Here is a 288,358-nt window from a genome sequence, read left to right as displayed (position 1 = left end):
ACAGATTTTTGGACAGAGAAGCATGTAAGATCTTGACAGCAAATCCGCCTGGCCAGGCAGAAGGAAGCTGTTCAGAGCTCTGAAGGGCAATGCATTAACAGACCTCCATGTGACAGTTTTAGAAATTAGGGAGGAAAAGAGGGAGTGAATCAATTCAAGTGACTCGAACCATTCTAGCTACTGGTGCAGATTACTGTAACAGTATTATCCATAATTAATTGGACGAATTTTCTTGTAACATACAGTAAATGGGAAGATGAACATAAACAAGCATTCTGAGCTTCACTGTGTTAACACATTTCACTCAGCCCAAATTTCGAGATTTCAAGCTGAAGCAAAGGGACTCATCTCTGAGCATGGCATTGCATGCAGCAGTAAACGGCATCCCTTAGCAAATGCTCTCCAGCACATGTGACTAACAGAAGGTGACAAAATACTGCCACACATATTGACTAACTTCTGGAAAGATAAGGTCGTTCAAGCCATGTTTGCAAACTTGGTGTGCAAAGCCTGGTCCACGGAGCCATGCAGTACAGCTGCTGTAGGACCCAGCAGCTCCAGGCAGGACCTGTCCGGGATGCCCCAAGACTTGCCAGGATGTTACTAGTTCCCGTTAGGAGGCAAAACCTGCCAGTTCACTCTCTAGAAAATCCTAGATTAGATGGGTTGGTGTCTTCATTAGGGAGGAGAAAAGCGCTTTATGACTTCCAGATCCTCACGAGAGCTGGAGCCCTAACTGGTAAAAAGTCTGTATCAGTCCTTTCCCTCAGACAGGATCTTCAATCAAAAAGCCGTGGTTGTGAAATGCAGAAATCTATAGCAAGGAGCATCTTTTAGGAACAAATCCATCCGAATTAGTCCAGCAGCAGCAACACAGGCATCCAGGAAGATCAGAATAATAGAGCTGGCACTTACAGCTATGCAAGACTGAATCTTTCCAAACGGCTGTTGTTGGAGACTGAAGAGAGAGAAGATTGAGGACCTTAACAGATAGAAGAACTTAACAGAAGAGTAATGTGTAACTGGAATACAGTATTATATCACAGCTGAAAACAATTTTCTTTGCAGAAGTAGTCAACATATGGGTCTCAGTTGCAAATGAAAGCTTTTGCTTAACTGCAAAAGAAAACAACTGCCAAAGAAGTTAGGCTAGGCAAAGAAACAAATTCCTCCTACATGAAAATCTCCGATTCTACGAAATAATATAAAATAAATAAGAAAACCAAAACAAAATGCAAAATAAACCCCCACATATAATTAATCAGTAATTATGAGCAGAAAAGCAGTGCTAATGCCAGTGAGATGGCACTTCAGCTCAGAACATTCCTTTGCAGAAAACTTTCAAAAGTCAAGGCAGTATTTTTAAAACATCCAGAAGTGCCTCATTACCATTTTACGCCTGTAGATGAGATTGTGTTTTGGTGAGTACAGAGTAATATTCTAGGAACAGCAATAGGAATGATGTATTCACAAAAACATCCAGTTCCTAATTCCAAGAATGGACTTGAAATTTAACTATATATAGTCAAATGGGTGTGACTTCCCCTTATGCACAGCTGAGTCAAGAGTATCTCCAAAGCACAGTGAGAGTGATACCTAGTGCACATCACTCCTTCCTTGCAGCAGAATATGCAATATTGGCCACTGCAGCCAAACTCACAGCAACAAAGAACTCTGTTAAGTTCTCAGGATGTCATCATAGGCAAGGTGACACCAGAATGAAAGGGTGACAGTAAGATATGGAGGCTGCTTCAAAAAGGAACAGAAATGTTTTTAATTCTCTCCAGCCTCAATTATATACCATTTCTGAATATGTTTTTAAGTGCAACTGTAAAGACAACACTGGTGTCCACCAAAAGATAAGATCCTCCTACCAAAGGAGATACAATTAATAAAACAAGTCTGAAAAGGAGACGCTACATTGCTGCAAGAGATGGGTTTAAGGTGGGAAAGTTGACCAAAGTAGAGCAGTTGACCACAGCATGTCAGGATCAAGGCTAGTGAAAAATACTCAGACCTGCAAAGATATCAGACTTACTTAATAATTAAAAAAAAAAAAAAAAAAACCAACAAAAAAAAAGATGGTGCAATTGTAAAAGCATCAAACATGAGGGTCCCTTGGATCAGTCACATGGTTTTATAATTACATTAGGCTGCTCCTTCTGCTGGAGTTCTAGAGCATGCCACCACCCATGATAAAATACTATCCCAATTGCACTGCTTGGGGTATGATTGTACAGGCTCAGTCAACCTGCTAAGTGAATTCTAAAAACTGTTTCTCTCTTGCACTGAATAGTTGCTTAGCACAGGCGTAACAGTAAAATCAAGAGCAATATATGCAACAACAGTTCTTTCATCAGTTTCTCATCACTGTTGCTTGACCAACCATATCAAGTAATTAATATAGAAAACACATCCCACAACTCCAATAAACACTTTCTAAACACCTGCCTAGGAAGAAAAGATTTGCCCCAGGGGAAATTCACTTGATTTAACTTGCAGGTGTAGAACAATCCAATAAAGCCCCTTTCATTAAACAACATCAACTACATTTGAAAGGATAGCATCAATTTTGGGAAGGATAATAAATGCTAAGCCAATAATCTAGTAACAGGTCTCAGTGCACCTGCCTGTGTCTTTGCTGTTCAGCTTCAGATAGGTATTTGGTAAGAGGGAGAAAAATCTGGGCTTTTTTCCCCCCTCAAGCAATATACAGAGGGCCAGTTTCTGCCCATCACTGAAGAGGGTCTCCAGATCACACAGTAAGGCCAAAATTCCATTTGTATGTTTAGTGATGCCATTTTGAAGGACATTAACCCAGACTCTGCCATTTGGTCAGTGTCTACTTTAGAGCTGTGCCTGCAATCCTCTTCCCCAACTTGCCTAATGCTAGTGAAAGCTGGGTGAGCTGTTGCCCCTCAGCTATCAACAGCTCCAGGCTTTGGAAGGGTCTGGAGGATGGGGGAGGGAAGTTATTGTACATGGTGAGCAAATGAGAAGCCAACAAGCTTCAGTGTGCCACTTAATGCTGACAAAGAAGTAGCCTTTATTGTGCTAGTTAGGGAGGACATCACCTGAAGAGGGGTGTGTCTGTGATGTATGGATATGTATGCATGTATTTTTAAGGGGTTAAAATGGCATGTTAATCCTTGTTACTCCCAAATTATTTGTGACCATTGGTACATTATTAAAGTTTTCATGTCATAAAAAGACTAGTACTCTTTAGGCTGGAAGAGACACTCTTCTGTAAAACAATGAATAAATCAGATCAACAGGCAGCAGCTAAGCATGTAAGAAAATTCATTCAAACCAGAGGTTTAAGAAAATAATCCAAAGTAATTTTCTACAGAACAAAAAAAACTTGTGAAGCTCATTGATACAGGATGTTAGAGAGGGCAATATATGAATCAAAATAAGCTCATGGAAAATAGGCCCAGCGTATACATTAAGACAGAAGCAACCTTTGTCTCAGCAAGTAATTGAACAGCAAAATTCAAGATTATTCTACTTCCATTTTCTGAGCAAAATGATACGAAAACACAACAGCACATACTGGGTTAAAAAGTGCGGAACAGAGCAATTACAAGTTAATTTATCCTGATTTCTCATTTGTTTTTTAGTTAAGGTATTTCAACTTGCTCCATTTGCAATGTCATGTTAGGACAGAGCATTCAGCTTCCAATGATGAAAAACTCATTTTAAAAATCAGTCCGAGCCCACCCAACACAAGACAAGGCAAAATAAAAATCATGTATTGTTTCTGGTGCTGAAAGACAGTATTTTGTTGGAACAAAACATGCAGCATCATGTCAACACCTTTATTCTTTTTTTTTAAATCCATCACCTACAATCTTTTTTACTTAACAGACTATTGTAATATATCAACCTCTGCAAATATTAAACTAGTACTGCCATCACTATTTTTGTTGTTGTTTTTATGCAAAGAAGAAGTCACGTTTATTTTGTAGTAGCAATAGTTTCTTTTTTATTTTTAATATACTTTAGGAAACAATATACAAAGCTGAGCTTTGCCACCATTTTCAAACGGTGGGTTGCTCCAATTACACAAATTCAGCGTTTTGTGATGGTTAAGAACAGCAGTCAGCACCAGACTTAAACAGTTAGCTACAACACAAACATCCTTCAAAATGAAATGTCATAATATCAAGACAGGTAAACCAGGAGTTAACATATGACAACTGTTGGGGAGGTGTCTTAAATCATTCTTGTTGAATTTTATATTTCATTAAATATTTTATACACATTTTCCTGTTTACAAGTTTTAAACAAAACCTCCCTTGAGGAATTATTTAAGTACAAAAATGTTCAACAAGAACAGTTCTAATAAAGAGTCCCCAAACAGACCAAATTTTAATGTGTTGACCAAAGGAAATGAAAACCAGTGTTTCTTTGTTTTAACATGTTTATTACAACAGATACAATTCACATCTGACTAGCTTTTTTTTTTTTCCTCTTTCCCCTCCCACAACCATGTTAACATGTTCATTGGGCTATTTCCTTATATTTGAGCAAGTAATGTACTTTCAGCACACATGCCCAGCAGTACTATAAGTCCATTCTTACAGGGTGCAAATGGAAATACGTTTCAATAATTTATACAAACAAGTGGGTTATGCTCAATCACTGCAATTTTAAGCTACTGTACACAGGAATGAAAAGATTATAGAAAAAGTGCCATAGCAACAGTGCCTTAAGAAAAGAGAAAATTAGAAGCATTAAAAAACTGATAAAATCAGATTTAGGATTTCACGGGGAAATGGAACACAGAAAATGAAAAACATTTCTCTGTAAAACAGAAATGGAGAAGCACTGCTCTCGATTCGGTGCAAGTGTGGAAACAGTTGTTTCATGATATTTTGTACATTACCCAAATTGTTGCAGCCTTAGACACAGATCGCCTGGCGCTTGCATTGAATTTTAGGAAATGCAAGATTTCTGAATGATAAATTAACTAAAAAAAAAAAAAGAAAAAAAAAAAAAAAAAGAAAGCTAATTTTGCAGACAGGTTTACATGTAAAAGGCTAGGTATTTAGCCACCTCAGCATTGATTAGTTTTGGATGTCTAAGCTCTGATACACATGGCTTCCCATGGCTTCACTCTACAAAACATATTTACAACGTGAAGAATACATCTACAAGAAATCTACATTTCCAGGGTTTTACAAATCATTCTTGTATCTTTCCCCTGAATTTGACTCCCTCCTGTCCCCTTCCCCATGTCAACTTTTTTTTCTGCCCAGCTCAACGGTCCAAAGTCTACTCAAATGCAGCTCAAAAGTGTTAAGACTGGGCATCAGTTTAATAGTTCCTGTACTCAAAACCATGTGCAATTGTTTACAACTTTTCACACCATGAAGGAATTCTGATTCTTTAGCTTTTCAAGTTCTTTAATTTGTTGCCTCAAAAATAGTATCCTGCAAAAGAAAATAAATAAATTAGTATAAACATTTCCATTATACAGAGATATTAAGTATCTACACAAGTACTTCTACAATTTCAGTAAAAGATACCAAGCTTCTTAGCTCTATTAATAAAACTTAGATTTAATTCCAATCTCTTCAATCACCTACAAACACCATATGCAGATACAGAAAGACCTGCTGTGTTTGATACCTTAGTTCAGAAAATTAAGTTGCTGTATTTCATTATGACTGATACACAGTTACGTTTAAGCCTGCTCTTCACTTGAACTTAACTCCCATTAAAAGCAGGACGCTGGAAGACTATGTTGAGTAACTGAATATTCTGAAGAACGGTATTATGCCTGGATCATGCAGTTTTCCAGACTCTACAACAACCCAAAGCGCTCATAAATTTTTTTAAACAAGCAAGTTTTCTTCTAGGCACAACGCTTTTTTACTAGAATTTGGCTCTGGGGCTAGGGGTAGTCTCTAGTTATGGTAAGCTCCAATCTCAAAATATTTGCTCATTAAAAGACATCTAAGGAAAAAAAAGTTGTAATTACACCTGACTTAGAAATAAATTATATTGCTAGAAAATGCCTTACACATTTTCCCTCCTTCTACTGAACTGACATAAACAATTAGTGTGATTAACAAACATTTGGTTTACATAACTGTTTCCCAGAATTTTTAATTAATATTTTGAAACAACTTTTCATGATGCTGAAGTGTAATGCAAGCATGTAAATTAATTAAGAAAATATTCAAGGAACACTAAAGTTTCATATAAATATTCTATAAAGTCCAAAGCAACTTTAATTGATGCAGAAAAAGCATTCAGGTCAGCAGGCTTTTGTAGAACACTTTTCAAATATGTGCCCAGTTCAGTAAAAATGAATTTTCTACTGAAAAGCAGGTAAACCCAATTAAGATGGATACACTGAGAAAACCATTCAACTTAAAAGGCATGGGCATGTCAAATATATCAGCCAATGAAAAGTGCCTTTTCACATGCTGTCAGTTATGGTTAAAACAATATACTCTCTTTGCTTAAAGTTCCCTCTTAGAACCAATCTAAATAGTTCTCTTCTGTGTGAAAGAATAGAAATAGTATCATAATTCAAATGTATTGGGTTTGATAATCTAACCCTTTGTGAAAGTCCCCCTCCCCCCCCACTTGTTACTTATGCCATGTATTCCACGTCTTTGGGATTGCAGCAAAAATAAAAGATATATGTTATCACAAAGTCATAATCATCATTATCCATTGATAGCTTAAGGATACACAGTGTAAAAGAAACAAGGTGCTATTTAGTGAGCTGAACAATGACATTTTATATGTTATTTCAGATCCAATGTGCACCCATAGGAAAAATGAAACCTTAGGAAATGAAACCTGTAAGAAACCAAGCAGTTCATTAAGTACACTACAGAAACTGTAAGTTATGTAATGAAGTTACAAAATAAAATTTCAGAGAAAATGGATAATTCTTTATTAGGAAAGATTTACATATTTATTATAGCCTACTTTTGACTAAAGGATTATTTTACTAACTGCCAAAAAGCAAAAGCTTCTAGGATAAAGCTAGCTATTTAAACAGCATGTAACAACATTAAATCAGCTTAAAATAGTAGATCAGAATCACTCTAATCAAACTTAATAGAAGGGGTAGCATCATTCAAAAGGGAAACTGAATATGAAAGTAGATTCTGGATCATGACTACTGGTGAAAAGTTTCAGCATGTATTGTAAGACTAAACTTTTCAATCTTGCACAAGAGTCTTCAACAACGTGGTTATGTATCACTGAAGTGATACACAAGACACTTGCTATTACTGACTGAAGAAGCAGAAGTCTACTTTGCTATAATTAGTATTTCACTAAAAAACCCCAGGATCTTCTCAGATGCCTCCTACTGAAAAATTAATGTTTGTTATTTAAAAGACACCTGTTCAAACTTGCTCTGGCTTTAGACCTAACAAATGTCTCATGCAAACTGCAGTGTTCAAGACTGGTAGGTACATATCTGCATGGTTAATATGTGATCTATGCATCATGTACGGACAGATATTTTAGAAGTATGGTGAACTAGTGCAAGTTAACCTGTTTTTCCTAATGCACTAATGTATTTGGAAAGATAATTCATTTCTATCGAAGTGAAAATACACACAGAAGATGCATATCTGGTTCTATTCACTGATGACTAAGAGGTATCTGTGTGGGAAACAGGTAGAATGTACACAGGGAAGACAGCTTGTAAACCTGGCAAGTATTAGCATACTTAGAAAGTCATCAATAAATACAGCTCATGCAAAACAATGCCAGAATGGGAATTCTAATACCACCTTGAAAATTACCATTTTGAAAATAAACACAGAGTACACACTTACCTTTGCTCACGCAAAGTTGCTTGAATTTCACATACTCGAACTAAAGACCTTAAATTCTTTAATTCAGTACAAATTTCTGACATATGGACACTTCCCATGTTATGGGCTTCCTCACGTAATCTTGATGCCTGCAATGGTTACACATAAAGGTTAGGATTTTGAATCATGAATTGAAAACAACTGGCTGTAGCCAGAGGATTGCTGGATGAGTGTATCTTGAAACAGCAAAGCACTCCAACTGACCTATCCCTGATTTGTGCATTTCTTAAAGTCTAGTCACAGAACTGGATATATGACCCCAGAGAACTCCTCAACAACTCCAAGGAGACTAATATAATTACTCCAAGGTTCTGTATATCACACTGCTATAAGGAAAGAGGACTTCTTGCAAATGGCACACTGAAAAAAGAATTGTTTCAAGTAGATCCTTCCCTGCAGTATTACTGTTTAGCAGTTATTCTCTGCTGTACTCGATCTGGCTGGGATGAAGTTTATTTTCTTCACAGGAGCCCATATGGTGCTATGTTACAGATTTGTGACCAAAGCAGTGTTGATAACACATCAATGCTTTAGCTATTTTTGCGCAGTGCTTACACAGCATCAAGGTTTTCTCCCTTCCTCCCTCTGACCCCCCCAGCAAACAGGCTGTGAGTGGACAAAAGGTAAGGAGGAAGCACTGCTGGAGCAGCTGATCCAACTGGACCACAGGGATATTCCATACCATACAAAGTCATGCTCAGCAATAAAACTCGGGAGCAGTTTTCCAGGGGTTGCCATTGCTCAGGGACTGGCTGGGCATCAGTTGGCTGGTGGTGAGCGACTGGGTTTGTACCACTTACGCCCCCCCACCCCCACCTTTTACCCAGCAAGCAGCTGCGTGGTGCTTAGCTGCCTACTAGGGTTAATCCACAACACCTGCTTAGGTATTTGTATACTTGACTTTTCCTTCCCAAAAATAATGGGATTTAGCACAGGTCTTCACTAACTTCTGGCATTTCTCTAGTTCAAAGCAGCACTTTGTGTTCTAATTCCCTACATTAAATGTTTTCTTTTCTGGAATGTGTTGACATCCAGGAGTACCCTGGTCTCCAGGAGACCATTTCGCATGTCCTCCCCTTACACAACTCCAAAGCCTTAAGGCTGATAGCAAACTGTAAATAATTACTTTCAAAGTACTACTTTTTAAGACGACCAGTCACCCATCTTAACGTAATCTCATTTAAAAGGCTTTGAGAGTCACTTTTGCATACAAGATTCTTGTTTAAAGGTATTAACAATCTTGCTACAGATCAGGATATAACATTTATTGCTTTCTCATATTATCAAAGTCGGATACTTTATCAAAAGAAAAAAACAAACCAAAACAACACAACAAAAAAACCTGAAATAATTTCTTTCTAAAAGGTCCACACTGACTATTATCAGGGTTTTCTTTTCAGGTGTTTGTAAAAAGGTAAATTAATAATTTTTTCTACTTGGATATTATTCAGTACTCAAAGTACTTCTACAATTACTGAGTTAAGACCACCTACAATTCCATTTCTCACTTTAAAGATAAGATAGTTATGCTGATTATTTTCTAATTAATTACATTACTGGATTATCTTCCAATTTTCCATATTAACTGCTTTTTGTGAGTTCAGTGAGTTAATTGCTAGTGGTTCAAGAATTGTTTTAGCTATTAATTACTGCATAGCACATTTCTTCAAGTCTGACACTTTAGCACATACATGTCCTGGTTCACCTAATTTATTTACTTATTTATTTTTCAGTTCACTCTGGCATGTGCATCTATGCCCTAATTTCAATTTAAGCTATGCATCTGGTTAGAAATCTGAAGAAACCAAGGCACTGCATATTTTAGCCTTTCTACTTTCATCTAGTTTACCGTCTTCACTGTGTATCGCACCTATACTTCATTCACTTTTTCTTTTATAGAAAGTATCTGACTTAAGTCTCTCAAGTGTTACTATTCAAAACTAGTCTATAAACACCACTGTCACGTGAAATCACCTGAAATAGCAGACAGGACAATACAGCATGTAACACTCGGCACAAAGGTAAAAGTATCTAACTGAGTACACGACCACCTAGCATTAGCTTTTTTTTTTTTTTTTTTTTTTTTTTTTTTAATATCTTTAATACTGATAGTGGGGAAAGACAAAAAACCAAACAAACCCACACACAACACACTTATGAAGTGTATAAATCTATATGTTCTGCATTAAGATATATGTCAATTCAGTACTCTGAAAATAACACAATCAAAACTAGGAGCCAAGGCCACAGAGAGAAGCGGCTGTGCTGCACCATTTCCTTAAACACACATTCCACAGCAAAGGCTCAGTTGTTTGACTCAATACAGGCTGGTAATGTTTTTTAATTTAATTTAAAAAAATAATGAAAAGAAACAAAACAAGAAGCCTATTTGGACTCTGGGGTATCAGTCTAGACTGCTAAGACTAATAGTTTTCTAAGAGTCACCTTGCAAGTTACTACCCAAAAGCCTCCAGTGTAGGCTTCTGCATGCAACAACTCAAAAAAACCAAAGTAAACTTGGATAGGTAAAATTAATATCCCATACAGACTGTCAGACAGGGCTGCCTGTGAAAGGACTTGAACTAGACTCAATAACCAATACAGTTCCTTTGAGTAATACATTCCGAGCAGTTGACATGTATCCAATTTCCCTGTATCACCAGAATAGGATAGATTTCATGCAGTTACTTATAAAATAAGGATGGCAATTCTACTGCATTTCCTATTATGTAAAAATAGCCTAAATTCAGTCTGAGCCATCTACATTGTCTTAAAAACTGGGTATAACAAAGCAAGCAGAGTTCCTTCTTCACTGTCTAGAGCTAACAACTCAGTGACTCAAACTGTGGAGTAGTCTCAAATAGTTTAACTCTATCACCTAATTAATAACATTTTTCCACATAACAAAAATATCATTATTATAAAAATTTCTTGAAGCTTATGTTCTCTGTAAATTTCAACAGAACTTTGGCAGTAAGAAAACAGTTATGAGGATGGCTATTTGTCTGAAAGAATTTCAAAAGCACTGGTACTTTAAGTGAGACTGAAAATACTCAACTGCTAAATAGCAAATCACAGGCACAATCTGCAGGTCTGGCCTAATCTCTCTTCCCTCTCCTCTTTTCTGGCTAAAGTCAAGCATCAGTGTTTTTTCTTTTTTTTTAATACTTTTAATTCCTAGAAAAAGCAACCTGCGTAAGAAAAACACAATTTGCACTCTCACAGAGAACAAAGCACAAGTTACTCACCTGCTTTTCTGCATGGTCTGCAGGCCAGCCTTGAACATGCTTTATAAGATTTTCATTGAAGTGTGCTGCTAGCGTAGGTGTTAATGAACAAGTGGGTCGTACAGATGTATTTTGTGGTGCAGGTGTTGAATTTGATGCACTAGTGCTAGAGGTATGATTTGGACCTGGTGATGGGCTTCTTTGACTACTAGAAGAGAGAATTAAAAAACAGTGAACATTTAAAAACATATGTAAACCTATAGAGAAATAAACACTTAAAATTCATTGCCTCCAGCCACAAAAATACAGAAAGCATTTAAACCACAAGTAAATACTTCTGGTAGACCAAACCTGTGCCACTTCTCCACAAACCTCCTACTTGTATGGCAACTGTTTGAGTGCTGCAATGAAACGGGAGTTTTTTGTTTGGTTGGGTTTTTTTGTTTGCTTTGGGGTTTTGGTTTCTATTTTGTTTTTATTTGACAGCTGTTCAAGTGATGTAAGCTATGCCTACATTTTAGTGTTGGATACACAATATATACATGTATGTTCTTCCTTCAAATTGTTGCAAACCTAAGATTTTCAATAATGATGTATCAGATGGAGTTAAACAGGTTTATTCCACAGAATATTGGCAAGTGTCACAAAAATAATTAAGAACAAAGCATGATGTCCTGGATATAAAAATACAGCCATATGGGCTTTGAGGAGTATAACCATATACTAATGTCAAAACAAACACCTAGGTGACTTTGTGATACTGTACATCCTCACTTAAAGGCCTCAAGACAACAGAAGTATCACAGGAGCAGCCTGTTGTTGCTACCAACTTGACTACTTTCCTGCTGCTGTTTTTCTGGCTGGTGTGTTAACCTGTTGCTGGAGAATAGATGCATGGAGACGGTTCAGCTGATAAGTGTACTGCAAGACAAATCAAAAACTCTGTGCCTTTGACAAAGCCTTTTAAGTGTCTTCTTTCAGATCTCCACATACAAGCAAATACAACATTTACATTATGTGAACACTATACCAATACATAGATTTTCCAATTCTAGTTTGCAACTATTATTCTTGGTCAAAAACTTTTCTGATTTTTATGAAGAAACTCATTTTGATCCTGGCATAGCAGCCTTTTGCAATCCACAGTGCTCAAAATTATGTTATTTACAAGGCATTCTAGCCATTGCTTTAAGCAATGTTGGGGGTTTTCAAACTGAATTTCTTTAATAAATACCCCCTTACTCCACTTTACAAGACATTTTTCTTCTCCACCCCATGATGCTCCTCATGTATAGGAGGGGCCTTCTTAAGAATCCCATCTCTCTATAAAAGCCTATTCCTGCTGCAGTGACTAAAAATGGTGGGTACCACTTACGTAAGGCTTTGGTAAACCGCTATGACTGACTAATCCACAAAGACTTCTGTACTCTGAATTTGCAAATACTCATCTTCCACCTTATATCTGGATGGTAAGTTCTTGAAGTAGAGTTTTTGTTTCACTTGTATTACTTCTCTCAATACAGGAATGATATACAAGCCCAACAAGCTAGAGAAGTTCCCCCAAAATATGTAAAAATCACTGATACTTAAATTTACTTTCTATGTGTCCAGAAGCCCAGGTATCAGAGCATGAACACCACACTCATATTGTATGGATCCAACCACATCTGACATAACTGTCAGAGCTGCAGCTATGCAGTTCTGCTGTGTAGGAGTTCATCAGTGCTCTTCAATTTCCATATTACCAGCAATAGGCAACTCCACTGCGACTTTCACCAGCACCAAAATTGCTATTTGGTGTATCATCATTATCAAATGAAGGATCAGAATGTGAGGGTTTGTCTCCTCTTTGCAAGCACTGCTGTCCAGGTAATCATCTACGAAACCAGAACTTGCACTGGGAGGTCTGTATAACCCATGGTGGGGAAGCTTAGAAGCTGATGTTTCAGCATATGTCCTTTTCTACACCTCCACCCCTTGCAAAAACAAGGTCTCTACACTTCCCTTTCCAGCATTCATTCAATCACTCCCATTCCCAACCCCTCACAGAGCAGCTCTGTTCTTCTATTTTGTTAAGTGGTGGGAGCAATGCTAGTTATCCATGCAAACTTGGACAAGGGCAGGTCAGAATGAAAACAGTCTGCTCTGTCCTCTTCACCCTTGTGAGGGAAGACAAAGGAAGCAGTAATCCTGAGCCAGGACAGAAAAACATCCCTTGCACCATAACAGTGATGGTACCTCACAGTTACAATGTTCTTTGGCACTACATATACTGAGAAATGGTAGTACTAATAGTAGGCCATAATTTCAGCCTATTTCTTAAAACTTTTTTTCTACCTGACTGCAGGTGATATAAAGTAATATGAAGAAAAAACAAATTTGAGGAATCTCAATTCATCACCTAGCCTACCCCCTTGACAAGTGAAAACATCTTAGCACAATGCAGCTACCTTTACAGACCAATGCCCAGCCACTTATCCTAATCACTCACACTTGCAAAGAATTACAGCAGGTTTCCAAACAAACAGCCACCAAATTAGGTACAGCATACTGCTCTGCAGCAGCAAAGACTTCAACCTCATTCCTTCCAGTACCCCCAAACTTGTTTAAAAACTGAAAATATATATATATTAAAAAAATATTACACAAAGATTTTGGCAGGCAGCTTTGTTAGAGTTGTATACATAAATTTCCCTTGATTTCAGGCAGCAGAAGTTGCAAAAGGCAATATATGATGTAACTGGGGGAAAAAACCCAAAACAAACGTATTCTTTGGGTTTTGTTCTCTGTGTTCTCTTCAGTAACTGGCTCTATTTCAAAACCACTTACAAGTGCAAACACTTAACTGTAGAAATGTTCAGTTGATTAGGAAAAAATTACATTTAGTTTTTGAAGCTGGAGTTGAAACTAGCCAAGAATGTGAAGGGCAACAAGAACTGCATACCAGGGGCAAATTAAAGGTTAAGAAACAGATGGGTTGCCCCTCTACAAGGCAAGGGGACCTAGAGACAAAGGACATGAAAAAGGCCAGGATAGTCAGCAACATTTTTTTGCCTGTTGCCTGGGTTTTTACGGGTATGATCTGCCTTCAGGCCTCCCATGTGGCCAAGCACATCAGGAGAGTCAGTGTGAGTAAAGTATTACCTAAAACAGAGGAAAAAGTTAAGGAGCAGGTAAGTCAACTGGACATCTGTCCATGCAACCAGATGGTATACACCCAAAGGTAATCAGGGAGCTGGCCAGTGTAACTCAGATGCCACATCATCTTGAAGCAGCATGGTGAGCAGGCAAATTTCCTGATGATGGGGGGTAAAAAGCAAACATTAAAGCCATTCCCAGAAGTACACAGATGACAGCCCGGGGAACTACAGGCCAGTTGATCTTCGCCTCTGGGAGTCATGGAACAAGTCTTCTTGAAGGGGCTTCCAGCTACATGAGAGACTAAAAGGCAAAAAAATAGCCAGCACAGATTTACCAAGGGCAAATTACGCCTGACCAACCTCACTGACTTTATGATGAGATGACTGGCTCAGGGGATAAGGTGAAAGCAGCAATGTTGATTACTTTGACTTCAGCAAGGACTGTGCCATCATCTCTCACAGTATTCTTACAGCCAAACTGTTCACTTATCCAGTCCATATTTCATGTGTAAGGTGGGTGGGAAACTGAATGAACTGTTGGGCTCAAAGGCTGCAGTCAGCAGTACAAAGACCAATCAAAAGCCAGTGACTTGTGCAGTGCTAACCTGATTAACACTGGGATCAATACTGTTTAATGTTTTTATTAAAAACCTAGACAGTGGCACCCAGTGCACCTTCAGCGAGTTTGCAGATGATTTCCTCCCTTGGGGGAAGCAGTCAATATGCTGGAGAGGGTAGGTTGTTATTCAGAGGGATCTGAATGGGCAGACAGGAACCAAGTTCAAAAAAAGGCAAATGGCAAAGTCCTGCACCCAGGGTGGAATAAACCCTCTGCAATAATACTGGAACAACCCCATGGAACAGCACAGGCTGAGTGGGTAGAAAGCAGCTTTGCAGAAAAGGACCCAAGGATCCTCCTGGACAAGTTAAATGTGAGTCAGCAACGTATCCCTGTGGCAAAGGCGGCCAAGCACATGCTGGGCTTTATTAGCAAGAGTATGGTTGAAGAAAGCAATTCCTCCCCTCTCTTCAGAGACTGAGATCCACAGTACCTGGAGCACTGTGTAGTGGTGAGCCCAAAACTGGACAAGAATAAAACTGTCATAATGCAGCAGAGGACCACACTGATGACTTAGGGGGCTGAAGCACATGCCCTATCTGGAGAAGCTAAAAGTTTATTCAGTCTAGGAAAGAGAAGGCTGAGGGAAGGGGATTGAAGAATCTTCCTACTGTTTTTAACTACCTATGGGGAGAGCAGACAGCCAGGTTCTTTTCAGAGATGCACAACGACAGGACAAGAGGCAGACACACAAGTTGCAACAAGGGCAATTCTAAACAGACATAAGGAAAAAACCATAAGGATAGTCAAACATGAGAATAAGATGCTTAGAGATATTTAAAAAACACCTAAACAATGCCCTTAGCAATTCAAACTTGCTGTTCCTACTTTGAATTGGGGCTTGGACTAGATCACAACTGGAAGTCCCTTCCAACCTAAATTATTCTCTGTTTCTATGTATTCATACAGCATCAGCATACTAACAGAAAGGCTACATTTATTAAGTAAATGGAATTCAGGCATCACCTTCAATGCTTATTTACTCCTTAGTTCTAACAGGATGAAAGTTCCCTTATGACTTGCCTCCTCTCCATTTCTCAGCCTGGCTTCTCTGACTCCTACTTCATTACTAAAAATCACTCTAACACATCAGAAATGTTTCAGGAAAGTGAATAAAATCTGTGGCTTTCCAAAATTAAAGCTGTATCTTAATTATGTATAAAACATACTCTCACAAAATATCCTAGCACTACTATGTTAACAGCAGGGGGAGCTACAAATGCAGCAATGATAGACAGTTCCAAACTACTGCTGTATTTTTAAATGCTTCAATAAAGCCAAATACCTACATTAGCTGCTGGATAAGTTAAAGACTGACTATGCCACAGGTAATTGAATGCTTCCAGAGAGACAAAAAACATCTGTACAAAAGTATGAGAACATGATGGTTCTGAAATACACTACTGCAAACCACTACATCTTACAAGCTACAAAATATGGGAGAAAACATCACCTGCTTCAGTAGTTCTGCATTTTCTAAGGTAAAGGAAAAATACTCCCAGTCCTTTCTGGAAGCAAAGAGAAATGAGCAACCTGATAAAACTATTAATTACAGAAGCACTCATTTATCTCCTTTTTTAAAGCAGCTGTAATTCATGGTGTGTCTTTGGAATTCTCCTCATAAAAAGATATGCCTACTGTACGCCTCCATTGCACTGATTTCCTGACTTAATGACTGAAAGGATCACAACCTCAAAGGTACCAAAGCTATTTACATATTTCTTAGACAGTGCTTCCTTCCAAACAAGTTGAAAATAATTTTAGCTCCATTCACTTAAAACTTTTAGTAATAATAAAAAGCAAAGGAAATGTAGTCGTGATTAACTTCTGCACAATGAATCTGGTTTTAAGCTATAGAAAAATGCAACCTTAATTCAGAGCCTCTTTTGGGACCACCTGTCCACAGTTCAGGTTGCTAAGTTTTTGTTCATTCCTATAAAAAAAGTAAAGGGAGTTAGCCCCAAAAGAAGTCCCCAGTTTGACTGACTGCTTTCACCTACAACTGAAGAATCTGTTCTGTATCAATCAGAAATACTGCCCGGACACAGGAAATCTTTTGCAGATGAATAAATCTACATCTGAGCTAGTCCATTTTCATTCAACTCCACTGCACAGAACAGAAGAAACTATCAGTTGTACAGGTTTTTCCAAATCACTTGTTTCTTAATCTTCCATTTTTTGCAAATGAGACCCTTCCAAAGAAACAGAAACACATGAACTTGTGTTGCACAATATACCACAGCCACAAACATGTAACCGTTTCAGAGATATACAGGATACTAAACAATACTAACACTGTCACCATATCTTTGATACTAGCCTGCACATTCTCCTCTACTTGTGCAGTCTCCTGCGCCACTGTCTCCCCAAATACAGTTCAGCGCTACCTGCACGACCCCTTTGCTTCAGCAGCACAGCTTCCCTCCTCTGGCAAAATGATGATGCCAAGTGGTGCAATGGTTTGCAGAGCGCCAGGAGATCCCTAAAGGGAACCTGATGTGGGTAAGACTTAGGCTAGAGTAGGAAGTCCTACAACCCAAAGGGAGGGTGGGATAAGGGTTAGCAGATCAAATGCCCATCAGTATCACTTCACACAGACTCCAGGCCATGGTGAAGGTTTCAAAGAATAAGACTATGTTCCTCAGCAGGATTTCTTATGGGGAAAGGGTGATCAGCAAAGGACAAAAAGGTCTGTGACTGAGACCTGTTCCCCAAAACCTCACTGCTCCTTCTAAAAAGGCCTAGTCTCCTTATTAAAAAGGTTTAGCTGGTTTCAAAGTATCATTTTATTTTTGGTACTGTAATTCAGAAAGATTTAAACAGCACCATCCATAATTACTACACACTGGAGCTGGTACACTACGTCTTTATTCTACCAATAGAGGAAAAAGAGTTGTAGGTTAGATAGCTGCCAAAGGTTAGAATCAAGTGTCTATAAGGTAGCCAACATTAAAGACTCAAAACTTTCTGACTTGCCTCTGTTTGTACCTTCAAACTGATCAATATCAGAGTCTCCAGTAAAGCCAGTCTCTGGGACAGGACTGATAAAAAAACAAACAAAAAACCCACCCCCCCAAAAAAACCCAAACACAAGCCCACCTCCTCTCCCCATAAAACAGCAAAAACCAACACAGATCTGAAAATCTAACAAGTTAATGCACTGACAACAGGTTCAAAGGTCCCCTTTATTGTTAGTTCCAGAAGGTCAGATAAAAGGACCTCACTATTTTATGATCTGGAAAGCACCATCAGATAGCTTCAGGTATAATGACAAGGAAAGAGTGGTGGCAGTTGTTTTTTGTTTGTTTGTTTGTGTTTGTTTTTTTTTTTTTTTTGGTGTGTGTGTGTGTGGTTTTTTAAAATGTCATACCACACACCTTATTCAACCACTCTAAAAATCTAGCTTTTAAGAGACACAACACCTTGTAGATTTACAGGAATCCATTGTAATGATGCAGTTTTCAAAAGTCAACCTGCAATCTCATCCTGCCACACTTCTAGACCATGACTCCATCACAGAAAGATCTTATGACAGATCTTTGGCTACAGCCCCTGGAACCAATATGACAAAGTGTACAGCAGCCTACACAATGAAAAGACCATCTTCTCAAAAGAAAAATTTTAGACAACATACAGACTCTAAGCCACCTTGTAAATCAATGTCTAAATGTTCATATCATGCAACAACTGAATAGGCTGCAATGTCGTCCAAAATTCTGGCCAAGGAAAAGCATTTGTGAAACTTACTTAATTTTTAGATGTTTTCCATTAAAGCAGCAAAGTTACCTGATAGACATTAATTCTTACTAATTTAAAAAATCAAATTACATCAAGACACCACAAACATCTAAAAGTAAGCAAATCACACAGAGTTAAAGAATTTAATCCCATAACTGCAGAGAAAGAAGTAAGAACTCCAAAATCAGAAATCACAATACAAGAATCACTTGTAAAATTGACTCCAGAGTGACAGGGCAGAAATACGCATTCTATTTTGCTTCTGTGAATGGAACTCTAGTGATGGTCTTAAAATGAAGAATCTACCACAGCATCCCTATAGTAAAGATATTTAGCGGCACCCTCTCAGTAGCACCAGTGTTAAATCATGTGTTTGATAAATAGGCTAAGGAAGAATCCACAAATTGCAACATACACAACACACATTGGATCCTGAGCAAAAAACAGGGAACAGTACAGAGAAGTATTTCAATATACCTTGAGCGCTGAAGACTTCGTGGAGAGGCAGGTTCATGACCTGCCTGCTTGTCAGCTATTACCGGCTGCTGAGGTGCTGCCTGGGAAGCTGGTCCTTGTTTAACACCTGGAGTTGCAACCTGGAAGTTCAAAACTTTGTTAGATTTCCTCCACAGTAAATATCAAGTGTAAGAACCAGAGTAAAACACAAATTACAAGACCAGCAGGGTTTTTTGATACAAGGTCTTTTGTTGACAGACTTTTTCTACTCTTCACAAGTTGTTTTTAAAAAAAAAGATCACCTCTAGTTCCACAGGTGTGACAGATATCCTTTTTTACTAAAATAGAAAGAGCACTTAACAGACATAACCGCCAAATTTAGATCTGTATGAGTTGTCAAAATCTTGCCAGTTAATTAGGCAAAACAGTCCATTCCCATTTAATTTTTGACCATATTTTCCATGTGAGCACCAAGCTCATTTGCAACCTCTGAAGAACTGTTTATTATCCAAATAAAAATTTTCACTTAAAAAGTTAGAATTTCCATACTTGAAAATACATTACACAGTGCCAAAATCAAAATTAGGTCATATACATATTATGACATCTCTATCAGAAATGGAAATAAATATGCTTTGGATTTTTTTTCAGTCTGCCACTCCCCCTTTTTAACTGTTCTGTCAGTTCTAAACTAATGAATGACTGAAAAAAAAGTCACCGGTAGCTTTTTGCTTTTCCTTTTTAAGTACACATTCACATTTAAGATATTAAGACACCAGCAGTGAGATGCGGTCTTTTTTCTGTGAACTCCTGAACTACAACAGGATTTAAAGTTTGGGAATATACTAGTGTCTAAGTTACAGTAAATGAAGTTCAAGATACTCTTTTTTTTTTTTCTCTCCATACTCTGCATACTTTTGTCTCTTTTAAAGTACCTACAAGAGCGGAAGCAGCTCCAAAATTTATCTCCCACTTCAGAAAAATCAAGTTAACAATTTTAAGAAAGAGGGAGGGAAAAAAAATGGGTTCTAGGGATCCATAAAGACAAAAAACACAGGCAGCCTGTCTGGCATTTGCTGACATCAAGCTGGTGTAGGTTACTAACTACTGGTCATCTGAACCTTCAGAAATTCTGTTTCAAAAACAGAGTCCGGTGAAACAAACCATAGACGGCAAGTCAGAGAGTATCTGCTAAAGTAAACTCAAGATATAACTTTATTTATTTAAATATACAGGAAATCTTAATGTAATCTCAAACCTACTTATAAGTCTAAAAGGAAAATCCATCTTTCTAACATTATCATCAAAAGCCACAAAAAGTCTGTATGGCATATGAAAAGGTCATGGTTCTGGAAAGACAAAGCAAGATCATTGTAAGATCACTCCATGTGTTGAAATTAACAGAATTATACAGTTGAGAGGGGCAAAACAGTAGCAGTTCATAAACTGATTTATGAAAAAAGACTACCCAAGTATCTTTTTGAAATGTATGACATGAAGAACTTTGCTGTTAATGCCTGAATTTTGCTCACCCTGTGAACAGACATAACTATCAAACAGAAGGAACAATTTCAAAAGGGAAGTCCATCAGAGAGAATACAATCATCTTGCAGATCCAAACTGGAAAACTAACCAGCTCCTTGGCTGGTAAAAATAAAATGGATTGTAAAGAAAAACTGAGATTTGTGAGAGGAATGAGTCACAAACTCTTTAACTATTCCCTCTTTTCCAAGTGTTTCAAAGACTGTAAGTATACCACAAACAGAAAAAACAGTAAGGGTTAAATAATAAAAAAATAAATTCCATAAACAGCATTCTCACTGAGCTCAAGAGACCTGTGTTAAATATATGCTTTACACAGTTATTTTGCAAAAAGTCAGAACAGTTTCTAACCATACAACACAGGCACAGCTAAATAGCAAAATGTGATGCCCAATATCCTGAAGTCTGCGACACCTGAGTTGCCATGTGCATGCAGCACACCTCCAGGCAGACACACCAGCTTCAGTTTAAAAGCAGTACAGACATGTTCATGCAGTCCTAAGTAACAGGCCCTACAGTGTTCCTAGAGCCGCCACAAGTATCTGTGCATCCGGCACTGGGCTCTGCTTGCACAGTACCAGTTCAGCTTTGTCCACGCCTGCTGCATGGAAGCACCCCAAGCCAACGAGCTTGTGCTCTGAAATCAAGTGTGCCCTGGCACAGCACCACATCTTAGTTATGCATAATTTACCACAAATTCTTAGAACTGCATAAGCTAACCTGACTGACATATCCAAAGGAGTACTAAAACAGACATGCTCACACAGGAGCTATCACCACTTAAATTCTCATCTCAGTCCTATCTTACCATATTGAATTATGTGAATACAAGAACTATCAAGAAAGTTCTTTCCCTACTGAACTGGAAAAGTATCTGCTGCTGAACCAGAATTTGTTACTTCTGGGACTAACACACAAACAATTCATGTTAATATTTCAACAGCTCTGTTGTTAGCACAAGATTTGATGAACACAAAAACCAAGAAAAGATCCTGCTGTCGAGCATTACTACTAATTCTGCTTAGCTGATGTGTGAAGCTACTTGAGGTTCTTAGAAAACAGAAAGTAGTAAGTTATAACTTCCTCACAGAGGGATGAGAGTAAAACCTTGCCAATGTACATAGCAATGCACAACAGTACATCAGGATTAATAGGACGCTGAAGAAAAGACATTATAGCTTAGAATGAGTAACTCAGAAATGTACTACGCTTAATGCTTTGATTGCAACCACATTATATGTGCTTCAAAAATAAACAAGATGTGCAATCTCACTTCACTGTGGTGCAATATTAAGGAAAGAAATTTCAAAATGTGTCACAATATGCTAATCAAAATATAGATGTCACCGCTTTCAGAAGATCCTCAATATGTGTATCAATAAAACACACAATACCCTACTTCGAAAATACCAGAGGTGAAATCCTGCATGCTAAGTCACTAACTATAGGCAGTCACAGAGCCCTGCATGTAAGTGGGGATTCTCAGACAAAGCACAAAATAAACAACACTTTCGTTCTTTTTTGAGGAGTGGTAACCTTGCTGTAGTTACAACTTACACTAAACTCAGATCAACTCTTCTCAAACCTGCATTAAGCCTTTAAGATTTTTGCTTTTGCTGAACACCCGAGGGAAGGCTTGTGTGTACAAAAACATATTCAATTATACAGTTGGTCTAGCAAGACAGATTGGCCCTACGTAGAACACTTGGCTTGCCTTCACTTTCTCTTAAGGCATAGTTTACTACCACATCACCCACTTCATAGGTATAATGCTGGCCTTTATACTGGGTGAAAGGCAGTGGTTTCAAGTTTGTCTCCACAGTTCTACGAAAACATCTGTAGGATTATAAATACTAAAAAAGCTAAGTTTATAAAACAAGGATAAATGTCAGGCATGTGGGGGGGTGGAATCCTGCTGAGATGTCCTTCCTTCAAATTTTCTTTCAGAAAACACCATAGATAAACAAGATCCCAAAGGCTAAAGCTTTGGTCATGTTTATAATGTAGCTTATAATCAGAAATTTATTTATAAAGTAGAACCAGATCTCTGGGTTGTAGAGACCAGAACAGATCAACTTCCAATTACTGACAGTAAACAACTTCAGAAGATTCTTTTTTATATCCCAGGATTTGAAAATGCCAGACACCGCCCTTCTTTGTTTCAAGCCTGCTATTTCATAATTTCATTACTTGTCACCTAGCTATGGCATGTGACCACATAGATTCAGGATGCACTTCAAGGGTAAGAAACAAAGACAACAAGCAGGATTAGTACACACACAAGGTATAATTCATTGTACCACTGTCAATCACAACAAACTGGGAGAATCACTTTGTTTTCTCTGTACCCATGAAAAAATTCAAATGTAAGAAAATGAGGCATTTATACTAGAATGAGGAATGAAATATGTCCTCCTGAAGATAAAAGTATGCCATAAAGGCCTTCAAGACATAGGAGGTTCTGAGTAGAAAACTGAAAGAAAGATGCCTTGGCTAAGTGGAAGGGGCTGGGGGTGTGGGGTGTGTGTGGAAATCAAACAAGACTGGTTTCACCCCAAAGCCTGGAGTCACACTTCTTACACTGATACATTCACTGAGCAACATGTTGATAGACTGGGTTAAAATCTGGGTGTCTCCATCTCGAAAGATATGCATAATAAAGAGACTGGACAAGCTCCCATTGTATGAAAACAACAAACCTCAAGGAGAGGTCCAAATTCTCCTCAATGGACTTTCATTTTTCACAGCCAGAGTAACACTGTGAACTGATAATTTTTTTTTTTAATTGCCTAGGAGGCACGAGAGTGTTATGCCCTGCAGCTGTACCTATCACTATAAAACTATCTTGAATGTAAAAGGCTATTGCCACCAGAGGGTGTAATTCAATAGCTCTGCCTTCAGGCCCCTTTAGTAACAAAATCTTCCTTCATAATAGGTCCTTTGACCCAGTATCTCTTCCCAACCTTGCTTTGTAATATGAATCACAAGCCTTTAAACAAGGAAAAAGAAAAACCCTTAAGGGGAAGTTCACCTTGAGTGCCTCTAATTGCATCTACTTTCCACACCTGTACACAGCAAAACAGAATCTCTGATGTGCTGGACAGAGAAAATAAATAATCTCAGCTTCAACTGTATTTATTCTTCAGTATCACCACTTGCAGAATACACAATACTGAGCTCTTATTCTGCAAAAGACATTTTCCCTCTGAAGAGTGACCCACTAGAGGGATCACATAAAAAAAAAATAAAGACAACTCTATTTTCTAGTTCATCCTTAGGAAGAACCTTAGGAGCTTTTTTGTTAGATTCAATTAAAGTTTTTTAGTCACTGATCCAATTAAGGAATTCTGAATGAAGGGGGATAAAGGGGCAGGAAGTGAAAGAGGCACAATGTTATTGACCCTGTAAACACCTATAACATTTCTAAACCAGATTTGAGACATCAAGTCAACTTCCCCAAGAATTTCTCCCCCATTCTAAAAATCTCTTACTGGCTAAAGCCTACAGAACTGTATCAGCTGTTGACTTTAGAGTAAGCTTTTGTTTCCATTTAAATACGTTAAATACTGATCTCTTGGTAATATCTCCATATAGCATCTGAAGCAAGGACAAGATTTTCTTCAAGAATGTAGAAGTGTACTAGAATTCCATGTTAAGAGTTGTACTGCAAAGAAATACAGTTGCTTCCAGCTGTTTCTGTTTCTATTGGGAAAGGTAACAAACATATTTTATCATCATATATTACTGAATATATACCAGCAATACTTAATATTCCCTATAATGGTTTCTTAATTCAATCTGGCATAAATCGAAAGGCGCTTACCTTCTGCTGTGATGATACCGGTGGCGTAGTCATCAAAGGTTTAATTGGAACGGTGTTAGTCTGAGGCGTGCTTATTCTTGGAGATACATATGATCTTGGCGATGAGGCATCAGATGTTAAAGACATTGGAGACTGATTAGATGGCTGAGCTGTAAAGAAAAAAAAATAAAGACTGCTTTTAATGAAATCATATCCTATCTTAAAAGTGAATTAGGTTTTCTTTTGGTGCTTTAGAGTATGGTGTATTAGATAATACACAAAACATTCACCCTGAGATGGCTGGGGCTGTGAACAATTGGAACAATCAAATGTTCAACAACAATCCTAACTGAAGACTTGTGCTTTCCCCAAACCCTCCAATTCTACAACTTGAGGGAAAAGGGAAAGAGAATAAGCTATTATGCAATTCTTTTTACACATGAAGAGACTAAATTAGTTTCATTTGATTCCTATTTTAGAGCGTTCAACTCAATTTAATCAAAAGAATGCATGCATAGTTTATCTAGGAACTTATTCACCCATTTTAGGCATCTACCAACAAGTCCCCCACCCATGTTTTAATTACTGATTAAAAATTAGCATTAGCGTAATGCTGCTTATCTACTCAATAACATGACTGCATTTATTGTTCCGGTTTAAAGTTTCTATCTTTATTAAGTTACAAACCAGAATGTATTGAAGATACCTGAAGGAGTATCTTGCCTGGAAGCTGAAAAATACGATTTACAGAAGACCACAGAAAAACCCCACCAGATAGAATAAACTTTCTTTTAAGAATTTAAGGCATTCCCCAAGAGTCACAGTTGCACAGTATTACAAGGAGGGTGTTCAACCAAAGAGTTGTGTTTTATATTGAACATTAAATAATATCTAATTAAGGATCTGAATAAATTGAGGTCTTGCATATGTTTTACATTACTTATATAGAGTTAGTTAACATACAAAGAAAATCCCAAAAGGCAAGACAGAGAAGTACATTTATTTAGTCACATGTCAGCTTCCTGCTCCCCAAGTAACAATTTCTTATCCTATCTTTGGGAAAAGAAGTCATTTGACATCCTCCACACCAGATGGCCAAAGATACCACAAAACACAGCTTCTACAAGTTTCAATTGTATCAGCCTTTATAAAATGCAATGTAACAATTTTACGTAAGTGAAAAGACAACTCTGAATACCTTGCGTAGACAGTTGTGCAGCTTGAGAAATTAGGGAAGTGATATTGAAAGCAGATGGTCCAGCAGTAAGAATTTTATGGAGTATAGACTGCAGAGAGGCTTGTGTCACAGCTGCTGTTAGAACTAAAAACAAACATTCTGTTTTACTGACAATTGTAGATCATCACTCTAAACTGTTCAAACTGCTAAATACATTTAAACCGCTTTTTCTTTCTCATTTTGTTCCTGTATCCACAATAGCCCAAAGAGCCATCCAAACTATTTTTCAATGACTTGAATTCAATTTATGAATGCTTGGCATGTCTAACCAAGTCCTTTATTTAGTAGTTTTATCTTTGGAGACATACATTAAAAATCTTTTAGAAAGTAACTAACTCTTCAGCTTCACCTTATGGATCAATAATAATTATTGTAAACATAAAGAGAACATTTGTTCCATTTGTTAGTGTAGTGAGAAGAATCTGTGAGTTTTGTTAAACTACAATAATTAAAAAAAAAAAAGGGGGGGGGGGGGGGGGGGCGGGGAGGCCAAAACAGCAGTATCACTAACTCACTAAAAGAGATGGGGGGCAGAAGGGAAGACTTCCTGTTCAAGAAAAAAGAAAAGATCTTACAAGTTAAAAATCCAGGCATTCAATGATTCTTCTTTACAAACCCAAACCAACACAAAAACAAAAAACACATAAACAAAACAACCACAAAACTTATTTGTCCTGGGATTAGCTGTCCCCTCCCCTCCTCTTCCAGTAAAAAAATTCATCATTTTCAACCAACTGTTTAAAACTGCACTACAGAGGAAGAACATCTTACAGTATGAGCCGATGAGACCCAGCTTCTGAACTCATCTTTTCAAAAAGGTCTATGGGCTCTGTGGAGTAGTTTCTGAACGTACACTACTCACGCACAAGTCTGAAAAAACTGACTCACCAGCACTAACACAGAATATTTCTTCCTCATGTGTACAGTAAGGGCAGTCCTGCTGAGCAAAGTGAAGTCACTCTGCCCACACAGACCTGAAGCCGGGCTCTCATGCCATCAGAACAATATTAAACACTCTGTTCCAAGACAGTCACAGCTGCTGCTCAGATATGGCAAGAGAAAATGACTAGGAACTTAAATTGGCAGTTTCTAATATAATACAATTGGAGTCTTTACTGAACCTTTCATTTTTTAACACAAACAACCATGCTACTCCTACTTTTTTAGCCTAACCTAGTGCACTGTGGTTTTAAAAGCTTCTCTCTGCACAGGAAAAACAATAGCCTACTCACCTATTAGTATTGAATGATGGCATAATATTTGCTGATTAAAAAAGGAAGTCAATTGACAGCTTTTCCTTATAAATAACTGTAATGTACATACTTTGACTTTCATGGTTTGCACTTTTAAAAAGTTAATTAACTCTGGGCACTATATGCAAATGTTTGGATTTCTATTTAAATCAGTTATCAGTGCACAAGAAGTACAAAGCAGCAAACAAAATTTCCACACCACTTTTTTCATCTGTAACCTGCCATGTGCAGATAGCATGTTAAAATTACATTCAAAACGCATCAACTCTACCTGTTCTTGCAGCAAAAAACACTGTATTAGAAGAAAGTTTAGAACTAACTAAACTAGGCCAATGTGACAAAAACCTAAGGGATAGACCAATTACATGCACAAAATTTAACTCGCTAGCAAAATTACTGATACGCTATCTTTATTCAATGAAGCTAACATGTTCTGCTAAAGCAAAAAGTTGATAGGCAACAAGATTTAAGAACCCCTAGAAGTTTCAGTACTTGCAAACATGTATTATTAGAATAGCAGCACAAACTACAGAAAACAAAGAACATCGCATGAAATAAAAGAACAAAAAGCTCTAACTAAATTTTGTGCAACAGAAGAATGCTGATACAGCAATTAAGTCTCCAGTCTCAACTGCTCATATGCATCAGCATTTATTAGCTTAACAACCTTAATGTTACTTGGCTAATTTATAAATGTTTAACAGGAAAAAAAAAAAACAACAAAAAACAAAACAAACCACCAAACAAAAAAAATCCCACTTTATACAGGGAATCATTTATTCACTTTTTATTTAAAGTAAGGCTTGCATTTACTATAGCTTAGTATCCAATAATATACTAATGTGCATACATAAGAGACTACAGCAACTAAAGAATCCTTACCTTCATTGATTTTGGATATATCTACGCTAGAATTATTAAGCTGCAAGGTGGCTTGCAGAGCAGGCAGCAGCTGTCGAAGGAGATTTGGGTCCTGAAGTAACGGTGGAATTGGTGATTGTGGGACAGGTGAGACAGGAACTGTAGGAGCAGATGAAGCAGGCGCAGAAGTTGGATTCAGTCCAGAAGCAGAGGATGTAGAAGGAGTTGTGCAAGAATGGGATACAGACTTGTCCACAGATGAAGACTCTAAACAGAAGACATACAGTAATTTTCATTTTCTCCAATATAACCTGACTTCTCATTAGTACAATATTCACATTAACCGCAGCAGATCAAATGCTTAACTATTGTTACAAGAAAAAAACATGAATATAACAAAATTTGAAGGTATCTAGAGTAATTTACTCTATTGAGCCTAATATTTATTAGGAACACGCACACACAAAAATTTTTGCATTTCAAGATACTGGACTGAAAGCTGTCAGTATTACATATGGGCATTTTTTCCACTGATTTTTAGGACAAATGTGGTCCAAAAACTTCTTAGCGATTTTTTTCTTTTACTGTGCATATACTCATATTCTATGTTTTTACTCATGATTCCAATCTTTCTCTGGAAAACATCTTGTGAACAAAAACCTTATAGTCCATAGACTTTACAGACAGGCTAATCGGTCAAATTTGAGGGGAGGGTATAAGCCATGCTTCATTTATTCATAGACCAGACTACAAGAAGCTACAAAATGAAAACCAAGTCTACCATATACAATGCAGCTACTTTGCTCAGGATTCACAGACAGGATAATGAGCTGTACTAGAAATGTAAAACAAGAGCTGTTAACATCCCCACAGCAGAGTGGAAAAATGTCTAAAAATGTATCTGTCCATAATTAATTTCAAATTTGCCAGCTTCTCCTGAAGCATCAAGACCTATATCCTTTATTTTATTAATCTCATATCAGCAAATATCAACACTTATTATCCACAGAAATGCTTGGTACTTAAATTCAATTATACTGTATAGCAATTAGTTCTAATTAATGTGAGTTAATTAATTTTAAATCTGACTTCCAGTTAACATGGAGGTTTCTCCTCCATTCCAGTACTGTGAGAAATTCCTACACTGAAAGCATTTCCACTTACTATAGGTGTACTATCAGTCACCTGAAATATCTTTCCTTTAAGAAACCGGACCTCTGTATTTTACTTTTTAGCTTCCCCTTCTCTCATCCCCATTAAATCTATCAGAGATCCCTGCTCCCAAATTCAGTCAAGACTAATGCCTCTACAGCACCAAACAGCCTGAATGAAGAGTGGAAAGATGGATATGGACCCAAGATCTCACCCAGGATGCTTACCCATAATACTGAAGACTTGGATTTTAAACCCACCTCAACTGGTTGAGAGTATGTCAACCTGGATACTCTACATTTCAAGCAAAAAATTCAAATGAAAGCTAAAATAACTGGCTGGGAAACTCTTTTACTCTAAAGGTGTGTTTGTTTTCTTTGGAGGGATGGTCAAGGTAAGATGAGGCTGACTTTTAGTAAAGAAGAAAAATTAAACATCTTGTTTTGCTTTGCCATCTAAGAATAAAACATCACAAAATTTCTAAAAGCTTTTGGTTTCTGACAGACTTAATTGCAACTTCTGCGGCTAATTTGGAACAGAATCTTAAAAAAAAAAAAAAAATTAATGGAGTAACAATACGTAAATCAAATGAGATCAGAAATATCAGTGAAAAGAAAGGGGACTTCTGCTTCCATGCAGTTACAGTAGAAATAGTTCGTAACAGGTCACAAATACTCAAAAAAAAAAAAAAAAAACAAAAACAAAAAACCCCAAAACTTTTCCAGTCAAGCAGCTGAGAAATCTAAACCAGAACAATAATGCTGAAGAATCTAAATTTGACAGTTTGCAAGGATGCAACAGCCAGGGCACACAGACATATTTTGATGTTTCAGGCAAACTTCTAAGAGGCGGCCTGATCTAATTACAAGCTCCTTAGGACAAGGCGTTGGCTTTCAATATATCCGTAAAGGAACCTGGTCATTTGGCCAGAAGCTTTCACAAGAACAACTTACAAAGTGACAAAAAGAGTTACAAAGATTGAATACATAAAAAGGAGATACAAGGCTTTTAAAGGGTATTCAGTAACATGAGACTAGGACAGCTGATTAGGTATTAGCCCCCTTAAAACAGCAAGTCATTAGTAAACATCTTTGTTATAGAAGTATTGCATACAAAAATCTTATGTTATGGTGTTCAAAGTAAACATAAGACAACCGTAAGTCAAGACATACAAAGCAAACAAGAATCTTAACCTATTAAACAAAAACATATAAAGTTTAAACTTGAACTTGGATCTGTCATAGTCCTCATAAGGACAAGATACACTGGCAGACAAAAGCAAGGCAATTAGGCACAATGGGGCATGTCAGTACTTGTATGTGCAAATCTCTTACCCTACAGTTTTGAGGACCTTATAAAAAAACCCAACACCAAACCCCAAACAAAAAACAAAACCAAAACATCCTAATTTAAAAACTAACAAAAACAGAAAAAAAAAACTAAGCACTTACCAGTACTAATTTCAAAACATATCTAACATAGGTCGGCTTGTTTTCACAGTTGAATTACTTTAAGCAAAAGAAGCAACTCACTACTATATTATTAATTCACATAAACAATACCTGAGCTTCTAATCACAGCACCATGCCAAACAGCTGGAAGTATTTTTCACCCATTCTGCAGTTTTGAACACAGAATAAACTGACTCAAGCTAACGATGCAGTGAAGGCAAACCTGAACACCAATTGTGGGTATTTACTCACTTCTCGAATAAAAGGACTCAAAATGTGTCATACAAAACTACCGAATTCCAAAAAGTCTGTAAAAGTACTTTAGTTTGGGTGAGCTTCTCTGCTATAAAAATGCAAACTGAATTACATCAAAACAACACAGTTCATTCTTTCAGATAATATGGAGACACTATTCTGTAGCTGTATTATTTCAGGCAATTTAAGTACATGTTAAAATACACCTGTGAAAGATACTTTCTGTACAATCACCCAGATTATACACCTAGAGAAAGTGATGTGAAAAAAGGATGGTGTGTCTGATGCTAACATTCTGATCTTTTGAGACGGTTAACATTACTAAACCAACAGTTCAAATGTTACGAAAGAATACATCTCTATGATCATCACTATCTACATGTACATCATATTTTAATTCTGTGTTATTGAACATCACAGATGAAGCAGAGTATAATGAATGCTCAGAACATCAGTGCACTTCACAAATTAAGTAATGTAAGTTATTCATGGTGAAATAAAGGGTATCAACCTGTTTCTGCCAAAGAAAGTTGTAAAAAAATATTTGTGGAAATACAAGTATTCTTTCTTTGTATTAAGTAGCCTGAATGGCTATTTTCTTCTCTACAAAGGGAAACTGCTTTGTGATGAAAATAAACGTGCTAAAAACCACAGACTACAGATTAGTTCTGTATAATCACACCTTTCATTATCCTAGTTTAAACCAACCTATCTTATTCCATGGCTTCCAGACCGGACACTTGATTTCACAGAAATAAATCAAAAAAATACTGTCAATAAAATAAAACTTCTAAATATTTACACATCTAATTATAATATGTTTATATCATATATAATATAATTACAAAGTTTTAAAGCTGGTTTAATTTATGATACTATACGGAACTTGCAAGTTTCATCTTTAAAGTTAACACAACTAGTCAAAACTTCTCAATATGAAAAGTTTGTTTCACAAAAATCCTCAGGTATCACTCATTGGGGTGTGTGCATTTCCCCTGCTTTTTCCACAAACAGAAGCAGAAGCTTCTCACTCCCTCTTTTTCCTCCCTAATTCCCCTCTTCTGATCTGCTTTCAGAGACTGTTTCATTGTGTATTTTGCCACACAGTTGTTTACTTTTCTACATTTAAACACCATTTCCTAGTTTCTAAAATATTTACTAGAATTTAAAAAAAATGCTTAGAATTATACAGTCCTGTAATTCTTAAATGAGTTTGAAGCCTCAACTATCATGACACACAGTCAAAATGAACACAGCATACCGAGAAAAGCTAGGTATCTTTACAAAACTAAGTCCTTTAGTTTTAAAACTCTGACACACCAGTCTATACACCTGTGCCAACAAAAGTTCACGTTCATTAACAAACTAACTACAGTATCATTGAAAAAAAAGGCTTTTGATTACAAGGCAGTCATTCATAAACCTAATTTAAACCATTAATACATCAACCAGATTAATTTTGAACTCTCAACCAAAATATTACAAATAGAAAATGCCAATTTGGTCTGTGTCTTATAATGACTCTTCAACTTCACATAGAATTTCAGCTATTATCATGAAAGTTCCAAGGGAAAATTTTTAAATAGATAAATAATTTAAAACCAAAAGCAGACCACAGCTCACTGAGACCTTCTGAGAATTGCTGAAAACTTTGTGAAGTAGAGTGTTAAGTTTTAGCTCTTTCTCTGAATAACAATATTATTTCTTAAAGATTTTTTTGTGATTTTAAAAACATAACTTTATACAAATTTTTTACATTATAAGCTAAGCATATTAAAGTTTCAACTTCTGGAGTGTTTATGAAAACTTAAAAAAACCCCATTCACTTTGTCATGACAATATGAAAATACAGTATGCTTTCTGACAGTCATGTGAATAAGCTAATTAGATGCAGACTATATATAGCACTACAATATAGAACTACATTATAGAACTAAACAAGTTTCTGGACCACCAACTTTAATCATATGGGGAAAAAAAATGAGCAAGAAATGAAGCCATCAGAAAAAAAAAGGAGGAAAAAATAATCAGATGGCAAACAAACAACTAGATGTGGAGATTAACTTAATGTGAAGAGCTATTAAGTGGTTTTACATTAAAATGGAGCAGGAGAAAACCTTTTTATAATGAAAATATATTTTGAAGACCACAATGATTAGGGAAGAGCTTCTATTCATAACCTACTCTGCTAGCCTGTGACCTGATCACATCTTTTGGACAAAAAGGAGAGAAGTCAGTTATCAGGCACTATTCGCTATGACAAGAACCTATATGACAAAGGTAAGTCTTTGTTGCAGCTTTCACTAAGAGGTACCTGAATTGAAGGAAACTGGAGGCTGTTGCCCCAGAAACATCATGTCAAGTCAGAATGGAAACATGACACTGCGTATTTCCAAGCAGTGTGGCTCTTTTAATAACAAGGCCAAGTAATCCTTTCAGAAAAAATACTAGAGATCATTTTCAGCAGTTGTGCCACAATGTTCCTCAATTACAACCTGGATGCAAGAAGGTGGCAAACACTGCTTCTCAGAGTTTGAAGTAGTATATTAAAATGATGCTGAATCTTGCTGTTACCGTCTTTGCCCCTCATGACAAGAACCATTGCTCCTAAGCAAAAAGCTGATCCACTAGTGAATCTCATTCTGAAAGCCAATTCTCAGCCTAGTATGTTACAGTTAAAGTCATTCAGACTAGGTTTAATGCAGCGGGATGAAAAACAGTCTTTTGACTGTTCAGCTACTCCATTTCAATTAAGTGCTCTTGACACCAACACTCCCACATCTCTGTTGTACCTCAGTAATCCTGTTCTACCTGCTGGAGTCCTTTAAGTACCTGTTCCTAGTACTTGCTCACTCCCTTCTCACCCACTGTGTGCCAAGTTACTCAGGCATGTTAGTGGGGCAAAAGCTAGTGAGGAAAAAAGAAACAAAAAGAGGAAATGCATTTTTTGTCCAGTAACTTCCTCCACAGTCCTCCTTCTGACAACTAACATACTAGTACTCCCTAAATGGGTAGCTTTAAAATACTGCTATATAGAGATTGTTCTTACTCTGCTATATATATGGACAGCCAATTTCTTTCAGCAAAGATATTTTTAATGACATGGAAATTACTCACCACTGTTGACTGGATAATTCCCAAATTATCAATGTGATCCTCTGAGTGTTCCTATAGGTTTTACTACTAATGTCATTTTTTAATGCCATTTAAAACAAAACCAATGCATTCAAAGTCCTTCAGATTCAACACTGCAGTATTACCCAATCACTATTGTGAGCTTGAGCTGTATCTTTGCTGTGCTAGAAACAGTCATGCACGTGTGCTCTCAGAGTGTGCTCTCTCTGGGAGGAAAACTACATTACAAATTTTTCAGAAATTCAATGCCTTATCGCCCCATAAACCTCACCATTGCTGTACTGATTAAACAACTACCACCTAGAACAGCTAACAGAACAGCCTGATTTACTGCTGATAATTAAGAATTGTAACACATTCATCTGTCCTGGAGTACATTAAGTGTATACTCCACCAAGTAAGTTCTCTGAGCAGCAAGTCACATTTACCTTTTTTACATAGCTCTGTTCTGATCTACTAAGGAACTTAAGCCACACCAAAATGTAAAAATATTTAAAAGCAATGAATTTCTAAACACATTTGGCCAAATTAAAACTATGGCAACAGCAGTAACTGGGCTCTCAAACTTGCTCAAATTATCTAAAAATACAAAAAATTCCGTATTTTTCTCATTTGGATTACTCCAGACTTAAAACTGATTTTTTTGTATTTTACCTCTGCTACCAAAATAAATTAACAGCAAACAAGTATTGAAAGAAACCTCTAACAGCCTTACTACTGTAATTTTTTCTAACCACTGTATGAATTGAGCAATATACTTAAAATGGCAAAACTCAGCCAAAGAAGATGCAACAATACCAGCAGCAATGTTAGTAACCGACTACTAAAGACTAGCAAGTGTTATGACTAAGAAAACCATAGGGTGAGAAAAGGATGAGGAAGAAGCTCAGCTTAACCTGTCAGCATCAGGGTCACATCCCACCCAGCACTGCACTGGCCTGCTTGCTGAGTTTTGTCAGAAAAATTTTAGAGTATTGCTGTACAAGAAACAAAAGTGCTGCCTGATGGGACTCAGAGGAAAGGTGTGAGAAGTATCCTACAGACAGACACACTGTTAAGATATGGACAATACAACATTTCATTCAGTAACTGAATTAGAAATAGGAAAATGTGATGTGCCCTACAGATAAAGCAGCCAAGAAGTAGGAAAAGCAACCCCACACTTTACCTGCATAAAGCACTCACAGTGAGCACAAACAGAAGCAGCAGATTCTGACTGGAACATTCAAACCAAAGGGTAGAGGTCAAATAGTTCCCCAGGAACTCTCCACTACTGCCAGCCATTGAGGGCAGAGGACTACTGCTAACAGCTGAGCTATAGTTCAGCCAGGGATTTTATTCAATCTCCTTGTGGGACTACAACATACCCCTGCAGTAAAAGAGATTGAGCTGAAAAAGGTGTTGTTGTTGGTTTTTGTGGTTGTTTCTTGTTTTGTTTTTCACAACTATTACTGCATTAAAAAATACACACTAAGTACAGAACTATTAAAACAGTGGTACATACATGCTGGCATAAGGCTCCCAGCAACACATTGACAAAAAGCAAGAATTCATTTAGGCAAGGACTACTGCACATACTATTCAGTCATTTGGACCAAGCTATTTTTATAAGCAAAAAATACAGCTTTACCTCTTTTTAGAGAGGGATTGCAGAGCTAGTGAACAGAAAAAGATCACAGGCTGTTTGCTTCACTAGTTTAAAAAGTAAACCCCTCAAACTACTTTCCACTTTTACAAAGATGCTTTTAGAAGATTGCTTGAATTAAGTGTCTCAAGACATTTTTCTCTTTCATTTTGTATAACATCTACAAATACTTTTTAACACTGAATACCTATAGTACTACAGGTTCACAGTCACCTCTGGGAAAATGAATGACAGAAGCAAACTATCAAAAAATATCCCAATGTACAGCACTGCTTCCTCCCTTTTACACTGAAATACATAAAATGCTACAGAAAATTATATAGATCAAATTTCTTATTAATAAAAAAAGCCAACAAAAAACCCCAAAACAAATAAAAGTCCAACATTCACAAAAAAAAGACAAAGGCAAGACTACTGAATGTACTCTTTGAATGATCTCTTATAATATAAACTGCACTGAATTTTTCTTGTTTTGTAAGAAGAGAAGTATTCAAGCAACACGTGAAAACTCACATTTTCTGGAACAAGTATTTCAAGTTTAACATTCATCTATTCAAATTCTTCAATTACTAACTTCCTGTAATTCACCCTAAGACTCAGAAAGTATTATGTTTGCTCACCATGAAGTGCCATAAAACACTGACATCAATGAGGAAAGAGTATTACAGAGAATATATCCGTTTAACCCATATAAACTTAAATAAACCTACAATGAAATACAGAAATGAAGTGATAATTTAATCTGGAACCATCCATGGTAATACAGATTCTAAAGTAAGATTTATTGTGTCAAGACAGCCCTGTGAGATCATTTTCACTATTCATACCCAACTGTATGTTCTCAAATGAATGTCATATGCAAAAAATACTAGGAACTCCCTGACATTTGTAGCAGTTTTCACAATGGGAAATCCATTCAACTGCAGTAAGATTCAGTTGCTCGATTTAAGTGAAAGCAACTAATAAAGGTGTGCAATAAAGTAGGGAAAGATTATATCCAGTTTGAATTCTGTTCACACACCAAACAGAAATCAAGTACATTCCAGAACTAAGTAATAATAAGGGTTTTCTTTAAGCATACTTTAAAGTAGTAATGAAAATAGAGATGACACGCTGAATGCAAGAACACCTGACATGGATGTTTTACACTGTTTACAAGTACATCAATCTGCAATCAAAACACAGAGGCTGAACTGAAGCAGGTAACTATGGTATTCAGTACAAGAGCCATGCATAAACTAGTACACGTTACTTCTTGCTTTACTGTGTTAAGTAGAAAAAGGCTTGCTGAAAATCTTCTGTTCCTCTGTAGTTTACAGTCAACATTCATGTCCTAGGTCATGTAAAAATTGCACAAAATCAAGAAAAACATACAAAATTTCTTTATATGCACAGTTTTCTTACAGTGCAGAATTTGCCAATGCATGGTATTGTTTGGATATTCTGGACAGTCAAGTGCACTTATCTCTGTGTAAAAGCTGGAATTCTTTAACAAAGAAAACTGGAAGGCATGAAAGCAAATGCAGAGTACAAGGCCAATGTCAGACCTGAGTCTTTTTTTGTCTTCCTTTTAGCACTGCACTGTTCTTCTGTAACTAGACAGACTTGCACATATCAACAGGGCAACAAGGTATCTTTCAGAAAAAGAATTCAGTGTCATACTAACCAAGTAACATTTAAAATTAAGAACAGACATTTATCAAAAATTGCTTTTTCCCCTCCCAAAGCCCCCAAAATAGAACCTTCTTATATGACGTTACTCTCTAAGAAGGGTCTAGAGCACAAGTCTTACGAGAAGCAGTTAAAGGAACTGGGGTTGTTTAACCTGAAGAAAAGGAGACTCAGGGGAGACCTTATCACTCTCTACAACTACCTGAAAGGAGGTTGTAGCAACGTGGGTGTCGACCTCTCTCCCAAGTAGCAAGCGACAATACAAGAGGAAATGGCCTCAAGCTGTACCAGGGGAGGTTTAGATTGAATATTAGGAAAAAATTCTTCACCAGAAGTGTTGCCAAGCATTGTAACAGGCTGCCCAGGGAAGTGGTTGAGTCACCGTCCCTGGAGGTATTTAAAAGATGTGTAGACATGGTGCTTAGGGACACAGTTTAGTGGTGGACTTGGCAGTGTTAGGTTAACGGTTGGAATCCATCTTAAAGGTCCTTTCCAACCTAAATGATTCTATGAAAGTACCACACTATCACTAATAACAAACATCTCCATTCTCACAATCTTTAAGCACTACTTCACCAATAATGAAGTAAATCCAATTAAAATACAGACATCTGAAAGGTCACAAACAACTCACAGTGAAGTCCTGATCTTCACTTGATGACTCTAAACATTTCTGGTACATATTATACAGAAATACAAACTTTCAGCAGCTTTAGAACTGAAGATCCAGTATATCACAAAACACAGATCAAAACAGAAGAATAGCTGTTACAGACATGTAGAAAAACTGTGTTGCTTTCTGTAAAAATTGCACTTGTGTTTATCGAAAAGTTTGACACTGGCACTCCAAACAGTAACAGCAGTTCAAAGAATATAATGGTCCAAAATGACTTTCAAATGGTGTAGGTACATCTGTGTTAAGAATTCAAATAATGGCAAAGATCCAAAACAACATGAGGGCAGACAAAAATTAAAATATGTCCTACTGAAATACGCCTTTCAAATTATCATTTGAAATTATAATTTTCAGAATAAGCCAGTAAACAGCAAATATTGCAGCATCAATTTGAAGTTGTGCAAGATACAGCAGAAGTGGTTTAAGGGGAAATTAACACATCAAAACAGTAATTGAATTCTAAGCACACAAAATCAACAGGAAAAATATCTGTAAATCCTAGAACTAACATATTTTGTACAAGCAGCGCAACTGCAATGCATCATCTTAAATACTGGAAGGAATTTCATTAGACATACCTTTTCTCTCTGTTTTCTGTGCAGGGATGGAAGATGTGGATGTAGGCAGTTTTGATAAAGTAGATGCTCCATTAGCATCAAAGGATTTCTTTGGCTGGTGATCAGATTGTAGAGAAAATGGACTAGGAGGAACAGTGCTTGGGGTAGCAGTTGGATGAACCACTGGTTTGATGGGATGCTGTACTGGAGTAGAACTACTGTGAGTCTCTGCTCTTGGCAGTCTGTAGTCTCTGTCATTGTGCCTGCTTGTTTGAGATAAAATATTCTGTGGGAGCATACTACTGGCGTCACTGGAATGCTTGTCTTCCACTTTTTTCAGGATTCCCCAAGTAACGTTGCAATAAGAAAAAAAGATTAAATTAGAAACTTGTCTAAGATTGCAGTGACTTTGATTAATACAGCTGCACACCAACTAGAGTTGATTGAACTTATAATTAAAAAAAAGCCTCAAGTAAATCAGCATCAAAAAAGGCAAAATTTAATTTTACTCACTGACAAAATGCATTTTCTCTGACCTTTGCTTGATTTAGAGTTCCAGTTAAGCACTGTGTTTTGATGAAAGGCTGCTTTATAACAAGTGTTACAGTCAAGTTAACTTTTGAAGTCTCCTAAAAAAAAATCTAAATCAAAATCTATTATTTTCATCTTATATTTAGCGTAAAGGGATAATTCGTGTCATTTTTCTTTTGTTCATTGAAAATCTTGAGCATTGAGTATAATTTAATAGTTTCAAATTCTAGCCTTCAAAGAATTTCACTTCAAGTCACTTCAGTACTACTACAAAGAATTTACATTCAATTGAATTAATTAAAGAAAACTATATATTAAATGAGTGACTAATCTGCATTTGTCATAGACTTTAAAATATGCTACAGAGGGAACATACCAAGCAAATACAGAGTAATCCTTTTTCTTGATTCCTAAACTTTCACCTGTCACAAAACACTTACTGCAATATGCATTTCTGCTATCTTTTTGTACTATACAGTATGGTTTAGCATATGCAGTATGCTTCAACATACACAGAAAAACAGTCCTTTATGTACATCTTTGCCTTATCAAGTCCCATACAAAGGAAGGGACAGGATGGATGACAAACAAACAAACAAAAAAATTAGTAATTTGGCTTCTACTTATAAACCCCTCTGAGAACTATGCCACAAATTCACCCAAACTACATCAGCATACAGAAGGAATCTCACAGTACAACCGCTTCCCAGAAAAAAATGACAAAGATTAAAGCCAGGTATCAGGAAAAAAAATTCCAAGTAACAGAAATTCATAGTCCAGGAAGGACTCTGCTAAGAGTATTGGCATGGTAAAAATATGCTTTCAATAATATACGCAAGTCTCTGAAACCCCCGATAAAATAATTCATTAAATTAGCTTACTCTTTTCTGATGTGAAAGCAAGGTTTCAGAATAGACTTTTATATCTTTGTTTTTAAACTTAGACTATGACACTGACAGGTCTCAATGATCACAACAGTCCAATATGCCTTAAACTGTGCAAGTTTTTTTCAATAACTACCTATAAAGATAATTAAATTAGGCAGTAAAAGCTGCAAAAAGGAGTACCACCATGAAAAGCATTAAGCAAGCCTTGTGCTAGCAAAGGCTCAAAGTTATTTTAAGAAACAACATTTGGGAGAGCTGTCTGTGCTATCCACTTTGGCCTTTTTATATAAAAAGGTGAGAAAAAACAGCTAAGCAAAGAGTTTTGTTTTTTTTTTTTTTGTAAAGTTTGGAAAATAAAACAGCAATGCAAACAAGGCAAGAATGTATTACTGTAAAAAAACACATACTTCCACTGGCAAACCCACTGGCAGCTGTCGCCTGCATCACCTCTCTTCTGTAATCCCTATCTTTTGGAAAACTGTTAACTGACATTTTGCTTGCTTCTTTTTGTCTCTGTTCTCTGAAGAAAAGAAAACACAAGTTAAGTAAGAACTTACATCATCTAATAATATACCACTTTCTACAGGTGAAGTTACATGAGATGAATTGAACTATCCTAAGAGCTTCCTGATTTCCTGCTACAGATGGAGTAGGCAAACTCTAGCCACTGTTTCCTTATACCAGTGCTTGTCAAAGTCCCCAACATACCAGTTCACTCATTAACACTGGGAAAAAAAACAAAAACAAACACCCCAAAAACAAAAAAACCCAAACCAAACCAAAACAAAAAAAATCCAAACCAACCATACTTCCTGCTCTGGATCATCAAGGGATAAAATACGTGTCAGAGGTCATGCTAAGGATAGGAACACAGGAGACTTGGACCACAATCTTTTATAGCAGTAATCTATTAGATAAGATCACCTGCTCTTAAATGAGTTTAAGAATATTTGTTCTTTATACAATGAAAAGCACACACACATATATATACCTTTCCAGCCATTCTTTTGGTTTTTCCCATTGTGAAACTTCTGTTCGGCAGTTGTAGTAGTATTTTTTGCCTGAAGAGCTGATGTGTTCAGACCAATCATCCGCAGAATCATAAGCCTTTAAAATACAAACAGTGTTGGACAAAAGTTTACTTGAGAGTTTTAAGACACAAATTTAAAAGTTTCCACCATTTTTAAAACTACATGGTGTCCTTATATGCACCCATAGCACTGCTTTCCATTTGCACGATCTCTAAATGCCTGTTTCATTTTGATAGTTTAAAGATGTGGTCACTATGTTCCTGTTGCATTCTGCAATAGTTGTTTTATTCCCATCAACCCTGAAGCAAAATCTAATGGTATGTATAGTGGGATACAGTATTATCAATATTGATAACATTAGCTTTCTGCACCTTAATACTGCCTCAAAAATTACTATCTTTTCATATTTTTTCTGTACGTCGCAAATCTATCTATTCTGTTTTCAGTGCAATTTTTAACAAACACCATCCTAACTACTAAAACTTGAATAAAGTTTCTAAAATTCACAATGTGTAATGCATCTTAAATAAGAAAATCATACTGTCTTCTCTAGATTTACCAACAAAGTTAATGGAAAATACTTCTCCCTGTATCTACTTCATTTAAATAATCTAGTGTTTTAAAATTCAAGATAGGTACCTCAAAACTCTAATGATTAACAATTACAATAGTTTTGCAACCACTACATCTTGAGTTTACAGAGTGTTTATAAAATAAAGACTGATGCTGGAAAACTCAATGAAGCAGGTGCCATCTGTTTTAGATAAAATGATGAAAATACAGTGCATATGAATGGGATGACATAGGGATGAATCCCAATCACAAATACTCACTGCATCAGAAGTTTTGCTTGGATTATTGCTGGGATTAGAAGAATGTGAGTTTGAACTATGAAGAGCACTGTGGTTATGTGAATTTTCTTGTGGAGAGTAACTGGTCCCTGAAGAAAAAACAGACAGACTGTTTACCATGTAAGTTTTCAAAGAAAACAACTACCTACTTTCTAAGGAGGTGGAAGGAGATAGAGGGAAGGGGAGAAGACAAGTCATCTGTGGCCTGGGTCATATACCATAGTTCAGGTGTAGAAGTATTTCAGGAGACTATATGCATATTTCTTTTTCACACAGCATAAAGTTTGCTTTACCTTTCTAGTTACAGTAATGCAGTATGTTCCTTCACTAGTCTTACTCTCCAACTTCATTCCACTACAAACAAACAAGTAGCCTTTATATTTTTTGATGATTAGAGGAGTCCTAACATGTCAATTCAGAAATTAAGAGACATTTTCTTCTCAACATTCAGAAAGTTTAAATGGGCTTAATCAACACCCCACACATTAGATACACAAAATCAGGTTTTAAATTCACTGGAGTAATGCTGTTTTCTTAACCCTTTTGAAACTACTTGTAACTGGCTCCAGGTAATTATTTCTGTTTATGCATATAGATTAAATTAATTTTTCTGCACCTCAGTCTCTGCAATATAGTTATAGAAATCTAGAATACCAAAAGCAGCATTTCCTAAACCACCACCTGCTTCTGGCTTCCCTAACAACTACTTCTCAAGGTAACCTGGTCGTCTTGCTCCACATGAAAACACTTGAACACAAAAGAAGAGCTGGGAAATGAGAAGGCAGATAGTTCTCAACATCTTTTACATCTGCATTTGTGCCTAAGATGAAGGCACCAGTTATACCTGTACAGTTCTAATTACAATAAAACAAGGCCATCCATTAAACCCTTTGCAATATTTTAAATTTCCTGCTCTTAAGGCCTCCCATTCCTCGAAAATTTCTAAGCAAGTAAACACTCTTCCATTCTTCCTTATATGATTTCCTAAGTTTTAAATGTTCACATAAATCACACCAAACTAAGAAAAATAATTTTCTTATGCATTCCAGGGAAAACCCCAGATATTCCAAATACAACACTCTCCCTGCCTTTATCTTTCCTTTGTTGAGAAGTTTCTACATATCCAGGGATACTACATTAGGTACCACGAGCTGCACATACTATATAGTGATCTAAACATGAAGTCAAAGTGCTTTGCAAATGGCAAAGACTTTATCCTATGGACAACTACAATAAAGAACAGTCCACTGATAGCGGACTGATAGGTGGGAGTGAATGGAGCTATGAAAACAAATATTTTTAAGTCTTCTGAGAGCCACATACACAGAAGATGACTAAATGATACATCATGGTGCAGAATGGGAGAGATTATAGTACAAATTCTATCTTCTGAGCCTTCTGACTATACAAGCATTCACAAAATTACTATTTCAAACTTCTTCCTCCCTGCCTCTACCCCTGCAGGTTAGAAAAACAGTCCATCAAAAAAGCAAAGAGCTACCCCATCACTAATCTGTTTAGCACCCTTCAAAGGTTAAAGTCTGATTGCACACGCATGAGTTACTGCAGCCTGAGCCATCACTAGCTCTGAATATTTTCCTACACTTTTTTGGCTAAAATCGTATGTCATTCTTTAAAAATCTGGAGGTAAATTAAAAAAAAAAAAAAAAAAAGAGAAAAAGTCTTATCCTCAAATACAGCCTTCCAAAAGCAAGACGATTAGCCCTAAACCAAAAGTATCTTCCATGCTCAGAGCCAGGGGAATGACTTATGGAGGTAACTTAAGCTTGTCAAAGCAATATTCATGTCACATGCTTGTGATGCACATAAACAACAACAAAAAATTGAGTTTCTAGTGAATGATGTGATTTACATGTTTTATATACATTTATAAAATACTTAATTACTCTAAATGTATGCAAGTAGTATATTATAATTACAAGACTACTCCTCAGTCACATCAACAATCTAAAATATTTTTTTAAAGACACTGAGTATGAAGTGATAGCTGTTTAATATTTTCATATTAATAATTCTGTTAATAGTGTGTGTAATAGTCTGTTTTTATTTACTATACTCTTCCCAAACTCTACTGAGATAAAAATAATTAAAATTTCTTCATGTGTTTCTGTAGGCCACTTAACGCAGACATATTAGTTCATTTCTACTGTAAGGTAAAATCATCTCCCTTTTTAAAGGAAAAAAACCACGATGAACATTTACCAGATGGCTTGTTTGAACAGTTTGATATTAGTCACTTCAAAACTTCAGAAAACACCAATGTAGTTAATTTATAGCAACCCCTTACCGCGGATGCAGTAACACCATACTTTGATCAGCATATTCAAGACGTAGTTGGTGATTTTTAAATACTGTAGTGGTCTAAATACACTGCCACGGTGAATCCAATCTAACACACATTCTCCAAACATGAGTAAGAGCCAACGACATACGTATTAAAGCAATAAAATCCTTTAATGCCAATTCTATCCAACCCATAAACAAACCCCTCAAGCTCACTGAGCAGACTTTCAGCCCCCACATGGTCTAACAGCTCAGTGGCATCCCCCCACCATTTCACACTGTTCCCTGCTGCCCTGGTTGCCAGCCCCAGTACTGAGTCACAAACCAGCTCGGAGAGAGTATCAGAACGCTGCAGCAGTCACACCCACCTACAGCTGGCCCCGATAGCAGAAGCGCCTACTGTGCAGCAGTTGCTTTGTAAGGGGCACCCTGGCCTCCCCGCACCAAGCTGCAGTCTCCTATAGCAGAACTCCCAGGCTTGGGAACCCACGGGCTTGCCATCAGTCAGGGATCCTGCCCTACCTGAGCTGGCCTGAGCAGCATAAAAACTGACCATGGCTGCTCCAGCAATACCAGTTGCCTCGGGTTGCTGTGACAAGCTACATGGGCTTTTACAGGGGCCAGCCATAACAACACAGATGATAGTGTCTAGGACAATTACACAGTGTAATTACTGGTGCAGGTTCACCCCTATACCTCCATTTTATTTTATGCATAATACCATTTTGCATTTGGATCAGTACCTAAACTTCAAGGGAATGAATATACAAAAGGGCTGCCAAACTGATGTTTGCTGTTGGGAAGTTTCCAAGACCAAAGCAGATGATGCTCTGGAAAACAGGAGTTTTAGGCACTTCATAAAAGGTAAGGGCTTAAAGATCATATGTAAACACCAAAAGCATATCACCAAATTAACTACATACTAAAACCTTGCTGCCTTAGTATATAACGGTACATACCTGCTTAGCAGTCACCTAGGAATTCTGACATCCCAACCAAGCAAGCATTGCCAGCTTAGACTGTCAGGGAAAGTTGCTCAAAATCTTTAAAAGCCCACCAAGTTAAAATGGTATGCAGAGAGCAATGCACAAGTGGAGGTCTACCTCTAAAAATAAGGGGGTTTCCCATTACTTGTGTGCTAGCTTTCACCACTAGCAAAGCCTAACCCCAAGCCATTTTAAGGTGGCTGTGACCTGCAATCAGCTCCTGTGTCTCCCAGCTGCATGACTGGCAAAGGAGATCATGAGAACAGGATCGCTAAGATTAGACCGTATTCCAGAAACAGGCTTGATAAGGTAGACAGCACACTACTGTCCCTTGAGACATTCCCTTACAGCATCTTTCACCCCTCCCTCTTCCAGTTAGATGAATCTTCCTTACTAGTCCCACCTTCTTCAAGAAAGACGGACAAAAAGACTTGTTTTAAAAATGCTTATTAGCATACCTTAAGATTCAGCAATTGTAAATATGCATCTTTGCTGCACCATAGGGAAACTCATACTGTGTTACAGATCCTCCAATTCAGTTACAGAACTCCCCATGGGAATGTTTACTGCACCATCACAGTGACTTTCCTCAGCTTAATCATTATTTTGCAAGCAGTTAAATCTGAAAGAGCTATTCCTAACTGGAAGATGGCCAAGAAGGGCATCAGCACTACAGTTATACACAATTGTATAGTGGTGCAACTGTGTAAGCAACTCTATCTCTAGTGATGAACAGGTCACAGGACAAGTCATAGTCAAGGTTAAATTATTATAGTTATCTGCAAGTCTTTCAAATGAAAAATCACATTTTCCTCACTAATGGATGAAAATCAGCAGAAAGCACGAAAAGCATGGTGCTGGGAACCAATTCAAAAACCAGGCTGTGACTTAATGCCTGCTACAGACTTGAGATTCTGCCACGCCAAGCAAGACTCACTTTAATGATTTTGTAAGTAGTTTCCAAACTGCTGAATCCAAGACAGTCTGAACTGCGACACAAGTTCAACACTATGCTGGACTTGGAAAACAGATATTACATAGGGTGAAATAAGAATATTGCATTTTGCAACACAGTCAAATTTCTCTGGTAATTAGCACATTTAATTAATGTCTCCATTAATTAATCACTTCAACTTCACCACTTCAACTCTGTGAAATTAAGGAAAGCTGAAAGTCTGAGTTAGCTAAGGATCAAGCCGCTCTAATAAAGCAACAGATTTCTCTCCCTTCTCCCTTGCCATCTTTCAAGAACAAGTTGAAACTCTTTCCTTTCCAAAACCTATACACCTATACTAGACTAGCAACTGCAGCATCCATTTGTAACCAGCTAAAACAAATTTTCATGCTATTTGATTACAAGAGTCAAATATATCACCATGCATTCCACACCACCCTCTGTCAGCCAAGTGTCTTGGCCTAACTAAATCTCTTTTTCGCTCATAGTATTGTACAGTATCATAAACAAAGTCTCCAACTGAAATGCACAAATCAGAAGAGTGAGACACAGAGTTATCTTCAAAAGATAAACTACAATCCAGATCAGCAAGCATTTAAAAAAAAAAAAGTATCTATTTTTTATCCTCTTCAAACAAACATATACTGAGTAATTAGACAGTAAACAAGTTCACACACCTCTACACTCACACCTGATATGTTAGCCACGAACAAACAGTAAAATTACAGTAGTTGCAATAGTATAGTGGTGCACTGTGCAACAGTTAACTTTATACAGTCCAACACCGATAGAGCATTTATGTTTCCTTTTCAGTCAGACAAATACCTTGTTAACATCCTAACTCTCCTTCTGTCCGTAATAAAAAGCGTCAGTGCAGATAATACAAAGGAAAGTTTACAAATGCTCACCAGCTGGGCAGGAAACACCAAAAATGCCCCCCAGCAATAATGAGTGCTGTAACTGGAACTCAAAGGCAATCCACCCCATCACTCCCTCCAGAGGGAACTGGGATTCGGGAAGGGCTCTAGGAGAGTTGTCTTCTCTGTGCCCAGAAACCAGCCATATGGAAAGAAACACTGGGCGGCAGGAGAGCTAGGAAGTTCATTGCACCTGTTTCAACTCCATACATACTGTTCTATGACTCCATGTTCCACTTCTTTGCTAACATGCAATCACATTCATTAAACTAGAGACAATATTAGAACCCAAACTTCCTCAATTGAACAAATACTGCCTAACTGAAAGAAACTAATTATTGGTTAACAGAGAAAACTTAACAGCAAGATAGTTTATGGTGGTGGCATTTTACAGGGATAACTAATTAAGACTTGTTTAAACAGTGAAAATGATAGAAACTTAGCTAGGATAAGCCTAAATTGTCTAAAGTTTATTTTAACTGACATCTTTGTTACTTCAGTGCAAATCTTTGTGCAGAACACTTCCTAAAGCTCTGCATATGGGAGGAAAAGACATAACACAATAGGAACACAATACCCAATGTCTCAGCAGTAACTGAACAGCCTATCATGGCCATTTTTATCTGCCACATGTAAAAGTAATAAGACAAAACACAATTTTTCTTCACTGCATTTTTATGTGGCCTGCTGTATTGAAATAAAATATGGCTGCCTTCCACAGGCAACTAAAAGCATAAAAACTTGTAATTTTTCTATCAGAGCAATGGCCTCAGAGAATACACCAACTGAGCAGTAACGTTTTCCAGAAATTCGTAACATACTAAGTTGAATGCACAGTGCTCTGCCAAAAGAAAGAAAATCTAGCCTGATCACTGTACTGCTCAACTGTCCAATTACATACTTATTATGCCCCCACTAAATAAACGTTTTATACCAGTCAACAAGTAGCTCTATTGAGCCAAAAAGCTTACAAAGACTCATTTCCTTCCCTGCCCTCCTCTCCTACCATATCACCTATCCAGGACAGCAAAGTCTGTGCTGCTTTGTAATGTTTGATTCACAGGGTAATTGTCCTAATGTACAGAAGTTTTCATCATCTTCTCCAAGTTACTATTCATGTAAAATTTAAAGGAAATTAGTCCAAAATTTTAGTATAAACAGACCAAGAGTCATAAATAAAGTGGGACAAATGACCAATAAGGGATGAAAATGATACTGTAAACATACAGTTTTCTTCATAATTGAATTTTTCTTCTAAAACAGTAGCAAGAACACCTCAAGAAGGAAAAGCCAGAATTCGTACAATAATGAAGATCAAGGACTCATTTTGTTTTACTAATGAAATACTCGAAGAATGCCAAGACATTACTGATTACTAAAATTAAAAAGATTAGCTTCAAATTTCATCTTACATATTCCGTAACAGTAGTTTGCTATTTTGCTGTCTTCTACTTTCATTTTTAAGTAGATCAGCTCAATTTATTAGAGAAACTGAAGTTTAATTTCAAGGCAAACACTACAAACTGCTCTAGAAAGAAAACCAGTTATCGCCCATCAAAAAAGAAAGCAAAGGGCACTACTAAAACGGCTCAAATTAAATTCAAACTTCCAAGTTCTCACATAATAATTCAGTGATTTACTACTCCAGCAGCTAACAGGCACACTGTTTTCCTAGGGTTGAACTTCAGTGTACATGGATGTAACAACTTGGGTTGTACTCACTGGTAGGACAGATATAAACTTATTTTTGCCCAACCATCCCCTTCTAGCTTGCTCTTCCTTGTTACAGCTACAGCAAATAGTTAAATATTTTTTGGGGTGGTTTTCTTCCACCCCTCAGCCTACCTCCTAGTGGCAGAGAGAAATCACTTTTTAACTTATACATAACTTAAAAAATTATCAGGTTTACTGAACAAGGTCCACCAAATCCACTAAGTTTCTGAAGGATCAAATGTCCCAAGTCATATCCTTCAAAAAAGACTAAGGGATGAAACATACACTTCCACTGCACTCTATACAAATCCCTGTCTATTTTCTTCATCAAAGAAAAATAGGATATTAGCAATTTTCTTGATATTTCAACCATTGAAACAAAAATAAGCAAAGATCGGACAAATAATTTTACTGTCACCTGTAAAAATGTTTATTCTTTACTTCTGAAGAACAGTAAGCAATATCATTTGAAAGAATTTCCTTGTTTCTCCTAAATTAAAGTAAGTTCCAACCAGCTTCTAAACCTTTCTGATAAGACCCAAAGGTTACTAAATAAGATATGTTTAAACAAATTGAAATCTACAAGTAGAATTTATGGGAAATAAAAACTATAGGTGGACAACAAAATGAGATTTACATTTGCTATTTCCTCCCTTTGGGTTCAGGTCACCTCATTAAGAAAAAAAATGCTAGCAGTACTGCTTAACATCTCTAAGGTACCTATTTTATTTGAGATCAATCAACTTGAAAAAGCAGCTTAAGCAATTTTACCCACGGAAAATATGAAAAAGTACCATGAGTTTCAGCAGTACTGAGTCATATTCCTAACTCTCTAGCTCATGACCCCAGAAGATCTCAATGTGTTAAATAAAAAAAAATCCCTGCAACAGCATCACTGATGACAGTCAATTTTAGAATCTTTTTAATCTTGCAACACTTATTAATTTTATCACATTTGTATTAAGTGGGTCATTCCTCTAAAAAGAAACTAGAGCTAGTTGAGAATAAAGCCAAAGTATGTTTTCATTCCTGACTGTAGCCCAGAAAACATTTACAACTTAGAGTGCACAAGAGTGGTTCTTCTGTCCTCAAATAAGAGCTTCATACAGAATGGGGCTTTTTAATAATTATGACACGCAAAACAAGAAATGTTAAACTGAGTCAGAATCCTTACCACAAACAGCATATGGGCAATAGACTGAATTTCCCAGCTCTCCCAGCAATACACCACAAAACCCAAATGAACAACACTCCCACGAACATGTAATACAGTAGCAAAAGATTCAAGTTCGGTAATGGAAATGTAACAGCACTGCAGTGATGCGCTACCCTACCTCAGGCAACAATACTGCCACAGTCCTGATCAACTCAGAGTGAGAAGACTGCCACCAGTTCATGCCTCAGATTGGTCTAGTACCTCCTCAAAAGATAACAACTCCACTACATAAATACAGCAAGAAAGGTGTGAACAGGATTTCAGGTTATGTCAAATAAAGTATATTAAGGTTTTTAAACTGGCTAATAAGTAGAAATTAACCTTATAGGTAAGCACCTGATAAGCAGTTACCACAAAGACAGAGAAACTGTTTGCTTTAATAGAAAGGTGTGCAGGTAAGTATCCTCAGTGCATGTAAATAAAAATTTCCCTTCTGTCTGATCCCCTGAATCTCTATTTCTGCAACCACTGATACACATTAAATGTCAGTAGATAATTCCAACTATACAAAGTTTTTCTCTCAAAACCCCCAAAAAAAAGAAAACCAGAGAACTTAAGACATTCTAACTAGGCTTAGCTGTTACTAAAACTGGATAAACAAATCCCTTAAAATTGGAGGTGGGGTGGTGTTACAATTATTACTTTTCATTCATGGAGCTTCCTTCCCAAAGCACATAAAACGAATACATTGGAAGAAACATTGATGTTTAACAACATACACCTCCGTGATGTAAGACAGAAATTGTGTCAGTGCAGCCACTTTCTAAAAATGAGGTTTTCCAATGTTTTAAGATTACAAACAGCACAGTAATACTATGAAAGACTGATACACCATAAACTGGTCATCACTGACAGAAGTCTGAATAAAGTCAGGGGTCATAAAAACAATTTCTGCTTACAGAGGGGAAAAAAAAAAAAAAAGCAGCAGTGGCCAGAATACAGCTCAGACTACTCCATTTTCTATGTATCAACAGCACCAAATTATTACTCCCACTCAGAAGCTCCAAACAACTAAACAAGGTATGACAACTTAATCCCCTGTAAAAAAATCCTCTGAGCAAAAATAGGATTAAATAAGTACAAGGCCATATTGTTTAACAACTCTCAGTTTTAATGTTCTGGGGATAGTTTCCTAGGGACAAAGAACTTTGAGCAGAAGATTCTGGGAGCACAGTATTACTTACAAATTAACTTGCAGGCAAGTTTCCATTAGTCAGTTTAAAATAAGGTTGATGAAGTTGCAGCTTTTTCTGAACATAGGTAGTGCTATGCAGTGATAAATGCAACAGAAGCAGAAACTCTTATGTATAGTGGTGTAGAAAGATTAAAAAAGGAGTCTCTATTACAAACCACTACTGCAATCTTGCAAAAAGGTTAGTCACAGATCTATCACACTCACATCCTTAATAAAAAGGCTGCGACAGAAGCAATCCATAACCACATAAAAAAAGTGCAAGAACCGATGAAGACACTGTATATCTCCCTGCTTAAAGGTTTCTTAAAAATACTAACACCAAGTCACATTATCTCAAATTCATCTCAAGATACATCAAATTTGACTATCCTCCCCAAAGGCATGCAGAATTCTGTCTCATTCTGTTTTTTTTTTTCTATTTTTATTTTGTAGGCTAACAGAAGAAAACTTCATTTGTCCTTCAGTTACTCAATAACCATATCTGACAAGAAGCAAACTCCACTTCAGTGTAAGATCATTGCTTAAATGCTATTAATATTTGACAGTTGAAGAGAACTTTGCTTCCCTTCCAAGACTACAGCGATGTCCATGAACTTTTTAGTAATTTATTACAAATAAGCAAACTAACTTGAAAATATTTAGTATTAGAAGCAGTAATTGCTTAGTAATCTTTTACATAATACTTTATGAAACAATTAGGCTTAGACAAACTACTCTTTCAGTTCAGCACATTTTATGCTACATATGTATTTATTACAGTATAGATATGCAACAAGTATAAGGATTTTAATTTTATGCTTATTTAATCTTCAACTGTGAATTGTTTTTGTAATGGACATGGTAATAACATTCTGAAAAAACCCAAATCAAATCAATTTCTGATGCATATAAATTCTTAATGAAAAAAAAGGAATGCTGGCTCAGGGCTTGGGGCAGGAAGGGAGGCAGCAAGCAAAGACTGACCTAAGAATTAATATATATAGTGTTGTGGTTCTCACATGGTGGAAGATTCACTGCCTTAGTTTCAGGCTGGATGTTTGGCTTGATTTAATAAAAGTATTATGCAATAGGTTTTTCAAATATCTAAAACACAGGAGGCAACAAGAGAATTCTTCCCTCTTTCCATCACATGATTCTTAAATACATACTTAAAATTCAACTGGCCTTTTCTGGAATTTCCTTACTAGAGGAAAACATGCCTCTCCACAAAAACTGAAGTTATGTTTACAAACTGAAAATCTATTTTACAATTGCCTGGTTGCCTAAGTGTCTCATTATATTTCTCTAATTAAGTAAACACTCTCAAAAGGACTATACAGAGACTGCAATCATTAGGACAGGCAGAGTTTTGCCAGTAAGAGATGAACTTTACACTACTTGAATTTGAAGAGGATCATATTATTTCTCATATTAAGTAGAAATAGTGTTCTTTAAAAACAAATGAGTGGTTTTGAAAATTAAGTCTGTGTTAACCTGTCAGCGGCAGGTGTCTGAATGAGCAAACTACTCAAACTACTTAACTAGAAGAGATCTGAACTCCTGCTGATGTTATTCAAGAGGGACAGCAGACACAAACACACCACCATCTGAAATAACTTAATTATGTGAAATAAACACAGCAGCAAAAAATAAGTAAACCACATTACCTAATTTGTACAGAAGAGTTTATGCACAAATGTGCATTATTTATAATTATATACCTTAATAACAAGTATTCTTTGGGGTTTTTCCACATTTGGGAGTGAATAGGTATGTTCTAAACATAACAAATGAGATGAGCAGGGCAGATCGTAATTTCTTTTCCCCTTTTTTGCTACTCATAGATATGAATGATTTAACTCTGTTGCTCTAACAAACTCAGTAACAAACCTACCTAGGAAAGCACGGAGGAAGACTGTTGCTTTGGAGGACATAAACCAGCATGGTATTTAAGATATCCATGAAAAAAGGGAGAGGAACTAATCTGTGTAACTGGGATGGAGCTATAAATATTGCTTCTTAAAAAGCCCAACATGTCTAAATATAGCAGATTTCTATGATAATATAGTGAAATTTGTAATATTGATACTGAAATTCTTATAGCAACAGATGTAACAAGTTTGAAAAAGGGGCAGGAGGCATTTTTTTTTTTGCAAAGTTTAACCATGCTGAGGTCTTTTCCATCATAAAGAGCCAATACTGGCAATTTAACACAATAACTTAGTTTGAATCTGGTGAAGTCTAACAGTAACATGCCCATTACAATCTATATTTTTTGAATTATGTTTTCTTTTAACAAAAAGGCTGATATCTTCAGATTCCTGGAATAAGCAGATCAAAGAGCACTACTGTCAAAATCAAAATCACTGTAATTTTCTCAAACCTTTAAGTACAGTTAGAGAATAAATTTGAAGCTCTCACTTCACTAAAACAGGCCAGAAATTATTCAAGTTTTTAGAAAAAAACGTAGATTTTAACAAACATATTTAAGTATTAGCTGATTGTATTTTGTTGCTGCAGAAATTAATGTGTACATTCACAGTTCATTTTTTCACAAGATTTTTTCTGGTAGGCAGCTTCTCAGACAAAACAACTGTATAGAGAGAGTAATGACAGTGCCAGTTTTGAAGTACACTCTTCAAGGGATGATAGCAAGTAGTAGTAAATTCAAGATGCATTTGGGTATTTGGAATTAAAAAGACACATAGAAAGATGACAGTTAAATAAATTTTCTTCCTCTTAATTTAACAAAGTGATTCAACACCATTCCCCTTTCACAACCCACTAGGCGGGAACTTCTGCTAGCTGAGCTCTATACACATGTGAAAGGAGATGTGCCCCCAAGCTCCAGTCTTCTGCACGTTAACATATTTGGGGTTTTAATCACCTGCCCATGAGGAGGCACAGATGAGCCATTTTCATTTACACTTTGAGTAGCTATGTCAACTCCCTAAAAGTAAGAAAATCGTGAGAATAAAATTCACGTCATCAAATGAACTGGACCCACAAAAATCACCCAACAAAAACACACACAAATAAACCCCACCAAAAGAACCACCCACACTGATTTTATAGTAGGGATTTCCTTGAGCCACAAAATCATATGCTTTCAACCACTGCCTCCTAAAACCAGAAGTTATGAACTGATCACACACACAGAGCTAACATTTTCTAACCAAATATATAAACACAAAATGACACAATGTTTTCATAACATTTCATAACATACAGCTTTTTATGCATTTTTAAAAACAAGTATCACAAATATTAAAAAAAAACAGGAAAATGTAATTTTACAAATTTATTTGAAATTCCTTTATATTTTCTCCCTAGTAAGAAGCTGTACTAGCTCAACCATGATCAGGCTTTATTATTAGTATTCAAAATGTTAGTAAATTTATCGCAAAAAGGATCTGTGACTTATTTCCATTCAATATTGGCTTATTTAAGATTTAAATAAAACTGGCTTAATCTCTGTATAAGCAGAAGTAACCTAGTTTATCCTGCTTCTCATCTCATCCTGTAGCCGTCTTGGTCTCTAAGCCCAGATCTGTTTCTCACATTCAAAGCAAAGGACAGGAATCCGAAAAATAGATAGGAAGGAACCAGATGACATTGTCAAACCCCGATCCAAGGTCCAGTTAGCCCCTCTGCTTCCTTTATGGTCCAACTGAATTACAAGAAAAAAATCCTGATAGGTCAGCAGACTTCGTGTGGAGGCAAGAAAATTACTACAGTTTCATTTGGTTAACTCACTGTGTAACTTGACTTTAGTGTCTTATGTATTTTAAAGCCATACCAGCAAAAGCTATTGACTATTTAAAGGAAAGCCTTGTTTAATAAATGTTACAAGTTCTTTCTGCCTATAACATGGTTCTTCAAGTTCTGCAAGACACAATAATAATTTCTCTTCAGTGAAAACTTCTGTATCAGAATTCAGAAGAAAACAGATTCTAAATCTGTTTTAATGCTCAGTACACTTAAACCGAAACCTTAACTGTAGTAAATAAGACATGGAAATGGCAACAACAGGATGGGATAAACCTAAACCAGCTTTTAAATGTAACCCCATATTGTTGGGGGAGGGAAAAAGACGAAGACAATTTTAGCTTCATTATTCTTTAAGTCCACTTCACGTTATACTGCATAAACATCATCTACACACAACAAGTTTAAGGAATATAGCATTTCTATACCCCAAAGAGAAATCTTTATATACAGAAGCTTATCAATTACTATCCATTTCATATTAACAAATTTAACTTTGAAACCAAATGTATGCTGGGAGGCAGTGAGGGAAGAAGGGAAAGGCCCTATAAATCACTCTAAAAAAGCATGTGAGACAAGAATGCCATCCTTTCTGTAACAAGTTATTCTGGCAAAGAAAACAAGAAATTTAACAAGGAATTTACATCCTGACATGCAAATTCTGCAAATCCAAAACAGCAAAGAAATTTTAAGATACTGAAGATACTGTCCAACAATATGAAGCTATGTAGTTATGGCCAACAAACTAAAATCCAATCTGGTAAACACATACATCAGTGAAAAACATAAAAAGCCTACATCAAAGTAGGATTGTGCAATCATCTTTGAAGAAATACTCTCTACATAATATGTCTCGTATGAACTGTACTGAACTGCAAATAAATTCTGAACAATTTAGATAGCAAGAAATTTCAGAGATCATATCACCTACATTGTATTCAATCCTAAACAGAGTTCTTAGGATAGCTGCTCCTAAAAAAAAGTATGCACTGATAAAGCACACAAAACTTAAAACTGTACCAGTTTGCAGGCACCTGCGGATACTGAATTCTGCTGCCAATTGATCCATCATAGTTCCATGTGATCCCACAACAGCACTCAAAACAACATAATCTCAATGACCAAAAATCCTACAGTGCAATAGGAAACACATTCACAGGTTCATAATCCTCACATGTCATGAGCCAAGATCAAACACTTGGGGGGGGGGAAGTTATCACAGGAATGCTACTTACAAAGTTAATTAACAATTTTTAATCCCTTTCAATTTAAAGTCCACTAATCTACAACATGTAAACTAGAAATAATTCACATTAGCCTTATCTCTCAGTGGACCTCTGATCAACTAGTTCAACTTTCTACATGAAACAAACCCTAGAAAATTGTCTTCTAAGTAATCCAGTTTCAAAACTTCTAACCCTGCAAAAATCATGTAAGTAATTCACTCCTATTGTTATTAACAACATTAAAAGTGGTGCCAAATTTCTGTTTTCTGAATATTTAGGTTAAGCTAACTGGATCTTGCACCTTTGTTTGCGACAATCAAGAACTCGTAAGTATGCCATTCCTTTTCCCTGTAATTATTAATCAAATAAACCCTTAATGTTTTCTTTGTAACTATACCAAGAGTTCTTCTAGTCTCTCCTTCTAATGCAAAAGTTGCAATTGCGGTAATTTTCTTGCCTCTTCTCTGAAGATCTGCACTTTTTCATTCTTTCTGAACTGTGAGAATCAAAACAGACTGCATTTCAATAGCTGTCACATTAGCACTAAGAGGTAATCTGTCTAGTCCTACTTGATATTCCTCTGATCATATATCCTTTCTGCCTAACACTACACGCAATATTTATGCTCTTAATTGTGTATGAGTTTCATGGCTGTCTTAAGAGTCATCCCTCTGAACAGTATCCACTTTCTGTAAAGTCTTTACTCCTTCCTGTAATTTTTTATACAGTGGACTATTTTTACACGTTCCTGTAGATGAATTAACATTTTCACTTTTCAGTACCTTAGCTAGCTCTGTACTAGTGATTAGTTTTTATTATTTGCCGTTTAGTCTCAAATTACTGGTAGCATATAATGATCCTGCAATTTCTTCCTTGTAGATAAAAAAATGTTATTGCTTAGGTCTAAGAGCAAATCTATGCCCATTTTGGAAAAAAACAAAACAAAACAAAAAAAAAACACCAAATAATCAGCTGATTTGAAAATCACAAGTTTTATATTTTTGGGATCTAGCAGTTACAGTTTTTGATCTACAAACATACAATGGAAACAATGTTTTCTTAGTTAAAGATCTAAAAATATTTTACTCAGTTGCTAAGAATTACCTATTTCATGTCTACCCAAGACAACAGGTCAGAGAAGTTAGTTGACATGTCAGAGAATTACTGAAGAAAGTTTAGACAGAAAAAAAGACCTCCTGGAGATTCCTACTGCCCCTCAAACACTGGGAATTTAGCTTTGGAAAGTAATTGTTCATATTTGTGACCGCCTTGCCCTTGTCACAAAGCACTTCAATACAGCATTACATCTCTTTGAGTGATGACAAAAGCATGATATTAGCATTTTTATCATATCTCTGCTGTAGAAAGAAAATATTATGTTTTAAAATTGGGGCAGAAAAAATTATCACCTTAAACTTTGACACACAGTTCCTTTGCAACTCTTCTCATTACAGTAGTCACAGTAAGGAACACAATGACTATCCCAAAGTACCATGGGGCCTAATCAACAAAGGTCTTCAGGCCTCTTGTTTTCCATTCATTTCAAACACAATATAACATAGCTGCATTCATGGAAACGTAAGTCAAGGCCACAAAAGCTTACCAGACATCTCTTAACCCATCTGATAAAAAGAGTGCATAGGGAGGTCTAGCCAGTCGTCTGCCCGAAAATTTATCTCCCTTTCCAGTAACCTGGAGGATAAACTTTTCAACTGGATATTATTCTTAAATACTACTCCAGAAGTCTACTTCTAGTCAGTAGGCAAGTACAATTTCTGCCTTACAACATGCATCTCACTTCACGAGCTTAAAAGTAGACAGAAAAATTAAACACTACCCAATAGGAAAAGAGGGGATGCAAAAGTGTATGCAGGAGAATTCCAGGCTATTTCACTGTTTGGGTTTTTTGGGTGTTTTTTTGTTTTGTTTTGGTTTGGTTTTTTTTGCTGTTTAAGGTCTGAGAAAAAACTTTCTGCAGCAGGAAAACAGGTGAATATCAGATTCAAGAGATGTCTCTGAATAGTTTAGAAAGTTTTTAAAATGCACAGAATCAGCAATTTTAGATTCGTGCACTTCAGAAATTGATGCAATTTTGTTCCCAATATATTCATTACCATAGACTTTCCACTTTTTACATATGAATGAGTTTCAAAATATTGTTTCACAAAGCAACGCTTCCAACAAAAATTTCAATAAATTAAAGTTTTAGCCTACAATATAATTCTAAGATTATTCCCTGTGCATATAACTGCAGGCAGAAAGCTCTGGTTTCAGAGAAGGGATAAAATATTCAGTAAAAATTTGGTAAGCCACAATTGCTCTGGTTAGTATTTTTTAGTAGCAGTACTGAAGGCATACATGTTACAGATACTGAAGGGATACAGGTTCACGTCGAAATCTATACATGAATTCCATATATGTTTAGACTAGTGCTTGCAAATGGAAAACCACACTACTTTAGTAAAAAAGCAAACCTGAACAGAATAATGTGTAAAACAAGAAAAAGAAGCCCAGAACTAAACAGCATTCTTTTCCTACTAGCAAAATATTATTGGGATAAAGGAGCAGCTATTGAACATACATGCTTTTTCTAGGGTAGTTTTATTGATAAAAGCTAGGAAGTCTGCTAAAGGTCTTCAAGAAAGGAAACAGCCTTCTAGTACTGAAGTTACAGCAGGGAACACCTGCAGTCAAGTACAACAAAGTCTGGTGACCTCTTCATAACTCAGGAGAAAACATTAAGAGGGTAACAATCTTACTCAATATAAAGACATGCTTCCCTCTTTTGAAGCACTGCATTTATTTTCACACTACAACAAACTACTGACAAAGCAAAAGCCTAAAAGCATTAGTACTGAAAACTGCCTTTTGTTGCCAGGAAAATTTTTTTGCCTTACTTAAGAACTATAAGGAACAATTTCTCTGTACATTGAGAAGTTTTCCCCTGGAAGTGCCTATGAAATTGTATAAAAACCTGACTTCATAAACAAATGTAGTTAACACTGCAAGTTGGGTGCCATTAAATCACTATTTTCCACAGTGAAGTTATTATAGTATCACCTCCTCACTCAGTGAAAACAGAGACAGACCATTCTCTTCCAAGTTCTCCACAGTTTTAATGATACTTGGCTTACTTGATACTTTACACAGAATAGGTAAAAACAGCAGGGAAAACAAATGTAAACCGTCAATAAACAAGACTTTTCTTCTTAGAAAGCAGTCGTGCCCCAAACAGTGGTTAAAGAACTAACTTCAATTGGGAACCATTAGAGAATAGAGTAATCCCAGTAAAACAAGACACGTAATTTACAAATTGCTATCTATACTATGGCCTAGCAGCAGAAACTAATAGTTTTAATTGCTTCTTTTCACCTCCAGAAAAGCAACTCAAAAGTGCAAGTTTAAGTCTGTACATTCCCCTTCTGCAAAGTCAGAGACTAGAAGCACACGTCAAAAAAGTATGATACTAAGTAAAAATCATTCCCTTATGATTAGCTTACATACCAAAAATAAGCAAACTTAACAAATCTTGTATATAGCCAGTATTTTCCCTTTTCCATCACATAAAATAAGCTTACATACAGAAGTTTACCAGGTCTAGCTATTAGACTGACTGACTTGAACATGTTACGCTTACAATCCACAAACTAAATTTGAATTCTTAAAACACTTAAAGATATGTATTTCCTTAAAAAGATCAACCATAAAGGAAAACCTTCAGAGGACCTATTTAAAAATCTGTATTTTATATACTAGCAAACAGAAGTAAGAATAGTAAGTGAAATTGGAAGTTCCCAATGTTGAAGTCCTAATAGCAGTGGATTTTGAGAAGTGGCTGCAGCAATAGGTTACAAACGAACAGCACTGCTTATTGCCATTTGCTGCAGCTTCCACTTCAGATAGTCTCCCATGAATACAGCTTTATTCTTACAACCTACACTAGATACTTGAACTTCATGAAAAGAAACAGAGGGCTCCACCCACCTAAATGCATAAAGACTCATCATTTAATACTATCATATTAATATCACAATTCTTTCCTAATATCAATAAGATCAAATTCGAGTTTATATCTTCCATCCTGTACTTTTTTAAAGCAAGCTCTGCAGCTACTTTTCAAAAACAATTTTGAACATTAACATTCTAAACCTCAAAATTTAAAGAGTACATACACGTTAGATCCTTTACTGTAATTCTATGATCATATACTTTCCTATTTCGAGATCCTCACAGCAGAGTAACAACAGCAAAAAAGAAAATGGTTATACAACTGATCCAGCAACAACTCACTTCAGAAACATTGCCAAATATACTGACTAAATGTAAAACTACCATCTAAACTCCTAAACTTTTAAAGCAAACTTAAAATGAACACAGACACCACTCCTGTGAAGGTATTAATACTAGTAAGACTTGAAAGAAAGCTTTTATCAGAATTAGAAAACCACAGAAATCTACTCCTCCATCTTTTTTTTAATCCAGAGAAAAACTTCTAAGAGGTGAATGGTCCTAGAAGCATTTGTATTTATCTTAAAAAACAAACAAACTGCCAAACCCTATGAACCCTACCTCCTTTAGAACCATCCAAACAGCCAACATTTAAGGAGCAGATGAGTGAAACACCTCTTTTACACGTGGTTGTTGGGGGGGAATGGGGGGGGGGGGGGGGGGGGGAGGGGGCATGGGGGTGTTGTGTCCAAGGCATATTTCATGAAGAGCCTACTCTCATTCATGATTGTAGACTTCTCTCATTCCAGCTCTGATCATACAGTAAGGAAACAGTTTTCATAGTAATGAATAATTACTTTAACATTAACAGCAGTTAATACTAACTAAATAGAATCTATTCCAACTTCTTCCTCAACCCTTTGCTATTCTTCCTTACTCCCAGACCTCCCTCTTTCCACTTAACCTGCATTTTCCTCTTTCCAATGCAAGTTGCCCAGGCAGCTTCCACTCTCTTGTACCTGCCCTAACAACCTGTTTACTTCTGACTGCTGGTCAATGATCATGCTAATTTAATTAGCAGTTCGTCTCTTGTCTTCCTCTACTGCAAGGATTGCTAAGACAGGAAAGAAAACCTAGTTCTCTGTTTCCGGCTGTTCGCTGTCCCTTTGCTATGAGGACTCCAAACTCCTCCAGGAACCACTGGAAACTAAGCACACCAACACTTTGTGACAGAAGCTCCCACCATTACTCTGATCAAACCATGAACTCTTCATTTTAAATATTCCATTCAGTCTCTAACAGCTGTACGATTTTGAATCGTAGAACAGTATTACGGTCAAGAGCAGTGGTCACTGGCAGTATTCTTAATTGCCAATTAAAAAAAAACTGCAAAAGAAGCATATTCGCAAAAGTTCACCTGTATTTTGGAATTTAAATATAACAAATTATAGTGTCATTAAAATAGCCTACATAGAACACAATCCAGCAAGAGATTGCATGCTGTGTACATTAATGCTCTGCATTTGTTCTTTTAAACAATTTTGTAAGATCATGGCATGAAGCAAACATACATTTTCAAAGTCTCTTAAACTTAAGTGCAGCAAAACATTCAGTATTTTCTTCACAATAAAACAACTGAGTACATGTGGCTTAACTGAACTTTTTTTTTTTTTCCACAAAGTTCTACTCTGTATCTTAGGCAGTTATTCTGCTCTATACTCTGAAGTGGAAAGAAACACTCTTTTCCCTTTTTTACCAAGGGTTGCATCTTGCTATTTCCACTCCTGAATAATATACCTCCCTTACAGCATTCCCAAAGCTACCCTACATATCAGACATTTTTGTTTTCTTTCCTGTACACCAATATCACCCCACACATGCATTTAAAAAGACCCGTAAGAATCATCTATGCTCTCAGTCTGTCCATCCTCAATCACGAGAACCTCCAATCTTTGTATTTCCCTTTTTTCTTTAGTGGAAACACTTTTCCACATCTACAAGGCCCTTCGTAGTTCTATGCCCTGTAAACAATGCTAGCTTTAAGTCTCTATTTGTTACTGTTAAAGAACTTCACACTTGAGTTGGTCTCATAAACCCCCTAATCTCTTCAAACTCCACACTTGCCTATAGCAGCTGACCTATAAATAAGAGATGCACTGAGGGGGGTAGCTGTTCATTACGTTTTAAACACTTGCATACATAGACAATGTCCCCATGCACAAGAACCCAAAAGCAAGAACGAAGTTACTGCAGGTTTTTTTATATGCTGGACGTACAAGTACTCTGTGGAAACCAGGAATGTAACTAAAACTTGCAAGTACTCCGTTGTGTTTAGTAAACTTGGTTACTTCAGTATACCTGGAAGTCACTCTCCAGAGAAATGATTGTCTCTGTGTAGTCTCTTTTCACAGAAACCATGAAGTAAGCAACTTTGAAAAATGCTTTGTTTGCACTGTATCAGTATGGAGGGCTTACCCGTAACACACATTTTAAAACCTTAATTGAAAGCAACAGAATTTCTTACACGGATTACAGTTCTACAAACACAAAAGATTCTGCCATGAATATTACAAAAATAAGCTGTAACAACAAATACCTTTATACAGGTACCAAAGGTATTAACTGGGGGAGGTTCTACCATTTTTGACTTATTAACTTTCAATCAATTTAATTATAGCTCCTACATTTTACAAAGCTACACTTACATTTTCGAACAACATTCAGCCAGTTGTCTTTACAACAAAAAAGTGAACCGGTTATGACTAAATCAGGCCCAAGTATCAGCGTGCTACAGCACTAATTCTTCCCATTTCACTTCAGAGCAAAAATCGCTAAGAGTGACTTTTTAAACACCGACTTGAAAGGGAGAGATCAGGTTAATTCAGCTTTATGTTCAGTAGTAATACTCCAGATTTTTTTTCTGTTTTGTTTTCTAAACCATGAGAGAAAAAGAGTTTGTTTGGGACTTTAATACAGTTTGGGGAAATAAATACCAGAGATTTTTTCAATTAGGTTTGTTTTGTTAAGTTCAGCTAGATCACAGAAAGGCAGTAACACCTTTGCAGTTGTTCCAAATTAATCACCACTGATTTTAAAGTAAGGAAATGCACAGCAATTACAAAAAAAAAAAAAAAAAAAAAAGGAAAACCCAGACTTTTTTTTCCCCTAAAAAGAATGCAAAAAGAAAACAACCCAGAAAACTACAGTAGCATGAAAGCCAATTAATACTCTTCAGTCATATTAGGACTTCAATTAAAAATTTTAGCTATTTTTTTAAAAGGTGTTTTTTCTTCTTTTTTTCACTGTATGTCTGTAATTGCAAATCTAAGAGAATACTCTATCAATAACAGTAATTCAGTGTAACTCAGAGAACATGGTAAATTATTAGATTATGTCTTTTGCATATTAGAAATATGCAAATTTCCATAATACTACTGCATCTCACCTATATTCTAGTACCTACCTTTAATTAATACTGACAGAAACATACAGTAAGACAAAGTTGATATCCTCCTGCTCCCATCTACTCATCTTTGGTTTGCTACATACAATACGCAGGATTTAACACAACTTTAGTTGCTTTGAATATATTTTATAAAGCTGAAACTGGGTCCAAACTAACCTAACACCACCAAAAAAAAAAAAAAAAAAATCACTTCTCATTTCCATTGAATAGTATAAATGTTCAACTTTTAAAATTAGTAATGTCCCTCGGACTGTTGAAGACTACTTCCTTCTCCCAGTCTATTAACGTATGATGTGCAAAGGACCACTTTCAGAACAGAATAAATGAAATTTTCCACTGTGTTAACAGCCTGGGGAAGGAGAAGGTACAGCGGGACAGTGTTCCTTTCACTTACAAAACTACAAATAATTCATCTTCCTTCATCCTTACTGTATAAATCCATGCTTCAGGTCATTTCCCAACTATTAAATCCAGCTGGATTCAGTGAGAACTTCAGAATGTCTTTCCTATCTTAAAAACAACTCCAACACACAAATAAGCAAATACACTCCCCATATAGAGCCTCATCCTCCAGATCTTTTCATATATGTGTAACTCCACTAAATGTAGCTCCACTGAAGCAGAAAGAATTACTGATTGCAGCAAAACTAAGCAGAATTGCAAGAGTATATAGGATGAGTATCTTTGGACAGGTTAACAGGAAATGAGAGGACACCTTTGTGTCCTCAGAAGTAGCACAGAATAGCAGCGTACCGGCCTTCCACATGCATTTAATTCTGAGACTACTATACTTTCAAGTATCATTAGATATAAGGAAAATCAGTGGTCTACAGAGCCTCTGTATTAATCCAAAGAAGGAAAAACAAATAGGAATTGTAAGAACAACTTAGGTTCTATAATATTCAGTAAAAATGCAGGAAGCTGACTAGACTGTGAACATTCTTCTCTAAGCTCCTACCAAGAAAGGCCTTAGTAAGTGTTACTTTTGATTATAATTTTCTGATTGTTAGAGTTCTACACAGCAGCTAAATATGAAGCTTTTTTTTCTCATTTCTTATGGGGTTTAGTCTATGAAGCATATAACTACACAGTATAGCACACAATACACAAAGTTAGTTAAAAAAGGTCTCTTAAGCAGCTAATATTTACTGTTAATGAAAAATCCAGAATACCATTTGATGTTATCAAATGTTGCAGTATGTCTAAAGCAACTGAGACATACCAGTTAAAAAAAAAAGTTTATTTAATCTTTGTGTTATAAGAAAAAGCGCCATACCTATAAGAATAAGAAAAGTAATAGGTGTTACAATGCCTAAACAATTGCTTCCAATGAAACTACCACTTTGGTTCCACTGCAGTCTTCCAAGCACAGTACAAGGCACATTCTTTGTAACACTCTCGTTACCTGAGTGATAATGGCTAAATTTTAATGTTTATGAGAAACTAGTAACTGCTTAAATAAAAGTTAATTAAAGATAACTCACCACCATCCCTCTCTCTAACTCTGTGAGTATGCACACTTTTTGCTTTACTGTGCCCTGTGTTGTCACCATATTTGTTTTCAGGGCTATCAGAGCGCCGCAACATTTTATTTGGTGGTGAAGGATCTGTGGTGTCTCGCATTTTCTCATGACGGTGATCACCACCACCAGGGTGACTCTTGGATGAGTACTTAAGAGCCTGTAACAGATCAGAAGAGAACCGGCACTACATTAGATATGAAGTTACAGAACTGATGTTAAAATGTTATTTCTAAATTATAGATCTCTTTCCAAACCATTTTTTAAAGGTAATTAATTTTCATTTCCTATTAAAAAAAAAAACAGCTTTAGTTTAATTTTAATTACTTACAGCAACAAGTTTTGTAATTAGAACTCAAACCATTTTCTCCCCCCATTACATCCAACATAACACTTGCTGTTAAGAAAAATCCTAATTTCTCTATCTTTACACTGATGGACTATATACTTTCAGCAGTAAATGGGCCATAGCACTTCTGCACTTTTGGGAGAAACACAAGTCTCCACTTGGTATTAAGAATATAAACAGAAAGTTACACTGAGTCAGTGTAAACTTTGAGTATGGCCTCCCTTACTGTAGTCAGGGCCCTTCAGTTTCACCACTACCTTGAACTCCTCCAACATTTTTTCAGTACTAACAACCCTGTAGCAGATGTATTAAAAATTTAAAAAAAAAAGGAAAAAAAAAAACCTACAACAACTAGAATTCTGGGGCCCAAAACATGTAATATGACAATTCGTTTTGACGCTTTTACCAAAAATCACATTCTGCCTCACTTTGACCTGCTTGATTTTGCAGTGTGAGCTTCTGAGCAGCAAGTGTTTACATTTACACGAACTGTCACCAACAGCTGCCTTGGACTGTCAGATTACACTTCAGAGTAATACAAATACACTGAAATGTAATAAAATAGTTCAGTTCTGTGCCCTAAGGAGAGCAATACCACAATATACGGCATTCTCCAGATTCACACCCTGAGAACTGTTTTTTTTAGTAGACACAGCAGAGAAATACAGTATCTACCTAACAGAAATTGAGCTTATCGCCAGCAGCCTAAGGATTTGATGGTTTCTGAACATGCCTAGCAGCTGGCAACTACAGAAATTAAGCCTTACTGGCAACCCCAGTTATTCAGGGTCTAAAACCATGCCCTGCTCATGTTACAGTCCACAGCAGCAGTTTTGGGGAGAAGAAAGGACTTGGGGAGGGGGGTGGGGGAAGAACAAGATGCCTTTTGTTTTTAAAAAGAAAACACTCACCTCCCCCTGGATCTCCACTCCAGTGCAAGTGACCCCGGCTCTCTCTCCCACCCCCCGCAGGGTACCCTCCCCGACTCCTAGGCCCAAGCCCTACACGGGCTGCGCTAGGCCTCTCCTCCCCGCCCCGGCCCCGCGGGCCTCCGAGAAGCGCCGGAGCCCTGTTCCCACCGCGAGCGTCCCTCTCCGCACCCCCCTCCACTCCCCCCGGGCCCGAAACGGCGCCGAGGGCCGGAACCGCGGCGGCTGTTGCACCGCGGCCTGCGGCGGCGGCCGAAGCCTCCGCTGGAGTAGCTCCCCCCCCCTTCTCCCCTGCTCCTCCTCCCGGGCCTAGCGGCCGGCGCCTGAGGTACCTGGTAGGGCTGCGAGTCCCCCCTGCGGTCGTGACAGCTAAAGAGAAAGCGAGAGAAAGAGAGAGATGTTAGCGAACAACCGTTACCGGCCGCCGGGGAAGGGGGCCCAAACATGGCGGAGGGGAGGGGGAGACCCCGCGGGGCCAGGGGCCAGAGGAGGAGGAGGAGGAAGGGATTTACCCATCACTGAGTCTCTGCTGTTTCCTCGCATACATTACCATCAATGCCCGGCCTGTGTGTGTGAGTGTGAGGGGACCAGGAGGGGACGGCCGCGGCCGGGCCACAGGCGCCGAGGGGGGAGGAGGGGGAGGCAGCGCTCCGCCTCGCCGCCGACCGGGGGCAGGGAGGGGGGAAGGGAGGGAGGGGGCGGCTCGGGCAGCTCGGCTGGGAGCGGCGCTCACGGGCCCATCTCCTCCGCGCACAGCGAGGGGGGAGACGCCAGCAACTCGGCCCCGCGCGCTGAGACACTCCGGGAGCACGGACTCCACCGCCGCCGCCGCCGCCTCCCCCCGCTGCGCCCGCCGCCGCCGCCGCTCCTCCAACTACATCCGGGAAACTCGGGCGACGCCGCGCTCGGTTAACGTCGGCTCTTTTCGGCTCTTTCCGACACGCTCCGTCCCCTCTGTCCCCTTTGCTCTCGGGCGACTCTGCCTTCGGGAAACATCGGCTGCCTTCGCCGAGCCCAACGCCCTTCAATCTCTCCCTTCGGCAAACATCGGCTCGTTCCGTAACTCTCCACCCCCCACCGGCCGGCCCGGCTCGTCATATTCTCCCGAACGCTACCTGTCTTCGGAAAACATCGGTTATTTCCGTAGAGATGTTTCCACGCTCCCGTCGGGGCGGCGCCGCGTTCGTAAACGCTCGGGTATTTCCGTGACCCCTCACCCGGCGGCTCAGAGGTACTGCCGGCCGGATCAGCCGTTGGCTCGGGGGAGCCCGCGCCGCCCGGGGGGGCCGCTTCGCTTCGCTTCCCCGCCGGGCCGCGGCGGGGCCGCCGGCTTTCTCGGTGGGAGCCAACAGGGCGGGAACGCCAGGCAGGTGGGGGCAATAGGGGGAATTGCGAGAGAAGCGGCGGGGCGGGGGGAGCAGCGCCCGGCCGCCAGATAGGAAAGGGAAGGTCTCGTTTTACCTACCCCCTCCTCCCCTTCCGCCCAGGGACTTGATGTATAGGCAGAAGCCATTTTGTGCACGGCTCGTCTTCTGCGAGGAAGTGCTCTGCGGTGAAGAGGTTATTAAAATGTCCCTGGGGAGGCGGCGGCACGGGTCAGGCCCTGCTGCCGCGCTGGTTTCTCCCGACCCGCGGTGGCGGGGCCCCGCTCCCGGCCCCTGAAGGAATGCGGCCCGGCTGCCGCAGCCCCGGCCGCCGGGGGAGCGAGGCGCTGGCGGCGGAGCGGCCTGGGCGCGGTGAAGCTGCCGCCGTGGCGGCGGGGGGCGGCGGGTGAGGGGCGCCACCGGCGAGCGAGCGGCTCGTCCCTGGCTCGGCACACACGTAAAATGGCCACCCCGGCGCCCGTCAGTAGCCAGCAGCGCCAGATCGGTTGGCTGCGGGTGGCCCCGGCCTCTCGGAGCGAAGCGGATGCCTGGCGCTCGGTGTGCGAGGAAGAGGCCGAGTGGGTGCCGGTGGCGACGGCTGAGCCTTATTCTGGGAAAGGGTCGCTGGGTTATTTCTGACCAAATCCTCGGAAGTCTGAGATACAAGGCATCACCTATTCAGAATGGTATTAAGATACTATATAACAGAAGTGTTTTGATATTGGAATTGAGCATTGCCATGAGGATCTCCTAGGAGAGACCAGTTTGCAGTAAAGATACAGTATAGATGCCAGATTTTGTCCTACCCCCTTCCTGAAAATGGGAGAGATGTGGCACAACTCAGAACTATCGTGTTAACCTTAAACAGAGCGGCTTTCCCCGTGGCTCTCTCTCTGTGCTGGCATAGTGTTATTCCTGGTTAGTCCCTTACAGAGTTTTTCTTGTTTTTTAGTGTGGGTTTTGTTTTGTTTTGTTTTTTTTTTTAGAGTGCAGAAGGCTGTTGCTGAGAGGGGACTTCAGGGAGCAGTGGCAGAGCTGAGGGAGGGGAGCAGAGGATGACTCAGCAGGGAGCTGTTCTTCAGGGTTACAATAATGAACTAGTGAAATGCATTGAAGATTTGTGTATGCAAAAAGAAGAGTTGAACAAACAAATCCAACAAGCAGAAGAGGAAAAAAGTAAACTCCAGCATGAAATCCAAACCCTGAGTGAACAACTGAATTGTGTATGTGAAAACCTGGCCCAAAAGGTAGCTTCACGGAATGAGCTTGATAAAATTCTTGCTGAAACTGAAGCTGCTTACATGAAGATTTTGGATAGTTCTAGAACTTTACTTAATGTCCTGAAGAAGGAAGTGGGAAGCATAAAGCATACGCAAGAACTGAAAACCAATGTAACGTAAAACGGTCAAATGTTTGGACTCCACAGTGCTAAAATTCTACTAGGTGAGAAACGTGGTTAGCCACAGAACCTTGCAACAACAGTATAAGCAGAAAGGAATTTTCTTTCAGCCTTTCTGTATGTTTTATTATTATTTTTAAATGCACTAGAAAATAGATTAAATAAAGCTGGTGTTTTGCTATTAAAAAAAAAATCTAATTACTTAAATACTACAAAGCTGTATGGCAAATAGGTAGTTGAGGCAGATGTGAGACTTGTCAGTTTTGACATGGTGATACTTCAAGGCTATTCTGAAGACGGAGGAAAAAAAAACATGTTTTATTGGTTGGCTTCAGATGGCTACCAGTGAATTCCTGTTTGATTGAAAACTAGTGGATGCAAACAGATAGTACTTCACTTTACAAGTGCTTAGGCTTTACTGTTAGGGACCAAATAGAAATGGTATTTAGCTTCCTTTGAGTGTGGTGTTCTGTGTGATATGTGCACAAAGACAGCCCCTGTTTGGAATAATGGAGGGATAAGGTGAGAAAACATGACTAATTCAGGGCATGGAGGCTTAAGCTGTAAGACTGTATGGTTCATGTGTCTTCTGAAGCAATACTCTAAAGCCTTGTTTAGAAAGGAGGCACACTATAGTGAAATACAGTTTTGGTGCAAGTTCATGCCTCCCGTGTGCAGGGCACAGTGCTGCAGGCAGCTACACCATGTAGGCTCAGACTAGCTAATCCACTTGCAGATAAGGAAAAGATGACTGTGTTTCAAGTGTCTAGAAGTCCTGACAAAACAATTGATGTACAATCAAAAGAACTCAGTTAAATACAAGGCCAAAGAACGTAATCTTAGCTAAAAGCCAATAGTAGAACATACGGAAACCTTATTTTTAGAATCCTTTAGTTCAATACTGATAAATAATTGTAATAAGATTGAAAAGAATAGTGAACAACCTGGAATGGTGAGATATAAATACAAATGGAAGATGAAAGTAGAAAATTAGATTACAAGTAGTTTGCAGCTGTCAGGCATTCTTGCAAATGAGGTTAAAATAGAACCTAGTTTAGAGATCAGAGAGGAGGTAAAAACATGGCAGAAATCTCAATCCTGTTTATTTCGAGTAGTTACTAAACCTCAGTGTGTACATGTGCATTCATTTTGTCTTGCTCATTCACATGTTATAGCAGTAACTTTATTTTGAAGCCTGACCTTGTAGTCAAATCTTCATTCTATACCAATTAACTAGGTTGAAAGAAGTGCAATTGTAATCTCCTTACTTGATAACTGTGTCTCAGGTGCAAGTATAAGGGGTAGGTAGAGGTGAATAGTTTCAGTAATAGCTCATCAATAATGTGAAGCAAATTTTATGTTGTTCTGGTTGCCATACAAGATCCGGGATTAGTGTGACTGAGATAATAAACAGTTTATTTGTATAGCATTTCCATTGGCTTCCCTCAAGTAATGCTGAGGTGGTAAAATTAGATAATCTTGGGAGTACTGCTGTTGTAGTACTGCAGTATTCAGGACTGCCTTGTATACATTGAAGTGAAACACAAAAATGTTGTTAGATGTAGTAGCAAGAAGTGATTTACTTGACTGTATGTTTTTTGGCATTTTCTCTTCCCTTAGACTGGTAGTAGTAACTAAGTTACATCAAAATAGGAAGACTCAGGAAAAGGTATTAAATAAAGAGCAAGGACTTCTTTTAGAGTTACATACATAAACTGCTGCTTCTTACTATCTGGAAGGGAATTTGAAATTGTCTATGTGAAAAAAAGTTTGTGTCACAGAAAGTTTGTTTATAGAGAACAGTACCATTAATTTCTTATATTATCAGTCTCACAATAATTACAGGTTTGTTTGCCTTAGAATAATCAGGTATTATAAATAATGACTCTGTTTACTCTACTTTGTCAAAACTAAAGTTTTAAGAGAAGCCTTGTAAGTTTACTTCACAACCATTATTGCATCTAGGTGTAGCTAGTAGTGTCAAAACTAAAATACTGGAGGATGTTTGAATTTTTTGTTTACAGAACTAAGAGAAAAATGTGACTCTTGGTTAGTATTTATACATGCTGGGCCCTCCCAACTTTGAAATAAAAAGTTGAAATGTTGTTAGAATTCCATTCAGTGATCTGTAAAATTTCTGTTTAAATTTAGATTCACAATTGGAGAGCAATAGTATCGTATCTCTAGGGCTTGCCTACTTGCAGAATAACTCCCAGTTGTGAAGTCAGTGCACCTGCAGAGTTGTTACTCAAAAGTAGCTCTTATCACTATGTTCTGTGTTGACCCAAATGAGTTTACTGTGTCCTTTTATTGAAGTGATAAACCTTTTTCACTCTCTTTCGAGTAGTGTGAATCTTTACATAAGTTGCTTTTCTTTAACAGTCTCCGTTTAGAATAGAGGACCTGCAAACTAAACTAATACACAGTATTGCTAGAACAGAAATGATAATTTGCAGGTTACAGCAACTCTCTAGGGTTTACCTGCAACTGAAAGTGCGCCTGAAATAAGGGAGATTATAAATTTAAAGCATCATACTTATTCCTGACTTAATTTTTTATATTGATTTTATATGATTCTTTGGGTTAGATCTGGTAATTTACTTGAGTGCTTACAATCTAGGAGCCTTAACGACAAAAGTTCAGGTTATCAAATTGTAGTGCCTAATCTAAAGTGCTATGTTTGGTGTCTTGTAGCTTATTTGGTATGTAAGGAGACAGTTTTTGAAACTCCTATCTATGCTTGATTCAAAGCTTCAGTGAAATGCATCTAGAGCACTGGTCTAGTTTCCTGAATTTATGTAGTGGCACCTGCACCTGGTTTCCAAATAACAGTACGTAACTGGAGGAGAGATGATTCCCAGCTTTTATAGCAATAAAACTCTATTGATCCGACAAGTTTTTGAAAACATTTGGGTGTTGACTCCTGCCAAATAAATTAAGTTTATTATGTGTGATAGAGTTTGGCTGTTACCAAAGAAACTGCTTGTGGGTGGTATGTTGAAGTAATTTTCTGTGTGGAGGGGATTATACAAACCACTGAGTGAAGTCCCATGTATAAGTAGTCACTCATGATCCATAACTCTCCGCAGAGATGCTTACCCTTCAGTTCCAGTACCTCTCCACATGCAGTTTCTATTGATCACCTTACAGGAATGGAGGTGAGTGGACTGGGGTGGGCCCTAATTTTTGGGGTGGAGAATAAAGAGAAAGTACGAATGTGGAGTCCTGGTTTGGGAAGCCTGGAGCATGAGGGGACATGATAGAAAAAGAGGTGGACTTCCTCTTAATTTCTGTCTGCTGTAAGTGTGCTTGTACTGAGCTACTGCCTATGGTTCCTGCTACCCAGTAAATCATATTTTAGAAATCTGAGGTTCACCAGAAGTCTGGACTTTTCCCCCCTTCTTTAAGTCCATTGACAAGTAAACTACAAAGGCAGCCTACCTTTTGCTTCTTTTTTCTGCCTTCTTTCTGGCCACACAGGCTGTCGTACTCAGCTGCACAGTGGCCAGTTCCAGCAGGAGGCTGTGGAATCTGAGCCTTCGGTGTGCTGGGTAAGTGTACTGCCAGGCTCACGTGGGATGTGTTGTCATTTCCGAACCTCGGAGCTCTCTCCTATGAACAGTAATCAGTGAACTACTTGGGTTTTATAAATAACCCTAAGTCCTGTCAATGTATTAGATGCATTCTGTGTGTATGTCAGGTTGACTTTGGAGAACTGCGGCAGAGGGATGACAGTTTTTTGGCTCTTAACTCAGTGAGTGCAAGAGATGGTTTCCTTGGACTAGGAGGTCTTCAGACTAGGAAGACTAGGCATCTTCAAACACCTGAAGAATTGTCCATTCAAACAACAAAGCAAGCTGTAATCTAAACCCAGCTGACCAAGTCTTAGATTGCAATTTCAGAATTAAGTATCTTGGTTCCATCTAGCTCTTGTGGTATAAGTGTGTCTCGCTCCAAATGGATTAAGTGTATTAGGCTAAATTGGAACAAGGTAGTCTTAATTCTGGAACCAGAGCATTCAAAAGATTATTAGCAAAAGGTTCAAATGTCTACAGTTAATTGATCATGTAGATGAGTCCTGTGCAGAAGAACAATATCTATTACTTCTTAGATGGTATTGCTTGTTAGGAGAAATTTGAATTAGAAGATGTAGCTTGTGGCAGTTGCTGAAATTATCCTTCACTTTTGGGCTCTTGGGTTTTTATGTAAGACGTAGATAAGTTAATTTTTTTTCATAAGACTTTTTTTCCCCTCCTTTTCAGTAGTGAGTGAAGAAGTATCAATAGATGGCTTTAATACTGATTTGTTTGTGTAGTTGTTTGTTGGCTTTTTTAATGGATGGACAAGTTTTCCTAAAATCAGAGGGCTCGTTTAGCTTTGTTTTTAATGTATGTGTGTGTTTTTAAATATAGATATAAGTATCTTTTTTTTCCACTACTAGGGGAAGGACAGATAAGCCTTTGGTTTAGTTTGTGCACTAATTGCTTTGATGGTGTCTGTTGTGTTATGGGGGGCAGGGAAGAAGGAGAGAAGTCAGGCACTGTGTTGCTTGGGTGACTGTTCTGAGCCTTTTTTACACTGGGAATGGCTTTTTTTATTCTTTGCCCCTTACTGCTTTATAAATCTGTCTTTAATTTTAGTTGCTCCAGAGTAGTCCTTGATTGTTGTCTTCCTCAATTGGTTTTCAGATGAAATTTCATTCAATATCTAGCAGTAAAAAATAGATGTGTGCAGGTGACACAGCTTACTAGCATGTTAGCTGTTAATAGAATGTGACGGAGAGGTTCAGGCTTGTAGAAAAGGGACCTATATATCGTTTGGTCATTCATAGCTTTAGCTAATGGGATTTCTGTGAAAAGTTGTTCAGTGTTGTAGTTTGACTTTACAAAAATATGGTGTTAGAAGAAATGGGGCTAATAAAACACTTTCATTTTGTAGTGGTTTCAAAAGTAGTTCCACACGATTTTGTGAGGTGGAACAACCTGCGGGATTTTTTTTTGTCTACTTGTGCAAGAATAAACTATTGATATGCTGCAGTAACCACTACAGTAAATTAGTAAACTATAGTACAACTTGGATATCTTATTTAGTAGCAGCATTGAAAATAATGGTGTCAAATCTTTGCATTTTGATTGTTACATCATTCAAAGCTGGTAATATTTGCAAGTATGCTTAATTTGAACATTATAAATGGGAAAATGTTACTCTTGGAATAGGGTTCATCTCTACTGGAAAAAATGGGCACCTGTAGACAGAGAGCTCGTTGACAAAAGTCTTATCAGTCTCCCTCTGGAGGTGGGATTGATCGTGAATCCACTGGCTGTGATGGGAGCTTCAGTTTGGCTCACACCTCACTTCAAGGCATATGAAGTCATGTGGGATGACATATCCTCTCTGCTTACCACCACTCGTGTTTATAGAATGTATGTATCCTGAAGGATTTATAATGGTGTTGAGTTTTCTTGTTTATTATCTTTTCAGAGGCAGACACAGCTTCCTGCAGTGGCCAGCCTAAGTCAAGAAGATGGAAGTGTTAGGTAGAGACTATAAAACAAAGTAAGAGCCTGAACAATTGTTAACACTTAAATTTAAACATTTTTCAAAGTATGATATCAAATAGACTGGTCACGAAGCATTTTAAAGTTAAATCTTCGTAGGTTTTATGTTTTTGAGCTTCACATGCATAGGTTCTTATGCTCCAGTGAGAGCTCTTGTAATGAGCTTGAGGTTTTCCACTGATATATGGTATATGGGAACACTTTTAAAAAAATATTTCCGTAGTAGTCCATGATAGATCCGTAACTTCTTTTTAAACCAATTTATATAGTTGATTTAGTTGAATATAGTAAAAAAAATGTAGCAAATTTATTCCCTAAATGTTTTCAGATAATCCTAGTTGTATTCGGAATTAGATCAAATTATTATTTTTAGTATGCTCATTTTGTTGTTATATGGTTATTAACAAGTTGAAACAACTTAGAGACCCATTCTGAGTGGGCGTGTATCTCAGTTCCACATACCAAATCCCTTTCATGTTCTGCAAGCTTCGGGTTTTTTTAAAGCTTCTCTTTCCTGATACATTAAGAACACTTTGAGTTGAAAGTCAGCATGACAGTTAAGACTCCCATGATGCAATTTAAAAAATGTAGTTGGTATTCAGGGATGAATCATATTGTCAGGTGTTTAAAACCAGAAAAAACTACTGGTAATTCTTCATATGCTTATGCAGTTGTTCAGTAACAGAAATCCTGCTGGAGATTTGTGCTGCTTACTGTCCAATAGTAAATGAGATTACTTGCTGCAATTGATGAATCCAGGGTACTTATCTTTAAATGCTGGTCCTTCCTCAGGAATTGTTGCTAGCATAAAGGGAATGGAGATTTTATCCCTGAGGGTATGGGGCAAAAGGGGGGTTGCCTTTTCAGTAGAGACAACACATCTGTGGAAATAGAGGAGCATCTTTATTAACTTGGCTCATGGTAAAATGTTGTGAGACAATTCCAACCATGTGGTTATAATGGTCATACTTTACTGATGCAAGCTGCACTGAAGCAAGCTGACAAGAAAAAAAAACAAACAACAACAACAAAAAAAAACCACTGTCCATGCAGTCAATCACAAGGAATGTGATACCTGATTGCAGTCATGGTATCTTTAAATGCAGGAGCTCAGGCACAGCTGGAAGCAGGGTAGCTGCTGCAGTACTGGGCTCAGCAAGGGTTAATTTGCTCAGCCAAAAGTCAGTTGACCATGTGGACATGTGAATTCCTGTGTACTCAGGAGTCACTGGATTCACTAGAAAAATGTAACCTGTTTTATTCTTGAAACTCAGGGAATTGTAACTGTCATTAAGTGACATGAAACATTAGATATGACTTTGAGAAAGATATTTATTTAAAATCCTGTTCCCTTTAGGGGCTTTTCTCTGAAGCTTAAAGTGTTCTTGCTTTAGATTCAAGTTGTTCAAAAACCTGTGGCCAAAGGGAAAAATACAGATGCCCAATTTCCCCTGAAGCCCACACGCCTGTAAGTGGTTTGTATTCACTGTGTAGTACACAAAGTTCCTGGTCAAATGCTGTCTAATCCTTCAATCAAATTGCAAGTTTTGTGGCTCCCCTTAGTAGTTTAAATGATTTGCAGTGAGTGTTGCTTCTTCAATTTGGAATGTACTTCGGGTTTTTGTTTATTTTTCTTTAATGAAGTATTCCACTGAGGCCTCCCATGGCATTCTGCCACACACGTTCATATTGTTCGTGTGAGTATATGGGTTTTCTCAGGGAATGTCAGAAAAAAACTACATGTACATCAGCAATTCAACTGAAACAAGATTTGATTTTATGTCATGCTGATTTTATTTTAAAAAGTGCTTTAAAATGCCAAGTATATACATACCTGTATTTATATAGGATATATAAACAAGTGTTTCCAATCAATAGATAACCAAGTACCTTACAGAGAATGTCAATATCTTTATTCCCCTTGATAGACAGTGACACTTGGTAGTAATTTGCCCCAAGTCAGGGACAGATCTGGGAATGGGAATCTGGGAATTTGCTTTTTCAGCCTCAACTGAATGCTCTGACTTGGGCTGCTTCTCAGGGTTTCATGTCCTGTTTGGCTTTTGACATAAACCAACTGGATTCTGCATTCTTAACCTGTGTGTTGGGAGAAGGGATAGATATAACTGACTGGATACGTACTTTTTTTGCTATTACTACTTCACATCACATACAGTGAAGATGTTTAAAGGTATTACTCATTTCTCCATGGATAGCCCCTCATGACAAAAGTATCCCAGCTCCAGAGCATCTACTCTCGCTTTCCAGACCTGCTCTCTCCCAGCCCCTACTCACAGGTGTTTGGGAGCTGACTGTAGGACAGAGGAACAGAAAGAACTTTTAATGATAGTTGCTAATTAATTACCTTTCACAAGCCTAACCTTCTTCAGCTTCAGATAGCTTGTCTTTACAGGCCATGCTGTTTGGTCTCATTTTCATTAGGCTTCTTAACTACCTTATGCTAGTCTATGTAACACCACCAGGTATCTGTACCAACTCGCTTGAAGGGTTTTCTAGACATCGAGACTCCTTGGTGTTTAAATACAATGGAGGATCTGAATTCTAGTCCATCTATAACGGCATATAGACCACATAACAGCATTCTGACCACATATGACAATAACAGTCTGTGTGGCAACTATATTCCACCACAGCTCATTTTGGGTTACTAGAATTGAAGTGGCATGGCGAATCAGGAACTGTAGAGGTATGGATGAACAGAGCTTTTCTAGAGGGAAAAGAAGCTGGCTTTATGAGTCCAGATTAAAAACTACATTAATCAAGGACAGATGACACCTGACAGCAGTATTCTTTTATTTTATGTATCACAATAAATATATATATATACACACACACATTCTTTAAAAACATACAAATATACTGAGCATTTTAATAAGTATATAATGTTCTTGATAGAAACCCGTCTAATATTTCAGTACTGTCTGCCATTAGAAAGAACAATTTAAATAGGGTGGTCATTAACAACTTCCATTAGGTTGTGTACCCTCTGCTTTCAATAGCCACCCCGGTCTTGCTACTATATAAACCCTCATTTGTAGCCCAATCCTCCTCTTCCTGCTGCAACAGCTTTTATTGCCCCTGTTTCCTAGCCCCTTGCTTACTGTGTTTTTAGTTATCCCAAGCTTCTGACCAGAAACACACTGCTCTTCTGCCATGTGATGTGTCAGAGATACTTTCAGTCTCTTCATATTGTCCAGATCTGTTCTGGCACACTTGGAAAAATTGTTTGCAAAGATAAACAGATTTCATTCAGTTTGCTAGTGACACAGAAGTAATGGTAGGACAGGGTAAGAATATTACATGGTGGAGAAAAAACAATCACCTGATCCAAGAGGAGTTTCATCCTATGAAAAACCCATCCTGAGAAGACTTTCAGGTTGAAGAGATGGATGGATGGAATGTGACATTCTTGATACACTGTGGAGATGAAAGAACAGAAGTTTATTATGTTTGTCAATTAAAATATCATTGTCCCAGTAAATGCAGACTGTTTATAGTCTTCTGCAAATACAGAAGGTCTATATGGGATGCTGTAATTTAGGATGTTGTAATTTAATTAGTATTAAGGCTATGCACAGAGTGACTCAAGTTTGTTCCAGAAATGATTGCAGTGTGTTTGAGAAAAGACTATAACTTGATATTAAAAAGAGGGAAAAGAAATACAGTGTTGGACCTTGCAGATCAATGGTCTTACTGAGGAAGCCTTCGTAGGTCAGCTATGTAGTTCCTCAAAGCTCTGAACATGACTTATATTGCAAAATAGTAAACACATGCTAAGATAGAGTGGAGTACACTCAAAATCAGGTGACTTGTAAAAAGTTATGTCAAGACATCATATGTCTTCAGCAGTTTTCTTTGTAATTAATTGTTACAAATTAATATATTCCCCAGTAAGGTGCACTAGAAATAAACGTTCCAGATGCCTTCATCTGCAGAGAAGAAGGAAAGGCAATTAAATGTCTGCATACTGTGAAATCTCTGGGTACCAATAGTGTTTGCACAGACTTTCATAACATTTTAAGGAACAATTGGTTTTCCTGCTGTCTGGGCTGACTGAATGCAAGCAGTTTTTGAAAGAGGACAGTAGCTCAGTTATTTTCACACTGGCTAAAATCCTGCTGATTTGCATAAAAGTTTCTATTTTTATTTACTGATAGCAAAGTTTTGGTGACAAACTGGCTCCTCCAGACCAGACAAATTCTATTTTATTTTATTAGCATGCATCATTTCATCTCTGACAAAGAAAGGGCAGACTTCTGATGATGTAGTGAAAGAACCTGGGGCAGAGGAGTGTCTGGCCTCTATCAAAGAGTAGGAAAAACACAAAAGGTCAAAACTGCTGGCCTTGGTCTGAATTGAGCAGGGTTGCTTGCTTGCAAAAGTATCAAGTGAGAGGGCTTTTTTTTCCTTTTTTTTTTTTTTCCTTTTTTTTTTATTCACTCCCTCCTACATCATTACTGGGCTGAGTAGAAAAATAATTTTATTTCTCTTTAAAGGTATGAATAATAATAAATGTGTTAATTTGCTCCAAGAAAAGCCAGTTCCACATAGGAGCTCAAGCTGCCCCATGGGAGCTCTATTTTTTTCCTTCAGAGAAAAATTGTCGTCATGCAAACTCTAAAATCCAGCAGCCATTGAAGGTGAAGGAGAAACAACAAAATGCTGTGTTTGCTTGTCACTGCGGACCAATTATTCTTCCAGTAGCTGCGCTCCTATGTGTAGTTTCTTAGTTGCACATACTGCCTGTCCCAAAACATGGAGTTTTGTTCTCAGACCTGTTTAGTTTAAAATACATTCTTTTATTTTAGATGACCTTAATAAAGCAGTGCATACTGGTGCATATATAGGTATGAAATTTGTCTATAACTGTTAGTTAGAAGTCCTTTTCATTGGCTAAGTATACCATGTATTATTACACTGATATAGCTAGAATGAAGCTTGGTTCTCAGACATTAAGATGACCCTTTTAATTTTGATTCTGCCAATAGGTATTTTATAGTTTCAGGAGTTGGTGAAGTCAGCAGCCACCAAACACAGTAAAGTGTAACTTGACTTCTGTGGACTAAAGTTAAAATTTCCTGTATTGCCTTGCATGAAGATTTTTGTTTTAAGTAACTTCTGCATTTGGTTGGTTGATGGGAAACCACAGCCAAATGTTTTAAAGAGGTATCAAAACCAATTTGTTTTGGTTAACAGTACATTTCCTGGATAATCTCATCCAGGAGAGATTTTAAGTGCAGTACATGTTCAGAGCCAGGACCCTCAGAGCACAGCCCAGCCTCCATTTCCAAGCCTGTCATTCCCATCGCACATGAACGAGCCAGACTGTTTTGCAAGGTCCATGGGACAAGGGACCATCTTCTAGGTGCTGGTAGAGAACAGATGATTAAATAAATTAAGGCAGTGCATGCCATACAAAAACATCCCAGGCAGGCTCACACCAAGGCATTCAGAAGGACTTAGGAGTCTCTTCTATGTTTCTACTCTGCATGAAGTGTAAATATATGTGTGTATGCGTATACTGCTCAAGCTACTTGATGCTACATCAGCTATATTGAGATTCTGTTACGTTGGAAAGTTATGACTTAATGAGATTATTTTAACAAGAAATTAACATGAGCAAAGCCCCTAAAACCAACCAAAGTAGTTGTGCGTGTTGCTGGATTTCAAAGTGTTGACTTTCCACATCTGTAACTTCTGATTCTAGTGCCGAGTCCTGTATGGTAGCAAAGAAGGTAACACATTTTAAAGTTCTGGAATGAGTTTTGAGGTAATACTAAGAATTTAGTAAGTGTCCATGAGGATGTTATACCACAAGGCTTACTGAAAGTTAGTGTGTCTTGTGCTCTGCTTGCTAATGCTCTGGACTTTTAGGATTCAGGATTCTTGGTACGTTTCTCAAAGGCCTGGCTCCTGAAATCAAGGCGTTTTCTTTGTTCTTCCCTCTCCCTGATGAGTTTAAAGTTCTATTTCTGTTCCTTGTAAAAAATGTTGAAAACACAAAAGCATGAAAGGCCCAGAAATGCAAATACAAATAATTCTAGATCTTTTTTATGACAGTCTCACACTTTGTGCTTGGCCTGATATAAATCTTTGTGAATGCTAGAAGCTGGTCATGGTCAAAGTCTTACTGAAAAATTCCCCCCATGTTATACTTCAATCAAATAAAATGCAATTGTGATAGCTTTAAGAAAGGTGCTCTTGTAATCCATGGCTGTAGGTGCTGTAGCATACAACTTGCTTTCTTTGCATGTATTTTCAAATGCCTCTCTTACTGTCTTTACCAACTTCACACAGCTTTTTGCAGTCACTGTGTGTTACTCAGACATGTCAGGGAGGTTCCTTCCAGTCCAGCACCAATGTGATCTGCAGGTATCCTGGACCAAAGTGTAATTTAGAGACTGAGCCCTGGAGCTCCGGGACCAGCGGAAGCTGCAAGCCCCCTGGGCTGGGATGGCAGGAGAAGGGAAGGCTGCCAGCTCCTGGGAGAGGGTGTATCCAGCAGCAGTACGTAGCCTCTCTTCTGCCAGAAGAAATATCAGCCTGGCATGATGCTTCCCAAAAGCAGGAACATTAGAAGAATAAGTAATTTCAGGGCTGGAAGAGGGTCTAGGGGATGTCCTAACATCACAATATATTTAACTCATGGAAATTAATATAGGAAAAGTAAATGGGAAGATGACTGAAGAGGAGGGTTTTCTAACATTTAGGGAGCTTCGTTTGGAGTTGGAAAGGCCAAAAATGTGATCACATCTAGCTGGAGACTGAAGAAGGGATTTAGAAATGGAATAATTTATCAAACTGGAGCTAAAGATAGAAGTAAGTATGCCGTATAAAGGGCAGGATGAAGACATTTTAGTAAGACTGACAAAAGAGAGAGGACAAGCTGCTGAGAACATGCAGAAGAATTTTCCTGACAGGAGAGCATCACAAAACCTGCCAGAATTGTCTAATTTTTCAAATGTTTTATTAAAACCCACATAAATTTAGTATCTATCTAACATGAAAAATAATTTATCACAATAGAAATAATTAAATCCTCAGCAAAATGAAGATGAATTTTGATGCCATTCCACAATTATTCTTGACAAACACTTTTAATTTGACCTAAACACTAGTAAGGAGGCTTTGTGGGTATCATAATATACGATCTAGACCTGAATTATTTGTTTTAGTCATCACAGAGGATACAATAAGAGGGAACATGACAAAAATATAGAAAACAATGAGTAGGGCTGCACATAACTTTAGCTCTTATATTTTTATAATAAATTTCTTGGTAGTTTGTGGTTTGTTTAAAGTTTCAGCTCCTGGATTTGTGTAGTAAATAAGATTTCATTACAGAAAATGAAGTTTCTAATTTTCACGATTGCAAAAAGACTTGCAGATTCTTATCTTCTAATACAGAGCAAGAAAAGGAACCAAAATACATCTTCTAAGAGACAAATTTGTCGAGCTTTAACTCAAACTAAAATCTACCTTCTTACTATAAACAAATCCGACAACATAAAGCTGAGACTTGATCCTGCTATTAGAACTCAGGTTGGTTTTTATGGTGCATTAGTTATTCAGACAGACATTGCAAAGCCTTGTATCCCATCCTTTTCTTTCCTTAGCAACATTCTCTTAGAGCCTTGAAAACATCATGCCTCTGCCCTCTGTTTTACTTGCTTTTTTCCTTCAGCAGATGCTGACGAGCCCAGCATCTGATTTCAGTTCTGATCTGGAATAACTCCAGGGGCGTGCATGAAGCCATCCCACTTTTTAGTTCCAAGCGGGGTGGTGGCGGGGAGGAGAGTCAAGACTATTGTTCTCCCTCCCTGTGTCCCTCCTGCAGCAGCAGCCAGCATTGTTCATTTTTATTTACTTCTCTCTCCGTGTAAACCAGCAGGGCTTGCAGCAGAGGGACAAAGTTATCCTCATTAGAACGATTAGGCTGATTTATGAGAGAACAACACAGGGAAGGAGAGCTCTCCTTCAGTGTTCACCACTTGAGGCTGGGCGCCCACCCAGCTGCTGGCAGGGCAGCGCTGGGCCTTCCCCCTGCCGCACACTCACCCCAGCTACCCAGGCAGGCTGGAGGGCCCCCAACTCTTCAACCTTTGCATCTCACTGAAAATGTACAGATACATGCAATAAACGATGTTTTCTTTCACACAGTACTCTTCACAAGTTGTATGTTCCACGTTAATATTGAAAGTCAAAATAATGAAAGGGGGAAATCCCATGTTGGACCCTTTCTTAGCTTTGGCTAAGTGGAAATTTTGGCTTATAAAACACTCCTTGAGCAGGTTTGCTGTGTCACCGGAACAGTGAGAGCTGGTACATCTTTATTCCTCTCCTCACTGTGGAAGTTTTGCATTAGTTTTGGGAAAGGCTTATGTATGAGGGGGTTAGGAAATTTCCTTCTTCCAGGGAAAATGTTATGAGTATCCTTTGCTCATCACAGTTCCTTGGTATCTTCATGGCAAAATATAGTGTGAGCCTGGAAAGTTCTACCACACTCTGGAAGACACATTTGAAATGCATGTAGACATATTTATAAACACTTTTAAGCTTTTAAAAATGTATTAGACAAGCAAACAAACAAAAACTATTACTGGCAATTCTGCCTGTTACGTTTCTGCCAGGCATCAAAATCAAACACCAAACTTGCAAAAGTTGCCAGCTGTCTGCACTTCCAGTGTAATGTTTGTGGTCACCTTTACAAAAGAAACCATACCCACCACTTGTCTTTGCTAACAGGATGGCATTTTTAGTGCTGGAAAGGCAATTAAATAATTTTGTAAATTGCCCCCCAAGTCTATAAAAATATTTTTTGTTTGGGAGCAGATTGATGGTGCCAGAGTTTGAAGAGCAGTTACTCATATTCAGTAGTCCTCCACATAGCAAACTCCATGAAAGGCTCAACAAACCCAAGGAGCATACAGTATAACCAAGACAGAGAAGTGAAAGCAATAAAAGAATGAAGTATATATCACAAACTGACATGTAAAGTCTTATTTTAATTGCCTGTAACAAAATGTCTCATAGCACCCATAGGAAAAAGCAAATCAGCATCCAATATTTTCTGCCACCTTCACAATGTCTCAAATGCTCTCAACATATTCTCAGCAGGAATTTGCCTCTGTGTTTTGCACACACAGAACAGCAGTGCAAGACCCAGTTTCACCCATCTCATTCCCTCATGCAAAGCCTCAGCGTATTTTTGCCTTAGCAGATTGGCAGTTCTGACTAGCACAGAGCTGATCTACCCTCCTTTTACAAAGTTGCATTCCAGAAACAGCAAAAACTCTCCCCTTCATTTTGTAAGGCAGGAGAGAGGTGGAGAGGGCCACCCCTGAAACCCAGCCACTGGGCTTTGCAGCCAGAAGAACTTTCGCACTTATTGATACCTAATTAGTCTGTGTTCACAGGGAAATATCCAAAAACCTATCCAAACCTTTATTGTTTAGGACTTTATCCACAACTTTATTGTTCAGAAGTCAGTGTTTCAATACATAAATACACAACCTGCTTTTTTCTGCCTCCAGACACAGTGATTTCACTGATGGGCCTGGGGCATTCCCACAGGAAGAGCTCAGTATTCGTGCTGCTGTGTGTAGGGACAATCCGTGGGGAAGAGACACAGCTATAAAATGGAGAAATGGTTAAAACACTATGCAGTGTGCCTCTCCTAAACAATCATACTGTACTTGCTTTCCCTCTTCTCAAAATTGCTGCCTTGGGGAGGTAAAGAATTACCATTGCCATAAACCATAATCAAGATCAGATGTGCAAAGGGAAAGGCCTTACTCAGATATCAAAGGGGTCTTAAACTGCCAAAACAGACCAAGAGAGAGAAATCCCGAGGGAATCAGAGATGTAATTTATGACTGACCTTCATTTTAACTGGGAAATGCATGTTCTTGAATGGCGATGCTCCTGTGAATGCATGTTTTGTTTTGTTTCAGCTCATTGGGAATCTTTGCTGCAGCGGTATTGATCTAAGCTCCCAAACAATGAGCCAGGGATGAGGAATCACATATGCATTCCAGAAACATTTTTCTGCACTGAACTTGTCGCAGCAGTGACAGTGCCTGGCTTTGTCATCCCCTCTGCCACGGCACTGCCTTCTGGGGCTCACTTCTTTGTGTTTGCATCATCACTTGCCTAAACGACTCCACATTTTCTGCATTCTCATAACTCAGTTGTCTAGATTTGGGAGAAAAACGAGGTAACAGCTCTTCAAGGGGATTTGTGCTGCCACAGGAGCAGTTGATGTTTGGATGAGCTCTCAGTCTTTTAAAGGCCAAGCATTACAAGAAAAAAAAAAAAAAAACCATACTAAATCTTTGCAGTCAAATATAAAACCACAGCATCATGGTGCCTCAGCCTCCCATGTGCTGCCTCCCTTTTTTACGTTTCACAGGATAACATTTGACTGGGGATCCTCTACGCTTCAAAAAAGTTTACATTAAAATCTAGTTCCAAACTTATCTTTGTAATGGATCCAGACTGCACACTGAACTCTGGGGCAATTCAGATCCACATTTCCATCTGTATTTCATAGCTCAATTCCAGACGTAGTTTAAAACAAAGATGTTTTAACAAATGCTTACCTGCTGTCAGCTGAAGTCAAGTACTGTGTTCCCCCGGCTTCCCATCAGGTATGTTACATTAAAGCAAACACTCATTTTCTTAATCTCAGAATTATGTGCTGAATTCTTTTTACATTCCACTTAAACATTTTCATGAAAAAGCTTGTTTTCTAAATTCTACCTTACATTTAAAATGAACTGCAAAGAATGGCAGCACTTAGCAGGTACAACAGAAAGAACACATTGTCGGCAAAGCCTGTGGAGTTTTGTCCATTCTGAAGAAACTTCTCACCAAGACCGTAACTATTTGCAAAATGCACTTCTTGTCTGATAATCAGTAAAAGATAATCTGTCGTAGAAGTCACAACTCCTTCACAGTTTCCCCTCTCAACTTCCTTGAACAGCTGTCAATATGTGTATAAAACTAACATTTAAAGAACCCAGATAGGTTTAATGTCTGATACAAAACGAACTGATCTTTTAAACCAAGCTCTTTCAGGTAGAAAACCCTTTGGAGTTAGTTGGATGGGAGTATTCAGGTTATTTTTCACCATTGCAACACGTTGTTTTGCAACACAAAATATGTCCATTTACAGTAAATAGAGAGATGTCTGCAACAAATTAACTTCAGAGTTTTGGAAACACAGATGGTATTTCTTGCACTTTCCCAAAGGGCTACATTTGTTCAGGAAAGCAGAGATTTAACTATTCTGTTATTTTTAGGAGTTTGTTCATCCCCATCATTTCTAGTTCACTAAGAAGGGATAAAATCAGATTTACAGTTTATCTGCTATCAAGCAAGGAGATTAAACAGTTTATTTTGTCACTTGCAGTATGTTTCTGCTGCCTCCAGCATTTAATTTTACAAACCAGTACATTTGTAAAGGAAGTGATGATGATGTAGTCCAAAAGGGAAGCCCCAGCATTCAATACATTTTGAATAAGGAAAAAAAAAAAAAAAGAAATATATATATATATATATATATATATACCGGTGCTGTGACGTTCCAACTAGTGCCGTGACTCCGGTTTGTCCCTGGAGTCCTGGTGCTCCAGGGTCCCTCCCACGGGGAGCCCGGGCTGGGCAGCATGGGGGCTCCCTGCCCCCCCGGGGCTCCCGCGGCCGGGGCGAGGAGCTGCTGCCCGGGTTGCTCCGGTTCCCACCTGCGAACCATCAGGCCCACAACTACAGGATTTTCACAGGCTGCAGGTTGTTTCCATCACCCTCCCTCCCTCCTTTTTTTTTGAGGTTTACCATTTCAAACACCTGAAATGGACCTCACCCTCCAAAAGTGCTAAAGAGAGCACGGAAAATAGAATGGGACCCATCTTTTTTTTAAAACATTTGACTAAGTATATGGAACACTTCATAGCAACCTTTGAGCTTATATTTGTGAGTGTCTCAAACATTTTTAGAATTTTCACCCCTCATTATGCTGCAAGACATTTAATTCAGGAAACTCGAGTGACGGCAGGATTGCTGCATCCTTTAAACAGAAAGGGTAATTGAAGCATACAGCTTACAGCAGGGCCCACATTCATCCTGCCTAATTATAGGCTTCTAAGTGTGAGGGCTAACTTAGAAGCCAGCTTGTCTTTGCTTCCCTCTAGAGTCCATGGACAGATCTGGCACCTCCGAACAGTGATTCAGCACACACAGCTATCAAAAAAAATCCATGCAGTTAACCCCCACACACAGGAAAAAAAAAAAATATTCAGACTTTGGGGGCAATAAAATACCACTTATTTTTGTATATCCATAATTGTGATGCTTAATTCATTTAAACTGAACACTGTAAAGTAAAACTCGCTACTCTTTCATTTATCGTGCTAAAACACCCACAAGGTGGCTTACAGATGTAACTTGCCAGTGACCACCTGTTAAGAATTGAGAGAAATATCCTTGTGGCAGAACGGTCATTGATGGACTGGCAAAACCTGCAAATGAACCTAGGGAGGAATTCAGGAATTCGGAAACACCTCAAGCTACAACTTCTTGCTGGAAATAGACCAAGTTCTGCTGTCCTGAATGACACATTTCATTTAACTGTGTTTCTAAGAAGCGAATGGTGAGTTTGAGGCAAATAGGAGGGCAGCGTGGCAGTCTGTGCAAGCTGCTCCTGCCTGGCAGAGCAGCTGCGCTTCCCTCTGCCGCCCTGCAGATTCCTTTGCTGCCTGGGATTCCTCAGGCCTTCCTGATTTGACACTTTCCTTGCTGTTTCTGGGATCATAGTTCATAGATCAATCTGTTTCATTTTAGATGTTCATCTTTTACAACCCAGCTCTTGTAGTACTTCATATGCCTTTAGGATCACTGATGGCTGTAATCCTAAAGGTGTTCAGCAGATGAATAAAATTGGTCCCTACTTCATGGGAACTTTTAAAAGGCCTGATGGATGCCTACCTGCATGTGCAGGCACCTAAAATCCCTTCACAATCTGGTCCTTACTTCAGCCACTGCTGCTTCATTCCTCCATCTGATTGATGACAGTGAAGAAGCAGGATTCAAATCAGTTTTTAAATCTGCAGGCAGCCTGACAGGAGTATCAAATGATGGTCTTTTTCCACAGGTCCAGCATTTTTTTGCATTTGAGATTTTTCTACCTATTTTTTGGTCTTTTCTGGATCTGTCCGTAAATAAATTTGTTATTTGTCCCACTGAACAAATAAAAAGAACAATTTGGCTAACTTAGCGTCATCCTCAGCAACATGTTCTCTGGCTTCCTCAAGGAGCTGCATGACACCCCTCGAATCCTTATCAGCACCAAGTCAGCAGGGGTGCAATGCAGTAATCTGGGTGGGTAGGAGAGAGAACAAACTATCAGCAGAGCTGACTGAACAAACCAGCAGCATCTCCCACTTCCTCCCCTGATGTGGGAAGCCACGCATCAGCGGCTGTGAGAATAGCTGCAAGAACACAGCCTACAGCTTCCAGTCAGCAAGAACAGGGGCAGGACATCAGGAGGTAAACACAATTCTTACCAGGTTCAGAAATATTTTATTAATAGAACCGACACTGCAGGTTTGGCTACAAGCACCAGTGGAGGATCACACCATAAGAGAGGAAATCATGGGCAAATGGCCACTGCCCAGAACCAGTCACCCGGGACTCTCATGCAAGTCCAACATGCCAGACTTGCTGCATCTGCCCTCGGCACAGCCTCTGGCTACCGAGATGGTGAGTTCAGGCACTTCCATGGGGTTTCTCTCAAGGCCTACTGAGGGTTTGCACATTAGCCTTTGTGCAGGTTCAGGCTTTCTTCCTACAGGCAGCACAGCTCTAGGGGAAAGGGGGGCTTGGAGACACCCTGGTGCCAGCCTTGATTCCTCAGTGCCATGGCTTGTTTGGAACAATTGCTGCTCGTGCAAAACTAAACACTGCTGCCCTTGGCAGAGATGTAAATCAAGACATCATTCACTTGCTAGAGAGCTGTTCCTTCATATTTCAAGTTTTACACAGTAGCAGATACCGACACAAATTTTCTTCCCAAGGTAACTGCCAAGCAGAGCTACATCCTCATCCTGCTGTCACAGACCTGTCTCGTTGTATCCCATGTGTGTGAAGCCCCCCTTTTATAAACTTCTGCAGCTAAGCCACAAACTTCCACCTCTGCTGTGTCTCTCTTGCAAAACTGGATGGGTCTTCTGATGTGTTGATCAGCAGCGTGTGGTGTATCAGGTAACAGAGCAAACTGCTCAGCAGGAAGGGGCTGTGTTTGCTGCGAGGCCCACACTCTGACCCCCAGGTAGCTCACATACCTCCCAGCTGTAGCACATAACTTCCCTGCCATGGGACCAAACGCATCTCATGTCACAAGACTGGATTTCTTGTGGTGTCAGATCTCACTGTGTCCCACCGCAGAATAAATCTGAAGGACTGTTGGCATAGATGTGAACCTTGAGGTGGGCAGTTTCTTGTCTGGTATTTACCTTCTGGTCAAGGTAAGCGTGTTGTATGCCACCAGAATCAGTCACTGGAAACAGAAAGCAGCACTTGGGCAAAATGGCAATGGGAATTCAAAGAGGAAGTGGTCAGTATTTGCTCGTAACCTTTGCAAAGCTTATTTTCTCTTTGTTCCCTAAGTCAGGAAAAACTATTACAGTAGCTAGGAAAGGGAAATATTTCTTTCTGTTTCTAAGCATGTGAAGCAGACTTGTCGCTGGCAAAAGATGGCCAGCACATTTTGTTCAATGGTGTGTACAGCCTGCAACTGTACATTGTACCAGGAGCAAAACGTGTTGCAGTACAGGAACCTGTGTAAGGGCCATGTGTTAGCTAAGGCCCATTTTGTTCCTGCTTTGTGTAAGCCCTTGTTTTCTTAAAAAAAAAAAAAAAAAAAAAAAAAGGCAAGTTCCACTGGTGTTTCATTTCCTTTTTTACAAATGAGAAGTTTGGTGTTTTGAGGATGTGGCCAACTTCTGATGAAGAATGTTTTGATGATGAGTGCAACCATTAGGGAAATGACAAAAGTGGATAGAAAGAGGGGGGATGTGTCTTCCAACAGCAGGTATGGTGTCATGCCCTGCACCTCACCAGGGAAGTGCCAGGGCAAGAGGCCGAACACGTACTAGAAACTGGTTTCAGTGATCTGCCAGGACTGTCCATCTTTCCTGGCTGATTACAAAGGCTCTTAAAGCTCATTGTGTAGCCATGCTGGAACAACTTTGATGGAGCTCCAGCCTGTTCATGGCAAATGAGCTCATGACAAATGTCAGATCATGACAAGTGTGAGGCTTTAATTTACTTTGTAACTTTGAAGCTAGTGGAAAAGACCTTCAAGGGATATTGTCAATTACCAGATTTCTGTTAAAAGCATTTTACTTCTACAGCAGCATCTTTGAAGAAGCCATTGAAAGGAAGAATTTGGTTTTTTCTCTTTTCCTGGTCACTTCTGTGCAATGAAAATGTTCTTTCCACTTGCATGGTTTCCACCTTAACTTTTTTTTTTCTTTTCTGTTCTTGTAGGATGATTCTGTAACCCTAAGTATCAAACATATCTAGGGGAACCTGAGGACACAGGGAATGCCAAATCAATTCCATATTTCACACTGAAGTCCTCCTTCAGCTCTTACTTGCCAGTGTTTTACATATATAAACCTGCCAGTCTCCACACTGTAATAATCTCCTCATATACCCTCGTGAATACTTTTGACTACTGACCATAAGACAAAACTTTCCTTGCATGAACCTTGGTATACTTTGCCACAGATCTAGAAAGGATGAGAAACTTCACAAATTTTCATTTGAAAATTCCTGCCTGCCTGTATAGATCAAGAACACAAGGGCATAAGAGTGCAACCTCCAGCATTCAGAGGACCCAGAGAAGCTTTTGATGCCAGGAATCCCATGCAGAGGTAGAGCTACTGCCTTCAGAATTACTTTCCATTCCCATAAGGTACCTTCAGGGACAAAAAGCCCCTCTGGGTCCTTCTTGCTAGAGACTGTTTGAAGGGGAATGAATGTTTATATCTGTTTCAGAGAAGTTTCTAAGTCTGGTGGTGGGAAATCTGGAAAGAGCTACTACCTGCACCACTATCATCAGGTGGTCACACCAGACTGGGCATCCAGCCCTGAGATTTGGCATGCAGTAGAGGACAACAGAGGAAAGTTGCAGAGAAAGGCCTTGTTACGGTTGAGGCCACAGCTACTCAGTTTTGTTTGTGGTGGCAGAGAGGACTCTCAGGCTCAGTCTGGAAGGCAGGACAACCTCAGTGGGAGAGGTCCAAGAAAAAGCTCTACGTGCTTGAAGCAAGCCCTGGGAGAATTTGTGATGCCTCAGCCAAAGAGAGCAATAACTAAAAACCCTGTTTATATGCCTGAGTTTATGGGCACCTGAGCATCATTTGTATCCAAACTTGTTGTTACCATATCATTTGTTAACACACTTGTCCAGAAATGCAGACACCTTGTGAACTGAGCAGCTCCATGTCTTCTTCCCATCTAAGATAGCAGCAACCATGTCCACTTTCATTTCAAAACGCACCAGGGCGTACCTTCTCCTGTCTGCGTAACAGCCTAAAGGTTAGGGTTCTTGCTCTGGAAATAAGAGACCACTTTAATTCCCTTCTCAGCTGAAAAAAAAATAAATCAGTAGTTCCAATGAATATAAGTTAGTAGGCTACAAAATTATGTGGGAAGGGAACAAAGTCCATCTCTCTTTCTGAAACTAGGTCAGTGCAAGTCCAAGAGTGACATGGCTACAAGGAGAGGAAACGTAATGGAGACAGAGTCTGTAGTCTGCAAGTTAGGCAGTTAGCTGGGAGTGTAATCTCATAGCAAAAGAGGCATGGGAACTAGTCACATAAAAATATATAAGGTCTTTGGTGATCAGAGTTCACAACCCCCTGATCTAAGAGTTCATTTTTCACTGACTATGTCCCCTCCTGTTCCTTGTGGGCTCTGCTAGCTGCAGTGCTGCAGGATGTCAAGTCCTCACAGCACGTTGTAACTCAGTTTCAAGAACTGTTAATCAAAATTTTCAGGATACTAAAAGCCAAGACTGAGGCCGGATGTAAAATGAGCAAATAGGTCACATTGGTCTTCATTTACAACTCTCAAATCTTAAAAATAAAATGCCTGAGAACTTATCTCCAAAAAGACTGCAATTAAGGGTGAAAAATCAAAACAGCTTGTTATGGGGAAAATACATATAACTTCCTTCATGGATCACTGTTGCATCTCCAGAATTTGGATGGTGTATTTCTTGTAAAAAACATACTTACTTTCTCAGTGAGAAATTCTCTCCCAACCTGTACCTTCGTGGCAGGAGCATTCTTGAGCCACTCCATTAGTTCTCAGTCATGTGCTACTGATGAGTATGGAAAAGAGAAAAAGAGGGCACAACAGGCTTTCATCTTTTTTAGTCCCTGCCTGACTTCATAAAACTACGAGCCCTGTCAGACTTTATCCATCCCAGGAGCCTCAGGGTACTTCTGAAAGACTTTACAATCCTCTCTTTGAACTCCTGCAATCTATGCTTTATTTTCTTTTAAAAATGGCAAGTGGGAAATGGGTTGTCCTTCTGTTCTGATTTCCTTCTGCCTGTTGTTTCTGAGGGAGGCGGCCCATTTTCAGAGAGGTGCAAAGTGCTAGCTCCAGAATTCCCACTGCCTGTAATGGAGAGGAAGGGCTGAGATCCAGGCAACACTTTGAACACACAGGATGCTCTCCGTGAGGCTATATAATGCAACATTCACTACTCGTACTGCTCAGAACAGCAAGTCTGCTTTTCAAACACAGACTTCTGAAGTATGAGGTATACAGGTAATGTAGTAATAACATTGCTTGCCTATTACTTGCTCTGAATTTCTCAATTGCAGTTAGCATGTGTCTTGAAAAGTTCATTCTAGATGATACTGGCGTCTCGGATAAGGGACATGTTGCTCTGGCGCTATGAGTCAGAGGCTCATTTATTCTTTATCTGTGGCACTGGGAGCACAATGAAAGCTATATCTATGACAGCTCCCTTATTGAAGTGCCAGGGTTACTGTACTGCCTGTAAAGTCATACGAAAGAAACTCTTCAGCTTTCTTTTTCTTTTTTCTTTTTTTTAAGTACAGACATGTTTGAACCAAGACATTCCTGCTTCTCATAGCTGCCAGTTCCTGAGCACAAGATTTAGTGTTTTTCTTGTACTTGCTATAAAATGCCTAATCAGAGCCTTCCCTGCTCTGTTATAGCTGTTTCATTATTTATTATAGTAAAAGTATGAATTACTGAACTTCAGCCTTGGCAGATAAGTGAAGTGGGAATGAACTTTCAGCTCTTTGGTTTCAGAAGGTGAGTAAATCTCTGGTGGAGTTTGCACACATGGTTGGAATAGTTTCCCTCATTTACACTGGCACAGCTCCACTGACTGCGGCTGCACTGCCCCGATTCACACTTCCAGCAGCAGGGAGTTAGAAACTCAGGAGCCTGCAACAGCTGTACCTTTTTCGTATTGCTTGTCCAGTTTACCTTTCCAAACAGAAAATTTAAAATCATATGTAAAGGAAAAAAGGAGTTTTCTCTGGGTTATTATGAGGTACTTGACCAGAGAGAGGAAGGAGCTGTAAGTGATGCACCGAGGCTGACCCTGGAAGAAGGAGAGGTTAAATAACAGTATAAATATCCATTGGCTCTTGAACCAAGACGCACACAGCATTTATCATATATAATTCTTTTACATAATTCCCTGGCAATAAGGAGCTCCTTTTTAACCTGGTTTCCCTAGGAAACGCAGTGTGCATGGTCACACCGTCTGCCTGTCACATCTCCTCCCCAGCCTTCCTCCTGCCACCCGACATTTGTCCACTTACTGCATGTGACACAGCAAGTCGAACAGCGAAACCTGGCAGTTGCCCACGGGAGCGACGAACGCCCGGCCTGCCCCAGCGGGCAGAGCAGAGACCCGCCGGAGAGGGGCTCCAGCCGCTGCAGCCAGTGCTGGGCAGGAGCGTTGGAGCTCCGCTCTGCCAGAGGGGACCCCCGGGCACCGGGGGATGCCGCAGGAAGGAGCGATGGCACCGGGATGCAGGAAGGAACTGGGAGGGTAAGCGGGACGTGGGAGAGAGATCCGTAGGAAACCGGCCTCCATGGACGTCACTGCACACAGCAGCCGAGCCTGACACAACACAGGCGCTAAACTAAAGTCCTTTAAAGAAGCAGATGTGTGCTTTCCAGAGTATCTGCTGGCGAAATAAATTAAACCAGTTAAATTAAGCTTCCATGTCAGCATCCAGCAGTACAGCTCAGCCTGGTTTACCAGCCTGCTCAACAGCACTAGGCAATGTAAAACCAGCATTTTGTAATTCAGGATGTTTGATTTTACTGTCGTTTGGCATACTGTACGCTAATCTCTGCTTTTAAAAAACAGGGAACATGAAGGTGTCTACTCGCCTTTGGAGAAGGAAATAAATATTAACTTATCTGCACAATGTGTGAGCGGATCTAGCCCTGTTGCAGGAAACTCATTAATCTCACATGGAAAATAAATAAGACAGGAGAGAAAAGGATGGGTGGGATTTTAACTTCCTCTATTTCCGCAAATAGTTATTTTATATGAACAAGTGCATGCCAAAGGTTTTTAAGAGGAAAATTACTGCAAAAGGACAAATAAGTTTCCTGAATCTTTTAAAAGCTTTTCAGTGGAGGGATAATTTAGAGTGGTGTTGGGAAAACTCACCTGTTAAATGCTGCCTGATAATTCCCACTTCTAGACCATATTTTCCATTGCTGATGCCATTGTCAGACTTGAGCCACCAGGACTCACATTTTCCATAGCAGGTGTCTGCCTAAGGCCGGATACGTGCGATGTGTGTGTGCACGTATTAAGAATTGCCTCAGACTGAGCGTGTATAAAAATTTCAGCCAAAATGGTTTTGCTCTTCAACAAGTATAAGAAAAAATGTGCTGTTTCCATCACAATAAATAGAATGGCAACCTCTTCTTTAGACAGTCCCAAAGGCCCCATACTTTGGAGGAAAAGCATGAGATTTGGCAGGAGGAGTGCTTTAGCTGCTCTGGAAATCAGCCTCAGCCTGGTTGAATTACAGACCTGAGCAAGATCAGTTTGGTCTCGGACAGAGCTTCACAGCTTGGTGTTTCAAAAATCCTACCTTCAGTGATTCTGTGCTAGTACGGGGCTGACCAAGGTGTTTTTCTTCAGCTAGTTTCTCTTCTGCTCCTTTGGACCCTGCTGCTGGTCTGGAGTAACCCAGAAGAAATGGTCACCCAAGGAAGGGACAGGCTGGAGAGGGAGGTGAGAGGAAATGAGAGAGCTATCTGGACAGAGAACATGGGACAAAAGAGAAAGGTTGAGACGAGAAGTCAAGGATGGTGATATAGCAGAGCTGGTGCAAGACAGAGATGGAGCAAAAGAGACCCAGGCTGGGAGAAAGGGGTCAGAGGGTCTGTGGCCACTATACCCACCACCAATGACCACCACATGTGCCACGAGATAAGATAGTGGGAGTTTTGTTTGCTGATGGGGAAAATGTACGTGGTCACTGACAGTGCATTCAGAGCTACTTAATTTTGAGAGTGGCAAAGTATAGTTCAAGCTCATTTTCAGCCATAGAAAGGTTGGACTTTCAAGGTATAGCCCTGAAATATAAAAAATGAGAATTGGGAAATTAGTGATTGGCCCTTATCTTCCATAAAAATATGACTGTGTACCTGAAAACAGCCACTACTGGTGTTCTTGCTCTTTCTTCACAAGTGGGAGATACTGTTGCTCAATGCCTTGAAAATTCAAATACTCACTGAGATGCCTTTATATGGCTTTAAATGTTGGCCTGTCCTAAAGACAGACATCTGTACCAAGGTAGCCAGCACTTCCACAATCATCCATGTATTAGTCAATGCCTTTCCAGCATTCTAGATCTGCTCTCACATCATTTGAAAAATTAGAAACTGCAGAGAAAGACAGTGTGCAATGAGTGACTATCAGTTCTCTCTCTGAGCTCAACGGTTTATTCTCTGATCACTAAAGCAGCTTAAAACTGAGTCATTTGTATGGCATCCACCAAGCCTACCCTGCCAGGATGCAGCTCTTTCTTCAGATTAATCCATAATCTTTGGCAGTCTGAAACTGTTAATAGTAGAAACTTCTAACAGAAAAATATTGCTATAAATAGTTTTCTTTCAGGTTTTACGACATCCAGACCATTATGTCTCAAGGACCTCAAAAGCCACTCATCACAATCCAGAGTTTTATTTCTATAAAGATGTAAAGCTTATAAAAGCAAGCAGTTTTAGAATATTTATGAGAAATGGGGAACTTCTAATTAAAGGTAAGAATTACATTAGTGAGAATGCCAATTTATGGTCATAGAATGCGTGTGCTACTGATTCAGACAAACGTGTTCCCGATAAGAATATGGGCTGGAAAAGCAAATGAGAGCAAGTGTGAAAGAGACACAGACATCCTTGGGTGAGTGCAGGAACATCTGCAATCAAATTAAAACAGCAAATAGCATATGACTACATGACAGATTTTTTACAGCATATTCAGAAGAGGAGGCATGCAGTAGTTGAATTGCTGGTTTGGATGGCAAATACATGAAATTCAAATCTGATTCCATAAACTTCTGGTGGGTAAATTGGAAGGCAGGAATGAAATTTTAGGGGTGCAGCTTAGGGAACATTGGGACAGCACAAGACTGAAAGGAAAGGAGAGCATGCATGTCATATTTAATGGTCCATCTCTGCTTTCATCTTAGACATAAATGGTCATAGTACAACACTTGCTACAACAAGGATCTGTACTGTGATTTCCCCATTTTCCATCCATGCAAAATTCTGATGGAAGCTTTTTATGATAGTTTGGGGGCTGACAGACATTGCTTCCCTGAATAGATTCCCTGACATCTAATAATAGCTGAGCTCTTGTAGCTTTTTTGGTGTGGGGTCGCCAATTTTTATTTCTTTCCTCTATCAGCCACCTGCTTTGACAAAATTGAACTTACCTCTGAGTAAATGCAGATTTATCTTTGAGACCTCTGTCAACTCTGACTGAAACTTGCTAACAAATCGAAGAACTATTGGGAAGATACAGACATCTTAGCCTTGATTCTTTAGAAACTAAGCAAAAAGGAAAGAAACTAGAAAGAAAGGGACAAGGAAAGAAACTACAAAATCTTGTAATATTTTGTATGTATTGAGAAACTGAATTGGGTTAACCCAAGCACATCAAAGGCTAAAAGTCATTAGGATACCTTCCGAAGTCTCTGCAAAATCCTCCTCCTCCATTCAGCTATTTCAAAAGCTTCAACACAGTGGAGGTTCTGCAGCCATGGAGTGCAGCCATTACACATATTTGCATGCTCTTCAATAGTTTTCTGCATAATGATGGGAATGGAACTGCAAGAAGTAGTTTTGAAGCCCAAAGTAATGTAACCAGTGAATCCTGAGTGCAATGGATCCTCTGTCTGAAAATCCTGTGCCTCAGCAATTTGTAGCTGTTTCTGACACCAATGGATTGTTACTAGCTTCCACTTTGATGAATGCTACCTACCCAAAATACCACACCAACAGTCAGTCTAAAGTTGCATGCTTGGATTTTGCAAAACTGTTTGCAAAAAGGAACCTTCTCCTTAATACCTGAACATACAACAAGACCATGTAATATTATCTAGATGTAGTTCAAATTAAGTGATATGCTTTTGTTGTACCAACTATTTTGGGGTAGGGGAAGGGATAAAAAAAAGTTACTTACCTAGCCAGTTGGATATGACTACATTGGAATTAAGTTTTCTGTCTTTAATTTAGAATTTAAAAAATGAACTGAAATGAACTGTAAGTTTTTGATCTCTTATCTTGAGGATCTCTGTGAACAATACATGATAGAAGTACAGTCCTGAGACCCACAACAGAGGAACTGGAACTTTTACTCAGGGGTGCATAACTCTTTGATTCAGGCATAAATGTTTCCTTACTTATTAAAAGTTGGCCAGGGGAAATCAAGAGTTCTGGAGAAGAAATTATACATATTTCTGATCATGTTGATATATGTCTGAAGAAGAAACTACTATTCCCAAAACAAAAGCAGGTAATTAAAAGTTATGCTTCGTGACTCCAGAATTTGAAAAAAAAAATCATATGGCATCTAATTAATGTCTATATGATCACTTTCATGTCTTTTCTCAGGAGTAAGATATTTATAGCCACATACAAAAACAAGAAAAGGGCCTAAGGGAACACAAACAAAGCCCCACCACTCAGCACCTTAACTGCAGCATCTGCAAGCCAGCAATCATGGAATACTTGATGAAGTGCTTAAGGCTAGGAAGGCTGATAATGAGATTTCTTTTAAGTTCACAGTGCTGCACATTAAAGAGACACTGCCAACCTGATTCTGAAAGGAAAAACATTACACAGCACACACAAGCTGTTTTTGTTTTTATGGAAGAGTCTTTTTCATCAGCCTTTGCTGGTGTCTAAGAAGACAAACAGGTTTAGTAAGCAGCATACTTGGTCTGCAAGTTTTCCCTCAATGTTTTTGCATTTTATTTGTTGTCATGGTTTGAGCCTGGTCAGCAACCAAGCACTGCAGCTGGTCACCCTCCCTTCCCTTCCCCACCTGGGCATGGGGGAGGGAATTAGAGGGGTGAAGGGAGACTCGCAGGCTGAGATAGGAACAGTTTAATAATGGCAATAAAATGAGAACAATGATGATGATAGAAAAAAAAAGAAATATATAAACAGGCAATGCACAACGTAATTGCTCACCACCCGCTGACCAATCCCCAGCCCGTTCCCGGCCAGCGACCCCGAAATACCAAGATCCCGCAATCGCAATCCCGGAAGCGAGAGAGCCCCTTCCCGACCACCCCTCCTCTATACAGTGAGCATGGCGTTCCATGATATGGAATATTTCACTGGCCAGTTTGGGTCTGGTGCTCTGTCCGTGCTCCCTCCCTGCTCCCTGTGCCCTTGCGCACGGGCAGGACGTGAGGAGTCGGAGAGTCCTTGAAGTCTCAGTAGCAGCTGAAAACATCAGTGTGCTATCAGCATTCTTCTCATACTAAACCCAAAGCTAAATCCAAAACACAGCACTCATCTAGTCCCAGAAAAGGAATATTAACTCTATTTCAGCCCAAACCAGGACATTTGTCTACTTTGTAACACTTCAGTTCTGATACTCTTTCTGGCAAGTGCCCCAAAGAGGAGAGTGGTTCTGAGCTCCCCAAGACAGTACCTTAAGCAGAATATACAAAAAGCCACCTGCACACAGTGACACTGACTGCATGTGAAGTGCTGTCACAGGTACACCATAAACAACCTGGAACCAGGTAGTCCCACCTCTCTCTGGTCTGCTCAGTGATAGAAACCACCACATTATGTGCTGCTAGATTGGGTCTGGCATTTCCAGAATTACATGTGAATTATCCAATCGAAGAAAAGTCCAGTCAACTTACTTTAAGTCTACATTTCAATCCTTTTTTATAAAACCAAATAGTATTTTACTGGTGCAGAAGCCTTATATAAAGGGACTACAACCTTTCTTCTAAAACAGCATACATGTAGTTTTACACTTATCTCAACATAGCTGCTTCCAGGAGCTTCTTTGCAAAAATGTCCTTAACCCTTTCTGTTGGGCTTTCCTATTCTAAATGGAAGTGAAGCGGTAATGCTGGCATGTCTCAGCTGCCTGCATGGACTCGTCCAAATTAACATTCCTGTTTTTCCTATCTCTTGTAATTTTTAATCAACACCCCCTGGGGATGAGAAAGAATGTGACCTGACAAACAGGTAGAGCACATAAACGTATCTGTATTCAGAAAAAAAATACATTAAAATAATATTAATGTTGCACAGTTATTCATTAAAACTTGACAAAGTTAATTTTGTAATTTTAACTTTTAGCATAGTTTTTTTTTACAACATTTCATATTTGTTTTTCAGTCCTGCTGTGGGTATGAATCAGTTTCTGAACCAAAAAGCTTCTGTTGTCTGCCAGACCCTTGTTCCCATTGTTGCTGAAACTGGAAAATGAACAGTGAATGACACAGACGACTGCATGAAGAAACAGGGTTACTTTACAATTAAGATAGCAGAACACTGTCCCTGGAGGACTGAAGTCTGCTCTGGTTCTGCTAGAGAGTTCCAGCAGAGGAGTTCTTATTGTGTTAGTCTTTAATTTCATAACCCTCGTTTTGGGTGCTGACTTGATAACCTAGGATTTGATGTGCAAACACACTCGGATAGCTGCAGCTGAGGATGCAGAAAGCATGCTTTGAACAGATGAAGTGATATATAGCACTAGGTACTACCAGGAAAAAGAGATCTTAAGAATCACAAACTGAAATTAAAGGATACATTTAATCTAGTTTAATATGCAGGTTTGACAATGTGATGCTATAATTGCTACAGAAACTGGAAAAGAAATGTTAGTGCTGTCTGTCCATCTCCACACGCACCTGATGCTGCAGGGCTGGATGCCCAGGATATGGCAAAAAGCTACTGAAGATAAAGGTGACACTTCAACAGCACCGCCCCACGCTGTCCTGAGCTGCAGCCACCTGGGCCTAGAGCCGACTCTCCTGGCAGGACAGGCACCATCCCTGGTATGCCATGGTAAAGTGTGACATTTTCTCAGATTTCCAGCCAGAATGAAACATCAACACCATCAAAATTGCTAAGTATGTTGAAAAGGACTGTCAAGAGAATGAGAAAAGTGTAGCTGACTTCAGCTGATAGTAACCCCTGCTACCATCTGACATACTAGTCCACTGACAAAGCCTTCAGTCATCCTTCCCCAAGGAGTATCAATGGCAACTGAGGTGTTACTCTGTGGTAAACATTTCCATAAGACTGTGGGCCACAAAACCACCCCCTGGAGCTCCAGACGAGTGATTCCGACAACACTCTGTACCAGCACCAGCCTTACTGAACACATTTGTTCATGGTCTACAAAACACCGTAAGATTTAAATTCTGATGGTACCCAGTTGATCTTAAATGACAGTAAACTGGGTCACAACAAAGGCTGACGTGTCACTGCAGACAGAAATGAAGACCAGCATCAGGTATGCCAAAGGCTGTGTGGCTTAACAACCTTCTGCACACAGAAAACCTGGAGATAGCTGCAGTTTTTGTTAAACATAATCCAGAGTAAGAGGATCAGCCTAGCTTGAGCTCTTACAGTCATGGCCATACACACTGGTCAGAGGAGGAAGATCTGGAACTATTTCCAAAATAAGCATAAGAGTCTACCCAAGAAAGCAGTGCTAAGTATAATAATCATTATCTGCTACTCATTTGATGAGTACAGTGGCCCCCACTTTCACCTGTGGCAGATTTCACCCTTTTTATCTTGCTATGATTATTGTTATTGGTTGATTAAAATCAATAAAAGCAATATGGTTACCTGAGATAGCCAAAACCTCTCCACCTAATATCTGGCATCAGAATGCAGCCAACAGCCTGAACACCAAGTTGTGGCAAATGGAGAGCAAGTAAAAATCACACTAAAAGATCTAGAGGATCCACCCTGGAAAAGACGCACATGTAGCAGGTGACTTCATTGACTCACCAGGCCAGCAACAATGCCACTTCTAAGAACTCCTGGTGTCAGCAAACCTTTTCACTGTGGGCTCCCACGTCCCTGCTAAAGCCGGTCGCGTGGGCACGGCATGGTCCCCTGTGCAGTCTGACAGTGCTGGGAGGAGCAGCAGCAGCCAGTCCAGCGTACGAGTGCTGCGAGGGTGGATCCTGGGTTCAGGCCGGGCAGTCATTCACATCCTGGGGTCCCTCTTGTCTTCTCAGACTGTACACTTACAGGCCTTTATCAATAAGATAATTTGGCTACTTTATGTTTTGTTGCAACTGTTGCCTTATTTGTTTTGTTCACCAACGTTCATTAAAAACAACCCCTTGCATTCAAACTCCCAGCTGAGCCAACACTCCACGTCGCCTTGCCCAGGCAATCCAAACTCCCTCCTGACTCTTTTGCCTGGCTCTCTCCCATCTGGGACTGTTCATTCCATCCACTTGCCAGCACTACCTGCCTCCGCTGGTTTCTAGTGCCTATCTCTTTCCTCAGTACGCCTTCCCTCTCCATCCCAACTTCTCTGTTTCCTTTTATTGTGCCTCAGTTTCTTTGGCAATTTGTTTCCTCCATCCTACATTCACCTCTACCACCCTTTTAGCCTACAACCCTAATAACCTTGTTTTGGATGTCTTCAGTCTGCCACTTGTCGTTTCCTTTGGTGCCTTCAGAACAGTATTCCTGTCCTGCCAATCCTGAATGTCTGCCTTCTCTGCAAGTCCCAGTTTTCATCCCACATGCTCCTACTTCCAGTACAGCCTGCTGCTTCTCCACGGCAAGGCCTTAGATCTGGCTCTTGCTCTGTCTGCCGCTGAATCAGATAGATTCTTCCTTCGCTTTGCCTAGATGCCAGCAGAGAGGTCACTGAAAGTGCAGGAAAGTGTCCCTGCTCTCCATTCGCTGCTTGGCTCTGGCTCAGTGTGTAGCAGCTGGAAACAACCATTATTGGGAAATTCTGTCTCCATCGTGTAATCCTGGGCTGCAGCATCTGTAGTGGCTTTGTACAGAGAGTGCATGCCCAGGCTAGGAGCTGAAAGGGGCTGGAGAGCCTTATTTGAACTGTGGGAATGATGCACAAACAAGAGGACTGTGACTGTGAGAGGCAGAAGCTTGCTCTGGGACAGTCTTAACCCTTAAGCAGTAGCAAGTGTCTCCATAAATAAGAGAGATTTAAAATACCATAAAATTTGGCCAAGTTAGAGTAGATTTTCTTTAGTGCCGTGAAAAGCATTTAACAAAGGCCTGCCTTGCTCAATTTCAAAGCAAATTTTCTCCATAAAAAGTTTGATTGATTTCTTCTTATTGAAAACCAGTATACCCTTCCTACATTTAATTTCAGAAATGACTAAACACTTCAGCTGGTATTTTCTCCAGGCAAGAAATGATGCAGACAATCAGTATAGGCTTTTCCAGTCTGAATCAGTGTAGCTTGGCACAAAGAGTCAAAAGCTGGGTCTTGCATCAGAAATGTCAAACCCTGTGTAACAGACTGTATGAGCTCTTTAAAAACTCGGCATAGCTGCTCACCCTACCTTGTGCATGTGTTGGGAATCAGCTGAAGGGCTGATTCCCAGCAAACAGATTTAAATAGGTTTCCAGCTTGGGGAAAGAAATGTATGTTTGTCTCTTAGGGGAGCTGTTCCTTCTTCCCACTCCTCCCTTATATGTGCACATACATGCACAAAAAAAAAGAGCAAAGTGGGGATAAAGATACTCTCCAGGCGGAAAATACCATTCCTCTATACAGATAGAAAAACACTTTTGGCAGACCTGAACAGTACTAGAGTTTCAGTGAGTTTAAAATAAAAGACTGATAATGAGATTTTGCAGTAGATTGTCTGGCTTGTGCTGGCAGACAGCAAGCACAGCCAGCCTGCTTACAATTCACTCTAGATGAGCTAACTGAAAATAGAAACGGAAGAACCACAGTGTGTTATCTAGTCTAAAAAGGTAAAAATGTTGACTTGGAAAGACCACCACTCATAAAAAAAATGACAAAACTGAGCTGCAGCCACTTGCCTTTTGCCCCAGTCATGTTAAAAAGGCAGTATCTTCCAGTTGCCGAAAGAGTAGAGCTCCTAATTCAGCCCTCTCCAGAGCTGGCATCAGAGGAGTGTGAAGAAGGAGGAGTATGGCATTCACCAGCTCTGGTCAGACTTACGGTCCTTATTTCTATTGATCCTGAGTGGCATTTGGTGCTGCTGGGTATAAGTCGCCTTTCACAGGTAGGAGCTTGTGCTTGAGCCCAGAGGAGGAGTTCTGGGAAGTCTGAGAAACAACTGCTTCACCTGGGGAAGGAAGGTTTGCCAGTGGATTTATGCAGAAGGCACCCGTGAGCCACTTCTTTTCTGGATGTGAGATCTGCTGCTGCCAGAGCTCAAAGCACCTCTGCAAGTACTGAGGAACAGGTAAATCCGAGACTATCACACTACTGCCTGCAAGGCATTTGCCTGTGCTTAAGTCATCCAAATCCAATGAATGAGCACAGGAGCTTGTGCTGAGTCATCAGGAAGCTCTAAAGCTTGTGCTGTTGTGATCTTTTGGTACAGACTAAGTGCAACACCGCTGGGTGCAATCCTGATTTTAAGGGTAGGCTTGACCACACCTCGCTGAGTGTAAGAGGAAGGTGTAGATCTTGCTAATTTTTTGGAAGAAAATTTATATTAATTTCTGGTGTCTTCCCTGATACCTGGAGGAGTACATGGTGCTCAGTTTTTGTCAGGCAACCCTAGTAAGCATTAGTTTAACAATTTGATGGAGAATTAGTATGCTTAATAATAACTGATAACAGCTGGACTGATAATGAGCATCTCATCAGTAATAAGTGCTCAGTTTTCAGCCTAGAAAGATCCTCTCTATTACTCACTAAACACAGAAGTGCTGGTGGTGCATCTCAGGTATTACAGCTGCTGTAACACTGTTTAATTAGGGAGACATTCACAGGGCTGGTATCTTCTGCAGGCTACGGATTACCATCTCCCTGGTTCCGATATTCCCCAATTTGCAGCCACGTGCATAACATTTGTGAATTGGGAGGGCCAGGTTAGCTCCAAAGCAGACCTTCTCCCTCTGCAACAGACTGTTTGCCAGAGGCACTCAGCATCAGTTACTCCATTTTCCTGTTAGCATAATATCACTAATTTATTGAAGAAGTTTTAAACTGAGAATATGCCACAAGTGCATTCCAGTTTGTGAAAAAATACATCTGGCTCCCTCTTATTAGATGATGTGCTTTTGAGAGATTATAGTTGTAGATTTCCTGTTAATCTTGGTGTCATGTCTGTACCTGAGCAGTTGCCTCTTTTCTAATGCATTCTCTAAAGGTTACAGCTGGTACTGTCAACTGTACATGGTCATAACTTAAGACCATACCAAAGGGCTATCTGTTTTCCATTTTATAGCCACGCACTGCCCAAAGGGAAAGGAGCAGCACACTGTGCCCATTGCCTTAGCTCTGGTTTGCACAGCTGTGCTCCAGTCTGCTTCCCGACTGCAAGAGAGGATCAGACAGGGTTTAGAAGAGAAAATGTAGGGAAATGAGATCAGGCAGCCAGATAGCAAATTCAAATGAAATGATAGCTGCTAATCCAACCAAATTCTATTCTTCTCTATCCTTCTGTCTGCCACTCAAAAGCACATGTGTGACTGGTGGATCACACTCCCTTGCTTCTGACTTTGATCTGAGTATCAGAGTTCCCCTCAGTCTGTGAGTGGAAGACTAAAATGCACGTGCAGGATCACACTCACAAAACAGCATATTCTTGGCTTGCAGCCACATCCAAATTCATGAATAATAGTAGTTTTCTGTAATTGCCAGGAAAAATGAAGAAAGTAGTGACATTTTAACTATCTCATGATGAAAACATTTCACCCTCCTAGGAGTTCAGCAAAATACAGTGCAAGCTTAATTAGGGATGATACATCCTGAATTTCACATTCATTATGTTTTTTCTTTCACAACTCTTCTACAAATCCTGAAGTTGTTTTATAAGAAACTTCAACATCAACATTTAACTCGTAAGTACTCTTTTGTTTAGAAGTATTGCAACCACCCATTTTTTTGTTCTTAGTTTCAACCCTATCTGTTTTTCTCCTATCCAAACACTGTATTAAAATACAACATAAATACTAAGAAGTATGAAGGATATGTCTGCTTTTGGTTCAGTGCAGTCTGGTGGTGGTAGGTGGCTTAGTTAAGCAAATCCAGATCATTAAACAAGATTAAGTAAGACATCAGTAGGTGTGCCAGGGATCGGGAGGTGGCAGCAAGACTCTGAGATGTTTGATTTCTGCATGTCAATAATGGAAGTGTTTTAACTGCAAGCCAGAATTAACAAATCATTAATGTGTGAGATTCTAGTAAGAAAAACAAGGGATGGTCAGACACCGATTATACAACGAGGAACTGTATTAAAAACTATTGAAACTAATTATATGGAGTGGAGAACTGCCACCATAAAAACATGAAATAGCATTCAAAATTAATATAATTATCTTTTCAGAACAGGAAGACTCCAAGTCAGAGGAGGCTCCAACAGAACTTCTCAAGCTGGATGGAGTGGCATCAAGGGATGTATTGCAAAGTTCAGCAGACTGGACTGTAGCCTGATGACTGGACAATTTTATGTATCAGTAGCATGAATCTGGATGAAAGAGCATAAAAACTACAGAACAGCTTATCTGGTATGGTTTGGAAGCAAAATCATGAGGAAGACATCCAGGAAAGAATTCAAAGTAAAACAGAATTTGAAATATCAGTCTAATAGGTAAATTGTTGTAAGGCAAATTGTTGTATTTCTGCTCAATCAACTTTATTTAGTTTCTACTTTGTAAGTGAGAGGTTGGTGTTATGAATGGCAGAAGGGATATCAGTGTGATCTGCACTAAGGGAAACTGTAAGATGGAGCAAGAAGAATGAGAGATATCTGGTGAAGGGACAAAACTGAGCTTGGTTATTTATCAAAACTGTGTGTCTTCAAAATAGCTTATACACAGCAAAAACAGACACGGCAAGCCCACTGAGCATGTAGAAGAATAATAAGGTCAGACTTGAAGATGTCTCTCTGCATCATGTATGTACCTTTATGACAGCTGGATTCTGAGATGAAATTCTCATATACCAGAAAATCGTAAAGGTGGTCTCACAGAAAAGTACTGAGAACTCTATAGACAGCAAAAGTTTACATGTTGGAGGGAAGAAGTCTGATGCATTTTGAGATTTTTATAAATATAATGAAAGAAGAAAGTTAAAATTACCTTAAGTGCAGATAGAAAAATCCAGAAATCGCTAAGGGGGACTCACAGACAGATTACTTATGAACATCAAATATCATAAACCCTGTTTCCTCAGGGAAACAACCTAAACCCATGAAGAATAATGTTTAACATATTTTAATATTTATTCATATTAATGTATTCAAACTCCATGTGTCCTACACAAACATGACAGATTTCTACCATATCAGTCAGAAATCTGGAGTCTCTAGAGCACTCCTTTGCTTTAACAAACTAGAATTTTACTACAGGTTGCATCTGTAACAGGAGAACCATGCAAACAATGTGTACACATGAACGTACGTTTTCTTTCAATAAAATCATTTGCATAATTCATTTACTGTACCTAGGTATACTTGAGTTTTGCTGAACAACCCATTTCAGAAGGTTTTGCAATTATAATAGGAAAAAGTGAGAAAACAAAATAAATATGCTTTTAATAAATGAATCTATTTTTACATATTTTCCAGTATGCTCAGTTTGCAATGACTGAAACAGATTTTTTGCTGGTTCCAGTTCCATTCAGCCAATCCTTCCTGCTAGCCACAAGCCTGTCTGCTGGAATACTATGAAGATGAAACAGTGACACAGAAAACCCAGCAAGCATTTACAATGCATTAGAAAAAAAAAGATGTCTACAACTATTTATTTCACTTGCAGCAACAATGCTGAAATTTGAGACAGGAAATTTATTAATATTGATTATACTTTTATCAGACTAAAATCAAGGAAATAAAAAACTTGACTGGAGACAGCTGTCATAAATATTTTGGGAGCTATTCAAACATATGTGTTTGAGAAAAACCCACCCTGTTCTCTAGGAAATTTTCTAAATAAGCAAGTCTGGTATACTCTTCTGTAAATGTAATGTAATAGAAGCTGTGTGCCAAAATCTGGAGAGCACGGATTGAATGCTCTGAACAGAGAGGGAGACACCTGAGATGGCTCTGTTAAATTATGCAAGAATCTCAGCTATGCACAGTGAAAGTGTCAGTCAGGAGGTGAAGAACACCAAAGCAGCCTCTACACACACACAGCTAAACATATTTAAAGCAGGAGTTCTCAAATCATCCCACATTTTGAAAACAAACTGGATCAGTTTCACTTCTCATTAATGATCATATAACATCTTTGTGCCAGATGCAGCAATTGCCTGCATGGAAAAATAATTTTAGGCAAGTAATATGTTTTAGCTGCTTTGTAACAACAACTTAGCAACTCAAGAGAGAGGTGCCAACACCTTGTGATCGGCTAGATGTTCAGAGGCAACCAGAAGAATCTGTGGTCCTACAGTGATCTGCAGATGTGGTACCACCTGAGATGTCTTTCTACTGCTGCATTCCCGAGAGAGATGCAGGATGCTACTTCTGCAGATTTCCAACCATGTCAGCAAAACAGAATAAAATCCTCCAGCTGTATCAGTCATGTCTAAAGCGTTGGGGGGACTCGTCTGTCACAACAGCTTCTTAAGTGTCTTATTTCTTCCTGTCCTTTTCCACCAGAGAAGCCCCTGAGAGGAAATTAAAGGGAGAAGGGCATCTCATCTGCCTAAATTTAACTCCCTCGTTATCTTTTGCTAGTCTGGATCTTTGACGCTCAGACTTGGACTGATTTAATGGTGTTGGGATGCTTAGTTCTTAACTACAGTAAGCCTGGAGAATGTCCTCCGGAGTCAGTTGTCTCCCTTGTGTTTGGAAAAAGCACGGACCTGTGGAAAGCTCTTAATTCTCAGTTCCATCTCGTTTGCTATCACATGGGAGTGTTCAGCTTACAGGAGTTGCTTTGTTTTGGGTTTGCAGAGAATACACCCTTTTTCAAAACCGATGGAGGTCTCACCTCACTCTTGCCAAACCCTACAATAGGAAAAGAAGGGTAATACTTGGATGGGTACAATGGCAATTCATCTCTCTGGCCAGAAGACTTGTTTTGGAGTTTTGTTGCTTAGTGTCTGTCAGCATTTTCATCCTGGGGTATTTAAGTTTCTCCTACAATATCCTGGCCTCAACTAAAAGTTTGCATATAAAGTATCAGAACTCAGAACTGTTTGGGTTTTTTTTAAATTAAGTTTCCAAATAAGGTTAAGTCTTAAGATATGAAAAAGTACTTGGGTGGTACTTAGCATAAAAAGAAGAAAATTATTAGCTTGGCATTTGTTTAATCTTGTGAAACACTTATTTAAAAGGAAAGCGAGGTGAATATTTAAAATATGATCTCAAAAAACACAAAAAAACATGTATTCATCCAGAAACTGGGCTACATCTTGAGGTGTCTAGCACCTCTAGGCATTGTAATTACTCTTTGAGAATAATTTATTTCAAAACTAACCACATATGTTCAACCGGTTTCCTTTCAGGAATGCTTCAGCTGCTGATGGATCACAAAAGGAAGGATCATGTCCCAAGTCTTTGAAGATATGGATAAGAAGGAAGTAATTGTTAATGATTTGCTGATCTAAACAAAAACCAATGAACAGCATAATGAAATCTTGTCATCCTGTAGTGTGCCAAAAAAGCATAATTTTAAATTGAACAGGAACAAATGTCAGAGAAGGTTGAATAAAATTAGTTCCATTATACACTACACAACTATATGTGTTTGGTAATAAAAGACCTGCCCCAAGAAATGAGAGGAAATTGTATGAAAATAATAGTCTTCTGGAACTGTTTACGTGCCTCCATGAACTTCTGCCACGATTAAACATTCCACTGAAAATGTTACTTGAAGACAATGCTGCAAAGTCCCACTAAGTACAGGAGAATTAAAGCTCTCCAAAGCCACCTGTAAGGACATATTTTGAGACTCGCCAAGAACTAGTATCAGTACAGCCTGGTGTAGGCTACGGTTGCACCTCTACAAGGTGGCTGCACTAAATGCTGGTCATCGGATAACTGCTGCTGTAAACGCATGTACTTGTAACACCGGTGAATTCCTTCACGTTGAAAAGGCTAGAAGAACCCTTGGTGTATGAAAAAATAAACCCATCAAGGATCGATTCACTGAATGAACAAAATCCCCTTTCACGCAGAGATGGGGCTGCAGCCTGTGCTCCTGCTGAAGCCACCACTGCCCTGCCCACCTCCCAGCCCCTACCTGGCCGCCTCAGGCTTCGCGCCCCCCGCCCTGCCTCCCCCGAGCACACCACCTGCAAACTTCCGAAAACGATCTGCCGCGCGTGGCTTCGCCGGTCTCTCAGGCCGAAAAGCAAAGACCGACCCCCGCTACCTGCGGAGGCTCCCGCTGCCCCCCGGGCTGCCCCCCGGCCACACGCAGCACCAGGAGGTCCCACGCCTGGGAGGGCCGCGGCTACAGGTGAGTTCCCTGCTGCGAGACCCCCGCCACGCTGCGTGGCCAGCTACAGCAGCAGCTCTCCTCCCCCTCAGCCTCCGTGGCGGGATCCCCGCGGGCTCCCCCGGGCCCCGTTTCGGCCACGATGCCGAACGCCCCCGGCCCCGAACGGGCAGCGCCGAGCCCCCCGCCACCCGGCGTCACGCGACCCCGGGGGGGCGGGCCGCCGCCTCGCCCCGCGGCCAATCGGCGCCCCACTTTGCGCGCTCCTCCCTCCTCCAGCCAATAGAGCGCGAGCCTTTCCTTGGCGTGGGCCCGGGCACGGCTGGGGGGGGGGGGGGGTCGGGGTAGGGCCTGGCGAGCGGCCGTTGGGCTCGGCGGAGCCCCGCCCCGGTGGGAGGGGCCCGGCGCGCCCGGCCCGGCCCAGCGCGGCGGCGGCGGCGATGGGGAGCCGGGGCGTGCGGCTCCGGGGGTAGAAGGAGGCTGGGGCGCGTCTGCCGCCACCCGGGAGGCCCGGCTGCAGGTAGGAGCTGCGGCGCCTTCTCGGGATGAGGGGGGGGGCAGTGCCGCGCGCGGGGGTCTGCGTCCTTCCCCTTTCCCCCCCCCGCCGCCGCGGGGTCGGGGCGGGGGGGCGTTCGGCCCCGGGGGGGAAGGTCTGTGGCCCTGGCGCGGGGCGCCGGTTCCGAGGTGGCTCCCGCCCCCTCCCCGGCCATCCGCCGCCCGAGTGAGCCCCACGGCGGCGGGGGAGCCCCGCGGGACCGTGCCCCGCTGCCCGCGCGGGGGGTCCCCTCGGGCTGAGGCGGCTCTCGCGGCCGCGGTGGTGCCGGGAGGGGAGGTCTCCATCCCCGCCCGCGGGAGCCAGGCCCGGGGAGCAGACCTCCCCGCCGGCACCGCGCTGAAACCCACCCGGTGGGCGAGAAGGGGGGGTGGGGTGGGGTGGGGAGGCGAATTTAGTCACGGCTGGTGCTTCGGCTGTGCCTCGCTTTGCAAACCTGCCGGGCTGGCGGGAGGAGTTGAGAGCTCGTTGGGAGCAAGTAATGGATGTGACTAAACCATTAAATGACATCAGACTACGCAGCCGGACTCAGGAGACCTCTAAACTTTAATTTATATGTTATCGGTACCGTGAGGTGCTTTTATGAATTGGCTGAGAATAACTTAATTCACCTGCGGAACCAGCTCCTCACTGATACTGCTAATGCCTACGTTTAATCAGTGTTGAGTAATAAATAGCGTTATTAATTTGGTGTGTTGTGTGTGAAGAATGTAAATGATGATATTTGATGTAAGAGCTCGGACAAGCAGGAGATGCCTTTGCGTAATACTTTTGTGCTTTCACCTCTGAATTCCTACCTTTATTGTATTTAATCTGTATTTATAAAAACCAGCATTTCTGCATTTCCAGAGCTTTTTCTTTGATTTGATTTCTTAACAGCTCACCAAATCTTTGCCTTTCCTTCCATCTAAATAAGCTGTGGAGTATCTTCAAGGGCAACAGCTTTCAGCGTTTTTTGGAGATCTTCCTTTTGAAGAAGACTGTGTAGTCTGGACAGTGGTGACCAGCATCTTTAGACCTCATGGCAATCTTTAGTACTTGAATTCAGCATTTGTCTTTTACAGTTAGATTTTTTTTTTTTTTAGATGAGGTTCAAACTTCTTATCTTCTTATTTTAAGTTTACTTAGATCAAGAGCCCCATTTTAATGAGGAGTGGTGTTGTTTTTGTTAAACCTGTATCTTATAGATGTTCACTTGAAAATATAGAAATTAGAATTTTGGTATGAAGTGTTATCATTATCTTTCAGATCACTTATGGAGGGATGTTTACATCTTGGCCATATTTACTGAAAACGCTTACTTAACTTGCAACTAGGTTATTCACTTAGTGAAAGTTGTTTGCTCTAGTTGATGTGGATGATCAGATTTCTAATCTCACTTAGAATTAACATTAGGAATTTTCTAGATATCACTGTTTGGATTGAGTAAGTATTTTGTATTCAGAATGGGTGATTGCATGTAGCTTCTAAAAGCTGTCTTAAAGCAACACTTAATTTAGGTTTGGGGTTTTAATCTTGTAGAGCTAGGGAATGAATGAATGAGACTCATCAGTTTCATCAGAATGAAAAGGAGTAAAGCACTAACCTAAATGGTGAAAAGTGGATTTAAATTATTTCAGACTCAATAGCTTTGGACTTTAGTGTGAATGTGTTTATATTTACTTGTGTACACTTAAAAGGAGACAGGGGAAGTTTCAGAGCTGCAGATTGCTGTCAGCTCTCAAAGTACATCAAGGAGGGGTGGCTGTGTGTTTACTCTGTTCTTGTTCTCTCCTTTAGGCATCCACTAGCAGTGCCTGTTAGAGACAGGATACCGTGTTAGATGGACCTTGAACCTTAGTATGACATTTTTGTGTTTGTAATACAACGTTTTCTGTGCAGTAGTGTGCAATTTGGAATGTAAATTTTAAATTAGGCAGGAATCAGAGGCGTAGGTTTTTAAGAGTACAGTATAAACGTCAATACCAGGTGCAGAGAAAGCAGGCTAATGACTGTATTAATTTGGATGCTTTTTTTGCATTTTTGTCAACATTTATAGGACATCCTAACTCCTGATAGGAAATCATTACAAGCATGTTTTCTAAGTGGCAACTTCCAGCCTTTTCCTGAGTGCCTTGTGGGAGTACTGTGCTTCTCACGAAAGCCTTGCTGGAATCTGCTGCAACTCCTGTCTGTTCTTAGGATATTGCAACGTTGTCTTTCACTGAAACTCCAGCCTTAGTTAGGCTTTCCTGCACTCGATCTCCCTTTTTTATGTGTCAAGCACCTGGGTATCCATGAGCATCTCTAGCATATGGAAGAGAGCAGAGAGGTTTAATAAAAAGTTGTTCAGTGGCATCTTCCCTCTAAACTGGTTCCTTTGCGTTAAGGTTTACTGTAGAACTTGCTATGTTAATAAATAAAAGCAGGAGAGAAGTCCGGTCTTGCTGCTAGAAAAGTGTCTGTTAGTTGGAAAGTTACTGCAGTGAATTAAGCAAGTTTCACCATCTAGAACTACGTGAATTATGTGTGGGAGTCATGAAAGCTTCCCACATAGTTGTGCTAATGCAGTCTAATTCCAGACTGTGCTGTATATACTCTTCGTGACCCCATCTCCTAAAAAGATTTCATTGTGGTTGCTGCTGTTTGTTGTTCATTAAGGAAAAGACACAGTATATTAACTCGTCCCTTCCTAATTTTAGTCTTAGAAATACAATAATATAATAGAATTCATTTATACCTGCTTTCAGTGGATCCTGGTTGTTTACATCACAAGTGATATGGTACTTATCTAATACAGTGCCTTGCCCTGTGTTACAGAAGTAGACAGGAGCAAGTACTGCTTAATACAGTGCAGCATCCTTAATGTCCCTTGACAGTTCGGATCACTAGTTCTGCCCCATGTCATGTTGCCTGTATGGCAGGTCTGAGAACAGCTCTGACTCCATGTTTGCATATTTTACAGAACCATTTTGAGCATGACTATGAAGTATTCAGCAAAGTTCTTTGACAAGTGAGTTTCCAAAGACAATGATAAATGATAGAGGTACATTGACATGCTCCTTATTTCAGCTAGCAGTCTTGCACTTAGGGGAAAACCAGCAGAAAACAAAAATAGCACATGTCTGAAGATGTACAAAACTTTGGTGTTCTTGAATATCTATGTTCATTATGCTTAGCTACCGAAGAACACGACTTGAATTTTCCCTCCACTTTGGAAGGCTATAAAAGTCAATGTGTTCTTAAGCTATAGCATTAAGCAGATTAGTTTTCAGGACTCCAAGTCTTACCCTGAAAATGGTTTATCCATCTACATTATGAATCATGGTAGAATGAATCTTATCTCTCAGTTATTAGCTCTGGAGAAGAGATGAGCTGCTAATGTAAAAGGGTTTCAGTATGTTTAAGCTTTTGGGATTGTGTCTTTTTACTGTGGCCAACATGCTCTTTTTTGTCACTTTTACATTCAGCTGTGAAGGCTAATGTCATCCCATATTGCTGCTCTTATGTTACTTATATGAAATAACAGATCAGGTTAAAATCTAGACTAGACAGTACCACCTTAAAGTATGTAATACTTTAATAGAAGAAAAAAAAATCAATCTTGGCAGTTGTTTGATATTTTTAAAGAACAAAAATTTAAACTTTCTTAGTTCTTGAACCATGTGCAATAGTCAATGATGTAATAAGCCTGCAACCAAAAGCTCCCGAAATGGACTCGTTTACATCCTCAGTGACACCAGTATTTAAAGGTAATTGCTGAACCAATTCACAAACTACAACTACAAACTATATAGTATAAATATGAAATTGAAGATGTGAATGTTGTAGCTTGGATGGTGACATATGAACACCTAAAGAATAGGCCCATCTTAATATTCTCTATCCTGTTTTGACTGTTAGATGGTTGCCATACATGTAACAAGGTTGCTGTGGTTCTGTTCCCCACATGTGTTCTGTGGTCTGCTGCTCCATTTCTGCTCGGGTAGTTTATTGCCAAGAGAGACATCAGGTGTTTTCAGTTTGTACAAGAAGGAGGCAGTGCATAATGCCAGGTGGAGTGTTGAAAAAGACACTTGCTGAATGTCAGTGTGCACAGCTAGTAATGGTTTTGAGGTTATTGCTGACTTTCCCAATCAGACTGATTAGCTATCATGAAGGAAAGAAATTAACATCTTTAGTACAAGCATGAAGTCACGAATGTTTAAAGGGCTTTCAGTATGGTCCCATTAAGTGGAATGGGAGAAAGTTTACACCTGAAATTTTGTACCAGAACTTGCATATTGTTCACATATAGAATGTGATTATATGTCTGTGAAATGTTAAGGATGTTTATATGTTAGATAAAGCTTACCTATACCCATTTGAAAGTAATTATTTTGCTTAATTACCTCTTTAAGACCAGCCTGTCTGGGACAGGCATGGAGGCAGAACAAATTTGCAATTTGGCATCCTTTCTTCCCTGGCTTAAATTAGTCTCTTCTGACTTTTCTTGTTTCTGCACGGCTTCAGAGAGAAACAGTTGTTGGGAAGTTAACTACTTTAAATTTATGCTCCCAACACTTAGAATAAAACCACATAGTATTTCCAACACTGACTAGAACCAATGTCATATTACTATTAGCCCTTCCCTTTTCCTCCAGGCTCCGTAGATTCTCATCTCCAGTCTGGAAAATGCATATATTAAATCCTCGTTGAAGACTGTCATCCAGCTAGGATTACTTTATGATTACTCTTTTGCCCACAATTTTTTGATGCTGGACTAGGCTATCACTTGTTTTCTGCAGTTCTGAACAATATGTGGATTAGTGCGAAAGACCAAGAATAATTTTATATCGTGCTTACTATTAATAAAGCTGTGAAACACTGTTTTACCAATATGTGGTCTAAGTATTCTTAGTTGTGTGTTGCTTTATTGTCTTGTAAAGACAGTCTCTGTTTTTTGAGTCAAGAATGAGTGAATTTTATGTTATTGCATTATATGTGATGGTATCAGTTTTGAAAAAATAGGGAAGTGTATTGCTAATACAGCAAACAGTTGATGACAGACTACAAAACACATTGCACTATAAATTGTATAACAACTTCAAGCATAGAGTAAGACTGCTTCAGAGCTACTAATTATGTCTCAGAACTTGGAAATGTACAAATCCATTTATATAAAGAGTGCAGAAAACCTTTACTGCGTTCATAAGGAATTGTTTGGTGGACTGAGCCTGGCTTTAGCAAATGAAGCTCCTCCAAAAGGAACAGTGTAGTTTCAGATATGAAATACAGAGCTGGTGTTTCACAGACAATATGCCATGAATGCTATCTAAAGAAACAGACTTGACATTGCTAATTATAAATAAAAGAGAGTAGAATATAATTATTTCACACATTACATGTGGCCAAATCAGAAGCTTCAACTGACAGATGGAGAGGGTTTTTTTCTGTGTTTTCAGAAAACACCTTGCAAGTTCAGCTGATATAAAGCCTTGCTTTTTTTTTTTTTTTTACCACAATCCAAAAGAGTTGCAAAAAGAGAACTGATCTAAAGAAACCGTCTTGAATTTCTTCTCAGAGGTTTGACAGAGTAATGAAGGTTTTCAATGGTTTAACAGATACTGTGATAGACGTTTTCAATGGATAGCTGTTCATGAGCAGTTAATTATCTCATTGTAATCTGGGTCATTTGGGAAACTGTGAACACAGGTAACTTTTGTGTTAGGATTGCGTTGTAAGTGAAATGTTCAAGTGGAAGGGGGAATGCTGAAGCTGCATCATCTTGAGAGTAGCAGTGCTAGAGAAGTGACCAAAATCAACTTCTGAAAGAGCAGCTTGCTCCCTTATTAAGGTGAATAGAGGCTAAAGTCTAATGAGGGTATGAAATCTCAACTCTGCAGGTCATACCTAAAAATCCTTGCTCCTCCCCTAACACTCTCCCTCCTTCCAGCCCAAGGCACAGTTACTGCTGCTCCCTTCAGGACAAACAGCAGCCCTTTGTTAGCTGCCTTGGCTGGGGCATACCCTATCCTGGCTTGCTGCTCTCTTGCCATCTGTAGATCCTAGAGACCCTGAAAGGAGTGTTTTGCTGCCTAATCTCCAAGGTTAACTGATTCGGTAATTCTGTGTTACCTCCCGTACATATATAGCTGACTTCAGTCCCACCAATTTAAGTTCTAGCATTTTATTTCCCGTGGGGAAAGAAACATAAAGTCTGTACCACAGAGCTGTTGTAGGTTTCCTATTTGAAGATTGGTTACCTCTACAAAGAACCAAATCTGTTCTTTTAATAACATCAAAGTTAGACGTGCTAGAAATTTTGTCTTGATATTAAGATGACACTTCAAGTACTATAGCCCAGCAAGTCTCAAACTGCCCCGATCAAGCTGCAGTGTGTGGCACTGCTTAGGAAGCTTGTCGTGTGTTTGAAATACGATACAGAGAGTGACTTGGACCACCTTCCAGCTGCCATGACCAGTCTGAGCAAAGATATCAAAATGGCAAACAAACCTCAGGGGATAAAACTGTGAATGGCATGCTTTGAGGTAAGTGCTGAGTGGTGCCTCTGGTCCCTCATCTGACTGCTGTGAGAGTCATGTGCCGGGTCAGGAGACCTGGAACAGGTCGGAGGAGACACCCTGGGTGCTCCTCAGGGAAGACTATCCAGCTTCAGGAAATCTTGATGGTTAGCATGCAGAGCAAAAATAACATGCAGCAGCTGAGTACTGAGGCAAGAGAGAAGTCAGTCATCCAGCAAACACATTTTTGGAAGGAATGTAGAAAAGACAGATGTTGTCCTTTGTTTAGAACCATGGCTACAGCTGGCAGATGTGGACAGTTGAATGCTATCGGAGTTGCCCTCTGTTTCTGCTGGAGGATAACTACTCCTAGTGGATGGTGGTCTGCCCAGACCAATGGAGAAATTCTGACTGGAAACAGCAGTTTTCAGCACTGCAACAGTGGAGGAAAATGTCTTTCTGGGCAATTAGATCTGGAAAGTTCTGCTGTGAGTGCCACGAGGGTCAGAATTTGCAGGGCAGTTACTAGAGGAAACGGGAGTCAAAGGAACAACTTGACAATTGGTAAAAAGTTGAAAACTTTATCGTGCCAGCTGTAAACAGCTTTTGTTTCCTAGTAGCTGCAAAAACTGTTTTCTAACACTATGTACTGTATTCAATATTAATTATTTTAACTCCTGATTTCATGATACATAGGCATTTATTACTTAATGAAGATAATTAGGATTCCTTCTCATTAGGGCTTTTTACAGAACTTGTTCACAGTAATAAATTAAGACTGTTAAATATCTTCACTTCAAAAGGAAAAAAGGCTGGGATAGTTACAGAAGGATATTAGAAACCAATACAGAAATTGGGCTACAAGAAAGAATTTGTAGCTGATGTGGCTGTTGAGGAAGAGTTCAAGTATTTTATGTACAGAAGGATATTAGAGCAGAGTTGTAAAACATCCTTTTTTTTCCTAGATATCTGATTTTAAAAGTAATGTGCAGACATTAATATGACAAATATTCGAATTTCGTGAAGAAACAGTCCCCTATATTCTACACAGCACAGGAGTCATAGGTGATATCTGTTAGGAAAGGTTTGCAAACTCAGTAGCCTTTTCTCATAGTAGAACCTGGTTGATCTGCTAATTATTTAATAAGCCATGGAATACCAAGGAAACTTCAGAAACCTTGCAAAATGCTACTTCTCATATTTGGAGAAGAGGTAGTGTGGGGTGACCCAAATCATTACTGGTCAGTTATCATCACCTTAACTGACTGAAAAAGGTACAGAAAAACATAATAAGACAACAGCTGTAATACAAAGACAGGTAGTCTTAGCCCAGTAACTCTTTACCAGTTGTTCACTTCTGACTCTGTAAACCAAAGATGATATTAGATTTTTTTTTTTATTGTTCAGAATTAAAACATCCTGTAGGAAGATAGGTTTTAGTTAAGTACTCTTTTTACTGCTCTATGAATAGAGGCAGACAGCAGCTGTAACACAATGTTTAATTCTGTAACTTTGTTGTGTAGGTGGACAAGTGTAATCGATGATGACAGTTGAGTAAATGCTACTTCATTAATGTGGAATTTACATTTTACTCCTCAGACTTTCAGCTTTATCACACTAATGAGTTTCAGCTAGTGGTTTTGGCTTCCTATGTGTGATGGCAATTAAATTTGAAAGAAAACAGGAGGCATTCTGGTTGTTTTATCCAAGGACAGAACTCACCATTTTACATCCTGCTAACTTACATCAGGGAATTAAATGTCCCAACTTATTAAATCACTTATTCTGTCTTCTCTAATGCTTTCATCTAGCTTGGATATAGTATTAATATTTAAAATGTATGTATGAGATCAATAGACACATGCATTACTTATTGAAACACTGCAGTTTATTAAGATAAGCCTGCTGTTGTCACGGGTAAAAGTCTTCGGCATGACATATAGTGCCAGCAGGTGTGTTGTACATTTTCACAACCTGGTCAAATGAGAGGGTGGTAGTACTTCATGAAGAAACACCTTCTTGATTGCATGAATGGAGTAGCTCCATTTTTTGCAAATTGAAACGTGGCATGCACATTAATATGGTGTAACACTAACAGATTATAGGAACAGGAAAGTATTAATTTACGTAATTGGGCCTTCGTTGCCTGTTCAGTGTGTTTGTATTAACAGTTTCCAGTATGTCAGAGCAGCTACATGTATTAGTTGAGATTTCTTATATTTGCCCACTTTGTGAAGATCTAAATAATAAATTATCTCCAGTTGTCGAAAAGCAAATCTAATCTTGTATTGTGGTACTTAGGGCTAAATGTTCAGTTGCTAGTTTGCAGCTCATCGGGCCCCTCAGCTTTGGTATAGGAATGAGAGTGTGTCCTTCTTCCAGTGCCTGCACAGGACGTGGTCGGAGCTGCTTCAGTCTGCCTCCAGGATTCCAGCATGCTTCTGTTGGTCTTGGCTCCCGGTTTGCAAGGACAGTGTCCTCACTACAGAGGCCAGATGTCTTCATCCCTTTCCTTGCAGTGCTTCTCATTCACTGGCTGGTCAAATTCAAACGGTGATTTACCTTCTATTTCTGTGTGCATTTGATAGGACAGTAAGCAAAGAGCTAAACCTTCTTTTTGTGTCCTCCAGTTATTGCTGGCCTTAAGACCCATGTGCTAGCCATCACACTTGAATAAAAAGCATACAGTTACCCTCTACCTCTTTCAAACAAGTCTTAGTTTTGATTCTGCCTTGACAAATATTAATGTCTTGCTGCTGTTGCTGCCTTATATCTTCTATTGGATAATTTAAGCTGTCTTCTTCCTCTGTATCTCTTTTGCTGCATTTAGATAGTTCTTCGAACTCTTTTTACAGACCTTACATGTAAATAATGTATTGTTCTGAATTAGTAAGTAATGATATGACATTTTCTTCTCCAAAACTCATTCTTGACTAGTATGCTGAGATGTTATCTCTCCATTAGAATGCTTGACCAGAGAGATGGGGTTTGATATGGGCAGATGTGACAGGCACACATGGCCTGCTTCCCCAACAGAGAAGTAAGAATATGCCATAGCCTGACGGAAAGCCTCATGTCTGGCTACCTCATGCCAGATGTTGTGATGTTTTTTACTATGTTATGTTTTCTTTGCTGGATGTAGACTGTAATTTGAAAGTTAATACAAAATCCAGTGTTCACAGTGTTGTAGAACCACTTACAGATTTAGAAACTAGAAGTTACAAACACATGGGAAGCTACAAATTTCCTCTTATTTGATTCTTTTTTTTTTTTTTTCTGGAGGTTGGATAGGTTTGTGCATAAACTTTCTTGTAAGCATATTTACTATACATAAAAATTATTCTGTAGTGTATGTACTCAAGTACAACACAGCCCTCACTGCAAGGAGACTGAATGTGTTTGTGTGTGTGTGTGTGCGCGCGTCTACAGCTGTTACTATGAGAAATATCTGACCCTGAGTTTTAGATAATTGTTGCAGCAAACCTCTCTCACTAATGAGACTTCTCCACCTCCCTTGACAGTGAAACTGTTCTTAGGCTAGGGGAGAAAAACAGAACAAACAATGAGGTGAAGAAAGGAGAATGTTGGGTGCTTGCCATTCTTTCAGCAGAATCATCATGTTTCAGGAAAAATTCTTCCTGAACTTCTGTTGGAAGGGAATAGAGTAGTAGTACTGAACCCCCAGAAAAAGTAAAGATAAAGGAAAAGCTCATCTAATCTACTGGATCATACAGAAATCTTGTAACTAAAAGAAGGATGGTAAAAATTTTAAATAAAAGCCTCTTTTCTAAGGAGTCAAGGGTTGAGCTATTCTCATGTCCAGGGAAGAAACTGGTTTCAGCCCTAGCATATGAATTAATGTCATGGAACCACTGTCTGGGTCAGTGGTTCAGTAAGTTGTGTTGTAATGGGGCATAGTATTTGTTCTGCTTTTCCTTTTATTTGTTAGACAATACTGAAGAGAGAACAGTGTGGTCAGGCTGGCTTGGACTTCTTGTAGTAGTTGCTGACTTGATGCTGAGACCTTGTCTCCATGTAGCTCAACCAGGCTGTGTTCTGGCAGTAAAGATGAGGCTGGTGTCTCATTGGAGGGTCGCTGATTTGACATTCTGTCATGGGCTTATGACTTGGCACATGATTGTACCGGTTGCCAGAATGTCCTATGTAGTTCTACGAACTTAAATATAAATTAATTAAATATAAATGAAGAAAGAAAAAAAACCAAAACCAAAACAAAACAACAACCAAACAAACAAAAAACAACCAAAAAAACCCAAAACAAAACAAAAAACCAAAAAAACCACAAAAAACCCCAAACATGCTAACAAAAACTGGAGGTCTGTGTGAATTTATCAGTCTGAGACTTGGCATAAACAACTACAGTTGAGATCCAGAATTTATATTCAGGAATCACCCCATTCATCTTTCCAAGAAAATATTTTTAAAGGTACTGTTTCAAAATAATATAATAAAAACCCGCTGTGCTACTTGGGACACTGGATTCCTTTGCTGTCATTGCAGTGGCATAGCAAAATCATCCAGGCTGTCTGGAAACCAGCCAGGGGTGAACGTAGGAGAGTAATCAGAATATCTGACAGAAAATTCTGTAAATTGTCTGTGGGTGCAGCCTGGAAGAAGCAGAGGACAGAAACTGAGTGCATTTTGTGTTGGTGTAATTCTTAACATCTGCATGTCTTCTGGATGCTGTAAGTTAGTTTTGTATAGACAGCTTTTCCTTTTTTATGCTTTGCAGTGCTTGCAGTGTTTCTGAAGAGTTCAATTTGCATTTTTTAATGCTTATTTTAAGGTAAAGACCTTTTGTGATAGAAAATATTCTGACTTCATTCCAGTTTAAGATAAGTTTGTGCAAAAGTGACTTACACTTCAAGCAATTTATGTGTTTACCATTTTGTAATATTTAGAGGAATGAAAATCAGTTCAAGTAGATTTCATCCTACAATTTAGCTACTTTTGTGTCAAATTTTTAAATGTCAGAATGCATGTATATTGTATTGTTGTAGTTTTGTAATTTGATATCTAATCCTATAGAAAAATAATGAAAACAGTCTGTGAACAGTTAAGTGAAATTTATTTTATTAGTATCTAATATATCCCTTTCTGTATGTGATGGGGAGAAATGCAGCCAAAACTGAGATGAGTAATCCCACTTCCTGGTATTAGAGATCAGAGGTGGATTACGGGGAGGCTGTTACATAGGCCAAGGAGCAGAAATCCATTTGTTACTTCCAGACAAAAAATGATCAAAGGCTGGAGGTGGAGCTGCAACAAGGATTTGAAAGTGGTCATTTGAGCTTTGCATCTGTTGCTAAGGACCAGCTTGCTGAGATTAGTAGGGTAGGTCAAATAAAATATGTCCTCTTATGCTCAGCAGGACTAACGGGAAGTCCTTGGTAGTATCTCCTTTCAGCATACTTTTTTTAAACTTGTTTGAATTATGCAGTCATATGTCTGCAGGCTCTCATAGTGAATAAAAGTGTATGCTATTTTGATGACAAGTTTTAAAAAGCATTGGTATTCTAGTGTAAATCGATGAACTAAAATGGTAGGAAAATGTTGTGGTGTGATATAAGCTAACTGAAAATGGATCGTAATGTTCTCTTGCAGCTGCCATGCTCTGTGCTTTGCTGAGAGAATAAAGATTAAAAAATACAGTTTGAGATAAATTTACATAACCTTTACTGCTCAGATACAAGTTTAATTCTTGTTCTGCAAAATTTTTCTATGTGTTTAACCACAATGGTTTTGCAAGGGATAGGAGAGGGGAAATCAACTGAAAAAACGCAATGCCTTTGAATTCTAAATTTAAAGTGAAATTGTGTGCTAATTAAGGAAAAATTATATACTGTAGGCCTGCTGACAAGAATACAAGAGCTGATATACCTTCTTCAGAAGTGACCAAGAGGGGATGTATAGAATAACAAATAGCTGTAAAGCAGCCTTTGTTTTGGTGTAGCAGTCTAGCTATTGACAAAGGTTGATATCAAAACTTTTGTCTCTGACAGGCTGTCTGGGCCATTTGTTTGATAGCAGCCAAAGAATCTGTTCTCAAAATGTATTTTAAGTACTTATTTGAATAATTTCGTTTTGGCTATTACAACTTAACCAGGTATTGTATAGAAAAAATCTCCTGTGCTTTGCTTTCGTGCTGCCAGGTAATTTCATTAAGTGTCCTGAGCTTCTGCATTATGTGAAGTAGTGAATGGTCATGTTTGGTTTGCTGTTGATGTATAACTCCTGATGAGTGCTCATATTCTTCCCTTCTACAGTTCACTCAGTTGTTGCATTTTAGTATGAGTGTTTAGAAGGGAACAGTAGGATACATAACGTGATCTGGGACTTGGCAAATAAGCAGGTGGAGTCTATCAGCCAAAAATATTTTGCAGTTTGTCTTCAATTTCAGGTACATTGCAATAATAAAATGAAGATATAAAAATCCCCTCTAGCCAGGCCTGTACCTGCTAGTGTAGAACAGTCTCCTAGTCTGAAAGACTTGTAGGGGCAGGAATTAGTCTTTATTAGACTAACTCGCATACTTCATTACATGTATCTTCAGATGTCAAGCAAGTTGAAAGGCTGGTGTGCCTGAAAGGCTGTCTGCTCTTTCAAACTATAAAGCTTAGTCTGACAGAATGTGTTTATTTCTGTGGACTAATCATGTCTAACCAATTGTCTTAGACCATCACGGTTCCTGCAGTTTTTCTGGTTAATGACATGTGGGCAAAAGTGCAATTTTAACCTTTCAATAGCAAAGCACTTGACAGCCAGTTTTGAATCATCCTGCCTGATCTGAAGGTAGTTGTGACTGTAGCAAATAAGGATCCCGTTAAGCATGTTACATGTAATATTGTTTTGGGTAAGATGATCTGCTGCGTGTGTGCAGAATGCTGGGTGTGCAGATGATCGGACTGCCTAGTTGCATAGACACCAAATAAACTAAGCTCTTTCAGATTTGAGAGCGAGTACTGCATGAGAGGTGTGGCAGCCCTTGTTTGCAGGGAGAATGAATTTTTAGCATGGAGTTATGAGAAGTAAGGTTACAGGCTTAAGATATTTTATAAAAAGATACTGTGTCAAGTTTATTCTTGGCAAAGTTTGTCCTGCTGTGGTATTAATATATTTTTTGCCTTCTGTGGTACAATTATTCTTGGGTATTGCCTGACAGATTGTTATATCTTAGAATTGTATCAGAATGATGTTATTTGCCTGACAGTTATTGTTCTCTTGGGAACTCAGGACAGGAAAGGACCTCCCTATTCATCAAGTTTATTTTCATGCTCTTACAGGCTTTATGTCATACAGTCATAGGCATATGGAGTGCTGTCTTAAAACTAGCTGGGACTTTTCCCCTCACTACTTTAATTAGAAGCCTGTTCCAATGCTAAATTGCCCTAAACATGAGGAAGCTGCTTGTAATGTTCAACATAAATTTGTTCATCATCAGTTGGCAAAAAACAGTTCCTCTGCTAAGATTGTTCTTTTATCTTACATAGTTTTTTTTCTTACTATTTTATAATTATCTCAGTGTGTTTATACACAGCCGTTGCTTTTCTGCTCAGCTTTACTTTTGCTAGGCTAAGGCCAAATACTTGTAATCTCCTTTCAGTTCTGCTGTTAAAATCTAGAGCAAAATGAAGGTATGGGTACTAGGAGATTTTTCAGCTTTCACATAGCAGGTTTTTCCAGTTCCCTGGGAAGGGTGTGTCTTATTCTTTATACTATTGCTGATAAAAGAAGTGAATAGTAGCTTCCTTGTTATTGCAGTGCATGAACAGAATCACAAAGATAGAAAATTTTGTATTTTAAACATTGTCATCAAGTGGCAAGATTGTTTAAACAGTAGGGACTCGCGGTGTATGCCCTAATTTAGGAATGCAGACAATCCTATGAAAGTGGTGTTGAAAGGCAGGCAGATGTTTGATTGCTTCAAGTGTGTGGGTTCCACTTTGTGTGTTTTGTTTTTTTCCTTAGGCTGTTCAATGTTCAGATCAGTATTCTGTGGCAGATTTGTCTGTGCATGGACAAATTCTTTGTGTGTTTTTAATGAGTTACTGCAAAAATCTGTGATCAAAGATAAGTCAGACCTATTACAAAGTAATAAAAAACTGGAATTATGTTTAAATATTTTTCTGACTAATGTTTATAGATACTTGCTACCTCTAAGGCTCTTGATAAATCAAAGTACTCTTCAAAGATTCATATTCTTACAATATTAATGAAAGATGTAAAAGGCAGACAAATTTTGCAAAATTAACTACAAAATTAAAAAAAAAAAAAAGTTTGAAAAACCTTCAGTAGGAAGACCTGACCTACTTTTTTCCCATTTAAAATCCTAAAGGCTGTTGTGCTGAAAGAAGTAAAACAAACACTTAATGCTATTTAAAATGCAGTGGAAGGTTTTATATCCCAGGTTTAAAAAAGAACTTAAGCCTTCTAATGGTCAACACCGCAGCTCATAAAGATTAGGCTCCAGGTTAAGAAAGTATGGAGGCAGGCACCGAAGGACCATGTGCTGAGGAGATGCTGATTTTCTGGCTAGAGTTTGAAACCCATAATATGAAGTGCTGGTGCAGTGAAACTGGTCAGTAGGAAACCAGGCTGTACCATAGACATTCATCTAACCCTTACATTAATCAGAAGATAAATTCCGTACCACTTTGTGCAGTTTTCTCATGGGAAGATGCTTTTGATAGTTACTTTACATGTAGTAGACTAGCAGTCATTTAGCTTACTTGGACAAGTAGGAGGCCTTGATTCTAGGTCCTCAACCTGAGGGAGCTCAAGCCCACATTTTTCTCTTCTTACAAGAGTGCCATAACCCAGTTGTTTGTGCTTAGGTAAGTGACCTAACCACCAGAGAGCAGATTCAGACATCTTGCCTACTGTATTGCATCCATCAACTCACATTTCTGGCTGCATTATGGTCAACCATCTGGAAGGATGGGGCAGTCTTGTGCAAAGTACCCCACAGGCTGATGAGTTGGGTATTACCTTTCCTTTCCAGGAAAGGAAATTCTACTACTGGCAAGTAGTAGAATGTACATCTAAATAATCTGGTTTTATTGTAATTAATATTCTTAGCAATTGTTTGAGTACTGTTTTTTATTTAATGTTTGACCAGGAAGTATTTTAGCAACCTGAGATAGTGTAATAAGGAAACGGAATAATAATGGCTGTCATTGATCTTATTGCATCTGGGGATGAAGTTTGAGTTGTTTCAGTTAAGGGCTATTTTCTTTAAAAAAACAATACTTGTATTTTTTTTCTGAGACAGATATTGTGGTTTTGTTTTTTTTTTTTTTTTTTGAATCTTGATACAGGAAAAAGAAAAGGGCATGTATAGCTGTTTTGATTTAAAATAAATAAAAGATATTTTCTGTATGTGCAGGCCATACTGGGAGAACCATCTATTAATCTACTTAAAAAGTTAAATTTTTTTTTCTTTTGTGTTCCTAAGTGGTGACATAGAACACTTCTGCAAAAAAATTCCTTCTCTCTTCAGATAAAAAAGCCAAGATTACAGAAAATGGGAGATTCCAGAAGTGGATAACCTAGTTGGTAAATTTACTGGCTGTTAAACTTGCAAAGCATTCAAAAATAAACTTGGTCTGTGTTTCCATGTTGTCCTGTGTGGCAACTCTCAAAAATTGTACTTACACCTGGGCAAAATTGTAAAACAATTAAATTTAGCCAACTTTGGCTTTTAATGAGTGAGTTACCTTGAAAGTGGAAAAAAAAAAAAAAAGTGAAAAACATTACTCCATGAAACAATGCAAATAATCATATTAACTGTTGCTTTTTAGCTACAACCTGCTAAATTGTCTGGGTTTCTCGGTGTTACACAATGGTTGCCTTCACGTGTGAACGACTTCTTTAAATATACAATTCCTGGGTGCTATGAAGTAGCAATAATGAAAAATGTGTTGAACACTGTTATCATTGCACCCTTCTGGGGTTGGCTCTGAAGAGGAAGGAAAATATGTGTGCACGAAGGGCCATTGTGGGATTGTTTTTTTGTGCCCTGTATTGTCTGGAATATGAAGTAAGTGCAGACCATACATCTGATCTGCAAGACAGCTTACCTTAAAGTGGTTTAGTTTTCATAGCTGGCACAATTCACTGCAAGGAGCACATGTGCAGTGTCTTGGATACCTCAACACATTAGCTTCTGCCAAATTTCACTCATGTTTCCAAATGTAATATTATGCTTATGTCCTATCCTGTCTTTGGCAGTGAATTCAAACAGCACCTGTTAATGTTAAGAATAAATGAAGTTACTGTAATGTTGAGGATAAAGAGCTTTTGGTGAAAGAAAATTGGATATGAGATTTAGATTTTCTGCCTAATTAAATATTTCAAGTGGAGGTGTTTTACTTCAGTTTTATTTAGAAGTCAGCAATATTATAATGTTAGCACATGCCTCTACTAAGTTCTTACTTCATGAGCTGGTATTTACTGATACTCAGTTCAAATGCTTTTAAGTAATAACCTGAAACACACTGGAACATCACTTTTTTTTGCTGTGAGATAAGTATTTTTTTCCACAAACTTGTAATTGATCTGCATATTGGCTGATTCTCATTTGCATTTAAATCGGCTTTAACAGAGTTATGTAGCTTATTGGTATTCCTCCTCAGTTTGACAGCTGAAGAATAGCAGCCCTAAGTACAAACATTAGTCTTACGTTATGTAGCCAGCAATCATTTGTTCTGGTACTCTGCAGTAGAAGGGTAAAAGAAAGATTCTTGCTGCTTCAACCAGTGAACATGAGTGAGTTTGCCGAGCTCAGTACTGCTTTTGGACAGCATTGAAACTACTGAAAGCAGTGAACATCTGTTCTGTGAACATTACTGCTATGGGCAATGTAGGGATGCAGAACTGTTTTTCTAACGTTGTAGCTGTCTTTTCAGAATATTGTCTCAAAACACTGTGTTTTCTTTAAGATTGAAGAATATCTGGGGATAAAAAAGTCCCTGTTCTGGACTCTATAGCTGCATTTCTCTGAAGAGTGGTAGATGAATGACTATGATGATCTAAGCACTGTTCTATTTCTGATGGGAAGAAAGTGTGGAGTGAAGGATATGATATAGTACTCTTATTAGGATGTAGGCAAGGAGATGACTGGGGAAAGGAATCCTCTCTATTGCTGCTCATGTATGGTAAATGTACAGTATGCAGGAGTAGCTCGTCAAGGACCAGGAAATCCAAAAGGATCTTAAAGAAGTTGGGTGATGTCTACCTTGCACTGAGAAATGTGATTAACGTGACAGATTCTCCAGTGGATTAACTGTGGAGGATGTTATCTGGGGAGAACTGATGTAATGGGGGAGAGCCAGTTGTGTTCCTTAACTTGACAGTTCAATACCTTCCTCTCTTAATAACCATAATGAAAAACACTTGAAACTATCAGAAAAGGAGTAGAACTAGTGATTTTAATTGAAGAACATTGTTTTAGAAGTTCTTGTGAATGTGCATTGTTTTCATTGGAATCAGCAGAGTAGAAGAAACCTGTCTCCCAAATTGTATGTGATGATAGAAGTATCCTTCTTGTCTTCAATGAAGACTAGTCTTATTACAGTTTGATTTACTTGTGCCTGGTTGTGTCTTGTTCAAATGCGTTTTGGTTTGGCAACTAAGCACCACGTAGCTGCTCGCTCACTCCCTGCCCCCAGCGGGATGGAGTATAGTTGGAAAAAAATAAAACTCATGGGTTGGGATAAAGACAGTTTAATAGGATGGATAGGAAAGAAAATATTAATAATGATGATAAGCATAATAAAGAATTAGAATATACAAAACAAGTGATGCACAGTGTAATTGCTTACCACTCACTGACTGATGCACAGTCAATTCCTGAGCAGCGGCCTCTGGCCAGCTTTCCCCCCAGTTTTTAAACTAAGCATGATGCCATATGGTATGGAAAATCCCTTTGGCTGGTGGGGTCAGCTGTCCTGGTTGTGTCCTCTCCCTGTTTCTTGTGCCCACCCCCCCCCCCCCCCTTCCACCTACTCCTAGCAGGTCATGAGAAGCTAAAAAGTCCTTGACTTGGTATAAACACTACTTAGCAACAACTAAAAACATCAGTGTGTTATCAACATTATTCTCATACTAAATCCAAAACACAGCACTATACCAGCTACTAGGAAGAAAATTAACTCTATCTGAGCCAAAACCAGGAGAAATTGTCAGTCTTGAGAAGCTACAGAGACATCCTCCCCAATAAATCATTACTTGAAAGTAACACAGCAGCAGGATTTTTTTGAAAACTGAAATGGATCATTCTAGACAGATACTATTTTAAGAGGAAGCCCCTCCATTAAAATAATCTTCCTATTTTTTTCAGTTGCTTACTGACTGGAGACAATAGCAGATAAAAGTATTGTATTAGTGGATATGTTTGGGTACAGAAAAAATAAGAAAGTAATGAATTCTAGTTTGATCTGAGGGAAGTTAGAAAACTTTTTTTTTTATTAACCATGTTGTAGAGTTCAAGGAAAAGTTAAAAAAGAGTATTAATAGTAATTATTAATGATTATTATTATTATAACTTTATGCACAAAAATAAGTTTAATTTAGAAAGGCTGAATTATTTGTGCCTTGTTTTCCTAGATCAACACCAGTGCTTTCACCTTTTTTTGTGTTTTGGATGCAGATTATGAAATAATTTGTTCAAGACTTGTTTTTCTACATTGCCATCTTGCTTAAGATTAATTCTTCTGACATACAGTCAATTACAAAACCAGAAAGTAAATTTTTAATTTCTTGAAATGCCTGACTATATATTGTCAGTTTTTTAAAAAAATTGTGTTATTGTTAAATTGCACTGGAAAGTGTTTCATTAGTATTATTACTTCCTTACTATTAGTTTTCAAGTGAATTATTGGAAACTCTGAACTTCTAATTTTAAAAGGCACATTACTTTGTCTTGGATAATACAATTCATGCCATAATTTCATCACCATTTCTAAAATTCCTCTTATGTCCTTTCTTGATTTTCTGTGAATGATGCCATTATTCTGTCTCTCACTTGAACTCATAAACAGGAAAATATTTTCCAAATTCAGCATTTTGTCAAGGCTATATTTAAGCCTTAGTAATTTCAAATCCTGTAATAACAGCTATAAGATAGTCTTCCTTATGGATTTAAACACTGAAAATATTTTGGATTGCATAATCTTTTTTGTCAATTACTGCAGCATTTGTTGTCTTGTAATACATAGCAACTAGTCATGAGTCTCTCTGCAACACAATTCTGATGCAAAGATTTTATGAGGCTGTTGCTTGTACCATGTAATTCTTTTTCCTTTCTTCTGCAGGAATCTTCTTTGTTATTGACTTATATACAGGGTACCAGACCTCCCTTTAAAGTCCTTTCATTGTCTAATCTATCCTGCCTGCCATTAACTTCACCAGCAATATGTTGATGTGTAGGGGTCCACCTCCAATCAGCCCTTAATGACTGCCTTTAAATCTTCATATAAATGTCTTGAAGCTTTCTCTCATGCTTCCCAGAGGGTTATATTCCAGAGATGTAGGTAAAACGAATGCATTTCTTCTGATAGTCCTTCTCAATGCTGGTGGTTGTTTTTTTTTTGTTTTTTTTTTTTTTTCCCGCTTTCTACATGTAAAAAAATGCTTGTTGAAGGCAATGCAATTAATCTTAAACCAGAATGCAATCTGTACTCCAGTGTAATGGTGGTCTTGTGTTATGTAGTGGAATGCTGAGGGAAGATCTCTGCATCTTTCATCAGTTTTGTATGTCATGTAGCTGGCTGGTTTGGATTGCAAGTAACATTGCACTGTAATTTTTAGGATATGTACCTTAATTTTTTAGTTCCAGTTAAAACTCTTCCATCTTTTCAAAGGTACAGAGCAGGTAGTTGGTTAGCCTGGAATTAGGTCTTAATCACAAGTAAAATTCTGAAGGATCTGTATTGAAACTGTTGAACAAATGCACAATGTTTTTACAGTGTGTCCGACCCAAATCTTTCATAGTCAAGGAATCTGAAGTCACAGGCTGCAGTTAGTTACTGATGTGAAAGGATTAAAAATCTGAATGTTTTCTTAGATAGAACACCATTACTTTAGCAATACAACTCCTGAATCTAATTTAAATTGTTCTTTTCAACTACTCAGCTTGGTCAGGTATGGAGAAAACACATGAAAGTATGATCATACTAGAAACTATGATAATACAAGGTCCAAGAAACAAAACAAGACCCAAACCCAGGAATTTTCTAATTTGTTTTCTAACAGTCATATAAACAATTAGATGCTGCTTAATTTTTTTCAGTATGCATAAAGTTCTACAAATTATATAGGAGTTGGTCAAAAATTTAACCACAGATAAGTGTGTAAGACAGATGAGAAGATGCATTTAGAGAAAGGCAGAAGTAGTCACGTTTCTGTGCCTCTAAATATATTTGGAAAGGCGAGACGTTCCAGTTCAAAACAAAATAAAAATGGATACAAGTGCATGTGCAGACTTCTTTTGCGTCATGATGTCTGTATATTAATAGAATTCAGAGAAAAGAAGGCAAACTTAATTTGCTAATTCCAGTGAATAGCTGTATTCAGCTTCTTACTGAGTAATCGCAGAAGGCATTTTTCATTTTAATGAGCATTCTGAGTCCTTTCTCTCGTTCTTCTGTTTCCCATTAGATCTTTGCTGTCTTAAATGTGTTTCTTACCACTTTCATCAATACTGTATTTATTTCTAAGTCAATTAAGAAGTGATTGGAGTGTCTAACTTGTAATGACTAGCTTAAGGAGGTGTTGAATTTGAAGGACTTTATTATGTGATGGAGAGTTGTGGTTTAATGTGTGAACTTGTTAACATCTTCTTTCCTAAAAGGGAAAAATGTGCTCTGGCAGAAACATCATATAGAAAGTATCAAATGGTAGCTTTAGGGTTTTAAGTTAGTTAGATATTATGTGTGTCAAAACTAAATTTGTTTCAAAATAACGATTTCCTTGTTATGCCATGAATAAAAAGTACTCTGTAAAGATAACTTTTTGTGATAAATGATCTTGGTTATTTCATTCTGAAGTGTTCACAAGCTGCAGGTGGGGATCTTGCATTTTCTTTGCCATATTCAACAGATGTGCCAGGGAAAACAGACTTACGCATCTATGCTTAAATATAATATAAAAATATTATTTTATGTGTTTATTTCATAGCTGATGACTGTGACAATCTGTATGATGTTATTTGCATTACAGTGTTTCTGATTGTGATTACTTTCATATGGAGTTTGGAGTTACTGCACTTGGCACTGTTATGCCATCTCTCGTTCCCCTTTAAATTATGTTGTTTCACTTTTATCTGGGGTAAGCACAGAAAAATGTTGTGTATATGTGTACGCATTAGGCCTTACAAACACTGTTTTCTTTTAACATGTATTACTATGAAAGCATATGTTTGAATTGTACTATGAAGAAAAGGCCTATTTTTGAGGTTTGGGTGACAAGAAAGATCTTGGTTTAAAAATTTAGAGACAGGATAACTCTGCAATAGGGTGGTGAGGCTGTGGGTTTGTTCTTTTTCCCGAATTAAGAAAGACAAAAGATCTTGTAATCAGAAGTAGAGCATGCATCCCTGTTCCATCACCCAGTGCAAGTCATAGGTGGTGGGTGTTGAATTTTGTGACCCAGTTATTGCGTATGGGCAGGGGTTGAGCCCTGACTCCTACATACTTGCTGAAATGTTGGGAAGTTCCTGAGCTTCTGTACAAACAGAAAGGAAAAGGAAAAATCCCCAGCTTGTGTCTAAAATCCTGCACAAAGTTATTTCCCCAAAAAATTTTGTGAATGCTTGAACACTGGCTTCTTTTCTGGGACATATGTAATTCTAAATCTCTTGGGATACTTAGCAAGTGTAATGAAAAGAGAGGTAATGGAGAAGATCAGAAATATGAAATGACTTCCTTATTAAAATAGAAAAAAAGTAAATAAGCTAGTTTTTGTTTGGAAAAGAGGTGCTCGAAGGAAGACGTGAAAGATAATTATAAATAGTGGGAGAACATGAATAAATAATTTTCTATTAACTATTTTTGAGAATTTGGGGTAGCGAACACAATGTAAAAAAGTGCTTTACACTTGATAAGTTATAGAACTTATTCCCCCAAGATATTGTAAAGAATCAAAACAAACAAAAAAAATGAATAACAAGGAGTTTTACAAATCTATTGTTATTACTGGTGATAGTCCAGAGACAGTCTGACTCAAACAGATGCTGTGCTACTGATCGCTGGGGCAGGAAATAACATTTACTTGTGTAAATGTATATTAGATGTGTATTAGATACTCTGTGCTGGCTCTCCTGAAGATAGGATTCTGTACTACATGGACCTTTACTCTGGCTAAGTATTGAAGGGTTTGGGGTTTTTCTTAGTTATCTCCTGTGTGAAGTTGGCTGAAGAGCAGGAAGGTGGTGTCAGGACTTTGCTAGCAGTGGAAGAATGTGAGTTAGTGGGCTTGGGTCATCAAAGAGTTTCAGATTACTAATGACTGGCTTTCATTGGGAGGATACAAATCTAACTTTTAGGCCGTGTGCATGTTCTTCACAGGTGGATCAGAAAGCAGCAGAACAGAGTAGTGGTGGCATTGCAGATACATTCTGGATTGATAGAAGCCTAAAAGAAGTGACAGAATATAAGTTCTAAATATCTATGATTTTATACTAAACTAGAAGTCAGGTACTTTCTCAGGTGTTTTATTTCTCTTAACCTCCTTTTCCATAAAGTATCATATCAAAGTATTATAAAAATGATTGAGATCAAGCATTTACACAGCTGACATGGAATGGATGAGTCTGTTATCCCTAGGTTCCAACTTGTTGTGGTGGGACCGAAGAGGTGGCTGTAGAGCGTGCAAGCTGGCGACAAGGTTTTTCTCGGCCTTCCTACTGTAAATACCGTGTGCTGGGAATCAGGACAGGCAAGTTCTTGGGAAAGACTAGTAATTGTTGTTTCATAAGCTGTGGTTCTGATTTGATGGTGGCTAATGAGCGCTGCCTAAACAGACAGCATGGGTGTCTTACACTCACTAAAAGAATATTTTAACTACTGTTATAAGATATTTTCATTCTTACAGGACAATTATACCACCGCTGATTTGTGACAAATTAACTTGTCCTGTATGACAGCAGGGTGTCTCTACACAGCTACATACAACTGTATAGATGAAAATGTTTAGGAAGTGTGGAGAAGTCTGGATTTATAGGCTTCTCTGACCCATGTTTATACAAGTAGTTTGATCCCATCTTTAGGTTGCAAACTGATTTCTCTACTTATGAAACTAGAAGTAGTGCCTCTTTTTTCCCACTGTTAAGTTTGACAACATTTCCAGAAGGTAGATAATTTCACTCTCAGAGAGGCTGACAAATTTTTTATCAAAATGTTTTCACATGCATCTTTAAAGCCAGGAGTGAACAAATATCTTTCCTTCCTTTTTAGAGAATTCAGGTTTCTGCTGTCTGGTATTAAAATATGGAAATTTAAAGCTGAATGGAATCTCAGAGCAGGTCATGATTTTGTTTCTCCATTACACTCTGATAATTAAAAAAGTGAAGTATTTCTTATTTAGATCATGTGAACTTGCTGAACACAATAAGCCTTTTTGGTCCTTAGAAGGTGCATGGTGTAGGGTATTCCAAAAGCACTTAGAACCATGGTACTTTTTAGTTTTACTTCTTTGAAGTTTCTGTTGTGAATTCCCATCATGTGATGGGAATGGGGAGGGCAGTAGGATACCTCCGGGAGGCTCTGCTTCTCTGTGTTCATTACACAGTTCCATCTGGTAAATTAAAGAGCTTTTGAAATAATAGCATAGAACTCTTAAATACATGCAGTTTCTTAACCTTTTCCTACATGGTGTTTCCTTCGATGTGTAAATCCAATGTTGCTCCCTCAGGTCATCATTAACTTGTTTGTGTATTTGGATTAACTAACTTGGCAGCCTCCCAGTGCCTTCCTGCAAACTAATAAAGACAGCAAGTTTCACCTCTTTTTTTTTTTTTTTTTTGGTCCTGTCATAATTTTACATGTGACTTTCTTTTTGCTGATTGTCTGTGACTTGTTTTTTCTGATCTGGTCTTTTAAAGAAGACATGCAGTTTCTTGAAAGCGGGGAAAACATTATGTGCTGACAAATAAGACAGCATCTTTATGGCACATAAACAAACGTGGATATAGATCTTCCTCTCCCTCTGGTGTTAGGCTGATTTGTGTATTCTCTCCTGGAAATACAGGAAAAAATCTGCATTATCTCCTTGAGTTTGGAAAGATGCTCCTTTCTAGTGCAAGAACTGTGGAGATGGAGACTTACACTAAATAAGTTTTGCAATATCTGTGTATTTAGCAGCAAGCCAAGAGAATTTTGGTTTTACGTTTCAGATTCCACTGTATTTCACTCCTGCTGAGCTAGTTTTGTGTCTGTGGCCTGCCAACTATCAATGGGCTCAGAAAGCCTTTAAGGATACACAGCACAGCCAGTAATGCCAGTTTTCCAGCGTTCCAAGTGTAGTGCTCTCTTGTTGCTGGTCTCCACAGATGGTGGCAAATGACTACTGCCAGTTACCATAAGCTCTGGTGGCAAAGATCTAAGCAATATTTCAGAAAGCTCTAGTTCATTCAGCTAATGAACCATATAGGTGTTGATGGTTTGTCATGATAATGTATGTAGTTTTTGTATGAACACTGTTGGAGACTGTTTCTTCACAACCAAATTTGAAAGAATACCACTAAAGTTCTTGCTGAATGTGCTAAAATTGAGCAGTTTTAAGATTTGTACTTAGGGCTTAATTTAGTTCTTTTTGTATAAATGTTTTGGTGGTCCTACATGACACAATATGCTCTTTGAACAGCTGCCTCAATCTCAGTTATTGTTGAAGTTGTAAGGCTTTATAGATAGGTATTGCAAAAGGTTGTGGGAAAGGGAAGGTCAGGTATCGTTAAGGCAGCAGATAATTGGAACAGAGAATTGCATCGTGTTCCTGCCATTGCAGCCCAGTTGTTCTAGTGAGTTTAATCACACTTTAATTAGTGTTTCTAGGTCATTTAACAGTTTTCAAGAGATACTGCTACATAAACATACTTGAGTTGGAGTTCCCAGTGCGTCTTTGGAAGCTGGCTCGCAAAAGTCCTTTGTTCAGTAGAGGTTTAAATTACTCTTAACTGTGCTGTTGTGCATATAGGGCATTTTAATGAAGACCTTAAATATTAGAGCATTTCAAAAAGAATGGTACAGATCAATCAGTACTCCTGAACTAAACCCACCTGAGCCTTCCCTTTGAATCTGGGATTAAATAGTGATGACATCTTGCATGAATATTTTCAAAGTTTATGAAAACTGTAATATAACAGTATAGTGCTTTGTACAAGTGTTTCATAATTGTACAAATCGTTTTGTAATAACCAGAGTTGACAATAATTGATGTAAGAATCTGGAAATTTGTTTTCAAGTAAATTCTAATTTTATTTGTCCTGGAATATTTTGGCTTTTTCTGAAGACATTAATTCCTGTTACTTAATGCTGTTTTTTTGCTAACAGGACTATACAATTTACTTTATATATAGTTTTATTTAAGCAGTTGGATAGCTTAACAATAATTCTTATTTTTTTAAACTTTATTGATAAAAATAATGGGAAACTGTTAAATTTTTAATATAGTATTTTTTTTTGCTCTTATTTCCATGCAAATAGCCAGTAAGCCATTGTTGAATTGAAAGGATAAAGAAAATTATAAATAATTTAATATATCAATTCAAATTTAAGTATGCATTCCTATGGGCACACTTATCTAGTATACATGCAAATAGTTTTATAAATATGAAATACTGATATCCGCGATAATTTAGAGGAATATATCCAATTTACTGTATTTTGAGAAAGTAGAACAAGCAGATCTTCCTGTCATGCTTCCTTTTCCATTTGTATACAGGAAAATAAAAGCAAGAATTCCTATCTTGAAGTTCCTACCTGATCACCTGGATTTTAGGCTAGTTATTGAATTGAACTGGTTGAGTAATTTAAAATCAAGGAAATACTCTGTGCATATGTAGAAAGGCTTCTGGTAATCCAGTGTTATACTCCAGAAAACTCTGTCCATTGGAGCCTGTTTTAATTTATTCTGTTGTTAGACTTTGAAATTTGACAATTATATTGTATGAATTTTATAGATTCTTACTTTTTTGTCAGTTTGGGCCATGACTAACTAGGTACTTGTAATACAGGTATGTTTTAAAACACATTTGCCCTTTTTTTTTTTTTTAAAGTAAGAATTAACTTTTATGCTTCAGTATCTTGTGATATATTGAGCAAGCATTGTTGAAATGCAGGAGGAGGAAAAGGTCATCCTGTCTTCAGAACAGTGTTTGGAGGGTTTGTAGCAAATAAGGCAAAAATGTCAGACATTAAGGACAAAGTGAATACTCAGTGACCATGATTTGTCCTGTAAAATGAGAAGTAAAGTGAGATGGAGTATATTTTGGGGAATGGGAAGGGAAGGAGAATGATTACTTATGACTGTAAAATATGGGGTAACTCCAGTGCTAACAGAGAACATCGGTTGTTTCAAGATGTACTTGCAAGATTTTTACAGGAAGAGCAACCTTCCATTCCCAAGCTAGATTTTACAGTGAGACTCCTGGATATTGCATGAGTCTTTAGAAAAGCTTTGAAGTAGACTTTATAACAAATTAATTGGTCATACTTGTTTGCACTGTGTTTTCAGGGCTTCCTTTAGCTCTCATTGAGGGCCAGGACCATTCCCCCCGCCCCGCCATTAGCTTCATACTCTTCCCTCTTGCACCACATGAAGACTTCATGTTTCAGATTGCCTTAAACCCGCAGGCAGTAAGGCAAAAACAATTAAACAGGCATAGCTGCTTATCACAGACAGATCTTGCTTATCTTGATTCAGTGAAGAGGATGCAGAACCTCACTGGCCTTCCTAGTCCTGCTAAGCCACTCTCACAAAGTGGCTGGGTATGTTTAGCCAGGTGTCTGCTTTCTGCTGTTCTGAGGTACAGGAGATGATGGTTGGGCTGGTTGCTACTGGCATTTGGCTTCAGGAATCAAGCTGACTAGTTGTCAAACTCCTTGGGTCTCAAAAAGCAAAGGGAGGAGAGAGATGGCTAGCTGAAACTCAACCCGTCTCCTTCTCCACCCAGTGTTGAACAGCATGTTTTGGTGCCTTTAATGGGTATGAAGAACTTAATGAATGCTTAGTTGGTGTGTTTTATTCAGAGCTAAATTTACAACTAGAGGCTTTGTTATTTACACAGTCTTCTCTTGTTTTTTTTCTTTTTTTTTTTTTCTTTTCATTCCTTCCTTTTTAAGTTCCCCCTCATGCAGCAGTGGTATATTTTTCAAATACTAGTGCATTTTCACATTGGTAACTATTGCACAAGCACCCATGACATTATTAATAACTTGACATACTGGAGATTTTACGGCTTTTGTACTAAAAGTGATAATGTTATCACAGGGTGTTTAAGGAGATAGATATTCTGCAAACCCTGTTGTCAGCATTGCCTATGACTTGTGGGGAGATTAGAGGCTGGGCCATGCCCAGTCTTGTTCTATATTTGAGCATATCAGTACAAAAGAGGTTTTTTGAAAATTGCCTATCACCACTGTGTTTTTTGCACTGCTTTCTAAGCTGTAACTCCTAGTTCTGATTTTTTTCAGTAAGTTTGTAGTTAATGAGAGCCTGAAGGGGTTGTGCACATGGCCAGGAGGGAGAAGATTAACAACTCTTGTGCATACTCTTTTGTGTCAGGATGTATGATATATATTCACCAGAGAAGCACACTGTGCTGATCTTCAAAATGCACTATTTGATTATTTACATGTACTTACATGTACATTTTATGTGTGATTAACCTTTGTTTTTTAGTTTTGTTATTATCATTTATCTGTTCATTTTTGTGCACATTCTCTGCTTGAAATAGTGGGATATGTAACTTAAAAAAAAAGTTATTACTTTACTAAGATGAGATTATATCTACAGGCTGACAATTCATGAGTTTTTCGTATACCTATTTGTCTTCACACTAGAAAACAGTGTGAAAAGTTTTCTTTCTTCCTCTCTTTGCCACCTTACTTTCCCAGCTAGGGTCAGGGCAGAAGCAATGGCATTGTAGCAGAGACTTTGACCGGACAAGCTGACCTTGGAGAAGCACAGCCTTGGGCTTCAAGAATGTCTTGTGTAACAGCATATTTAAAACTGAGTTATTTCAAAAGAAAATAATTTAACTTATGCTTGACATTCAAATGAAGAGAAATTTCCTTTTGAAAAATTAATTTGAATCTCTGAAGTTCTGGTTAAAATGTTAGCTATTAAAAATCCTACATAGAACTTTTATCTGACCAGTGCTGATCAAACTCGCTCGTCCATTTGTCTAACAACAAAGGCCACTGGACGTGTGTTGTTGTATTCTCTGTGTTCAGTTGATTTTTCCATTGGGCTGTTGGATGCAAGAATTTAGAGAGCACTGAAAAACTCTTCCAGTGTGCTTATGTGCTTTTGTTCTTCCATTTCCTTGCCACTCCCTTGCCAATGATGGCTATGTTACTTTCAGTTGAAAGGTGGTACTTTGTTTTGTTTCAAACTGGTGAGTTACATAATGATGAAATATCTTCTGATATCCACTTAGTAACTTCTAGGGAATTAACTTCTATGTCCTAATGTTTGTTTAAACTAGTTTGTTATGAATAACAATGACAATATTTGTGAAAATTAAGTTACATGTCAACCCCCTCTTACTATGCTTTAATAGCTAAAGTATGCCATACCCAAAATGAACTGTGACGGTGATATTTTGGCAAAATGATATACCATGAAAAATGGTGTTATACTTTAATACTTTCCACAAATCTGAAACCTATTGATGAGTGAGGAAGAGTAGTTATGAAACTGAATTAAATTTAGACTACATAACTATATTGCAATACTGTAAAATCTGACAGTGATGTGAAATTTGGCAGCAAGTATTACTGTTGCTTTTGCTCTGCTTTTTATCTTTATGGCTTTTCCTCCTCTCCTCCTTCACCACTCTAGTTGAAGGTCATAGCAGATGCAATGGGAAAATTCTGAGCATCATTCCTCTCTATCATGAGGGCAAATTTACAGATTTTTTAGAACAGACTATTGCAGTTAGACTTTGTCATTGATGAGTAGATTCTGCTGTATATCAATTCTGTTTTAAAGCACAGAGCATTAGTTCAAGAATATTAAGATTGTCAAATTAGAAGTTGCATAGACCAGATGGCTAATTGGTTGCTGGAATATGATGATGCTAAGTTTTATATTTCTGATTAAGCTCAGTGTTGTGTGGGAAATGCTAATACAGTCATCAGTAAGGAGCGGAAGAAATTTGCTTCATTTGCTTTGGGAAGAAACCCAGAATGTTGTCGCTTTTGCCATGGGGAAAATGAAAATATAGCACTGGCCTTGGAACCTGGAAGGATGAGAATCTTGATCAAAATAGCAGAAGGGAATGTGAAGTGGGAAACTGGAGTGCTTACCTGGAACTCAAACCACAGGAAGATGGAAATATGTGATTTCCTCCATTCACCACAAATTGCGTCTTACATCTTGGACATCTTTCTTCTTCAAACTGGCATATGCTTTCTAGTGAGTTTTCAAGGGTTAATTTCTTTCAATGGGAACAAATTTCTTGGACATTCTTTACTAGACTATTATAGATAAATGTAAGAACTGGCTCAGTCTTGGATGTTTTCACTGAAAGAGAAACACAAGGTATCTCCAGGATTAAGGTGTGTTAGTTCAATTGCAAATCGTGTATGTGTACTTCGAAGAGAAGTGACGTAGAAATTCACTGTAGTGAGATCTTTTAAATATCCAATCCGTTTTATTCCATGAATTTTCCCTCAAGCTAGAAAATGTAATTGGTATCACGGTGGTGAATCTGGGCATGTGTTCTGATGAAGCATGCTGTGAAAACTTTAGTTTTGTCCCCTTGGACTTTTTTGTGGTCTACTCTTAATTTGGGTAAATACTGCTTTTATTGTAAGGAACCAGGCCACAAAATCTGTGAAATACTTGTCATTAATCTTCATTAGAAAAGCAGAAAAATAAGTTCTTTATTAATAATTATTCTGGATTGAGATGTTTTAAAAAACACCACCTTCCTAAGAAGATTTATTGATGAAATACAACTGCAGCAATGAATTGCAAATGTTTGTTTTAATTGGCACTTCTCCAGTTTTCTAACTCTCTTAAAACTATTAAAATTCAGTTCCTCATTTCTTGTAATTCTAGACAATATATGAGTTCAACTTACTCAACTTAAAGAAAGATAGGAAGAACACCCCTTCACTGTTAGGAAATTAAGTGGGTTTTCACGCCTGTTGTGTCACTGTTTATAGATCATGTTATTTCACTTATTAAAGTTTGATGACAGTTATTTCAGCTTTATGTTTACATAATGTGAAAATGATCGCTTTTACAAGGAGGGGAAATAAAGCCAATTTTAACCAATTATTAAAAATCTGTATCAGTCATATCTAATTAGAGCATTATATATCTTAAAATTCCATATTAGATTCTTCCTGTATATTTCCTCTTTAAGTAACCATATGCAGATCTGTGTGTGGCATGAGATGCAGAGCTGCTTTCATATTACCGAAGACAAGAGAAAATCCATGTTGACTTATTTGAAAAGTGCAGGAGCTCCCTCTTCTGGCGTAGAGCACTTTAAATTGAAAGTTTATGGGAACGTTCTCAATTCATCCCATTAAAAAATTACTTATTTTGAATACTTACTGGCAGAAATGTTTTCCTGGTATCATGGCAGTCATGGTAAAATTTAGTTTGGCCCTTAGATGCCCATCTGGATTCTGTTCCGAGTGCAGTTATCTGTGTTTCTAATGCCTCGCTCTGTACCATCATTGACAGCAGATGTCCTCTCTGTCAGGGTGATATTGCTGGTATGGTCATGGCAGCAATGGTTAATGTAGGTGTAAGTTGCAATTCCAATATGATCTCTTAAATTAAGTCCCACGTGAGTTTTTCACAACTGTTATAGTAATGTGAGTCCTTGATGGTCACTTCATACAAACCCATATTTTTGGGTCTTGTAAAAGACCCAAAAGAATTGAGGTCTTTGAAGAACAATGAAAGGGCTTTATAGTTGATGTATATATTGTGACCCCTTTCCTTGCCTCCCCTCCATCTCAGGAATGATAGGAAAGAGGAGGCTTCCTTGCTGTTTGTGTTTGTTCAATTGTTCTTTCATAGTCTCTTCAATGTTGCAAATCCTCAGAGAAATGTAATAGCTCTGTAGATATTTTAAATTTGGTAGGGCAGCACCTGAGTCTTTCACGTGACACCATTCCCAAGGGTAGGAACCTGACTGGAAAAAGTGGCACAGATCTCTTACCTTAGCTGTTCTTAACAAAGCAAACAAACAAAAAATCCACTCAGCTTCTTAATTCTGAGAATGCAGGATGATAAGTATTCAACTGACCTCTATCAGTGTTGTAGCTTTAAATTACCTGTCAGAACAGGAGCCAAGAGTACCAGATGATCCCTAGCCACTATTCAGTTCCTTATCTTACTATCTCAAGGATGCTAATGCAAGGAACACAGATCAATATAAACTTGTAGACCAGTTACTTTACAGTGACAATAATTTTTGTACAAAATATGTGGTTCCTAATGGAGCTGCACCTAGCTGAATTCAGTTACCTACCATGCCTCTAGTTTTTGGACTTCCTAGGTATTTTAGCTTTTAAATTCAGAGGGAAGATTGCACTGCCTCTGGTTATGGTCTCTCATAGGAGTATATGATGTGTACAGGAACAGTTTTAACATTCCCGTTTTAACTTCTCCAGTGCTATTAGGAAATTTTCAATGGCATCATCTCAAAGAAACATTTTTACTGTAGAATAATTTTTCCATTGCTTCATCAGAATTTCTGTATTCACAATATTTTACTTTTAAAAACATCAGATTTTTAAAAATGTTTCTACACTTTTATTTAACTGCATTTTCTGGAGCAGGTAAGCTTCCCGATTTGTATAGTATCACCCTTGTCATTACCTAATAAACTGCAAAATATAGAAGTTGGAGAGGCCACTATGAATAACAAAAGATGTCAAAGGTTCACTAGCAAACTGCTTAGTTCTGATTTATACATTTTCAGACAAAATAAGAAAAAATACTTTGGTGTTTGTAGCAAATGCCAAAATAGAATCAATGCAGTATTGTTCACCTAGTTAAAATTGCAAAATCCAGGAAATGCAAACATTAAGTTTCCAACAGCAACATTAGCTTGGACTCTTTGCATATCCTGTGTTTTCCTGGTATACATTAAGACATGAAGTAAGGTATTAAGCTGTGAGTTGAACAAGAAAAACAGAAGAAATTCTTCATGTAGGTAACACTGCCAAGTTAAGTTCTGTTACCATTGGTGTTTATTGACCTTTTATCATTTAAAGTTAGTTTCTTCATGAAGATTGAATATGATTTTTTTTGGCTAAATGAAGTGAAATCTGAGAGCTTGTCTTCACTGCAGTGTGAATTTGACATACGGTTTACCCCTTGCCTTGAATCTGACTCTTCTTCATCCATCACTACCTCAGATTTGAATTAAGTGGCTTTTAAACTTGAAAATATGACTTGAATTTCTGAAGCTGGCACTCTGACTGCGGTGGGAATGTAACTTAAGCTATGTAGGTTAGGCAAGACAGAACTTAGAATTAATTCTAATTGATCTATTTTCTGCTAATTAAATTTGTACATAACTAAAATGTACAGAGTGACTGTACTCATAGAGTAAATCAAGATTAAAGTTTTGCAGTAAAGATGAATTCTAACCATATCTCTTGAATTATAATGTATAACTTCAGAAACTATATATATGATTGGTTCCAGAACTTTAAGGATGGTACAGAGCTGCAGGCAGAAAAAAATTCCCAACTGATCTGTTCCTATGTGTGACTGCTTGACTGCTTGCATGTGTTGTAACCGTAAGGTTTCTTGCCTGTGTGAACTAGGCTAATCTGTGTTCTAGAAGAAAGGGAGGAGCCTTAAGGGAGGTATTTGGAGAGTATTAAAGCAAGAACTTGCTGGTCAAGAATAGATTTGGAAAGTGAATCTAGGTTTGGAAAGCAAGGGTGTGCAAAGTAGAGAGGGTCATTAGGGCTCTGGCAGTGGTGGGACAGGAGTAGAAGTAGTAACAGAAGAAAGTGAAAACTGTAAGGGAAGTAAAAGCAAAGTGTCAGGAGGGGAGGATCTTTGTAAAGAGGATTAAAAGCAAGTTTTGTTAGTGGAGGATCATGAATTCATGACAAGAATAGTGTGTACATAGTGCCACCCAGGGAAACAGTAAGATGGATATAGATGTGAAGCAAGAAACTCCAAGGTGGAAGTGGGAGCGCAAGGTCTGAGAGGGGGAGCTTCACCCCTAGAAGGAGAGAAATGGAGTAAAAGAAGATAATGAAAATAAATGTGGAAGGAAGCATGTCCTGGATGACAAATCAGAGTGGGCTTGATGCAATGGTTCTCCCAGAGCTTGCAAAGGAGGAAGAGGGGAGGGTGTGAAGCAGAAGAGCTTTGACGTGGCAGGGAGTTATATGGAGTCAGAGAGTTCAAGGGTGAAGAATGGCCACAGGGAGCTTCCAGGGAGGAACAGAGACTGCAAGGATTGACTGGTGTGCTTGATGTACCAGAAGTGCAAAGGCTCTGGAACGTGTCGTTGCCTGGCTATTTAGCCTCACCTTTGTTTTCTTCTACAAACTTAGCATCCTGGAGAAATTTGGCTTGCAAAGCTTGTAAAATTCTGGAAATCAAACTTGCATATTTCCTCTGACTAGCTCTCAGTCCATGTGTGGTACTTTGTTTTTACTGTGCACATGTACACATTAGGAATTTTTTTTGTTACTTACGCTCAAGATGCAACTAATAAATTACCACTTAATAAATCAAAACTATTTCTGAAATTGAGCTAAAGGCATGTACTTTTCAGATTGCTCATATTAAATTTTTAAAGTTCACCTTAAAGAAAGGAATCTGAAACTGATTAAAATGAAAATTATCATAGTGAGGGATTTTTTGCTAAAAAGGTATGTTAAGAAAGTTGGGTTTGTTTTGCTTTTGCTCTCAGAAAAAAAAAATATATATTGTTTAATCATTCAGTCATTCATTTCTTTCCTTTACCCATCTTGTCCATCAAAAAAAAAAACCCACGTTTTGACAGAAATGGATTATAGAAAAATATGCTAACAGAAGAGAAGTGTTCAGAAGATTAGTTAATCTGAAAGAGAAGGGGTGGTTAAAACTTCTGTAATAAAATATGGGAGCATTGTAAAATATCTATACCTTATTTGGTTCTAGAAGTGCACAAAATTTTGAGTTTGAAAAATAACCTTCTAGCATTGTAGGAGACATTTCTGACTTTGAAATAATAGTATTTGAATATTTATGTATTTCCAAGGATTTTTGGATATGGATGTTTAACAGACCTCACAATTGGTACATGCATGTTTTGTTGAGCCACAGGAAGTAAATGATGCTGTTGACACAAATACGTGGCTAAACTATTTAAATAAATCAAGTATTTACTATTTTTTTTTTAAGCATGGTCTTAATACTGGTTTTATTTCTATCAGAGATTTTTCTATCAGCTTTTTCAGATGTGGGATCAAACTGTATTATAATACTATTAAGATATTAACTATTTCTAGAATAAAATATTTCTAAAATAAACTTCTCTCTAAAATTGAAGTTGCAGAGTCCTTTGGTGCAAAGCATGTGTAATTGTCTGTTAGGGAGTATTGAGGTTATTGGCTGACTTACTGCAGCATGTTTTGCTGAACCTTCTAATTTATGGAAAATGTTAAAGTTGTCAAATATTTTCAGTATTTCGGGTGGCCGGCAAGGTTTATCATTTACTGTAGTTACTTACATTTTTCAAACAGTCAGGTCAAGAAACCATGCCAGAACAAAACTGCTTGTGCAAGTAATTAATGGAGAGGCTGTGGTACCTGCTGACAAGTATCTTCTAAGAAAAGGAATGGTTTGCAGCTAGGGGAAAAGCGTTAAAAGTGTGCGCAAACCAGTAACTCAAACCAAAAGAGCAACCTGTGATGTGAGACCTAGTTTAGGTCACATTTTAATGAATAGCTTGATTAAACTAGTTTATTAAACTAATATTATTCTGTCAGTTGGTATGTTTTATTTGCAGAAAATGCAATCTGTCTAAGGGTATCTGACATTGACTACAGTGATACTGTTTTAAATTAAACTGGTAGCTTTAGTGTATGTATTTAAAGGAATGTGCTCAAATCCAACACTGACACTTAAAATCTGACTCCGGACAGAGGTCACGTACGGATTTTTGTGTTAAGGACAGGGAGGGTGCAGGTTGCAAACAGTCTTGCCAGTGTTGCAATATTGCTGCTTACTTAATGTATTTCACTTGTAGCATGGCTATATTTTAAGGCAGCAAGGATCTGTCTAAAACTCCTAATGTACAATATATTATAATTAATATATAAATAATTTAGCTACAGTATATTTTATATTTTAATCTGTTTTATTTCTATCTTCATTCTATAGTAGATTGGCTCAGTGAAATTATGTACTTCACAGTTGTATTTATAGAGGCTTCAGATAAAGGTGGTATCTAGATAAACCAAGTTTTGTGTTATGGCTCCCATGTGAGTGAAGGAATATCATGGAGGAAAGCAGTCTGGAATAAGAAAATAGGGATATCAATTTCAGTGTTGCTGTTCAAGTGTCTAGGTAAGTGAGATTTTTTCCAATTGGCACAGGATTAAGCTCCTCAGGAGGAAGAATCTACTTGCTGCTGAAGTTGTGAAGGAAGCAAACTTCATGTGCTCTTCTTTCCCCTCTCCTGCTTGTCTTCTGACTCTATCGAACAACTCCAGTCTAACATGACAGAATAGAAGAGATCTCAGTATATGAGTTTCTGGCATGCTTTTGGAAATGGATGGTCAGGTAGTGACTGGAAGTGTGTGTCTTTTATTAATAATCCGTTGGGGGCTCATCCTTGAAGAGGAAGAAAATGAAATTATAAAGGCTCAAACACATGACATAGACACCACTGTCAGGAAGGCTCCTGAAAATCAGCTGTGCTTCCTTCTGGTGTGATCAAACTGCTCATTATAGTGAGACCTGAGCACTCTTGGAAATAACCATTACAGATTAATGGGGATTAATTTCTAACGTCTTAATGTTTTTCAGCATTTTATCATTTAGATCATCTTTTTTTCCATCTATAAAAATTTTCTAGTAAGAAACTAGAGAGATCTCTTTTCTGATGCATTGGGGTTTCACAGTTAAATTTGAGCCATGGAACTACAAGGCTCACTACAAGATATAATGAGTTGATACATATTTTTTCTAAACAGAGCATTTGTTAAAGATGTTCCCACAAATGTATAAATTAGAAGTCAAGCAGTTATATGTTCTCAGTGGGTGCCTAAGTGTCTAAATTCTCATCTATTATTTTCAAGGCCTTCTAAAAAAGTGAGGTTATTTCTAACATCCCTGTGGTGTAAGCTAAACAAAACAGAGAACACTGATAAAACATTATACAGAAAAATATTATACAGACGGCTTGAATTCTTCTGATGGCTGAACACTGGCATGATGGGAAGACCAGGAGATAGTGAAGGCAGCTGTTGTCCTCTTCAATTTGGGACAACACAGATAACATCTATGTTGGTGCATTAGTTAATGACATTTGGTAGTTGCCATAAATACTGCCTTTTTTTTTTAAAAAAAAAAAAGGATTCTGTATCCAGAATTTTTGCCACTCTTCATTTCCATTATACCTACAGATGAGCAAGTCAGAGGTGGCATCTTGTTTCTGCAGTGCCTTTGAAGTCCCATCATGTTTGTGCACTGTATCCTTTATACAGTAATTCCAGTTCAGGATTTCTTGAAGGTTCCTGATGACAATGTGCATGTACTGCCTGTAAAGGCAGCTGACTAGCCTTGGAAGCCCGTCAGGAGCCGCAAGCAGATTCCAGTAGCCTGTCAGAGACCCTGTGATTGAGGAGGTGGAAACTTCCTCAGAAGAGTTTTAAGGATTCAGTAGATCTCATTGCATTACAACTTCCAAGAGAGTAGACCACCATTTTCAATTCAGATTTTTGTCTACCAAAACAGATTTACTTCTCCCAGTCTAGAAAACCTCCTTTGGCAATTTCCTGTGCTGACTAGGTTTTGGAGACTTGTACACATGTCCCTAGTCATTCAATTACTTGAGGCCCCATGATGAATACAGGACTGAACGGCTGTCAAATTTCCTGTCTCCACATGAAATCTCTATCTGGTAGTTCAAATACCATTTGCAGGCATGCTGATTTAGTTCTGGAAATCAAAGTTATAGTCTTTGTAACTGTGGCATCCTTTAGAAAAACAGGTTGAATGTTTCTTGTATCAAACAACCTGGTTTTATGTTCTCCCCCCTCCCTGGTTTGTAACATCACTAGGTTCATACTTTTTACGTTTTTACCTGTTTTAAATCAGGCAAAAGTCTTCAGCCTGCTTTTAAAATGTGAATAAAATCAATTTATATTCATTCAAGTGCCAAAAATATTAAGTAACTTGTAAAATAAGCTTTCAGAAATAAATATTATGCAGTTTATTGAGGTTTGTACAGGGAGTCAAAGGTAGAACTAAGAATTCATGTGTGCTGTCTCCAAATAGGTGATGCTTGCCATAAAGAAAAATTTGAATCAGTTTTCCTACCTCATCTTTTGTAGAAAAATGAACCTGACTGAAATAAAATGTATGCTTGAGTAATGGAGTCGCTTCCATTCATAAGCAATAGAGGATGCTAGAAAGAAGCTACTAATGTGAAGATGAGGTGGAAGGCTGTTCATCTTGGCACTCATCAACTGCCTCCTACTCTCTTGTTTTATCTGACTGCCTCTGTCCATCAGTGCTAGTCCTCCCGTATTGATAACAAGGGTGATTGGGAACAAGGTTTATCCCCTCAAGTCTTGGTAAGGGGCCTCTCTTATTTGTAGGCTATACAGAAAAGCAGTTCCCTTGGACAGCTGTTATTCTAGGATTTTGCAGTTTTGGAGGTTGTTCCCAGGAGGCTTCTGCCCTGCTCCTGGCTATTTATAACAGGGGGATTTGGCACCCTGGTAAATTATGTCACCTTAATGAACTTGGCAGGAAAGCTAACTAGAACTGCATCTGGCTTGGTGAATGAGCTTGTTGAGTGTGCAGGAGGTGCTCACAGGTAGGGAAACATCTCTGTGCCTTCTACAGACACCTAGTTTTGGTCTGGTTTTTAATATATGTCGTTCAACTGAAAAGCCCTAGAAATAGAAACCTCTTTCATTATGCAAATTAAGACAGGCAGACATAATTAAAACTCTGCAACTCGTTATTTTATTTTAATGAATAATTCATTTCAGGCACGTAAATAATGAAAAGCAGCGGTAATTAGAGCAGGTCCGCCGCTGTGGAGGCGCTGCCCGGCCGCGCCTGCGCGCCGTGCGCATCATGGCGGCGGGGGCCGGGCGCTGCGGGGCCCAGGCGGGCGCGGCGCCCCCCGCCGCCGCTAGGGGGCAGTCGCGGCGCGGGAGCCGCGCGGGGCGCGGGGCGGGGCTGGCCGCGCGCCGCCGCTGTTTCCACATGGCGGGTGCCAGCAAAACCCGATCCGGTGTGAGATATAGAAGCAAGGTACAACTGGAATAATGAAATTTCAAAAATAAGCCCTTTTTAAAGGCTGGTTGTAACAGTCCTGCTGGGTATTGTAAATGCCTCAGGTGCACTTGATACTGCTGTTACGTTCCTGGCGTTGGCTTCTAATTTTTATGGAAAGATGGATTGAACTTCAATTTAAGAATATTCGGTAATCCCTCTCAGGACATACTGTAACAGCTGGTATTTCTGTGTTGCAGCAAATCGATTCCATACAGCAGTCAGCAATGCCTATGGCAGGGCTCCGGCAAAAACTTCCAAAGCATTTTCAATAAAGCGAGCCAAAGAAAATAACATCATCACTGCAAAAATGTAGCTTAATTTGCAAGTTAAAAAAAAATATAAAATCCCCGTTCCATTCCAGCAAAATATTAAGCATTTTACTGGTAAGGATTTCATCAGGTCATTTATTTTTCATTAATATATATTTAGGATCTGGGGGGAATAACTTTATGCCATATATAAGTTTCTTAAATAATAAGGAGCTTGAATTTTTTTTTTTTTTGTATTGAATGATTTACTGTGAAATAAAGAAAAATAAAGGAGCCGATTGAGTTTAAATACAGGACATGTATGTAGATCAACAAGACTTTCCACATTTTGCAGTGAACTTTTTTAAGGAACCTTAAAATTCTGCTTAATAATAATGTACCTATAATGAGAATGCCTTGCATGTTTGCGTGGTTTTGTTTTTGTTTTTGTTTTTTTTTTTTTCCCCACCTAAATAGATGAAAGTACTTTAAGCCACATATAAATCAAAGATGTGCCAATAACAGTAAATCATTTTGTTTTAACACATTTCTTACACGTGTGAAAACTGAAAATGCCTCCATCCTTCATATGGCTGTAGGGGTGTGCTCACACGAGATTGTGAGAGAGCTTAGAACATGACTTATCCTTTATGGTGCTTCTATGTGTTAAAAAGAAAACAAGCAGAATTAACGCAAGTGAATATGTTCCTCCTTAATTGGTACAGCGTGTTCTAGGCTATGATTTTTTTTCTTTTTTTTTTTTTTCTTTTAAACTGTACCCTGACTAGCTTTGCATATAGATGTTTTACAACTTTGTCATCATAAGATGAACTTTCATTCTGAAATATTTATCTTATCTCTGTTTTAAATTTTAAGTTAATGGACTTGGTGCTGATTTGATGAATTTTGAAAGCTGATGCTTTTTTCAGTCAAAACTTACTTTTTTTCTTCATCACAAACTTTTATAACTTAAAAAAACCCCAAAACCCTAAAAACATTTTAATAGATAGCTTTATAGTTTTATTTGGTCCTTTTTTGTCATAGAAGAAGTTATTCAGAACTGTTATTTCTGATGTGTTTGCTGTCTTAAAAAAAAAAAAAAAACAAACAAAAAAAAAAAAAAAAAAAAAAAACAAACCAAAAAACCACCAAAGTAGATTCACTGGAGTTTGAAAGCTGATATGAAAAAATCTTTCTTCGGGTAATTGCTTAGGGGATAAAAAAAAAAAAATCTTAAAGTTGCCTGACTAAACGGTAGGTTTATGTCTAAGGATAAGTTAACAGCTCACTAATATCTGATTGATTTAAAACTTACTAAACAAAGTCTTGTGTATGGCTGTTAATACGTTACGATAGTTTTAGCAATGTGAGGATGTTTCTGTTTTGGTGAAAAACAAAATTTTGAACAGCATACAGTGTTTACAGCACCTGTATATTACTCTTCCACAGGACCGTTGCCAAATACAAATGTGTCCAGAATATGCACTTTCAGAGCCAAGATTACTTAAAAAGTAATTCTGATTAATATGAATGTGTTCGAAAAAAAAGAAAAACAACCAAAACCAAAAACAAACAAAAAAAAAAACCAAAAAAACCCAACAAAAACCAAATCAGCAACAGCAGCAGCAAAATGCTCTTCGTTTATTTTATTATGCTAAAGCAGACTATACTGCTTTCTTTCTTCAAGGATCCTTTTGGTTTACTGAAATCTGCAGAAAACCCTTGTTTTCTGTTAGCTTCTGCTTCCCTCTTTCCTTTCCTTCTTGCAACCACATCAGCGCCTGCTCTTCTAGTAGTAAACATTTCCAGTCTTAACTCTGAATTTCTTTTTACAAGTTTGTTTTCCAGCTTCATATTTTAACACACTTGAATTTAAATACGTTCCCTTATATTTGAAATTGGTTTTGCTTTTGTTACATTTGCTCTGAATTTTCCCCAAGAACTGGTTAAAAGAAAGACTCAAAATTTAGTATCATTAGGCCTGTGCAATTATTAAAAAATGTCTTAAAAAAATACTGACTTCGTAGTAATGAATTACAGAAAAATTCCTTACATGGTCTGCATGATAATGGCTCCAACTCCACAAATCAAACTGTTGTTTACCTTAGAGAAGAGTCTGCCCCAGTCCTGCCTTTACAATTTAAGTTAAAATTTAGATTATATTTCCAGATTAAAAATAAAAATTGCATGCCAGATCTTAAATGAACTGAAAACAATTCAAAGGAGGTTAAGTAGAAACACTGAATAAATTACCATGCTAGTAAGCAAATTTTTTTCTGAAATAAGTAATAGCAAAATTTGAGTGACTGAAATTATTCACTGTTTTAAGAAAAGAACCTTAGACTTTATTTCCAAAATACCTGACACGCTAGAGTTAGAGAGTATAATTTACATGAGAGAAATGTGTTAAATTATTTTTACAGCAGAATGGGATTATAGGCTAAACTGGAGAAAACAAAAGTGGTTTCACCTGGGTGAAAAAAAAAAAGTAGCAGTCATAAATAAATGCAAAGCACTTTGTTTGAGAGTCTTAGATCAAAAGCTAATTTTTGTGATAGTGATTGGATTTGGTTAGCTGCAGTAATGTACAGTTTAACAATGTTCTTAATTGTAAAATTTTGTTTCTGTTCTTTCTAGGAGAAACTGGGAGATAGAATAAATCTTCGTAGACAACTTGGCTGCAAGCAGTTAAACTGAAATTAACTGCTGCCTTCTGGCTGCAGAGCGCTAGTCTGACAGTCCTGCGTGATACTCTGCAGACTAAATCATGCCAGCGTTATCAGCTGGATCTGGAAGTGACACAGGTACGCAAGCCAAGGAGGACTGCATGTTTCCTCCAGATCTTAGTTGTTAAGTCTGTGGTCTCTATTTCAAGAAATCAAATAAGTTAATTATGTTCTCAACAGATGCTTAATATAAGACTTTAAACATAACTTTTTGTCTCTGAAGTTAATTTAGATATATGAAACACCACAGGTAAAATAAATTAATTCTTAAAAGTCCTGCCACCACCTTCTTCATTTCCATTCCCAACCCACAGCAAAGAACAACTCCAAGCAGACATTATATGTGCATCTGAAGAATTTGGATTCACCTCAGAGCATGGTTCCTACAATGTTAACTTGAAAAAGGAAGAGGAAAAAAAAAAAAAGATTATATCATACATGCCTTAATACTTGCAGCAGTCTAGACTATCCCCTCTGTGAGTTACAGTTATCAGTGGAGTTATTTTTTGAACACAGACTATTTAGTTTTGACACTTCTTTAACAAATTAGGAGAATAAAAATACTGCTTCAACTTCTCTTCCTTCCCTTGCCTTCCACATCAGAGTCCAGTTCCTATCACTGACTGCAGACAGTGGGAATGCAGATAATATAGCTTTCCATAGTTTTCACCTTCTTCGTCACAATATTAGGCCATATGCAAAGTTTAGATCTCATCTTGCTGTTATGCGTAAATTCTCTCTGACAATATAATTTTCCACTGTTCTAGGGACAACTAAAGTTTAGTATTTTTGCTGGAGGGTATTTGATAAATAGGTGATTTGGCTGAGGTTACAATACAAAGTTCCCTGCTTTCCATCCCCATGCTTCTTATTCTAGATCACACAGTTTTATGCACAGGAAGTAACAGCAGGATTTTGAAAATGAAGAGGAAGATTGCAAGTGAAGAATCCAGAAAATATTTATATAAGGAACTGTAGTTGATTCTTATTTTAAACAGACTGTACAGTGCAGTGATTTCCCACCCCCCCAAGTCCATGTAAAATTTTTCTTAGATGTAAAGATTAATTTTTAGAATTGGGTGTGTGTGTTTGTTCATTTGTTTGTTTATTACCATGGAGAGGGAGGATTGTGTTTGGTTTTATTAGCCTTTTTGTTTCCCTATTCCTGTGTTTAAGAGATTTGACTATCATCTCACCGAACACTACCTGTACATACCTTTGTTTTCTTCCTGTTCCCTCATGGAAATGAGTGCAGTTGAAGATGTTTGGTATGCTAAAGCTGAATTTTGGAAGATACGTCAGGATCTACTCTGGGCTGATTTTCCACTCTGGATCCTTGCATTCTTTGTCACGCAACCTTTTGTGTCCTTCCAAAACACGCCTTTTTTTTTTTTTTTTTTTTTTTTTCTGTTTTTTCTCAATTATTACTTGGCCAAATACTTTCTGACATTTCAGAAGTCTCAAGAACATGTTGTGGTGAACAGCAGGGGGATGTGTGACGACTTGTGCCTGATGCTGACTGTTTTGCTTGTTTTATGGTTTAAAGAATGTTAATATGTTCAAAAGTAATAGAAATGGACATACTGTCTGAATAAAGAAAGAAAAGGGCTCCAAAAAGTGGAGAGAAAAAAAATGGTAATTTAAAAATTGTGTGTGTTAATGTCTCTAAAAACATGCTTTACCATGCTATTTAATGCACGTGATGTTCCAAATACACCTTTACTAATTATGGTGTGTGATAAAGTTCAACTATCCCCATTCTCTCAGGAAATCTACAGTAAAATATGATACACCGCATTAATGGGTGCTAAATAACATTGCTTGTTAAATCCAATTTTTTAACTAGTGCAAGCTGTAAATTGTTTCTTTAAATAAAAACTTGCATGTGGATGGAAAAAATAATTACTTACTTTCCTTCACTTTACAGTTTTTCTTGATGGGAATGATAGGTATTGAAGTAATTTTTTTGAATGATTACACCAAACTGTTTTCTATGCTGCTTATAATACAGGTAGTTTCTAATCAGAGTCCTGTCTTTCTGCTATTAGTCTCACTCTTAGATTAAAAGAAGAAAAACAAAAAGATTTTCTTACCTGTTGTTCCTTGGTGGGTAGACCAGTTTTCCTCTCACCCTCCCCGCATAAACATGCCTGCCTGCATGTTGTGACATGTAATGAGCTGAAACTGCTCTAGTCCATGAGGGGCCTATTGGGGATGCTGTGCAAGTTACTTAATGGGGACCTAATAAAAATGCACCTTTAGGGTAGAGGTGCAACTTCATGTAGTCTGTCTGCTAAGACTGTTTATTAATGCGTTCAAGCAAAACCCCAACATAGCTTATTTTTGTGTCTGCTGTGTTTTGGTGAAGTAAAAGTAAACCTGGATTTACAAATGAGTGAAAGAATTCATTGAGGACTAGTAAACAGAAATGCATCATCTGTGAATATCGGGAAGTTGCAAAGTCATGGACTACTGGAAAGTCAGGCACTAGTATGGAATCACTGACTTTTTTTTTTTTTTTAAATATAAACTTGGCATCAAATCACTGTCAAAAGCAGGATAGGGTTCATGATGGGACATGTTTTATCAGACTAAATTTTGATCTACTTGTGTTAATTTTACATTGTTTTTAAATTGTCAGCAGACTTTACTAGGGATGTCAACATGTCCTTCCAGCTGCTTTCTTCATATGCTTATACATGCTTTTGTTATGCCACATTTTAACCTGTATATTCTTCTGAACACAGACCATGCCTCTTAAACCAGTTTTGAAAGGCATTTACCAGACTTTAAATTATGATAAATCAAAAGCATGGCTATAATACTTGCAATTTTTTGTTTAAAACATTTGTTTTAATTAATTTAGATTCAAGTGACTTTGAAATTAATGTTGTACCTTACCAGTCTGATCTGTCTTCTTAAGCCTTTTTCCTTTGTCATAAAAGTTATGTGTGCACATGCTTCTTTTTCTTCCACTCTCCATTAGCCATATAGGAACCCTATTTTTATATTATAAGAATAATTGAAATAACTACTTATTATTTGTAACATGTGCATGATTCTGCTCCTCCCTTAAGGTTTATAGTCTTGTCAATGTCACGTCAAAGTTATCTTAAAGCTACTATCTTGAACAAAGGCTTTAAATACTTTGTGTTGCAAAAGTCTGCATGAACTCTGTGCAAGCCCATCAAATAGAGTTTTGAGACTGAGCAAGACAACTTGCACTTTTGCAAGTAAAGCAAGTCTGTGAGATCTGGCATTCACTTATCTGATATATTTAGGAAGATTTAAGTTTGCAGTCCTGGCTTCACAGTAGTTGATGGCAGTTTCGTTGCTGACTTTAGTGGAGCCAAGATGACATCATTATGCTTTAAATGTTGTTTTACTGTGAAAAACATCGTAAAATTGTTACAGATTTTTTTCCTCTCAACCCGGTATCAAGCTTGCTCAGATGACGAATTTAAAAATGCTTTTCTGTTTGTCCTTAAAAACTAGCACACGAATGTGTAAAGCAGACTTTGTGTTTTTGATTCACGTATTGTCAGCGGGAAAATCACATTTATAGGCCAAGTTTGGCCACCAAGTAAAACTCTGTAAGATTTGTTTAAATATAATGAAAGTCAGAAGCAGTTCTTGAATTTGAATATTGTAAATTGTAGAAAGAAAAAATGAGCAGGGCTTATGTTAGTTTCTTCTTGAGCACATATAGGAGCTCATGCTGCATGAGGTGGTAGAGTTTTTTCAGTATTCCAGGCTTGTAAAACTGAATACATGTTAGTTTAAATTTAAAAAAAAACAACCATGACAGTTACTTAACCAGATTGTAAGTTCGCATGGCCTTTGAAATATTCATGGGTTTAGTGTTTTCTTCTCTGCTTTGTAATAATACAAAATAAAGATACTAAATTTGTTCTAAGTGTTGGGTATTTCTTCCAAACTGCATTTTTGGTAGTATATTCTGTGATTCTTTATGAATTATTTTGACCTCTGAATCTGCATGCTGTTGATATTAATGTACTGAATACTGTTAGAAATACTTTGATAGAATATGATGTTGATGTGATAGCTTCCTAGTCCATAGGTATTTCCTTCCAGTGAAGTGAGACCACTGCAAGCAATGTGAAGTTCTAAGATGATTTTCAATCATATTGAACACCAGGAGATGCTATCTTTGCTTGTACTGCTTTCATATAGTTGTCTTCCCTTTATTTACTACTGCTGCATTTTAATCAGCTTGCCAGTTCTAACATAGTCATTTCTAAGAATGCTTAATAATGACAAGGATAAAAAGGTGGAGAGAAATAAAGAAACAGTAATAACAAAGAAAAAGATGAGTAGCTGGCTGTGCTGATAGGGGGACATCAGAAACATCTGTAGGGGAAGAAGGACAAACTAAGCTGAAATGGCTAAAGATTTTAGCCTTTTAAACCAGATTTCAGAATGAGGAGGGAGAATAGAAATCAGAGATTTCTATTTTTACAGCCTGTTTAAAAAATGTAATAAGATAAAATGGTGGCCAAAGATCTGGGTTCATGGTTATGAGATGAAGAGAAGGGGAAATTTAGGCGAGTGATGAAGGAAAGATTTCTGGGAGCAGCTCTCCTGTCAGAGACTGCCAGAATGAAAGCTTGCAGGGCGATTGAATCCTGCTCCAAACTGCCTCTGCTTCCTTGCTGACGTGCCGCAGTGGAAACAGAGTGGAGGGAAAGCCTTTGCTCGCCTGCTTCACTCAGTTGCTTATGACTTAGCCATAGGTGTGCTGCCACAAGTGTATTATGTAAATGCCTTTGCAGCATGATTTTAAGGCTACTTAAATTTCTCCCCATGTTGAAATGCACAGATATGGCTAGATTTTCATGAAAACCGATATGCTAGCCAAGGCAAAATTTATACTGAATTAATAAATAGAGCCAATATTTTACCGTGCATTCTTGAATTCTCCTCATCTCTGACTGCCAGAGGCATTAAATGGCTTGTAGGCTAACATTAATATGAAAGATTTGGGAAAGTATGAGACGTATGGCTAGCTTTAATTGCTATCAGATTTAATTTTAAAAAATATAACTTGCTGGTGTTGGAAGGGCATTTATTTTGGTATCAACATATTTATGGTGACTGTTGTAAAAGTTGTTCAAAGTAGAATGAAATTTCTCTAAACTGTTCTGTTTTGGGTTAATATTTTATATTATGTGAGACTGATTCAGCAGTGTGGAATCAGAAAATGTGTGCAATTATATTTACTGATGGTAAACTCTTTAAAACTGTTACAATTCTTGGACACAAATTTAAATTCAAATGGTCTGGAAGCTGCAACAATTTTTACTCTTTTTTTATTTTTATTTTTTTGGTGAGCAATGTAGTTTTGTGGTAAATTTGAAAATATGACAGCCTGTATTGTTTCTAACCAGAGGTTTAAATTTATAGCAATGTTTGTTGGACTAAAGCTGTAATTACATAAGTGGTTGACAGTTCCTAGTGATGCCAGATGTCCTTTTCCTGAGCGCCAGCTGCCATGTTGTACCACTGAAGTGTAGCAATGCCAGCATCCAGGTTAGGTAGCAGAATGTACATATTGTGTGCATTTACTGTCAGACGAAAGGTTCTGTGACTTCTCAGCCCACTATCACATCAAGTATTGGCTGACTTAATAAACCTAAAGTCATTAATCTGAAGGAAATTTAGTACTGCTAAGAGGTAGTGAGAAGTCTTCCCTTCTGTTAGTTGCCTGTTGCAGAACGCAGGGGCTCAAATCTAATTTTTTCTTAAAATAACACATTGTTTTATTAAAAACAAAACAAAAACCCACCACCTCAACGCAGTTTATTAATCTTAGTGCTAAACTATGAAATAGTTTAATTTTCTAAACTTACTTTCGAGATAAGATGATGATGTACTTGACTCTAAACTTCTGTATATTCCTATATGACTATATAGACTTTCATATCAAGCGTATGTGTCTGTATGCATTTATGACTGACTGATGTAATGGCATAACCTGTTTGGAGTGTTAAACTTTAAATTCAGTCATACAGTGAATCACAACACTGAAATAATATACTGGCATGTTTTTGGGCATCAGTACTTCTGGGATTGTAGGACTTTCTCTTCTACTTTCAGAAAAATATGAAAGGTTGAGATACATGGTGATCAAATGGTGTTTCCAGTAGTTTTAGTCACAACCGAGTTGAAAGTAATCTTGGCTTCTGTTGTTTAGAAGTCTTTATTCAGTCTCTTAATGAGATACTGTGTTCTCCTTTTGCAGATGTAAAGTGCCACTTTTAGTATTCCTTGCCACCCCGCCCCAGTGCCGAGTCTCTTAACCTTGAAAATTGTAACTGAAGAGTTAAACATGGCAAGCGTGCCCAGTGACATCCTAGTGCTGGAATTAGTTTTTTCCTGACTGCCTGCCAGGTACTTGCTATTGCCACCTCTAGTGTTGATGAAGATGTAGATAGAAATACTAAAGATACACCAAGCTGATGTCTATACAGGGGACTAGTTAATTAGTCAAGGTTATTCAAGGTGTCATAGCATGCAGGCTTCGCTGGAGGAGCCAAGAGTTTTCAAAAAAAAGATTAATGTCAGAACTTTGCATGAGCTTTCCACAAGCTGCTTATTAATTTGTGCTTGATAGGTCACTTTACATCAGCTTTATGTATGTGTTATTCTTGTAGATAGTAGGAGAGCTTTTGAATACACATGAAAGCACATTTTAGGAACTTTCGAAGTGTCCTTGTTGACACAGCATCTAGTAACTACATTGTGAGAGGTTTCGATTTTGAAGCAGCTTTGATGAGCCGTACAGGCAAGAACTCTGTAGCAAGTCTTGCCCTGTATGAACGTAAATAGGGACCAACTATTTAACTCGCATCAGAACATAATGGTATGTGGTATGCTAAATCTGAAATACACATGTTGAGACAAATCCTAAAAGACCAATAACTGTTTCAAACAACTGCGGATTCTTTAGCTCCGGGAGCCAAGTTCCAAAACTAAAGACTTTTCCATTTTGAGGGAAATAATATTTGTAAAAGTGGTGGGCTTAAATGATTGCTTGCTTTCAACATTTTCTGTCATAACATTGTTTTAAGGTGGGTTAACAAATTACTGCAGCTTGGAGGAATAAAAATTAGGTACAACTTTTAAGTTAAAAGACTGTATTGCCCTTAATGAGTATGCAATCTAGTTCTTTGAGGACACATATGGCAAAATTCTCGTTTTCATTAGGAAAAAAATAGAACATCGACATTTCTGTTGCTGTGTCATCCACAAGGATTTCAGCATTTTTTTTTTTTTGTCCCTTAACAAATAAAACATTTTTTTCAAAGGTGCTGATCACTTGCATGTCATGATTATCTAGTTACTCAGTAATCTGTACCTTTGAAACTTAATTTAATCTTTTTTATTTTAAACACTAAACTGCAAAGTTAAAAAGGAACATGCTGGAATGAGTTAATCGCTCTGGTTCTGCAAAGACAAACTGTTAGTCTTTAACTTTTTGCAGTGTCAGGAAGCCCATATATTCGGTGGAATTACTTAAGAGAACATAAAAAAGAACTATTTGTAGCACATAAAATTGGGCGCACAGTGGTCTGTTTACAACTGGAGTCTGATAGGATGGTGCAGTATGTCTATCCTAATGTATGTGTGTACTGCATGTGTTTTTATTTAAACTTGTGCATAAATACTGATCACAAACTTCAGAATTAAATAATTTTCAATATTTGGTGTTAGTGACCGATTTTACTATGCAGCAGCAAGGATGTGAGAATGAGTGTTTCTACTGCAATGCTGTTTGCTTTTGTGTAAGGTAAGTGTTGTCTGAGCCTTTATAGAACTGTAAAGTACAGTTCAAATGTGAAAAAATGTCAGCTTGTTATAAATGGCAGCAAATGGTGCTGATTATTTTACCTTTGACAAAGTGGAAAATTTAAAGGTTGGTGTGTCCCATTTTATTAATACAATAAAATTTTACAGTGTTGTTCTGGGCTTAGATGTATGTTCTTTAGTGTTTATTATCCCTCAGTTACAGTAAAAATTTTTGATTTGAAGTCTGGCATCATTGTTCAGAATGCTAATTCAGGAAATTAATTAACATATGAAGGCAAATGCACATCCATTTGTCTCCATTTCTTTCCTTTTGCTAACCAAAACAAAGTTGGTGTTTTCTTGTAATATGCAAGAGTGATGGAACACAGAGACCATATTTTTTATCATTTAGCACACTAGTTTATAGCTTCCACAGACTTGTCCTAATAATGAAGCTATGAAGGATATGACAAGAATGGTGATATTAAATTTCTCTAGACTAACAGTAAATTTTTCCATTCTGATGTCAAGAATGTAGAGCATCTGGAATCTGCAGTGTGAGTGGTTCAGTACGGGAACACTTTCATCAATTGCTTAGCCATTTATTCTCCTCCTAGGAACAAGCAGTCTTCTATAGAATATAACACTGCGAAGGAAGCAATTTGCTAGAACTGGAAAAATTCTTTATGCCCTGTTGTTTCAGATTTAAAAGCTTTCCATTGCCGCTTAGTCTTACATCTTATTGCATGTGAAAATCTAGCGTACACATTTTAAAATTAGAATTGCCATTATTATACACTCTGTTCTTAAGGTTAAATAAAACTAAATTGTATTAAGCAAGCTTCGGAAAAGCTGAAAATACTCTGAAGAACAGCTTTTCCGAAGCTTGCTTAATACAATTTAGTTTTATTCAACCTTAAGAAGAAACTGTTTAATTGTGTAAAAAGAACAAATTGAAATTAACCTATTACATTTTTAAGTAGGGACAGTGCTGAGTTTTCAAAAACAGCTGGATTTTTCCCTTGAAATTATTTCCATAGTCTAAACTGGCAGAACACTACAAGCCTTACTCTGCAGCCATTTTATCTTACTTGCTCTTGCAACAAGTCCAAAACCTTCAGAGTCATTTTTCTATTCATGACAAGCTGTTACAAATTTTGCTTTTAGATCATGTATGTTTAGATTATCTACATGTGTTTAGTTTAGATGGACTATTTCTGTAGGAAAGGTTATCTAGTCATTGGTTTTTAGTTTCCTGCATCACTTTTCTTGGCTGAACTAAATTTCATGGAAGTGTATTGCATAGCCAGTATTATCTTTTAAATTTATTTATTCTTGAATCGGGTAATTGGATTTAGTAGACTAATATAAGCACCTTCAAAGAACCCCCTCCGCCTTCCACTCTTACAAGAGTTTTATAGTATTCCGATGTGCAGTGCTTGTCTTCTTTTATTAATATTTCCATGCAATAGGCTTTCACTTAGTGCACATAAGTGTTAGATACTGTACCTAATGTATATAACATAAATAGCATACTAGTATCTAAAACTAGGACCTCCCTTGTTTCTCTGGAATTGACTTCTATTACTGCCCCTGGATTATTGTGACCTTGGTTAATCTAGAAAGGGCCCTTTTTCCTCTTCTGTCTCAGTGATATGAGAATGTTTGGGGATGATTTCATTGTGATCCATTTGGGTCTTTCATTTGGCTTTTGTTTTGTTTCCCCCTCCACACCACACCCCACCACCCCCAAAGCTGTAGGACTGACTGGACTTACCTCCCCTCCTTTAATTGTAAAATAGTCTTACATATCCATGTTTAAGCTCATTGTTAATTGTTTTTATGTATGCTCAGGTCTTCTGGGACCTTTGAATATATGATCTGCTTTTAAAAACTGAAGTAAATGAGTTTTTCTTGTGTAAGTGATGTTTACTTTACTGAATTCTGACACCTGAAGTATTTTGATATTAGAAGATCCCAGTGGACACATGATTCCTTTTAAATATAAAAGCTGGTTAAATTTAGGCAAACCGGATTAAAAAGAAAAAAAAAAAATAGAAGAACCTGTGTAGAATAGCAACAGTGTATAAAAAAAGCAAATTTTTTTTTCTAAGACTCTCTACAGTGTTGCCAACATCAGGCATTAAAAAAAACTAGGGTGTTTGTTTTTTTTTTTGGTTTTCCATGATTTTTTTTTTTTTTAAACACAACTTCTAGATACTTTTGAAAAAGCTTTTTGTGTGTGTGTTTATTTAAATTGAGGGCATCTTTCAAAAAATGTGTGCAAAATACTTTTTTTAGTAGGAGGTCCATGCATGTCATATGACTTAAGCTGGGACTTTAAGAGAAATAACAAATTGAGACCAAGAGCACAGCCAAGGCCTGGCAGTGACGTGCTTACAACAGTAACATTGAGCTCTTAGGTGCTGAGATACATATCATTTTGTGGTTTATGTGATGAACATGCATTTTTAATTTACAAAACAGTTCATCTCAATACAGGGGGTATAGCTATAACCTTCTTGAAAGTTTGTTTTTTTTTTTTTTATTTTAGAAGTGATCAGAAGTGTTCAGTATAACATCACTTCAGTCTTTATAATTGCTACTGAAAAGATTAAAAAAAAATACTTGGTTTCAACAGCCTGGCAGTACTAAATCCAGTGAGAAATTTGCATTTATTTCAGTGGCCTTTGGCTCTGGCTTGCAAAACCACCGGAGATGCTAGTTAGAAGTTTTGCAGGAGACTTGAGGTTGGACTGAAGCAGTCTCTGTTGTTGGGTTCAGATTACTTCTATTGCTGCATGGCAGCATCTCTGTACAGGGACATTTTACAGGGCTGCTGAGATTTGAGCTACTGCCTTTCAGGTGTTGGAAAGATGGATGTCACCAGTTATCAGAACTGGTAATTTAAATTAGGCTCACGTGTAGTTGCCAATGTAGTGGTTTCAGTTTCATTACCAGTTGACAGTAACTTGACAAATAATTTTGTCCCTGTCCATATCACAAAAGAACTTTTTTTTAAATCCAATTTGCTGAAAGTCATATGCCAGCCACAATTTTCACTGTTTCTTCACACTGCAATGAATAACACCACCACACTTTATATAACTGAGACACAAATAATATGCAATATTTTAGTTGGAGATCCACTTACTGGTTTTCTTAATATATAAAAATTTGAATGCTCATCTGAAAATTTTTGATTGTGTGGTACTGGGCACCGCAGAAGGAGCAAGAAAAAACGAGACTGTAAAAATAAACCTGTACAGGTGCTTATACCTTCTGCTGCCATTACCTTCTGTTTGGAAGGAGGCTATAGCTGCATCAGATGACCTGGAATTACATAAATTTAACTTTAGACATATTCTAGATCTTTGTCTTCTCTCTCCCCAGCTAAATACCTCAAGTGCTCCTTTTGCCTGATTTTAATTTCACTCCTTGATTGAGTTAGGTTTTTTTTTTTTTTTATTTCTGGCTTTGTAGTGCTCAGTTTGAAGAGGAGGCTGAAGGAGCGGGAGAATGGTGCTCTCCAGCATGCTGCACGGTGCAGTCCTTGCATTGTGCTGCTGTGAAGGGTGGGATTCTGATTTTCTTCTGGTTGAAAGCTTTCAAAGACTGGACCATAGAGCCAAAGCAGGGCATAACTAGAAACATAGCCATGATACTGGGTAGATCATTCAGCACCTGTCTAATTTTCTCTGCTTTCCCAGGAGAGTTGTACAGATTGGGTGCGTTGCTATGAAAGCTAGAGTAGTGCACTAGGGTCATGGACACCCATTTCCCTAAGGGGCAGTTCAGGGCGATATGAATAAGTGAAGCCCAAAGACACATTTGCCCTGGATTTGGAAACCTTAATGTGTATAAGCACCTGCAGAGTGAGTAAGTCCTGGAGTGCCAGCAGGCAGGACTTTTCTTTGGGAGTTCTGTGCATAAAATCTAAGTCCCATTATAGGCAGATTTAGTCTCACCCTGTGTCACTACTCTAATAGTTAATCCATCAGGAAACATGAACTTTCATTTTATTTTCACTGGGGATTTATTTATCAAAGCTTTGAGGAGCAAGTTACAAGGATAGAATAGTTTTACAGTTGATTATATGTGAACTATAAGCAGATCTGATGGATCAAGGAAAAGAAAGCTTACTCTGTTATACATCTCTTATTTGAAGGGAGTGGCTGAAGCTAATATTTTCTTTCTTCGGAATGGCACATGTGAATTGTTCCTAAGCAGTTATGCCACAGTGTAAGCTTACATCTATTCAATTTTCTACAAACTTTCAGGTTATTGTGAAGTAAATGTAGTAACAAAACTGGCTATATGCAGAAATATAAGTGTTAGGTTTAAGGAAATTTTTAAATTTTCTAAATGAAAATGTTTTGAAGCATAAATTGCACAATAAAAATAATCATTTTTGTTAAGTGATAAAGTTCTAATAGTCCAGAAAGTCGGAGCCAAGAGTCCCATTCAAACCTCTGTCCTGTGCGTGTCAGCTCAATCACTGACTGCATCTCACTAGGTAAGGCTCAGTGTTCGTTTTCTGTCCATGCAAAATTGTAGTGGTTTGAGTTGTATCCTCTTTTGCAATATTTCTGAAGCACGAATGAGCAGATTTAAATAAAAGCAAGATTGTAAGAGAAATGAATGTCAACCACCAAAAAAGCTTGGACCACAAAAAGAATGTATCTGGAAAGAACTTTTTTTTTTCCAGAATATTTTACTGAGAGGCAGTAAAAAGACAAATGTTAAATAATCAGATCCTGAAGGTGCTGTATGTAATTTTGAAAGGATTACATAGTGCCTGGAAAAGTTGTGAAATTGTTTACTAGTAAATATTCTAAATCATAAGTTTTAGGGAGATAATAGGCATAACAACAATAGGTAACCTATAATTTACAACAATGTTCTTAACCAGTAGAATATCTTGTAAATCTGTCCTTGTGATGAACAGCAGCACTCAGACTAAAAATAATAACAGGGCCGTGTATCTTGGATCCCAGGAGACTATTGGTGTTTTTGTAGACAGCAGACAGGAGAAAAAGGCATTTTGTCCTTTTTACCCCAAGTAATCCCACTGGAAAATTAAACATGTGCTATGAATTGATATCAACTCCTGCCAGGTTACCTCCCTAAAGAGGGCTGCTGCAAACACTGTTGCTACATTTCTTGGACAGCAGTTTGATGGCCTGTGTGCATGATGGATATTTTATGCTGTATGCTACTGTGGAACAGTGTGCTACTGTCTACCCCTCTGAGACTGCTGGTGAGGTGTGCCACAAATAACTGGGAACAGCAATTGCTTTAACCCTATGGAGAATCCCAAATACCTGCAAATTAAAAATGTTACTGAATTATTTCTCTGTGTGTGTCTGGGAAAACTGTGCTGGTTTTGTTTTTTAAGGTTTAATCCTGCAAAACAGAGCAGTTCCTTTTGTCTTGCTGTGGATTCCTACTGAACACGGGATAAAAAAAATATTAAGCAATATATTAGCAAGAAATATTTAGAGAAACCACGAACCTTTTTTTAATGGACCACCCTATCCAGTTTCTGTTCTTTTAAGGAAGTTTTTCCTATTCATGACTCATTTCACTCTTTGGCTAACATCAAGGGAAATGGAATAACGATTAAGCAAAGGAATGCATGTTTTTTTCTGGTTTTATCCTTTTTTCAAAACCTTTATGAATTTTCTGCATAACCTTGTGTAAATATATATGGATGTAGAAGCTTGACAACTGTGACAAGGTAAAAAGTACACTGCTAATACTTGCTTCTTAGCAAATTTTTTTTTAAAATGTTCCTTTTCGTTCTACAAGGTAATGTTATGCTGGATACTCCAGACTCCCTATTCAGTTAAAATGACATGCTCCAGGCAGCCAATTACACAGAACTGTTAAGTGAAATTAATGAGATCACCCCTAGATTATACTTTGTGTTTTATTTTCATTTTATAGGTCTGTACGAGCTGTTGGCTGCATTGCCAGCCCAGCTGCAGCCACATGTGGACAGCCAGGAAGACCTGACCTTCCTCTGGGATATGTTTGGTGAAAAAAGCCTTCATTCACTGGTGAAGGTAAACCACATTTAAATCAGATTCTCTTTGAGAAGAGCATATGGAAAAATGTTTTGAGCGCCATCTAGTAAACCAGTGAGCAAACTGTTGCTTCATGAAAACAAAACATCCTTGTTTTAACTCTGTTTCTGTCAGGGGTGGAAGTTGTTAAATAAGATTCTACCAAAAATACATAGATGATTTCATTTAAGAGTGATGTTTTGGCAGTGTAATGCTAATGCAGCAAACATATGTTGTTTGCCCTTGTTTAGAAAAAAAGAGTACGAAATAGTAGCAGGAAATCTGAGACTTCTTTATGGTCAACATTCAAGACCTGGAGTTTAGCTTAAATAAATAAATGCTCACAGCAAAAATTAGAAGGAATATATTTTCTGAGGTCAAGTATGGCAACAGTTCAGTAGCCACATTAATTTAAAATAATTTCCTTTAACAAAGTCAACTGAAATTCTAGTAAGCTGTTTCTTTTATTGGCTTGCCTCCATTTAAAATTGTGTTTTGCACATAAATACATTGGACTAAAGTGCAACCAAAAATAAGTTTGGAAGAATACTTGAGTAAAGTGTCCTGCTATGAAAATGATCAGCAAGAAATCAAAGCATGCCATGGGAGTATGCAGAGCCACCCCAATACGGTTAAAATTGCTTATAGCAGAAAAATGGGACCAATCAGCTGGCTAGAAATGTTCCACTCCTACAAAATGGTAAGTATGTCTTCAGTCTTTAGTACAGAGCTAATTCAAGCTGGAAGGAAATTCTGAGGTCTCAAATGAGTCAGTAGGTGGTAGTAACTCGTGCCGTGAATATATCCAGACTCACACATAATTGAGCAGAATTTGTTATACTTCTCAGTCACTGATTTAAAGGAAGCTTAAAATTGGGATTATTTTGATGTAGGTTTGCAAGACTCACCTGTTTCCATTTCTTTCAACTATCTTACTCTGAAAAAAGATGTAATGATGTTGATACTTGACCAAAATTATTTTCAAAATAGCTGAGAATTGACATATAAAAGTAAACACAAGTACTATCTGGTAGTTGACACACAAGAGCAACAAGGGAACAGTGCTTGGATATACTTGCTTGCCTAAATACTTTCATCAAAGTTTCTGAAGTGTGGTGATTCCCAGATTCCTTACTGCTTTGCTGCAGCCGTCTGCTCAGGTGGCTCAGAAGATCACTGCAAAGGGAACACCATCTTTCTAATATAGACTGACAGTGACACACATCTAAGCAAAATGTTAGGTCAGTTGCTAAATTAATTTTCTTTCTGGATTGGGAATTAAAGAAGACCGGCTAGAAAATGAGTGTGAATTGACATTTCAACATTTTCCCTATTTTTCTATTGAGGCAAAACCTAAATCTTTTCAAACTCCTTCACATGCTCCCTTTTGTCCCTTCTCCCAAAAGTAGACAAAGATAGCACAACAGCAACTGACTTACCTTCAGTATAGACTCAGTTTGAAAAAGTTGGCTCTCCTATGGATCTCCTATTTTAGTGCCCTAGTTACTGTGTTGTTTGTTATTGCAGGGTGGATTGGTCTTTGAGTTTAACAAAAAAGAATTCATGAGAGCTTGCTTGAAGCAGATAGAAAGTTTTGGGGATCAGTGAACGGTCATTTTATTTCAGTTATAACAAGAAGGCATTGAAGGCATCTTTATTATTTATCTTGAACATTTTAGGTCCAAGTATTAAATGTACATGTAACTCTGACCCTGTGAACGGTTCTTTTAATGTCCTATTAACTCTCATGCTAAGTTAAAATAGACATAATTCTTGAAACTGAATCTTTAGTGTTCAGTAGTTGCACTTCTTTACTATGCCATATTAATTTCATTCACAAGACAAAGTTTTTTAATTAAAAGAATTGAGACTATTAAGAGCCATCTGGTCTGACCCAGTGCATATTACAGGGTATCAAACCTCACCTTTTGATTTCTGTGGAGTTCAGGTATAGGAAGTAGGGCATGAAGAGCTTTTAAAAGGTTTTCTAGTTCATATCCTTGCCCCAAGATGGGCTTAACTGTGTCTGAGGCTCATGGTATTTGTTTTATCTCTAACACATTTTTAAGTAGGATTATTCAGTATCCTATCAAGTTTCAGAGAAGGCAGTTGATAGCCTTTTTGGAAGAGAGCTGTAAGAGTAGAACCACCCCATCTGCCATAGTTTTTCCCTGTTACAAGGCTTCAGAAGTGCCAAATCTTTCTTTCTGGGTTCTGGTGTCTTATTTGAAAGACTGGTTTTCCTAGCAATAACTTCTTAAAGTCAACTGTACTTGCAAAGACAAATGTTTTTAATTCCTCAGGCAGAGAATGATGATAGATATTTCAAAAAAAAAAAAAAAAAAGCACCAGTTTAAAGCCAAGGATGTTGTGATCCTGGTATGTGTCGGTTTTGGAAGGAAGTGAGCATTGGGTATTCTGCTAATTAGGCACTTACATTTATCTATTGAAGACAGACACACTGGTTAATAACATTTTCTACGTTGTTCTTCTTACCTTACTGTTTAATAATTTCAAATATTAGAAGAGACCTTTTTTCATAAGTTACAAAATGCTCCAAATTGCTTGAAAGGTTTAAGTATAAAATGAACTTTAAACTTTTTCTACAGATAGAATCTAAGATTTATGGTTATTTATTTATCATAGTGTTTTCTATATGGTTGTATACTGTGGCATATGGTTTGCTATTTTGGCTCTCTTAATATTGAAAAGAAAGAAAATGGAAAAAAAAGCCCCAGACCTTGTCTTGGAGTTCTCTTCATTCAGTATTGTTGGACAGAAATCTCTTTGTGAACTTGGATCAGCCTGAGCTGTTCTAAGAAGTTAGAAATGGAAAAGTTGTATTAGATCATCCAGTCCATTCCCCTGCAAATACTGGATTGTTCCCTGCAGTACATTCCTATTGTAGTAAGTAAAACCAGCAAAAACTGATGCAACTGTTCATGCTGTCCCTTTTCTCAATAAAGGAATCTGTTGATTAGATTTTAGTTTGCAAAGTATAGAGAAGAGGGAACCCACAACCATTGTTGACAGTTTGGAAGAGAAAACTGGCTCTGGATAGTGAATGTTTAAAATTTGTCTCTGCTTCCCTCAATTTGTTACTTCCTTGTCTTATTACACGACTCTCTTAAGTTCTACCAAAAATCTTCAGCCATCTCATTACTTTTTATATAGCAGAGATCCCAGTAATTCTGTAGAGATTTATAGGAAAGAAACGTGAAGAGATGATCCTTTAGGGTAATTACAAGCACTAACGTAGCTGAAACCTGAAATAGTACACATGTGCTCTGCTTGGATTTTTTTTTTTTTTTTTAGAGGAACAGAAGGGATAAATAAAGATCTGTTCTAACTACTCTTTTTAGTTTATTTTTAGACGACCTGAAAGAGTTTCCGTGTGCGTTTGCTTGCTGTTAGTGCACCAGACACATGCTTTACTGTTTGTTGAGCTCCAGGATGAAGCTTCTACTTGCACTGTTGCCTTAAACTTTTCTGGTTGTGGATGTAATGCTCAAGAATTGAGTAAGCTTATCTGCTGGGCTGCTACTGAAGTATTTCGTAATCAACTGCAGTTTACTAATTGGTTTTGGCCAACTCGGAGCATGCACGGTTCTTCAGCCAGTACGGTACTTTGCGTTATGAAAAAGAAGCCACAGCAAGTGGTGTTGCTGTTCCTCTTGATAGGGAAGAGTTTGTACATCCAAAAAGCAGTACGTGGCACTGGAAAATAAAATAACTACTGCAAAAGTAAGGACTATATGGTGAATCTAGTCTGATTTTACAACAACTGCATATTATTTTGGTAGCTGACCCTCCAAAACGTTAATTTGTGCTAATTTTCTATTAGTTTCACCTGGATATGACTTGACTTGATGTTCTGAGAAATTATTTTACATGTGCTAGTGTTTGTCCGTGTTGATGCCTAATAACTTTTCCAAAAATAAAGTAGTTGAGTGTAGCCTGGTGTAATTTTTTTGGCATGTAAATTGAATCATATGATTACATAGCCAACATTTTACAATCATTGTGGTATGGAAGTACTGGAAAGTTTTGGTGTAAAGACTCAGATTTTTCAATATGTAAATGTAGATGCTTTCAGCCTACTGTGGTTCCTTTGCTGGTAGTGAGTAAAATAAAGATAGCATTTAGAAAAAACGAACTGACTAGGGCAAAGCAAAAGGGATTGATTTGACACATGTTTAGTGATAAAATTGACAATCCACAGATGATGTGCTTAATCTTCGGTCTGGACTGGTATAAGCCTAGTTCATAGGCAAGTTTATATATACTCACAGCTTTTACCCAGAACTTAAACACAAACTGCATGAAAAAGGCTGTTAGTCTGTAAGATGAATGTCTTTGCATCTACAGTATAGAATTGCAGAATCTCAGTAAGGTTTAATGGCTTGTTTTATGTTAGAAGATAGACTAGCTCATAACTGTCCCACCTTTCACCTGGAAGAGCTATGCAGACTCTCTAGGCACTCATGGAGGGGTCGTATGGTGCAGCTTCCCCTACCCTGTGATGTGTCAGGCATTCTGCAGCCAACATCCAGCTGCGTACCACACAGATAATGTGTGCTCATCTCCCGTGTTGTGCATCCAAATGGGGAATGTTCCTGCCTGGCACGAGCTCAGGCATCCACACATGTGGATCTTCTTCCTGAAAGAACATAGAGGAAACGGGCTTCAGATTATGTGACTTGTTCTGACGAGTGGTGTGCGACAGCTGATTGTTCTGAACTTTTTATGGGGACGACCCATAGATGGAAGAAATTATATCTGTGTATCTGTCAAAGGACTGGAAGGATGATTGTGGCTTGGGAGGATGTATTACACAGGGTAAGACTTTAGCCTGACACAAATGATGCAGAATGAAGGTTGGAGATTGTACTGAGATGGAGTTGGCTTTCTTCATGGCAGCCAGATGATATTCATGTTGACTGCTTCTGCACTTCAAGCTTGAAGTTGATACTGAAATACTTTTTGCTGAACGTACAGAAGTTATTTACTTTCTCATAACTTTGTTCTTTATTTATACCTTCTCTAGAACTAATATTTATGCAATCTTCATTATTTACTGTTGGAAGGGTCTGTCTTCTTCAGATCACAATAACTTTTTTTTCTGTTAACCTTTATCTTGGATAGAAGATGGGGAGATCAGGGTGTGTTTGTGAGGGGATATTGATGGCTAGTATGTTTGCACTGTTAAGAGACTGTTACAGTTTCTGATTCATGGCAGAAAAAAAATCCACCTCAGAAGGAGCGCAGAGGAGCTGTGTTAGCCAAGAGCAGAAAGCCTGGAAAATGCACTGGAAGAGAAAGTGGAACTGGGAACTGGTAGACTTTAGGTGGCACCTAACCTCAGATCTAACAGAATAGGTGGATTGTGGTTTGTGGGGAAAGCATTGGAGAGTTGCGGAGATGTAAGTGGAATTACTGAAACTGATAGTTCATTCACTAAAATGTTGCTTTGGTACTTGAAGTCCTTAAGGTTCTTTATTGCTGAGTTCTCAACTGTATTTATTTTTAAAAATCTGTGCCTCCCTGGAAAGGGAATAGGCTGCAGTTCTGTAAATTCATGTGGAGGTATGCAGTGCTGTTTGCTCTGGAGATGGGAAAAAAAGAAGGAAAAGGCAGTGTGAGTAAGCATTTACCACCTGGCCATCTGGAGGAGGTGTGAGCGTGGTGGTTGGCAGCCAGAACAATTCATGGCCAGTGAAAAGTAATTGTTCTTCATGCTCTAGAAGAGAATCAAACAAGGTTTCTTCTTACATTATAGTTTACATCTTTCAGTCAGAGAAAGAATGCAAAGCCCACTGATGGCAAGAGTAAAGCAATCACTCTTGTAATCCAGACTTTCCAAACAAGTCACAGGTGTAGTCCGTTATGCCAGTTTGAAAACTTTTACTCTTTCTGGCAGGGAGAGAAGGAATTATTATAGTTGAATTCATTACTATTGATGTACTAGATTATAGGTGGCAGTTATTTATCATTCTTTTAATCCAGATCATCATAGATCAAGGAAATCTTAATTTATGTAAGAATGTCCTTGTTCAGTGAATGTCTCTTGTTGGAAGAGGCATGGTCCAGTCTTGCCTCAGGTCCTGTTGGCAAAAAACACATGATACAAAGTTTTCAGTCCTACAACTATCTAGCAATAAGGTATATATGGACAGTATTAGGATGCTGAATCTGCAAAGAAATACAAAAACTGCATGGAGGAAATTTAAGGCTGCCTTTTTTCTTTCCTTCATTGTCTGGAGAGGAAGCTTGATCTCCAGTTAATTTTGAAGCTTCCTGCTTGGGTTGTATGTACATAATATATATGGAGGAGTGGTAAAATTTCAGTACTCTTTGCAACCAAAGTATTTGTGGGTAATGGTCTAATTCATATACTGAAATATAAACGTGCCACATGCTTTCTGCTTACACAAAGATGAAAATTATTGGAAAAATAATACTCTGTAAGAAAGCCTCTAGATGACTGACAATAGTTAGCATTTGTATTTGGAGCTATTACAACTGAAGCAATGAGTCGTTTTGCTTCCATCAAAATTATTGCATTAAAAAAAAGTGTAATGCAAGGTGTTATGAAATGCTACATAAATTTGAAGTGTTATTTTTGAAGCCAAAGTGATTTTTTTTGAGACTTGCTCAATAGCCAGCAACTGAAATCTGCAAGTAAAGAGATCGCTCTTAGCTGGAGGCAGTCAGCTGCCTTTAAACTTAATTTCCATGGGAACAGTGATCAAATTAATCAGAATAAGGTAGTTGAAGTTTTATAGAAAATAGTATAGGATCTTTACTTTATTCAGGCTGATATTGTTTCAATGGAAACATTAGGGAAAAGGTAGCTAGCAGGCAGGCATTAAGCAAGTGATTGTTTCTCTTGTTGAGATTGGGGACGGTTCTGGTTGATGTGTGTGTTGAACCCTTTGACTTGTTTGTGCTCTTTCTGTATAAAAATGCAGTACATCAGGTAATAATGAGGCAAAAATAAGAAAAATAAAAATGGATTCCTGTTTGGAATCACAGCTAGACCCCGCAACTTTCCACAGACGATAATGTGTAACAGGTTTACTTTTTCTTTGAGTAAAGATAAAGTTGTTTTGCTCCATGTGTTCACACATACATATCTGTGCTTATTTGTGCCTTTAATAAAGTGAAAAAATGCACCTTCAATTTATTGAGAAAGTGGTCAGGCATAGCTTTAGATACTGTAACCTTGATTGTAAGAACATGCATGTCAAGTTAGTGACAAATGGGTGGGTTAATGCATTTGTGGTGAAATAAGGATCCTCTGTGATGGTTCAACTAGAAGTACTTGTTTTAATTCTAGCTAGTTGTCCTGGGTTGAGTGAGTGGTGCAGTTTTTTGGTGGCAGGGGAGGGGGCTATCGGGGCGGCCCCCTGTGAGAAGCTTCTCGAAGCTCCCCCAGCTCCACGTCAGCTCCACTTCTGTTTGGGAAATTGAGCCAATCGGCTGCGCCTCTGCGATAACGTATTTAAGAAGGGACGTGGTGACGGGCAGGCGGACTTGTGAGGAGGAGTTGCTGCAGCTGCGTGAACACCAAGGTCAGTGGAGGAACGGAGGAAGAAAGGAGGGGGGAGGTGTGCCGGAGCAGAGACCCCCCTGTATCCTGTGGTGAGACGGCAGGGCGCCCCCCCCTGCCACCCATGAAGATCTACGGTGGAGCAGACAGTGATTTACAGCCTGTTGTTCCTGCTCGGCTGACCAAGGTTCTGTGCCCGAAGAAGGCCGGGGTCTCATGGGAAAAGGTATCCCCGCTGCTGTAATTCAGCGCTGGGAGGATTGCAGCATGCGGGGGAGTCCCACGCCGGAGCAGCTCGGGAAGGGCTGCAGCCGTGGGAGAGAATCCAGTCGGAGGAAGTTAGTGACCCATGACGGAGCAGTGTGGGGAACGCTGCGGCCCATGGGAGGAATTCAAGTCGGAGAAAGTTTGTGGAGGACTGTCTCCTGTGAGAGGGGGACCACGATGGAGCAGGAGGAACAAGTTTTGGACACTCCCCTCACCGAAGATGAAGGAAGTGGCAGCACTGACTGCACCCCCCATTCCCTGCCCCTGCGCCACTGGGGGAGGAGGTAGAGATATCGGGAGCAGAGCTGAGCCCAGGAGGAAGGGAGGGGTGGGGGGAAGGTGTTCTCAAGATGTGGCAATGCTTCTCACTGTCCTACTCTGTTATGTGTTGTTAGTGTCTGTAATAAATGTATGTTCTTTTTTTCTTCCCCTAACGAGTCTGCCTTTTGCTCATGATCATAAAAGGGGGATTTTCCCCCATCCCAGTCCTGTCTTGAACCCCAAGCCTGGCTCTCTGTCCCTTCTCATTGCCGGAGGGGAAGGGATAGAGAGGTGCTGCATTGTGGTTGGCTGTCAATCAGGCCTAAACCACGACACTAGTAGATAGTAACTAGGAAGCAGATTGCTAGTGGACATAAATAATCATTTTGTCCTGTAGTCTGTTGAATGGGTTCTCCCATGGCAAATACTTTTTTGTATTTTTTTATATGTTTTTATTTTGTACTTTTTGATAGAAGTTTAACTGGGTATCTAGTGCCAACTTCTTTGTCAGAAGTTTGGACACTTGGTATCTCCAGAATCTTGCAGATTCTACATCAGAGTTGCTAATGTCTTTATTAATAGGTACTTGCAACTTTTCATCTAGATTTTCATACGGAAGTCCGGTTCCTGTCATCATCTCCTTTCAGCTCACTTTGTTAAAAATAATAATAAGAAAACAATTCAAAGATCAGTTTCCAAAGTATCAATTAAATTATTTTATTGGCACTGTAGTCTCATAAAAGCTGTAGAAGTTGGGTTGACAATCGGAAGTCTCTACAGGTATGGTGTACCAACAAACTTTTGAAATGAAAAATAAAGCAGATAAGCTTATTAAATCAGAGGTGCAAAGTGTTGGTCTATGACTATTACTTGAAACTTGTGAATAAATCAGTGCTTTGGAATGTGAAAAAACTTTGGTTTAGGTTAAAATCCAGACAGAGGCATTTTTTTGGATCAGTGGTAATTGATTTAAAGTTTCTGCTGGGAAACCTCCAAAGAGTAGCAGAAATCCAGCCAAAATGTACTGGACATAAAAGAAGTAAATCAATACTTCTAAGACAAATAGTTTGTGATTTCATTGTTACCGAGGGGGCAATGTACCAGCCTGGTGACAGAACTGCTGCAGCAGTTTGAAGAGAAGTTTTAGAACCCAAATTTATGCTTATACCCAGGTTTTTCTTGTCTTGCAAAGCTTGTACAGTATTTATTTAACCAAAGTGATAAATTTTTGTCTGATACTGAGGCCAGTCTAAGGTCTCATAAGCTGCTCAGTAATAGTAGTCTGATAAATCCAAGACATCCAAGGATAATGTAATTTTAAACTGTTTTTCTACAGTGTTCTTTTCCCTTGGACCAGAACTTCTGTGGCAGAACATGTGAGGGAGTGTTTAAAACAATTTTTTTTGTTACTGTCTTGGACTATTTTCCTTTTAAGAAAAGAAAGTCATAACTACCCAAACAAGCCTCTGCAGTGCAAAAACATTGTAAGAGTTAAGAAGGACGGGATGTGGTAGTTATAAAATCTTTCTGAAGCATGGAAACTGATACAATAAGATTTAATAAAAATCTTAAAAATAAGATGTAGTAAAAATGCCTGCCTGTGTTTCCTACCAGCAGGTTTTGTTACTGCTTACATTAATTTTCATTTTTTTTTTTGGAAATTTTGGTTGTATCCATTATCCAGCTAATCTTCATGAAGGTAATTTGTAGTGTTTAGTAATATGTGTAATATTATACACATCCTCACTGTCTTTCCTCCTTTGTATGAAATACAGGCATGCACTCACAGTTTTTACTCAACCTTTTCTGTTTCCCATTACTTTTTTTTCTTCTGTGCTGCCTTAAACACTTTTCTTAAAAACTTTTTTAGTCATCTCTATTATGACTCTTTTTTCCTTTTTAAAGATGGAAAGAAGAGAGCAATGTAGTTTGCTGCATGTTTTCTATTCCTTTATGCTTACAGATAGCATTGTTTGTATAGCAGTGTTCTCTTAACCATAGGTTGTTTCTCTAAAAGCAGTTTCTGTGTATCTTTGTAGAATCCAGTGCTCAATTTGCAGGTGTAGTAATGTCAGTGGATGTTCACTTAAAACATAAGTTACACTGAGAGCTGCCAGCATGTAAGCACTGTACATATCAGTGCTATCCACATTGTTCATATTCATGACAGTAACCAGTAAGGTGCTAAAGAACTGAGATTTAAAAACATGCAGATCATAAGGCTTATTTGTCTGTGCAGATCAACAATGAGCAATTTACAATGGGCAATTGCTATAACTTGACCTCAAGTCCTCAATGTGATAGCAAAACCTAAATGTACAGGTTCACTTTGATGTAACATTTTCAGTATGGTGACATGGTTCATTTCAGTGCTGCAGAGAGGGGAGTTTCACGATTTCTTGCTCCAGCTGAACCACTCTAAGGTACTTACGGTATAAAAATATTTCCTATTCCTGTAGTGACAGTTTTAAAAACATTGAATTGTCTGAAGTTAGGGCTTCTTGCATTTGTTTTCAACCACTGTTGCCTCAGTGGTGCCATTTGGAGTTGCACATACATCATGGGCATGTATTTTGCAGCTGTTTTTCCCCCCTCCATTTTTTGTACTAAGACCCAGTTTTGCCCTCAGTGTGTCCTTCCATGTATGTCTGCAGGCTTTCTTTTATTTCTCATCTACTAAATAAGGGTTGGATTAATTCCTTATCTCTTAGGGAAATTGAGACAGTAAGTGTATAAAGATGAAATATTTGTATGCCATGCTAATGCAGCCATATAAATTCCTAGGGAAAACATTATTCTCACCTAGTTTGCATGTATTTGCAAACTTAGCCATTTCATTACATGCAAACTAGATGAGATATTTGATATTTTATACTCACATCAGTGCTGGAGTTTGAGGGTGTTACGAGAATTGCCAAGTGTAGCTGACCCTGGGACATAAGGACTCCTCAGTCTTGGCTGCAGAAGCCCAGTGTGGCACACTGAGAGATGGATGTGGCCACTGATGTTCCCATTTGCAGGTCCAGCCGGTAGCAAGGCTGAGTGCCTATGCCACTAGCCCAGCTGGCCATAAAGGCTACCACAGGCAGAGCAGTGCTTTGCCCACATAAGCACCAACAGCACTCATAGGAACAAAAAAGCAGGCAGCCTGATCCCATTTCTCCTCTCCAGCTGATCAGGGCTGAAGTTCATTGCTGGAAACGTGCATATCTTTGCTCTCTAGATTGCTAAGCAGAACCACGTTTACAGATTCCTTAAATACCAGCATGGGCTCTAAGTTCAACTAAATGGTCATGCTTGAACCCTGGGCCCTTTACCCAGCCACTGGTTAAGACCTTGAGTCCTTCTAGGTATGGGTCTCCTCTTACTTGGTGGTTACTCCAGCTTAAAGTTTGCTAGCAAAGTACATGCATGATTAAATTAATTAGAGAAATATAAACACACCCTGCTCTCATCAGTTTCTGGACTTGTATCTCTCAGACACAGACATACACCCACGGATATTATTGATGCAAAGGAATAAAATAATAATATGAATTCAGTTTCTTGTTTTAATTTCTCTATCTGTACTTTCATTCACTGTTCTAGATGCAGCAGTATGACCCTCTTGATGCATCTGATGGTCAGAAAGAACACATTTTTGCTTCAGACCTGTTTTCTTCAGATAACATTATGCCAAGTAGGCACTTTGTGCTCTCCCCTTCAATTTTAGGTTGTTTTACCTCTGATTTCTGTCCTGCTGCCTTTCTCCTTCACCCTGTTTCATAGACCTCTAACATGAAATCTTTGTTCCCAAGACGAGGAGATTTAGAACCTCGGAGCCACTGACTCTTTTCAGCCTCAGTGGCTCTGGTACCATGTGACCCTTCATGAAGAACATGATGTTTACTGAGCAGTAGAGATGGTGGAGGGTAGACAGCCTTATTTTGTCCATTAGAAAAGAAATCCATATTGTCTCCCTATCTCTCTCTAACTTCTCTTGTTGACTGTTGCTAGAAATCACAGCCTGCACAAGTGAAATGCTGGTGATGTCAAATATTTACAAACACAGTTGCCTCAATTATTTTGAAATTTGAGTTAAAAAAACCCCAAACCCGCCAGCTATAAATGCTAGGCGTTATGTACAGGATCGCTTCAGTACTGCTTTATATTTAGTATGGATATCATCTTCATAAAGTATCTTCAATTTTAATATGCTTCACAGATTGGGTTTCATGAAAGAGAACAGTTTTTGTTGAGATTTAGTGATTAAATAATGCAGTAATGACACTACAGACATACATGGCTTTAATCAAGATCAAACCGTAAATCAGGGTGCAATTTTCAATTTCCAAGTTTCAAACATTCTAGGAAAAAAGTAACCCATGATTGTAATCATGTTAATTGGCTTCTGAAATACTAAGCTGGTCATATTGAAGTTTGGTATGTTATTAAAGGCTAACTACAAATCATACCGTAGCATGTGCAAAGCAACAAAATATTTGTAGTTGTGTGCCTGTGCTGTTTCATCTTGAAACATCCACTTTCTACCAGTTTATAACTAATTCTAATTTATAATCTGACCATGTTTTATTATTGTCTTCTCCCAAAGGGGAAGCAGTAATTTCTTCTTGTTGTATATCAGGTGTAACCACTGAGTAAGACCTATGGCTTGATCACATCATCTGTCCTGCTTCTGATCTGTCCCTGTGTTTTCAGAGTATGTCTATTAGTCTTTTAACCTATTAGAACTGGGTTATTTTCTGTTTATTTTTCTACTGCTAAGTGAATTTTTAATGTATTGAGAGACCTTTAATTCACTTTATGTGCATTTATTCTCCCTTACTATTCCTATTAACGCTTTAATAACCATTCTGTCATGGCTTTTCTGTGGGAATATTGTGCTGGTTTTTACTTACTTCAGCTTTTCCACTGATTTTCCAAATGTTTAAGAATGTAGGTAAGAGTGATCTCTCGCACACTGAGGTTGATCTTCTGAAGATGGGTACAGTTAGAGAGTACTTAAGTGTATTTCACTTAAGCTGGGGGAGCTCAACTGAGTTACACTAGATCAATATTTGTAATTTCTTGTTCTATCAAGTGTAAATTGACATTTTGCATGATATGAAATGTGTTGCATTTTGTTTTTGTTAATGTTATAACTCATCTACAGCATAAAAATATATAAAAAAAAATCCCTGCTAAATGATATTTCTTCTTTATATTATTTAAGCTTTTGCTGCTTTCATATTGAAATGCATTGTAAATCAGGCTAGGTCATGCTGGCTGATGCTTTAGTTGCATCCTACTTGAAAAATGGGGGCTGGGGCTGCCCGACAGTTCCTGGTTGGAAACTCAGGAAATCTCTTGGCATCCCAGTAGTTGATACTTTTGTATCACTGGTCTGTATTTTCAAAGGTCCTTATTTCTTGAAGAATAAAATGGCTAAACTTACCTCTGTATTCTTTTTTTATAATAGTAGGAGTGACAATACAGCTCCCTTGTCTTTGTTACTGTCAACTCCTCTGTCATTAGGCAATTTCTGATGTTTTCTACCAGCTTTCCAAAACTTAAAGATACAGCATGGCTGTAATTTTATACACCTGTACAAATACATTTGTGTTACACCTTCCAATATAAAAATAAATTAATATGTTTGCTTTGATTTGAAGTTTCGCGTAAAATGGGTTTGCATGTTTGGACGATTTAGTGTAAAAGCCTGAACTGCAGTGGTCTGAAAAAGTCCGGCGAAATGGCAGTAAATTTACCTTTAGTAAATTATCCTTTACTAACCCACATGAAGTGCTTTTTAATTTTGCTATGTATTTTTTAAGATTTCACAACTTGATATTTTCATATTAACTTTAGGCCTGAGATTTCATCAGAGATATCTGTCCCTCATTGTCCAAGTTCCACTTGATTTGTTGTGATCTATTTGGAAACTTATGCTGTCAATCACCTTTTTTAGAAACAGGGCAAGACCTGAATGCAAAGCATCTCCTCATAGAGGTTATTTGCTTTCATGACCATGGCTTCATTAACGAGCATTTAAGCAAGTGCTTAATTTAACAGTTACGATTTTTCCTAATACTCTTAAGCACATATTTAATTTTAGTGATTAATTGTTTTCTCTTCTGTTTTGCCTTGTTTTTTAACCTGGACTGTAAGAAGGCAGAGGGAGAAGTGAACAGTAATGTTTCCACTTTGCTTGCCTGTTGGCAGAGGCTGGTAGAGATTTTGCCTGTTGCATTTAAGCACCCGCATGTGCTGCTGCTTTTTATTTGTGAGTCTTTCTTGCATATGGTTGATGTATGGAGGGGTCTGCTACTATCAGTTTTTGCATTTGAAATTCTTCAACATTATTTATTTGCACGACTTAAGTCCATGCAGTTTTTAATGTAAAACTAACTAAAATTCAATTTTGAGATTTCATATTTGAGAAATGGCATAGAGTATGTTAGGATCTATTTGTAGTGTAGGTGACCTCTTTTAAATTAATACTTTTGAAATTTTCAAAGTAATTGAATATGTCATTTTATTAGTGTTTTGGGTTGTGATCCAGTGTTCGTGGCACTTTGATCCATTTTCAGTTGTGTTTACAACAAAATTCTGCTCTGATAATGGAGGCCTTAAACAAAAGGGGTTTTTTTGAATGTTTGCATGCTTCAAAGTAGCTTCTTTTAAAAACTGGCAAATTTTTCTTGAGGAGTATGATAGGGGAACAGAAAAGTAAAAATAGAAAATAATAATTAAATTGTAATTGTGTTTTGCATATGTATAAAAGCCTAAAAGGTGTGGGGTTGTTTTCCCTATCAATTTTCATATGTATGTACATACAAATTTCAGTGGCAGTATTTTTCTTAAAATGTGATTTATAGTGAAATAACATAATGTTATGAATTAAATGAGAAAGTTTGGGATTTGTCTGGGTTTCTTTTTACACCTGAATTTTATTAATCACTTGACCTCCACTGTATCATAACATGTTGCACTGGATGTAGAAAATCCTGAACAGTGAGCTACATATTTCTCATATCACATAAATTGTACTGACCCCACTAGATGGTGCTAATTGATAAATGTATGTCTATGTGTGTGTGTACATATATATATATGTATATTTAATATTAAATCAAAGCATAGAAGTCTTTGTCTCTGAAGTTAGGGTTTTGAATGGGTTAATTCTCTATCATTGAGCTGTACAGAAGTGATCTGTTCAATACTGTTAGGAGCTCATGGAACCTGAATTGAATTGTATCTCGGACTAACTTGCATTGAGTAGAGACTGTAAGGATGATGTTTACAGTACTAAGCAGGATTAAACAAAACTCTTCATGATTTAAATTTAGCAGGCTCTGCCTGAATAGTGAAAGTGAAAAAGCGTAAGCCTATGCCAAGTTTTCTCAGTCTGTATGCAGTGAATCCTAGTTTTTTTGTCTGTTTTCTTTAATTAATGTTTAATTGGCATTTCTGTAAAATATTAGTTATGTAGAGAATGGAGCTTGGTGGAAAAAACAATATCAGTCAACTAGAAGAGCAGTTTAGCCTTTGTTCATGTTGGAAATCTGTTTACATGGTGAGCGGGGTTAAGAAAGTTATTTCCTTTGGGTTTATATTCTTAACAGAACAGTGGAAATCACTTGCTTTTGGAAAAATGTCTGGAAATTAGGTTCTGTATAATGATGTAAAAGTAAAGACCTTGATTCAAATTTATGATGAGTGTTTAAAAACAGTAGTATCAGGAGAAATTAAAATTACAAAGCAAATTGTTTACAAGTAAAATGTATTTGCAGGCAAATGAGAATCTTTTAATGTTTATATGGGTTTTTTGTGTTTTCTGAAGGAATGGAAAAGGCATTGAAAGAAGTATTAAAAGTAGGTACATACTTGTTTTGTTTCTAGCATGTAAATGAAGTCTTGAACTTGTCGTTCAAGGCATTCTGTTAGCAGTGAATTGGAGACTACTTGCTCTTATTATGCAGTGCTGCTTCACCTTAGCAGATTTCTAAAGACAACTCTTATCTTTCCATTCTGTCTCAGTTTAAAGCTGCTTCTTCAGCTATATTTACTTGACAAAGCAGGCCCATTTAAAACATGTCCTGATATTTGGAAAAGTACTCTCTTAATTTAATTTAATTTTCTTTAAAGTGCTGTCTCCATATTCTTAGCAAGTTACCTCTTCAGTCCTCTAATTCGGACTCTGGGAATAATTTAACATGAATGGGTATTAGTATTGGCACAGAAAGTATTGTAAATTTATGTCTGAATTCACTTTATAGCTCTTTCTTTGCTAATCAACATACCAGCATAAAGCAGTGGGAAATATTGGAATATTGGGGCTTTTTTTTAAATTGCTGAATTAGATAATCAAATTTAATCACAAGTCATGAAGTGTTCAGGATTGTAGTTTTCCTAGATGTCTCTCAGCAATAAGATGACAGTTGTTGCTGGTATATTTTGTGCTTAGAAGGACTTCAGATAATGATATCTTCCAAAACTCAGTCAGTAAGCTGGTGACATGTTCTTTGTTCTTTACATTCCAGCTGTATCCAGTCTGTTTCTGCCCTTTCCCAGTTCATGTTTAGTACTATAATTATTTTTACCTCTGTTAGACAATTTTTTTTTTTTTAATACTAAAATTTTATATTCAAGAGCAGGAATGATTATATTTTTCTGTAGTACAGAAAGCTGACTTTTCTAAGAAAAAAATTATCCTCTCAAATTCAAAAATCTTTATATTTAAAGTATCAACCCCAAATCGAGAAACACTTCTGCTATATAAAATAGTAATGTTATACTTGTGCTGTTTAAAAAAGGCTTGTCATAAAGCTAAAGACAGTTTTATATTTCTTAAAGTCTTACCAATACCAAGATTTTAAGACATTTTTAAATTTCTGATATTTTAGTTCAATTCTTTGGATTATGTGCTTCACATAGTAACAATTCAAATTAGTTAGACGTACATTTTGCAAGTCTTTGTTGCATTACTTACACAGCGTCAGGTGATACCTAAAAAGGAAGTATCAACAGAGTGTTTAAGTGGGGAAAGATGGAAGATTTCCTTAAAGAAACAAAACAAAAAAAAAAAGTTTATTGTTGGAATGTGGGATTGAAATAATATAGACATGTATATAAATTTTTTTGTCCTGATCAATCTAAGTTCATTAGTGCCTTGAATTAAATCAGTTTTTCCTCAAGTTTTGTATTTAGAATCATTGTAAAAATGTCAGCTGTTTGATTGTTTCAGTAAGGATTATTTACATCTGTGTTTAATTACAACTGTACAACTTTACTGACTACTCTTTCTCAAAACTGAAGGGCTTCTGTGGGAGTTGCGAATCCTTTCTTGCTTGCATCAAGTATTCTTTAAATAAAAGTATATTTTAAAAGTAACGTAGAGATAAATTTCCTGATATAATTGTCATATAAACAAATATTGCAATAGGTTATAAGTATCTCACTCTCAGTAGTTTGAATACCAAAAAATTTAAGTTTACAATATTTTTTTTTCTGAGAAGTAATTTTAGTAGTATTGGTTTGAAAATTAAGTATATTTTATGTCCATGATTAGTCATCATCTTCCTTTTAGTGATGAGGAAACTGATGCTTAATTCCTTTGGTAATGTACTTTAAAATCTTGGGATAAAATGTTGTCATAATCCTGAGTATTGTCACCATTTCAAACTGCAGTCTTATATATATGACTTTGACAGTTTTGCTGTATGCATGATCAATTTGCTATGTCTGCAGTACTGCACAGGAGAATTTCCTGATAGCTGGGTCAGGATCTTTAATGAAAGATTTGGTCTATTGTGTTGTGAATGATGAATTCTTATACTTGTCTTAATGAAAGGGAGAGAGAATAAAGACACTTATGTGAGCCCACTTCAAATTCTGTATTTCATTTAAATCTGAATGCTTAATTTCAAAAAGTATGTTTAAAGGGTGGGCAAAGATTGCCAGAGTGGGAGTGTATAGACAGCGGGGTGAAGAGCCATAAATTGGAAAGAGCAGTTTGTGACCTGGAATCCTGGGTTCAGTATTGCTTTTCTAAAATCTTTCCCTCCAACTTTTCTCAAATGTAAGATACTTTTATGTAGGTCAGTGTGTGCTTTTGGAGAAAATAATTAATATACTTTTATTTCAGCAAATTCAGACTGGTATGGTTCAGACTGGTCCTTGATGGGTTTACTGCTCAGATTTTGTTTTACTTGAAAATATATTTATGAAGGGTAGTGCATTAAAATTGTAGGGATCTTTCAGCTTCCATGGACTCCAGTTTGAAGACTGCTTGTTTCAAAGGAAAAGTAGTTTGATGTTGTTCTGTTCTTTCTGTTCAAGGACTTCATGTCCTTAGCTCACACAAGAACACAAGAGAGTGGCTTCATTCAAATTTGGAATTGTTCTGATGCTCCTTCCTTTGGAAATGGGGTTAAAAGTACAGAAAAACAATTTTGAAAATACTGTATACAGTAGCCATGTAGGCTGTTTGGCTCTAAAGGGGCAGGGAAATTTATTTTGGAGCAAGTGCAACTTGTTTGGCTTTGGTCTGAACTTCCTCTGTCTACCTAGGGACCCTCTTCCTATAAGCAAAGTCATCAAAACCTTTTCTTATTACTGACAAAAAAAAAAAGTGCATTTGAATGAAGTCTGTGAAATCTCATATAATAGCAGCTTTATTTTATTGTGTAAGGAACAATGAATTCAAAGTGAAAAGTGTTTCTTACAGAAAAATAAACATTTTAAGAAACTCTGCAAGGAATAACTGGGTTTGTAGCCAGTGTTTAATCTGTTTTGCTTAACACTGCAAAATAAAATAGCTAATACATTAGTCTTATTACCATATGCTTTCATATTCATTCAGACCAGAATTTTCTTATTCTTGAGTCCTTTCCCTTTTTTTTTTTGTGTCATGTAAGCTAAATAAAATAAACCTCAGAGGTATTAAAATATAATTTAAAGAAAAAAGGTTTTAAAAATGAAGGAAGAAAAAGGGCAGCAGCTCACAAGGTAAGCTGTAAAGTGATTAAAATCACAAGTAAGCATGTTAGAGTACTCTGTAAATGGGAATGAATAAGGAAGTGAACATTTAGTATATTTCCTACTTTAATCTTAAACCTAGTAGTTTTAGGGTCCTGCTTGAATAATAATTATCAACTGTATGAAAACTAGATGGCATGCTGTGGATTATCGGTAGTTAAGGAAAAAACATATTACTCATAGGCAAATCGCAGGTGAGGCTCTTAATGAAGCAGACTGTAGAAATTCCAGAGAGAGCAGTTAAAGAGATGAGGGCTACAAAACATGATCCAGAGGGGAAGACTGAAAGAGTTTGGGTTTGGCATAAAAATGACTGGAGAATTATTGAAGTTTTCATGTTGAAGAGGCCATCACAAAGACAAAGTGAGTAATTGTTCTCCAGGATTCGATGGGAAGTCAGGAAATCAATTTACAGCAACACGCAAAGCTGCTGCTCCTGTGGCTCTAGAGTCTTGAAAAGGGCTGGGAGCCAGGCTCCAAGGCACTGCCTTGCCGCTGCTAGACCGAAGTGTTGGGCTGTTGAGCACTGGTTTGCTTCTGCGTGTTGCAGGGACATCTGGCTCCTGCTGTGGGGAGCTGCCCTTGCCCGTTCTATGTGCAGTGCCTGGCTCTGCTCATACCCCTGAGTGCTGCTTGCAAAGGGCTGTTGGCAGAATACGATTCCATGAGCAAGCCTTACCTGGAACATTTTGTATCACTAGGAATCTACAGAACTTCTTTCTTGTTACTTGGCTATGGGCATAAGGAGTTGGATGGGTTGTTGCCATTGTGTATATGGCCTTTGTAATTTTCCCAGATTATTCTGTTCAGTTTCTGTATGTGCATATAGAGAGGTTGTGTTTGTCAAATTTCTACACCAAACAAAAGGTTTGAGATGCATCTATTCTCTTCTGCCTGATGAAAGAGTCTGGTCTTTGTCAGTTCCCCATACAAGTTCCACAGCAGTGAAATTAATTTAAACGTGGCAAAGTATTTTCAAGGTACTTACCTGGTCATGGTTTTAACCACATATTAAAAAAAGAAATGCTACTGTTCCATTTTACGAATAGAGAATGGATGGACTGTCATTCAGGAAGGTGGCAGTGAAGCAGGAAATTGGTTCCTCAACACATTATGGTAGGCTCATACCCTAGAACCTTTGCTTTAAAATTACTATGTCTGGACTAAATGTTACTGCTGAACTTCTGTGCTGCTAATCCCACATTCAGCTGCACTCACACCTTTCCTTTCTTATCTGTTCTTGTCTCTTCTCAAAATGGTTAATAAAACAACCTCACCAGTCCTCCCTGTCAGGTGTATTTTTTCTGCATTTAAATCTTATTGACAGCTGGACAACTGCTGGTTTATAATGTACTCTCCAGATTAGGAAAACTGATTCTGTGGTGATATAGTTGTTGCTTTAAAATGTTCCCAATTAATTTTTTTAAATGTATTTTTTTTAATTTAATTTTATTGGCTTTCTTTGCTTTTGATCTAAGGAGAAGACATGGTATATAAGCATAATGAAGGCATTTTCTAGTTTTCTTTCATATGCCTTGGTGATGCTAGCACGAGACAGGAAATTCTGAAATTAGAGATATAATAAGACACAGATCTAAGACAAAGATCTGCCAGCACACCCCACTGCTCATGGAGGGTGGGCTTCTTAAAAGCGTCAATAGCTAGGTACTTAACAGATAATGAAGCACTTTCTCCAATAAAAAATAAATGTATTGGGGAGGAACAATTTTAAGTATACAGAGACAGTGTTTATGGCACAGAAAAGCAATAGCAGGATCACCAGGCTCATGAATTGCTCACTTGTCTGTCTTGGTTTTCTCAGTACAGAAGGAGTGGAAGAGATCCTTTTTCATTTTACAATAAAAATCAAGAGATGGGTCCTTACAGGCCCGAGACTTTGATTAGATCTCTTTAAGACAAAATCAAATCTGTCAATGCCCTTGTGACCTTGTCAGACTAGTCTTATAACTGCTTCATCTGTGGAACTGCCCCAAATAAACCCCTGAGTGTAGATGCCTCTTCCTGAAGCATTGCATTTTCTCAGTTGTGATCATCTTCCTCAGATGCCTCCTGCTCATCAAGGTTGATCAAGGGTGAAGGACAGACAAAAGAGGTAATGAGGCACAGTGTTAAATGATTGAGGAGAAAACTCTGAAACCAGAGATTAAAAAATAAATCCATGGAGAATCAGATTTTACTGTACAATTTACTGCAGTTTCTAGCTAAGCAATAAAACCTAGTTATTTGTCTGGAATTTTTGCCATTTGGTTTTTGCCAGTTGAGAGGGGCTGCCTTCTTTGCTCATGAGGTTGCTTTCTTTCATTTCTAGCATGCTGTGCTGCTTTTATTGTCTTTAACAATCTAATTCATAATAATCCCATGATATTCGCCATCACTGTTAACTGGGCACTTCTGCTGTAACAACTCTGTCACACATACGTTCTTGCTGAATCAAAGTTCAAACAGCAAGTGCTTGTTGGGAGTGTAAATTGAAGCTGTGGCCTCTCTAGGCAATGCTGCTGATTTGCATCGATAGCACCTGATTTAAAACTGCTGCTCCAATAACTTTCTAAACCTGTAGATAACACTCCATTCTATAATTTTTACAAAACATAACCTGACAAGAAAAATGCCCTTAAATATGATCTAGTATAACTCTATTACCACATTTTGTAACTTACAAAATTACTGTAATTGTGCATACAGTTTTGAAAATTTATTTCTGAAATTTCAATGCAATTAGAAATTTCTGGAGGAGTTCTGTTTTGAGTATAGATCATTCTGAAAGTTGGGTAAAGGACACTTTTTAAGTGTCATTCAGCACAATCCTGGACTCTTAGCAACCTTATCTTTAAGGGCTGAACAGATGCTAACATTGTTTTAGATTGAACATAAGGAAGAAATTTTTATGATGGAGGGTGGTGAGACACTGGAACAGGTTGCCCACAGAAGTTCCAGATGCATTACCATTCGAAGTGTGCAAGGTGAGGTTGGATGGGGCTTTGAGCAACCTGATCTGGTGAAAGATGTCCCTGCCCATGACAGGGAGGTTGAACTAGATAATCTTTCAAGGTCCCTTTCAACCCAAACCATGCAATGATTCTATACTTGGAGCCTGGTTTCCATTCTTTTAACACAACTACAAAGATTTTATAATCTCCAGAGCACTTTGGTATTGATATGCATGTTAATTTGTTGTCTTTTTTTAAATAATGGATTTCAAGTACACAGATGACCTGGAAAAGAGAGAGAGGGTTGACAGTTTCTTTTGTTTCATGGGTTCTGCTATAGCACAAAAAATAACTCCACAGAAATTGCATCTGTTTTTTGCAACTTTGGGAGCTTGATAACAGGCTTCTTTCCTGTGATACCTGGAATGTTCCCTGCAATGTTGATGTGAGTGGGTTTAATCTTCAATGGATATTATGTTTTAAGCTGACAGAAATTAACAAAACCCCATCGAGTTCACTGTTGGGCTTCATTTCATTTCTATGAATGAGTTGCTTATTTAAAGGAGTGCTAAATGAACTAGTTACCAAGTTTTATCAGGGCTAGGAACACCGCCTTTTTCAACCTGTTAACGTCTCCAGTTATAACCTTCCTCCTCTATCCCAAAAAGAAAACACCCTTTAGCAGCAGATGAGATAAGGCTTAAACTAAGGAGGCTGCATGTTTGGGTTTCCATCAAAGAATTTAGATGACTTGTAGGTTATTTCCTTGTTCCAGCTACTTGCAGGGAGTAGAAACAAGTGATGCAAAAGCACTCAGTCACCACCAGCCAACTGATGCCCATCCAGTCCCAAAGCAATGGCTGCTTTGGAAAAACACGACATTTTATGGTGTGGAATATCTCTTTTGTCAGTTGGGGTGTCAGCTGTGTCCCCTCCCAGACTCTTGGCCGCCCTCAGCCTATTCGCTGAGGGGGGCAGAATGAGAACAGAGGAGGCCTTAATGCTGCACAAGCACTGCTCAGCAATAGCTATAGCACTGCTGTGTTATCAACTCGGTTTTGATCACAGATCTACGAAACACAGCACCACACAGGCTGCTATGAAGAAAATTAACTCCCTCACAGCCAAGCCCATTACAGAAGTTTATACCAGTCTGCAGGCTTTCTATTTTTTTTTTAAACAGATTTCATGCTATAGTGATAAAGCAGTTTGATTTGTTTATTATAGTGTAAGTTTTTAGTTCTTTTGTTAAGGTTTTCTAACATTATTGTTCTGAATGACTTCCGACTTTTAACTCTTGAGGCAGAAATATTTTCATGTCATTAGCCTGCTTCCGAATACTTACAAACTTAATGCCTCTGCTCTTTAGAACAAGGGCTTGAAAGAGAATTGCTTGTATGTTGTGATGAAAATTTTTTGCTGTGGAAAATTGGTCCAGAATTGAGGTATCTGAATATCTGCTTTTATGTGTTCAGAGGCTTACTTCAATACTTGTAACATTCTCTCAAAAGCCTTTCTGCACTGTGAAATCACTTAATTTATGTTTGAGTCAATTTAATGTTACTATGGGGAATGAAATTCTCTTTGCAAACTTTGAGTAGCTAGCTGTGATTTATGCATTTTTATTTCGTTTGTCTTTTCTAAAATGCATAATACTATATTCTTAGCAATATTCTGTGCTTCTAACTGCAATTCAATTCATTTGGCCTAAATAGAATATGATTTAAAGACTGCATGTGTTCTAAGAAAGTCAGTTTTCAAGATGTTGCATTGCATATTTGAAATGAGTTGGCATTTGATTTGCTCCTCAGTTTTCCTACACCTCATGTGCTCATCATGCCATATTAGTGCAGAGTTATTCATATACTTAAGTTCCTTAGTGTGCCAAGGCTGCAATAATATGTACTATAGGAAGATTTGGGAACAAATGAGTAGTTTTGCATTCAGTCCATATTTCTGTGCTATGTAAATAGGCTTACAAACACCTGCCAAAAGATGAAAATAAAGCAAAAAAATGACTAATTTTTCTGGTTCCTTTCATCTGATACAGTATGGTTCTGGGAGGAAAAAAAGAGGGAATTAATCTTTTAATTAAAATTCTACATCAAGCAAAATTTGTATACTCTTTCAACATAGATGATGGTATGCAATTGTAGTTTGTGAATGTTACTTTCATTTGTTTCATTATAGCCCATTGTTTATTTTTTCCTTCTAAGTACTTCTTTTTACCTTGATTTAAAGTTATCGGTCAATTTAGACAGTGAACTCGCTGTCTAAATCCCAGAGTTAAGGTAGTGCTATTAATGATCAAATGAAAACCCTAATCTCATCTTGAAATCTCACTGTGTAAATGTTGGGATTATTCATAAATGTGTCCTTTGCAGTCATGACTGCCTTGGAATGATTTCTTTTGCTTCAGATATTCAGGACAGAAATTGCAGATGAAGCCAAAACCAGCTCTTGCTGCCTCGCTGGTTTTTCTTTTCCTTTCTTTTTCCATTCTCTTCATCTATTGTGGCTTCTTAATGTAAACATGATCCTCTTTGTAATAGCATCTCCCTGATTTGTGGTGCCCCTAGTGGAATTAAAGACTTTTTTGCAAATGGTACATGAACCTGAAACTTTGGTGGACAGTTAACAGCTTCTCCATATGAGAAAGACTTTCATTATGCATCTGTGCAGGTGACTAAACCAATAAATACAGAAGCTGCATCACTTTTGTCAGTGCTTTGATTTCAGACACTCTTGCTGTTGATATATTATGAAGAGCATAAAGAAGAGAGAAGTTAGCGGAAATGTTCTGCCTACTGTTACGGACTCTCTGCAATGATATACTCAATGCCTGTCTTCTAGACATGCCTTTGTGCTTCTTATGTGTGTTTATATTGGCATTCTAGTTCAGATCAGGCATTCATTTTTTGAAGCTATTTCCCATCTTCTCAGCCTGTGCTGCTTTGGTTTACATAATGAAGCATCAGTTCTCCAGTACATGGGATGGATTCCTTTCTGCTGAAACTAAACAAGGAGAATAGCTGCTAATGGGTATTCAGCAGAGGAGACTAAACTGTAGTAAACCCCAGAAATATATATGATGTGGTGATTAGGCTCTCAGTGCCAATAGTTCTGTTGCATTAAATAAAGATGGTGTTGCATGTTTTCGTGCATGCATGTAATTAGTTGAATTTTACAGGTACTTTATGTCCAAACTGAGATATATCTCACCCAGTAAAATCATAGCTAAGTAAGGGAATGCTTATATAACTAATAAGAAGATGTAAGCCTCTGATGCTTAGCAAACAGTGATGCACTCTGTTCCAGAATTACTGCTTGCCTTAGAATGATGGTCAGTACAAACTTCTCACAAGATCCTCTTCATGATGTGTACTGTCAGGATGGTGTCATTGCTATAAGGAAAGCTCATATCCAGAGGTGTTGACATGTCTGAGTAGTTGGTGACACTCCTATGTGGTTGGCAGAATATTTTCACGAATGTATGTGATGTTTCTTGTGCTTTATGTGCTGGTATGGCTCACTGATGCTGATAGTGTTTCATGGGCTATAAGTGTTTGCATGTATGTTCTTATACACCTTATTCTTCACATAAAACAGTTGTTCTGTCAAAAAGACTGTCTCTCTTTGGCACCTTATTCTTCCCCTGCTCATGGTTATTAATAAAAGCTTTGTTTTAATTTGGGTCCTTTCTGTGTTTTGCTCCCTTTTGTTCTGTCCACCACCAATGCTTTTTCCATATCGTTTTCAAACAAGGCCTATCTGTGGGCTCTAAATCTTGCACTGGACCACTACAGTGTAATACTTCTTCACAGTCTAATTGTCAGGTTTACTTTCTTTACTAGTTCTTCCTAAAATTCAGATTGATCAATAAATAATCTTGAGGAAAGAAATTAAATATTCTTTTAATCTATTTTGTACGTAAAATTTAGGTTTAGTACTTGTCAAACAGTTGTGAGGTGTGTAGTCATTGAGTACATACCCATAGAATACCATATTCATAAGAATATAAGCATATGGGCAGCAAGACAATGCCAGGTGACTTTAATGTGTTGATTGTCAATAATCTCTATTTAGAAAGTAGAAAAAAGAAAGCAGAAGCAAGGAAGCTGCAAAACTACTTTTGAGATGGAAGAGAGCAGGGGAAGAGGACAGAAAGTCAAAGCCGATGTCATGATACAGAGAATCAGGGATAGGAGTAGAGAAGGTTGTAAAAACTGAAAGACAGAAGTCCTAATGTTCTGTTCACATCTTAAAATTATTTTTCGTAAGTAGGCTTCTGTCTCAGTTTTGGAAATTTATTTTGCTGTGACATACAGAACTTTTGAAACTCCATTATTTCTAGGAGTTTTCTGCATCTTTAGCTCATTGGCATTGATGGGAAACTATTTTTTCAAAATAGTTACAGGGAACTATAATTTCAATTTGCTGGCACTTTCAGTATCTTCTTTAAAAACATTCTGTTCATATACATGAAGACATAGATACATCAGGTAGTTAAAACTATATTTTCTCAAGTTCAGAAAAAGGACATAACATGTCTGACACACTGCATTTATTGGGTGGCCTCATTTTATGATGGAAATAATCCATTTTGGAGCTCTGTTTTAAATTTTCTGGAAACTTTATAGGTGGAGAACTTTCTAAAAGATTGGTCTGTAATACTGAGAGAAGCTACCCTTTCTGAAGCCAGGTGTGTTGTTTGTAGGTGTGTAGTGTTGTTCTGTAGAGCCTTTCAGAAAAGTTGTGCTTACACAACTGTACCAGAGTCGACTATTAATAAAATTATTATTCTATTAAGGGGATTCCTTCCCAGAAGGAGCCTGGGGTATTGGAAACTCATGATATTATTCTGTGTATATGCTTATTCCCCTCACATATGTTGTTTTCAGCCATATGATACCAGAACTGTATCTGGAAATTAAGAAATCTGAAAGAAAAAATAAGCTCATTTTGTAGGATTCTTTGCTTAAGATTTTTGTTTTTCTGACTCAGAAAGCTCCCTCTGCCCCATGTGTTTTGAAATAGTCCAGTCTGGGGACACTGCAGATAACAAAGTATAGCAGAAATATGTTATAGAAGGTTTAATTCAGTCTCTCTGGGAAAATCCAGAAACAATTTCTCTTGCTTACAAATGTGCCAAAAATTTGCAAATTATTATTTTTCCGTCCTGGGACATACCTTCAAAGTAGATTGTCAGTTTTCACAGAATGTAAAAGTCTTCCCAAAGTACCCTACAGTGAAAAGAACAGGTAGTCATAAACCTCCCTTCCCTGCTCTGCTCCCTGCCCTCCCCCCCCCAAAAAAATACTAAACCAAACCAAAAAAAAAAAAACCCAAACCACAAAAAAACCCAAAACAAACAAACAAAAACAAAACAAAAAGCCAGCGCCTCTAGCAACTTTGTGATCTGTTCAGCAGAACAGTTTTATATGTTTTATTTACAGTACATATCTCTTGCTTTATCAGACTCTGTCTGATCTGTGAAGAGATTTTCTAGGTTCAAGCTTTACACTTAAATGTCAGAGGAACTTTTTAAAAGCATGATACAGTGCTACATTCTCCATATGTTCTGTACATTTCTACTAGAGAGAAGGCAATAGTATTAAAATTACTGGACATGCAGTATAGCCACAGAATATAAGATAAATTTGCCTTTTGTATTAAATAGAATTATTTAGAATTAAGCTGAAACAAATGGTTGCAAATATGAAATGGTTTATCTTGAGTAGGTAAGTGTTTTCTCTTCTACTGTTTTGAACACACACTCATACTTCTCTCAAAGTGTTTCAGGATGTTTTAATTTCTGTTAAAGTTTAATTTTGTTGAGTGAGATTTATAAACCACCTTGTCCTGTTTTGCTTTTATTTTGTATGTTTGCCTAGCTCAGACTGTATTAATTTTCACCAGTGTGATCACTTTATCTAGATACTTAAATTTCAAATTCCACTTGTGTAAGAGTTGAATTTTGGAAATATAATGCTAGTTGTGCATGTACTAGCATGACTTACAAATTTCAGATTTTGGAAAATACTGAACAGAAAGACAACATGTGGAGAAGTTGCCAAAACATTTGGCTGTGTGCACAGTAGTTTTTCTGATGGTGGTTGTCATAAATGCAGTCATTCATCACCCTGAAGTCTGAGAAATTCAAAGGCCACCAGGTGAGATTGCAATTGTGCTCTGTCATCCTTGAAAGGTAACAGAGATGACCTAGTCCCCGTTGACTAGGGAAAGGCAAGTGCTGTACCCATCTTCAAAAAAAGCCAAAAATACAATGTGGGGAAGTAGAGGCCAGTCAGCCTCACTGTGATCTGTGGGGAAAATTATGGACCAAAACATCTTGGAACACATTTTTAGACACATGGAGAGAAGTTGCCTGAAAATGCATTTTTTGCCCCTCTGAAATTTTTACTTTGTCAGTTGGATTGCACCAAATCTCCTGTCTTACTGAGTTCAGGAAGCTATTATAAGTTCTGCACACATTACAAATGCATGAGTTACCCAGAAGTTAGAGGTAGGTGTTAACCACAGGAGAGCAGTAGGAAGTATCATTTTTATGATGCATATGATAATTTTATACTGATACAAAAGGTAATCCTTTTATTTTATGTTGATTACAGCTTTGTGCCCAGAACAGTGCTTTTAAAATTTTCTTAGGTAAATCCTTTAAATTACAAAAAGATGGAAGTCGGATATTGTCATAATAAAGATCTGAATTAAAAAAATCTAGATTCAGCTAACAAATAAGGCAAAATACCATCTATTAAATAAAATCAAATATTTTTTTAAACAAAACCACCTGTATTGCATATCAAATGGAAGTGTGCTGAAGTTGCAGTATCTGTTACTATAGAACATGTAATGTTTATCCCTAGAGGCGCTCATTGTTCCAGTACAGTAAATTAATAAAACTTCCAACCTGATGTAGCAAAAGCTAATATCTAGAATTCTCTAGAAACAGTTAAATTTTCCTGCTTACTTGATTAGCTTTTGTTTTCTCCAGATTTGGTTAGGCCATTACTTTCTACAACTCTTCCATAATCAAATAAAATCTTAATGATTTTCCTTAAATGTTTGACTGGATTCCAGTATCCACTGTTAAGAAAATAAAAAAATGTTTTCAGCCATTTGTTGGTTATAGGCAGAGCCAGTAACTTGCTGTGCTTTGAGCTCAGAGGGCAACTGAGCACCATGCAGCTGCTCATTCCCCCCTTCCACGCCAGCGCTGGGAAGGAGAAAATGAAGTAGAAGGCTTAGGAATCAAAATAAGGACGGGGAGGGATGACTCGCCTTTTACAGCCATGAGCAAAAGACAGGCTTGTACAGGGAACAAAAAAGAATGTTTAATTCAGACACTAACAACAACAACAATTAACAGAGTAGGACAGTGAGAAGCATTGCCACATCTTAAAATCACCTTCCCCCCACCCCTCCCTTCATCCTGGGTTCAGCTCTGCTCCTGATCTCTCTACCTCCTCCCCTACAGTGGAGAGGGAATGGGACTTATGGTTAGTCCTCATGCGCTTTCTTCCTCAGGATGGGGGGAATTCCTTGCATTCTTCCCCTGCACCAGCCTGCTTCCCCTCTCACAGGAGACAGTCCTCCACAAATGTTCTCCAACATGAGTCCCTCACATGGGCTGCAGCTCTCCCCATGCTGCTCACGCGTGGGTCACCCCAATGTGTTGCAGTCTTCCCACTGCCAGACTACTGCAGTGGTGATGGCTTCTTCCCACAGAGTCCTGGCCTCCTTTGGTTGCAGCTGCCTGCTCTGGTGTGGGCTCCTCCATGGGCTGCAGGTTGGCATCTGCTCCACTGTGGACCTCCATGGGTGGCAGGGGGGGTGGCCCTGCTGTCTCACCAGGGGATACGGGGGGGTCTCTGCTCCGGCGCACCTACCCCCCCCCCTCTTTCTTCCGCTGACTTTGGTGTTCTCACAGATGTTATTCTCACAATTCCCACTCTTCTTCCCAGGTTCCCCTTCTTAAATATGTTATCGCAGAGGTGCAACCACTGTCGCTAATTGGCTTGGCATTGGTTCATAGGTGGGTCAGACTTGGAGCCTGGGGAGCTTCAAGCAGCTTCTCACAGAGCCCACCGCTGTAGCCCTGCTACCAAAAACCCCAACACACACACACAAACCCAGCACACTTGTTAAAGTTACACAGTACCTCTTCTTAAAGCCTTGTTTTTTGCTGCATGAATTTACAATTTTATAACTTTTTTCAAAGATGGGTTATACAAGAATGTGTCTAGTAATTTTCTTGTTTTCTTTTTCTTCTTGTAAAGACACCTGCAGGATGTCCAGGGTAAAAACAGCTTCATCGGCAGTGGCACTTCTATTTGATTTGAGAAAGTAGAAGGTAGCATAGGTAACTGCTTTTAACCTCAGAACTGATGGAAGCTCAGCCTGGATAAAATCAAGATGTTGGCCAAAGCAATCAAAAAAATTATGTATTTGAGACTTTTTGATTTACTATGTCTTTTAGTTATTCAAATTCACAATCTAAATAAATCGCAAATTTCTGCTGAACTTGGGAAACTGCAGCTCCTTGTTTTGTTTAGCTTCTGTGCTTTGTGAGCTGGAAACATGAAGTTGTCCAGTCACGCTTTGGTGACATCCAATATGGATTAGTCTTACTTTGTTGAGTAAACAATATGTATATAAGCTATGTAAAATTCAGATGCTTGTTCTGGAGAGAATAGTGCTTTGCATTCAGTTTCCAGCTGAGGTACAAATACTTGCTCTTCAGAACAAATAATTTTACAACGTAGCAATTAAGCAACCCTGATGTCTCCATGCTTCACCTTGATGTTTCAGAACTTCAGTATCCATTAACTAACAACACAGAAACAATCTTACTAAGTTTATAGAAATGCTGAAGAAATCGAGCAAGACTTAGATTTTTCTATGCTACATTTCATTAACAAAGTATTGTATGACCTTTACTTCAAAGAACCTATAGTCTAAATGAGTAAAAATGGTCATGGGCTTATAAAGTGTTATGGAGCACAGCAGAAGATTGGGAAAAACGGTAAAGCACAAGTGTCATTGACATGGCATTATCTTGTTATGGGTGTATCTGTTAGGAGTTCAGTTCAAATTCAGAAGAAGGGGCTGGGGAGAAGGCTGAGGGAGTCCTGGGCAGTGAGGGTAGTAAGTCCTTCTGGAAATAAAAGTAAGTGGAGAAGAACAGATGTGGAAGAAGGGAGAAAGCTGGAGGGAACAATCAGTCCAAAGCAGATATGATCCAGTCAACTCCATACGTTTTCAGTGTGCAAAGACCACTGGTTTGGTTACTCTTTAAATCTGTCCTTGCTGCCTGGCGTCTGTCCCATTCCTCCCCAGCAGTGCACTGGGGAGGGATAGGATATCATTGGGGTTCTGTATCCCAAGGATGAGAGGGGCTCCCCCAGCCAAGTTCTGTGCCCTGTGGCCTCTGCCAGGCCTCGTGCCCTCCTTGACAAGCACAGAAGTCCCCAATTTATCTCCTGCAACTCCTCCAACCATCTGGAGTCCATGTCTCCTTAAGAGCAGTGGAACTAAAGTAGGAATCTAAGAATGGGCAGTGTTTGCCTCAGTTCACACTACTGTTGTCTTATTTTTGTAAAATTTTAATTAATATTTGTACAGCTGTGTATCTTTGGGAAAATAATATAAATAAAATTAAATGTTTAGTATAGTTTTCTGTGGCATTCTGAAATAACTTTTAAGAAACTTGCTAGAAGCTTTAAAATATTTTGGCTGTTTTAAAGCTTTCGCATTGGAAAAATCTAAATTTTGGAATGCATAACTTGCGGAGGAGGGAAGAGGCTGGATATTTAAATGATAGTGTATCCTTTCCCCTTTTGAAAGAACCAAAGCACACTGCATTTTTAATGTTGATAACTCCTCATTAAAAACTTTAAATGCTCCTAAACGACTTTAACTTGCCGAAGGACTGCCTTTTTCTTTCAGATGTGTTAGAATCCATATTAGCACTACTTTGCCCTTGTTTCTGATTTATTTTAATGATGGCAGCCGCTCCACCAAGCTGTCTGTCAAGATGTGGGTGGCAGGCTATTATTTCACTTCATAAATCATAATTTACAGGAGTTTTTATATCCATCTTGGGGATAAACACTTTATGCTTTGTGTTTTCAGCAGCAATATAAAATGTAATTGATACTTAAAGCAATATGTTGGAAATATGGACAGAGAAAGCCGGGAGAGAAAAATCAAAAATGTTTAGTTTTTCTGTGGGTTGGTCTACATACTGAGCATTTTTTCCATCTGATTTCATATTCTTAGCACTTCAACAGAGGATGATGATGAATTACATATACATGATCGCTGCCTGTAGGTTACTGTAAGGATGTTTCTTTAGTTACAGACACTCAACAGATCAGTTAGCTCAACAGAGTAATTTCATACCATTTCTCATGCTGCTAAATAAGCTTATCGCTTTGTGCTATTGTCTTCCAGATTCATGAAAAACTGCATTATTATGAAAAACAGAACCCGGTGCCCATACTCCATGGTGCAGCAGCCTTGGCAGATGATGTAAGTGTCCCCTGCTGAGATCACTGGTACCAACTCTCCCAGAAAACTGTCTGCAAGCAGAACTTCTCATAGTGTAAACATATGAATGTAATCCTCTGAGCTGAAATCATAAGAAGCTGCAAATGTTTCCAAAGGTGCTGTCATCACCGGGCTTGTTGCTGATATTACTTTGATTTTTATTCACTTGCCTGTTATAAAAACATTGCATCTAGATAGCCTCTTGTTCTGCTTTAGTAACTACGTAATAGAAATTACAGGTTGAAACTCTACTGGGAGGGGAAAAGCTGTCAACTATTAGTGTTTTGAGAAAGTCACAGACAAGAGGAATGCTTTGGAAAAATAAAGACAAATGAGATAGCAGCACTGCTGACAGAACATGAAAAATGACAGATAATACTACAGAAATGAAGCATATGAAATGCCTAGGAAGGGGGCTTGTTAAAAGAAAAATCAAAAACTATTTAAGAAAAAGTACAGTAGTGATTTATTGATATTGGAGCTTTCCAATTACCTTCATAACCAAAAAATAAATTGTAAAAGTGGTCGGCATTGATGGAGTAGTTAATTTCCTGTTACTATAATTTTTATTTTAAAGAAAAAAATCCAACCTGCCATTTCTTGCTATTTGGTTAATTCTAGGATTCAGATGAATTGTGCACACACCTGTATAAACTATGACTGAACCTGAGGTAGGCCAGGATAGAGAAATGTTTAATAAACTGTGGTTTAGGTGAAATCCAGAAATCTTCATTGCAATTGATGGTCTCAGGTTGTTTTTTGGAAAAGGCTGTATGTATTAGGATCTGTTTCAAATACGGCAGGTTTGAAACTTCACATACTTTATAGATGTTTTAAAATCTTAACTATCTTTTTATATAATTAATAGCTTCTGATTTTTAAATTTTACAGATGCTTAGATGGTGTGAATTGAGAATGGTAACACTTTTAACAAAAAACTAAATTAAATACATTTGAAGTCTATTGAAAAAAGGACATAATGTAATTTAATCACGTTTCAGTAGAAGGAGAGCTATACCCCATAACACACCAAATATAATAATGCATTAGCTTTGACATCAGGCATATATTAGTAATATTTTTTTAACCTTCAAGTAGCTTTGAATAATGTTGATAGTAATTTTGAAAATTAGAAAGCTGGTTGAAATTCTCTTCATTAAGTTCTTGGTGACATATTAATAATCCTTGTTAACATTTGTGTTATGGATCTCTGGGCTAAAATTCTTAATAAGAATAATTTCTTATTTTTGGATGCAAAACTTAGTTCTTGATATTTTGAGAAATGCTGAGCAATTTCATTCTTTGTTCAGCCCCATTAAAACATACACTTTTGGAAATTCCCAAACTAAAGTACTCTGTCACTCCTCAGTTAAGAGCAGTCAGGGTTTTTAACCCTGTGAATGTATTATTATGTATATATGGTAGTATTTTTAAAATGTACATATGTTGGAACATAAGTGTCTATAGACATCTGCCTACTTTTTAAGCACAGCTTCTTTTTAAAGATCCTCTTGTTGGTTCCTCATTTTTGCTTATGTGTAGCTGAACAGATGGTTTTATGGGCACTGTCCCATAGAATGAGGATGTCCTTTGGCATCTGAAGTCAGTGTAGCACACTAGGATTTTCAGTGTTTCAGTAGTTATCAGCAAACTTGGAGGAAGCTAATTTATACGCAGTGGGTTTTGTAACTTCAAAACCCATGAGGTTCCAGGATTAAAGTGCTATTCAGTTTTTGGCACATTTGGCTGACTAGTTGTCAGCTTCAGGGATTTAAGAGCATGTTGGTGATATAAAACACAGTTCTATTTCCGTAGGTTTTAAATTAATGTTTTGTCTTCCTAGTGATAGTAACTGTTCTGTAGTTAAACAAAGGAAGATATACTCTTATAAGCAAGTGAATATTTCCTGTTTGATTTAAAACCCAAGTTTGTGGAGCTGCTAACTTAACTAAAAACTGTTTAAGGAGTGTGTTTTTATTCTTGTTCTACTTTTTAAAAAATTTAGAGGTTACAATTGTGGTAAGGCTTCTTTTCTAAACATTTTCAAACTCCTAGCTGCTATACCTTCTTTCTCCCCACTCCCAGTGACTTTTAGGCTGAATTTTCCATTAGAGATTCTGTTTGCCTCTTATTTTGGAGTAGAAGTGTCTGATGTAGGACTTTTGATTTCACGCAGATGTTCTAAACATTGCAGGCAGTATAGGTGTATATATGGTAAATAAGGCCTCTAGGCTATCAGAAAGGCTGTTCTGGCAAAGACAAGTTTCAGAAATTTCTCCAGAAGCCTCAAACCCCCAGACCCTGGTGCTCCTCATCTTGCCAGCTTTACTCTGCATCTGTCCCTCTCCCTTGCTTTGTCTTCCCCTCTCCACAGTGGCAGCTCTTCATAAAGAAGTTAATGGAATGTTATGGTTCCCTCAAAAGAGAACCATAGAAGAGGTTCTCAGACAGTTTTTCTTGCAGTCTTCAGCACAGGAGGTGATCGGCACGGTATCAGTGTGCTCACAGTATTCAATATAGTTTGTACTGCTGCAGGTAGCTGTCACAAATCTTGGCACTTCAGAATCAACAACAAATAAAAATCTAGTCCAAAACCCCTAGAAGCACAACAAGCAGCTCTGGTGATAGCTGGTTGTTAGCCTGAAAACATGGCTTTGTCTTGCTCCTTCTCTATCAATCTTTGTCTTCCTCCTCCTCTTCTGTCATGGGGTGTTACATGTACCTTTAAGACTTCTGTGGAAATATTTGGGAAAACCTTGTAAATTATATGAATGAAAACAAATTTTTATTTGTTTCATCTCTGAACAAATATTTTGTAAATTGTGAGATTAAAACATGTTTTAAAACAGTAACAAAGTATTGTTGCTGTTTCTCACTGATCTAAACCTTCTATACATGCATTTATATTTGCACCACCAGATGCCAGTTCTGCTGAAGCTAATAGATGGTTGTGCACAATTCATCTAAGAGAGAAATGCTGAAGCAGTCATTCTTACTGAGTGATATCTAGTCTTCATCAATGAAGCGTGAATGAATAGATTTTATTCTCTGGTGATGAGTAGTACAAGCTAAAGAATGAACAGAGAACTAAGGGGAACCTGTGTCATATACTTGCTGTCATTCCCATCACAGATTATTTTCAATTTTGCAGAGCTTTTCCATAGAACATGCAGCCTAGATTGCAGATTACCTCCACACTTGGCTTTACGTGCCTAAAATATTTAATTCTTTTAACTTTTCTACAGAGATCGTTTTCTAGTCTTTCAGTATTAAGACACAAATATTGTTAAGATTAGCATTGATGTATTTGATGGACATTTTTATCTATGAATTATAGTTAAAGGGCTGTGGCACTATAGGTGATGAATTTTTGTTTCAGTCCTGTTACTCCTGTTATTAATTTGAAGGTTACAAGAGTATTCAAACTATGTCTGATGTCTGTAATTGCTTCTACAATTATCTGTTACATATAACTATGCAAAATGTATCCATTTATCTTGAAAATTTATACAAAATGAAAGTACAAATTTAAAATTGAGCTAGATGAATGAAATTACTTGCTGCAAATAACCAATATTTCTTTGAGACATTTTTATGATATTGATTTAATGCAAAGAAAATAAGTGATTATCTGAAATCACGTTTTGGATTATGAGCCATGTAGCTTCAGAATTTTAAACTAAAGTTTAGTGTTGTGGAATATGTTTTAGCTTTTTCTCCTTCTGGAAAAATAGTTCAACTCTGAAATCCTGCAGTAAAATATGCCTCTGGAGTCCAAATTAGTTGAGAATGTCATGATAAGAAAAACTCAAGACATGAGCCAAATAGCTATGGGATTAAATGTTAGACTGCTGCTCTATTGTTCACCAAACCACAATTTTGTAGTATAACCAAACATAAATTACTGATCCTGTTGTTAGAACATAGTTTGTGCATTTTAGGGGCTTGAATTGCTGATGACCTGTTATAAACTATATTATGATTAACCCGCTTCACATTTAACAAGCTCCTTCCAGTGTATGTGTAAACATAATAAAAGGTTCAGATTGCTTGCACTGTAGGGGCACTTTGCTTTCTTATCCCAGTCCTAAACAGCACAGCTACTGTGGGTTTTTGGAAGCAGTGTGGATTTCACCACCTCATTCAAAACTGTTTTTTATAGACAGTGTCAAAGTTTGATCCAGTCATTTTTACAAGCAGTCCTTTGTCTGCACGCAAAGGACCATTCACTTAAATGAAGTGCTGGGATTTGCCCCCATCGCTATAAATCAGAATGTGATCTGGCTGCACTTTTGCCAGAAATGATTACTTGTGTTAAACTGAGCCAAAAGGCCTGGCTTAAATCTGGTCCACTGAGGGCCAGAAAAAGAAGCACGGTGATTAATGGTGTTTTTTCTTCATGCTGGCTTGTTTGAACACACTGGAAAGTAATAACCTTGAACAAGATAGATTCTGGGTTGTCACTGATGCACTGGGTAAAACAGTGCTTTGCTAATGGTCTGTGTGTCGATTCCATCTCCCATCCAGCTGGCTGAGGAGCTGCAGAGCAAGCCACTGAGCAGTGAGATCAGAGAACTGTTGAAACTCCTGTCAAAACCCAATCTCAAGGTGAGGATGTGTTGCACCTGCAAAGTGCTTTCTGCATTGGTGTGTGCATCTGCTTCCTCAGGCTGGGTGGGGGTTTTTCTGCTTTAATGAATATGTGTACTTTTAGAAGGGACACAGTGTTAATTGGAAATACCTGTCAGGAAGAAACGCGTGTAAAGTTGCCTGTAAATTATTATGCTGTTACTGATATCTATAAAAGGAACTCAGTGGAAAGCCATCACTTACTTACAACAAATATTCCAAAAAGTCTTTTGTCTTTTGCTAACTTTTATTGCATGTACTTCATAAATTTTATTATAAATGTGCTTTTACTAAAAGGTTTTCGGTCATACCATTGATTTAATTGCACTGTGCATAAGTAGAGCCACCAAGTACTTGGAACAAAATTCCTGATACTATTTCTAACATATCTAATTTTGAAAACTTTCTGCAAAACTTCTCTGGGTTCTCTGTGGTGCTTTTGGGAAACTTTATACCTTTCATCTGACAGTAGACTATAGAGCCATTGAATCACTCATGTTGGAAGGGGGATGTCTAGCCCAGTGTGCTGCTCATAGAATGGTCAACACTAAGTTCACAGCAGGTTGCTCAGGGCTGGCTCCTATCAGGTCTTAAAAATGCCTGTGAACAGACATTCCTCAATGTGCAGCCTATTCCAGTTCCTAATTATTGTCCTAGTGAAAACTGTTTCCTTATATCCAGTCAGAACCTCCCCTGTGTATCATTGTGAATGCATGCTGTCCCGTTATTTTTCCACTCCAAAGAGAAGGAAGACAGAGCTCTAGATGCATAGTGCAGTGGTAATTAAATGGAGCAGTTGATCAGAGGAAAACTGTAGAGTGGAAAGGACCCCTTTTTAAGACAGTCACTTCTTTATAATCCTTATAAAACACTGATCTCAAAACCTGTGTCAGTGTGATATCTTCAAAGTGCTACAAAATTTTTAAGATCAGCTATGCCTCCGTTTAAAAGATTTTTGCACAGTTGGTTATTCCATAGTTCGCAAAGTGACGAGCTGTTTTTCTCTGAAGGGGTAAGCAATGCCAATGGCGTATTACAAGAGGAACTGTTCGTGCATCAGATTGCAGAGATCCTAAGCTTCACTGTAGGTATTTCCTTAGCGACTGTCCACGTGTGTTTCATACTTCTGAAGCTTCAGTGGATTGAGTCTGAAGGCAGCTCATTTGCTCTCTCCCTTTTTTGCTTTCTCTTTCTCTCCGCAACACCTCCTTGCTGTCTTGCTCCCCTTCCCTCCCTTGCTTTCTCTCTCTCAGTCACTCACTCTCACTGTCTGTTCCTTGGAAGTGGTTAAATGCAATGTGATAATCTTAGTGGGATTTCAGGGGAACAACTGCCTTACCCTCAGCATGGGTAATATGATTGAACAACTGCAGTAAATTAGCAAATGTCTGTCTTGGCTGCAGGGGGAGATGGCCAGCTGCAGGGTACCAAGCCCTTGGCATGGCCAGACTGCCTAATCCTGCATAAAGTGCAGGTTTCCCTGCCCTGCATAGCTTGCAGGTGTTTGTATGAGTTAGGGGAAAGAACTGACAATACACACAATACTTTTGCCTATCTGTTATCTTCTCCATCTGCCATCTCATGGCAAACATGACTGTGAGAGATGATAAATTACCACTGCTCCCTCCTCCATCCCATTGACCAGGCAAATGTAGTCAGAGGCTCTTTAGTTGAAATTCTTCTATTGATTTCCTCTGTCTTGGGCAGAAAAGGAAAGGAGGGAAGTTTCTGCAATGCTGTATTATCAGTTCCTCCCCAGAGATGCCCTTGAGTCTGTTCAGCTATATCTGACCTTGTGCCATACATCGCACAAGATTGTCTAGCCCTTCATTATTAGGTTGATAGCTGTTGAGGGTTTCTTTGTGTATTTCCTTCTAGATTCCTGGGTCAAAATGATGTCTAGAAAAACTCTTTCCCACACATCTGAAATTACTCGGGATAACTGATCTGTCTTTTCCAGTGAAGTTGCATAGGCTTTATCTAAAAACTTGTATATGGCTTAATTTGGGATTGATTTAAACTGGCTGTACATTACTCTGTGGGGGAAACTTTCCTCTCCTGACCTGGTTTATAACTAGTGCTAACTGGAGCCAGAAGGAGAGCTTCCACTTTCCTACAGCTCTGCTCTAATGTTCATGGCATGATGAAGGATGGTTAGAATTAGTTTACTGCTCTACATCACTGCTTCCACAATTTGGTGGTGTAAAGGAACAGGTCTAGCAAGGTGATTATAACTTGGCAGGTTTGGTTAACATGCCAAAAATGGCTGAGAGAGGTTTCCAGTAACTGATTAGGTGAATATTTCTACATTTTCATTTTGTGTTACAGAATTGTTTTGTTGAGTGTATTTCTGAGTGCTTGCATCTGACGAGTAAAGCTTTGACAAGTTTGTGGTGTTCATGGGTTTTGTCCATTGAGAAATGTTTTAAAGAAGACAATAGTTTCTCTGAGGCAGTTATACTTACCATACCTGAGATTTTCAAAATGTCCTAAAAGTCATTCCAAGATTTTATCAGTTTCATTTTCTTTTTGAAAAAAATAAATTGGGCATTTCTAGTCTTTTAAAATCTGGATGCTCTAAAATGTGGTAACCTTTACCATAATTAAATGAACTAATAATTGTTGTAGTTTATCTTTTCTGATTGAAACAGAACTCTGGAAGTAGAACAGAGCATGTAGCTCTGGGAAATCAAGTGGGTTTGTTTATCTCTGTGTAAGATTTGTGTTCTAGATTTAAAATATCATTGCAGTCCCACAGATGCAGGCCAGCCACATCTATTGTTTTTAATTTCCAACACTGAATAAAGACATATAGTTTACATTCTGTAATCCTGCTATACCGCGTTAAAGATATCAACATGTAGAACAGTATTTCCATACCTTAGAAGCCAAATTCAGTTGAATGCAGTATTTGTTTTTTAAGCGACCAGAAATTACCTCTGAAATGCATCTTGTTGTCTCTCATTCAGAAAGCGTAAGCACAGCAGTGGGCATCTTCATCTCTTTTCTGTCACAACCATAAGTGTGTCATCAAATGTTTGCAATCAGTTGAGGAAGATAACTGTTAATAAATGCTTATACTTCCAGGGTATACATATTCAAGTTTAAAAGGTCTGCTGAGATGGTTGTTAAAAAACAACTCAAGACTTTCACATGTCAAAGTTAGAATGATGGTAAATAACCAGAATTACATGTACTGAAACTTAGATTGAAGTGCTTGTATTTCTTAAATCTGTGAGGTATGTGGGGATTTTTTTTGGCTGCTTTTATTAATTTGCAATAAAATATAAACCTTAAAGACACCGTAAAGGTATAAAACACAAAGATATATAAATTCATGGTCAGGCCAAGCAAGCCTGTGGTCAGTGCTGTGTGGCTCTAGTCTGAATGGTGTTCAGACTAAAGTGAGGACATGCTTGGGTGATTTGAAATGCCAGCAGATCAGGCTTGAATCTGCCTGCCATAGCACTCTGTAAACATATTTTATATTTCTGAAAGTGAAATTTCTGTCTTCCACTGCTGTCTATGTTTCCAGGGCACTGTAGCCACAGGGCTCACCGACCGTTTCTTCCTTGCAGTGGGACAGGCTGTGGAGAGACTGTGCTGACAGCATCTGCAGATCTTCCCCTCTCCTGCTCAGGTCTCACAAGGCAGTCAAGAGCTTGATGCACCTGTACAAAGCTTGCTAAGCACTGATCCTGCCTGCTGGCCTTTTTTCTGATGGATGTTTAGGCATTTTTTTTGATCCTTTCAATTTGTTCAACATAGGAGCTGGTACTTTAAATTAATTGCATGTTAGATAATCTGTGTAGTGCTACCACCATTTCCATTATAAGCGTTAGGTAGTGTGGTATGTCAGAACCTCACGTGAACAAAGAACAGAGGGAGTACTCTGTTGCTGTATGGAAACTTTTATTCTGTATGATTCAGGCAAGTGGGCTGCATTTGGAGGTGGTAATTCCTGACCTGCATGGGTGTGGGTACTGCACCCACTCCTGGGTTTTTCCTCAGTTCCTGGAGTGACTTTGTAAGACTTATAATTCCTGAGGTGTAACCATGAATTAGATTATATTTAACCCTATTTCAAGCTTACTTTGCTTATTTTATCAAGCTAGTATTTAGAAGATGGATTATGTTTTCAAGATTTGGCTTTTACATTCCAATTTTATGATGGATTTACATTTAAATTGAAGTTATATGATTTTATACATGTTTGAGTGAAACACAGTGAGGAAGTTACATATTATAGTGCTTTCCATGTGTAAAAGAAAGGAAGAAATTTCCCTTGGCTTAATTGTTTTTATAGTTTCTATAACATGAAGACAAGAAAATATAGTGGTGATATACATGAGGAAACAATGTTTCTGATTTAAGAGAAGACACTCCTGTGTGTGCTTTTGTAAATAATATGAATAAATAATAGCATAAAGAAATATGTATTCTCAGCTTTAATGGTGTGTAATTTGGAGACATTTAATGAACATATGTGACATCAAACAGAATGTATGTGAAGAAAGGAGTTGTACAGAATTTTGAAAAGAATTACAAAAATTTTTAAAGTTACGATGCATCCAGTAGGCACCAGTGCAATTGAGAGGAATTGTCTTTATAAAGAAATTTGGCTGCTTTTATGAATTTATTGCTATTGTCTGAAAGCACTATGCTTTTTTTTAAAAAAATAGCTACATTATCTAGAGACAAATTATTTTTCATTGTTATGCAATTATATAAATTAGAATATATAATTGGAAGACTAAGATTCAAGATCTTAACACAAAATATATCTAAAAGGGAATTTAATTCTGGATTTTTAATGTACATGTCACAATCAAGTTAGCAAAATGGTCTTATCTGTCAGTAGGGATGCAGATGGGAAGAAGGGAAGTGGGCACTAGGTTTACACTGTCAGTCATGGGACAGAACGCCAGTGACAGACACTGTAAGAAAGGAGATGTACTGAATCTGACAGATGATCAAACTAAGAATGAAAGACTTTAAAGCTTTCAAATTCTCCTCTACTTTTAATCAAAAAACTTTCTTGAATAGTAGCTCTCAGTTCCTTTTCTAACGAGCTGAAAAAACTGTCTTCTTTTGGGGACAGTATCATAGCACAATGGCATAATTGTTATTTATTTTTAAAATTATTTGAAAATTGAAAAATTAAACCAATTAACTATATGAGTTAGCATTATAGGCACTTCTTTTGTTGGTGTCGCTGTAAACAAACAAAAAAACCTATAAAAAGAATGGACCACATTTTAGTCCATTGAACAGTGTTAATCCCAATTATGCTAACTTTCAGACAGGCTTGGGATATATTACTCAGATCTAACTAGCTCTTAACGTCCTGTTTATAACAGCAGTTACATTCTTGTTCATTACATACTGAAATGAACAATTTACCATTTGAAGTTAATCCCTATTAGCGTAAATTTAATGTGTTTTAAATTCATATAAAATACGACTTTTGTGGTTGTCGGTGTAATGGGCAGAACAATAATTATTTGAAAATCTATGCCACTGTGCTAAAACTATTCTGAAGGATGTTTATATACGCCTTATGACCCAGAGGAAATAAAGCTTTTTTTAACCTCTGAAGAATGCCAGTGGTGGTTCTGCCTGTTTCAGGAGAGTTTATCTTCTGTTTATGTGTGCTGAAAGGTTTGCATGCTGCTATTCTGAATCTTAAACCCAGTACCTAAACAAGGGCACAGAGCAGGACTGTGAATGTCTTCAGTGCATCATGGTAGACAAGAATGTAAAGTATATGGATCACTTTGGGCACTGTACCTGTAGCCATAGAGGGAACAAGTGGCAGACATACTTGACATATTTTTCTTGGCTTCTCTTTCGTTACCATAGAATGAATAGAATTTTGGAAGTAATTTTAAGATAACTTGCAGAGTGAAGGGAAAACTGCTTTTGTATGACTGGGAGTGTTTTCAGATTAATTTATCCGTGGACAACTTAAATGTGCTGTTCACAGAAAATACAGATCCTTTAAATTCTTTTGAGGTTTTTTTTTAATTGCTTTCAAATAGCGAAGATGCATACACCAGAAAACTGTAAATAGGATTTACACTTGCCGTTTTATTTGCTCTTCATTTGAGGTGTACTTGACTTTCACAAAGCATTAACAATCTGCATTTGTAAACATTTTCATATAATAAGTACCTCCTTGGCTTTTCTTCAGAATAGAACCATGAGTTAAACAAAACTAAAACTGGAGATAATGAAGCCAGGACACTTTGTTCTTCATATAAATGTTTCCTATATTTGTTTAGGTTTCTTTAAAAAAAAAAAAATAGTGCTTCTTTTAGCTTGAAGCATACTTTTTCCGTTGTCCTGTCCTGTTTTTCTTGTATTTATTAGGAAGTTTGCAAATTCTAGCCTTTATTTGATTAACAACTGCTGATACCATCATCCCTGCCATCTGAGGCTTGCTAGACTTGCACAGTGACCTAGTAGACTGTTCTGATCAAAGTGCTACTTGTTCTGTTAAAAAACCAAATATTTTAAGCCTTTATCAGCAGAGCCTTATAAAGCTGCCTTGCAGTCACTGGCAAAAATTGACAGTATAATTTACTCTGCAGGAAACAGCAGGCATTTTTCTACAAGAACTTTAACATACAAAGCACTCAAAGAAAATATTGAGCTATAATAATATAAAACAAAATCTGGTTTTGCTTTGAAAAGTTCATGAAGCATTTCTTGTAACATGTAATTAAAAAAATCTTAATCTAACTTTGTCTTCTTTCCAACTTTTCCTTTGTAATTAGACTTGATGAGGATTTTCCATCAGGGCTTTTTCATTGAAATACGCAGTTTCTGCTAAGTCAACATTTTCCACTGGAAATTGTTGGGATTTACCTACAACTGTTCAGGTTTTGCATCTGCAGGACCTAAACACAAATTTCAGGTCAGTTAATATCTGAGCTACCTTTGGGCGGTTACTGTACCAAGCAGTTGGAGGACCTTTTGGTCCTGTCCCTTTAGAGACCTGTCTTCCCAAATGCACCAATGTGTTCTATTTTTCCTCATGTCCTATGAGACGATTCTCCTCCCCTTTATGAAAGTGACTGACACATGATAACACAAACTACAATATCTGGTCAGGAAGTATAATTTCTCATGATTTATAAGTATTTACTCATCAGTGGTCTTTGAGGTTTGCTGGTAGGACTGGTTGCAGGAGTTGTGCTCTTATATTAAGAGATTTTACTATATAAACCAATTTATTAATACGGTGAGCTGGAGTACATTGTACTTCATATGTCAACTGGAAAGTTACCTACATAATCCTCATTTGGAAAATCAGATGCCATTAATTTGTAAATTTGCAAGAGCCTGTTTTATTTTGGATGATATGCTGTGAAATATCAACAGTGAGAGAGAAGTATTTATTTTCCCACTAAGTAATATATGCAAATTACTGCAACAGTGAGCAAGGACCAGAGCATTGATAGTTTGATAACATTGGTTGATGGATAACTGACAGATGCTCTGAGCATACCAGCCATGAAGCTGGGGGAAAGGAGACTGTGCTGGGGAGACTTCTGTTGGCAAGTGAATGAGAATTCTGCTCAGTGTTTCCTGCTTTTAAAGTATTTGCCTTTAAACTACTTGCCGCTTTGGGAAGCCCTCCATCATGCATTTTGGCAACCTTGTTAGAGAAAAAATAGATTTTATTCTTAACTCTCTTCAGCTTTAGACCTTAACTTCCTATTTCCATTTCTGCTCGCACCCATAATTCAAAGGAGTTTTTTTTATAGAAAACTTTTTGTGGGTGGGGAGTGCTGAGAGAATATGCTGCTGTCTTTATTTTTGGACTGTTCATGTTACTGGAATGGAGCAAGTAAACCAAAAATGTCCTTTTAAAAGCAAAGTAGTCCTTTTAAAACAGCAAGAAAAGTCTTGATTTTTTACATCTGACAGGCAGAGAAAATCAGAAAGGAATGGTGGCACACTCTTAATGTGCTAGGAGCTGACAGAGCATACATTTAACAATATACAGCATATTATAAGTATAGATAGAAGATGAAATAAAGGATATGAAAGAATACTGCATGAATATACTTAAGTGACACCCATCATGTTACCCTGGAAATGCTCTCACGTCCATCTCATGTGATAACTCAGCTGATGTCCAATGGACAGCTTGTCTGTCAATCTTCTTAGGCATATGGATATGAGAATGCTCGCTGGCAGCCGACATATAATAAAGAAAGTGATAGATATAATAAACAAAAGTGAAGCCAGGCAGGTTGGCAGCAGAAAATAAAAGATTTTAAAAGTAAATCAAAGAAATTCTTTGTTTATATACACAGACTTTCCCCCATGAAGGAACCAACTCTAACCCACGTAAGAATGTTGAGTTGCATACACATAACTGTAACGTTCACATACAGTGCATAAAAGTTGGCAACATTACTAAAGCTAGTAATTTAGGAGGAGGAAAAAAATCAATGTGGATAAAATCATATCCCATTCAAGTAGCAATTCTATTCAGCTAGTGAAAACGGAGAAACTGCACAAAATGAAGCAAATAGTCCCTTTTTTAGTTGTAATGTTTTTATGCTGATTTTTCCCTCAGTGGTGCTTTTCCTTTGCCTTTGCTGGTCCATATTCCCTTTGAACTCTCAATTCTCTTATTCAGTAGTCTCCTCTTTTCTAGTTCATTGATGAATCTTCAGTAGTGGTCCAGTATGGTCCCGTAATCATTTTTCCCCCTTTCTGGTTAGTCCTGGATTTCTAGTTAGTGACAAGACCCTCTTCCCATGGTTATGTAACTTGTAAACCTGTAAGTATCTTTATCACAAGTATTTTAGAAAATGGTAAGCTTTTTTCTTATACTTGCTTTTTTGCTGACCTTTTAAAAAGCATGGTATCATTTAAGAGGGAAGATTTATTCTACTGCACCACATCTATTTTAATATTTTATAATTATTTAGTTACAACTTTATGAAGTATTTATAGAAGATTTACTTACATATAATGGTGAAGATAAGACTCACTGCAGCTTTTCAGTTCTCCAGAAAGATACCTGAGTTTAGTGCAATGGATCTGTAGAAATACTACGTCTAGTGTTCAATATGGGAAAAGTCCAAAGCTGGCAAAAGTAATTGCCTTAAAAACTAAAGTGGTTCGGTATTTTTAGTTAGGTGTCCATGTAGTATGAGAACTCTGTAGCTGAATTTAAGAGCTCCTTATCATAAATGAATATGTGCTGTTATTTTTCTGGAGGAATTAAGTAAGTCCAGATTCTTTTAACCTCCTAGATCAGTAGATGTTTTTTCTTTTATTTTTAAGACTTTGGATGTCATGCTGCTGTCAAAAAAAAAAAAAAAAAGGCTAGGTCATTTCTAAAAGACACTTTTTCAGAAGGGGCAGCGTCAACCTCAGCTTTTACTTTTCTTTAGTTTATATTTTTATTTCATTTCTTTGAGGGGGGAAGGGGGTGCGGGCAATGTCTTGAGGTAGTTTTCAACCAAGAAAAGATGCATGCTACCACTGTAGACGCTTAATATTGTCAGGACGCTGCCACTTATTCAAAAAAGGAATTGATCAAGGATTGCAAAGATATTGGAAGAGTACTCCTGTCTTGGCACTTCCTACTCTGCAAACCATCATTTGTGGAACCATCTTGGAAGTTACTTAAATAGAGCTTAAAGCTTCAAGAACACTTTAAGTACATGAATCATGTTTCGAATGTTAAACAGACTTTGTTCAGGTTCTTCACTGTTGATTTAAAATCAGAGCTTATTCTGTCATTATCCACAACTGAAAAAAAACATAGGCCTGTCATCTGGAAGAATATTAACACCTTTAGCAGATGACATAGACGGGCTGTGTGTTTCTGTGAACACGGAGAACAGTTTGACTTTGGAAGCATCTCCAGGGACTGCGAACAATGAGCCAGAGGAAGCAGGAGTCTGAAGATGCAGAAAGTTCACTTTTCTGTTGGCTATTACTGTCTGGCTACCAGCTGCAGGTAAACCCATCAGTTCAGATTGGTGAATCTGAAATCAAGAAACCGCATTTTCAGGCAAGGAAATTACCCTTTTGTGAAAGGAAGTTCATATAGTCATGAATAAAGTCTACCATAGTAAAGAGGAAAAAGTAATACATACTGAATGTTGATACAACTGAGATGTTGCTATGCTAAGAACATTAATATATGGTAGATAATAAGAACACAAACCCACACATGTACAGTATGTGTTTTAAATATTTTGAATCACTACTGTGACCCAGCTGCATCAAAGTCAGCTTGGAAGAGAAAGGGATGTAATTGCCAGCTGGACAAGCTTGAACTAGAGGGCAACTCTGGTTTAAGTACAGATGGGATAGTTGCAAGCATGGAATGTTTTTTCTCTTTTGTACATATGTAACTGCTGTCTTCTCACACAATATATCATTTCTATGGATTTTATAGAGAATATATAGGAAAAAATATAATATGTGAAATATAATATATGAAGGATGGAAAGAAATTAATTAAGCCTGATTTTTTTCCCCCATGAATTAGTACACCCATTGGTTTCCTGATTGCAAACAGAAAACAATGCTTTGTTGTAAGGACCTTATTTCATTTTTCTTACTATCACTGTCAAAGGTTTTTTGCTTACGGCAACTCAATAGTGTAAACAATTTTCAGTAGCAAAAGTAAAACCTGTTCATTTCTTTGGAAGTTAACTGATTTATTTGTCATTATGTACTGTATGTATTTAACTTGGGAATTTTGTTCAGAACAGAAAATCTCCGATTTCTGTAGGAAAGTGATTAGATTATTGCACCATTAGAAGGAATAATGTTACTTTTCTGTCTGATAAGTGGTTACTGTAGCTTGTGTACTCACTGATTCTACTGCCAAAAAAAAAAAAAAAAAAATCAGTTAAATGCCAGCCATCCCCTGCTTGCTTCAGCAGCACTACTGAGTTTCTCCTGCCTGTAGGTTTATTGCTGGCTTCTCCTTCTAGATCATGCCTCACGCTTTAACCAAGCTAATGTTGTTGTTCTTACCCATTAGTTGAGATGTCTGTTCTCACCTGCCCTCTTTTTATCTTGTTAACTCTTATCTTGCATCAGGATTAGGGTTGCACGTACTCCCTTAGAAGTCAGTGTTGGTGGGTAAAAGACTGCCACGCACTGCCCTTTCCTGATGGCTGTTTTACCATCCATTTGCTGAAGAGTGGAATTAATGGGATGGAATTCATTAGTACATCAATGTAAAATCTAGTTTATGTACTCAAGATAGTAGGTTTAAAAACTAATTGTCCTGTAGAAGAAAGGTTATTCTCTACCCCAACCCCCCATCTAAATTCTTATTTCCCTTTTCCCCTGTTAATTTTGTGCTGCTTACCAGTTGTTCTTAAATGTATAGCTTGATTCTGAAACCTTATATTTTTACCCCTTTGTTTTCCAAGCTGTTTTCAAGTCAAATTGATTTTCTGTGCCTAGAGCCTGTATGCCATCACCATTATGCTTCAGCTTTATTCTGGTTTTGTTCTCCTGCTGTCTAAATTCTTGCACATGTTTGGCTGTTACGACTCCTATGTTTCTCCTGCCATTCTGACGGTACTGATGGTCTTTCCTTCAGTAGGTTCAGTCTTCTCCCAGCTCTTCCAGCTTTCCTTTAGTATCTGTCACTGGATGATGTCACTTACTTGATTTTCACTTTGTGCAAGTTACTCATAAATCGGTCTTTCAGTGTTGAATAATTTTCTCCTCCAACCTTTTCATCTTGTCTTTTTGTATTTCTTCTGTAACCTTATCACAAAGGAAAACATAATATAGCTAGAGGTCTCTGGAGGATGAGCTCTGCCAGGTGAGTTCAGGGACATGTTGCTGTGATGGCTGATGAAGTTACTTTTCTCCTCCACTGTAACTTCTCTGTGCTGGCATCAGTGGAAGTTAGTCACAATAACAAAGCAAAGAGGTGGGAAGAGGTGGTTGGTTTGAGTCCCTACAAATTTTATGCCCATAATCTTGACTATATTAATTACTTAATTTTCTACTCTTGCTTTTTTTTCAAGTACCATAAGAGGCTGCTTTTGTTTCTTTGTCCATTCTGTCTTGCTTCTTTATTTAACTTACTGGTTTATAAAATGTTTTTCTAGACTAGTAAATGCAAAATATTTCTTAAATGTGAAGCCTAAATTGATAATTTTTTTTTTCTTTTTTTTTTTTTAAAGTAATGAGAATTTATAAACGTAAGGAGCTGTGTTCACAATTCAGGGACTACTTGGGGGTATTTTTACTCTTACAGATCTCAAAATATAAACAGAAGCAAAAAATAACATAAAATTTGTCATTGTTTTAGAGGAGCAAAAATGTAGTCAGTGTAGTTAAATGATACACATTTTTCAAAATATGGAACTGTTTTCATTAATAACATTCTCAATTTAAATAAACATTTAAAGTTTTGGAACAGTTTAAGAAAAAGAACTTTGAATGTTTCCAATGTCAGATTTTCTTTGTGTAAGTTGATAGTTTAAAATTTCAATTTATAAACTGTGAAATGATCAGTGATAGCTTTAATATGAAAAATACAGCACTAGTTATTAGATGTTTCAGAGGTCTGATGAAAGTATGCATTTCCAGCTAGATCATGTCTAAGAATTTAGCTGAACATCAATATTTATATTTAGGTAGTGCAGGAGTTTGAATCATACCTTCTTTCAAGTTCTAAATATGGACCATGTTTACATTAGTGAATCATAAGCATAGAACTTGGAAGTGAAATAAAATCTTTTTCTCCAGAGGTGCTTAAATATACATGACCCGAATCTTGGATCATACACGCATAGTTCCGAAGAGCTGTGTATCTGAAAACAAAAACAAAACATAAAAAAATATATCTGCACTTCTTGCAGTTTCTTGTGATAGGTAAAAATTTGTATCATGGAAGTAAGTTGATCACTCCTTGTGTACAAAAAGAGAACGTTACTATCGTTACATTGCCTTGTGTGTTTACTGCACAATTATTCAGGGTAAATCTGGTTCATCATAGGATCCAAGTTTTATTTCTTGGCACCTGTAATTTGTTTGCTTTTAAAAAAGCCTCAACCTGTTCTGTAAAAGTCTAGTCTGATACATAGTTTTTTGGACTAAGCATACATTATATTAATTGCACGGTACAAAGAAGCTGCTGAAGAAATGTCCCTTTACTCTGTGAATATGGTCATTTTTTCATGCGTTCAAAACATATGTAAGTTCTCTCAAGGACAGACTCTGATCACTTATAGTTGAATACATAAAGTGAAACCAAAATGGCTTTCTAAGCTTTGTTTGCAGATTAATTATTGTCCAATGTCTATGCTGTTGGTTATTTCAAGAGCAACTCCAGTGGACAGAGTAGCGTGTTAAAAGAAGCAGAAAAGAAATCTTAGCATGTTCAGTGTACAGCATAAACAAGTTTATGATGACAAAAGGTCTTCTGGAAGCTTGACTGAGAAAAGACACATAATTTCTGGTATTCATACTCTTACATAAAATATGCATTGAAAACTGTAGTACATTGTGGTTTAATATGTTTTTTGTGAAGGGAAGGGAAGAGGCTGGTAAGTTCCAGTTGTGAGTACAGAAAAGCATCATAAATACCAGACATCGATTGGCATCAGCTTATAATACTCGGGCTGTGTTGCGGTTTTGCGTGCGGTGTCCAGGAGCCTGATCTGGCCGTCGTAGAGGGGAAGTATCTTATTAACACCGGTGGCATAATTCAGTGTAGTAGTGGACAGAATCTGTTTTGCAAGTTTCATTGTCAAGAGTAGGTTCTTTTGAACATGTTTTAAGTTGCTGCCTTTTACTCTGGAAGTGGTGCTTTAGATTATTTTCATCTGTTTTCTCTATCGGCCTGATTGTTTTTAAACTGCAATATAGAACCTCATTAAATTGAACCAGTCCATGATTGTGCCCTAGCTTTATGTGGAAAAATGTAATTGCAGAAGACTAGTTTTAGGAGTCTTAACTGTAAGTAGCCTGAAGTAAAAGCAAATACTACCTTTGTTTTAGTGTATCTTTGATATTTCACATACATCTTTAGAGGACTGCACGTGATTGCATGGCTTTTACATATGTAATACTTCATAATACACATTTGCAGGAGGAACCATAAATGCTAGCCTGAGGTTTTTAGCTCAGATCTAAAATAAAACTAATCTTTGGTGGGAGGGAGTCGGTAATTTCTGGTGGTAAATAGTACAAATACTATGTCTTGGAATGAAAACCAGAAATACTTAGTGTGTTAAAAAGTTTTTATTGAATTGTACAATGAGCATAGAAATTAGTAAGACGATAGTACATTCTCATGAAGCAGACATGAACTTACTCTATGTTTATTTTGTTGAAGACGTAACTTCAGATTTAAGCTTCAGAATTTCAAGATTGCCATATACATTTTGCCTTCTGCTTTTGACATGATAGCTTGTAGCATTGCCTGGAAGTTGTTTTCTGTTGTTACAGTCTCCTCCACTCAGGAAAAAAATCCTGGAATATTGTAATGGAAGTGTCATACTTTTTTAAAACATTGCATTATCCTTGAGAACATACAGTTTCTGGCAATTTGTATACACAGTCTAATATTAGCAAGTAAACTGTCATCACAGAAATGTAGCCATTTTCTATTCTTCATTAAGGAATTTCTTCCTAAGCATTATTGTAATTGTTATAATAGTTTCATTGTTACAATCATTGATGTGATACTTTCAAGGTGCTTACAAGGTTAATGTGTTTTGCTTTATCATAAATATCTCAGTGTTTTCCAAAACACTTTATTTTTATTGTAGAGAAGGTTATCAGTTTGCAAAGTACTTCTGCTGTACAGATGTTTTGTAATATTGAATCTCTGGGAAAAAATATCTGGTCAAAATGTAAAATACTGAAGTAATTAGGAGCAACTACTTGAAAACAGAAGCAACTAAAAGTAGTAGATAGAATTATACGTGTGGCTGTTGCTCTTATTCCTGCTATAATGAGTAGTTTTTGCTACAAAATAAAAGCATTACTTAACCATTTTTCACCAGTTTAAAAGGTATTACAGACAATGAAGACTTTTAAAATTAGAGGAGAACTTTGAGTTCTGTAGCTAGACAGAGAAGTGAATTTTAGATTATAGCTGACATTTTTTTAGAGCCTTAGAATGAGCTTTCTAACTTCTGTTGACTTTCAAGAACTTCTGGAAGTTCATAAAATATTTTATTTTCAAAACTAAACCTTTTGTTAGGCTTTGTTAGGCTTTTCTTTGAAATATCTAGTGTTCAAGCTGTGCATGAACTGGAGGAACAACAGAGAAAGAAAAGGAGGCAAGACATGCAACAGGTGGTTGATAAGCACCTTCCTGACCAAGGAATTTCACCAGTATGTTCCTCAATCTCAATCATAAATTCCACAATAAATTAAAAATTCCTAAGATAAATTGGAGCTCATATGAAAGGGAGCTAGTATGAAAGGCATCCAGTAACCAGGTAAGCTTCCAGAGCTCCTGTGAAGGGGATGGTTGGAGTAACAGCTTCATGTCATGCATCTCATGCTTGAACAGAAGTTCTGGAAGATGCTTATGTTGCTTATTTGTTTCATATGACTGCTTGCTGTATCAAATAAACTTTTTATCTGGGATAAGTAGAATGATGTTCTTACTTTAGGAGACTTAGGTTTTCTCCTGTTCATAATTCTTGTAATTTGAAGCTAATGTTAAAAGCACTGGGTATTTTCATATTTATGAAGACACTGTTCTGTATCCACAATTTACTAGATGCATACATTCTGTCTATGAAAACATATACTTTATAGACTTATTTCATCTATTTGATGTGTTAAAATTGTAAACAAGAATTATATTCAATCTACATGCATCACACTAGTAGAGTCGGGTTATAAATAATGTCCTCTGCTTTGTCATTCATAAACTTTTCAGATGCAAATAATATACTGATTATTAATGTTTCCAGGCTTTGCTCTCTGTACATGATACTGTTGCTCAGAAGAACTACGATCCTGTCTTGCCCCCCATGCCTGATGATATTGATGAGGAAGAAGATTCAGTTAAAATAATCAGGCTTGTCAAAAACAGGGAACCATTGGTGAGTAACCCTGTCTTTTGTTTTGGGGTTTTGTGTTTGTGTGCAGAGTGGGGAGTGTTCAGATTCTGAACGCGAATGGGTGACATTAACTTTAAATGTCGATAGACAGACATTATGCATGCTTATTCATAACATTCAATAATACACTTGTGACTTCTATTTGCAGTCATTATTAGTAAAGCATATGATATGAATAAAAAGATTGTGTTCAATCACAGTGTTTGAGCATTGTATATGTGGGCCAGTCTGAGCATTTAGATCAATAATATATTCATCTTTTATCTTGAATTCAAATCATGAACTTGTTTTAAAATGAGAGAGGGAGAATGAATCCCCAAAGAAATCTTGACCTTTGTTGTGAACTGTGCCTGTTAGCATTCATGTAAAAAAATGTGACCTTTTGATACACTGAAAAGAAAGCATAAAAACATATTTTAAAATACTTGAATTGAAATCTGGGCAAATTTAAGATGTCTGTTGTTGTACTTTGGATTATGAATACTAGAAAGTTAATATCTTCATGGGGATATCTGGAAAAATGAAAGGACTAAACCTAGGTTGTATTACAAGAATATTAAAATGCTTCACTGATTTGGTTATTTTTATTTGCTGTAGAGTGGGAGTCATCTTGTATAAAATTTAACTATATTCTTTTTCTCCTGCAAACCAGTAAGAGCTTTGTTTTATGTTATACTGGATATTTGTTTTAATGGATAGCAATCCTTAAGAAATATCTGCAAAGTTACTTTGAGAAAGCCATGATTTTGTACTTGAGATGACAGTGGGAGAGCAATGACTCTGTTAAATGTACAGTGGTAGCTTGTCCCACATTAGATCTCTTACTATCACTCTTATTCTTGATGGATTTCTGGCATCAATAAACAAGAAACAAGTTTTGGTATCAACTGACTGTAGGTGCCCATGGGCATAATTAAAAGTTTGACCATACGGAAAGTTTTTACTTTGTTTTAATATATTAGATCTTTTTTTTTTTTTTTTTCCCAAAAAATATTTAAATCACAGCTTTAAGCTTTCCTTTTTTTTGTCTAAGAAATTTTTTGAGGAAGAAAAAAAACTTGCATTACGATTTGGTATTAGAAAGAGTATTAATTCTGAAAGGCGTGAAGAAATTTGAACATATAGTATGAAATGAGTTCTAGTTGAACAGCTTATTTTTAGTGTTAATGCAAACAACCTTACTGTTTTTTCTGGAATTTGTCAGAAAAATCGTAATAAAATCTTGATTTACATAGTTTCATGTTTCAAACATGATTTGATACTAAGGCTTTTGTGAGTTAAATACTATAAGTTAATAATATCTCAAAGTGGATTGGATAGTTAGCAATTCTGAAAACAAAACTGGGACATTTTCTGAAAGCTTATGTATGAGATGCATATATTGTATATTGGCTTTTGAGATTTTAAGTCCTCTGAAAGGGACAAATAGAGTTGCGTAAGCCAAAGGTTATCCTTGTACTGCTCCTCAGATTCCTCTCTTGCCCATTCACTCTGGTGGGATACTAAACTCTTCCAGATTCCTCTGTGTCTGTTGTGGTTTAACCCTGGCTGGCAACTCAGCCCCATGCAGCTGCTCGCTTGCTTTCCCCTGTGGGATGGCGGAGAGAATCAGAAGGATGAAAATGAGAAAACTCATGAGTTGATATCAAGACAGTTTCATAGGTAAAGCAAAAGCTGCACGTACAAGCAAAGCAAAATAAGCAATTAATTCCTTCCATTGGCAGGCAGGTGCTCACCCATCTCCAGGAAAGGATGACTTCATCATGCTTAACCACTGCTTGGGAAGACAAACCTCATCACTCCAAACATCCCCCTTCTTTCTTCCCCCAGTTTTACTTTTGAGCACAACATCATATGGTATAGGATATCCCTCTGGTCAGTTGGGGTTAGCTGTCCCAGCTGTGTCCCCTCCCAGTTTCTGTGCACCCCCAGCCTTCTCACTGGTGGAGTGGAGTGAGAAGCAAAAAAGGCCTTGACGCTGTTTAAGCACTGCTCAGCAGTAACTAAAACATACCTGTGTTATCAACACTGTTTTCATCACAAGTCTATAACATAGCCCCATATGAACTACCATGAAGAAAATTAACTCTATCCCAGCCAAAACCAGTACAATCTCTTAAAAGGTGCATACACATTTACCACAACTCTTATGCTAGGGAGGTAACAGAGAGGGGCGTTTTTAGAACTTTATTTTACTGGACCGGACAGCAGCCATGGAAAATATAAAAAATGTGAGAGAACTCAGTTCTTCAATTTAAGACTGCTTAGTTTATTTACCAAGGCAAAACCAGCCTTATAATGGTATCTGTGATAGACCTGTTACTAGGAATAGGCAAAGGGTGGGAGCTAATTGCAGCCTACAACTACTTGAGCTTGAGGAGCTCACAAGGACAGTAGAGCCAAACTCTTCTCAGCAGTGGAAGATGCTAAAACACAGGGGATTGGCCACAAGTTGCAGCCCTGGGAGGTTTAGACTGAGAATTAACAGAAGTATTTCATTAGGTGGGAAGTCCAGCACTGGAGCAGACTAACCGGAGATGTGGAATCTCCAACTTATACCATAAGGCAATGGCTGACCTGATCTGGCATTGACAGTAGTCCTGCCCTGAGCAAGAGGTTGGCCTGAATGACTTCTAAAACCTGCCTTTTAAGCGACATTTCTAAGATTATATCTTATCTGTATGGGGAGGGAGTATTTGTGGTCTTTCCAAATTCCTAGCCTGTCTTGACATTTTATTTTTGTTGGAGAAGAGCTTATGGTGTTCTGTTTTGCATGTTACTTGTTCTCCAGGAGGACTTCAAAGAATAGTGTGTAGCATCCTCCTCCTCTTCCATAACCCACCTTCAATCCATTTTAACATTATGAATCTTAACCATTAATTTATTTGTAGCAGATTTATAGTGAGTTATTATGACAGTGTCACCACGATACATAACAAAGCTAGTATTTGTGTCTTTGTCTTCCCTAGATTTTTTTTTTTTTCACCCTTAGTTAGGGGTGAGAAGAACACAGATAGAAATTCAGATAAGGTCTTACCTAAATATGGCAGGGCAGAATAAATAAAGACACGTTTATACTAGGTATATTAGATCTACTGCATTTATGCTTCCTGAATTTACTTTACTAAAGAAAGGATATGCCGTGATCTATCTTTACTGAGCTATTTAAAATTTCATTTTCTATTTATTTATTAATTGCTTTTCCTTCATAGCTTGTTCTAAAATCTTGGATATTCTTAGTACAGATCAAAGAGTCTCTACTTGTTCAGTTTATCTATTCACTATTCTCCAGTCAAAAAGTCTGAATTCCACTTGCATTGTTACATCAGGATTCTTGCTACTGAGCTTGAGATTGCAGGTACCTTCCAATATTTTTTCTGGCATGGAGACTGTCTAGTTTCTTGAGTTTAAGATACTGAGCTCTTTGAACTTTTCTTTCACCTCAAATACATTCTCATTCTCTAATTGTACACAAACTGTAGAGATTGGGATTTTTGCAGAGCATTAAGCTTTACATCAGTTGCACACCCTGGATGTTCTTGAAGGATATCTCCTTTGGATGACTTTCAACAGTACTCTCTATGAAGCAAATTAAGCAGTCTCTGAACATCTTTGGAATATAGCTAGTGACCATTTTTATATAAAACTGCACATTTCCTCTTTTACTTGTTCGTGCTTTTCTCCAAGTTAAGCACCTCACTGGTGTTCTGAGCTGGTGTTAATCACATATTAATGAACCCTGAGTTCCCAGGAGTAATCATCTCAAAAGAGAGGGAAACACAAGGTTTGTGGGAGGGCCTTCTGTTTGCCAGATTTCATCAGTTCAGAAGTCATTGCTGAACTTTCCTCCAGTTTTTTGGAAGAGATGTCTTGAACTTTTTATTAATCCTTCCACAAGTGTTTGTTTTTGTTTTGTTTTTTTTTTTTTTTTTGGTTGGTTGGTTGTTTTTTTGTTTGTTTATTTGTTTTTTTCTAAATGCTGTATTAGCAAATGCCATTCTACCAGTGTCTCACTGAAGCGAGGTGAAATTGTGTTAGGAGGTTTTATCTGAACCAAGTAATTTAGAACATCTCTGAACCTTACTTAAAGAGAAGTAGAAACATTTCTCTTCAGAAATAGTTCAAAATTCACCTGGCTATAATTAGGCTTTTTATCAGATAACTTGGCGGGTTTTTACTTATGCCTACCTCTCCAGAACTTTTTCAGCCACTGCCATGTTCCTGGTTAGTGTTCCTGATGTCACACCACCAGGAGATAATTCCTGGCCACTCACTATTACCAGCTCCCAAATGATATTCCAAGTTCGTTACAGCTGTCATGCAGTTGTGCTGAATAGGATGCTTCTTCACATTAAGATGGTTGCTTCTTCAACACACAGATTCATTTCACATAAATTTAGCCATTTGAAAACTAATCTCTATGCTGTGTCTATAGTCAAGAGAAAAATAGGCAGCTCTAGAGAATGAAATATGACATGTATTTAAGATGCCTGCCTTAATAAAAGGGTGATTCATTCTCTGGAGCTGCCTATTTCTTTTCATTAACTATAGGAGGAGCCATAGACACCAAGCTTGAACTAGATACTTGATTTTCATTGTGGAACTTGGGTGAAATTAATTGTGGTGATTTAAGAGTCATTTACTTGTTCTGCTCATGCAGATTCTACAGCTCTTGTTTGCCTGTCACTCTGAGTCCCCATAGTTTGGTTCTTATTAGTGAATGAACCCAGTTATTTTATAGGTGGGATTAATTTGGGTGCAGGGACAGTTTTATTGTACATTGTCTACATATATGTGGGCATCAACTTTTAAATAATTCTTTACTATAAAGTAGGTAAGTGATATTTGTATTTGCATTTTCAACAGAGAATGAATTAAAATAAAACTTATTGAAGTACTTATTTGCATTCAACATCTGCATGTACTTTTGTTTAAGAGAAAGATATACAGAAATATGATTTATGCTTCAAACTCTCTTATTAGTAATTTATTTTACAGGGTATTCTTTCTTTAAAAATAAAGGCTTATAACGTTTATATTCTGGAACCAGCAGATAAATGCATGAACTAATAAAGCTCACATCTGTGAAACCTTGATTGATGTTCACCAATTGGTATTGCTACACTGAAAATGAAAAAAAAAAAAAAAAGAAAAAAAAACCCAAACAAAACAAAACACGAACCAAACCCCACCCCCCCCCCCCCAAAAACAGTGAAAGAGCATTGCTGAAGGAGCTTGTATTATTTTTAGTGCTTTTGCATGGTATACCTTTAAACATTTTCTCAGTCTGATCACCATATGGCTCCCAAACTCCTTATTTTTCCCTTTAAAAGTATTTTAAACCGAGCTACGCTATTACATCTGTATATGTCTCATTTAGGGTAACTTACACTTTTGGCTAGCAACACTGAAAATATTTTCCAGCTCTCAAGGTCCAGTCTAACCTTCTTCCATTTTTAAAGCTCTAAATGAGGAGCTGCACTGCACATGTAACTGAAAGTACTGGAGCTGAACATCTCATAAGGAGAAATTCTTGCCAGATTATATATACCTCATAGTTTAAGCAGGGCTGGCAGCAGTACAGGAGAAGCTGCTTTTTCAGAAAATCAGCTCTTCAGGTTTTCAAAAAGAAATACACTTGTGTTTGATTTCCTTTTAAGTGTTCTAAATTGGGAGGGAAGGGGAATTTAAGGAACCCCCTTCTTTCTTTGTGTACTATAGATACAGCAAAAATACATAAACTCAAATAGTGCTTGTCATGAGCCTGCCCATTCACTTTGAGTTTGCCATAGAGGAGTTACTGACAGTGAGCTAACTTGGGTTAAACAGTTTCCGGGTAAATTCAAGCTTGATTTTGTGCTTTGTTTAAAAAATCCAATTTACCTGTTACCTTTACTGGAGCATCTTTCAAATCAGCTAACCTGTGCTAGGAAAATTCATTTTGTGCCAGTAGTGGTAATCTCAATGAGCATGAAGTGACCGTTCCACTTGGACAAGAGCCTTATTGTTACTTCCAGATGCCGTCTGGGTCAATACTGTGATCTTTGCACACAATTTTTTTTTTCTGGGGTCTGTCTGAAAACAAGGTGAAGTACCTGTTTTCAGACATCAGCACTGGGCTGGGGTAGCAGGGTGATCGCAGTGGAAGGCTTCCAGTCTTTGCTTGCCTTTTGCATTCGGTGGGATTTAATGGTGTTGACTTCTAGGTAAAAGGCATAAGGCCTTTCTGTTCAAGGCTTTTTCCCAGATTAATTAAGAGAGCCTCTGTTTTATATGGTCAATATAGTAGATATGCCTTTTATTTATACTTGGCTCTAGCATCCTAATGCTGCTTTTTTTTCTTTGATGGATATATTCAGAATAAAGATGCTTTGTACTTTTAAACAGATGTAATTTCCAGGTATTAATAATAAACTTCAAATTAATAGTTGTTGCTGCAAGGTCAGAACTTCATATTGAGATACAGGCTAGAGAGTTTAATGCTTTGTTTAATATGTTCCTAATGGTATGCAGTTCTTTTTTTCACAAAAGTCTAGTTGTGAGTTGTTTTTAAAGTGAGATTACCTGCAGCTAAATCTTAATCTTTTTGAAATTCTCAGACTCATTTGAAACTGTAATACAAACAAAAGCTTACCTATATAATTACATTATAAACAACTCATAAGAATAAGGCTGGCAAATTGCAGAATTACTTTGCTTATGGATAGAATTTCATACTAATAAATTTAAGATGTAAAATAAAATGCACAAGCACAGCACATCAGTTTTGCTGTGGAGTGCTGGCTACTGTTAAAGTTCCAGCCAAAGCGAATATTGCATGGTGACTGTTTTAGTTTTTCTTTATTTGCAATAAACACAAATTACATATAAAAAATAATAAATTAGTCTTTAATTTTTTGTCTTCATATCTTGTGTTGTATTTCCATCTTAGAGGTAGAGGGAAAGGGAAACAAGTTTATTTACAGTCAGTAAAATTGCTAGCTGTAGTAAAATGTCATCCCTGTTATGCATTTGTAAATACTTCAGCTTTATGTTCATGAAACACTTAAAAATTGAAGTAGTGATAAACATGATGTTCATGTTTAATCTAAACTAATACAAAAAGGTAACTATAAAAGCAATTTAGTTATTCAGTGAACTTTATAAAGTACATAGGTACCTTACTTCAAGCACAACACTTCTCTGATGGAAGGAAATTCTAACCAGTGATGGCAGAGTGCACATAGTACTATCTTGTACTCAGAGCTGAAGTAATACTGTTCATTTGCTAATTACAAGTATGGAAATTTTCCAAAAATTGACTTACCCACCAGAGTCCTACACATCTCTGTGGATTAACAAAGTTAGAGCTATCACAGGTAACTAATGACATTAATATGGCAAAGTAATCGTGTGCAGGTTAAAAGCTGTTGTCCAGAAGGTGATTTTTTCATGGTGTTTTTTAAAAATACTGGATCAAATAACTGTTTTGGAGATGATTACAAAGTACAACTTACCCAACTAAAATCCCTCTCATTATTCTGTGGATTTTGTCTTCCAGAGCAGGGCCAGCATTTTTCCCCTCGCTCTTTCCCGTCTGCCTGACGTGCCCCCGCATCCCGTCCCTTCTCACTTGTCACTGCTGCTGCCTGCTGCTTCCCCATCACCTTGTGCCTCTTTTCAGCACAACCTCACCATTCTAGTTACAAAGGCATTTTTCTCATCTAGACAGCTGTTCACTGGAAATTTAGCTACATGAGGTCATTTTACCTAAATGCCTTGCACCGTGTTTGTGTAATGTATGAAAACAGTCATGACTAACTCAGGAAATGTTCCCCTCCTCTGCATTTCTGTCCCACGGGTGTTTCAGGTGAGCCCTGACGTGCAGGGGCATTCTCAAATTCGTGTTTATTTAATGATAACATTGTAAAGCAAAATGATGATCAGTGGGTGCACAGGCAGTTCTGAGTGTAAAGTGAAACAATTATGAATACAGATAAATTTTTTATACCCATAGTATGTAACATGACCTGTTTTAATGTAGGAACAATGATTTATCAGTTTTCAGCAGTAGTTTAGTACGGTTTTAGCAGCAGACTCAAGTAAGGTATGCTGCATTTAACGTTAAGTTGAAAAGTAAACTTCTATAATTTGTTCTTTTTTTAAAAAGCTGTGAACATACAGAATGCATGAGTTACTTCTGAATGCAAAAGAAATCACATTTTAAGAGGATGGTAATAGAGGAGCATATTTTTTATATTATTTTCATGAGCAAGTATCACTTCTGGCTTACATATCGATACAATGTCAACTTCTTGCAGTTTTACATAACAAATATTTTTTAGCGTAGTGAATTAAAATTGTGGTGAGATTAGCCAAGTAACTTTTTTTTTTTTTTTTTTTTAACCCAAGGGAGCTACTATTAAAAGGGATGAACATACTGGTGCAATTGTGGTGGCCAGGATAATGCGTGGAGGAGCTGCAGATAGAAGTGGTAAGGTGTCACTGCTTAGGACTAGCCATTCAAGTTCTAGAACTTGGCACAAGATGAGATAAAATGTCGTATTTTGTAGAAATTAAATACGTCACTATCACAAACAAGAATATTTTGGGTCTGGACAGTTTTCCAAAGTAATATTTCAATACTGGTGAAAATATTCATGCCAAATTTTTTCCCCAATTCAGTTACAACCAAGTATCTCTGAGTTAGCAGATACAGGGGGTATTTTAGATATATCATGGTTTGTTTCCAGTTGAAGACATCCACTTAAAAGTGATGGGATATGCCAAGATTACAACCTGCTGATGGAGGAACTTGGGATGGTTGCATTATTTTATGTTAGGACGTCCATTTGGAGTTTCAGCTGGTGTATCTCAAAATACCATCCTTGACTGCTATTGTTTAGTTTGGGATGCTCAAAGTCTGCAAGAACTCAAGCAAGAGGTCCTGAATTCTACTCAAAAGTGCCTCTTTTCACTGAAGGGAATCTAGGACAGCTGTGTTTCACACTTAGATGGGGTAATGGAGTAAATCTATATATATATATAGTTAAATTAGTGAGCATTTGTGCCACAAATTTGCACTCATAGCCTAAGTGATCTTTGCAGTACTTGCAGCTGTGCAGCAATAAGAAGGTAGTATGAGTAGAAAAAGAATTGGCACACGACAACGTTTCTCAAACATCTGCATAAAAGTCTGCAAAAGTCATAGAGAAATGGTACTAATTTTCAGGAGAAAGGAAGGGAGGTGAGTAAACCAACCATCTCAAAATTATCTGTGAGGACAGTAGCTATAGTTGTGTTCGCCATATATTCCTGCTTTTAAGTTAGAGCTTAAAGGGGATGAAGAAAGGAGAAAAAAAATGTTGAAAATGACATTTTTAGTATAATACGTAGCTACAGTTTAACAGCTCCTCTTTATCTTCTGTAGGTCTTATTCATGTTGGTGATGAACTGAGGGAAGTCAATGGGATTCCTGTAGATGATAAAAAACCTGAAGAAATAATACAGATTCTGGTAAATACATTTTTAAAAACCAAACATTTAAAAAATATTTTATAGGAGTCAAAAAAAAGTAATTAGATTTATGATTTCTGGTGAATTTCTTAGAAAAATATATTCTACAATAATGTCTTCCAGTGCCAGCATTTACAAACATCTATTTCCTTTCTCTTAAATAATGATTGCCCATGCATTGCATATATATGTAATTACAGATTACTTGTAAACAATTAATGACAGTAATATGGCTATAAATATGTTGCAGAATGTTGCAGACCTCAGTGTGTAATCTACAGTTTTTAAGGCACACCGTGATCTGTTGAATTCAAAATATTTAAAATGTATTCATTTATAACACATTAACTCCGTGTGAAAATTCACTCATAATACGTGTTCTTGATAGACTGTATATCTGGTGTATTAAGACTATATTTTTATATGGATTTGCAGTATACCACTTATATGTGATTATGTTTGCACTCCTCTGAACTGCACAGTCTCTAAAGCCAGCCTAATGGCTTATGGAGCACTATTGCAAATTGAGTAATTTAGACTTTTTCAGGAATACCTAATATTTTTACAGCAAAGAAATTAATGAGGGTTGCGACAGCTCTTTGTATTCATGGTGTAGTCATTTCTGTATGCATAAATGCCTTGCTGTCCTGCTGAATTGAGTGGCTGTCTCACAGTTTTGGTTCAATAACTGAAATGATACATTTCAAGTGTTAGCCCTCTGATATTTATACTTGCTTTATGGTTTTGTGTTCCCTATAGAAACATATTTTCCTGCAAAAATTAATATTTAAAAATCTCTAGAAACACAATAGCACTAGAAAAGGTGTGAACAATTTCCCCATTTACTTCCTTGAGGTACAATATAAACATCAAAAGCTAGTTAGAGCTTGTTTCAAAAGTAACAGAATTATTGATTCCAGTCCTACAGCTGGTGAAATAAGAACTTGGCTGCTGCTTGTCAAACAGTGAGCTCTTGGATTGCAGACATGCCGGCAGAAGTATGTCTCGCTTGGTAGTGGACAGGCCTGTTTCCATTTTGCTTAAATCGCTGGCTGTCTGATGCACTCTGCTAGTTTTATGAAACTTGTCGGCTGCATGCAATAGTAGCAGAGGCTCCAGCTGATTAGCACTTCCTTCAATAGCAAAATGTCACTGAGGCAGTGGGAATATATTGTGGTTAATAAGTAAAACGCAGCCAGACACACTTTAAGTGGGATGCAGGGAAAGATGAATGGATGAGGTGGTTGATGACGGCTAACTTGTTTTAAGATTTATAGTGGAGGGCTTTTTTTCCATTTAGTACACGTAGCCTATTCAAATATGTTTCTCTTTTCTAGTTTCTTAAAGTTGCCAAAAGAAAAACACACACACACACACACACACACACCCCCAAATAGTTTTTTATGATAAATATGGCACAAGCCTGTTAGAATTTTTTTTTTTTTTTTTAAAATGAAATGTTAGTTGGATTTTTCCAGGGATGTCCAAACTGTGCCAAGAGTCCAGCAGTTGCTTCTAATATGCGTAAATTTTAGCTGTAGCATTTGCTCCTGATTTCAGTGCAGAAGTGGGACCTCTGAAACCTGCAGGTCCCAGTTTTTAACAGTCCCTCTCTGCCCACCAGTGAAGCAAATAAAACTGAGCGTTTCAAGTGGGTATTTTAATCTTTGCAGTGCAAAGTTTGGTATGGTGAAGCTGTCAAACTCCATGGATCATGCGTGGGAGAGGATAGATGCATTATACTTGAGTATTTTTAAATTAATTTCATTTTTTTTTCCTTTTAAGATTTCTTTGATATGTACAGTTTAATTCTCAGTGCATTTTCTTTTCAAATGTTCACCAGGCTCAGTCTCAAGGAGCAATTACATTTAAAATTATACCTAGTGTGAAGGAAGAAATGCCAGTGAAGGAAGGCAAGGTAGGCAAGACTGTTTCAGAAGCTATTACAGTAACTGTTATGCTGAGGATATATATGGATTGCTTGGATGACAGAACCAAGAATGTGATTTATGCCTCCGGACTCAGTTTTTCTAATGTGATAATGTGTAGTGTACTGTACACTTCAGTACTCATATGCTAGATTTGCGAGTGGGTGTAACATGGTGCTTAAGCCCTAACTCTACAGCCATGAAGTTGACATTAGTAGTCTTCTGTCTTCTGCGAGGACCTGGCTTGCTTCCAAGTATTCCTTTTCTTCCATTGTACACTGGGTAGAAGACATTTGGTAGCACCTTGCTTCAAAAGTATCTTCTCTTCTGTTTTCCATATGGGCACGCAATTCACCTGCAAATTCCTACTTGCCTTGGATCATAGAGCCTTTACTACATTGGGATTGTGGTTGCAGAAGTAGGGAATTTAAGATTCCCATATGAACTAATGTTAGATGTCCATAAGGATATTTTACACAGTAAACGTTTATTGCTTTACATTATTTAGTTCAATGGTTTTGAACAGTAAAGACAAAAAAGGGAGATACCTTTGGATTACATTTAGTATTTTGATTCTAAAGATAAAACATGGTTTGTTTCAGATGTTTATCAGAGCCTTATTTGACTATGATCCTAATGAGGATAAAGCCATTCCTTGTAAAGAAGCTGGACTTGCTTTCAGAAAAGGAGATATCCTTCAGATCATGAGCCAGGATGATGCAACCTGGTGGCAGGCCAAACACGAAGGTGATGCCAATCCCAGAGCAGGCTTGATCCCTTCAAAGCATTTCCAGGAGAGGTGAGCTACTGAGAAGCATAGTTTCATTATTTTTTATAGTAAAAGAAGACACTTATTTGCTGAGTTGTTAAGTTAGCATAGTTGTTATACGTAATGCTCATAGATTACATGGGTATGATAAACCTCCATTTGCAGCAAGACAACTGAACTTGGAAACCTGTTGCTGAAATACTTTGGATTTCCTTATTTGTCTGGCTAGAATTAATAATGACAAAAACTGATAGGATAACACTGATCCAGATTGAAAGAAAAAAACATATGGAAAATAGCACGTCAGTATCTGTATTCACACTGATGTACTATGCAGGAATAAGAACTGTGGCAGGTTTTGGAGAGCTTACAGAAATTAGAGGCTGAGGATTTAATTTTTTAAGATTGTGAATAGAATGCATTTTTTTTAACTTAATTTCTTATAAAATCTTCTAGATACTTTGCAATTGTCTCAATATGTTAAGTGTTTATTAATCCCAAACTTGCAGTGAAAACTGAGGAGCTTGTGTCTTTCCCCTACCACCTCCCATTTTATAGGAGATTTGCACTAAGAAGACCAGAAGTGCAGATTCAGCCACTGAAAATTTCCAACAGAAAATCATGTAAGTCTGTTAACCTGGAATAGAAATCATATTCCAGATCTCTAACCTTATAAAACAGCAGTTTGTTTCAGCCTTGTGACTACAGGATGCATTTCTCCTGGGCACAGTAGCTTCTTGAACACATTGTATCAGTAGGAAAACAATTACCAGAGCTGAAATTAAAAGGTTTAAAAGCAGCTAACAGTTTTTCATAACCCTCTGATTTTGTTTTTGAAGCACCGAGCCCAATTAATGTTTTGATATATAATGTTACAAAGGTTGAAGAGTGTTCTTTTCCTGTTGAAATAGTACAGAATTGGCTCAACAGTTTATATCATTTGGACTGCATCAATGCAGTCAAATTTATATTGAGAGAGATAAAAGGTCAGATAGTCTCCCTTTCTCTCCCCTCATATAGTTGGTGCTTTTGTGTCCTATAAAGCAGCACAGATTTTTAAAAGTCAGGACATTGAGTTCTTTGACAGGCTTTCACAGAACCACTTCTTACTGGTTTAAAACCAATTAATTCTTAATAGGCACTGCTTTTAAATACAGTAGTTGCACAATATAAGAAAAATAAGCTCTAAGAAAGTGCATATATCGAAACAAATATTTTCTTTCCACTGGAATTTACATCAACATCTGTTTTAAGTGTTATTGCATATTTTACTTGACCTGTTATTTCTTTCAGTTGTACAGACTCATAACAAAGTGAGTACAACATAGACACTATCACACTTCAGTAGGATCTAAACCTTAAATACAAACATGTTTGTGATTTCAACCAGAAATATTCAGAAAGTGGTCTAAAATTTCCAACCATCTTTCATTCTCCAACATTAAAAGAAACTGCATGGGCACTATGGTAAATAGTGAATGCTGGCACACTAAGTGCAAAACTAAGTGCTTTTAACTTTAAAACTTCTCACCAAGGTTTCTATTGCAATTTTCCTAACTCCTTGCTATGGCTTTTGTGTTCTGAAGTTTGACAATTACTGTTAGTTTTCTAATAATCTGCATTTTCTATCTTTCATTCCATTTCACTATTTGATTGTGTGACCTGATGCTACTGTTAACTCCAAAGCCCATGATTAGCATTGTAATTACAATAACAGACTACATCATTGCACTACAACTTTTATAATTTACATAGATCTTAGAAAGAAATAGGAGCTCCTCCAGCTTGTAGTAAATCTGTTGTTTTTCTAGGTTCTAGGTCAAGTTGCTCTGCCCCAGTTTTGGAAAAGTGTCTGATCCCAGGTTATAGCTATTTCTCTCTGTCCACTGTTCTTGAATCTGGATAATACCCTCAAGAGCCTTCAATTAAGGTGGCACTCGTGCTTTTAAGAGGTAAATCAGCTGCTAGAGCAACACTGCATGATTCCTTTTGTAATGGACTGCATCTTTTTAGTGACCTTCAAATGAAAGGTTTTACAAGATGCATCTCACCCTTCCAAACAGGCAACCTGAACTTAATTGGGAATTGCCAAAATTACAACCTAAGGAAGACCCACAGTATGATGTCTACGATTGTTTCTGCTGTTTCCACTGACTTTGCCTTGACTAGCTTAAGCAAGGGAGAAGAGTTCCTTTCTTCCTCCTCTTTGCTTTAAAATATGACAGAGCCTTAGGGACAAGCAGTATGCCTATTATCGTTCCCTTTAGACTCTCTTGAAACAAAGCAAGGTCCAACTAAATACCACCTAGAAAGCAGTGGTGCCTCTTGAAGGAGGAAAGGCTGCAGAGTAATAGAGGTTTGTCATTTTCTGTCTTCCCAATTACTTAGGACAATCTGCTGCTACATCTGCCAGATTTCCATGGGAAGAGGGGAAGTGCTGTTCTGAGTAGAGGTCCATCCCTGCATTCAAAGACTAAGCATGTATTTAGTGCTGGGAGGGAATTAAAATCCTTCATAGCAGAGGCATTTTAAGAACCAGAATTCAACTATAGAAAAAATGTTGTGACTAGGGTGTTTCTTGAGTTGTTCTCAGGAAAACCTTCCACTTGCTTGGCTTTACAAGAAGATTCCACATAAGCTGGGAAACTCTGCACCCTTGTGATCTTTCTCAAGTTAGGCAGCTTTTTCATGTTCCCAAGCACAGCAGTGAAGCTGTGAGGTGTGGAGGCCATGTCTGTATTTGTGCACAGCAATCACCTTGCCAAAACTGGGAGATGCGGGAAAATCATGCGTTGCTCAGCTGAACAAACAGTATACTGCCAGTATCGGAAACATGTATGGAAGGTAGGACAGAGAACAGAAAGTTGGAAAGGACTGCTGAGTCTGTTTTTTTTTTTTTCAACCCTTTTCTGTGTTGTGTTGACCCACTGATTGTCATCCTCTATAGTTTTATTTAACAAGTTCCCATGTAAGGAGGTGGGAAACCGGTAATGCTTGATTTCATCCGATTCTTTTTTAATCCTATACTACAGGCCATCAGCTTGATATAGGGTTCTCCAATGTTTGGAATGGCAACTGTGTGGGGAAGCTGACATTCTGAAGATCTTCCTGAACTATCTGTATATTGAGAGGTTGCTTCCTATTACAGTTGATCCTGTCCAATAGTACAACATTAATTTCCTTAGCAGTTTGGAAGGAAGGGGCAATTTGCCAGCTGATAGAGCTTCCCAAAGATGAAAACCTATTGACTTCAATAGAGCTGTTAATAAAAGTCCCTTTCCTGTCAGGAGCGGGAAGCTTTCTTGAGACATGGTAAGTAGCACTGGATGTCAGCCTGCTCTGTTCAGTTAGCTGATTCCACAGATCCCATATGTTGTAATGAGGAAGAAACCTGGGTGTATGCCTTTGTTTTTGATCGGGAGAATCAAGGATAAATACTCTTTTTTCTTGGATACCCAGAAAATGGGAGTCAGCTCTTGGTTCTTAGGTCGGCTTCCAGGGTAGTATTGTCCTTCTATTTGAAAATTAATCTAAAAATTAGTCAAAATCATGTAACGTATGAGAAATATCCTACTTCTTTTTTTCCTCTCTTTTCAAGCCAGTTTGGGAACTGGGAAGGACTGTTGTATTTGGCTAGAAAAAGAGCTCTCTGAAACATAGTCAATAACTGTATCTGCAGTAACATTAACATCCATCAGGATTTCCTTTGATAATTATGTTTCAAAACCTGCAGGGAGCTAGATTGGATTACTTTTGGGAAGCCTTCTTTCTGATTCCCATTTTGAATTTTTTTACTCTGTTCAGCACAGCAATGCATGTGGTGTAAAGTAATTAAACTGTACACATATTTGTGTATCATAAATTTGGAAGCAAAATAAAAGTGGGCTTTTTTGGTGATGCTTGTATGTATACACATATCAAGGAAACAGAGTAGATGATACTTTCCACAGAACTTTTTCAGCAAGGATTAATTGCACTGAAAAAACAGAAATCCGACCTAGTTCTAAATTATTAAAAAGATCCGTTTATAATGGAAATGCCACTTCTTAGTTTCACTTTAATAGCCAAATCAACTGTTTCATTGTGTCTATCTGTAAAGTGAATATAAGTACGGTAGCTTTGTGGAAGATACATACACACACCTCTTTCAGCATTTAGCAATTTTCTTGAAAAACAAAACAGAATCATTCTCACATTGCACCTGTCAAACCTTTAACATGTCGTGTGTACACTGGAGGAGGGGACACTTCATATTGAGAGGTAAGTGAAATAACACTTTTTCATTTGAAAATGGAGAAGGTGTACAGCTTGATGGTATCTGGGAGTAAGGTCGAAGGAAACTGATAATATAGGTGGAGTTTACACTGACAAGAGATGGTTTTACATTGAGAGGAAGATGCAGAAAAAGTAGGAATAAAGAAATAAAGGAGGAAGCAGGGAAGTGAAATTTCATACTGAGAATGAAGTAAAGGAGAAAGTATTGCAACAAGGGCAATGGAAGAACAGGTGGGCAAAAGCTGCCCATAAACTCTGTTAGGCAAAACCCCATGGTAGATAGGCTTTGCAATGATTAGTTTAGCACAATTAACACTGTTATGCAAGAGCATTGCTATAGCCACTATTTGCACTATAGTTCAGTTTTTTCTGTATTTCCTTTAAATCAAAAACTAACGTATTTGTTTGGCTAAAGTTTTTGAAATGATGAATGCAAAAATTACTGATAGGAACTCTGACCTGTTTCGTTTTGTTATTATTGGTAGAAAACCTCAATAAGTTCAACAATAATATTTGATAAGTTTTAAAAGCATGAGATAAGTGGCGGTTATATGTGCTGACCTGCTGATAAGATTGATAGTGTTACCTTCCAGACTCTGGGTTAATGCAGAAATGATGGTGGGATGACAAACCTCTCAAGCATTTTCAGCATTTTTCTCAATACTTAACAGCAATAAGTTTTCAGCAAAAAGCAGTGTTGTGCATTAATGCTATGGGAAAATTATACTTGGGGGGAAAAATTATAAGAAAAAGCAGCATAGAAAAGGAAATAGGAAAATGGAATGAAAGTAAAGAAACAGAGAGGCATATGATTGTGCAAGTACGACTAACCCTCCGTATGCTGGAATGGTGAACGTGCGGGATTCCTGGCGCAGGGTGTGAGGGAGCTCTGTGGGCCGCGGAGGGAGGTACAGAACAGGCAATCTGTACTGGCTGCATGCAATCAGCTTTGGCACGCCTGAGCTCGGGAGCCACCGCTGAATGCCAGCTCCCAGAAACCTGCTCGCCTGGTATTCCTCAATAATCCTTAACAGCATTCCTGGCTTTAGGAGGTTACCTTAGCTTGGGCACAACTCTGTAGCCAGAGTTGGCTCTGTGATTTCTCCTCTCGCTGCATCCTGGCTAACTAGGAGTGATGTGAGACTCCGTACAGGGAAGAATTCATTTATTTAATATCTCCCAGTCTGTTAACTTGAATACAAGGACTACTCATGCTCTGACTGTAATACTGTTGCCAGCAAACATGGTAATTCTTGCATTTGTAGCTTTAATTTATCGATAAAACAGTGATCACCTGTTTTTTTGAGGGGAAAAAAAGTAACTTTCTTTGAACAACAACCAAATAACTTACTGTTCTGCAGTTATTAAACTACAAGACCCAACCAAGACACTATAATCCTTCGGCATAATTTTGCTTTCACAGTGGTTTACTGTGTTTATTCTTATGTTATATATGTGTTGTCTCTGGTATGAAAATTACTGGTAACTTTATATTAAATACTAGTGTAGCCTGTAACTTCTGTTAACTTGTGGAGTGCATGCGTATGTGTATATCCATACCCTGTGTGTATAGTTTTATATGTCTATGTACGCAGCATATACGACAGAGCTGTTCAGAGATGTCTTTTCCATGAAAATACATTTGTTCTCTATTTTTAATGCTAAATGTAAATACTTACTGTGGCAAATCCATCATCATATAGTTTTTCTAGGGCTTAAAACCCATTTTACTTTCAATTTTGATTTACCATATGTGATTGGCATTGTATGAGCAAGAGGAAATATTTAACTGCAGCCAAATGATGTTCATTCAAACAAGAAGTAACCTAGTTTATCCATAGATGAGTGTCTTGTGAATTGAAGATCGTGTTCTGCCAACAAAAGAATTTAAACAGACTAAAAGAATGAATGCTTTGTACCACTTGTATTTGAAGACCAAACATTTAGGATAAATGTATAGTAGGTCTCTTTTCCTTGTAACAATTGCTGCACAGTCTTAACTCTGCCTTTCTTCTCAGTATTTTTATGTGTTCTTATTTGAAACTTGATTGCCCACCTGCAGGTAGTTATAAGTAAAAACAAAAAATAAGCCAGAGACATAGAGTTAAATTAGCACATCAGCATCTTTATTCAGAAGTCTTCTATCCTTACAAATATTAACCTCCTGCTACCACAGAGAAATTAAGGAAACCTGGAGCTGGATGACATTTGAGTCAAGGTCACACGAGACAGAAGTGTAAATGGATCTCAAACTCTTGCTCTGTCCTTCACCGCAAGACTGTCCTCCTTCATTTTCCAAATTATCTTGGTAGAGATACTGTTATCTGATGTTATGAGAGGATTAAATTAGATCACCTTAAATTTCCTGTAGCACAAACATATATGTATCATTTGACCTACAAAACTATAGGATAAAAACCTGCAAAACAGTATAAATGTCAGTTGCTATGTGGGGCTGTTCATCACTAAAAAATCAGGAATGTTTCATATATTCACTGTTACACAGATCATTGTATGTCACAATTTCTTGCTTAGTAGAGTGAAATAGAATTTAAGGGATAATGTAACTTGCTTGTGATAAGAAACTAGAACAGAGCTGCTGGATCTAATTTTAGACTGAAAAACATTTAAGTAAGATTCTTTGATGGAAATATTGTTGAAGGTAAGTCAGCAAAAGCTAAAAACTTTGATCTGATGCTGGACTGTTCCAAAGAGTGGAGGAAGTTCCTGGAGTGGCACTGCTTTTGAGCTTCATAAGTAATATAATTTAAGTAAGGCCCCCCCAAACATACCATAATATATTTCAGTTAAAATACATGCAAAAATACACTGTATGTGGTACTGTTCTGCATTATTACAGTTTAGCGTATTGGCTACACTGAAATCTTTCTAAAATGAATAAACACTCCTACTTCCTAAGCTTCCATTGTGCTTGTGTTTCCTGTTTCTTTTTTTCCCCATTTATGTCTTGGTACTGCTTTGTTGTTTCATGAGCCTGTTCCATGACTATTTTCTTTGTAACTTCCTCGCCTTTCTTACCACACTATATTTAATTGAATGTATTTCTTCTTTTCTCAATGTTTTATTTGCTCCATGTTGGCTTATGACTTGTTTTGGGTTTTTTTTTTTTGTATCAAAATACAAAATGTGACAAATCACTGGTTTTATTTTCCTACTTCCTGTGAGATTTCCTCCTCTTTAGCCTCTGTCCTCTTTTAGTCTCATTTGTTCCTTCCAGGTAAGCACCTCTACTTGCTTTCTCACCCCACTTAAGTTTACTGGAACTGTACTGTCCCCAATTTTCCATGTCTGTAAACTCTGGAACGTAAAGCAAATATCTGCACATACCTGCTGCATGTGTACACCTGCTTCAAACACACAGAGCTGTATTAGTGGTGAATCGCAATACAGTTTCCTGACAAATAACCTCTGGCTTTACTAGGAACAGGCAATAGCCCTGGTAAAATTCCTGGTGAAGTTCAAATTGGGAACTACATTTTGATGACTTTCTTAGCAGCTTTAAGCTATGAAGACCTACTGATTTCCCACATCTTTTCATTATAGACTGTTGTCTTCAACCTTACGGGTAGCCCAAGAAAACCAAGAGCAGTCTTAAGAAGGAAGATTTTTAACAGAACACAAAGTTCAGAACTCGTTCACTTCATCTCAGCATTAAACTTCAGCTTGTAAACATTTTGGTTTGTGCTCTCTGGGATCAGCTGGTTCACATGGAAATTCTAATGTCTTTGGTTGATGGATAAGACCATTCCCTTTTCTATCAGGGGCTCTCTTCAGCTCTTCTCAGCCCTGCTGCTGTAGCTCCACCATCTCCTACACTTGCAGGTGTCAGGCTTGAGTGAGTGTAGTACCTACAGACCTCTTTTTCACCTAATCCAGTCTTTCATGTTCATAAATGAGAACTTGTCTGTTTCCAGTCATAAAATACCAAACAGAATACTTTAAAATGCACAGACACTAGTTAAGTCAAATAACTTTGTTGAATTCAGGACACTTTAGGTGTATTGATGTGAACTGGTTTTAAGCATTGGTAAACTTGTTTTCAGGAGATACATTGCAGCCTATTGAAGGACACAGAAATGGAAATACAGAAAAACTTGTCATACATATCAGGAAGTGTAAGAGGTCTTTCAGCACAGAGGAGAAAGAAATAGTAACTGGGAGCCAGCGTGCCATCCTAGGTCCAGCTTTAGGATGTTTGTCACTTCAAGAACTGGGAACTTTTAAGGTCAAGAGAGGCAAAAGAATCCAGTGCTTTCACTCTCAACTCACAAAACTGTCGACACTCTTTTAAGGCACCAGATGTGGTCAACCAAGCAGTGCTTTCCTTAGAGGACCTTCCAACCTACTTAAACTGTATGGTCACCTCAATGTAGAAATAAACTTTAATTAGGATTCAGAGAAGTCTTCCAAATAAATATTTTAAAACATAAGTCCTCAAGAAAAAAGGTACCAAGAAATGATTCTGCAAAACAGCTTTCTTCCCCTGGCAGAAGAGACTCTTGTACCCGTTTCATGACATATCATGGGAAGAGCTCTTCCATGTAGTCAGATAGGCAGGAGAGTTGTGATTTAGCCTTTCTTTGGTACATAGTTACGCATGAAAGATTGTAAAATAACTCTTGAATAATTTTTTCACGTTCCAAGGAAAGACATGTTTCATGGAAACTCTTTGGAATATAAATATTTTAGGCATATTTATCCAGATTCCAAAGGAAATTTGAATGAGATGTAGATTTAAAAATCTCTCTATAAATCTAGACCTTAGTACATAATCTCTTTGTGAACAAAAATACATTGTATTTATCTTGCTTTTCTATAAAAGCCCAAAGATGATTGTAAAAATGTATGTTTTCCACTATCAAGGAAGCAGAAATTTATTGTCTTACTATAGGTAAGCAGAAAGCCTTAAGTAGATCTATTATATTAGGATAGTGTTAGAGAAAAAAATTACAAGAGTATATAAATTCTTTCAGCATTGTTTCAGCTACAACTAGAGAAGTTAAAAAAAAAATACAACAAACCTCTTCAAAACGCAGCTCCAAGGGCAGTAGCAGCTGTTACTTTAGTGCAGAAAAATACCAAGTTCATGTTCATGGTAGTGATTCTTAGAAATTCTAGGTTAAGACTGATTAAATGGAATTAACAAATTTGTATTTAATACCAAAGAGATATTCCATGACAACTAGGTATGGTCATTGCTACCAAATAAATAGTGGAAGAATCTCACATAGGAATTTTAAAGTGCACATAATATTTCAATGTCTTTTTAGGTTCTTTTCTAACTGAGTGTAGTTAAACATGTAAGCTAAACTTGATGTCGGTATGTTGGTATATGCCTCAATATAATAGGTGCTATCAAGAGGATTTGAGAGTAGCTTATATAGCTAAATTTTTTCCTATTTATGAAGTATTAAACAGTAATACTTTGTTTTTTTGGCTGTTCTAAGATGAGGAAGCGGTTGAGTGTGGTAGGTGCATTTTTCTTCTTCAATTTAACTTTTCTTTCTTAAGTTATGTTTTCACTCCATTTAATGATTTCCTTTCCTATTTTTCCTTTGTGCTTCTCAGAGGAAATTGAAGGTACATGTACAAAAGTTTCCCTGCATAGCCCAATAATTTATTTAGAGAACATGTGTTTAGAATTAAATTGAACATAGTCCAACGTTTCTAAGAGATGTTATACATATAATGCTTTTATATTTCCACCAAATACATTGAATCATCTTTTAAAGCAGATAAAAAATACCAGAATGTTCGTGGTTGCTTCATGTAAAGATCAGTAATTTGAACTATTGTTTTAAACTGCTTTCTCTCTCTTGAACTTCTGGAAAATATGTATAGAAAAGTAGTATCATAAAATAATATTCACAAAACTTGGGTGGGATGGGTTGGAAAGAGATGGTTCTGACTTAATTATATGGCCATGAGAGGGCTTGCATTTCTAATTAATACTGACGAAGTATTTCTCTGAGATGATAGAAAGTTCATCCATGTAGTATCATCTTTACCATTTTCCCTCTGAGTGTAGCCGGTTACTGTTATGCTTGCAGCATATGTTAAAGTAATAGCAGCTGATCTCTTGTATTTATTTTTTTTTTTTTTAAATTCAAGAGGCCTTTGTTTATAAAGGCATTAGAAATTGTAGCTCATATTTTTGATCAAAGGGCCTCTGGCATGTAAAAATATACATTATAGCTATTTTATATCAAATAAGAGGATGTGTTTTTGATCAAAAACCTTTCTGTCTAATCCAGTGAGCCAAAACTTAAAGCTAAAGTCTGATAATGTATAATTTATGAAAAAGGCTTGATTTACATCAAATACATTTTGCTTTCTTTTAAGTGGCATCGTATTTTCTATTAACTGATAAAGTGTGAATAATACAGTGTTAGAATTCTTTTTTAGAATGTTTGCTGTCATCACAATTTTTGCTTGAAAATATAAAAAGATCAGTGTGCATGCTGCAAAATTCCAGAATATCTCCAGCTAAAATATAAAACAATAAATGTTGTTTTATGTTTTTAAGAAAATGGCTTATTGAAGGCTTTTTAATGCTATGCTTTGTACAGTTGTCATTTTAAAAGTAATTTCTTCTGTATTTTTTGCTGGGCTTCTAACTATTCTGCTTTATTTCTTGGCTCTTATTCTGTATGCTTTTACCCTTCGTCCAGAAGATGCTGAATGTGCTGGTCACAACAGTGGATCCTATCTAGGTGAGCAATTGGTTGCAAAAGGCAATTTCTTCCTTTCTTTCAGCTTCTTTTCCCCCGGAACCACTGTGTCCACTTTGCTTTTGGGGGTAATCTGCATACAAATGTCCTTACTCTGCATGAGAAAAGCATGAAAAGGTTTTAAAAATGGCTCATTGGATTTGACATAAAGGGTTTATGTAGCATATGCCTTTATCTGGTTAAAGATAAGGTACTAAAATACTGGTTTGATTTTTAAGTAAAAATAAAAAGTATATATAAATTTGGGAAAAGTGCTGACTTTTAAAGTACATTAAGTAAGCAGTATGTTTAATGAAACAAAGAAGTTACTGTACTGTCAAGTTTGAGTAAGTCTTTAAAGACACACTTTCAAGGTTTATCCAAGTTTTGCTTATACTTTCTTTGTACATGTCTATCTAACAATTTTGGGAGGATTCAGTGAGAGTACAGAGCAAATTTGCAGGCACCAGTTCTTTTCCACATTACAAAATAGAGTAAGGCATAGTAACTCAATAGCTTAAATTTAGCTTCAAAGCCAGTCTGAGCTCAATGTATCATTGCGGGGAACAGGGAAGAGGAGGGGAAGGAGCCCTTTGGCTTCAGCTTCAAGATTCCAAATTTCAAACAAAAGTAACATTTAAAAAAGGTGAATGTTCCATAATATGTTTCAACCTTTTAATTTGTGCCATTTTAAAAGCTATGTAAAAATATTTTAGTTGAAACTGTCCAGAATTCCTGCCAGTTGAAGGCTGGCTGGAGTGGATTTTGTGGCAACCAGCCCTTTTCCCAAGGCTTTCATCCTACTACAAGAGGAATGGGAAGAAACTTGTCAAAGTACCTTAGCACATCCAAGCCAGTGGGCTCACTGAAATACCCTAGACAGGTACTGTAAATTAGAAATGGTTTTCTTATTGCACTCTACTGTTTTTAAAAGTGGTATATAAACTACAGCAGAAATACACAAACTAGACAACTGAAAGACCTGTGACCTCTTTCCAAAACCTTAGCGTGGTATAAGTGTCTTCTTGTTTCACAAACCATTAGGAGCCCAATCCTATTCACACATTTAGGGTTTCTTTTCTGCTAAATTATTTTTCAGTTATACTTGCTCAAGGAACAGACTGCTGTGGACTATCTTTCTCAGCTGGACAAATACCACTGCCTAAAGTGTAGTAATTTGAACAGAACTTACTGACCACAGGCAGGGAGAGCACAAAACTCTGTCCTATGTGCTGTGCAAGGTATGAAGCTCAGATAGTCCATAAGGTAAAGGAGTCCTAGGCAGAGACACTTTATAAAACCTCTGTTAGGTACATGGGAGCCAATACCATATCTAACTGCTGCAGTTTACCTTCCTGCTTAGGAGGGCCTCTTTCTTTTCCACTCGTCAGAGTAGATACTCCTTCAATCCCGAGGGTAGTGAAGGCCTCCAAAGATACCTTTTTCCCTGCGTGTTACTTTTTGGGAGAGTGGGAAAACAAATATGTCTGAGTTTTGAAAACAGATTATTCTGAATGTCCACCTGTATTTTGTAGTACTGTTCTTTGAAGTGAATCCTGAACACCTCAGTTTTTCTGAGTGTGTGTTCTTGAAAGGTGATAGAGATGGCACTCCTTGATTTCTAAGTAACTAAGAATTTATAAGCAAGTCTATTGTAACATATACTCTTGATTAAACATACTACACTGAAAACAAAACCTAAACATTGTCATTGAAGGGCTTGGATCACACCAACAAGTTCAGGATGTTTTAGTGGCACCTGAGTGTCAGGTATGTGTCGTATACCTGTCTGTATGTTGTAACCTATTACAAGAGCAAGGTAGTCTGAATTAGCTTAACGGCTGATGGAGTTGACTTTTATTACCTTGTATCTATTCACACATATGGACAATTAGTATGAGGTAAGCTGAAATATGGTAAATTGTTCATATGTCTGAATTCTAGAAACAGTTTTCCAAGCATTGATACACCAATAACTTCCAAAAAACAAAATTACTAAGTCATGTTTCATGCTGCTTTTGATAGTAAGTAAATCAAGTGAACTTATGACGATTCTAAAATCAATTAATGAATTTTCAGTTGATTTTATGGCTCACTATGGGTTGAGGACTCTATTTTTTGGCATTTCGATCTGTGAACCAGGATATTCTGTGAACATCTGACCCTCTCTGAAAGGATATGTACTTTAGAGCCACACGAGATGGTCATGAAGAGCCACAGAAGAGGCAGCTTTCAGAAAGCAGAATGTCTGTACCATTTGGGGTCAGATCTTTTATGTCCAAGGTTATGCTGCTATTAATTTGAACCCTCCCCTCTAAACTGACTCAGATAAATTTAATGATTTTTCACCAAATTCTAATATTTAAGTCACAGTATAGTATTGTATGTTTCTGCAGTAATTTCCTGAGGAATTGCTGGGGAGAACATTAGTAGTTTGCCTTTGCCAAGCTTAAATTCTAGGTACATTACTTGAACCTTTATGAACATACAGTAAATATAGATGGATATCATCTGTTTACTATTCTCAATTTTGTCTTAAAAATCCAGACATAATCTAAATTTTTATTAACCCCGTCTAAATGTGCAAGCTGGGAATCAGTCCAGAAGCAAGCAGAGTACGACGTCTGCTCTGTGTTTGTGCAGTTCCTGTGTAACAATAGAAATAGTCAGTATATGAGCCAGTATAAAAAAATCCCAATTTTGGGGGGTGAAAAAATAATCCAGAAATATCTAGTGAAAATACAGTGTTCTTACATACCTAGATAATGACCATGTTACCAAACTTACTTTGTCGGTAATGTAGATACAAAAAGTACTTGTACATGCATTTACAATTAAACAGCATTTGTTCACTATAAATTATGTAAGGTTAGACTAAATTCACTGAAGAATATACATAATTTAAACACATACTTAAGCACTTGTTTTAATGAATGAAAATGAACAAAAGCATGTGTAAGTGCTTTACATAGAATTCCAGAGCCTTACTGGTGAATTTATGAAGCATAGGTGAATTCATATTGTAATATTTCCTGTTAGTGTAATTTCTCTGAATTTGAGAAATTAACTTTCTACTTTCATTAATATATTTAGATTTAAATTCACACAACATAGTCTCAATCTTTTGTTCACTACTTCTTTAGAATTGTATAATTAAATCTAAGTGAGCACAGCTTTTCACATCAGCATCCTTTTAAAATATTTCAAGGGAGACAGGTTCACGCATTGCCTGTTTTCAGTTTGGATTTCTGAGTGAGTTCCAAGTGGATTTCTCTATGCAAATATAAGGATGTTCTGAGATAATCAAATGTATATTGCTGATGGTTAAAAGAATGATCACGCTTTTCTGCTAGGGTTTTTTTTTCACTCTTAGAGATGTAAGTAGTTTCTCTTGGATTGGGCCTTAATTAAGTTTGTAAGTAGCAGCTTTTGATTTTTATTTCATGTTGAGAAGTGTTACAAGGTTTGGAGACATCTGTAGTTTGGGAACATTTGTTCTTCATATTTTCTTCCCAGAGGCTGTTCTTACTTTACCAAATCTGTTACATTCCAGCAGCAGTTTATGGGTTTGCATGTTCAATAAGTTTCTAGTCATGTAGCTGAACCCAGTGAGCTGGTGCAAGCTTCTCAATGTTCAGAATTTTATATTGATTTAGTGACAGTATTTTCCCCTTTTATTTTATAGTCTGCATACGTGGCAACTGAGGCTAATCTCTGCTGATATCCATATTCCATGGACAATGTAGCCTGTACCTCCTTTCATATTCATTATCAAATTATCATTATTCATTATCAAATGTTCTGGACAGGCAATGCTTTTTCCCTTTGTTCTTTACATAGGAATTTACTTTTAAGCTTAATCATTTTATAGAAACTTTATTTTTGTATTGCATATCAGTATTAGTTTTGTTTTTCCGTAGTGGTTTTCACTATATTTTTAATAATGCTCTATTGTTAATTTAAATATATGAAGTTTATTTTTAATCTTACCTAAACTGTAAAATATGCAAACATGAGCAGAGTATTTTTTTGCTTGATCATAGAAGTTTTTATTCCTTGAAATTATGATTTTGTTTCAGTTCAGCTTAATCTTTTTGCACAGTTATAGCCACCCAACATATAATGCAATTATAAATGCAGAGTTCAAGAGAAAATAGTTATTACCAGTTCTTTATAATACAGCTTCTGAAGGTCACAGTAAAGTTAAGCCACATATGTGAGGACATATAATGGCAGATGTGAGAGAGGAAGAATCATGTTTCCAGGAGCACAGTAGCAGTATCATAAAAATGTTGGATATATTTGAAACAGTCTCATCCTTCCTCTCCAAACTGTACGTTTTCCTTGATTTTGAAATCTCCTTAAAGCAAGCTTTCTTGGGTTTCTTTATAGGGCTATTCAGATGGGCTCTGAGGAACAGTTAGAACAACTTTCAAATTGACAGTAGTCTTAAAATGGCAAAGCAATCAGCGTATCACAGATATTTAATATCCAGTAGTTTTATGGAGTGTCTTCATCAGCACACTGCATAGAAATCAGCCATACTGGAAATCTGCCTCACTATCTCTGGCTCATGTGTTTGTTCTGTTCAATTAATATAACAAGTTTTCTGTAATACCTAAGTCCTAGTTGAACTTGTTGAACCTCCTTAATATACAGGACAATATTACTATTTTCATTTTACCTGTGAGTTTTAGTCACAGCAATACCATATGCTTTAATCAAGGAAACTCACATTAGTAGTGGAACCGTATAACCTGAGTCTTTGTGATGCTTTATATGCAGCCTGTAAGGGTGACAAGGGACAAACCAGCATGAAGACAGCACTGAAAGATTTTCTCCTTTTTGATAGAAAAAAAGAAAAAAATCTGCTTTTTCCTCTTTTAAGAGAAGAAGGAATGAAAATTCTTAAATAACTCACCGCCTGGTAGTTTGGTAGTGAAATCTGAATAAAGTGGATGGAGAAAAGAGGAAAAAGTTACAAATGGTCTTACTAAAACCTAACAGCAGGAATTGAATTGATATGAAGATTTTGCAGAAATAATTTTCCTAAAGATTCTGCAGTTCAACATGTAAGCTGAAGTTAAGAAGCTGTTGGTAATGGTGCTCTGAGGCAACTACTTGGAGGCACAGAACAGAGCTCTTGGTACTTGTAAGGTTGGCATGAAACTGTAATGGACATGATTGGTTTAGCTTCATTTGATCACTACCCTTACTTTTTACCTTTTCCAGATACGTGGATTCTGATTTTTGGGGAAAAGCTCATTATTCTGTAAACTGTTTAGTAGCAAATGGTGAATAATTATTCTTTTTTATCTTCTTTTTTTTTTTTTTTTTTTTTAATTCATAAAATTATTATACAGGAGAAAATTCAGAACAGTTTTCAGCTTGCTTTTAGGGCAACTGATTCATTTATTTTTTTAATCTGGAGGTTTTTAGATGAGGCCTCAGGAGACTCGTAACTCACTTTATGTGTCTGTATTGCTAATGTTACTTTTACTCTCTCTTTACATAACTGTCTATAAAGTTAGGTGCAGTTATGTAGCAAGAAAACATCCTTGTGTCATGTCAGACTTAATCCTAGGGCAGACAGGATCTCCCAGGCCCTCTCTTGGGTGTGTAAGCTCACAGCTGTCAGCACTCCAACAGGGCTTTTCTGACTGCAGTCACTTCAGTGTTAGTGTTCTTCTTTAAAGAATAACAACTCAGTTTATTTCATTATGTTTTCATCTCGTATTTTGGTCCCTTTTCTATCCCAGCACATGTCCTTCTCAATCCAGACAATAGTGTAGCTCTTAAAAATGTCATCAGCCTTTTCTGTGCATGCTAGCTCTTCTCCTTTTTCAATTTTCATTTTACTTACTCATATTTTGAATATGAATGGGTCAACGTCACTGTATTCTCAAAGAAATTTTTCTTCCCTTTGTGTGTGTATGCTGTGTTGTAGATTCCCATAGGTGTAGGGGCTCACATCAATAAAATAACTTGTTTAACATCCTCTGTGATCCAGATTCTGCAAAGATTTATCACAGGATCATAGAATACCAGATTGGAAGGGACCTCAAGGATCATCTGGTGCAGTGCAACCTTTCTTGGCAAAAGCACAGTCTAGACAAGATGGCCCAGCACCATGTCCAGCTGAATCTTAAAAGTGTCTAATGTTGGGGAATCCACCACTTCCCTGGGGAGATTATTCCAGTGGTTGATTGTTCTCATTGTGAAAAATTTTTCTCTTGTGTCCAACTGGAACGTCCCCAGGAGTAACTTGTACCCATTACCCCTCATCTTTTCCATGTGACTCCTTATAAAAAGGGAATCTCCATCTTCTTTGTAGTCACCCTTTAAATACTGGAACATGGTGATAAGGTCTCCCCTAAACCTTCTCTTCTCAAGGCTGAACAAACCCAGTTCTCTCAGCCTTTCCTCATATGGCAGGCTTCCCAGTCACAGTTACACTAAGTGCAACTGTGTCTGCAAAATGCTAAGCCTGTAACTAAGCCTTGTAGGATTTTGCCTCAGATCTGGTTCTAAATATTTGCAGAACTGACTCTTGAATTTGCCAGATACTACCTTTGAAGAAAAAAAAATGTAATATGATTACTTTTCAAATACCTAAACATAAGTGCTATTACAAGTTTATGAAAACATAATGCTGAAAAATCTGGGGTCACCAAAAGTTTACACATGTTTACTGTCCTATGAAATGTTCCGGGGGGAAAAAAAAAAAAAGGTGTTGAGATTTTTCCAGTATTTAAAGTGTAGTTTGTGTTTTACTTTATTACCCCCAAATAATGAAATCAGCTTTGCAGTCCTTCTTTGCAGTCTTTCCTGTGCTTCCTTCTAGAACAAAAGTGGTGACAGAGATGCCAGTAGAATGTAATATAATGCAATGTAATGGATTTATTTGAAAAACTGTAAGGTAACAGAGGAATTTTAACATACAGCATAGAAGGGGGGTTTTGTGCTGTTCTGCTTGAAAATGCCTATGATTGTCTCTTTTCAGAGTACTTAAAAGCTATATGAAATTTCCAGTCTTCTAAATAGGCACTGTAGATGTCACACTGTTGATGCAACTGTAAATGCAAATTTAATAGGAATACTAACTTCTAATTTCATGCTAACATATCAATAACATGGGTACTGTATTGTCTAAGATGTTTCATAGTATTTTGGAATTTAACTGTTTGGTTTTACTTCTAAACATCTTCAGGAAAGGTTTTGTGCACTTTTTTTTTTATGCTATCAGCATGGACCTAAGCACAAAAATTTGTTCAAGGAGTTAATTCTCGTTAACCCTTTCAACCACCAGATATATTTATACCGTATGTTGTATTTGATGTTTGTGTGCTGTTGTGATTTAATAGAAATGCATTAAGTGTGATATGACAATCCAGATTGCATGAATTTCCTTGTGTTTATATATTGATTTATAATATACTCAAATTATCTAACTATATTAACAATTTATTGTAATTATATTTTACAGCTTGTTGTTGTAACTGTTACGATTTTATTGGTAATCATAATATTGCAGTTTAAATAGACACCTGATACACTTAAAAACTGTGGGGAAAATATTGTTCTAATGATTTGGCTTATTAAACATAATTCATTTTTTATTCCATGCACCAATCCTCGAATGTTTGGAAGAGACTGTTTTCAAATGTTTTGAGAAGACTTATTTTCTTACTGTGAAAAAAACCTGTTCTTATTGCAGCTGGTTTTAGAAGAAGCTTTCGTCTTAGCAGAAAAGATAAAAAAACAAACAAATCTATGTATGAGTGCAAGAAGAGTGATCAGTATGATACAGCAGATATCCCAACATACGAAGAAGTTGCAAAATATAGACGACAACTTAATGACAAATACAGGCTTGTAGTTTTGGTTGGTAAGTTACTTTATTTGTTTTTGACCTGGTAAAACAGAGGACTGCTGATTAGCACAGTGCTTACCACAAAATCATTTAGATTGGAAGGAATCTCAGGAGGTTACCTGGTCCAGCCTCCCAGTCAGCAGGAGTAACACTGAATTCAGAACAGGTTGCTGATGACAACAACTTTGGGAACCTGACGTCCCACCATGTCTTCTCTTGTCTTCCCATCTCACACCTCAGTGAAGAAGTGGCCTCCGTGTTCTCAGTGGGTATCAGAAGGGTGCTGGTGTGTCCCCATGAAAATATCTCTTCTCCAAGCTCTAGACAAGCCCAGTTCCCTCAGCCTCTCCTCACAGGTCATGTGCTTCAGCTTTCGACCATCCTGAAGGCCCTCCACTGGCTTTGCCCCAGTTTATCAACATCTTTGTTGTAGTAGAGGGTCCATCATGGACAGGGTATTCCTCACAGGGTCTAAATTGCTGAGTAAAGGGGAAGGATCATTTCCCTCTGTCTGCGGGCTAGACTCTTGCTGGTACAGCCCAGTCTTCTGTTCACCTTAATTGCTGCCAGCGTGTGCTGTGGACTCGTGCTTAGCTCACTGCCCACCTGGACCCCCAGGTCCTTTTCATCCAGGCTGCTCCCCTGCCAGTCAGTCTCCAGCCTGTATTGTTGTGGGACTCGGTCTATCCCACATGCAGGACTTTGCATCTGTCCTGATCAAATTTCACAAAGTACTGCCAGCCCATGCCTGTAGCATATCAAGGTTTCTCTGAATGGAAGCCCTGCCCTTGAGTGAATCGCTTGCATCACCCATTTTGGCATCTGGAAACTTGTTAAGGGCCCATTCTGTGTCCTCTTCTAGATGTGAAACAGGGTATGTCCAAGGGTACACACCTGAGGAACGCCATTTGTAATGAGTCACCCAGTAAAGTACAGACAAATAACCCCTTCCCTTCAAATATGATCATCCATCCAGTTTTTCACCTATCTGGTAGTCCACCTATCTAGACAGGATGTCCTAACTTGCATATAATGATGCTTTAGAAGACCATGTTTAAAAGCTTGCTAAACCAAAGGGAGATGACAGTAAAACATAGCTACCATGGTTACTAGTCTGAACCTGGCAATCAAGCTGTACTAAAACTCAAAAGAATTAGGTCAGTGTTCTGCTCTTACAGATCAATCACTATATCTATGTGGAAAAAATAATTTTTAAAGAACAGAATAAATACCTGTGGTCAACGAAGGTAGAACATATAAATGGAAAGAAACAAAGCCATGTACTATGTTAAAATAAGTAAATAAACAAGTAGACAGAAAGGTGAATGAGAGGTGGGCTTCTGTAGGCCAAGGACAGGTGTAAGCATAGCTGCAGAAGACTCAAGATGTTATCCTTAGTCAGCTTTCTGTTTTTCTATAATCTGCCAAGGCCATGACTTCCCCACAGCATTTATTATCTAATCAAAATGATTGCTTCAGTCTCCTAAAAAATTAGAAAGTACATTATCTTAAATTTTTCAAAGGTAACCATTGGAGTAACAATGAGTAACCGTTCCTGTCAATTGCTTATTGTTTCTTTTGCGGTAGCACTTAGACTGATGCTTCATTAGTAAAATCTCCTCTGTTCTGAAAGCAGCAGAGCAGAGAAATATGACCCTCTGTCAGGGTTTGTTATGAACTGTTGAGTAGCTGTATTTTTATATCACTCATATCCAAGGGAACATTAAATTTAGTTTTTAATAAACAGTTTTGTCACTCTTCAGCACTAGAATTCAGCCACCTACTAGTGTGATCACTGTGAGATTGTGGGCTATATACAACAAGTAATAACATGGTTGAGTTGATTTTACAGTTACATCAACAGAGTGCAGTGCAAAAGTGTGATAAGTAGACTTTTTATAACAAATTGCATATGTCTGATCTAAGGAATACCTAGAGATTTCATTTGATTTTTGTTGTAATAAATCAAATGAAGAAAGTGTGCTTTTTCAGTAACAAAAGCAGTTCAGAAATTTATTGCAGACTTCAGTAATTCTAATGTTTTTCTCTGGATATTAAGAGCAGCTTAAGTCTGGCCAATACTATAAAAATGTCTTGGGCAAAATGTGGAAAAACTAGCAGAGCTAAGCGATGCAGGTATAGTAGAAGTGAACACATTTAAAAAGGTTTTTGTCTGCCAGTAGTAGCAGCATTCAATATAATCCGTCAAATATAATTTGGATATTAGTACCAGGAAACAAAGGGACAGATAATTAATTTATAGCTGTAATTGGTGGGGGCACTAAATGTCTTGTGTTATGCTAGGCCTAAATGTATAATTTACTGTTGGAATCTTTCTTTAGGTTTTGGTTTGCCATTTTCTAGGGGGAGGGAGTTTGACAACTTTGAAATGGAAATTTCTTTTGGCTTCATTTTAAATTGGTCTAGTCTAATTTACAGAATGCAAATTGCACACACAGTAATTTTTAACACCCTATAGTGTGATATATACTAGTTTTGGGTTCAGCCAGATGTATTAGTTTGTCAAGATTTTATCTTGTCTGCAAATGTAGGTTCATGAATAGAGGCCTGCATATCCTTGGGGCTAAAATAACAGATCATCTGAAGCAGTAATGATACAGATACTTCTGCTGTGCTTTTAGTTGTTACGAGTGTGACGAGTCTGCTAAGAACAAAATTATCCAATACCGTGTCACCAGTCATCTTCTGGTAACTTAATGTTCCCAAGCTGCCAACAAATCCTTGAAGTCTTCCTTCACAAATATTGCCTGCATCCTGAGCATGGTACCTTGCAGCCCTATCAGGCATAGGCAGAATATTTCAATATGAAAAGTATTATCTAGACAGTAGAATTTTTATATATGTTAATGAGGAAAAAGTCTGGCTCACAGAGGCTTCTGCTTCAGTGATTGTGAGGGCCAGACTACCACAAATTTTATTTCCTAAGAGTCAAAGTGGGTGTGCCACATACTTTACATGGCATAGTATCAGCTAAGTCAAATTTTTCTAAAAGGACAGTGCTAGGATAAAACAAGGCCAGCAGTAACAAACCATGAGCGCATCCCCCAGAATGCACGCGGTTATGTGCACGTGGCGTTATCACCAGAGGCTTGCAACGCCTTCCAGGTGATGTGGTCACCTCTGGTGATGCATCTGTCCTGAGTGGGCAGTGGCGGAAGCAAACACCAGGGGTGTGTAAGCACAAAGGAGCAGTTGTTATTGGTACATGACTCAATCAGAAAAATCTCTCTGTCTTTGAATTAGGCTGTCGGTACTCCCTACAATGCTGTCCTTCTGGCTACTGTAAAGAAAAGGAATCTGGGACTGGAAAAATCCTCTGTTATTATAGTGCTTACATTTTTTTAAAAATCCATCACTTTCGGTTTTATCATCTGTCTTGGAGCAGACAAGGATGAAATGGAAGTGGCTTCTAGCTTTCTGCATCTCCTGACTTGATTCAGTGGTAGCTCGCAGAGGCTTAATAGATCTGCATCAGTAGTGCAGGAAAATGGCCTGCCGTGGCCACACTACTTTGAGTAAGCTATCTGGACAATGAAGAAAGAGACCTAGAATTGAACCTTCATTAAACCTTCCTGGATGAAGGCATGGGTAGGTCAGCATGGTTCACTAATGAATACATCCTGAGACCTGAACCAACATCAAAATTTTTTTAGTTTTCTTCAGACGTCTCTGAATGGTACAAAATTTAATGCAAGTTTTAATGATTGGTGGTTTAATTCTGCACGTGTCCTTCAATAAAATGATGTAGACACTACAGTCCATTTGTGCAGGATTTGACCATTACTTAGCTTATGTAACTCAACATACAACAGCAAGCAACATAAATATTTCTTAAAAAAAAAAAAAAAAAACAAAAAACAAAACAAAACAAAAAAACCCCACAACAACAAAACAACACAATATCTCTAAATCTGTTGCCATAACTTTAAATATTGCTGCCTGTGGTGATTTATAGTAAACCAAAACTGTGGTACAGTCATGGATCCCACATGCCCAGCATTTTACTGTAAGAATTTGGATTGTCCTTTTCAATCCTGATGCTTTATTCTCTTCTTGAGTTCAAATTATGTTCCGATTCATAATTATTAGAAACTGGCATCTTTCTCTGCTACATCAAAATGAAAAGAATATTCAGAGTAGAAGTGTACACTTGGGAGAAGTAGTGTAAAAATCAGCATCATGGATAGCATTGCTAATTAGGAATCAGCCTTCAGCATCCATATGCTGCAGTTACAAGAGTTCTGTGAAGACAGCACTGAAAAAGAAGAATCTACACCTTTCAGCAGTTAAACGTTAAGATTATTTTTAAATTATAATCTTGAAGGGGAGACATAGTAGTAGTGAGGTTGTGGTTTGGAAATGGATTTGGTCTAGGTTTCCAAAGCATCTGTCACAGGAAGCGAAGCCTGGATTCTTTGTATATAAATAGAGCTAAAAGCATATTGTTGATTTGACAGCATGTAGACTGAGGAAATAATATTTGTGTAGATTTGATGTGAAAGATTTTTTTGCTTGAAAGGAATGCAATTATTTTTTTAATTTGAATTTCACTTGTTTCATTCTACTTTGCTAGGGTATACTGAGGGTTTTAATTATTTTTCCTATACAAATCCATATTTGCCTTGAATAGCTAAAGTATTAAAAAAGTAAAAATGTTTTTTTAAAAAAAATAAGAACAGAGGTAGTGCCATTATCTGTGTAACACATTGCTTTCCTCTGCAGACATGTACCAGTAGAGGCTGCTGTACACCATATTAAATAAACATTTATACATACTGATAGATTAATTTACAGGCAGGTCAGAGATGGAACTTGAAATGTAGTTGTGTGTTTAACTTATGTAAACATGTAAAAATTATAAATGCAGAAACTAAGATTTTATAGAGAGACTATAGTCTGGGGGTAGCAGCAACGTAGGAAGCGTTTGCTTTTCATCATTATGTGTTTCTAACTTCAGACATGGTGGATAGTCATTTTCACAAGTAGGGACCTGAAGGTGCTGATTTATCAGTCTTTGCTTTTTGACTCTCACTAGTAATTAACCAATATATCACTACTTCATTAAAATGTTTACTAGGTTTTGCATTTCTGATGTCTAAAATGTCTCTGTTAAGAAGACTCCATGCATGTGTCCCTTGCAGTGGAAGAGCAAGAATTTTCCTTAAAACCACATGTATTATCCTTGTATTATTTGGGATGTGGTTCCAATGACTGACTCTCCTCTGCATTCCACTCTTGACCTGGCTCTGCAGAAGCGAAGCCACTGCACTGTCAGAAACACAGGAGCAGGCAGAGCTGAGCTCCCTTCACACACCCAGTACCACGACCCTGCTGTGAAAGGGCCAGGCAGGACAGAGCGCGAAGGGCTCCTGGGGCCAGGCAGCGGTTGCCCATGGAGCCTTTGAGACCTCACAGAACAGAGTGTCCTCACTGAGACCTAAAGCACCACTGGCAAATGGCTGAGTTAGGGACAGTCCAAAAGCCAAGAGGAATGGCTGCTCAGTAGCTTATAGGGCAGCAGTACACAAGTGCAGCTGGAGGAGACAGGTCAAAAAAATTCCATGCAGTCTTTGTTTCTTCCTGCCATCCTCTTTCCAAGAGTGGTCTCTCTCTGGCAGCCATGTGAAGAAGGAAACATTTGCTTTGGACCAGTTTAGACAGCAGGCAGGAGACAAGCATAGTTTAAAAGAAAATCAACAAAGAAAGAAACCCAAACATCCCAAATAACTTGTGACAGGGGGAATGCTGCCCTTCCTTCCTCTCACTGTATGATGCCACCCTCACACAGTCAGAAGGTGGATGGTGACAGCTACAGCCAGCCAGAGGCTGGGCAGCAGTGCTCCCAGGGCCAGGGGAGAAGGTGGGGGACAAGGTGCAGATGAGAGATGCAGCAGCTGGAGGGAGCGAGGAAAAGGTCATGCTGATACAGGGAGTGCCGAGGCTTTTGAAAGGACTTCATGCATGCCAACTGGGGTCCTCTACTCTGTGAGTTGGGGCTATTCTGGCAAAATGTGCTGGAAAGCTGCAGGTTAGGATGCAGGGGTCTGTAGCAGGGCTATGGATGGAGACAAATATGTACTGAGGGTATCATAGAATGGTTTGGGTTGGAAGGAACCTTAAAGAGCATCTAGTTCCAATGCATCTGCCATGGGCAGGGACACCTTCCACCAGACCAGGTTGCTCCAAGCCCCGTCCAACCTGGCCTTGAACACTGCCCAGGGAGGGGGCAGCCACAGCTTCTCTGGGCAACCTGTGCCAGGGCCTCAGCACCCTCGCAGTGAAGAATTTCCTCCTTATATCTAATGTAAATCTACCGTCTTTCAGTTTAAAGCCATTATCCCTCATCCTGTCACTACAGGCCCTTGTAAAAGTCCATCTCCACCTTTCCTGTAGCCCCCTTTAAGTACTGGAAGGCCGCTATAAGGTCTCCCCAGAGCCTTCTCTTCTCCAGGCTGAACAACCCCAACTCTCAGCCTATCCTCATAAGGGAGGTGCTGCAGCTCCCTGGTCATCTTCATGGCCTCCTCAAGCAGGTCCATGTCCTTCTTCTTTTGGGGGTCCCAGAGCTGGACACAGCACTGGAGCTGGGGGTCTCACAAGAGCAGAGTAGAGGGAGAGAATCCCCCCCCCCGGCCTGCTGGTCACTCTTCTCTTGATGCAGCCCAGGGTACGGTTGGTTTTCTGGGCTGTGAGCACATATTGCTGGCTCATGTTGAGCTTCTCATCAACCTAGGTAGTTGCTGTAGCAAAGAAAGTTAGCTTTGCTGTCAACTTTGTCACTGATTTTTCCTCAGCAATAAAGTCAGAGCAGAATAACTGCCAACTACGTCCTCTAAAATTTGTCAGTGCTGTATGTTCTAGGAGAGGCTAGAACCATGGGCATTTCCAAATGACTGATTAAAATACGGTATATGTTATAGGTATATGCTATGCAGTCTTATCTTGGAAAGTATTTACCCCGGAAGGTGAGCGCGAGCTGGCTATTGAGAAGCAGCATGATTTTTTTCTTTCAGGTCCTGTAGGAGTTGGACTGAATGAACTTAAACGGAAATTGCTGATCAGTGACACCCAGCATTATGGGGTAACAGTGCCACGTAAGTAAAAATACACTTCTATTCTCCTAATGCTATACTTGCATGATTATCCTTTATTATTGCATTACCTTAAGGCACTTTCAAATTTGGGTCTCTAACTGCATGCTTGGCATCCAAATTACTTTTCTAATTTTTAAAAGTGCTGTTGCAGTTGTATTTTAAATAGCATTGATTAAACTGGTAGGACTTTTTGGCTCAGAGGCATTGCAGTAGACTTTTAGTACAAGTTTAATGTGATTGATGTCGGCGAGGTTTAGTAAATGTAACTCGGTGGAAGAACAGCCTGGATTTGGCTGTAAAGCGGTGAAACATACTCTGTTACCAATGCTTGCTTTCAGAAAAATGGCCTTTATATATTAGGCAGGCTGAAAAATTAAGACTGATGATGAACAGTTTAATCCTGTGATTAAATTAATTAAATCCCTTTGGTTAGCTTTAGAAAAGTTGACCTGGGGATTTTTCCCTCTTTCCCCCTATTTGACTGAGTAGCGCTACTTTATATATAACACTGAATAATGTTGTTCTATATTAACTTCTACAATACTTTATTGGGGCTTCTTTCATGTGGAGGACTTGACAGTTGTAGTTAGACTTTCATTCCTTGGTTTGCCTTCTACTCGTACTTGTGCCTTCTATAGGGCCTCTTCAAAAATATGGGTCCAACATTCTGAATTTGGGAGATAGTCACAGGTTTTTTGCGAGTACAGGTATTCTATAAAGTATATGTATGAATGGATTTTCTAGATAAAAAAATTAATACATTTGGTTTTGGCAAGTCATGTCATTTGCACATATTTGCTTCAGCTGGGTATTGAAAACAACAACAAAAATGCCAGATGTTCCCAAATATTTAACACATTGAAGCATATGCAATCGTTTGCCCCAAAACATTTCTCTAAAAATTGCCAGTATTCTTCAAGCTGCCTTCTCTCCTTTTCATTCCAAATTTGTGGTTATAATTTAAAGCAAACATGTAAAGAATCTCCCTGAAATTCAGTAAATCAGGACTTGGAGGGAGAACTGGGGTTTTTGCCTTGGAAGTGTTCCTCCTTGTGTCATCTTAAGAAGAGCGTGATATCAAATGGCATTTAAGGCTGTGTTGCTGCAAGCAGGTTGTGTACGTTCATAAGTAACGGAGAATACATGATGCTGTAACATATGAATTGTGTTAAATAGGACTTTTGAATGGGTTCATTAACTGTAAGTGGCAACCCCACAAATAAGTTTCATTTATAAGCAAAACCTTTTTACCTAGTACTTGAGGGAAAGTAAGAAGTGCAAATACTACAAGGCTACTGAAAAAAAAGAAAAGGAATTCAGTTTTGATCACCAGAAAACGAAAAGCACTAAAACATAAAATTCACACCCCATTTTTTTATTATCATGCTTCACATACCATAGCTACAAGTGTTGTTAATGAATGTAACATTTTATAAATCAGGTTGGTGAGCTTTGTTTCCCTTTATGGTCTCGTATGCTAATAAGTTTAACAAGTGGCAAGACTGGGGTAATTGTTATGGACTGCTGCTCCTTTTATTATTCAGCTGTCTTCATTTTATTGGATTTTTCCACTAGTTAATAAAAATGATAATCTGATACTTGTCCAGTAGGTATTTTCCTGCTTTTCCTGCATGCTTTTAAAACTCAATCCTGTCATGTGCTTGTGTGCCACCTACCAGATCCAGAGAAGCCTTATGTCTGTGAGAAGCAAGGAAACCACTATGCTTAGTACTGCACAAGGGTTGTGTGTTTTTCAGTGTTTCCTGAACTGGTTCACATTATAATGATTTGTGCATCTTTTACCTTTTTTTTTTTTTTTTTTTTTTTCCATTTAATGAAACTGCAGACACTACCCGTCCAAGGAGAAGCCAAGAAAGTGACGGTGTTGAATACATTTTCATTTCCAAGCACTTGTTTGAGACAGACGTGCAGAATAACAAGTATGTCAAAGAGATTTTAACTAGAACTGTAGTTAAAACAATGGCTTTATTATAAGATGGGGCTGGTTGTAATTTTAGAAAATAAGTCAAAGTGAATATAAGTTGCAGTGATTTGAAGATGTGTTAAAACTGCATTTTGATATATAAGCAGCTGGCAAAAACACAGAGAAAAAAAGCAGTATGTGCAAACACAACTGTTTCTAAGCTTCCAAGTAGTTTCAGTACTTCAGCTCCTCAAGAAGACACTGAAGTTTAGGTGGTCAGGATGGGGGAGCACTGCTTTGATAGAGCATCGTCTGTCATAGCAATAAAGCATTGCAGCTCTAGGAGGGGGAGCCCTGGAAGTGCTGCAAACGTGCCTGAGTCAGTGTTTGTGTAGTTCTGCTCTCTTTCAGGCCAGGCACTTCCTCTGCTTTTGAATTTAGAGATCTACAGTAAAGCCCTTGCCTGTAAACCCTCCAGAAATTAAACTGAAATGAAGACAATGGTAGCATCATGCTCTCTAGCAGCCTGTAAAATACTGTAGCTTGAAATTCTGCCCCAGTGTTTCAGAGGGCAAAAGTGTATTAGACACAAAGCTGTGGGTTTTATTGAAACTTCAAACTGTGCTTTGCTTTTTTGGCAAATAGCGCTTGTACTTTTATAGCACATAACCAGCCGCCTTGGTTCCATTAGCACCATCGTCGCTCCTCCTCCTCTTCTGAGACAGAGAATTTGGATATTCTGTAGTGTGCAATGAAATTTCAGTAGTTTCTATTGTTTAGCTTATCCACTGTTTTATTGCGTTGCATTAGTTCAGAAAAAGAGGTGATGGAAAACATTAGTGGGCTGTTGGACTGCAGTACTTTTTTCTCTTTAACTGTAATACAAGCAGGTGTTACTGATTTGAAAGTGGTAAAGTAGAAGATTTCTTAAAATTGACATGCTGAAGTACTTGACAGCATTTCCTTTACAAAACATGGTAAAACTCACATGTAAAGTAAAATATTTTTGCTCCTGAATTAGATCTTATAAACCAAACTGATAAGGTTTTTTTTCAGGAGAAAATGGAAATGATTCCAGTTGTTTTCACCTTCTGCCACAGGTTTATCGAGTATGGCGAGTATAAGAACAACTACTATGGTACAAGTTTAGACTCTGTTCGATCAGTTCTAGCTAAAAACAAAGTTTGTTTGTTGGATGTGCAGCCTTATGTAAGTAAACACATTTTCTGGACTCTTGTAGTTCCCCACAGTGCATATTGGGATGCCAGGAAAAAAATTGTTTCTGAAACGGTATATTTTATTTCACACTGAATGACTGTTGAGTGGGCTTGCTGGATACCTTTATCACAGCAAGGCTTTCTGAAAGGAGAGGAGGGAAACTTCAATACGTATTGGCAAGTATTCAGCTTGGTAATTAAATGAATTGAAAGCCTGCAGCATAACACCAAAGATTTAATTAGAAACTGCTCCTATATTTCCATTCATCTTTCTGCTGGTTTGGGTTAGAGGTTCTCTATGAAACTTGAATTTCGGAACAGCTTTGAGCTATCACCCAGTCCAGCAACTCTCACACATTTAACCCGACCGTTCATGCCAAGGGTTTACATGCAGGGTGGACATGAGTCAAGGAACACACTAAATGTAATGTTGGCTGGATAATTGTTAAGAACATTCTTCTCTAAACCATTTGTTCTTGCATTGACCTTGTCTTTCAACCCTGCTGAACAGCTCCACTGGGAATTTTTATGCTACTAATAACCACAGTGCTTCCAGGAGCTGGACTAGTTTGTTTAAACTCAGCCAAGGTATTTCTTCTCCCAGGGTGGCCAGCCTGTGACTTTGGAACCTCGGCGGCTGGTGAGCAGTTCCCGGGGCAGTTTTGGATGCAGGCTGTGCCCTGGGAGCAGGGCAGGGGGGCTGCGCGGGCAGAGGAGCGGCCGGGGAGGCCAGACCCTGCGCCAGGGGAAGAGGGGAGCTGGGCAGGGGCTCCTGCTCTGCAAGACCATTGCCCATCCAGCACGGCCCTGTTTTCCAGAGAAGCACTAAATTCTCTTGGGGACCCAGGCTCGTGAACCGTTCTGGGATCCTGTTCTCCAACAACATTTTCCTGTGGCCCCTGGCAGTGGGAAAAGGACAGAAAGCTTCAGGCCATCCCTGCTTCACCCGAAGCTGCGGGCCATCCTTGCTTCGCTCCGTGCTGCGATCCAAATCATAGACCTGTTGCCATCTCCATGTGTAGCATCACTCAGCTCACTTGAGAAGAGTGAACAGCAGACGGCTGTGTGGTGGACACACAGTATTAAAGAGAAATATCATAGACCTGTTGTGACTGAGTGACACAGACACCTTTTTCCACTACTTTTCATGGGTAGAGAAAGTGTAATTCCTGCTAAAATGTGTTGAACTTTTCCTCCTCTCCTGGATGCCCGGCTGCTCCCCTCCATCCTCCCGCTGCCCCGGGCACTGGTGTGCGCAGCCCAGCTGCTGCTGGACTGATGGAGTTTGCCAGCAACCCATATGGAAATCAAGAGGAACGGTCACCCTTGGAGAAATGGTTTTCTTACCTTTCTCCTGAAAATTCTCCTTACACGAATCAGTGCCAATCGGGGCAGGGTGGCAGAAAATGAAAAATAGCCTTCTAGGAGTGCTTTATAGGCTTATTTTGGTTAGTGGAGAGTTTCTTTTATGATGGTAAATTCCATTGTGCAAAATAAACTAATTAATTAAAATATTTCCTCTTCCCAGACAGTGAAACACTTACGGACATACGAATTTAAACCATTTGTTATATTTATAAAGCCTCCATCACTTGATCGTTTGAGAGAAACCAGAAAAAATGCCAAGATTATTTCAAGTAAAGATGATAAGGGGACTGCAAAACCCTTTACAGTACGTATATTTAGACATAGCAAAACATGAGAACTTAAGAGTTTTCTTGTAGTGGTTTTATCTTGAAAATAAAGGTGATCACTGGACCTCATCAACAATACTTGCCAGGCTTACACATGGAATCTTCTTGTTTCCCAGCCTCTCTCACATCACAAATTTCCTGTCGTGTTTTCATTGTTTGATACGCCCATGGGTATTTACATTTATGTGGTCCTCTGATTTTATGTCATTGAAGAACTCCCACAATGCAACTATATTTTTATGAGAAATAATGCTGTGGATTTCCTTTCAAAAATTTGCATCTGGGCTTAGATGTTTGTAGTCAAGTATAAATACTTCCTTATTTTATCAAGTGTATTATTTGGTCTAAATTTAGAGAAAAGCTCAAAAATAAAGCATCAATTAAAAATAAAAAATAAAATAAAAGGCCCATATTTGTGGATAAGAGAAACAATTTTTTAAAATGTTATAGGGAAATGAGCGCCGTCAAAAAGAAGAAAAATCTAAGGAAGTAACAAATGCTGGGTTTTGTCAATAATCAGAAAAAAATATTAGTCAGATTACCCAACAGTAACTTATTTACTTGAAATATAATGAAATCATATTTTAATTGATGCTAAAGCAAAGCTGATCATTGTTAGACTTTTTATCTATGTTTACAGTGTGCTTAATTTTCCTTCATTCAGATATTATTTAGGATTTTTTAAATTTTATTTCAAACTGAGTCATGGATATAGTCACAGACTGTATCTGTGTTGGATTATGCATTTGAAATAGTTTGAAAATAATGCGCTATAAGAATATGTTCTATGGTATATAAAATGCAAGAGGAGTTCATTCTTAAGAGCAGCCTTCAGGACAGTGCTTGGTTAGGATGGATTTAATCTCTCAGAATTATGTAAATGATTAAATTCCTAAGATTTGTTCCCCCCCCTAAACATAAAGAGAAATCTACTGAACCAGGTTGAACCAGGCATAGGAAGTCAGCTCCTACCAAGCTCTTAAAAGAATAAAGGCTGTACTGTAATATATCACATGATAATAGCAAGCTGAGACTTAGTAATGAAACTTCAAATGTATCATCGAAGTAAAGAGTTAGAAACATTTTCCAGTGGTACTGCTAACAGAAAATGTCTCTGTAATTACCATGCAGTGACTAATTGTGTCACTGCAAGGGGAGGGAGGAAAGAATTGCCTGTTGAGCAAAGTCTGCTCATGAGAATGCTCTCTGAGATCACTTGTAATGGTAATTTCCATAAATTTCTTTAATTAAAGGTACAGTTTCCATCTCCTGATGAGAAATAAGCAAGTAGCTTTGCGTTTACCACAGGATTTTATGTGATGTTGCTATGGACTGACTATGCCTTGCACTGATCTCACTAGGAAGAAGATTTTCAAGAAATGATTAAATCTGCCCACGTGATGGAGAGCCAGTACGGCCACCTTTTTGATAAGGTGATAGTCAATGACGACCTCGCCACAGCTTACAGTGAGCTTAAAGCAACTTTTGACAGGTTGGAGACCGAGACCTTCTGGGTTCCCGTCAGCTGGCTACATTCATAATAACCTTTCAAACCGACAAAGCATCTGCTGTTGCCTCAGCATCTAAATATGGGCACGGTTAGGCACTACTCAACGGCCGATTTCTTGGTAGGAGGGCTTTCTAACTCTACCTGAGCAGCAGGTACACTCTTCATGCACGTGGAACTGGTCTTGTTTTCCTGTGTCTTCAATCCTTCTGCCCCCAAACTGGGGGCAGAAGAGTCAGATTAAACCGAAGTCTTACTGTGCTCCATAAAGTGAGCTAATACTAGTGTAACAAAACTGCCAAACACCTCTTTATCATCATCTGTGTATTCCCAAGGTAAGCTTTTTTAACAGAGAGTTTGCAGAAGATACTAATTAATACTGCAGATCAGCACTTTGATGGTTTTAAGCGTAACTGCTCCCATAAAGCGCACATCGGCTCTTGGAAGTTATTACCCCATAAGTGCTGAAGAGAACTGAAACAGGCAAGTGACCAATATTTTTATGAGGAAGACATTGTAGTTTTAATTACGTATCAAGTGTTTTTACTTTTCTAGATGTGAACTTTGTCTTATATGTACAGAGTGATTTTAGTATTCCTTTGCACTTACGGTGTCATGGAAAGAAAGATGTATTCCGTAGCTTAATTGTGGAATACTCTGCTGTGAGCATGCATGGATTGAAAATATTTTCACCCATGCTTTGTGGCACAACAAAGAAAACTCATGGGAATATTTATTTAAATAGGGAAAAATGTGAGTTACTATGTATATAACTTCAAAGTCTTTGGGATTAATCTTCTGTAAAATCAGTGACAAATTGATATGAATACCAAAAAAGTAGAGCAACTTTTTTTTTTTTTTTCCTTTGAGTTGATTTCAAACATTTTTGGCACCCTTTAGAACAATTTTTCCATCAGAAATTTTCAGACAATTACTGAGGAAACCTTGGGGATCTGGGAAGCAGTTGCAAGAGATTAATTCTTTTTGTTGTGTAGTATGTAGTGATACTTTTCAGTAGTGTAACAGATACTTTGTCTCCACTCAACCATAAATTAATGCTGTAGACTTCACTGAAAAAGATACCCTTGTCACTCATCAGGCACAGTTGGAAACCTCGTTTTAAAATTTGATGTGGCAGTGTAAGCAAATGTATATTAGATTATGTATTTTTTAATATAGATAATTTGGTATTTTTCTTTATTTAGTACTAATATGCAGGAAACGAGTACAGTTGAAAAGGCCAAGTAACACCTGTGTGTTGTGTTGTGAATATGTCTTGTAAGTACAGAATGTGTATAAGAACCTGCTGACTTCAGATCATCCCATCTGTGGCGTTCGAACAGGAAACCATTATTTCATGTTAATCTGTAAAGAGAATATAGCTGTCTTGTTTAAAGAAAAAAGAATTTAGTGAAACTTTATATATTTATGAAAGGGTTGAAAAGGGATGTTAGGTTTTTAAATTTCTTGTCAATGTGATCATTTACTAGATTACTAGGTCTGTAATTTGAGACACTGTCTCTGTAAATGGAGCTCAACATTCCATGTAAATATTTTATTTCAGTTCATACACTGATAAAGCCATCAGATTTTGCAGTTTTATTCTAAATGCGTATTTAATGTGTGGGTCATTGCATTTGGCTTAGTCATATAAAACAAATGAAATGCAAGCAACAACAGCAAAATCCCTAGGAGTCTGGAAACATTTATGCAAGAGTTACAGATGTACTGAATCCCAGTATGGATACATGCTCTGCTTGAACAGCTATAATATAACTTCTGTCAAAATTCACGATTTTCCTATGGACTTAAATGTTTTTGTAACATAAATAGAAATTTGTTGATTAAATTAATTGCATGGAGATTATGTGAGCTGCGAAAACATTTTCTATTTTTTTTAATTACTGAAAATCAAACTATTTTTCAGGGGATCTGGAATTCAGTGCGTCTGTTTGCCTTTGCCTGCGAGACATCGAGTGCCCTCAGCATCTCTTGCAACCAACCCAAGCTGAGAGGGCACTCAGCATCTCTCAGGATCTGCCCATTTCCACCAAGAGGGGCTTTAGTCCTTACTGAAACACCCTTAACACTGCTACAAACCCGGGCTGTCTCAGAACATTAGTGTACAATAATGCTCACATGAGGGACCTGCTCTTCTCTTTGAGAAATAATTGCTAGAATAATCTGCAAACTCCCTGGTAGAAACAGTTCTGGCTGTCCTGCAGGCTGTTTTTCTTGTCCTTTTGAAGTTAATTTAATTCCCATTCCTTGGTCAGTGTGGTCTAGGAGGACCTTCTACCCAGGTTTGCTGTGCCGGGCAGCAGTACACAGCGCGGTGCTTTGCTGCATGTACGGAGACAGTGACCCTCTGATCCTCAGCACAGTCCTGGCAGGAGTTTGCTAGACAGATGGCTGCCTGCCCTGTCTCCAAGCCAGGAGCTAATTCCTGAATTGTAACACCTGCAAAAGAAAGGGAATCACAAAAACATAAATCCAACCAACAGAGTAAAATGTGTGCACAGTCTTTCAGGAGCGAGAAACAGTTTTAATTAAATTACTGGATTGCTCTTGAAAATCAACATTATCGCAGTGTTAGCTTCAAAAAAAAAAAAAAATATTGAAGCCACTGGCCTCCATGAAGCAGACAGAGATGACAGTAGATCAAGGCAGAAAAGATAACTTAGTCCAGTGGTTTCAACAGGACAAGAGCCTCTGCTTATCATGGTGGAGCCCATGTGCTGAATTGTTCTGGTTTACCAGGGAGCAGGGCGGATTGTTCGTTGACTCCTAAGAATTTGGGAATGAAGACGACCCAACATGTTTCCAATATTCCCCATATTCAAGTTGTGCTGTGTGGGTTTTTCGAGAACTGTATGTTTTGACAGTCAAGTCCAGATGTTTTATTGTGTTTTAGCTGTTTGCCATAGTCAAACAAAGGGTGGTATTTTCTAATATTGTACCAAGCTCTACACTTGAATTCGCCATCAGATCCATGGTTGATGACTTACCTGAAATCTGATCCTACCTTCTTATGCAAAACAATAAATTATTGATATATCACTAAAGGTGTTTTTTTCTTTATTGTAAATTGCACCATAACATACAGACTTAATGACTTTAAAAGGTAAAATGCCTAAGTAATAAGTTATTTCATAGGTCTATCAACTGTAATGCTCCAATTATCTTTAAATGGAAAAATAAAGCAACATAGGACGAGGACTAAAATTCTTAATTTTTCATTTTTGTTGCTGAATTCTCATTCAAAATAGATGTGTACCCTTTCCTGCAGCCCTCCCTGAAATAAACCATTTTCTTTCTGAGAGGCAAAGCTTAAGTCAGTGGGTCAAACTGAGACGTCAGCTTGCCTGGGCTTGAAAAGTGCTTGGGGTGTTATCTCGGTTATCGACTTGGAGTGTTTTATCGGTCACATATGCTCCTAGGCCACTCACAACCCCCGTGGGAGGTTGTGTGCATTTGTGGGACTCAAAGAAAGTAATGCTTAAACTAAGTTACTTTTTGCATTGTGTTATGTCTTTTCCAGAAAAAAAGGCTAACACATACTAGGATTAGAGAAAAGACTTTTAAGCCCCTTCTGTTTTGTTTCAGTGCAGTATTCTGCATTTCCCACATGTACACAGGTTCAGGTTTCTGCAGTGCGTGGAGAAATTTTTCCTCAGTAAAGCTCGTATTTAGTTTTTGTAAGATCGTTTCAAAGGATGAATAGTTTCTTCAGAGATTTACAGTTAAAGTTATAATCTGAGTCTGGTTTTGCTACTGCAATATATAGAGTCATTACCCCACAGGATTAAGAGTTTTCTGTGTATCAGTGCATAAAATCATTTGTACTTGCAATTTGCCCAAGATCCTTTTGCTCTCAAAATCATTAAGTATTTATATTACCATGATTATGATACCAAGCATTCAACAGAAAAATGTCTGAACACAAAATTAAAGGAACTCAGTGGGTATATTTGTTGTTTAAGAAATCTGGTGCTAGATAATGGTTAAAAGTTTCAGCAGAAACATACACAAAAACATTTGGAAACAGTTAAAGTCTGGTCTTAAATTTTGTCTTACGTTAAATGACAGTACAAATGAGAGAATTTGGAGTTCTAGACAGCTGGAGACTTTTTCTCTCGTGGTATCTGTGTCTGAAACACAAGTTGGATATTTGGAAGACTGTATGGAATGATTTTACATCTCTATAATAAAATATTATGGTATTTTGTGTAGCTGACATCCAACATTTTAACAAAGAGGGTAAATCTGTGATTACTGAGACTTTGTTTTGCTTCTCTTTTCATTGTACACATATATCTGTTTAATCAAATTTTTAAAGGCTTAATGGCACAAAGCTGTCAGCTGCACATTTCAATATATGAATGAGGAAAATATCTTCGGGATTTCCAAAAGGGTTCAAATGGCACAAACAGTATGTGAAAACTTCTTGATAAGAAATAAATAGAGAAAATTATGTCACAATTTCTTTTGTAATTAGGTCTGTTTCTTTTCAGTAGCCATATTCACAACTTGAATATGCTAAAAAAACAGAAGGAATGCTGTGATTTTCTTCAAGTGAAATTTAGATTTGTGGTTTAACAAAGATGTTAGAAGCTTTCTATAGGATTATATATAGCCTCATAGAAACTTAGTTTTAAGGGATTTGGTACATATTTTAAATGCAGAGGGTCTGTGGGTATGGCAGAGAGGGACTGAGAATGTTCCAAATGTGAGTACTACCCTGGAAATGCATCTTTGTTTTTCTAAGTCACTGAACAAGGAGTTTTGCATGTTGGCTGCGAATGTACTGTGGTTTCTATTCCCTCCCTGGTAAATATAAATAAGTGCCAGTAAATCATTATTGGTAAGCAAAGCCAAAATTGTTGGAATTATGGAGAGCTGAAATGTAGTACCCAGAAGGAGTACTCTGGATCCTGGTAATGTTGGCAAAGCTGTTGCTTTATTTTGATTTTGTTAACTTTTACAGCAAGAGTACAGCAGTCACAGCTTTAACTTCCCAAACTGGGTTTAATCATTGGCAATTTCATTCTTTTTTTCCTCTTGGCCCTTGCACAGCTTTAGTTTAGTAATCTCAGTCGTACTAGGCAGGGAAAAGGGATAATTAACTAGTCTTGAAAAACAGTGAAACACCAAAAATTTGATACAAGGACATTTTTACCTCCTTCCCAATGGAAACTAGAGGTGGTGTGTTTCTGAAACAGAGGCGAAGAGCTAGCGCTTGATCCAGACGGAGAAGCACGTGAACAGTGTTTAGTCCCATGAAAACAGAATTTCTCTGAGAGGTCCCTATGGTCTGTTTGATACATGAAAGCAGCATGTAGGAAAAAAAAGACCAGGAGCAATTTTAAATTTTATGCAGCCAGTGTTGGCTTGAGGTGTTCTTGTTTAAGAAAATGGCAACTGGGAGCAGTTCTGCTTGTTTTCTGTGTCATCTCTGGACATTTCATGATGTGTCTTCTCCCTTTCCTAGATTTGCATTACTGGCTTATTTTTAAGAAACAATGGTTCCCCAAAATTGGTCTAGGCTTCAAGTGGTGGGAGTAGTTATGATTCATGATCAAGGCACACATTTACGATGAGGCAGTTGTACAGATGGAAGCATGGGTTGAGACCACTCCATAAGGCATGTGGGCCCTCTCATACTTAACCCTGCCTGAGAGCGCTGCATACCATGTATGGATTATGCTTCCCTATTAAACATACTCTGATGAAGCTTCTGGAGCCCTGCTCCCAAATAGAGGCTGTGCCTGTGTTAGGCACTGTATGAACATGGACAGAGATGGAGTCCCAGGTTCAAAGCAGCTCACTAAAAACATCAGCGAGATGGCAGAGCAGTGCAGACCAGCAAGCAGGTGCAGAGAGAGCCAGTGAACGCAGCTCTGCTTACCGACTGGCACCAGAGGCTGTGCTGGCGTAACGGGGCAGGCAGACCTGGGCTTCAGCGTCTCGCAGGAGGATGAGGTGCTTAGGGCCGTCCTGGCAGGGTGTCAGCTGAGGGGCTGCAAAAGGTGGGTCCTGACAGCTGTGAGGCCAGCTTGGCTGCGGGAGGGAATTTAGCCGTATACATATGCGCTGTGCTCTGCCTCTCTCCTTCCGGGCCAGAACAACAGGTCTCGGCCCATTTTACTGCCTGGTGCGGATGGAGGCAGTATGGCCAAAGCCCCATTTGCAGTCCTGGCTACTATTGATGGTTAGGGACAAAAGGAGTCTTTTTGTTTGGTTGAGTTTTTTTGTTGTTGTTCAAAATTGGCCTGCAAGCATTGTTATTATTGGTGCTATCTGGATAGTATGAAAGAGCAGCCTCAGTTATTGGCCCTGCTGGGGTATTATTCCAGATGTTTTTCTTTACACAGCTGCTAAGCAGGAAGTAGAACCAAAACCAAAGATTGATTTGAACCATTGTTTTGTCAAAAACCAGAACTCAACCTGAATTTATTGTCTTCTTTTGACTTCATTGAATTCTGATCGTCATTGGCAACAGCTGGATCCAACCCCAGCTCAAACCAAACTGAAAAAAGCACAAACTCTGACCATGCTTTTGAATAGGTGAGACTTTGAAGACCAAGAGTCTGCATCTTGTAATGAGTGCAGCTGATGTTACCTTTATGCCAATAGCAACTTTATTTTATTGTGCATGTGTGCATAGGTATATATGTGTATATATTTATCAAGTGCTGTAGTGTATACCAATTTATTTTAATGAAAAAAGCAGGCTTACAAAACCAGTTTATTCCTTAATTGGAAGATTAATACAGACTAAAGAAAGAAGTCTACTGATATAATAACAAAGTTTTAGCAAATAGCTACATAATTTTACTCAGGCAGGACTCTCACACATCTCAGAAAGCTTAGAATTTTACATTTTAAATATACTCTTTTGCCCCTATTTTGTGAAAGTCAGAAGAACTTGATTGAATGCAGACTACAAACTTGTTCGCTACAAACCCAGTTAAACATGAAATCTTGCTGGGATTAGCTTAATTGTTCCCTAAATGAAAAGGCTGCTTTGTACATAGACTATAATTTTACGCTTGCCAGATAAAGAAATGTGAACCTGTCAGGAGACACAGGAATTTGTCTGTGTAGGAGTATCACTGGGCCAACTGTCTTGCCTTTTATGTGATACTGTGGTGTAAAACACCACTGCACTGGTTTTGTTTTACAGAAAATAGTCTCTGTGGTGGCATCCTGTGGGAACTGAAGTATCAAGTTCTATTTTCCCTTCAGAAGTCCAACTACATATGTACCCTGCTTCTGAAACTACACTCTCCGTGACTGTCAGCCAGCCGCATGGGCCGGGGGGTGCTGTGGCATGGCAGGGGAGCTACAGGGAAGCTATTGCAAGCAAAGCAGGAGGTGCCAGTCTTTGCCATGATAGAGACTGCCATAGGTACCACCACAGGGTTTGAAATCAGAGATGCTATTTGTGATAAGATTACCCAGTAACTTAGTAAAAGAAGCGATTATTCCATTTTTAATCTTCAGAAGTTTATATGACACTTCTGATTATCAGACACTATTACTCTGACTGCAAACTCTTCTATTTTTCTTTTGGCTTCCCTACTGCCTGCTTGAAAGCAAGAATTGTTGTAATTAAAACCTTTATTCTTTGTATAAATGTAACCATAAAAGATGCAGAGTTCCTATCTTCCAAAGCTACCAGACCAAGCAAATAAAGACAAAACTTCTGCAACTGTTCTCAAGTGACCTATTCTGTTTAATCTCGTTTCCTTTCTTCCTAACCAGTCTTCTCAAAAAGGCCCCTTCATGTCAGGGGTCGACAGCTTAACAAGCACAATGTGGAGCAGAAAGAAGAGGCTGGCCAGGAACCGCTGGAAGGGAGAAACTGGGGCACTGCCGGGCTCCGAACCACCAGGAGGTCTGCAAGTCTGGTGCAAAAGAGAGCAACCTACGGGCGAAAACAGCCTGGGAAGATGATTTAAGCATCAAGGTGTCGTTTACTCCTTCTTAACTATGAGACAGAGCAGTGTCTACGCCTGGACCCTTCTCTTACAAGCATTTAGCACAGAGCAGTTAAGTTACCTTCTGTGCCAGGTAAAGCACTGCCAATGTGCAGTTCTTAACCCCATCGTGGCAGGCTCTGCACATGGTTTCCCTTCACAGCGTCCTGGTCTGAATGTAGCCCTTGACTTTGTGGTCTCCAAAAGTCATCTTCTGAAAAGCGGTATTAAAACCTGCCTACTCTTAGTCTGTTCAAGTCCAGCAAGTCCTGAGATGTGCATGGTTGAAGTGTCTGTGTATCACTGACGAGGTAGGTGCATTCTTAATCCTAAACTTCCTACTTTGTACCGGAGGGATGATGGTGGCTGGTGTTAACTCTGCTACCGCTGGCAAAATGGAATGCATTTATACACTTAGTGTTTGTTATTGCCCTTGCGACCACACTGACGTACCTCCAGTGAGACACACGCATGCTCAGATTTCCTGCAGGAACTCCTGGGTCACTCCCAGCTACAGTAAGTTGTCTGTCGCAAAATCTAAGTGGAAAACACGAGGGATGGGCTTCTCTCTACCTCTGCTGCCTGCACAGCTCCACTTACAGCAGTGGTTACTTGGCCTGGGCTCACTAGCATCATGTAAAATCCTTATGGATCCTCATGGTTCCAGTGTTCAGGATTGATGATTCTTCCTTCTCTTTTAGCATCTTGTGAATAACTTAGAATTTTTTCATGCTAATGCAACTCCCTCTCTTCCTGGTAAATTGCCTCATTTCGTGCTATTGGAAAGTGCTTAGTCTGGATTGCTTTACTATTAGTACCTAATGGCTGCTGCTGCTTTCTGTATTATAAGCCTGGGACAAGTATGAAATATCAGCAGATAGCTGACACCACTTCAACTCCTAAATGAGTGATAGTAGGAACTCTTCCTACAGCTAGCCTCAAATGACTTTCATCTGTACCACTTAAAAACATGGGATTGTTTATGCAGTTAAACAGTGCAGCACAGATGAGATGGCAGCGGATAAAAATGCGGTGCTAGTGAATTTAGTAGAAGTTTCGTTTTTATGTTAACAATATCAGAGTTTTACCTCTTGTTTTTCCATGCCTGGGAATTTAGGAATGCCTCTGCTCTGAAGACCTTGTAATCTAATGCCAGGTCTTGCTGACTTTTACTGTCGAGCTTTAGTGCCTTGTTTCATGTGTGGTCCCTTTGACTTCAATAACACTCCTCACAATGGGGTTGGCAGCTCTTACCCTGGAATCAAGTTGATGACTTCTCTGGGCTCAGGGTCTGGCTTTGAGATAAGATGCAATCAGCAGAGATGATAAATATTTCGGCAGGTAATCAAACATGTAAGAATAGTCTGGTTATTATCTTTGGATTAATATCTGAGATTAGTATCTGGGAATGAATTTCAATGCAAATGCATCTAAGTCCTGTCAAGCACATGATAGTAAATAAGTGTTGCTGATACATCTATTGACTCTTTGTCTAAATGATTTAATGCAAATTGTAGGACTGTGTTTGACTGGCACACCCTTTGGTGCTTAGCTGTTCATCCAGGGTTTCATTTCTTTTATACCTACAATGTGTTCCCGATAAATCTTCTCACACACTTTTAAGTAATTTCCCAAGAGCTCTCAAAATGGAGGCAGCAATTCATCTGTCACGTTAGGCAATTATTACTGAAATCTCTAAGACAGTGTTTCAGAATAATTAACCTTAATTAACCTTAAGCCTTAAAAGATTTTCTAGTGTTGATCAGCATGCCTGTAAGCTGCCAGACATACATTTGTAAGCTCGGAGCTGTCAAGCAGTTAGTAAACCCATATAAAGCGAGCTCTGTCTGCTTTACTGATTTCAGCTCAAGCAAAGGCACAGCACTATATATTTCAACTTGTAAACTGCGTATCTTGTTTTTTCGTTATTATATTTCTGTGTAATACTTTCCAAACTCTTATTTTATTGTATTCCACAGTTTAAAAGCCACCTGGATATTCCTTTTCTTCTTTTTTTTTTTTTTGAAACTATCTCTAAGCCTTTTTGCATGTTTTTGTAATGTGCAAGACAGATGACAGAGGTTTCAGAAGACTTGTGCAGCTGGTAGCTTTTTGATTATTTAATTTCAAAATTCTTTTGGAATAAATGTGGGTACTAACGAGAACAATGGGTAAAATGTCAGTTGTACTAAATATAAGTGATCTGGTTTAGAAAAACATTAACGCTTTTGTCGGTTCAGTTACACCTGTGCATCATTCTACTAGAGCAGAGTAAAAAAATAGAGCCTAACAGATGTATGGTAAGTACACAAATGGGGTGAAGCAAGGAAATATCATAAATTCTTTATACTAGAACATTTTGTGAATGTGTTAAAGACTAGCAGATGAGAGTAAGTCCAGGTGTTCTTTGAACCCTGTGAGGTGATTAAAATGAACAGTAAAAAGCTGAAATGACAGTACCGAACTGCATGAAGATACATGTATGTGATCAGGATCTACACAAATGGCCCAGCTAGTTCATGGGAATGGCAAGACTACCATGCATGGGAAATAGGGGAGATGAATATTTACAACTTTCTTCAAGTGGGAAAACTGGCCGTGGGGAAATCTCTGTGAATATCTTCTTATATGGGAAGTAAAATTTTATCTATTTATCTGAAGTAAAACATCCACTTGCTCTGCTGAAAGAAAATGAGAGACATGATGAGTTGAAAGATTACAGCCAGTTATGAGCAGCATCTAGGGTCTTCATGAAACAGTGAAATACTGAGTGCTGGAAGAGGATAATCAGTTTTATGCATTTTTAAATTAATATGAAATGCTACTCTCCCACTTTTGCTATACAGCCTGGGTTTTAGAATGTCAAGAAAGTATTTGACATTTACAAGAGACTACAGGCACTAATACAAATCATTTTTATCCATTTATCCACTTTAACCACCATGCTGAGTGAATTGTTGGCTCTGTGCAATTAGTCTTTGTGCTTCTTGACAATATAACCACAGATTATCATGAATTCTATTAATAATGCAAGGTGGAAGCTCTATTTTCCAAGTCTGTTATTTTACTTCTAGAAAAACATCTAATTTCTTACAAACCTGATATAAATAGGCCAGCTGACAAGTATCCCAAAAGAACAGAATATGCTCAGAATAGTGAGATTTGAACTGACGTGATTTTGGCAAAAAAAAAAAGTTATTCAGGCTGGATTTGTTTAAAAATAGGAGCCTTTGTCATGTATGGCAGGAGAGGCCAGGTTGAGTCATGATTGATGTCACTTGAAAGAACACTTTAAGCTTAGAAAATGACATCAGAATCATCAGAATTTAGTGAGATTTAGAGTGGTCCATGAAGCCAGGGTGCTAGGGATTCTGGAAGATACTTTGCGGATGACACAGAGCACACTGCCAGACATCATCTGAACGGAAGCCAGGAGCTACAGTACTTTCAGATTACATTCCTAAGTGATGGGTACGATTTGTTTTAATAACATTCATTTTTAGTTAAATGCATGTTTCAAAGTGTTTCCAGTTTTTTAGATTCGGTGCAACCCCCCCCCGTTCAGGCTGGAAGAGCAGCCTGTCACTGTCTGACTTCTCCCCTTGCTCCCTTACAGGACAGGTTTCCAAGAGCAGTCGAGTCCTTTCCTTATTACCGCGAGTCTGCAAATACAGCAGGGTCTCTTTCCATTTACTCTTCTCCAGTTTTAGTGCTCAATTCCTGCTGACTTTACTACTGAGCATTTATAAGTCAGACTGTAACAGTACATATCTATGTTAGAAGTATTTCTTTTAGCTCCCAGGCTAAAACTAAACTTTGTCTGTCTGTCTGCTACTGCTAGTGTCAAAATGAAAGTAACAAAACAGAAAAGGCACTTGGATTTCGCTTTATTAAAGATAACCAATAAATCGTGCGGAGTCTGGGTCACAGAGAGGCTGTGCAAAGCTTTTGCTGTGCAGAGTAGTGAATCTCTGTGGAACAGTTTCTTACATTTCTTCTTTGATTTTCCACATATAGCAAGTCTTTGCTCCTTAAAGTAGTGTGAAAAGGAATATTTTTACTGCAAGTGCACAAGGCTACTTTTGATACGGTTAGATCTGTTTTACTTTTAAATAGCTTTTAAGTGTAAAGAGAAAGTAAACTGCAAATCACATTTCTAAGAAGTAGATTTGTACTTACTGCAGTTAGCAGCAGCATCTGTTGTTCCTAAAAATTATAGGTATTAGTGAAAAAAGGAGTTGTACGGTTGTTTGGCTGCACGCCTTTAACAATACTTCATGCATAATCGGTTTCCATACCAAAATGAGTTCATTCCAGGAAAAGAAAAAGTTCATCACACAAGCAGCTCCACGAGTAAAGCATGCTTGTTAGCTAATAGCTGCTGTTATCTGCCATTTAGATTTGCACATTGCGCTCGTTCCTGTTCTGTTTGAAGAGCCAAGTGGTGGATGAATGATTCTTGCTATTCCTGATTGTTACTTCAAGCCAATAAACACCTGTGTGCGACTGGCCTGCCGGAGCCATTCCACGAAACATCTGGGCATGCTCCAGCCCTGGGGCTACTGGCGTTCAAAACGGTCTTCCCTGATCCTGCCGCTCATTGCTGCTGCAATCTGGGGCCTGATTAAGCACAGGAATTGGAAATTGGATCAGGGATCCTGTCACTCCCGTGCACCCAACTCTCTTGGTGGTAGAAGAGGCAGACAAAGGGACAAGGACTCTGGTGGATTATGTGAGTGGTGAGGGAGAGGGAACTGCGTGCGACTCTGAGAGCAGAGAGTTTTCTGTGGGTCTTCTGTTAATGTAGCGCATAGAAAAGACCTGTGCTGGAGGATGAATCATTGTGTAGTAAAAGCGAGCGTGCTCTGTGGAATCTGTACTTTCTTAGTTGCGGCCATTGGAAATACGTAGTGAATGAAGCAGACAACTGTAGAGAAGAGAACATGTTTTCATGATTAAGGCATGAGCGCAGCCCTGGGGAACTGAATAGTATCCCTGCCTTTGCCACAGATTTCCTGTGTGATACTAGTCACTTTGCACATGTGGTTGTTAATTGTGTTTTTCTTGGTGCTTGGTACAGTGGAGTGTAATTGGTAGAAGTGCTGAGCACTTGCAACTGCAAGCTGCAGGCAGCGGGAGCTGTGCTGTGACTGTAAGCACCGCTGAGCAATGAATACTGAGAAATCAGGCACCGTGCATCTCCATGAGGCAGTCAAGAAAAGCAGAGCCAGGGATTACAAAGATAAATCTTCATGAGTTCAGTTTATATGGCTGGAGAACAGCTTGAAGGGGCTTGTCCTTCTTAAACTTGTCTTTCCTTGTGTGTATATATATATATATATACACACACACACAAATACATATAAATAAGAGCAAATTTCAAGCTCAATACAAATGCAATACCTGTGAACAACAGTTGAGTTTAGGATACTTCTGCTAATCTGAGAATTAGTAAAGTTACCATTCTGTACTAGTCCATCCTTCATCTGTCTTGCTTTTCTTATTAAATGGAGATATAATTGTATCACTGAGCAAACAGCGACTGAAGAACCCACTAATAAAGCAATATTGTGAGTAAGTGTATGTTTTTACTGACTACAGACAAAGCAATTGTTAGGGATTCAATAGCCTCTGTGTATTTTCCTATAGTCTCAACATTGTACAGCAAAAAGAAAACACTTTAAAATACTACACTGCTCTGTTGGTAAAAGTTGAAAAAACATGTAAGACATTTTATGGGAAGATACTTCTTGAAGCAAAGAGTTAATATTCTGCTTACTCTCAAAACATGATGGTTTGTGTAATGTGTATCTTATAAATCACGAATTACCTGAAAAAATGTATAGCATATAAATACACAGCTACCTTTTATCAAGATGGGCAAAGCAAAAAATAAGTAGCTTTCATATGAGAAATGGAACAATGAGAACAGGAAAGCACATAACTTCACAGATTTCTGTAGTATAAATAGATTTGTCAACTTAAATATACTTTGTCACTCCTTGATGCTGACTCCAATGCTAAGAAGAATTACGATTTTTTTTGAAGTGCTATTTATTTAGCGTGTTTACCATATTTTATTAGAAAACTCTTCTATTCCCCTATTAGTTAATCACAGCTCTATAAAACATTACATTTGGAAGTGTCTGCTTTATGTAACTAGAAGAGGTACACTCAGTTCCACCAGAGGTGTTGGTTACATAGGTGACTAGAAAATTACAGGAATTTTTTAAACTTTAGTAATTGCAAACACATACTAAAATGGAAAACCAATTATTTTCTAAATTTTGTTTATTTGAGATGTAGTCTATATTTTTGTTGGAACACAGAGCCATACACTCAGGATGCACATACGGCACTGAAAGTGGAATTCAGGCAATCCAAATCCACAAAAGCGATTCAGAAAAACCTCTGCTTTACTGACTGTAAAATCTGAATTCACTTGGCTCCGTTGTTTTGGTCCTGTCAGTCTCCTAAGTGCCAAAGCTTAGGTTTCTGTGACTTACACCGAACTCTGAACTTCCAGCACAGCTTCTTTTAACCCCCGTAAGAGACAAGTCCGCACACGGTTTGCTCAGGCGTCCACTTCAATCCAGGTTCCCTGAGCACACCTACCGCTTACTGACACCTCTGGCTGCTTCCAGCAGGGATCTTGCTCGCGTCCTGGGCTCGTAGCTACTTGGCAATTGCCCATGAACTTGTGGAGCTTTACTAGGTAAAGTGGTGAGTTACAGAGGACTCAGGCTCCTGCATGCTTCAGAGTCGCTGCCTCGCGGTTTTAAGCTGCAGCCCGTTTTATAGACGTGAATCCCATCGGACAGGGACTGCGGTTCCATGAGGCGGCCTGGGAGAGTGCTCAGAGCCCTGCACCCGCATGGGCACCCCCAGGCTCCCGAGAGGAGCCGGGGGGTTCAGAAACAGCCCTGTGCTCATCGTTCCTGTTTGGCAGACTGAAGAGCTGAACACAGCACGTCTGTCTGTGCATCGCTGTGTGCTCACATAATCCGAAAGCAGTAAAATCTTTCGAGATTCATTTGAATATGGTCTGCTCTCAGTCGCAAATGCAGCATATATAATTATCACCAAAAGTGGAGATGAAAAAAATCACTAGATCATCCTTTACTGTTATTAGTATGGCAGACACCACCAAGTATTTTTCATTACTGTAGTCTACTTCTGTTTAGAATAAAATTAAGCTGAATTTAATTTTGAAGTCTCAATACAGTGAGATTGCAAACAATTCCCCCCCCCCCCCCCCCCCCCCCAAAGATTCTATTCAATCCTTTCACCATGTGGAGTATTTAATTTCAGTTTTGCTTACTTTAAACTGAATGGAATTTTTGTACTGAATTAGGACAGCTAAGTCCTTCCACGCAGAAAACTACTGAGCTCACTGGATATTTTTCTGTCGTGGTGCCAAACCATACAGCAATCATGCTGAGGATATGGATGGAAGAAAGGTTGCTCTGCACTGTAATTCCATATAGGAATCACTATTGATTACAGTGAGGATACTTTATGGGTAATGGTAAATTATGAGGTTTCTCTTGTAAGTGAGAACATTGATTTACATGAGTAATGCAAAGGCTCACAAGTAAGATGAACTCAAACTTTAACTGTCAGCCGTAACACATCTATTTATACCACAGATCTGTGCTTAGCCACTTATATTTAATTATAATCAGTTGCAGTGCCTCCATTTTCTGTGTTTACTCAGAGAATCACATTTCTGAGGTCAAATGCAACGAGAGTTATACTGTAGTTTTTTGAAGACATGCTTAGTTGTACATTCTGCATGTGTCTGAGGACAGAATGTCTGGAGAAGAAAGGATGGGTATGGTTCGTCAGTCCTTCCTTACATGAATAAAATTTCACACACATCAATTTCAGTCAGGGCATGTCTGCGTTGCACAACACAATGCTGTGGAGAGATAGCCAAAGCAGCTCAGGAGCCAGCTTGGATAACTGGAAGCAGTTTAACCACGTTGATTAATACTGCACACTGTCTAATTTACCCTGGTTTTTAGCAAAGTAAATTAGCTTTGGCAAAGCGCTACACAAATCGGCTAGCCTGCTCACATCCATGAACCAGCTTTGGCACCAATCTCTCTATCATACTCATTGTGCAGTATAGCATATCTAGCAAGAGATGCAAAGGACTGCTTGCATAAAAATTTGCAGATCTGGATCCTCAAATTTTTTTCAGCACTTACTCATTTTAATAGCAGAAAACTTTTATTAACTCTTGGATGTCACTGCTTCACATTTGGTGGTGTTACTGAACCAAAATATTAAAAGAATAAAATACCATTATAAATTAATCACTAAGGCATATAATTTGGGGCTTACAATGCTTAAATATACTTATATTTACTTGACAGCAGGAGCAAACTGCTAAGTGGTTGTACATTTCTTCAGAATCTTAAGCCTAATTGCTTCTGACCCCTGGCATACAAAGGCTCTCCTTATTTCCAGTGTGAAAGGCTTTACCAAAATCAGAACAAATCACAAACCTTTTACACTGAAATCTCAACAGAAAAATCTCATTAATATAACTAAACTATGTTTTAGACTGTCACGGGTACTAGATTTTTTGAAAGAGTCTGGTAAAAATTAAGTTGACCTGTCTGCTGTCTGACAGTATTGTTAATGGACTGAGTTTTTCCTCCCATGAAATCAATGACAGAAATCTATTGATGACAAAGGGAGCAGATACTGAATGTCTTGCCATGTATGATTTTCCAGCAGGGACAGAATCTCCTTCCATCTCTGAGAAATTATTTCAAACTATCCTGTAAGACAGTCTTTTGGCATCATAATCAGCAACCTTTTCAATACTAACACAATAGATGCTAACTTGATATTCCAGGAAAAATTACATTCAAACTACTCAGTGTTATTTTTCCCAAATCTAAACAGCACACATGTGCATGCATTTTGAAAAAGTGGCCTGCTTCATCCCCCCAATTTTACATTCAGAGTTGAAGGCTTCCTGAAAATCAACAGCTCTTGTAATAAACTGAAATATTCATTTATGCATAAATTGCATGCAAAAAGAATAGTGTTTTTTTAAATAGATAGTTTTATAAATGAAGACATAAAAGCTAGATACAATTCTTTCTATAATAAAATAACTAACCATCAAAATGTGGGAGAGCTTCAGATCCTCTAGAACAACCTTAATGACTCTAAATTTCAACTAAAATGCTTGATTTTATACAGTTATTACCAGAAGAAGAAATGGAAAAAATCAGAGGAAAAATGTACCCATATGGAGGACTCTAATATCCATGGCACAGATCTTGAGAATAATACCAGAAAATTGGCTGAATTAACTGTATCAGAATGTACACTATGCAAGAAGACATGTATATGTAACACGCATTTCTGCTTCTCTCAGTAAAAATAATTTTGATAAAAAGGCAACTCTCCTCCCCAGTTTGAGGTTCTACTGTAAAAGGATTTGGAATGGAGCTATAATGCCTATTCTCATCCACGCAGGACTTATTTTTCATCCAAGTTGAGTGAAGAGGCCAGTATCATTAAATATATCCTGTGGATTTGAAGGAGAGTTGCTTTTTAATTTTGTTTAGTTTAATAGCTCACACAGTACAATCACTATGAAACAGAAATTGAGATAAATAAATTACTTTTCTACCAGGCACTGGATTAATACTCAACCTTGCAACATCCAACTGTTGATCCATATTAATTTTACAGCCAGTTGCTGCTCAAACCCTGTAGTGTTCTGGCTTTATTCTGATCTCCACTCCTCTCACAATTTCACATTTTCCCATATAATATTACCGTACCACCATAAATGATAGAAGCAGTCTCTTCAAAACCAGCGATTGCTCCAAGGTGCTTGAATTTCTGCCTTAAAATGACCTACAAAGAAGAGAAAACGCCCTGATGTCAGTCTTGGCTTTCTTTCTGGTTATATAATGGGGGAAAAATGATTTGGACTTTTTTATTATTTTTATGTTACTTTTCATAAAAACTATGCAGGGAATTACCCAGAATTACTCTTGGTGATTGCCTAAGTAGTGAAATGGGGCTAGCACAGTAATAACTGGAAACTGAATACCTGAAAAGGATTTTAAATTCTCTTTAACTATCTAGTGTCTTTTGCATGTTTGTATTAGCACCTAGTGTGAGAATCCGGCCTTCATGAAACAGCCAAACTCTCTTTCCTGATTAATATTACCCCATTACAGTCCAAAATACTTTCCACCAATACCTCTCATTTTTCCTCTAGGAAAAGAAATCCATAAATGGAGACTACTTATGACAGTCTATTTCTAATTTTAAAACAATCTCCCTTTCACACTCCCACCCCAAAACAAACAGCTCAATTCTTTCTCCCTTCTTCCCCTTGAAAAAGGAGGCAATTTTTAGAAACCACTAAGAAAGCAAAAGGCATTTGGGCATGTCAGTAGCATTCACTTGCAAGGGGTTTATGTTTGAAAGTTAAAAACACTGTCTTCAATCACAGTACAAGACACAGTCTGCAGTATTACTTTTAATATCAAGTTATTTCAAATGTCTAGCACCACAGGCTAAACATACAACTAGTAAGTGTAGCTGGCATTTTTTCTTCCTACATTTAAAAATAATTCTTCATTTTTTGTTTTACTAGACAGAAAGTCAAAACCTTTTCTAAACTGCAAAGGTGAAAAGTGGTTCTGGGTACCCCTGACTCAAGAGTAAGGTGCTTTAACTTGCAGGGTTACCACTTTGTCCATTCTACTTGGCACAATTTTGGATAATGTTCTGTTGGTTTGGTTTTGTTTTAATTGAAACTCTACTACTTTGGAGAAAGTATCACTGTTGAAGTTCAGTTAATTTTTATAATATAAATTAGAATGCCTGATTTACACTGAAGTCTTAAAAGGCTTCTGTATATTTCTGATGGCTGTACAGGAACTGTATTAACTTTGTAGTTATAATCCACTCATAAAACTAATTCAACTAACCAATGAGAAAGACTTAAAAGACATTATGTAGCTTCTATAAATACTGAATTGCTATACTATTGAGGTCAGAATATTTACCTAGTTCTAGAAAAAGCATTTTATATAAACATCAAAATGCATAGATATTCTTTCTCCCTGGAAAAAAATACAAGCAAAATATGATTTTTTTATGCAGGGAAGAATAAATCAGAAAAATAAAGAGAACTAGCCGTTAATTCTTTCTGTGTGTAAGGGGTTGTACCAGTACATGAACAAATTAAGCTGGTTAATGGAGTCAATACTTTGGTAACTCTTCCTGTAAAAGTCAGCATTTTAAACAATTCAAACTTTATTCATGTACTTAAATACCTCTACTCCAGAATATCTTCTCTGAAGCTCTCTGTTTCAGTGTTATTATGTACACATATTTTAACAGCAGAAATTTCACAAGAGTATTACATGATGTGGGAATTGGGGTTGAAGGTGCAGAAAGATAATGTAAGAATTGAAAAGAAAAATGCATGAATGTAATTACCCTCCACTGAAGTATTACAAACCCAGGAAAAACAGCCTAAGTTTTACTGAAAAGATATCCCACCATGTTAAGGCCTCTGATAACCTGACCTGTATCTTGTTCCAATGCTACAAAGAAAATATGTGAATTAATTTACTATGTCTTTCAAAATTACAGTCTTCTAATCTGGTACTCCAAGCATTATTATGACATAGTCACAGTCATCTGGTTATTACACCACACTGATTATTTCTTCCAAATTATACTCAGAAATATTCAAAAGACCTGGACAATAGTAAACAGAAATGAACAGAAGGGAATAAACAACAATCTACAATAGAGGGAAGTATAGTCTAGTAACACAAGTCATATTCTGAAATGCTGTATTCTTTACTGATAAAAACTTACTAAATCACATTCAATCTTGGACTGTAAACTACGATTCCCATCTGGAAGCCATTTCTAAAAAAGAACAGCAGAATCTCTGTTATTGTCTTTGTTCGGAAAAATAACTATTCAGATATTGTTATCTATAACTTATTAACCATAATATTGTTCTGCTTTATTTTCCTTTAAGATTTTTGAAGTAACTGTCTCTTTACCAGACACCCATGCACAACACCAAATACCTCTTTGTCCCTTGCATTAATCCCATTTGAAAAATGGTCTTTTCTATTTTTTAATTTCTAGGGCCAAGACAGTATATTGTATAACGTCAAATCTTTTAAAATCTTCACTTCAGATCATTTGGCATTTTTTTAAGCACATGTCTACTCAGAAAACAAGGTAAGTACGTGATCACAACAGAGAAATTAGAGACTCGGTGAAAAATGAATACTCATTTGATTTCTGAGGATTAGGTTTTGAACACTGTTTTCATAAAATCATGCTTAAAGAAAAGACATCAACAGATTCATCATGTCCACTCCCTCTTTTTACATTCTTATACAGGTCGCTTCTTAAGGTGAAACCCTGCCTTTCCACACAACACTACTCCCTAATTAAAAAAAAACAAGCAACAAACCAAAAAAGGATTACAAGAAATTAAGATGCATAAAAATGTTTGATAAGAACCAGAATAGTGCATTTACATTGATTCAAAATGAAATAAATGCAGCACAACTGGATTTTTTATTTCTCTAGCCAAGCCATTTTCACCAAAACAGTAGGACTTTTGTTTGTTTTGTGAATGCCAAAAATACATAAATTTTGCAGCAAAAGCAAGCTAACGAACAGTAAAAGGAAATCGACAACTATTATCTTGTTTTCTCAGGATTTTCAGCTTGTGTGACAGTGTCATGAAGCTGATCAGCTAAACTGCTATTTAACAGAAGGAATATCTGGAATTATTTACCTTGAATGACTTTTTTATGTAAGCCTCTACAACTGTTTTTTACAACTTGTATTACTGTTGTACTTTAACGGTAATAATCTACACTCTAATATTCTGCAATAATGTGAGGAAAAATATACAAGAAAAGTTGCTTACACATTCTGGCTGCAATTTTGAGATTGTAAAAAAAATTTCCAATTGCCTTTCTCTCCATGTTAACAAATTCTTCATATTCCCCATTTCTTTGTGCCAGTAGCAAATGATCTCATCTTTGACTATGCTCAAGCAAACATTTCACCTACTGTTTTATAAAATGTCTTTTATGTTAAAAATGTAAAAAAAACTTACAGTAAAAAGTCACTAATACATAAATGTATTACTAATAATTTATAAAATTAGCCAAACAAGGCGCAAATGGCATCTCTGGGTGGACCTAGTTCCTGAGTAAGCTCCTTGTGAAAATACATTATGACTTTAGTGCCTGGAAGTTTTTTCACGCTGATTTTGAGTCACCAAGAGAATACTTTCCTAATTCTTTAAGTGATTACTTCACTTAACACTTTATCTTTCAGACAAAATTTTCTAAGATATCCACTTATACTCTTGTTCTAGGAGGCATCAATAGCATTGATCAATCAAACTGGTAAAAGCAAAAGGTGGTATTAAGTAACCTTCAGTCTGATTAAGCGAGGGAGTTCCTAAATGCTTATTTTTTAGTGATATCTGATATAAGAAGGTATGACTTCTTGTCATCCAGCAAGATAAGCCTGAACACGACCAAGGGAATCGCCCAGAGCTAAACTATATAATGCAATAACCACAGTAATGACTTGCTACAGTCAATACTTGTCTGAAAACGTGCAAAAGACTATAGAGCACAGATACTGTAAGCAGACAGCAGGAACAGAAATTGTTCGTATCGCGTAAGGGAATGGGGGAAGAGTTTTGGCACTGAAGAATGCAGTTCACAGAACCCAGCAAGGTGTAGGGCATGCATGGCAGAGTACTTACATGTGAACAGGCACCAGCTGGAAGTCCCTGCACCCACAAATTCTGGCCTAGGCTCCCTAACTTTCTCATCTGGCTTGAAGGTCAGGGAAACAGTTCATGAGCTGTAAAAGTAGTAAGATCTGATTTCTGACAGAGTGATGCGCTTTGTCCTTTAATAATCTGCTGTCTACCTTCTCCATGAAACAACCACTGGGCAAGGCTGAGGTTACTCATGTTCTTATTAGCCAGCATGGTATGAACAAAACACTTCGCTGGCTGGTTGCTACAGAATGATAGGCAGTTCACATGCCTGCCTCTACCTCAGCAAGGGCATTAATTTTGCTTTCCCCTTAATTCAACCACCTCAGGTTTTACAAAACTTATAGGAGCTTAATTGTTTCCAAGACCACAACCCTCTGTGAAATATGGTTCAAATTTGCTTCTGGGTTCAAAAATTACTTTAGAAGGAGGAAGAGGATAGGGACCAAATGATAGACACTGCATTCTGTATTTTTTTTCTTTAGAAGTGGAATTTGCTTTTATAAGAGAAAACTGCAATACTATATGCTTAAGTCCTGCAGAAAGCTACAAACTCATCAGCTGAAAATAAAAGTAATGAAATGATAATTGGTTGTATTATTCAATTGCAAGGTGACAACAATCCCTAATATGAGCTGAAAAGAAATGCAATCCTAGAATGTAGCAGCTGAGGAAAACTTCCAAATGAGATGAAGACTGTCAATGCCATTGTAATGGGTCCTGGTAAAATAACCTTAGATATAGCATCGAATTTATTTAAGAAAAACAAGCTCAGACTGGAACAGAGGCAAATAAACGATACTAAGATGGTAAGAGAAATTAAGAACTTGCAGGCTGAGACTAGAGGAACTGAACTTTTTAGCCTAGAAAAGTGAAGTCTAAGAGAAAATACTCTAACTCAGAAACTGAGTGTAAAATCGAAGGAGGAAAAGTAGCCCTTGAAAATAAGGTAAAGGACCAATGTTGGTGCAAGAACAAATAGACACAAACTAGTCAGATTAAAGTCATAAATTCAATCAGATGGTTTATTGTCTTTAGAAGGGTTGGAGCAGTATTCCTATGAGTACAGCTGAGCTACAAACTCAGTATATACCTGCCACAAAGAATGGGGAAAAGCACCTCCAACCTCTAGACCATCCACAGGCTTTCACCTTCTAATAGCAGACCCCAGCAGCATTCCCCACTAGTGACATGCAGGACATGTTCTGCTTTTTCGTTTTTTGACTTATCTGTCCCCAGAGGAAGTTCCACTGGTAACTAAGCCTAAGCTAGTTAGCAAAACTCCTTTTATGGCAAGTGGAGATGCATACTTTTTGAGGGCAAATCATCCCATTTATCTTCACCACTGAAATATCTTTCCTTCTCGCTGTTCAGTGGAACAGAGTGATCTCATTTAGGAATTCTATTTCTTACTCCACCGACTTCTTGCTTAAAATACTCAGCTCTGTGTGAAAACTCACTGTCTTCACTCCCTACCACTCGTGGGTATACTTTTATTCCCTTTCTCATTTTGCAGTTTGCACCTTCTGCCCATGAAATTCAACTTTTTAATAGTCATTATTTCAGTAAAAAGAAGAGATTTAATCCTTTCTGGAAATACCTTTGTACATAGTATTCTATAAAGAACAGAAATTGCATTAAGTCTTTACCCAGGCTTTTTACTAAAAATGCTCTCTCATTTTCACCTAATCAAATGATTCATTTTCTATCTTCTCAAAGTTATGCAGTGAAACAAGAAAAGCCAATGCTATTCTTAAGTCATTATTGTGCAGACTGCAAGTACTTATCTGTAGTTACTGCTTGAAAGTTTCAGGAAGTAAAAAAGTATGTGGACAATCGTCTCCATGAAAAAAAAATTTATTAATCCCACACTGTTATTCTTTGAGATACATTCCACATACATTCCATGACCTTTCTCGTTATTAGAGGTTTCTTACCCAGCTGAGTTCTCAATACAGTAACTCTTGGCTATGTTAACTCTATGGTGTTGGGTCATCTGGGTACTTGTTAGACTGTCCTTGAAAGGATTATTTTCCTATGCCTTTGGAAGGACACATATACTGGAAAGCTGAACATAGCTTCCTAACTTCACCTAGGTATCCTTATCTTCTGATAGGTATTTTGGTGGACCTGGGTAAATGAACTGGAGGAGGGCTTTACAGATGGGAATGGAAGCCAGGGAATGTAGCTCTTATCAGCCCAACAACACAAATGATGCAACAGGCCAGAAGGAGTGCAGTAGCAACTTTGTAACTTAAAAATTTATCCAGAGTGATATCTCATTCACATTATGGATTGACAGTAATATTGGGGAAACAGTATTCATTTCCATTCTCTGTTTGGGGTGCTTTGTTTGCATGTTTACAGTGTTGTGTTGTCCTCAGTATGTGAAAGGACTTTATTCATTGGCACCGCCCATATATATTTCCATTACTTCTTTAAGAAGCATTAATTTCACATTACGTTTTCTTTATCAAAAAGCA

General features: G+C 37.9%; 3 protein-coding genes across 19 annotated transcripts; 2 read left to right on the top strand and 1 right to left on the bottom strand.

The window, feature by feature from the left end:
* Positions 1-4,409: 4,409 nt before the first annotated feature.
* On the bottom strand, positions 4,410-67,239 carry WAC (WW domain containing adaptor with coiled-coil). Of its 3 annotated transcripts, none has more exons than XM_032982649.2 (14): positions 67,157-67,239; positions 66,374-66,410; positions 64,728-64,923; positions 41,553-41,659; positions 40,680-40,795; positions 40,096-40,208; positions 38,292-38,600; positions 27,750-27,995; positions 25,576-25,698; positions 24,399-24,547; positions 19,055-19,173; positions 11,102-11,288; positions 7,815-7,942; positions 4,410-5,435 (listed from the first exon to the last, which is right to left on the bottom strand). In XM_032982649.2, the coding sequence occupies exons 1-14, from the start codon at positions 67,171-67,173 to the stop codon at positions 5,366-5,368; spliced, it is 1,917 nt and encodes a 638-aa protein (XP_032838540.2). In that variant the 5' UTR covers positions 67,174-67,239; the 3' UTR covers positions 4,410-5,365. The 3 variants fall into 3 exon arrangements, with proteins under 3 accessions (XP_032838540.2, XP_042658078.1, XP_042658079.1); XM_042802144.1 differs by lacking the exon at positions 67,157-67,239 and adding an exon at positions 66,554-67,147; XM_042802145.1 differs by lacking the exon at positions 67,157-67,239 and adding an exon at positions 66,554-67,147 and having other exon boundaries at positions 5,260-5,435; positions 11,102-11,285.
* LOC104369370 (Sjoegren syndrome nuclear autoantigen 1 homolog) lies at positions 67,168-80,577 on the top strand. 8 transcript variants are annotated; one of them, XR_004405620.2, is made up of 4 exons: positions 67,289-67,411; positions 68,392-68,848; positions 71,894-71,962; positions 74,286-80,577. XR_004405620.2 is itself a non-coding variant. In XM_032982650.2 (3 exons), exon 2 carries the CDS (start codon positions 68,461-68,463, stop codon positions 68,803-68,805), a length of 345 nt encoding a protein of 114 aa, XP_032838541.1. In that variant the 5' UTR covers positions 67,289-67,411; positions 68,392-68,460; the 3' UTR covers positions 68,806-68,848; positions 74,286-80,577. The 8 variants fall into 8 exon arrangements, 7 of the variants coding, with proteins under 7 accessions (XP_032838544.1, XP_032838541.1, XP_042658081.1 ...); XM_032982650.2 differs by lacking the exon at positions 71,894-71,962; XM_042802147.1 differs by lacking the exon at positions 74,286-80,577 and having other exon boundaries at positions 71,894-74,274.
* Positions 80,578-109,978: 29,401 nt separating this feature from the next.
* On the top strand, positions 109,979-267,127 carry MPP7 (membrane palmitoylated protein 7). Of its 8 annotated transcripts, none has more exons than XM_042802046.1 (21): positions 109,979-110,075; positions 152,218-152,384; positions 166,065-166,183; positions 198,710-198,787; positions 203,333-203,413; positions 219,385-219,516; positions 227,926-228,007; positions 228,944-229,029; positions 230,873-230,947; positions 231,560-231,756; positions 232,285-232,349; positions 241,470-241,490; positions 241,591-241,602; positions 242,697-242,735; positions 250,450-250,620; positions 257,640-257,720; positions 259,567-259,660; positions 260,745-260,853; positions 262,390-262,533; positions 263,917-263,988; positions 265,990-267,127. In XM_042802046.1, the coding sequence occupies exons 2-21, from the start codon at positions 152,348-152,350 to the stop codon at positions 266,182-266,184; spliced, it is 1,890 nt and encodes a 629-aa protein (XP_042657980.1). In that variant the 5' UTR covers positions 109,979-110,075; positions 152,218-152,347; the 3' UTR covers positions 266,185-267,127. The 8 variants fall into 8 exon arrangements, with proteins under 8 accessions (XP_042657980.1, XP_042657979.1, XP_042657983.1 ...); XM_042802045.1 differs by having other exon boundaries at positions 242,694-242,735; XM_042802049.1 differs by lacking the exon at positions 265,990-267,127 and having other exon boundaries at positions 242,694-242,735; positions 263,917-265,140.
* The last annotated feature ends 21,231 nt before the right edge of the window (positions 267,128-288,358 follow it).

This window comes from Tyto alba, unplaced genomic scaffold (genome assembly GCF_018691265.1).
Source record: "Tyto alba isolate M040663 unplaced genomic scaffold, T.alba_DEE_v4.0 Super-Scaffold_38, whole genome shotgun sequence".
Classification (NCBI taxonomy): Eukaryota; Metazoa; Chordata; class Aves; order Strigiformes; family Tytonidae; genus Tyto; species Tyto alba.
This window is presented reverse-complemented; position numbering and strand designations above follow the sequence as displayed.

Bases quoted from the DNA above. Each gene is read 5' to 3' on its own strand.
- WAC (XM_042802144.1), bottom strand. From the start codon at position 66,594: ATGGTAATGTATGCGAGGAAACAGCAGAGACTCAGTGATGG. The intron at 64,924-66,373 runs GTACCTCAGGCG...GATCTGTTACAG, and splicing joins GGGACTCGCAGCCCTACCAG to GCTCTTAAGTACTCATCCAA. The intron at 11,289-19,054 runs GTATATTGAAAT...TCTCTCTTCTAG, and splicing joins CGAAGTCTTCAGCGCTCAAG to TAGTCAAAGAAGCCCATCAC.
- LOC104369370 (XM_032982650.2), top strand. From the start codon at position 68,461: ATGACTCAGCAGGGAGCTGTTCTTCAGGGTTACAATAATGAACTAGTG.
- MPP7 (XM_042802045.1), top strand. From the start codon at position 152,348: ATGCCAGCGTTATCAGCTGGATCTGGAAGTGACACAG. The intron at 231,757-232,284 runs GTGAGCTACTGA...CCCATTTTATAG, and splicing joins TCAAAGCATTTCCAGGAGAG to GAGATTTGCACTAAGAAGAC. The intron at 262,534-263,916 runs GTACGTATATTT...TGATCTCACTAG, and splicing joins GGACTGCAAAACCCTTTACA to GAAGAAGATTTTCAAGAAAT.